We start from the raw sequence: 288,358 nt of genomic DNA on the forward strand, positions 1-288,358 counted from the left end.
CACAAGGAAGAGTAAAGATCAAAGTCTAGATCTGTCCAATAATAGGAGTATATAAGATATTTGGAAGTACCTCATGAAAGACTGTGGTAATCTCTTTGATATAAAGGACAGCACAACTCTAAGATTGAATATATGGTAAAGATATTGGTATTAGGTTGATACATGAACAGACATGGTAGGTTTTTTCCTACTAGTTGAGCAACTGATGTCCAAAGATGTGAGCTGATCTAATCCAGAATTTGTTAAAAGAATGAAGACCTGCTCAAAGCTGTTGGTATGGGTGCCTAACACTGGGCTAGGCAGTAGGATAGACCACACATTGTATATGCAGTGTAGGTTTGTAGATACATATACCTAAAAGGAATTAGAAAACAATATAACTTGGTACATAATTGGTGTTGGACTGCATTAAATATTGGCCTTTATTTGTAAAGAATTTTCAAGAGGGGAAAAAAGGCAATTCTGCATATTAGGCAGCATACAGATGATGTGTGAGCCCTCAGAGATCAGTGATAAGAGCTGGTGATAAGCTGCCAGGCCAGGATCCTACCAAGACTGATGGTCGTAATTGGGGTGGGGGTGTTGGAGGACTGGGATGCTAATGCAAAATTTTTTGGGAGTGGGGGGAATAGGTACTTTGAAGTTCTCTTCTTACTTTGAGGGTCTAAGTTTAAAAGAAAAACTGTTCCAGGCAGGCAACTGTAAGTAGGAGTGCATTATTCTCTTAAATATTATGAAATTACTTCATTATGTATTTTCTTATTTTCCAGCCTTTTCTCTAGAATAGTACAGGGCTTAGCAACACAATACTTCTCTTTTCCACATGCCTAATGAATGGCATTGAGTTGGCCTTCTCATTTCTTCTTTCTTTCAGAACCATTTTAGGTACTTCATACCTCCTTCTTGATTAGCATACTATAGCGTAGTGGTTCTTAAATGTGTAAACTTAGAGGGACTATTAAAAAAGATTCTGGTGATTCTGATTCAGAGGGTCTGGGATGGGGCCAAGAATTTGCACTCTTACAAGTTTGTAGGATAACATTGGTCTAAGACCATTCACATGAGTAATCCATCTTTGCTCTCTCAAGTGGTACAAGTAAGAGTAAGCACAATGGGGGCCCTGGGTGGGTTAGTGGGTTAAAGCCTCTGCCTTCCGCTCAGGTCATGATCCCAGGGTCCTGGGATCAAGCCCCACATGGGGCTCTCTGCTTGGTGGGGAGCCTACTCCCCTTCCTCTCTCTCTCTGCCTGCCTCTCTACTTCTGATCTCTGTCGAATTAAAAAAATCTTAAAAAAAAAAAAAAGAGTAAGCACAATGAAGGAGTCCTCAGGATTAATCAAATTTGTCACTGATTTGGCAAATAGGTTTGTGCGAGCTTCTAAAGAAAAGGAAAATATCTTGTGTGCACCTCGCCACCTCTTTTAGTGTCCTTTTCATTTTTTCCCCCCGGGCCTCTATTAGAGCTCCTACTCATCCCCTATGTGCTTCACTGTTGGTTTGATCATCCTTAGCAGAAAAAACGTTGATCTCAAAGACCAATATTTAAAGGTATTCAATGTGGGATTCCTCCTGGGAGAATTTAAAATAACAGTGTATGAATGCAAAGGGAAAATTACCCATACTATAATTTCAAACAATGAGAATGATTCCTCCACCTCTATGAATAGACACAATAGTTTATACATATTCTAGCATAAAAGACAAAACAAAACCCATCTCTCTGGGTATATTTAGTGTGAGATTTCAGTTTATTGGTCATTTTTGAAACTATGCACAATTTTATGTGGCACTTTGGAACCTTGACATTTGCCTTGTTCAAGGTTCTCTATGCTTCACATATGCATCCCCGAATATGACCCGCCTTCTGCTCACAAATGAGTGTTGCAACCCTCCTCTAGCCACCTTAGTAGTACCTAACAGACTTGCGATGACACTGGTTAAGTGTGTGTGTGGGGGGAGGGGAGGAAGAGACAGGACAGAGAGGAGGTAAGACGATGTGAATGAAGAAAACAATGTCTATACTCTTAGAAAACCGACTTTACAACCACTATTTCTACCAAAATTCTTAGCCCTCCCCTTAATGCTCCCCTATTTCGTTTACTTCTCTTGAGTTTCAGAACGTTGTTTAAAATCTCATTTTTTTTTTTTTTTTACAAGTACGGTATAGTCATATAGTGATCGCTAGTACGCCACGAAAATAAAATAATAGTACTGCCTTTAAATTCGAAGCAATCTTCCTACCCCTGGGCCTTGGCCATCTGGGTTCTGCGCCACTGACTGAAGGTGTTTTTTCTACCAGTCAGGAAGCAGGAACTGGCTTCGCGGCATCTTCCTTTTTCCCTTTTTCTCCGTTTCTCCCCCTCCACCCCTCCGGGTCCCTCCCGTCTCTCCTGTTTCAGTGCCCAGCGGCCGCGTGCTCGGGGACCCACTCCTCCCAAAGCCCGTCAAACAAAACCCACGGAGGCAGACGCGCGCCACCGCCCGCGCCACCGACCGGAGAAGCGGCGACGCCACCAACAGCTCTAGCCCGACCGTAACAGTGAGAGCGGCCGCGCACAGCGCGCTCCCGCGGCTTCCTTCCCTCCCGACTCTTCCTTTTCCTCCCTCCAGGCCCAGCGTCCTCACCCCCGCGCTGGCAATGCGGCTGCGCACAGTTGCCCTCGCCCTCCTCCCCCGCCCTTCCTTTCCTCGGCTCCTCCTCTGGTGCCCCGCCTTCCTTTCTCTCTAGTCGGTTTTCAAGAGCGCTCCAGGTTGGAGCAGTTCAGTCGATTTCCCCACTACCCCGCCCCCCTTCCTCTTTTCTCCCCACCCCTCCCATCTCCAGTCCGGTGGAGAATGAAGCGGCTGCAGTGGCCCCAGCCCCAGCAGCGGCACCGGCGGTGGCTGCGGTGGGGGTGGCCGGAACTAGGGTGGTGAAGAAGCGGTGGCGGCGGCGGCGGTGGCTGAAGGAGCGGCAGCCGCCCCAGCCGCTTCCTCTGTGCTTCCCTTCCTCTTTAGTGCAGCCAGGAAGTTTTTTTACTTCTGTGCATGTGTGTGTGTGTGTGTGCGCGCGTGAGTGTGGGTGTGTAAGGTGAAGGTTTGGGGCGGTGTTTGTGCAAGCGTTGCAGGCGTTTTTTGCCCACTTCGCTTCCCGTAACCCGGGCAGCTCCGGAGCCTGGGCTGTGGCCCGAGGAGGGGGCGCGGCGGCGGGCTCTCTCCTTTTGTTGTTGTTTCCTCCGCCTGGGGAGCTGAAGGGGGGACGCGCCTGGGTGGGGCGGCTCGGAGCCCGGGCCTGGTGGCCCCCGGGGCTCCCGGGCGAGTAGGGTAGAGTAGAGTAGAGCGGGCTTCAACATGATGGCGGCCGAGGCCGGCAGTGAGGAGGGCGGCCCGGTGACCGCCGGGGCAGCTGGAGGCGGCGCAGCCGCGGGCTCGAGTGCCTATCAGGCAGTCTGTAGGGTGAAGATACCCCCGGCCCTGCCAGTGGCAGCCGTCCCCTATTCTGGGCTGACGGAGGCCGGAATGGCCGGGACTCTGGCTGGCGGAGCCGCTTTGGGGTCAGCGTTTCTAGGAGCCGGGTCTGTGTCGGGAGCAATGGGGGGAGCCGGACTGTCAGGGGGAGGTGCTGCTGCTGGCGTGGCTGGTGCTGCAGCTGCCGCCGGACCTGGAGGAGAGATGGTTCTCGCCAAGGGGACCACTTCGTTGCCTGCTGAGACCTTCGGGGCCGGCGGCGGATTCCCTCCTCTGCCGCCGCCGCCTCCTCAGCTGCCCCCTTTGGGCGCGGGCCTGGGAACAGTGGACGAAGGTGACTCTCTGGATGGACCAGAATACGAGGAAGAAGAGGTGGCCATCCCGCTGACTGCTCCTCCAACTAACCAGTAAGTCAGGACAGCTGTTCAGGAATTGGGGCAGCTGGCTCCTAGAAAGAAGTGGGAAAACTTGCCTCGTTCTTTCAGTTGAGATTTGTTCTGAAAAGTTTTGAAGCTTCGGGTTCCGCGCGTGGGGATTTAATTTGATCACTCATCCTCCCTACGGGCATACTCCCTGGCGTCTTAGTATATTTATTGTTACTCTGGGAAGATGTAAAGTTTTTTGAGAGTGGGAAGCAAGTGAAAAATGTGTATCCATTGAGAACCGGATATAGTTCTGCCTCTTCCAAATTAAGGTTGCGTCCTGGGATTCAGCTGAGCTTGCAGCTACCAAGGCAGTCCTAGTCTCTTATAACCTCTGTGTACATTCCCTGTTGAAGCCAGGTTATTAGTAAGAAGCTTTGGAATATATAAGTGTTTGAATGAATATTGTATAGATACCATTTGAAACATGCACTCGTCAGAATGCTTTGTTTTTGTGGCACTGCAAATCCCAGCCCATGGCTTTGCAAGCATAGCGATGCTGAAGTCTTCGGATCACTTATGAAGATGTGGGTCAGCAAGAAAGGAAAGGAATTCTGTGAATTACAGGTGTGATTAAGGGCCCGTCCTCCAGTAGTATCTGTAATTTATGCTATAGAATTCCCGTTTATTAATATCAGTGCAATCTTTTATGGTTGAGACTTTGTAAGTACAACACTCAAGTAAAACAAAATTAACACTATAACACTCTGTTGGTGGCCAGTACAGTGTTCTATTTGACAATTAGTTTTGACAGCATATTACAGAATATATAGGGCAAATGGTTTTTTCATACGTACCTTCCCCGTATTTGTTCCCTTCATAAGTGAACATAGGTAATATATTTATAAAGGTGGACCTTGATGAGAGGAAAATTTTGATGGGATGTGGTAATAGATTGCAAAACCGTTTTTGTAGATCCCTCACATCAGTATTATTTGACCTTTAGAATTTTGACAACCTTGGTGTGGTGTGTCAGAGGAAAAAATATTTGGTTCCTTTGTTGACAGTCACTCGGAACAATTGGAAGTTTTTGTTTGTTTGTTTTGGATAAGCTATGGAAGATTTAGAGAGGACTTACAAAATGAATTAGAAAAAGATTCTGTAATGATCCATTTTTGACTTAAGGCTACATCTTTTGATACTTAAGGTGGAAAAATAAAATTAACCTTATTTATGTCAGCCATGGTATAACAGTATTGCATTCCTTTGATATTGTTAATTAGGAGTTCAGTTTTTTTGTCTAATTTTATTCCAACTTACCATATTATGTTTTAGTGTTACAGACTTCTGAAGATGTTCTGGGAGTGTTAAAAATTTGCATTTTACAGCACTGTTTACATACCTTCAAGCCTTTTTGAAAGAATCAGTCAGTTAAATGTTTAAGTGCTCACTACATGCTCAGCACTGCAGTTATAATAAAGCGCAACTTTTTATACTGAAAGAAGATAGTCTTATGTCAGTGTTTGTGACTGAATTGTATTAGACATATTTGGCATATTGTGGTTCTAAATTTTTTTTAAGAAAAGTTTATTTCGTAGAATAGTTTTACGTTCACAGCAAAACTGGGCAGAATATATAGAGTGTTCCCATTAAATTTTCAATAATAAACATGAATGAGTACTCTGGAGAAATTGTGTTTGTGGGAAGTCCATCGTGTGAGATTTCCATCATTATTAATATGTATTTGGGAATAAAAATAATGTTGTATGACTGTATTTGAGAATTGTTCATGTTCTGAAAAGTACCCTCCGTTTCTAGTATATTCTTAAAATTTGTCACGAGAAGTACAAATTTCCCTCTTTTGTTTATCTTATATATCAACCCAGAGTCATTGGAGGCAATACAGTGTAGTGTTGAAGGGCAAATTCTGAAGTTAGACAAGATTTGGGCTGTAATTCTGACTCTGCCACTTATAGCTGTGTGATCTTGGAAAGGTCAGTTTCCCCATCTGTAAAATGGGGATAATAATGGTACCTCTGTCATAGGGTCGTTTTTGAAGGTTTAATGAGAGCCCGGAAGTACTCAGCACCGTACCTGGCACATAGTAAGTGTTCAGTACATGGTGTCCCAATGTAACAGTAATATAATCTTATTGTCAATAAATTGCCTACTGATTTTTTTGGTACAGGGACTCCCTCACTAGTAGTTATTTTAAAGAAATATTGGAACTCCAGAGGACTATCAGAAGTGATTAATTGTACTAAAAATTATGACTTCATAAAGACTTCCAACCTGTTAAGTAGTGTAGAGATGAAGTTCAGATCTTTTCTGTAAATTCTTATTTTTAAAGGGCTTTAATGACTTGGTTAAATAATGTCAAATCCTTTGGGGTGCCTGGATGGCTCAGTGGGTTAAGCCTCTGCCTTCAGCTCAGGTCATAATCTCAGGGTCCTGAGATGGAGCCCTACATCCGGCTCTCTGCTCAGCGGGGAGCCTGCTCCCCCCCCCCCCCCATTTGCCTGCCTCTCTGTCTACTTGTGATCTCCCTCTCTGTCAAATAAACAGATAAAATCTTTAAAAAAAAACCTCAAATCTTTTTAAAAGTATAGAAGAAATGTTCTTGGACTAACAGTATTTACTAGTGAGTGGTTACCTTAGTTATTGGATAGCATATTAAGGAGGTTCGAGTCATAGGTTTGAGTCCACAGTGGTTTGTTACAGTAGAGTTCCCTTGTCATGGAGTTCAACCTTACATCCAGTGAGTTTGGTGCTGTTGGTCACAAGAGAGTCAAATGACAATATATAGACGAGAGCAAATACATTAATGCCATTAGTGTTTTGTACCTTGTTTTTCTGTGTGCATGGGGAGTCATTGTCTCATGTTTATTACTGAATGTTTTCATTAGTTTGGTTAAGGCCAGAAAAGTTTGTTTAATTTTAACTATTTATTTGAATATTTTCCTTTTCTCAAATTTTGAGGAAATACATTTAAAAAGCAAAAAATTCTCCCCTATGTACTTTTATGCTGTAGAAGATTCCGTATTTAAAACTAACAGATTTGATTTTCAAGAGAGAAAAAAGTTAAAGGAGTTTGTCACTGGTACACCTTCTAATTTTATGGACTTGCTTTTAGTGGTCCTGCTTTCTTTGCTTTAGAGGTGAGGCTAATAGTAAAGGAGCATGTTCACTTAGTCTACCTTCAGTTATATGTAGAGATTCTGAACTATCAGCCTGCAATAGCAGGATGCGCTTAGACTGGATCCACTCCACAGATACGTGTATTGCTTTTTCTTGGTGTATTTGGAACATTTAGTAATCAGTCTCCACCACTTAAAAATAGGAAGACTTCACATTTAAGAAGTCTCACTTTCTAGCATCACTTGCAAAATCACAGGATTTGGCTCTACCTGGTTGCTGTTCCAGTTTGATTGTAGCTTGCTAGAGCTGAGTAGTGGTTGCCCCATTTAGGTGAGTTCTGAGCTTTGGTTTGCTGTAGCCTCCACTAGGCTTGCTTTGCCTTTGATATTATTTGCCTGGCAGGTGGCATAGATCTTACCTTGGACACAATATGCAGGCTTCTCAAGCCTGAAACTTGAAGGAAAAGGAAATAAGGAACATAAAAGATGCCTTTCTTTTCCTCAAAAAACATGTGACTATCTCTACAAAAATAAAATCATTCTAATTAAGCCAAATAATTATTAGAGGTGAATGTTAGGACATGTAGTGTTCATTAACTTTGTCACTAATTGCATTATAACTATGGGTGAGTCATTATTTCTTAGTAAAATTGGGAGGAGGTGAGAATTGCAAGGATTAGTTAAGTACAGAGTGGTTGCTGACCAGGACCCAGATTTTTTTTTTTTTAAACCATATTTTGTGAATAGTAGAACAGTGTAGTGGGTGCTTAATTTAAGGATACAAAAATGAGTAAGATGCCCATTTTCTCAATTCTCTCAAGTCCATAAAATCTTCTGGGACAGTTATAGATCTAATAGGAAGTTAAGTAAACCAACTACTCTCACTCAGGCTAGATTAAGATAAATATCATGAGTGAAGTATGAACAAAAGGTCATGGGCTTTAAAGGAATAAGAAAATTATATAATTAGGATCAGTAAGTCTTTGAGGAAAGGTAGCAAGTATGTTATCCCTGTTGCTTAATTTCTAAATTTCTAAACAAGACCTTATTGGTCCCCACACCCTTTGCCTAATGATTCTGTCATGTGAAAAAGAATTACAAGTTAAAGGAGTATAAACTTTTGACCCTTAGTGAAGAGTCTGTCCTACTGAACTCTTAATTTTATTTACCCCTGGTCTGGAAGGAGGTTGAAGGAAGTTGAAGGAAGTGTCTGTAATTCCTGAGAATAAAGAGCACAGCCAAAGGGTAGAATTGGTTTGGATCGATGATTAGGCACTCCGGGGAAATCATGCAAGCATTATAGGTAGAGATAAAAAGAAAAAGGACAGGGGTACCTGGGTTTCTTAGTGGGTTCAGTGTCCCACTCTTAATCTTGGCTTAGGTCTTGATCTTACCATCTGTGTTGGAGTCCTTGGAGTCCTGCATTGGGCTCCACGCTGTGGGGGGTAGGTCGGGGGTGGGGTTTGTGTGTATGTGTGTGTGTGTAAGGACAGCTGTAAATTAGGTAGAAGAAAGGGAATGCAAAAAGTAGGCCTATCTGGTTGCTTTACTCCTGTCTATTTATTTATTTATTTATTTATAAAAAATGATTTTATTTTTTTATTTGATAGAGAGAAACACATTGAGAAAGGCAACACAAGCAGGGGCAATGGGAGAGTGAGAAGCAGGCCTCCTGCCCTGCAGGGAGCCCGATGTGGGGCTTGATCCCAGGACCCTGGGGTTCTGACCTGAGCTGAATGAAGGCAGACGCTTAACGACTGAGCCTCCCAGGTATCCCTACTCCTGTCTCTTTATTGGCCTATATTGCCAATATCTCTATATTGTCTCTATATTAAGAAAATGAGAGAATGTCTCTGAGAGCAACTTTAATACCCAAAACAATACATTGGTGGGGTGGGACTTATAATAATGATTAACAGTAACCGTTATTACCGCTGACATTTCTTGGTTGCTTACTACCAATCCAGAACTTTTCTAATTGGCTTATACGTGTTTAGTTACAACAAGATTTATTTGCTCTTAATTCTAAAAGTTAGGGCTTGATGGGGACTACTCCATGTGTTATCTGTTGGCTGTAACATCTAAGGTGGTTTCTTAATTCATAAATCTGATGCCGCAGCTGAGATGGCTGGAACAGCTGGTGGATACCTGGGAATATGACTGCCCTCTCCCTTCATCTGCCTCCAGGTAGCCTCCCCCCTTAATTAGCTTGAGTTTCTCCACAGCATGGAAGCTGGGTTTCATGTGGGAGCATTTCAAGAGGAGAAGCCTCACTGTGCCAACATTTATCAAGTGTCTGCATTCTTTGTGTTTGCTGAGGTACCGATGGCCAGTGCTAATAACATGACCCAGTTCAGATTTGATTTGGGTAGGGACTGTATAAGGGCATTGATACTGGCAGGTGAGATATGTTAAAGGCACCTAAGTAAAAACCTACCTCATGTGTTACTCATTTATATGTAATACCAGGTAATACTAGGATAGGAGTGGTGAGGGACGAGGTAGGGGAAAGGGCAAGTACTTACAAGTTCTTCCCTTAGGCTTAACATGGTAAATTGTTTTTCGTTAAATGATTCAAATATCCTCACAGTAGATTTGCTTCTGACCATTATCTTAATTTTAAAGCACATTTATGGAGTATGGATGCTGGTTATGGCTCATTGTTTGAAATCCCATCTTGAAATCACCCACAATACATTTCAGTAGTGGGCTAAGTTAAAAACAGTTGTCAGGTACAATTTATTGGAAACCTCTCCATATGCCTAATCATATCTCAACAGGATTAGGGGTGTGATTTTAGGCATTTCAGTGATTAAGTGATTTTTGTGAGTAAAATAAACGTAGGGGAACAAAAATATAAGAGTATACAATCTACTTGGAAGATGAAGCATTAATGATAAAGAGAAGATGGTGAAATTAGCCTTACAGGTGTGTTGTACAGATACATTTTTCACTTTGGAGGATAGCTGTGGAAGAGTTTAAAGAATGGAAGTATTTGGAAGAATAAATTGAAATTTCATACCATAATCCTCTTTTACTGGAATTTTATAAAAAGTTTGAATAGCGGGGTGCCTGGGTTGCTCAGTTGGTTGGACGTCTGCCTTCAGATCGGGTCATGATCCCAGGGTCCTGGGATTGAGCCCCACATCGGGCTTCCTGCTTAGTGGGGAGTCTGCTTCTCCCTCTCATTCTCCCTCTGTGCTCGCTCTCTCTCTCATATAAATAAATAAGACCTTTAAAAAAAAGTTTGATTAGCTTTTGTAGTATTGGCGTTTGATATTACAGTCATGAATGATACGCATAGATACATAGTATTTTAGTGATAGAGGAAACTCTCATTGCCCGGATGCAGAAGAGTGGTTTGGTTAAGGTCACATAGCTAGGTAGTGGTAGAACTGGGACAGAATCTAGTTCCCATAATTTTTCAGATATGTTTAGATTTGAGTAAAATTTATAATTAATTTTGCGGGGGGAGGGGAAGAAAGGCAGAGGTCCAGGATTGACTAGTCCTTTACCATATGCTGGGCACTTTACATAGATTATTTCTTTTACTTCTCACAGCTATACAGTAAGAATAGATAATCTCATTTTTATTATTGGGAACACTAAGTGATAGAATTGGAATTGTAATGTACATACTATACTTTTTCCTTTGCCTTGCCCCCTTCGAGTAAGTATAGTATACATACATATATATATATATATATATATATATATATATATATGTACTCATATAAAATATACTTCAGGGCCGGTTGGTCACTGGGTATTATGGACTGAATTTTGTCCCCCTAAAAGTCATAGATTGAAGCCCTAAGTCCCTATGTGGCTATATGTGTATAGGGCACATTTAAGATTAAATGAGGTCATGAGGGTGGGTCCATAATCATTTTGGACCTTAGAAGAAGAGAAAGAGACATGGGAGTGCACATGTGCAGAGAAAAGGCCATGTGAGTTCAGAGTGAGAAGGTGGCCATCTAAAGTCAAGGAGAGTGGCCTCACTAAAAAGCACCTCTGCTCACACTTTAATCTTGGACTCAGCTTCTAGAACTGTGAGAAAATAAGTTTCTTTGGTTTAAGCTATCCAGTGTTTTTTTTTTTTTTTTTTTTTTTTTTGTTATGGCAGTCTGAGCTGACCGATACACTGGATACCCTCTCTCTTTAAAAATGGCTTTGGGTGATTTTGATGTAGATCAGATGCACATTTACTACTTGAGAAACTGATTTTATTTCATGTCTTTCGCTGGAGGAAAGAAAAACTTCCCTTATATTCTTCCTTCTTTCCTTATATGTTAGTGATTTATATCTTTTTTTTTTTTTGGCCATATGTATGTTGAAAGATGGAAAAATTATTTAAGTGCCTGTCTGATTCTTATAGAATGAAAAGATCCTACATATGACCATGGATGGTAGCCATGAACAGTCCTGTGGGGAGACATTACTCCAGCAAAATTTCTGTATTCACTCTGTGTTCATTATTGTAATACTCAGTATTACAATACGCACATTTTTGTGTGCGTGTGTATTTTTATTATTTTGTCTGGGTGTCAGTAAGATAAACACCTCATCAGACTTTATCAAGCTAGATTATCAGTTTATTACAAGAGCTATAACAACAACTAAAATGAAAGAGAAGCATTGGGCAAGGTATGTGGAAAAGGGCACACAGCTTCCATGCTTTCTCTGGGGATACCACTCTTCTAGCCACACTCCCACCTCCATGTATTCACCAACTAGAAGCTCTCTCTTTAGAAGTAACCTTTAAAAGATTACTTTTGAAATTCTTTTTCTCTTACATATCTGTCTGAAGCACAAGGGAAAGACCTAAAGATTCTTTTTAATCTGTTAAGGTTTCTTTGTAGGTATAACCCATTAGACTGGGGGTTCACAGCTAAGACACTTATATCACCTATTGTGTAGGCAGAGAGGCATCCATGTCTATCTACCTAGCTAAATATTTATTTATTTCTTATTTTTAAATTGCATTTTATTTTGAGGTAACTGTAGATTAACATTAGTTGTAAGAAATAATACAGAGTATGTGTCCTTCACCCATTTTTTTCCCCTCAGTGGCAACATCTGGTATGACAGCCAGGAAATTGACTTTAATTAAATTAATTTAATTTAATTAAACCTTCAGTTTCATTGGGTCTGCATAAAATTGTGTGTCTGTGTGTTCAGCATGCATTTAGTTCTATGCAGTTTTATCACATGGGTAGATTTGTGTAATCATCACTATAGTAAAGATATAGAACAGTTTCATCACCACCGGTTTTCTTGTGCTGCCCTTTTATAATCAAACTCACCTCCTTTCACGTCTCCCTTATCTCTAACTCCTGGCAACCACTAATCTGTTTTTCATTTTGCCCTTTCAAAAACGTTACACAACCCCCCCCCCCCCCCATTGTACAGATGGAATCACATAGTATGTAACCTTTTGGGGTTAGCCTTTGTTACTCAACATAATTCCTTCAAGATTCATCCGAGTCATTGCATGTATCAGTACCTTTGTCCCTTTTCATTTGCTAAGGAGTATTTCATGATACGGATATAGGACTGTTTAGCCATTCCCCCACTGGAGAACATTCGGATTATTTCCAGTTTTAACTATTAGGGGAAAAAAAGCTGCTCTGAACATTAGTGTTCATATTTTTGTGTGGATATAAATGGTCATTTTTGTCTGATAAATATCCAGGAGTGCAGTTGTAGGACTGTGTGGCAGTTGCATGTTCAGTTTTATAAGAAGCTGCCAATCTGTTTTTTAGAGTGACTGTATCCTTTTACATTCTTACCAGTAATGTATGAGCAGTTCAGATTCTCTCGATTCTCACAAGTGTTTGATATTGTCAGGTTTTTATTTAAGCTGTTCCCATAAGGTGTCTAGTGATCTTATTGAGGTTTTAATTTGTATTTCCCTAAATGGCTGATGATGTTGAAGATCTTTTCATTTGCTAATTTGCTATCTGTCTATCCTCTTTGGTAAAATGTTTGTTCATGTCTTTTGCCCATTTTCCAATAGGATTGTTTTATTGTTGAGTTTTGAGAATTCTAAATATTACTCCATTTTCTGCTACGTGCAGATACTTTCTCCCATTCTGTAGCTTTTCTTTTTTTCTTTTCCTTTTGACAAGGTCTTTCTGTGAGCAAAAGTTTTTAATTTTGTTGAGGCTTAATTTATTAATATTTACTTTTGGAGGCAAGTCTGAGAACTCTTTACCTAGCATAGGTCTCAAACATTTTCTACTGTGATAGCTTTATAAAAGTTCTATACTTTAATGGTTTGTAGTTAAGCCTATGACTTATTTTGATTTTTTTTTTTTAGAAGAATTTTAAATTAAATTTCATACTTTTGCCTATGGATATCTAGTTGCTCCAGCATCATTTGTTGAAAAAGTAAATTTCTTTCCTCTTTTTTTTTTTTTAAGATTTTATTTAATTATTTGACAGAGATCACAAGTAGGCAGAGAGGAGGGTGGGAGGGTGGTGGCGCGTGGGAAGCAGGCTCCCTGTTGAATGGAGAGTCCTATGCGGGCTTGATCCTAGGACCCTGGGATCATGACCTGAGCCGAAGGCAGAGGCTTATCCACCTGAGCCATCTAGGCACCCCTTTCTTTCCTCTTTTGAATTGCTTTTGCACTTTCATAAAAAGTCAATTGGGCATTTATGTATGGGTTGACTGCTGGGTTCTCTCTTGAGTTCTCTTGGTTTATACGTTTCCATCTGCTGTGATACTCCTGATTATCTGTGTAGTCCTAAAATCAGGTAGAGTGGTTCCTCTCACTTTTTAAGATCGTTTGAGTTATTCAAAGCCTTGTGACTTTACATATAAACTTAGAATAAGCTTATCCATATCTACAAGTCCTGTTGTACGCCTTGTTAAATTTATACTTACTTTTTTTGTTCGTTTGTTTTCTGTGGAGGAATTTTGTGAATATTATCTTTTTTATTTCAGTTTCCATATGTTCATTATTAGTACATAGAAATGTGATTGATTTTTGCATTGGTCCTGTATTTTTTGACCTTGCTAAAATTATATTTTAATTTTTAGAGACTTTTTACAATATTCTTTCTAATCTCTATGCCTTTTATTTCTTGTCTTGTTGCATTGGCTAGAACTTCTAGTACTGTATTGACTCAGAGTGGTAAGAGCAGACATCCTTGCTTTGTTCCTTGCTTTAGGTGGAAAGCATTTAGTATTCAGCATTAAAGATCATGTCAAGTGTACTTTTGTGGGGGTGGGTAGTTGGGTAGATACTCTTAGTGTAGGTAGATCACCTGTCCTCCTAGTTTACTGAGAGTTTTTATTATGAATGGTTGATGGATTTTGCCAAAATATTTTACTGAGTCAATTTATATGATAAGATTTTTTTTCTTTAGCTTGTTTATATTGTAGATAACACTTTTTTTTTTTTTTTAAATGTTGAACACTTCTTGCATATGTGGAGTAAATCCCATGTGGTTATGGTATGTAATGTTTTTCAAATATTGCTGAATTTAGGTTGTTGATTTGTTGAGAATTTGTGTCAAATTCATTAGTGATATGGTGTGTATCTTTCTTGTGATATTTTTGTTTCGTTTCAGTATTTGGGTAATACTGGCCTCATAGAATGAGGCAGGTAACATTACCTCCTTTTCTACTCTTTGGAAGAGTTTGTGAAATTTTGGTATTCTTTAAATATTTGCTAGAATTCTCTGGTGAAACATTTCAGCGTGGGATTTTTCTTTTTTTTTTTAAGAATTAAAATTATGAATTCATTTTTTTTAAATGGTTGTGGATTTATATTTATTTATTATTTATTTTGGTTGAATATTGGTAGCACAAACAGTCCCTGACTAAAGATTTTTTTGGCTTTACGATGGTGTGAAAGTGATACACATTCAGTAAAAACCGTACTTGGATTTTGAATTTTGATCTTTTCCTGGCCTAACAATATGTGGTAAGATTCTTACCATGCTGGGCTGCAGCAGCAAATCATAGCTCACAGTCTGCCATGCAATCACAAGTGTAAACAGCCGCAAACTCTAACACTTAAAAGGATTCTGTACCCTTACAACCATTGTGTTTTTCACTTTCAGTATTCAGTAAATTACTTGAGATATTCAACACTTTTTTTTTTTTTTTCAAGTAAATAGGCTTTGCATTAGGTGATTTTGCCCAACTGTAGACTAATGATGTAAGTTTTCTAAGGAGACTTAATGTAGGTGAGGGTAAGCTCTGATGTTTGGTAGCTTAGGTTCATTAAATGCATTTTTTAAAAAGATTTTATTTATTTATTTATTTGACAGAGACGGGGAGAGAGAGAGAGAGCGCGAGCACAAGTAGGCAGAGTGGTAGGGAGAGGGAGAAGCAGGCTCCTCACTGAGCAGGGAGCCTGATGCAGCGCTCGATCTCAGAATCCTGAGATCATGACCTGAGCCAAAGGCAGACTCTTAAGGGAATGAGCCACCCAGGCACCCCATTAAATGCATTTCTGATTTGTGATATTTTCAACTTAAAATGGGTTAGCTGGATGCAATCCTGTTGAAGGTAGAGGAAGATCTGTATGTGGTTGATTGAGGAACTGATTCATTTCTTCTAATTAATCTAGTTTAAGAGCAAAAACTTGTTTGGATTATTTCCTGATGACCCTTTTAATGGCTTGAGGGTGTTCAGTGATACTTTCTTTTATTGCTGATATTCATAATTTGTACCTTCTCTCCTTTTTGTTTTGCCAATTTTGCTAAAGATTTATCAATTTTGCTTTTTCAAAGGATTTCAAAGGTTTTCTTGTTTTCAGTTTTTTTTTTTTATTTTTGCTTTTATTTTTTATTATTTCTGTTCTGATTGCTTTGGGTTCATTTTCTTAAGTAGAAATTTAAGATACTGATTTGGGACATTTTCTGTTTGCTAATGTAGCATTTCATCCTATACTTATTCCTCTTGGCACTTTTTTAGTTGTATCCCACATCTTTTGACGTTTTCTTTTCTGTGTTGTCTTTGCATTTTTACTCCATTCTGTTTCTTTTTTAACTTTACTTAGAGACTTGTTCTCTGATGCTTGGGTTGTTTAGAAGTGTGTTGTTTAATTTCCAAGTGTTTTGAGACTTACCAGTTGTCTTTCTCTTACTGATTTTTAGTTAGATTCTATTATGGTCAGAGAATATACTCTTATGATTTCAATACTTCTAAAATTGTTTTATGGCCTGAATATGGTCTGTTTTGGTGAGTGTTCTATGGATGAAAATAAAAGTGGATTTTTGGCTCTTTTTTTGATGAAGTCAGTTAGATCCTTTTGGCTGATTGTATTCTTTAGAACTTTTAAATCTTTGCTGATTTTCTGCTTAGTATTTCTATGAATCTCTGAGAAGGGAAGTCTTGAAGTTCCCAATCATAACTGAGAATTTGTCTGTTATTCTGTTTAGCTCTATCAGTTCTTCATGTATTTTACTTTGTGTGTACCGCTTAGGATCGTTAGGTATTCCTGTTGGATCCATCCTTTATCATTATATAATGGTCCTCTTGTCTCTCTAGCAATTGTCTTTGCTCTAAAGTCTATCCAAAATTAATATAGCCACCCCTGCTTTTGTTTACATGCATCTTTTCTGGTACTTTTTCACCTCTTATTTTAAGTGAGTTAATTGTAAACAGCCTATAGTTGGGTCATTCTTTCCCTTAAGTCCACATTGCCAATATTTGTCTTTGTTTGGCATATTTTAACCGTTTATATTTATTTTAATTTTTTTGAAGATTTTATTTATTTATTTGACACAGAGAGAGAGATCCAAGTAAGCGGATAGGCAGACAGAGAGAGAGGGGGAAGCAGGCTCCCTGCTGATCAGAGAGCCCAATGCCGGGCTCCATCCCAGGCCTGAGATCATGACCTGAGCTGAAGGCAGAGACTTAACCCACTGAGTCACCCAGGGACCCCTGTTTACATTTATTTTAATTATCGATATGTTAGAGCTTTTTTTAGAATTTTTTGTTTTAATTCCAGTTACCGTACAGTGTTATATTAATTCCAGTTCCAAAATTACAATGGTTCAATAATTTCATATATCACCTGGTGCTTATCACTCCAAATGCACTCCTTAATCCTCCATCACCTATTTAATCCACCCTCCCCCCACCTCCTTCACCTCTGGTAACAATTAGTGTTTGGTATTTGTCTTTCTCTGACTTACTTCACTTAACATAATACTCTCTAGCTCCATCCATGTTGTTGCAAGTGGCAAGATTTCATTCTTTTTACGGCCAAATAATATTCCATTGTATATAAATACCACATTCATTCCTGAGTCATTGAACACTTGGGCTGCTTTCATATCTTGCCTATTGTAAATAATGCTGCCATAAACACATGGGTGCATGTATCCCATTGAATTAGTATTTTTGTATTCTTTGGGTTAACAGCCAGTAGTTCAGTTGCTGGATCATAGGATAGTTCTTTGTTTTAACCCTTTAAGGAACCTCTGTAGTGTTTTCCACAGTGGTTGCACCTGTTTGCATTCCCATCAGCAGTGCGGAGTGTTCCTTTTTCCCACATCCTCACCAAGACTATTGTTTCTTGTGTTGCTGCTTTTAGCCTTCTGACAGGAGTGAGGTGATATCTCCTTGTGGTTTTGATTTGCATTTCCCTGATGGTGATTATGAACATATTTCCATGTGTCTTTTGGCCATGTGGATGTCTTTTTTGGAGAGATCTCTGTTCCTCATGTCTTCTGCCCATTTTTAATTGGATTATTTGTCTTTTGGGTGTTGAGTTTTGTAAGTTCTGTATGTATTTTGAATACTAACCCCTTTATTGCATATGTCATTTGCTCTTAGGGCTTCTGCCATTTTGTTTTCATTTTCTATTTTTTCTCATTTCTGTTTCTCTTCTCCTTTTTTTAAAAAAGATTTTTTTTTTTTTTTTAAATTTTTGGGAAAGAGAGCTTGCATGCGCTGGGGGGAGGAGAAGAGGGAGAGAGAGAGACAGACTCCTCAGTGAGTAGGATCCTGATCTGGGCTCAATCCCAAGACCCCAGGATCATGACCTGAGCTGGAGGCAGATGCTTAACCAACTGAACCACCCAGATGTCCCTTCTTTTTTCTTTCTGTGTGTTGGTTGAGCATTTGTTGGTATTTCATTCTGATTTATTTATAATATTTTTCAAATATACCACTTCATGGTATTTTCTTAATGGCTTCACTGGATATTAAAATATACATATGTAACTTACTGCAGTCTATCGGGAAACAGTTTATTGGTTTGGGTGAAGTGTTGAACCTACCCTTCCATTTTCACCCCTTTATTCTCTTACTTTGTAAATATCATTGTTTTGAATATTTCTTCTTTATATATATCAGATAGTGTTAATATATTTTCCTTTTGTGCTAAAATATACCTGATAAAAAATTTACCATTTTAACCAATTTTTTTTAAAAGATTTTATTTACTTATTTGATAGAGGGAGACAAAGCATGAGAGGGAACAAAAGCAGGGGGAGTGGGAGAGGGAGCCTGATGAAGGGCTGAGCCAAAGGCAGATGTTTAACAACTGAGCCACTCAGGACCCCCCCCCCCGCATTTTAACCATTTTTAAGTGTATAGTTCTGTGACATAAATTACATTCACATTGTTGTGCAGCTGTTATCACCATCCATCCCCAGAACTTTTCCATCTTGCCCAACTGAAACTCTGTATGCATTAAACACAAACTCCCCATATCCCTTTCCCCTAGTTTCTGGCATCAGTTATTTTACTTCTGTTTTTATGAATTGGATTGCTGTAGTTACCTCATGTAAATGGAATCATAAGATACATGACTGATTTATTTCACTTAGCATAATGTCTACAAGGTTTGTGTTGTAGCATTTATTGAAATTTTACTTTTAAGACTGAATACTCTTCTAGTCTGCCCCACATTTTGATTATGCGTTTACCTACTGATGGAACCTTGGTTTGCTTCCACCTTTTAGGCTCTTGGGAGTGATGCTACTCAGACAGGTACACAAATGTTTCTTCAAATCCCTGCTTTCATTTTAAGTATATACCTAGAAATGAAATTACTGGATCATATGGTGGTTCCGTATTTAAGTGTTTGAGGAATTGTCATACCATCCGTGATAGTGCCTCTACCATTTTACAGTCCCACTGGCAATGCACAAGGAATCTAATTGCTCCACATTTTCACCATTACTTGTGATTTTCTGTTCCTTCCTCTTCCTCCTCCTCCTCTTCATAATAGCTTTCCATATGAACTATCTCATTGTGATTTTGACTTGCGTTTCTCTTATGAATGAGCATCTTTTCATGTGATTATTGGCCATTTGTATATCTTACTTGGAGAAATGTCGAAGTCTCTTGTCTGTTTTTTTTTTTTTTTTTTTTTTTTTTTCCTGCTTCTTTTTTTTTTTTTTTTTTTTAAAGATTTTATTAATTTATTTGACAGAGAGAAAGATCACAAGTAGGTGGAGAGTCAGGCAGAGAGAGAGGAGGAAGCAGGCTCCCGCTGAGCAAAGAGCCCGATGCGGGGCTCGATCCCAGGACACTGAGATCATGACCTGAGCCGAAGGCAGCGGCTTAATCCACTGAGCCACCCAGGCGCCCCCTCTTGTCTGTTTTTAAGTTGGTTTGTGTTCCTTTTGAATTATAGGAGTTCTTTATATATTCCTGTATCAGTCCTTTTTCAATTAAGTGGTTTGCAGATATTTTTTTACATTCTGTGCATTGCCTTTGCACTTTCTTGGTAGCGTTTTTTGATGTACAGATGTTTTAAAACTTTGGTGAACTGTAACTTTTTTTGGTTGCCTCTATAATTTTTATTTCATCCATCAATGATGATTTTAAAACTTCATGCAAAGAAGGATAGTCTATTGAGTCTATAGTTTTTACCCATATTCTTGCTTTTTCCATTGTTCTTTCTTCTTTCCTAATGTTACAGCATTCCTTCATTTATCATCTGAAAGAACTTCTTAGCTATTTTTGAAGGATACATTTGCCAGTGATAGATTTTTAGGTTCCTTTGCCTGCTTATGTCTTTATTTCCCTTTTGTTCCTGAAAGATAGTTTTGTCAGATCTAGAATTCATGATTGACAGTACTTTTCTTTGAGCTTTAAAAAGATTTTTGTTACTTTTATCTTTTTACCTTTGTGGTTTCATATGAGAAATGTGTCATTTGAATTCATGTTCCCTTCTAGGTAATGCATCTTTTCTTTATGGTTGGTTTTAAGATTTTTCCTTTTTTTTTTTTTTTTTTTAGATCTGAAATGATGTGGCAAGGTATAATTTTTGTGGGTTTACCTGTGTGAAGTTCTCACTTGATTCTGTGGGTTTTTATCTTTCTCCCAAGTTTGGAAGTTTTCAGCTATTATTTTTATGAATACTCTTTCAATTTCATCCTCTTCTTTATGGGACTCCAGTGATACTGGGTTGAATCTTTTATTATTGCCCCATAGATCTTTGAGTCTTTGTTAGTTTCTTTTGAGTCCTGTTTCTCTTTTGTTCAGATTGGGTAAATTCTGTTGATAAGTCCTCAAATTGACTAATTTGTGCACTTCGTAATTTTTACTATTGAGCCCATCCATTAAGTTTTTCTTCTTACTATAGTTTTCAGTTCTGTAATTTCTAATTGGTTGCTTTTTTTAATAAAAGCTTTTATTTATTTATTTGAGAGAGAGAGAGAAAATGAGAGAGAGAGAAGCATGAGAAGGGGGAGGGTCAGAGGGAGAAGCAGACTCCCTACCAAGCACTGAGCCCGATGCGGTACTCAATCCTGGGACTCCGGGATCATGACCTGAGCTGAAGGCAGTCACTTAACCAACTGAGCCACCCAGGTGCCTTAATTGGTTGCTTTTCATAACTTGTTTCTTGGCTTGGATTTCTTATTTTATTTGTCTTTTTCACAGGAATTTGTAATTGATGAATTGTTATGGTGGCTGCTTTTACATCTTTGTTAGACAATTGCAATATGTAATTAATTTCAGTGTTGGCATTGTTGTCTTTTTACATTCAAGTCATTTTCTTGGTTCTTGGTATGATGGGTGATTTCTTTTATTGTATGTTGGACTTTTTGTCTAGTGCATAATTTTTTAACAATCACTTTTAAGATTGATGAGTATATTTTTATTATTGAAAATTTGGAGACTTGGAAAATATAAAGGAAAAAAGCATTCTTTTATTACCAAAGGTAGCTACAAATTTATTTGTAGATTATATATATATTATTTTTTACTTTTTTTACATATTATTTTTGAAAGGAGCTGTATATATATTTCCACCCTCTCCAACCCCTGTTAGTATAATTAACAGTTTTATGTATGAGGAAATTGAAGTAAGAAGAGTTTTAGGTAACTTTCTCAGTTCACAAAGCTACCAAATAATTCAAACCAAATTTTTGACCCCTAGGTTTCCGCTTTAAACCAGTATGGAGTTCTCTCTCTCTCTCTATTTTTAAACCATGTAAGATAAATTTTTCAGTAGAAGAATGAAATTCTTTACGGAAGAATCATCAGTAGATCAGTAATATTAAAATATTTTGAATAATGTTTTAGTACTTCACCATATATGTTTATAGATATTTGAGTTTTAGATACATATGTATATATTTTGTTAGTAGAGAAAGGAGCTTTGATACCTTTATTTATGCATTCACATGGATATTTATTTATTTATTTATTTAATTTTTTTTTTTAAGATTTTATTTATTTATTTGACAGAGAGAGATCACAAGTAGATGGAGAGGCAGGCAGAGAGAGAGAGAGGGAAGCAGGCTCCCTGCTGAGCAGAGAGCCCGATGCGGGACTCGATCCCAGGACCCTGAGATCATGACCTGAGCCGAAGGCAGCGGCTTAACCCACTGAGCCACCCAGGCGCCCCTCACATGGATATTTAAATAAATGAATGTCTCCTTACATTTGAATAGAAAGTATAAATAGGACTTTTTTTTTTCTTTATAGGTTTTTACCTCCTTTCAGGAGCAATAATTTTTTTTTTTTAATATGTGTTTTTGTTTGTTTGTTTTTAAAGCAAATCCTTATTAATTTCCTTTTTTATTGAGCAACAGCTGTGTAAATATTCTTCCCCATATTATTTCACTTAAGGGACTATAATGTCACTCATTATATACATACAGTGAGTGAGCTTGTTTGTTTATCCATGTCAGTTGAGTTTCTGCATTTTTGCTTCAGCATGGATTTAGAGGCAGTTCCCAATCACTGGGTTACAGAGTGACTATATGAAGGTTTAGGAACATTTTACTGCCTTTTAGCTCTTAGCTGACTAAAGAAACTAATTCAGGTATCTAGAGTGGAATTGCTACCATACTTACTTACTTATGGGACTTTATAATGCTTGGTGGTAAGAGAAATAAGATTTAAGTTAGTTTTCACTACTATGACCCTTGAGCAATGTGGAAGTTAGGGCCACGAATGACCCTCTGCAAGGTCAAATCTGTGTATAACTTTGGACTCCCCTAAAACTTAATTACTGAGAACCTGCTTTTGACTGGAAGGCTGATAATGTTAACAGCACATTAATACGTATTTTGTATGTTATGTATATTTTGTACTGTGTTCTACAAGTAAAGTAAGCTGGAGAAAAGAAAATGTTACTAAGAAAATCGTAAGGAAGAGAAAGTACACTTATGGTACTATAAGTTTATATTTATTGAAAAGAATTTCTGTATAAATTGACCTGTGTAGTTCAAGCCTGTATTATTCAAGGGTCAACTGTATTTTTGGAATTCTATAAGTATTGTTTTAATTTGTCATTGCTGGCAATTAAAAAGAAGTTAACTGTGTGATTTGATGTTTGCTTTTAATTATTACATAAATTCTCATGAGATTCAGAAGAAAGGAGCACAAATCTTAGACTGACAGGAGACTACACCCATTAGTTAATACTAAAATTTCTGAATACCATCCTCAGAATATTTTCATCATGAAACCGTTTTGTATACAATTTTAGGAGTGAATAGAAAATAATACTTTTATTCTGACTTCATTTTAGGGACCTGTTCTATGTGATGTGATAAAATAGCATATCACATTGTAGTGTCTGAAATCATACAAAGTCTTACAGTGCTATGGAATCATTAATACCTCATAAGAAAGTAGTATTAATATTTATGGAAATGGTATTGTCTAGTAATAAGGCCTGCGAGTGCAATGAAGAAAAGTTGAAATAAAATAGCTTACAGACTTGTCATGCTGTGGTTTAAATGCCACAGTGAGGAGTTTGTGCATTGTAGTGTAGAATCCAGATGGAAGTCCTTTACTACTTCTCAAATAGTTTTTATTTTTTTAAAGATTTTAGTTATGGGGGCTTTCTTTTTCTTCTTCTCCCACTCCAGTCTATAAACATTTACTAAAAATGTTTCCTACCTCCCAAACTACTTCCAAATCTAACATGTGTTTTCTTTTTCTTTCTTTTTTAAAACCTCTGAGGCTTCAGACCCTCATTTCTCTCTTTCCTCCTTTTGGAGTAGTTTGTTAATTTTCTCCCTTTCCCTGATCTCTTTTTCTGCCAATCAATCACTCTCCTTATCACTGACTTCCAAAAACTTTATTTCATCCATGTAAAAATTAAGAAGTTCATTGTGTCTTGTGATATAGAATTTATCTGTGTGTGTGTGTGAAACTGCAAAATAATGAAACCAACATGCATGAAATATACCCTTTTTAATTACTACTTACAGTTCTTTTTTCTTTTTAACACTGTTTTATCCTCCTTAAACATTATGGCAGAGAGTAAATTTAATTCAATACTTCCATTAGCTTGAAAAGCTGCTTTGTATTAACTGCCAGCACGATTTTGTAAAGACACATTTTACCATATTCTTTCTTGAAACCTTTCCTTCCATGAGTCTCCATCATGTGGAGAGTAGTGGCTTTCAAATCTCATTTTGACCATGAGCCCCAAAAGGAAATAGGTTTTACATCTGTGACCCAGTACACACATATAAACATACATTTGTAACAGAAACAAAAGTTTTTTTTTTTTTTTTAATTTTATTTATTTATTTGACAAGAGAGTGAGCACAGGCAGATAGAGTGGCAGGCAAAGGCAGAGGGAGAAGCAGGCTCCCTGCTGAGCAAGGAGCCCGATGGTGGGTCTCGATCCCAGAAGGCTGGGATCATGACCTGAGCCGAAGGCAGCTGCTTAACCAACTGAGCCACCCAGGTGTCCCCAGAAACAAAAGTTTAATGAAAAAATTTATCCTTACTGCATGTGATGTACTCTATGTGCTGTTCTGTTCTCATCTTCAGTTAATTAAAAAAAAAAATGCTGATTATGACCTACTAAATTGATTTCTTGACTCAGGGGCTTGAGACCTTCAGGTTGAGACAAAAACAAAAAAAAAAAATCAGAGCTTACTTTAGTATGACATACAGCATCATCTTACCATTTTCTCCATTATTATATATTTCATCAATGATATATATAAGGAATATACAAGTTTATTCTTTAAACTTGACATGGTATTTTGTTTCTCCAGTTTACTATTTCTTCTGTCTGGGGTATTGTATCTATCTCGATTGTGTGCCAAACTGTCATTCATTTTTCTAAATAGAGACATTACCCAAAGTAGTGTGTCATGATATTACCCAAAGTAGTGTATCATGATAAAAATGAAGGTTTTTTCCTTAAAACAGTGATTGCAATCATTTCATCAAACAGACTTGGAAATAAATTTTTTTTCAGAGAATTAAACCACCGTATCTCAGATTAACACAGGATGAATAAAAGATGTTTCTGGTTATGAAGATCTGACTATAATGTGATTGGTGCTGTTGCTATCTTAACAAATGACATAATGATAATGGGTTCATAGAAAATGGAGCCATATTAAGAGTAAGCTTGTCAGTAATCATCTGTGTTCAAAAGTGGACTTTTTTTAAGACCAAGGATGAAACTGTTTATTTCTGGTGAAGGTTTTTTTTTTTTTTTTTATGATGTAAATACTTACATTAAATATATGAATTATCTGTATTCTGAAATTAAGAGGTCCATGCTACCACTAAGCCAGCCAACACATTCCTTTAATTATCTTTTTGTCCAGATTTTATGCTCAATGAGCAATCTCTTCTATAAGTTTTTATGTTGAAAAATTTCATATCTGCAAAAGGTTATAAGAATAGTGTACCGGGCGCCTGGGTTGCTCAGTGGTTTAAAGCCTCTGCCTTCAGCTCAGGTCATGATCTCAGGGTCCTGGGATCGAGGCCCGCATCGGGCTTTCTGCTCAGTGGGGAGCCTGCTTCCCCCTCTCTCTCTATCTGCCTCTCTGCCTACTTGTGATTTCTGTCTGTCAAATAAATAAATAAAATCTTAAAAAAAAAAAAAAAGAATAGTGTACCAAATAACCATACATTATTTACCTTTACATTTTGCCACATTGTATTTATCCCTTTGATTTTATACATCTATATTTCCACTCAATTATTTGTGAGTTACTTGCAGAGATCATAGCCCTTCACTCTCAAATACTTCATCATGTTTTCTAAGAATAACGACAGTAGCCTTCATAGCCAAATATAAGGAATTTAACATTAATACTGTGGATACTTAGGTATCCACAGTTATCTTATTTCCTTTATATCTGCTTATTTTATTTTAATTAATTGTATTATTAAAGGACACTCTGTAGTGTCCTTTAATCTAAAACTGTTCATCCACCTTTTTTTTTTTTTTTTTTTTAAATAACATTGACATTTTTGAAGAGTCCAGGAAAGTTGCTTTACAGAATGTCTTTCAGTTTGTATTTGTTGCCTCATAATTAGATTCAGGTTAACTGTTCTTAGGAGAAATACTCCATAGGTCATGAGTTCTTCATACATCATATCCAGGGGCACAGTATGTCAGTTGTCCTCTGATGTATAGAAGTGTGACCTTGTTTAAGATGGATCCCACCAGATTTTGCCGTTAAAAAAAAAGTTATTGGGGTGCCTGGGTGGCTCAGTTGGTTAAGCATCTGCCTTTGCTCAGGTCATGATCCCGGAGTCCTGGGATCCAGCCCTGTGTCAGACTCCCTCTCCCTCTGCCTGCTGCTTTCCTTGCTTGTGTGCGCTCTCTGTCTGTCAAATAAATAAAATCTTTTTTTTTTAAAGGTAATTAATAAGTAATGAATACTCATTGTTTTTAGTATTTGTTGATGATTTTTACCTGAATCAAATCAATCAGTTTATTCTGTGGCAATGGTATTGTAAAATGGTGAGTTTTTTCTTATTTATTATTACTTTGAAATTTCTTAGTTTGCAGTCTTCATTATACAATCGTGTGATAACAGTTTGGCTTCCCACTTAACAGGCTTTCTGTAGGTGAGTAAGCTGGGGAGACATACATGCAGTTATTTTTGTTATTAATAGAAAAATTGTTGTGGTTCCTGTATTAGTCATCTGTGAATTCTGTTAGAATGGATCGACAACTTGAATCTAGTTAACTCTTGAAACAGAACTAAATTGAATTTTGACTTGGAGACTGTAGAGAAGTCACCTTGCCTTTTGTGATCTCTTGAGAGCCAGGAAGTTAATTCTTCCTAGCACCCTTTTATTTCATGTGTTTTACAATGACCATTTCAAAGTAGCAAGAGCCAGAGGGATGCATATCAGAAAGGGCATTGGATTTTATTAGTTAAAGGTGATGAATATTTAATAGAAGTGTCATTTGAGTAAAATGGTGAATGATTATGGATAAGCTTAAAGGAGTTACTCTTTTTTTTTTTTTTAAAGATTTTATTTATTTATTTGACAGACAGAGGTCACAAGTAGAGAGGCAGGCAGAGAGAGAGAGAGAGAGAGAGGGAAGCAGGCTCCCTGCTGAGCAGAGAGCCCGATGCGGGATGTGATTCCAGGACCCTGAGATCATGACCTTAGCCGAAGGCAGCGGCTTAACCCACTGAGCCACCCAGGTGCCTTTAAAGGAGTTACTCTAACTCATTTTTTTAACTAATCAATTTATGTTTCAGAGAAGTTTAAAGTTTAGGGCAACATTGAATAGAAAGTAAAGATAATTTTCATATCCTTGTGTCCACAAACGTACACTGTCAACATCCTGCATCAGAGTGGTACATTTGTTACAACCAACGAACCTAAATTGACCTGTCATTATCATCCAAAGTTTGTGGTTTACATTAGAGATCACTCTTGGTGCTGTGCACTTGAAGGGTTTTAGCAAATGTAAAATGACATGTATCTACCCCTGTAGTATCACACAGAATAGTTCTACTGCCCTAAAAATCCTCTGTGCTCTGCCTTTTCATCTTTTCCTCCCCACCCCACCCCATGCCCCAAATCCTGGCAGTCTTTTTACTGTCTCCATAGTTTTGCTTTTTCCAGAATGTCATAGAGTTGGAATCATACAGTCTTTCAGTTTGGCTTCTTACACTTTGTAATAGGTAGTTAAGGTTCTGCTGTCTTCTCATTGTTTGATAGCTCATATATTTCTAATGTTGGATATTATTCTATTGTCTGGATATACCTCATTTTATTTATCCATTCACATACTAAAAGGGGTCTTTGTTATGCCCAGATTTTAGAATGAATAAAGCTGCTGTAAGCATCTTTTGCAGAATTTTATGTGGTCATAGTTATCAGTTCATTTGGGGAAATATCAAGGAGTACAGTTGGCTAGATTAAATGGTAAGAGTGTATTTAGTTATTAAGGAACTTCCAAAGTGTCTTCCAAAGTGCTGTACCATTTTGCTTTGCCATCAGCAATGAGTGGAGGTCTGTGCTGTTCTGTGTTCTCTCCAGTGTTTGGTGTCAGCATTTTGGATTTTGGCCATTCTAATAGTTGTCAGTACTTTGGTTCCATTTGTCTTTTGCAAATACTTTCTCAGTTTTTGTCTAGTATTCTCATTTTCTTGACATTGTCTTTCACAGAGCAGAAATTCCAAATTTTAATGGAATCTAGCTTAAGTATTACTTCATTTCTGAATTACGTCTTTGGTGTTGTAGCTAAACAGTCATCACTATACCCAAGGTCAATCTAGGTTTTTTCCTTGCATTATCTTCTAGGAGTTCTATAGTTTGGCTTTTTACATTTGCATCTGAGATCTAATTTGAATAATTTTTGTTAAAGATTTGAGGTCTATTTGTAGGATTTTCTTTTCTTTGTTTTTATTTGGATATCCAGTTGTTCCAAAGACTGTTGTTTGTTGAAAGACTGTCTTTCCTCTGTGTATTGCCTTTACTTCTTTGTCCAAGACCTGTTCACTGTATTTATATGGGTCTGTTACTGGGCTCTCTGCCCTGTTCAGTTGATTTGTTCATCTGTTTTTTCACCAGTAGCACTCTGTCTTTATTACTGTGGCTTTACCATGAATCTTGAAGTCAAGTAATATCAGTCCTCCAACCTTCTTCATCTTTAATACTCAGTTGGCTATTCTGGGTCTTTGGCCTCTCCACATAAACTTTAGAATTAACTTCTTAGTTTTTACAAAGTAATTTGCTGGAGTTGTGATTTCAGTTGCCTAGATTGTAGATCAAGTTGGGAATATAGGGCATCTTGACAATATTGAGTCTTCCTGTCCATGGACATGGAGATAGTCTCTCCATATATTTAGGTCTTTGATTTTGTTGATCAGGGTTTTGTAGGTTTTTCCTCATATATATCTTGTACATATTTTTTTGCTTTATAACTGGGTCTCTCATTTCTTTGGGTGGTGGTGTGTTTTAATACTCAAATTCCAAGTGTTCATAGTCAGTAATAGGAAAGTTACTGGCTTTTGTGTATTAACCTTGTATCTTGCAACGGTGCTGTATAATCTCTTATTACAGGAGTTTGTTTTTTTTCCCCAGTTCTTTTTGATTTTCTCTACAGAAAATCATGTCATCTCTGAATGCTGACAGTTTTATTTCTTCTTTCCTAATTCTGTACCTCTTATTTCCTCTTGTCTAATGTGTTAAGACTTTACAGTGTGATGAAAGGGCATGATGAGAGAAGATATCCTTGCCTTATTCCTAGTCTGAGAGGGAAAAGTTTAAGTTTCTCACCATTTGTGATATCACTTGTAGGTTTTAGAAAATTGTTTAAAGTTTTAAGATATTATCTGTCAAGTTAAGGAAGCTCCCCACTGTTTTTAGATTTTTGAGAGGTTTTATCGTATCATTAAAGTGTTTGATTTTGTCAGATTTTTTTGGACATCTGTATGGATCATGTGATTTTCCTCTTTGACTTGTTGATGTGATAAATTACATTATTTGGTTTTCAGACGTTGAACTACTTGTGCATATCTGGGATAAATATTACTTAGTGATGATGTGTACATATTTTTGTACATTGTTGGACTTGATTTGCTAATATGTTGATGAGGAATTTTGCGTCTGTGTTCATGAGTTCCTGGTCTGCAGTTTTCTTGTAATTCTTTGTCTGGTTTTGGTCTCATAGAATCGGTTAGGAATTATTCCCTCTACTTTTGCTTTTTGGAAGAGATTGTGGAGAATTGGTATAATTTCTTCATTAAAAATTTGGTAGAATTCACCAATGAACCCACCTGGGCCTAGTGCTCTTTGTTATGGAAGATTATTAATTATTGATTTCTTCAGAAAGTGCATTCTCTTCAGAACATCTGTTTCTTCTTGTATGAGTTTGAGCCAGTTGCGTTTTTCAAATAATTGGTTTTTGTTTCATCTAGGTTTTTAATTGGTGGGCATAGATTTGTTCACAGTGTTACTTTGTAGTCCTTTTAATGTCTATAGGATCTGTTTTGATGCCCCCTTTTTATTTTCTGATATTGGTAATTTGTGTCATCTTTCTTTTTTATCTTAGCCCATCTAGAAGCTTATCAAGTTTTTGATGTTTTCAAAGAATTAGCTGTTGGTTTCATTGATTTTTCTCTATTGATTTATTGTTTTCAATTTCAAAATACTTAATTTGGTCTAATTTTTATTGCTTTTCTTGTGATTTCTTTGGGTTTAACTTGCTCTTCTTTTCTAGTTTCTGAAGGTTGACCCTTAGGGTATTGATTTTAGATCTTTTCTAATTTGTGCATTCAGTGCCATAAATTTCTCTTTAAGGATGGTTTTTGCTGCATCCCATACATTTGTAATTTATATTTTCATTTTTATTTAGTTAAAAATATTTGAAAATTTCTCTTGAGATTTCTTCTTTGATACATATATCATTTAGAAATGTATTGTTAATCTCCAAGCATTTTGAAATTTTCAAACTACATTTGTTACTGATTTCTATTTTCATTCCATGGTTGTCTGAGACCAGATATTAGTATCTACTTTAAGTTTGTTACCTTTTTTTTTTTTTTTTATGGCCCATAATGTGGTTTATCTTGATAAATGTACTGTGTGAGCTTGAATAGAATGTTAACTGCTGTTGTTGGATGAAATAGTTCATAGATATCAATTATTTCCAGTTGATTAAAAGTGCTGAATTTAACTATGTCCTTTCTTTTTTCTTTTTAAGATTTTACTTTTATTATTTGTTTGAGAAAGAGAGAGAAAGCATAAGCTGGGGTGGGGTGGTACAGGGAGGGGAGGGAGAAACTCAGGCAGATTCCCATGCTGAGTGTGGAGCCCCGAGGAGGCCATCATGGAGCTTGATCCCCTGAACCTAAAATCATGACCTGAGCTGAAACCAAGAGTCGGTTGCTTAACCAGCTGTGCCATGGACATGACACCCCTAACTATTTCCTTTCTGATTTTCTGCCTCCTGCATCTGTTCATTTCTAATAGAGGATTGTTGTAGTTTCTACTTATAATTGTGAGTTCATGTATTTCACTTTGCAGTTCTATCAGTTTTTGCTTCACATATTTTGATACTCTCTTGTTAGGCACATACACACTAAGGATTGTCCTGTCTTCCTGGAGTACTCACTCATGTATCATCATGTAATGTTCTCTTTAACCCTGATAACTGTGCTCTGAAGCTGTTCTCTTGGAAATTACTATAGTTACTTCAGCTTCTTAAGGCATATTTTATTTTATTTGTTTTTTTAAAAGATTTTACTTATTTGAGAGGAAGAGCAAGCAGGAACACAAGCAGGGCAGGGAAGGGCAGAAGAGAGGGGAGAAGGTGACTCCCTGCTGAGCAGGGAGCCTGATTCAGGGCTTTATCCTAGGACCCAGAGATCATGACCTGAACTGAAAGCAGACACATAACCGACTGAGCCATGCAGGTGCCCCTAGAAATTATTTTTTAAATAGTATTTGCCTGGTGTATCTTTCTACATCTCTTTACTCTTTGTTGTTGTTGTAATATTTCTATATTGTAATATTTCTATATCTTATAATATTTCTATATCTTTCTATTTAAATTTGATTTCTCGTAGACAACATTCAGTTGGGTCTTGCTATTTGATCCACTTTGGCAATCTCTGTCTTTTAATTAGTGCATTAGAACTTTGACCTTTAACGTGACTATTGATATAGTTGGACGAATAGCCACCTTATTTTTTACTGTGTTCCATTTGTTGCCCTTGTTCCTTGTTCCTGTTTTTGTCTAACACACTTGGCCTTTTGTGGTTTTGAGCATTTTATGCTTCCATTTTTTTCTTTGATTAGAGTATCAATTATACTTAACATTTTCCTTTTTTGACTTTTTTCCCTTAGAGTTTGCAAATGTACATTTACAACTAATCCAAGTCCATTTTCAAATACTATACTGCTTCACAGATGATGGAAGTACTTTATAATAAAAATATTCCCAATTCTTCTTTCTTGTCCCTTGTATCATTGCTGCCATTCATTTCACTTATGTCTATATAGATATATAGATATATGACATACAGGTAAGGATATGTAATCAAATATATTGTTGCTGTTACTATTTTGAAAAACCTTATATGTTTAGGTTGGTTGAGATTTAGACATATAAAACTTTATTTTACCTTCAGTTAATCATTCTCAAATGTTCTTTCTGTATGGCTGTTTGATTTTTTTAACTGTATCAATAGTTTTTCCTCCAAAGAACGTCTTTTAACTTTTCATGGAAAGTGCATATACTTTCAACCAATTCCCCTATCGTTTTGAAGGATAGTTTCACAGGGTATAGAATGCTAGGTTGGTGGTTTTTCTCAACACTTCAAATATTTCATTCCACTCTCTTCTTTCTTGCATGGTTTCCTGGGATAGGTTGGATTTAATTCTTATCTTTGCACCTCTATTAGTAAGGTGTTTTTTCTCCTCTGGCTTCTTACAAAATTTTTTCTTTCCAAAAAAATTTCTTTTTTAAATGTTTATTTGTGAGGTTTGAACATGATATGATATGCTTAGGTATATAGTTCTTTTGGCGTTTGTCTTGCTTGATATTTCTGAGTATCCAGGATATCTGACGTTGATTGGGGGAAATTTGTGGTCTTTATTGCTTAAATACTGCTTTTCTTCCTTTCTCTTTTTCTTCTCATTTGGTATTTCCATTACATTATTATATCTTTTTTAGTTGTCCCACAGTTCTTAGATGTTCTTTTCCATTTGTTTTCAACAATTTTTCTTTTTTGCTTTTCAATTATGGAAGTTTCTATTATTATATCAAGTTCATTAATTGTTTTCTATCATTTCCAGTTTATTAAGAGTCCATCAAAGGCAATCTTCATTTCTGTTACAGTGTTTTTTAATTTCTAACATTTCTTTTTGATTATTTCATAGAATTTACATTTTTTTGTTTACATTGTCCTTTTGTTCTTATCTAAAATTTCCATTAAAACTTTTAGCATATTAATAACAGGTTAAAAAGAAAAGATTTCTGGTCTCATAATTCCATCATTCCTACCACATTGTCTTATGCTTACTCTGTCTTTTCAAGTTGTGTTTTTGCCTTTTAGCGTGTCTTGTAATTTTTTGTTGGAAGGTAGACATGATGTACTGGATAAAGGTAACTGTGGTAGATAGGCCTTTAACAGTGTAGTGCTAAAGTGTTGGGGGGAAGGAAGTGTTCTATAGTCCTGTGATTAGGTTTTAGTTCTTTGTTGATCCTGTGCCCCTGGACTGTGAAGTCAGTGTTTATCAGTTTATTTTTTATCCCTTTAGGTGGGAGAGGATGGCTATAGAGGGCTAGAATATTTCCCATTTTCTACGTGGTAGACCAGAGTTGGCTTGAGTTGGGTATTTTCCTTCCTTTAGGTAGTTTGGACTCTTGATAAGACCCCCCGTAGGTTAGGCATTGATAAATTAATTTCTTTTGGGTGCCGGCCTAGTTAAGAATAGATTGCTCTGGAGTATTTCAGAGTAGTTCATTTCCCTCCCTTCCAGAAGCACGAGATGACTTTTCTCAGATTCTTACTGTGAGGACCTGATGGAGGTCTTGAAAGTATAACTCACAAAGGTGTTGCTTCCTCCCCTCCCTTACTGGGTCCCCCATGGAGTTTTTAACTCTCAGAGTTGTTCACACCAAACATTCAGTAATTCGTTAATTGCCGTTTAGGTTTTCCTACTGTGGTGCTGTTTCCACAGGGATGTTTCTGCTCAGGTAAGTTAGGATTCTCATTAATCACCTGTTTTTCTCTCAATTTTGGGGGCAGTGGTTTGCCCTATGACCTCATTTCTGTGATGGATTCGAGAGGAATTGTTGACTTTTCAGTTTGTTCAGCTTTTTACTTGTTGAGAGAGAGTAGTAACTTCTAAATTCCTTATATACCTGACAAAATATTGCAAGTGGCTTAAAGAAGTTTTAAGTTAAGTTTTAAGGAGTTTAAAATAAGTTTGGTTTATGGGAATTTTGAGGCTACATTCTTCAAGAGAATGGGAGCAAAGGAGGAGAAGGCATAGCGAAGTGCAGCTTTTTCAGAATAGTAAAGAGAAGTAATTTAGATGAGAATATTTTTATTCCTAATAGTAAATGTTTAGGTTTGTTTTTAAGCAGTCATTTAGCTTGGTATTCTTGTTTTTTACTTCAGTGTATTCAAAAGTAAGTTATGCTTTATTTTAAAATATTAATAATTATTTAATCAAAACCTTACAAAATTAAGGTAGAGATTTTATTATTAGAAGAAAGCAGTTAGAACAAGAGGGAATTACTAACTAACCAGTGTCCAATTAAGTGTTTCATTGTGTTTCCTAAATTGTGCACTGCATTGTTCAATAGTAAGAATTAGTGTTCTGTGACTTTTTCGATAGTTAAATAATTTGGATCCATGTTCTTAGAAATCCAGAATGCACATGGTACAAGATTCCTGTTTTTATTGTGATTAAAAAAAACCATTTTCATTTAACTCTGCTTTCCCTAAACTTAATTACACGTTTAGTAAACATTGTTTTTGAAACATGTTGAGAAACCATAATTTAAGTAGCTTGTCTTCTATCTGCCTAGTGCTTATAGGGGAAGTAGTACATGGAGGAAGAACCCATAGATTAGAGTTCAGAAAACCTTATCTTCTGTTTTTAATGGTTTTAGTGAATCACCATATTGGAAAACTTATTTAATTTCCTCTTGGTTCAGTTTTCCTTTTGTAAAATGTGGTAGCTTTTCTACTTTTCTAATTCCTGTGATATTGGTATTTCATAGTTATGAAAACAGCTTTTGTAAAGAACTTCTTTTTTTAAAATTTTTTAAATTATTTTAATTTTTTTCCCATACATATGGTGCTACCTATTCAATTTATTAAAAATTTTAATAAACATAATAATCAAAACTAGTGCTCCAAACTTATGCTGTTCACATGGATGACACTACAAGAAGACACAATAGAGACTGCCTGGCAATAAGAGGTACAAATTCCTTCTATAGAGATGGAGAAATAAAAGGACAAATCTAGTTGTCTAAAAGACAATTCACTGCACACATTTTATTTACAGTTTTGTACACTGTCTTAATATGAATGGGACCGCTGTTCTACTTGAGCCATTTTTTAACCAAAGCAAGATAACCTAAGTAATACAAAGTGTTAAAATACAGCATAAAGATACAAAAACAGACATACTAATTCTAATTAAGAGTGTAATTATGATGTTACATTTTTATAATCCACAATTATGTTTAGGAAATCACACAAACATAGATCACTGATTTGAATGAAATGCATAAATTTGTAGCAAAGCTTTGTAGTTATAAAAAAAAACAAAAAAATTACCAAAGAATGCACAAAATTAATGTGAATTCCACCTTTGTGTCATATTCCTGGATCCTTCACCAGTGTTACATGAGGAAAAAACAAAAGCAAAACAAATGAAAAACTGAAATCAGAATCACTAATGTTAATCAAGTAGGGAAAAAATAAATTAAAATCTAGCAGCCATCAGCAAGAGTACAGCAAAGACAATGCTGTAAAAAGAAACAAAGAAAATTGCTAGAAAGCTGTATGCATCATACTCTTTCAAACCAGCAAAATATGCTACTGCATACAATGGAACATAAACAAATTTTTTTTCCTGTAAGATATAGAAATGCAAGTTCTTTTTTGAATATTGTGGATAGGTAAAATGTGTTTGTAATGGTAATTCTACTAAGCTATTACAGAGTGGGCCAGAAACACACTTATGGATTCTGGGGATGATGTGTACTGTAATTCTTTGATTGGGATAGTGGACACTCTAGCCAAAATTAAAAAAAAAATACATATATATGAACACAGAAGTACAAGACAAAGGCAAATGAGACTTCTCTTATATCTTAGCAACATTTAGATGTAAATCAGATTTAATTGCAGTCCACTCTGCTTTTGAAGAGGCTTTGGTTCAGCTCCCAAATCTCGATTGCTTGACGCAGTCTCCTATGAGAATACTCAGAAGGTGTCTTCTTAAACTACAAACCTATTTTTAGTGGTGGAGCCGCTCTTAGTAGCTGTGTCTGCATGGGACTGATAACCAGTTACTATCTTTGGAGGAAGTTCTAACCTTTCCTTGTATACCCTCCTTATATGTGTAACAGCCTCTCTGTTTTCACATTCAGTAGTCCATATAGTCTTATTAACATTAACAACAGCTCCACATACATCATCACTGTAGTCATCAAAAGATTCTCCAAAAAGGTACAGCAGTGTCTCTAGCCAAAAGCAATCCAGGTCATTTCATCTCTGCTGCTTGTTCAATGTAATTAGCCATCATCCTCCTCGTTTGTTTTTCTCATCTTCCCCCATAGACTCAATACCATCCTTAAAAAGTGAGTAGTCACAGCCAGGCATTAAATTACTAGACAACTGGATGTGGTTGTATAGAGCCCAAAAGTCTTCAACAGTATCAAACTTAGAGATCAGCAGAAGGTTTGCTTGCCAAGTTTCGCTTTTATCATTTTTAAAAAACCAGAGTGCCCATCTGTTCTGTAAAGGATGTTTAATATAGTGTTCTGGGTTAGCAACCTCCTGATTAGATTCTGTTTTCTCTTCTGTAGGCGGGGGATTAGGAGTACGGGTGGTTTCCGGTTCCACAGTTGCCATCTTAGATCAATCTCAATTATTTTAATTTTTTATTATCTTTTCATTTATTATTTTTTTATAATGTTAGTCACCATACATAATTTGTTTTTGATGTAGTGTTCAATATTTCATTGTTTGCGTATAACACCTAGTGCTTCATGCAATCCGGGCCCTCCTTAATACCCATCACCAGGCTCACTCATCCCCCCACCTCTCTCCCTTCTAAAACCCTCAGTTTGTTTCCTGGAGTGGGTAGTTTCTCATGGTTCTTAAAGCACTTCTATATAAGGTTTGTATGTGGTTCTTAGAAAAGAAAGTGAATATTTGACACCTACCGTATGGAGGCAGGTGACATTGATGTGAATTGTCACAGAAATAAAAAACCTATATAAATATTGAAATAGTAAATGAATCAAGTATGTAAGTGAATTGCTTGTTAACTTTATGTATAGGCAGCAATGCTAATACTGGAGTTTTCATGGTTTGTTTGTTTTTTCCCCCCCACACAAAATAACATGTGGCCAGGATGAGATAACAATAAAGCAAGAATAAATACATATTTTAGTGTTGCTTATTAAGTTTAGATATAAGAGGAAATTTCCCAGCAGAAAGCTTATCCAGCTTATGAATTACAGAGATATGATAGGAACATGACAGAAAATTTTTGGATAAAATCATATGCCGTTGTTTTTGAGATCATATCTGTATTTAGTTTAATTGCTTTAAGGAACTTAAAACTGTATGAGTTTTAGAATAATGCCTGTGGTAATTGGGGATGAAAAGACTTTTTATATGAAGAGAGACTAAAGTATTCTGATTTTTTTATTATTGAAAAGCTTAAAAATGATGTATACGATTAAAAAGTTTAACATAATAGAAAAAGTAAAAAATGGTGATAAAAACCTGAGATGTATAAAAATACACACACCAAAGAGGCAGAAGCATGAATTTCCAACAAATCTCTTACCTCAGTGGTCATGAGTTGTTAGTCACAGGAAGGCAGAACAAATGAGACAGAACTAGGTCCTGGGTCAGTCATCCATTGATGCAGGTGCTAGCAATGATCATAGAGTCTTAGGCTGTGGAGTGGAACATAACATAGCACAGTCTTGGCCTCTGCAAACATTTGGCAGTAATGGGGGTTAAGGGTTATTGAGTCTATGATGATGTAATGGATGAGGGGGAGGGCAACAGTTGGCAATATACCATTATGAGGTGTCTAATGTGGATATAACTTTGCGTAATATTGTCTGTGCGTGTGTATCAAAATACAATTAAGCATGTTCCCTTTTAATGATAAAATGAAAGTTTTAGTAAGAAGAGTTTTTCTGTGTTTGAATTACTTTTTTTAAGTATGCAATTAAAGATAACATATTGAAGTATAACATATATAAAGTTTAGCATCATAAGTCTTTATCCCAGTGAATTTTAACAAGTAGTACTGATGTATTAATAGTTACTATATTAATTGGTATTGTATATGTTTGGTACTGTGTGTGATAATACTATTAGTGCATTATTACCATTACCATAATCCCTGTGTAATCCATCTTTATTTAATTTTTTTTAAAGATTTATTTTAGAAAATGAGGGTGTGTGAGGGGAGGGGCAAGGGGAGAGAAAGAATCTCAAGCAGATTCCTGAGCTGACTGATTGGTGAGAAGCCAGTTACGGGGTTCGATGACCCTGACATCATGACCTGAACTGAAACCAAGAGTTGGTCACTTAACAGACTGAGCCACCCAGGCACCCCTTTAAATTTGAGAACAGAATATTATTAGCATCCTAGAAGTCCTTTTACTATGCCAGTGTAATAATACCCATGCCACCTCTCCCAAAAATAAACATGATCCTTTTTATACCATAGATTATTTTTCAGTTTTTGATTATGTAAATTAGAGTTTATATAAATTGAGTAATATAGCATATATTCTTTTGTGTTTATAAACTTTTTACATTTGTGAGATTTATCCACGTTGTTGGATATAGCAGTATTTCACTCATCTCATTGCTTATACTGTTAAATTGTGACTGTACCATAGTTTATTTTTTTTCTGTTGATAGAGATGACATTTAGGTTGTTTCCAGTTCTGTTTTAGAAAGAGTACTACTATGAATTTTCTTATAATGTCTTTTGATCAGTATATACAATTATATTAATTCCATACCTACAGTTAGAATTGCAGGATCATAAGGTGTTCGTATGGTAAGCTTGGTAGATACTGTTAAATAGTTTGCAAAGTGCCAGTACCAATTTACATTAGTAGCAGTGTATGGGAATTCCAGTTACTCCACATTCTTGCTAACAGTTGGTATTGTTTATCCTTTTCATTGTGGCTGTTTTTGTGGATGAGTGATGAAATAGCCCTTGCGGTTTTAATTTGTATTTTCCTGATGTGAGGAATAATGATGATGTGTATCTTTTCATATTTATTAACTATTTTGATAGCCTCTTAAATTGTCTATTCAAGTCTTGTCCTATTTTTCTATTGGCTTTTTTCTTTTTCTTAGTGATTTCTAGTTGTTCTTTGTCCTGGCTATGTTGGATGTATAGCTTACAGAAATCAATTTGTATCTTACCTTTTTACTATTGTAATGCTATCTTTAATGAACAGAAGTTCTTAATTTATATTAATTTATATGTGTCAGTATTTTTTTCCTTTTTGATTGGTGCTTTTCTTTTTTATTGGACATGTTTAAGGAATCTTTGCCTGTCCTAGGGGCATAAATACATTTGCTTATCTTTTTCTCCCAAAAGCTTTATTGTTACATCTTTCACGGTTACGTGTAACATACACATGGAATTGATTCTGTGTATGGAGCAAGGAAGAAGTAAACATCCCCCCTACTTTTTTTTTAAAAATATGCATATCCTGTTGACACAACAGCATTTTAACCAAAAAACTACCTTTTTCAGGTTTTATCATTGTCATAAATTAACAGCAGTCTACGAGTGAGCCTTTTACATCTCAGTTCTTTAACTTTGGTTTACTTTAATTATCTTTGCAATAAATTTTTATAAATGATTGCATAAATAACTTTTCTGTAGGACCTATACAATTTCCTCCTTTTTAATTATTGAAATTGGTAGTTTGTGACTTTTTTTCTTCCAGCTTATCCTGTAGAATCTTGTTTACTGAGGATTACTTTCCAAAAATCAACTTTACTAATCTTTCCAAAAATCAACTTCTGATTCTTCTTCTGAAGTTTTATGATAGCACCTTTGTTTGTGATTTCATTAATTCTGTTTTTTTGTTTGTTTGTTTGTTTGTTTGCTTTTTGCCTTTTTTCATGTTTAACTTTTTGGTTTTTTGCTAGTTTTTTTTTTGAGATAGATACTTAATTATTGTCCCTCTTCTTAACATAAGCCTTTAAGGTCACATAACTCCTAAGTATAGCTTCAGCTACATGTCATTTACAAGTTTTATATGTCTTTTCTTCATTATCATCCTTTCGAATACTTTGTTTTCCACTGTAATTTCTACTTTAATTCAAGAGTTAATGTCCTTATAGTTGCCTAATTTTCACATAGTTGTTAATAGGTTTGGTTTAGTGAGTACTTGGTTAATTCCACTGAGGCCAGAGAACATAGTCTGAATGATTTCAATCCTTTGAAATCAGGATTTTTTTTTTTTTTTTAAAATTCAGCATATAGTAGTTTTGGTAAATGTGCCATGTTCAGTTGAAATGAATATATATACATATACACACACACACACACACACACAATACTCTTGTTATTGGATGCAGTTCTCTTTTTTATTTAAGATTTTTATCTATTCATGAGGGGGAGAGATATGGGAGTGTGAGAGAGAGAATGAGAGAGGGCACAAGCGGTGGGGAGGGGTAGAGGGAGAAGCAGGGAACCCTCTCCAGTACTTAATCCTAGGACTTGGAAATCATGACCTATTTTGAAGGCAGATACTTAACCGACTGAACCACCCAGGTGCCCTGGCTGCAGTTTTCTGTATAGGTCATTATCCTAAAATTTATGCATCTTGGTCATATCTTTTTATTTTTGCTAATTTTTTCCTTTGTTTACTTTTTTAATCAGTTATTAAAATAGAGAAGTATGTACAAATTTGCCAACCTGCATGGTTTATATTTTGATGTTATGTTATTGGGTGTATGCATTGTTAGCTTTAATTCCTGGTGAATTGGTCCCTTTATTATTATGAAATGCCCTGAATGTGTCTAATAATATTTCTTGTCTAAAAATGTAGTTTGGCTGACATCATTTCTCTTTTGATTAATGCTAGCATGGTACAATCTTTTTCTATCCTTTTACTTTTGACCTTTCTTGTGTTTTTTTATTTAAGATGTGTTTCTCATAAGTGTGTTTATTTATTCATTCATTCTGACAATCTTGATCTTTTAGTGGTTGCCTTAGAGATTACAACACATACTGACTTACTGCAGTCTACTGAAAATATTTTCTTTTACCACCTCCCTAACAATGCTGAGGACTCAGAACACTTGAACTCTCCTTACACTTCTCCTGCTTTTTAAGTCTTGTCCTGAATTTTCATTGTACATACACTTTAATGCTCAGTAGATATTGTTATTGGTTTATATGGTCAGTGTTTGCTTAGATTTACCCATATATTTACCTGCTTTACTTATACTGCATTTTTATATTTTCCTGTGAGAACCCCCCCTTTTTTTTGGCCTACAGAACTTCTTTTAGTGTTTCTTTTGGTAAACAGCTGTCAACAGCTTTACTGTCTGCTTATCTGAAAATATGCTTGTTTTTGATTCTGAAGAATATTACATTTGAGCATAAAATTCTAGGTTTGATGTTCTTTTCCCAGGTGAAGATAATTTTATCCTCTCAGACTTCCATTTCTGTTGCAAAGTCAGCAAAGGTTTTTTTGTTACTTCTTTGAAGATAATGCATTTTTGTTCTGACAAAAATGTCTTTCTTGTCTGTTTTTTTGTATCTTTATTATGGTGGGCCTGTATGTGTTCTTTTTTTCCTTTCTTTTTTTCTTACTGTGCTGGGGGTATATTGAGCTTCTGGAATCTTTGGATCAGTATCTTTCCTTGGGTTTTTAAAATTCTTGGTTATCTTCTCTTTAGATTTTGCTTTTGTCACATTCTCTCTTTTTCCTCCGAGACTCCAAATATATGGTAATCACTTAAAAAAAAAATGCCCTTTTCATTTCTATGCTCTTTTCTGTATTTCTATTTCTATATTCTTTCTGTGATTCTGTAAGGATATTTTCTGTGAGACCTACTTATTTATTAGCTTCTTAAAAATATGCCTAATCAATACTAACCTCATACTTATTTTGTAGTTTGGTAAATTTGCTTTTTAATCATACCAATTTCATGGTTGAATTCCACCTTTTTTTTTTTTTTTTAAAGATTTTTTCTTTATTTATCTGACAGCACTCACAAGTAGGCAGAGAGGCAGGCAGAGAGAGAGGAGGAAGCAGGCTCCCTGCAGTGCAGAGAGCCCGATGTGGGGCTCGATCCCAGGACCCCGGGATCTTGACCCAAGCCGAAGGCAGAGGCCCAACCCACTGAGCCACCCAGGTGCCCCTGAATTCCACCTTTTTATTTATTTTATCCTTTCCTATATTTTCTTGAATCACTACAGTTTCTGTTGATTTCAGATTTATTCCCCTGTGGGTCTGAAATTGGTAATTTGTGGCCTTTTTTTTTTTTTTTTTCTTTTGAACAGTTTTGCTAGAGTCTGTTGACCTTACTAGTCTAAGAAACAACTTTGTTTTTCTTCCTGCAGTTTTATATTATACCTTTTTGTTGTTGTTGTTTTTTGCTTGTTTGTTTGTTGTTTTCTTGATTGAGTATTGTCTCATTATGTGCTCTTAATTTTTAATTCAATGCCAGACATTGTGTTTAACAGTTTTTAGGGGATCTGAATGATAATTTGCTATAGAGGATAGCTTACCCTTTCCTCTGGTAAGTAGATAGAATGCAGTCAAATCACTTTACTTTTAAAATTTTTAAAAATATTTTATTATTCATTTATTAGAAAGCATATGTGGCGGGGGTTGGAGGGGGGGAAGAGCAGAGGGAGAGGGGCAAGCAGATTCCTCACTGAGTGTGGAGCCTTGGGCTCCATTCATGACCTTGAGTTCATGACTGACCTGAAATCAAGAATCTGATGCTCAGCTCACTGAGCCACCCAGATGCCTTGCAGTCAATCACTTTAGTCATAAAATTTTCAAATGCTGCATTTTGCTATGCAGTCTTTGCTAAGTTTCATATCCCTATAGCTTCAGAATTTAGTAGATCTCTTGAGAGGGGAACTAGTTCAACTTACCATTCACTTCCTCTGTCTCTCCTTTATGACTAGAAGCCTCTTCTCATACATGTTTTACCAGCTTTTTGAGACTATTAAAAGCTCCACTGGATTCTTTTCCTACTAGGAGCCAGGCAGAAGACCTGGGTCATTTGCTTGTTTTCTCATTTTCTTTGTGACCACTTTTGGGAAATACTCTAAAGGGAAACATGGCAGTCTGGCTGCTGATGGCACTCTGCTTCCTATGAAATTTGGGTCCTCAGATTGTGAATGCCTCGGTAACTCTGGGATGACTTCTAATGGACAGATTTCGTTTTTTTTCTTTGTATTTTGTTTGCTTTTTAAAGTTATTCTTGGAGGAAGAATTATTCTACTGTAAACAGTGTTACAAGTATTAGATGAATACTTCTTATAAAATAAGCAAAAACCAAACACTTTCTACTCCTTTATACCTCCTTAATCTCATTATCTTACTGTTAGCCATTGCTATTATTTATAGATAGGTTTGTTCATAAATATATATGTGTAGCACATATATAAGCATATATATATATGTTACGAGTGTTAAGATTAAATTTTCAAAGAGGCAGTTTCTGTTTGCATGTGGGGAAAATGCAGTGTGTATAAGAGAACTATGTATAGAGAAAGACTTTTGATTTTACTGGTAAGTGGGATCTAAATACCAAAACACATGAACAAACAAAAGTTAGAAGCATACCCATAAATACAGAGAACAAAATGATAGTTGTCAGAGGGGCAGTGAATGGGAGTCTATGCAAAATGAGTGAAGGGAAGTTTGAAAATACAGGATTTCAGTTACAGAATCAATAAGTGACAGAGATGAGAGGCACAGCATAGGGAGCATAGTGGTATTGTAATGACTGTATGGTGACAGGTAGTGGGTACATTAGTGGTGAGCAGTGTAATGTATAGTGTTGTCAAATCACTATGCTGTACACCTCAGGTGTATCAACTATACTTCAGTAAAAACAAATGTAAGTAAATCAGGGATGAAGTTACTCTACTACAAGCTTTTGGTTCCCTAATTACGCTTCCTAAGGTCAACTATTTACTGCTTTTTTTTGGTATGTTTATTTAACTGATAAATTTTTTCAGAACCTGACTTATACAAACACCGTTCTAGATGATTTAAGATAAATAAACAGATGAAAATAGCTTCCCCTTTGGGGGTTTTAATTTGCTGGAAGTAGAAAGACAATACATGTAATAAATAAATTGTACAAAATGCTAGAGGTAGTAAGTGCTAAGACAAAAAAAAAGAAAGGAAAAGTTGTTCATGGTAAAGAAGTATTGGCGGTGTCAGAAGGGAAGGTGTGATTTTAAATATGGTGGTTTGGAAGATGGTAGAGAAGTAGCAGGCTGAGACTGCATCAGGTAGCAGGAGATCGGCTAGATAGCTTATCTAAAGATTGCAAACACCTACAAATCCAATGGGAGATCGAAGAGAAGAAGAACAGCAATTCTAGAAACAGAAAATCAAACACTTTCTTAAAGGTAGGACTGGCGGAGAAGTGAATCCAAAGTGATGGGAAGATAGACCCCGGGAGGAGGGGCCGGCTCCCGGCAAGTGGTGGAGCAACGGAGCACAAAATCAGGACTTTTAAAAAAGTCTGTTCCACTGAGGGACATCACTCCAGAGGCTAAACGTGGTGAAGCCCATGTGGGGTCAGCGTGGCCTCAGGTCCCGCAGGGTCACAGAAGGATCGGGGATGTCTGAGTGTCGCAGAGCTTGCAGGTATTAGAACGGGGAAGCCGGCTACAGAGACAGAGCCGAGGAGTGAGCTCTCAGCTTGGGGTTACCTTGAACTGGTCGCAGGCTCGGTGAGCTCGGAGAGTGGCCGGAGGCCAGGGAGACGGGAATAAATGGGCATGGTTCTGTGAGGGCGCACTGAGGAGTGGGGCCCCGAGCTCTTGCCTCCTCCCAGCCGGAGACTTGGAGGCTGCCATTTTCATTCCCGTCCTCCGGAACTCTACCGGAAGCATTCAGGGAACAAAAGCTCCTGAAAGCAAACCTGAGCGAATTACTCAGCCCAGCCCCTGGTAAGGGCAGTGCAATTCCGCCTGGGGCAAAGACACTTGAGAATCACTACACCAGGCCCCTCCCACAGAAGATCAACAAGAAATCCAGCCAAGACCCAAGTTCACCTACCAAGGATTACAGGTCCCATACCAAGGAGAGCAGCGGAATTCCAGAGGAGGAGAAAGCAAAGCACGGAACTCATGGCTTTCTCCCCATGATTCTTTAGTCTTGCAGTTAATTTTTTTTCAGTTGTTTTTCTAATTCTGCTAAATATTTTTTTAACATTTACCCTTTTTTAACGTTTTAAAACTAATTTATCTAATATATATATTTTTTCTTTTTTATATTTTTTCTTTATTCGTTTTCTTTTTTAAATTGTTTCTTTTTTTTTTTTTTTTCTTGAACCTCTTTTTATCCCCTTTCTTCCCCCCACGAATTGGGATCTCTTCTGATTTTCTGATTTGGTTAAAGCGTATTTTCCTGGGGTCTATGCCACCCTTTTAGTATTTTACTTGCTCCTTCATGTACTCTTACCTGGACAAAATGACAAGGCGGAAAAATTCACTACAAAAAAAAAGAACAAGAGGCAGTACCAAAGGCTAGGGACCTAATCAATACAGACATTGGTAATATGTCAGATCTAGAGTTCAGAATGACATTCTCCAGAAAAAGGCTCGAAAAAGGCATGGTAGATATTAGAAAAACCCTCTCGGGAGATATAAAATAGCTCTTTCTGGAGAAATAAAAGAACTAAAATCTAACCAAGTTGAAATAAAAAATGCTATTAATGAGGTGCAATAAAAAATGGAGGCTCCCACTGCTAGGATAAATGAGGCAGAAGAAAGAATTAGCGATATAAAAGACCAAATGACAGTGAAAAAAAAGCTGAGCAAAAGAGGGACAAACAGCTACGGGACCACGAGGGGAGAATTTGAGAGATAAGATGAAACATAAGATGAAATAACATTAGAATAATTGGGATTCCAGGGCACCTGGGTGGCTCAGTGGGTAAAGCCGCTGCCCTCTGCTCGGGTCATGGTCTCGGGGTCCTGGGATCGAGTCCCACGTCGGGCTCTCTGCTCAGCAGGGAGCCTGCTTCCCTCTCTCTCTCTCTGCCTGACTCTCCGTCTACTTGTGATTTCTCTCTGTCAAATAAATAAATAAAATCTTAAAAAAAAAAAAAAGAATAATTGGGATTCCAGAAGAAGAAGAAAGAGGGGAGCAGAAGGTATATTGGAGAGAATTATTGGAGAGAATTTCCCTAATATGGCAAAGGTAACAAGCATCAAAATCCAGAAGGTGCAGAGAACCCCCCTCAAAATCAACAAGAATAGGTCCACACCCCATCACCTAATAATAAAATTTACAAGTCTTAGTGACAAGGAGAAAATCCTGAAAGCAGCCCAGGAAAAGAAGTCTGTAACATACAATGCTAAAAATATTAGATTGGCAGCAGACTTATCCACAGAGACCTGGCAGGCCAGAAAGAGTTGGCATGATATATTCAGAGCACTAAACGAGAAAAACATGCAGCCAAGAATAGTATATCGAGCGAGGCTATCATTGAAAATAGGAGAGATTAAAAGCTTCCAGGACAAACAAAAACTGAAAGAATTTGCAAACACCAAACCAGCTCTACAGGAAATATTGAAAGGGGTCCTGTAAGCAAAGAGAGAGCCCACAAGTGGTAGATCAGAAAGGAACAGAGACAATTTACAGTAACAGTCACCTTACAGGCAATACAATAGCACTAAATTCATATCTCTCGATACTTACCCTGAATGTTAATGGGCTAAATGCCCCTGTCAAAAGACACAGGGTATCAGAGTGGATAAAAAACCAAAACCTATCTATATGTTGCCTACAAGAAATTCATTTTAGATCGGAAGACACCTCCAGATTTAAAGTGAGGGGGTAGAAAACAATTCACCATGCTAATGGACATCAGAAGAAAGCAGGAGTGGCAATCCTTATATCAGATCAATTAGATTTTAAGCCAAAGACTATAATAAGAGATGAGGAAGGACATTATATCATACTCAAAGGATCTGTCCAACAAGAAGATCTAACAATTTTAAATATCTATACCCCTAACTTGAGAGCAGCCAACTGTATAAACCAATTAATAACAAAATCAAAGATACACATCAACAATAATACAATAATAGTAGGGGACTTTAACACTTCCCTCACTGAAATGGACAGATCATCCAAGCAGAAGATCCACAAGGAAATAAAGGCCTTAAATGACACCCTGGACCAGATGGACATCACAGATATATTCAGAACATTTCATCCCAAAACAACAGAATACACATTCTTCTCTAGTGCACATGGAACATTCTCCAGAATAGATTACATCCTGGGTCCTAATTCAGGTCTCAACTGGCATCAAAAGTTTGGTATCATTCCCTGCTTATTTTCAGACCACAATGCTCTGAAGTTAGAACTCAATCACAAGAGGAAATTTGGAAAGAACCCAAATACATGGAGACTAAACAGCATCCTTTTAAAGAATGAATGGGTCAACCAGGAAATTAAAGAAGATTTGAAAAAATTCATGGAAACAAATGATAGTGAAAACACAATGGTTCAAAATCTGTGGGACACAGCAAAGGCAGTTCTGAGAGGAAAATATATAGCGGTACAAGCCTTTCTCAAGAAACAACAAAGGTCTCAAGTACACAACCTAACCCTACACCTAAAGGAGCTGGAGAAAGAACAAGAAAGCAAGCCTAAACCCAGCAGGAGAAGAGAAATCATAAAGATCAGAGCAGAAATCAATGAAAATATATAGCGGTACAAGCCTTTCTCAAGAAACAACAAAGGTCTCAAGGACACAACCTAACCCTACACCTAAAGGAGCTGGAGAAAGAACAAGAAAGCAAGCCTAAACCCAGCAGGAGAAGAGAAATCATAAAGATCAGAGCAGAAATCAATGAAAATATATAGCGGTACAAGCCTTTCTCAAGAAACAACAAAGGTCTCAAGGACACAACCTAACCCTACACCTAAAGGAGCTGGAGAAAGAACAAGAAAGCAAGCCTAAACCCAGCAGGAGAAGAGAAATCATAAAGATCAGAGCAGAAATCAATGAAATAGAAACCAAAAAAACAATAGAGCAAATCAATGAAACTAGGAGCTGGGTCTTAAACCCCTGGCCAGACTTATCAAAAAGAAAAGAGAAAGGACCCAAATAAATAAAATCATGAATGAAAGAGGAGGGATCACAACTAACACCAAAGAAATACAAACTATTATAAGAACATACTATGACCAACTCTATGCCAACAAATTTGACAATCTGGAAGAAATGGATGCATTCTTAGAGACATATAAACTACCACAACTGAACCAGGGAGAAGTAGAAAACCTGAACAGACCCATAAGCAGTAAGGAGATTGAAACAGTCATCAAAAATCGCCAAACAAACAAAAGCCCAGGGGAATTCTACCAAACACTTAAAGAAGAATAAATTCCTATTCTCCTGAAACTGCTCCAAAAAATTGAAATGGAAGGAAAACTTCCAAACTCATTTTATGAGGCCAGCATCACCTTAATCCCAAAACCAGACAAGGATCCCATCAAAAAAGATAACTACAGACCCAGTATCCTTGATGAACACAGATGCGAAAATTCTCAGCAAAATACTAGCCAATAGGATTCAACAGTACATTAAAAAGATTATTCACCATGACCAAGTGGGATTTATTTCAGGGCTGCAAGGTTGGTTCAACATCCACAAATCAATCAATGTGATACAACACATTAATAAAAGACAGAACAAGAGCCATATGATTCTCTCAATAGATGCTGAAAAAGCGTTTGACAAAGTACAGCATCCCTTCCTGATCAAAACTCTTCAAAGTGTAGGGATGGAGGGCATGTATATCAATATCATCAAAGCCATCTATGAAAAACCCACCGCAAATATCATTCTCAATGAAGAAAAATGAAAGCTTTTCCCCTAAGGTCAGGAACATGGCAGGGATGTCCATTATCACCACTGCTATTCAACATGGTACTAGAAGTCCTAGCCTCAGCAAACAGACAACAAAAGGAAATTAAAGGCATCCAAATTGGCAAAGAAGAAGTTAGACTATCACTCTTTGCAGATGATGTGATCGTATATGTGGAAAACCCAAAAGACTCCACTCCAAAACTACTAGAACTTGTACAGGAATTCAGTAACGTGTCAGGATATAAAATCCATGCACAGAAGTCAGTTGCATTTCTCCACACCAACAACAGGACAGAAGAAAGAAATTAAGAAGTCAATCCCATTTACAATTGCATCCAAAACTATAAGATACCTAGGAATAAACCTAACCAAAGAGGCTGAGAATCTGTACTCAGAAAACTCTAAAGTACTCATAAAAGAAATTGAGGAAGGCACAAAGAAATGGAAAAATGTTCCATGCTCCTGGATTGGAAGAACAAATATTGTGAAAATGTCTGTGCTACCTAAAGCAATCTACACATTTAATGCAATTCCTATCAAAATATCATCCATTTTTTTTCAAAGAAATGGAACAAATAATTTTAAAATTTATATGGAACCAGAAAAGACCTTGAAGAGCCAAAGGAATATTGAAAAAGAAAGCCAGAGTTGGTGGCATCACAATTCTGGACTTCAAGCTCTATTGCAAAGCTGTCGTCATCAGACAGCATGGTACTGGCACAAAAACTGACACATAAATCAGTAGAACAGAATAGAAAGCCCAGAAATAGACCCTCAACTCTATGGTCAACTAATCTTCAACAAAGCAGGAAAGAATGTTCAATGGAAAAAATGAAAAAAAGACAACCTCTTCAATAAATGGTGTTGGAAAAATTGGACAGCCACATGCAGAAAAATGAAATTGGACCATTTCCTTACACCACACACGAAAATAGATGTTTATATACAGGTATATATACATATATATAAAATAGGTATATATACAAAATGGATGAAGGACCTCAATGTGAGAAAGGAATCCATCCAAATCCTTGAGGAGAACACAGGCAGCAACCTCTTCAACCTCAGCCGCAGCAACATCTTCCTAGGAACATCGCCAAAGACAAGGGAAGCAAGGGCAAAAATGAACTATTGGGATTTCATCAAGATCAAAAGCTTTTGCACAGCAAAGGAAACAGTTAACAAAACCAAAAGACAACTGACAGAATGGGAGAAGGTATTTGCAAACGACATATCAGATAAAGGGCTAGTGTCCAAAATCTTTGAAGAACTTTGCAAACTCAATACCCAGAGAACAAATAATCCAATGAAGAAATGGGCAGAAGACATCAACAGACATTTCTGCAAAGAAGACATCCAGATGGCCAACGGACACATGAAAAAGTGCTCCACATCACTTGGCATCAGGGAAATACAAATCAAAACCACAATGAGATATCACCTCACACCAGTCAGAATGGCTAAAATCAACAAGTCGAAATGACAGATGCTGGCGAGGATGCAGAAAAAGGGGAACCCTTCTACACTGCTGGTGGGAATGCAAGCTGGTGCAGCCACTCTGGAAAACAGCATGGAGGTTTCTCAAAAGTTGAAAATAGAACTACCCTATGACCCAGCAATTGCACTACTGGGTATTTACCCTAAAGATACAAACGTAGTGATCCGAAAGGGGCACATGCACCCGAAGGTTTATAGCAGCAATGTCCACAATAGCCAAACTATAGAAAGAACCTAGATGTCGATCAACAGGTGAATGGATAAAGAAGAAGTGGTATATATACACAATGGGATACTATGCAGCCATCAAAAGAAATGAAATCTTCCCATTTGCGACGACGTGGATGGAACTAGAGGGTATCATGCTTAGTGAAATAAGTCAATCGGAGAAAGACAACTATCATATGATCTCCCTGTTATGAAGAAGTGGAGGTGCAACATGGGTGATTAAGGGAGTAGGAGAAGGAAAAATGAAACAAGATGGGATTGGGAGGGAGACAAACCATAAGTGACTCTTCATCTCACTAAACAAACTGAGGGTTGCTGGGGGGAGGGGGGTTGGGAGAGGGGGTGGGTTTATGGACATTGGGGAGCATATGTGCTATGGTGAGTGCTGTGAAGTGTGTAAACCTGGCGATTCACAGACCTGTACCCCTGGGAATAAAAATATATTATATGTTTATAAAAAATAAAAATTAAAAAAAATGTAGAGCAAAAAAAAAATGGTGGTTTGAATGGGGCTCAATTGAAGAGACTTTTTGTGCATTCTTTTAATGCACAATATTCTTAAAATTCTTTTAAGTAGCAGCATAGTTTGCTGTTCGATATATCCAGTTTATTTATTCAGTTCTCTAGTTATTAAATCATTTGGTTTTATCTAATCCTGATATTGTACGTATGTACCATGATGATCCTTGTGGTGATGTGAGCATATATGTACATTTAATACTTTGCTTTACTTTTATTTTGACATGTCATTTTTTGTGGTGTAAGATCTCTCAGTCTTGTTTGTGTGGATTTTATTTTCTATTTTGACTTTTAAGCATAGACTGTCATGTATCTAGAATTACATATAAAACTATAGTTTTTATAGTTTCATTTTCAAAATAGTTTATCTGACATTTATTTTATTACTTTTGGGAATCTAAGTTGATTATTTCCAAATGTCTGATTCATTATTGTAGAACTCTTGACTGAATACTTTTTGTGCTGTGCCTCCCATTATTACATTTCATATGTGATAGAGGCCTTCTCTTCATATGTGTGCATAGTAGTTGAAAGATGTGTTGCTAGTTTGGTACCTGCAGGGAAAGCTTTGCGGTGGGAGGGAAGAAGAAGAAGCAGGTATATATAATGTTTTGACTAGCTGTGAGTGTAACAGCTTTTTGGTATTTTAGTGTACATTAATGCAGTGGCCCAGACTATGCTAGTAGTCATTGCATTTGTCACTGCTGTACACTGGCAGAAAAAAAGAAAACCTCTTTCAATTAAGAATGGTAATAATGTGGCAGTGAGAATTCTTTTAAGTCGCAGTCCTTGAGTGTTTGTCTTTTTAATATTCTGTGTGATGAAATGGAAAATATACATAATACTGTATTCCTGAGTACACACATAATAGTGTATTTCTAAGTACATTGTCTTGAGGAAAAGCAGTTGTGTGATTGACTTGAGAACAAAACTATGTGTTGCTTTTATGGCACACTATTTTGGCTATAAAGAATGACAGGCAAAGTGTGATAATTCAGAATTCAGTATTTAACAGACATTGTCTTGGAAAAGAACAAAGTGAGCCTGCCATTTTAAGGAAAAAAACTGACAGTTTTTGGTGCTTTAAAAGAAAATTTGAGCTTGAAGTAAAAATTAGAATTTTCAGAACCTTATATCTTTGAATTTGAGAACTTCCCAAATATTTAATGACTTTTCTGATGAGATTGATGGTTGTTATTTTAGGTCCTAAAAACCCCCCTCAGGTTCAATGATTTTCTAGGACTAACAGAACTCAGCAAAGCTGTTACACTCACAGTAACCATTTATTATACAAAAGGATGTGGGTTAAAATCCGCAAAGGAAGAAAGTGCATACAGCCGACTCAAGATGCAGGCTTCTAGTTTCCTCTCCCACTGGAGTCATACAGACAGTGCTTAATTCTCCACAAACAGCAGTGTGTGATAACACCGGTAAAGTATTGCCAATCAAGAAAGTTCACCTGAGTCTTGGTGTCCAGAGTTTTGGCCCTGTAGGTCTGGAGCCCCCTGTGGATGACCTTAGTTACTCCATCAGTTTGATTCTAGGGTCCCCACCATAAATCACTTTGTTATGATAAATAATCTGGTGTGGCCCAAGGTTCTTAGTAAATGAAGACACTCTTGGGGCAGGGTATTTCAGAGGCTTAGAGGTTATCTCTTAGGAGCCAGGCAAGGGCCAGATGTGCATAATTTGGACAACCCCCTGGTGTGTTTTATGATGTTTTGATATTATAAAATGCTAAAACTTCAAAGATTGTCATAGCCCCATGAACCAGTGTTGCCAAATAACTATTGCATGATACTACAAAATATGCACGAGTAAATGATGGAGCAGTGGATTTTAATGGAGCAGAGTATGGAACATTTAAAGGTATGGTTAGATACTATATTCATCTAAATTTGAAATAACCGCATTAACAGTCTGCTTATACCATGAATGAAAATAGCAGCAACTACTTAAATTCAGAAACAGATGAGTATCCAAATAATGTTCTCAGATTTCTTTCTTTCTTTCTTTCTTTCTTTCTTTTTTTTAAGATTTTATTTATTTATTTGACAGAGATCACAAGTAGGTGGCAGGGGGCAAGGGGGGAAAGCAGGCTCCCTGCTGAGCAGAGAGCCCAATGTGGGGCTCAGTCCCAGGACCCTGAGATCATGACATGAGCTGAAGGCAGAGGCTTTAACCCACTGAGCCACCCAGGCGCTCCCCAGTTTTATTTCTACTACTGCTAATATTGGTATATATAACCCACATAAACAAATTTCTGTTGGATCCTGTAGTTTTTTAAATGTATGAAAGGACCTAGAGACCAAAAATCTGGCCTAGAGATAATAAAAGGATGAGATGAACAATTAAACAGAGGGAAGGTTAGGATTGTTAGTGGGATCTCAGAACTGGAATCAGGCACTTGAATGCAATCATGAGTCTAGTCCCCCCCCTCCCTTTTCTTTTTTCCTTTCTTTTCTTCTCTTTTTAAAGAGAGGGGGAGAAAGGGAAAATCTTATGCTGCCTCCATGCCCAACATAGAGCCTAATGTGGGGTTCCATTTCACAACCCTGAGATTATGACCTGAGCCAAAAATCAAGAGTAGGTCATTTAACTGACTGAGCCATCTAGATACCCCATTACTCTGCATTTCTACCTCTGTATTTGTTTGCCCCTGTCAGCTTCATTCTTTCTTATCATAGACTTGCTCTTCCAAGTGATGGGAAGTTTAGTGAACACACAAAACTCTCCTTTATTTATTTATTTATTTATTTATTTATTTTTTGGGACTGGGTATCCTAAAGTGTGATGCTATCAGAGAATGACTCTGTAATTCCATGGTGAACAGAGTATTTGAAAAGACAGTATGATTCTGCTTGGTTCAGGTACTCACCTTGGAATAATGAATTTTGACTAGGCCAAGTTCTTCAGAGAAAACGAAAGCTTCCTCAGAAACCATGTTGTTGAAATTGAGGATGAAAGACCTCCCAGAGAGGGCGTGTGAGTATTTTCCTTGAGTGGAATGGCTGCTGAGCAGGCAACTCCCAAATCAGCATCTTTGAGTTTCAGCAAGTTGTATGGGTTGCAGACATTATGGGAATTCAGAGTAAGGGTGGTTGGGGTGTCCAGGTGAGGGAACACCATGTTCATAAATAAGTACAGAATGATGTTGCAGCTCTTACTAATGGCCAATAAGCAAAAGCTTCCTTTTAGAAATTTAGTGTTTTAAAAGGATTATGCATTCTTCTGGGGTTTTCAGAGGACATCTCAATCTGGAATAAGTATATCTTGACCCTTGAACAATGCAGGGTTGAGCTCCACTAACATATGCATTCTTTTCAGTAAATACAGTATAGTACTGTAAATGTCTTTTCTGTTTCCTATGATTTTTTTTTTTAAGATTTTATTTATTTGACAGAGATACCATGAGTAGGCAGAGAGGCAGAGAGAGAGAGGGAGAGAGAATGAGGAGGAAGCAGGCTTCCTGCCGAGCAGAGAGCCTGACTCGGGGCTTGGGAATCCTAACTTGGGAATCCCAGGACCCTGAGATCATGACCTGAGCTGTAGGCAGAGGCTTAACCCCCTGAGCCACCCAGGCACCCCTTCCCTATGATTTTGTTTGTTTGTTTGTTTTTTAAGATTTTTTTTTAAAAGATTTTATTTATTTATTTGATAGAGAGAAATCACAAGTAGATGGAGAGGCAGACAGAGAGAGAGAGGGGAAGCAGGCTCCCCGCTGAGCAGAGAGCCCGATGCGGGACTCGACCCCAGGATCCTGAGATCATGACCTGAGCCGAAGGCAGTGGCTTAACCCACTGAGCCACCCAGGTGCCCCTGTTTTTTAAGATTTTATTTATTTATTTGACAGACAGAAATCACAAGTAGGCAGAGAGGCAGGCAGAGAGAGAGAGAAGGAAGCAGGCTTCCCCCCCGAGCAGAGAGCCCGATGTGGGACTGGATCCCAGGACTCTGGGATCATGACCTTGAGCCAAAGGCAGAGGCTTTAACCCACTGAGCCACCCAAGCGCCGCCCCCCCTCCATGATTTTCTTAATAACATTTTTTAATTATAAGAATATAATATAGAATACAGAAACATACACAGTATTTTTTAATTGGCTGTTTATGTTATCAGTAGGGTTTCCCAGTTAAAAATAGACTATTAGTAGTTAAGTATTGAGGGAATCAAAAGTTAATGCAGATTTTACACTGTGTGCAATTGGTTCTCCTCTAACCCCTGCATTGCTTGGGGGCCAGCTGTATAGAGTACTGTTTAATATCTCATGTTAAGATGCTTCGTATAGGAGAGGATTGAACAATTGTTCCTGACGTTTTTGTATTTTATGTACTAGTAAATAAAAAGCAACTTGAGAGGGTGCCTGGGTGGCTCACTTGGTTAAGGGTTTGCTTTCTGCTCAGGTCTTGATGGAACTCTGCATCAGACCCCCTATTCAGCAGGGGGTCTGCTTCTCCCTCTGCCCTTCACCCCACTCCTGCTCTTTCTCTCATTCTCTTTCTTTTTCAAATAAATATAAATTTCAAATAAATAAAATCTTTTTTTTTTAAACAAGGAACCTGAGAATAACATTCTTGTTTTCCATAGTTTTTATATATTAGTAATGAAGCAGATTAAATACTTCCTAGCAGTTACGGTTATTTGTTTTGCTTAAGAAACAATGTTGATATTAAATAGAATACACCCTAGGTTAAAAACCCTCCTAATTTTAATAAATCAGTATATGTAGGTTGATCTTTTCTGTTAATGAACGTTCAGAATTTTAATCAAAAGTTTCTGTGGCTTTTTAGGCAATTTATTTGTAATTCATTAAAATTTAGCAAAAATTGGGATAGTAGGTGTTCAAGTCTATCAAAGTAATAAATTTTATTTATTTTTTTTAAATTTATTTCTTTTGAAGATCTTTACTTGTCAGAGAGTGAGAGACAAGAGTGCACACAAGCAGGCAAGAGTGCAGAGGGAGAGGGAGAAACAGGCTCCCTGCTGAGCAAGGACCTTGGGATCATGACCTGTTCTGGGATCATGACCTGAGCCAAGGGCAGACAGATGCTCAACCAATGGATCCACCCAGGCATCCCCAAAGTAATAAATTTTAAACGAATGTTATTGTGGATAGATTTCAGGGAGCCATTAATGTTTAATTTCTTTGTGATAGAATGCCTCGAGACCAGATCTATTTATTTGAAGAGACAAGCTAGAAGGGTATAAAGTTAAAGCCAATATAAGGAATAATTATTAGCCTGTGCCATGGCTCTTCTGCCTTTAACAAATGCTTCTAAGGTATCATTGTTCTGGCCGTGGTACCTGGAAAACAGTTCTTTCTTTAGACAGTGATTATGGTCATGCTACTGAGGACCTTTTTGTTTCATAATGCATTTGAAGCTATGTAAAATATAGTTGTAGGAAAAAATTTTAAAAGTCAATGGATAGCTTATTCTCATTTGTAGGTAAGCAGTAGATAAATGTTAAGTTTGATAATGACAAACATACTTCAAATCTTAAACCTTTTTCTTTTTGTCTTTTTCTTCTCTAAATTCTGTACCCCAACCCTCCCCCCCCGCAAAGTGAGACTGGAGCCTTTTGTGGTAGCCTTTGAATGGCAGGTCGAAGTTCATACCTCATTTGGTATGAACTTTTAAGTTGTTAGAGGGAAATGCTTGAGCCTGTGGTTTAGGAAGAGCCTGTTGGGAAGATGAATCTTTCCACAGTTGTGGGAAGTGTGAGAAGAAAAGAGGGCTTGAACTAGAGTAATTGAAGAGGGAATGAACAACTGGAGAATAATTTGTATATTGCAACTCCGGTGATGTTGGAGATGCAGCATACAGATTGGCACTAGTACTATGGCTAGAGAGATAGGAAGGAATCAGTTGCGAGTCTGAAGAGTCTAAACAGGTACTTGTTAATTTAGGAGGAAAGTCTGGTTTAGCGAAAAGATTTGGGGAATCATTCTCATAGAAGTTACAGTTTGAACTGATACTAAAGAATTGGTATTTCCATGAGTAAGAATGAATAGGGAATAGAAAATTCTGAGGGGGGGAAAAAACCTCACAGGAACTGCTTTAATTTTAGGATGATATTTGGCTAAATTGCATTATCTTTCCACCTTTTTTTTTTTTTTAAGTCATATTAGAAAAACACTTTGAGAAAGTGCAGAGGGGAGTGCCTAAAACATAGTAGGCATAGTAGGTGCTTAAAAAATACTTGTTGAATGAATAAATGTAATTAGTCTGGATATAAGAGCTTATAGGGGAATAAATGGGCACATCGTGGAGAATTTTGAGCAATGGTATAATGTCCCCCCGCCGGCCACGGGGTTATGGCTGGGACCAGATTAGAGAAAAGAACTTAGAGTATCTTGAACTTTTTAAAATGTTCTGTGAGATATATTTCTGAGGAAGTGAAAGAACTTCATCAAGTAATATAAGTTTCTAGTCTAATTTGAAAGCATATATTCTTATTTTCTGCTAAGAAGTTAATGTGTAAGGAGTATTTTGAATAAGTTGATGTGTAAGGAGTATTTTTATATCTGTTTGTAAACTTTTTTTGCCTGTACTTTTTCCTTTGCCTGATGACCTCTTTCGCACTTTCTCAGTCCCTTTCTTTCTGTGAATCAGTTGCTACTCATCTTGAAGTTTCCATTTAGCCATCACTTTTTTTTTTTAGGAAGTTTATTCTAAAATCCTAAGACTGATTTTTTTTTTTTTTTTTTTAATGCTCCCACATTCTGGTACTTACTGGACTAGATTGCAATTTTCTGTTTTGTCTGTATTCTCCACTAGATCATAAATTCTGTGTCAGGATGGTGTTCTTTGGTGTTAACTTATTTTCTATCCTGTAGCACGATGCTTGGCCATTGTTTTTTGGAGATAGCTAAATAAAAGGCAATTTTAGACTAAAGTGTGCTTTTAACCTACAGATTCAGTGTTTTAAACATCTGTCTTAAAATACAGGTTAAGAAATGTTTTCGGAGCCGTAGGTAGCCACTAACTGACTATTACCTCCAAAGTTTTAGAATGAGCATTGTGAAATTAAACAGTGTTTCTTTTTTACATAAAGGATTGCTTCAAGGTGGTTTACAACTATGTTGCAGCAAGATAGCCACAAGTCATTTCCTCCTGTTGTTTTTCATGAGCTCAGTTACTGTTATGACATTCTAATTGTTGAGGTTCTAAGAAAAACTCAACCATAAGAATTGGGAGTTTCTGAGGAATGAAATTACACAAAAGTGATTGACCATGGAGGTAGAAATTTGTTAGCCTCCTGCTAGTAGGTATTATGCTTTTTTCTTTCTTTTCTTCCTCCTTTCTTTTCCTCATTTTTCCTTCTGCCCCTTTTTAAAAATTTTTTTGAAAGTGTTTGATTAGTGCATAACATTTTTGGAGAGGGTGTGGCTTTTTCTACTCTTCCCTATCTGTTATCTAGGGTAAAGGGAGTTAAGGGTAGTAAGAATGAGGCTATCTTAGTCGAGTGCCTTTTGATATAAACTTTTGCCCATGTAAGCATTGTGCTGGTTCCCATCTTTCCTGTATTAGTCTTTCAGCAGACTGAATTTTTGGTGGGTAGGTCACATAGCAGTGCTTTTCTTAAGAAACACTCTCAGGATTAAAACCTCTTTTGGACTTTGTAAATATGCACTTTGAACAAAAGGAAATAGAATATCTACTCTTGGTTTGAGTTACTTTGATCTGAGATTTATAACTAAACACACACAATATTTTCCTGAACACCTAAATATATTCAAGATACCTAACACATACACATAAGCACTACATATACCTACCATTTACATAAGCAGTTTTTCTTCAGGTTTAAGTGGTTTAGTTGGTCTAGGATAGAGGACATTTGAGGAGTCTTACAGGGGTATATTAAACCTGTTGGGCTTATTAGTCTAGTGGTTGTTCGAATGAATTTACTAGTGACCAAATTTTAATCTCTCTGCTTTCACTTTTCTTAACCATCAGCTCAGACTGGGTGACTGTAAGAACTCTGTTGAAAGGAAATTTGGGTGCTTTAAGGGATGTATGCTGGTTTTAGCAAAACTTTTGTGTCTGTCATACCACCTTGAAATAACCTGTTCAATTTCAGAAAGGACAAACATGTATAAGAAAATCTGATTAGCATCTTTGAGAATTACAAAAACACTTAAAGAGTTTGTGGTATGGTCAGACACAGAATCCCAGGTGATTTAGGTGTCAGAAGAGGTTTCTTGGCAAGTGTATATCCGCATACACATTTCTCCGTAAGAACTCTGGTGCCTGTCAGTGACTGAATTAAGAGGAAGAGCATAGTGGAAAGTAAAAGTGAACTGGGAACTTCAGTTTAGTTTCCTTTTCAAAAGGAAGTATGTTGATGGTGACACTTTTAATTGTTTTCTACTGTAGTAGACAGTTTCCATTTAGGAATGTCAGGATAGTTTTAAGTAATTGTATAGTTTGAATGAAGGTCTGTCTGTATTCACCGCCAGCTGGTTTTCTCATTACATAGATTTCTGTATTATTTTTCCTGTCAGGAGAGACAAACTAAGGAGCACAAAAGCCTCCATAAGACCCCTCAAAAGTCTTTTACCAATATACAATATGAGGTTATAAATATAAACAATTCATGTTATTTCAAGTTTAAAAGTAAAATGATTTCTGCAACTTGTCCAACTTGTCTCTTTTATTGTTGACTTTTTAAATATATAACATCATTTTGGATGGTATGATATCTTAGATAAACTGATTATGTAGTTTCTATTGAAATCAAGGGACTCTGTATCTGCCTGTAAGTTTTCTCAACTTGAAGAAACAAAAACAAAGAACATTGTGGGGGGTGAGGGGAAGCGAGGAAAACTGAGAAACAGAATGTTAGCTATGGAGAACAAACTGATAATTGCCAGAGGTGAGGTGGGCCAGGGAATGAGTGGGATGGGTGAAATAGGTGATGGGGATTAAGGAGTTCCTAGTGATGAGCACCAGGTGATGTATGAAATATTAAATCACAATATTGTATACCTGAAACTAATAGTACACTGTATGTAAGTAACTGGAATTTAAATGAAAACTGAGGGAAAATTAAAAAAAATAAAACTGGGGGAAAAATTACGAGGCTAGCTGAGAAAAATACATTATACTTATACTTATTATACATATTATACTTACCTCCTTAAAAGAAAAAGACAGGGGTACTTTACTTTTAAATAGGAGAACATTAGATACTTAATTATTAAAGTACTATATTTGCAACATTTAAGTCACAGTATCTCAAATGCATACTTTCTTCCTCATTCCTCCAAAGGATATATCCACTGGAGAAAGAATGGGGTTCTCAGAGAGTTTTCTTCTGGAGTTGCGAGGAGAAAGGGAAGAATTTCTAGTGTGTGAATACAATGGCATCACCAGTCCCACTTAATATGTGTGATCTGTAATGTTCAAAAGAATTTTGGGAAAAGAAATTTTCTCTTCAAAACAAGGATTTTGGGGCACCTGGTGGTTCAGCGGGTTGAGCCTCTACCTTTGGCTCAGGTCATGATCTCAGGGTTCCTGGGATCGAGCTCCGCATAGGGCTCTCTGCTCAGCAGGGACCCTGCTTCCCCCACCCTCTCTCTGTCTGCCTACTATGTGATCTCTTTCTGTGTGTCTGTCACAGAAATAAATAAAATCTTAAAAAACAAAAACAAGGATTTCACAGATACAAAGATTGGTTTCTCGAGTTGTCTTTCCAAAGTTTGCTGGAAGGTGAAACAAGACTGGGAAATGGAAGATCATTGGAGCTTAGGTGATCTACAAATTAATCATCCATTAGGCCACAGTCATAAAATTTAGGATTTTCATTGATGAAATTGTATTAATCTGTCATGTAGTCTTTCATATGTATATATGTTTATATGTATTATTTAATCTAATAATAATATCAAGCCAGCTTCTATGAGGTAGATACTGTCATTATATGCCTTTAATAGAGGAGAAAACAGGCTCAGAAATTAAGTCATTGCCTCCATTTGTACAGCGAGGTGGCAGAGCTATAATTCAGACAGAAGCAGGGTGCCTCCAGAGTCTTTACTTAGTCATTATGCAATTATAGCCTATGTAGTAGTTTTTCATTTTTATATTTTTCTTTGAAGGAGTTTAGGACAATATGTAATTTATTCGGAGGTTGAGCTGGAGATTGTTTCCCATATTTCATAAGTGATGATGGTAAGGTGACAAAATGTAGAGGCTTGACCAGAGTCATGGAGGTTTCTTGTTAAGTCTTCATCTTACCAGTTGGTTGAGCCTCTTCTGAAGATGTTTGGGAGTTGTGAGTGTAGCCATCCTTCTTTGAGCTCTGTCAATCTCAGTTATTTTCATATCTTTTTTAGACCTGGCTAGCAGTCCTCAAAGATTAGAACTTGTTTATTACTGACATTGAAGAAGAATTTTTTTTTCTTTTTTTTACATTGGTAGGGAGTTTGAACTAGACTTCTAAAGTTTTTTCCAGCATTATACTTTTTGATTTGACACTTCTTCCTTCATTCAGCAAATGCTTTTAAGATTAATATTACTATGTGCCAAGTACATCCTGAGAAGTTAAAATTGCCATATATGTAATAAGCAGAGTAACAGATTTACTTTAGGTAATGCTGACATTACCTAGATATTAGGTAGATATTCGGTAGTCTCATGTTGCACTCAGAATATCCTCATACCCCAAAATAATACCAGTTATTCTGTGTTCCTTAGAGGTATTCTAGATTCAGTTGCATTTCTTCTTCTTGTTGTTTTTTAACTTAGTTGAAAACTGTCACCAGTGAAACTACTCTTAACGAGAGATAATAGAACTTTGATTGTAAAGATTGTCAAGAAGTAGTGGGAATGATTAGATTTTTTTCATTTCCTTGTTCTTTTGCTACTGTACTATGTGTACAAAGTGTAGCATTTTTGTTAAATGAATCTTAAACTGATAATCCACTAGGGGTACATCTACTCTAGGTGAGTTCACATCTTTGGTATGAGGGTATGTTTTGAGAAGCCATATTACACATTATTTTTTAAAATATAAAATGAATTTTATTACAAATTTCAGAAAGTTAAAGTAGTTTATTTATTTGGTCCCTGGGGTTAAATAGAATCTGCAATGATTTTCAGTGACAAATTGGCAGCTTAAGTATTCTGAATTTCCTTGTAGATGAAATTTTAGGTTTACCAAAAAGTTCATGGGTTAAAAAAGGGTTGAGGGACATTGTTTTAAAGATCCAAGGACTAGTGCTCAGTGGATATAGGGCGTAGGTTCTATAAATCTGTGAAGTACTTTAACCAAATCCTATCACATTGGAATTGTGATCTACTTATAAAATACTCATTCTAGCTGTATATCATGATGCTATGTGCATTTATAATAAAATTATTATTTTGTTTGAAGTGGTTGGGGGATGGGAGGTTGGGGGAACCAGGAGGTGGGTATTAGAGAGGGCACAGATTGCATGGAGCACTGGGTGTGGTACAAAAACAATGAATACTGTTATGCTGAAAATAAATAAATAAAAAATATTTAAAACAAAAGAGTTAACAAACTTGAATATCATTCAGACATGCAAATTTTATTGTACTTTGGCTTATTAGTCAAATAGTTCATTCTATCTGTTACAGATTTTGTCATCAAGGAAAATAAATTTAAAGGGTAATTTAAACATAATTATAAGAATAAAGAAATAAAATAAATATAATAGAAAAAAATATTATTTTGCCAAACATGTTGCTGATATTTTTTATTTCCACATTTTAAATGGGGTAAAGAATTGCATATTGTAACATCTTACTTGAAGTGCTTTTCATGCTTTAATAGTACATTTAAAATAGCTGTACAGATATATTAAAAATATTATTGTTAGTATAATTCACCTTAATTTCAAATTAACAGTAAAGATAATTCAGGAAAGTCTGAGTTTTGATTAAGACAATTTAGTTTTATTGTTTGTTTTATTTTGTTTTTGGAAGAACAGCCAGTGACTTTTAACAGTGGAATTCTAACATTTAGAGGATCTGACTCAACTATATCTGTGCTCATCCAGTCTATTACTGGATAACTTAAAGTCAATTTATAATCCTAATAAATCATTGACTTTTTTTTTTTTTTACTGTAGTTGACATACAGTGTTACATTACTTTTAGGTATACAGCACGGTGATTTGACAGATTTATACAGTATGCTGTATTCACCACAAGTGTATCTACCATCTTTCACCATAGATTTCTAGTACAGTATCATTGATTGTATTAATTATGCTGTGCCTTTTTTCCCATGACTTACTCATTTCATAACTGGAAGCTTGTATCTCCCACTCTCTTTCACCTGTTTTGCCTATCCTTGACCCGCCTCACCCTTTGGCAGTCTTAGTTCTCTGTATTTATAGGTCTGATTCTCTGTTTTGTTTTGTTTTGTTTTTAACTTAATTAAAAAACAAAAATAAAAAATGATGAATTGACATGTTTGCATCGTTGTTTGAAGCTTAATGAGCTTTTGACATAAAGGGAATTACTAGTATTCAAGAAGCAAAGTTTAAAATCTGTCTTAGGGGCGCCTCTGTGGCTGTCCTCAAGCATCTGCTTTCAACTCGGGTCATGATCCCAGAGTCCTGGGATCAAGCCCTGAATCTCATCAGGCTCCCTGCTGAGTGGGAAGCCTGCTTCTCTCTCTCCCGCTCTTGTGTTCCCTCCCTTGTTGTGTCTGTCAAATAAATCAAGTCTTTAAAAAAAAAAAAAAAAAGTCTCTCTGAAACTGAATACCTGTATTAAAGCCAGAATCTTACAGAAAATACAGAACTAAAACCTAAAAAATCACAAATACATCTTTTACATATCAGTAAAAGTTTTTAGTCAAGTATTTTTAATAAATGAGTAATAGTGTAACACCTCATGGCCTTTTATATCATCTCATGGTGGGTTCACAAGATGGTGATTAAATGAAATTTTTGAATCTTGACATTTGGGTAAAACAGCAGAAATTTAGCAGATAGAAAGTACACAAAAATAGCAGTTTTGCTTATAATTGTTTTTAATTTTTGTCTCTTCACGTGTAAATCTGCTCTGCGGCATAGCTTCATTACTTTAGGTAATAAATAATATACCAATTTTGTATTCTAAGGACATGTTCCATGTATTTTCACAACTAAGTAAATTTCTAAATAAATATTTTTAATTTTTTTTAAAATGGTGTCTTTTTAAATCTCTTTTTATTATTTTTTAAAGATTTTACTTACTTATTTGAGACAGTGAACATGAGCTGGGGGGGATTGGCAGAGGGAAAGAGAGAAGCAGATTCTGCACTGAGCAGGGAACAACAATACAGGGCTCCATACCAGGACCCTGAGATCATGACCTGCGCTGAAGGGAAACACTTAACCTACTGAGCTACCTCGGTGCCCCTCTAAGTAAACTTTGTCCTGATCATATATGCTTCAATTTTACCTCATCAAAGAACTTTTAATCATGATAAGTCTAAACTTTTGCTTTCACATTTAAGAAAAGAGAAAACAGTTCTTGAAAGTTAAATTTGTCAGTAGCCTTAAATACAATGTTTGAACTGAAATTAGAATTTTAGAAGAATGCAGTGTTGATTGTTCTTTGCCTTCTTCCTCTAATACTAACAGCTTATAATTATGTTTTTCCTATTAAATTAAGATGAAGCTTTGTGATTTTTTCATTATTTCATTTCAGTCTTACACATAGATTTCAAATAAGTGAAAATTCTTTTGATAACTTATCTTTTTTTAAAAAAATAAACTAATGAGTCAAGAATAGTTAGCTTTCCTTACAGCAAGCTTAAAAAAATAGGAGATTTATAAAAATAGACACAAGACTTTAATAGTTTTGACTATTGACTTATGGCTAGATATTAATATATCAATGCAAGATGAATGTTTTATTGTTTTTCTGTGAGTGTTTCAAGAAAGACTACAAGTATCAAGGATGAGTTGGGATGACTAACATATTGAAGGTGTAAAAATAGTTCATAACAATTACTTTGTAGAACTATTACCATGGCCATGTGAAAGTTCCAGTATATTTCTAATTATGCTTCTGTTAATCCATGAGTCTTTTATAGGCATAAATTGGTAGCATGGGTGATGCTAAAATTATAACCAGTCATTTAAGCAGATTATCTCATAGTGTGGTAGGTAGAACATATTTACAGTGAGAGTAAGAAAGTTAAAGGGACAAAGTTAAAGGGATATTATTTATTTCCACATGTTTGTTAAATAAATTTGAAGAATTAAGATCAGATATGTGGTTATGGAGTAAATAATCTTAAGATCAAATGGACTAATCAGCTTTATGTTGAAATAGGAAATTAGAACACTAGGCTTTTCAGAGTGTCATTCTATTTTCCTGTTCTAGGGCACAGATACTGAAATGGAATAAAGTTTTATTTCTCTTATAGGTATCAATTTCCCTTGAGTGTTATGTCAAGTGATATACTTAGGATCTTTAGCATAGAGAGAGGTAGTAATTGTTTCCATTTGTCCATCATATTTTTTTCTAAATAAAGATTTGATTGTAATAAATCTTATATCTTGACCAGGTAGACAATCCTGGAGGGAGAAGATGGACAGAAATGGAGAGGTTCATATGTGAGATGATTAGCCCTGTGTTTATAGAAAAAATTAAAAACTGAGTAAATGATTTTTTTTTTTTTTGAGAGACTGAGAAGTTAAAAACAATTGAGTTAAAATTGGAATAATCTACCAAGAGTAAAAGCTAAATGTTTAAGTTATACTTAGGTATTTGAAACCTCTAGTAGTAAGTTTTTCAGCTACCACTATTAATTTTATAGTTGCTATTTGTATTTTAATCACAACTCTTTTTTCCCTTAGGTGGTATCATGGAAAACTTGATAGAACTATAGCCGAAGAACGCCTAAGGCAAGCAGGGAAGTCTGGCAGTTACCTTATAAGAGAGAGTGATCGGAGACCAGGGTCCTTTGTACTTTCATTTCTTAGCCAGACAAATGTTGTCAACCATTTTAGGTAAGTCTTTATTTCTAATATGAGGCTAAATAATATAGTGACTTTGCTATAGTGTTCTTAAATATACCTGCTTTAATTAGGATGAATGTTTCATTGATATTTAAATGATGGGGAAAGTGATTTGTTCTCAATTATGTGATTTAATCAGAAGATTATAGAGTAGATATTATTGAATGATTGCTTTTTTGTTTAAAAACAGTATCATTGGGCACTGCTGTGCTAATCTCAAATATAATTACCACTTTTAAAGTATAAAGAATTATGAAGAAACTTTGAGTGGTAAAGCAGAATTAAAGGAAATGTGTATTTTTAGACTACAGAGTAACAAAATATAGGAAACAAAGAGTCAAGATATGTGCCCTCTAACTCATTTTGCTTCACTGTTCTGAAATTCTTTGCAAACATTCATGTCAAAGGTATGTAGATTTTCAAGTACAGATGCCTAAGTCTGCATAAATATACATACCTATATTACTGTCTTCTGTTTCATTTTTAAGGGAGACATTGAAAAAAAAATCATATATTGCCTATCATGGTAACTGATAAATGTTTATATGCCATTGACTTTAAGATTTTAAGAGAAGTTGTGAGAGCACTTTATACCGCACATAGAATGTGAAATTATTATAATACTCTAAATATTTTGAGATCTGTAAACTACTTTTAGCCAGAGAAACTTATTAAAATTGCTGTTTAGTCTTAAATATGAAAAGTGAGCAGAGGTATCTGAAGATAGATTTATAAATATTGCAGTGAATTATGAAATGGGGTTTATAAGTCAGATAAGTATTTCATATCTATCACATGTATGCATATGTATTTTTAGAAGAAGTAACCTTAGGTAAATTTGCATTGGCAGATATTAGTAAGTGGTATTTTAATATTAGGATATAGTTTAAGGAAGAGTATGACAATTAGGGATGTATAATTTCTTTAGAAACTGGTCTTTAAAATTGGCTCTGAAGGTTTTTGTTATATTGTATTTTTTTCCTGTACAAATAGGATTATTGCTATGTGTGGAGATTACTACATTGGTGGAAGACGTTTTTCTTCACTGTCAGACTTAATAGGTTATTACAGTCATGTTTCCTGTTTGCTTAAAGGAGAAAAATTGCTTTATCCAGTTGCACCACCAGAGGCAAGTAAAACTTAAATACTGTATTTTTCAAAAATTTATAATTTCACTTTACTAATGAGGTTAGCTCTCGTTCAGTTTCTTATGGTATTTATTAAAATTTAAGAAATATGTGTTGTTTTAAATTTTAATTCTGGTTGTACTGTCAGCAAAACTGATATCCTTTTCAAAAAAAGAAAATTTTTCAGTAAGTTGGTGTTTAAATTGCTAATACTTTTTTTAAAATTAATACTGTATGGTGATAGCTTAACAAATGTTTTTAAGTGAATGAGCAGTAATGACTGGTAACATAGTGCTAATCCTGCAGTTGCTGCAAGATTCTGAAACACCTTTTAAATAATCAGAGAAAAGTTAATTTGTATGTTCCATGTAGTTCATTTAAAATTAAATGGCTACTCATATTACTTGATAAAATCATTGGTTATGCAGTTAAAAGAATTTCTATTAAAAAAAAACAAAACCTAGAAATAAGACAAGTATTTCTAGGCTTTGAGTATTTAGAACCTTACTAAAAACAATTTGAATGATCCTGTGTTCATAATATGGATTTTTGTTGTTTTAAACTTTATGTGGATATACCTAATTTGACTTTGACATAAAAAGGTTATCTTTTATAAATCTTCTTTTTCTTATTCCTAGCCAGTAGAAGATAGAAGGCGTGTTCGAGCCATTCTGCCTTACACAAAGGTTCCAGACACTGATGAAATAAGGTATTTTAGATTGTATTCTCATTTATAAGGCATTTGAAATAGGCATTTGACAGATTTTGAAAACTTAACTACTCTTTGGCTGGGAAGGTCTTGGACTTTGAGGAAAGAGCATGTAGCAGGCTAGCAAGTGCCTTTAGTATTGAGTTCATCATTCCTGTACTCCTGTGTTTGGCTTGTTCAGAATATGGATTTGGATCAGAGTGGCCACAGTGAAGATGACAGGTGAAATAAATTCAGATTTTATTAGACTGTCTTTGACAACATAAGGATAATTGTTATATTCTGTACTCTAATTTATATTACTCCATGGCATTTATGTCTCAACTGTAATTTGTACATAAATGATGACTACTATTTTACATGATGAGTGAATGGTTTAAGTGTGGCATAGAACTACAGAACATGATTAAAAATTATTTTTATATTATTTGATTTATATATAACTTATTATTATTATTGTAAAGATTTTATTTATTTATTTGAGAGACAGAGATCACAAGTAGGCAGAGAGAGAGGGGAAAGCAGGCTCCCTTGTGAGCAGAGAGCCCGATGCAGGGTTCCATCGCAGGACCCTGGGATCATGATCTGAGCCAAAGGTAGAGGCTTTAACCCACTGAGCCACCCAGTTTTTATTGGCATACCTTTATTTGTGATCTAAGCAGGAAAAGCCAGTGAAAGAAAGGGACGGAATGAGTTATATACAATAAAGAACAACAGTGGTGAACTACCAGTTCAGGAATTTTGAATAACTTGTGAATTCCCAGTGTATCCTCTAGGACAGCAGTGCTCAAAGTGTGATCCATGTAACTTTGGGGATCCTTGAGATCCATTTAGAGAATTCAAGAGAGCAGAGCTGTTCTCTTGATAAGACTAAAATAAAATTTGCCCTTTTCACTGTGACATTTACACTGGTGGTACAAAAGCAACAACCAGTGAAAGTATTAGTGTCTTAGCACAAATAAAGGCAGTGGTAGCAAAGTGTACTGTTCTTCATGCCACACACTTGGAAGTAAACAATACAAAAGTTTCCCCTCAGATTTCTCGATGAGACCGTAAAAGGTATTTTTCTAAATTTCAATTATTTTAGTATTCTGTGTGGTAAATATATTTTTTAATCTTCTGGGAGATGAAGAAAACTGGTGCCTCTTTTTAATATTCTGTGTGATGAAATGGGAAATATGCACAAAACATCTTGGCTGAGCACCACAGGTCCTTGTCTTGAGAGCAGGGAGTTGAGAGCCGAGCTAGCTTCTGCTTCTGTATATACGATTTGTGCTTAAGACTCAAAGGCAAACTATCCAACAATGGTTGTTCAGACTAGAGTATTTGACCTTTTTTTTTTTTAAAGGAGTGAGTCTGTTACTTCAGGGCAAGTGAGTGAGTGGCAGTATTTGTTGCCAGTGACAAAATTTGAGCTTGCAAGTAAAAATGAAAATTTTGGAAACTGCAGTTAGGAGTTTCACAGTTTCCCACATAGTCCCTGATTTTTCTGATGAAATTGGTGGTGATATTAAAGAATGTGACATTTTGATTGTGTAAAATGTACCTACATCTGGGTGATCTGCATAGCTCAGTGAACCAGTATCTTCTAAATGATCAATGCATGCTGTTAAAGAATTATGCCTGGGTAAAGGTCCATTCAAAGTGCAAGATGGACAAATAGATATTACTGAAATGGGGTACAGAAAGCTCATTGAAGCAGTTTTCGATTCCTTAATACAACTAACCTTCAGGTACCAATTGTTGAGTTTTTCATAGCATATCTATAATTATCTGAGAGGCTATTAAAATACTCATTCCTTTCACAGCTGCAAATTTTTGTGAAGTCAGATTTTTCTTCATGTACTTCAAACAAAGAAAGAAACAAAAACCTGAAACAACAGATTAAATGTAGAAACAAAAGAATCTGGCTGTTTACAATTAAGCCAGATGTTGAGATTTGCAAAAATGTAAAACAATATTCTCACAAAACATGTAAAAAATAATAATTTTTAATATTCTTTATGTTACAGTGTGATGGGGTAGATTATTTTTAAAAACACTTATATTTTAAATTCCAATATGGTAAGTATTAATAGATATATAAATAAAGGTTTTTTAGGGTATCAATTTTTAAGTATAAAAAGAAGTCCTGAGAGACCTTCAGAACTGACTACTACCAGTTTAGGAAGATGAAAATTTAAATAAGTATAGGAATATATAAGTTTTACTTTGATCATATAAATATATGTGAATATATGAGTCCTTAAAAATTTGTATGTATCTGTGAAGTTTTTGTTTTGTTTTGTTTTGTTTTAGGTAAAAACATCTGAAGATTAATGAGACTTAAGGCATTTTAACTTTTTTTTTGGAAAAATGCAAAATAAAGAATGTTATGATTATATTGTTAAAACCTTTTTATTTTATTTTTTTAAAATATTTTATTTATTTATTTGACAGAGATCACAAATATGCAGAGAGGCAGGCAGAGAGAGAGGGGAAAGCAGGCTCCCTGCTGAGCAGGAGAGCCTGATGTGGGGCTCGATCCCAGGACCCTGGGATCATGACCTGAGCTGAAGGCAGAGGCTTTAACCCACTGAGCTACCCAGGTGCCCCTAACCTTTTTATTTTAAATTTTTTTCGTTTTGCATCACATATTTAGTGTTCTAGCAACAACATAAGTCAAATTTAAAAAAATTCTCTTTTGACAGTTTTTGATCAAGAAATGAAGCTATATTCTGTATTTTTGTCCATACATATTCTTCTTTTACTCATAATTACTATTTTTTATTTTTTATTTTATTTCTTTTCATAATTATTTTTTTTTTTAATGTAGTTATTTAGGAGAGTGTTTCTAGAAAGGAGTAGTTTATTTGGTTAAGTAGTAATGTCTCCTGCCAGTCAGCTAATGAAATATTGGTCACTGTTAACAAGGGTTGTAGAACCAAGATAGAATGCAGTATTACGTGCTCATCCAAATAGAAATCATCTGAAGTGTATAAGTTTTTAGTCTTGAACCTGTCCAGGAAACAGTGAAGCTTGTGATATTCTGGTGGAAAACAGTTTTCAGAAGTATGAGAAGAGATTACTTAATGGAACTTTGGTTTGTGAAATTTAGACTGAGGAAACTTGTTTAAAAAATATGCGATGTGAATATAGATAGAGGGTTAATAGCAGCAGCCAGACAATCTTGGAACTTTGAATGCTGGGAGGCATTCATTCAGGCCTAAAATGAAGCGTTCAGCGAATTACTGATGTTGAAAAATGGCATCAGTATAAACCTTACTCCTCCTGCAATTTTGTGGAGGTTGAAAATGTATAGGTTCCAAGGAAAAGAAACTAGTTTGTATATGCATCTCTCTACTCAGAAATTGTTAACAAAAAAAAGCATGCATGCATTTTCCTATCCTTTGATACCACTTTCAGAGAAAGAATGCTTGCTATATCATAGATGTGTTAAGTGAATTAAATAAACATTAATGATTTTTATGAGAAAAATGTTAATTCTCATAAATATCTGCTGGAAAGTCTAATTGTGCTTACTTGAAGTTTTTCTAAAATAGCTGTATCTTGTGTAAATGTAATGAGCAAATTATACTATGATTTTATATCTAACCTACATCTGAAAGAGTAATTACATGAAAGCTTAAATTTTTAAATTCAGTCTTCTTGGAGTTATAGCCTAAAGCCTATAATACATATATATAATTACTGTTTACACAAATTTGAATTTGAATTTAAGAGTAATCCAATAATGTAGATAGTGCAGATACCATTATTAAATCCATTTTACAACGTGAGAGAATAAGATTCAGATTGTTAAGTGTCTTCAGAGCTTTATATTTAGGTGATGCCAAAAAACAGGACAAAAATCCAGGGTATTTGACTTTAATTTCTTGCATTCCCAATATCATATTATTTCTGTAGTATGGCACATGATTACTCAAATTTCCATGTTTAAATTTTTAATTCAATTTTAATAACTTCACAATTGCTATTTTCAGTTTCCTAAAAGGAGATATGTTTATTGTTCATAATGAATTAGAAGATGGATGGATGTGGGTTACAAATCTACGAACAGATGAACAGGGTCTTATTGTTGAAGACCTAGTGGAAGAGGTGGTAAGTTTTGTTCTTCTCCTATCACTCTCAATTTTAAATATTCTGTACACTTCTGGAACTTATCCGTAATCAGGAGAAATTAGTAATGAAACTTTTTAAAATTAAAAATGTCAATTCCCAAAAAAAAAAAAAAAGTCAATTCCCTAGAACAAAGAATTTCTCATTAAAATATATTTACTGTAGTAAAGGTTATTTATTTGTAAAGAGAATAACTAATCCAGCATGTTTGAATCTTTAACTGTTAATTTTCTGAAAGTCTTTTTTTTCCAGAAAGTTTTTATGAGTTTCTAAGAATTAAAAAAAATTACCATTTGTGCCTATTTGTATCTCCTTTTGTCGTCTTAGTGGTTTTCCTCATAAATGAGGCTATGAAAAAATGATCATGGACTCTGAATCAAATAGGGTTGCACATGTTTGCTTTCAGAATCTTTATCTCCCAAATATATGTATAATTTTCTAGTAACCTTAGCAAAACTTAGTTTTAACACCTTTCTACATTTCCAGTATTCCCATTTTTATTGTCGCCACATAATTCAACATCAGTAGTCTTGTCACTGTGTTGATAATTGTTGTGTTTTTTGATAGCAGGTCTGCTTTCAAGTAGCATTTGCATTTCAGATGTATCAGTATCACTTGAATCTTTTTTTTTTTTTTTAAGTGTCACTGAATCTTATCAAACATATTACAGTTTTGGAGTTCATCCTTTTTGGATTTGGATTTGTTTAGTGTGATGGAATGGTTTCTTTTTATCTTTCACAACCCTCAGAGCTACTGTTTTAAAATTATGTCATGAACTTGATAATACTCTGAAACCTGTGCTTTGATTATTTTCCGGGAAGATTGCAGTGGAGAACATTTTTCTTTGTTATTAATTCCCTTAATTAATAGATCTTGATATGTAGAAGTAAAACATAACTGAGGAAAAGTGGAGGGCAGTTGAGGAAATGGTACGTACGATACATTGCATACAAATAGTTACTTAGTGGAAGAGCTGGGATTGGAACTCTTAATTCCTAGGTTAGTATTTGGTAATTTACAGTAGGGAGAGATATTTTTTTTCATTGTAGGCCAGAAATGTTCAAACAGAAGAATCTTACTGTGTTGGTTTTACTACAAAATTTCTTAGTTAAAACTTTTTTATGTTGGATTTTTTTTCTCCTGCTGTCATACCCCATCCCTATTTTTATGATTATTTAAAGAATTCAGAGTATAGTTTAACTTTCTCCAGCTCTTGGGATTCTGAATCAGATTTAATAAGATAAATCTTAAGAAGAATAAGTGAAAGTTATCCAATGAGTACAGGGGGAAAAAAGCCCAATTTAACATAAGGATACATAACATAAATAAAAGGAAAAAAATAAAAGAACAAATTAACAAGTAAGTATGAATGAACAATGTTCTGCTAAAAAGGGTTGCCAAAAAGGAATATAGTCATACTTTGAATTAATAGTAGATAATTCCATGTTAGAATTAATGAACAATTTTTACTCTAATACTTAAAATAAGTTTTCATAATGGTCTTCATTGGAGCCTAGTGATTCCTTGTAGCTTTAAAAGCCATTTGCAGATTGTCTAGATTTCAGACATTAGGTTGGTGGTTGGATTTTAAGAATTTTCCCACTCTGAAATTCTAATTACTGTTCTTCAAGTACATGTCTGCTTTTATGCTTTTAATCTGGAATGTAAGCTTTGTGAGGATTTTTGTCTCTGATTCAGTGGTGTATCCCCATAGTATAGAATAGTGTGTCTGGCATTAGTATGCATTCAGCAAATATTTGTTGAATGAATTTCTTTATGCCTGCACTTTTTCTGACACTCCTTCCCTGCTAGACTACTACCACGTAAAATTTGATTCATCTTTTTATCTCAGAGGCTTCCTAGTTTTCACAGAGGATTTATGCCTTTCTTAGGCTAAATTGTTTTCTCTTGTGTGTCTATAGCACCTTGTTAATCTTTATTTTATTACACTGTATAAAATTAATTTAGTGTCAACCTATTCTGTAGAAATTAGCTCCTTTTGGGTAATGATCATGCAGTGTGTGTGTGTGTGTGTGTGTGTGTGTGTGTGTTAAGCATACTGCTTTGTTTTATAATAGACATTCAGTGGGTGTTTTAGTTCGCTTAGGTATTTGATGGGTAAGGAACAAATTGAGAGAGGTGAATGCCTGTATAGATAGACCATTTTTTCTTTATTATTAAGTGAAAACCTGGTGTCAGGTACCCAGTTTTGCTGGGTACTAGGAGTACAGGTCAGTAAGTATTCAGTGAAAATTATATGCCCAATATTGTGCTAGTGGTTACGGGGTGGTTGGGATTAATAAAGAAGAGTTAAGATCTTACGCTGCTTACTGCCATTATTAAGGAATGAATAACACTAGTGTATCTTAAATAATAGGCAGGCCAAATAGAGTAAGGTCAAGTTCAAAAGATGATAAAAGAATGATGTCTTTCTATTCAAAGTAGAAGTTTATGTTTTAGGGACTCCGTATTTTATACTGAAAACTAGTATTTGAAGAAGATACTGTCTGAATAGTTGAGGTGAACAAACAGGTAGGAAGCAGTGAGTGGAAAGGACATTCTAAGTTAAAAAGAGCAAGCCAGTGGTGTTGAGAATACAGATAAGCAAATGGGTAGTTATGTGGGTCCATTGTATAGATACCTAAAGAGAATTGGTACTAGGAGATAGGAAATGTAGGCTTGAGTGATAAGATAAAGGATTTTGGTTTTATCAAAGGAGGAATTTGTAGAGAGCAGAGAGGTATTAAGGGTCTGGCTTTTAAATTTTGTTTCTTTTTGTTTGGTTTGGTGTTTCTTAGTGCAGGGGAAAGTTGCATTTGAAACTGATGAGTCCAAATTGGAGAGGTGAGATAATGGGATTGAACAGGGCACAGAGGTAATTAAACTCTTTGGGCTGTGGTAATAGTTTGAGAAAAGGGAGGAAAAAGGCCTGAATTCCAGTAACCACAAGAGGAGAAGAGTAGTAACAATAAGGGAGAGAGTTTTAGAAAGACTTTTCTTGAACTGATAGGTCTTTTCTTGTATATGCAAAAGTAAATATGAGGGACAGGGTAGAGATGTGTTTGAAGATATGATTTTTATTAATTTTAATAAAAATAGATTAATAGTTAAAATTATATAAAATACTATCTTAATGTCTTATCCTTTAGGGCCGGGAAGAAGATCCACATGAAGGCAAAATGTGAGTTTGTGTTAATTACTAAAAGAAAAAAGAAAATATGTTATAAACCTACAAATTGGAAAACTTAGGCCAAAATATATTTTAAAACTGCTACTTTTGAAGCTGTCTTAAAAATTGTTTTTATTTGGCTCAGAACTGATATGTTAATATTTTCTTTAGGATCTACTGATAGTCTTATTTTTTTAATAATGATGGTGTCTTTTATACCTGAATGTAACTCTTCTGTCGCTAAAGGCTTTTCTATAAACATTAAGAGCAGTATGAATGTCACGATTCCTCATATTTTTTTTTACTTTCTTACTGTTAATGCATTTTTTGTTTTTGTAACCACATCTTTTATGTATTTTACATTTCAGTTTTTCATTTTTTTTGTTTGTTGTGTGCCTGTGTATGAGAAAGAGAGCTGGTCTCCAACAACAGGGCTTTTTTTTTTTTTTTTAGGATTTTATGTATTCATTTGACAGAAATAGAGCATAAGCAGGAGGAGCAGCAGGGAGAGGGAGAAGCAGACTCCCTGCTGAGCAGGGAGCCTGATGTGGGGCTCCATCCCAGAACACTGGGATCATGACATAGGTCGAAGGAAGATGCTTAACCAACTGAACCACCCAGGCGCCCCCAACATTAGGGTTCTTCACTATATTTATAAGATTCTGTAAGGCCTTTCTTTTCATAATCTTTTCAAGCTGATTTTAAGTATCTTCTAAGGGCTAATTCAAAGACCAAGGTATTACTATATGTAGTATTTGCCACAAAATCTTCTCATATTTCATAAGTTACTAGCTATTAACAATAATTTCCTATGGGAAATTTACAATGATTTTGTTTTTGTCCTTACAGATCTTTTCTAGTGTCCTGTTCATCCCTCATTTGCTTATTTATTTATTTTTAAAAATTTATTCATTTGAGAGAGAGAGAGAACAAGAGCAGTGGGGAGGGGCAGAGAGAGAGAGAAAGGGAGACGCAGAACTCTCTGCTGAGCAGGGAGCCTGATGCGGGGCTTGATCCCAGGATCCTGAGATATGACCTGAGCCAAAGGCAGACACTTAACCGTCTGGGCCACCTTGGCACCCCCTCATTTATTTGTATATGAATTTTCTTCTGAAGATATTAACTCTCAATCCCAAGTCTATTTCAGTCATATGATTTTAATAGAAACTGTTCATCTTCTGATCTCTTTTCACAGGAACATTTTTTTTCTTCCCTTCCTGTCAGAATTTTCTAATGGAATTTAAGGCCTTCCTTTCAAGTGGTTGCTTATTCTGTTTTCTAACCATTAGAAGACAAAACATTAAGCTGGATACTCTGCTTGCAGTAAACCTCCTTTAGTTTCCCACCCTTCCTTAGGTGGAACATATGAGATGTTTTTGGAGTCCATTTTCCTTTTTGTTTTATGTAGCTGTTTAACTGTAAAATAGTTTCCATGAAGGAGACTGTACCTTGTTGATTTTAGTAATGTGAGGTCTTCTGCTACCTACATTTAGATTATGAATTCTGATGAATGTGTGGAGGAGGTATACCAATAATGTAAGCAAATGAAGTGGGTCAGGTGTAAATGCTGTTTCTCTCAAATTATAGTAATCTTGATCTTCCTAATTTTACCTCTCTGAGGGAGATTAAGGTACATGGAACTAATTTCCTGTAGTACAAACAACAGTGCAAAGTGTTGGGATAAATGGCAACTAATATTCTCTCTTTGTATTAGAGAGTAGGACGCCAAAAATGAGGTGTTTGCCTGCAGTGAGGGGACTGCTGTAATTGATGTGTGCAAAAATGGGGGTCCAGTGTTGTGAAAGCCTCCAGATTTATAAGATACACTGCAAATCTGTATATTTCCCTACTTAAAGTAATACCACAGATTTATTTTTAAAAGGAAAGAAAAAAAATGTAGGTCAAATGCCAGTAATACTTCAAATGCATAATACTGTTTTTTGCCTTTGCCCAAACTACTTTCTAGGCCAGAATTCATCCTGCATTATGTTTGGTTAATTTCTGTTCTTAATAACCTGACTCATTTATCACTTGCCAAGAAGTATTCCTGTATCTTTTCCCTCATGTGTTCCACAGAACTGGTACCCTTTTCTTTTATTCAAAAAAAGCCCTCCGTGCATATCTATCAGTGCACTTTATTATATTTTTGACATTGATTTTGTGGTTATGTGTGTCCCTTTTTCTTGTTGGAGTAGGGACTTCATAAGAGCAGATACTCCCCTTTGGGTCACTGGTATACGCTATGTGTTTGAAGAAACACTTTGGCTATTCAGGTGTTAGGTAGTTCCATAAAAACTCTAGGATTGTTCTAGCTCTGTGAAAAATGCTAATGGTATTTTGATGTGGGTTGCATTGAATCTGTAGATTACTTTGGGTAGTATGGACATTTTAACATTTGCTCTTCCAGTCCATGAACATGGAATATCTTTCAGTTTGTTTGTCTCATCTTCAGTTTCTTTTATTGTTTTTTAATGCATTTTGGAATACAGGTCTTTTACCTCTTTCATTAAGTTTATTCATAGGTATTTTATTAATTTTGGTACAGTTGTAAATGGGATTGTTTTATTAATTACTCTTTATCCTACTTTTTATTGGTGTATAGACATGCAGTTGATTTCTCTATATTGATATTGTATTCTGTGACATTACTGAATTCATTTGTCAGTTCTGTAGTTTTTTTGGTGGAGTCTTTAGGGTTTTTCATATAGTAGCATGCCATCTGCAAATATAGTGAGTTTTACTTCTTCCTTACCAATTTGGATGCCTTTTATTTATTTTTCTTGTCTGATTGCTACAGTTAGGACATCCGGTACTCAGTTGAATAAAAGTGGTAAGAGTAGACATCCTTGCGTTTTTACTGATCTTAAGGTAAAAGCTTTTAGTTTGTCACTATTGAGTATGATATTTCCATGTATGGCCTTTATTATGTTGAGGTGCATCCCCTCCTGAACCTACTTTGTTGAGTGTTTTTATCATGTATGGATGTTGTAGTTTGTGAAATGCTTTTTATGTATTTATTAAGATGACCATATGGTTTTTATTGTTTCTCTTATTACTCTGATGTATCATGTTGATTGATTTGCAAATATTGAACCATACTGGCATTCCTGGAATAAATCCAACTTAGGGTGAATGATTTTTTGATATATTGTTGAATTTGGTTTGCTAGTGTTATGTTAAGGATTTTTACATCTCTCTCTTTTTTTTTAAGATTTTATTTATTTATCAGAGAGAGAGAGGGAGAGAGAGCGAGCACAGGCAGACAGAATGGCAGGCAGAGGCAGAGGGAGAAGCAGGCTCCCTGCTGAGCAAGGAGCCTGATGTGGGACTCGATCCCAGGACGCTGGGATCATGACCTGAGCCGAAGGCAGCTGCTTAACCAACTGAGCCACCCAGGCGTCCCTTTACATCTCTCTTTATGAGGGATATTGGCCTGTAGTTTTGGGGGGTTTTTCGTAGTGTTTTTGTCTGGTTTTCTTACCAAGGTAATCCTGGACTTACAGAGTGAATTTGGAAGTTTTCCTTCCTCATTAGTTTTTTGGAATAGTTTGAGAAGAATTAACAGTATTAACAGTTAATTAATTTAAATTAAAGGTATTAAAGGTATTTACATTCTCTTTAAATGTTTGGTAGACAGGGGCACTTGGGTGGCTCAGTCAGTTAAGTGTCTGCCTTCAGCTCAGGTCATGATCCTAGGGTCCTGGCATCAGGCCCTACATCCTACTCCCTGCTGAGGGAGTGTCCCGTCTCCCCCCTGCCCCCTGCCATCCCCACCCAGTGCACACGTGTTCTCTGTCTCTCTCTCAAATAAATAAATAAAATCTTTAAAAAAAAATGTTTAGTAGACAGAATTCACCTGTGAAGCCATCTGGTCCTGAACTTCTTGTTTGTTGGGAGTTCATTGCTTACTGATTCAGTGTCATTTCTTTCTTTCTTTTTTTTTTTTTTTTTAATTTTTTTATTTGAGAGAGAGACAGAGTGAGAGAGCATGAGAGGGGAGGTCAGAGGGAGAAGCAGACTCCCCATGGAGCTCGGAGCCCAATGTGGAATTTGATCCCAGGACTTCAGATCATGACCTGAGCTGAAGGCAGTCGCTTAACCAACTGAGCCACCCAGGCACCCTTCAGTGTCATTTCTGATAATCAGTCTATTCAAATTTTCTGCTTTTCCTGATTCAGTTTTGGAAGGTTGCATGTTTCTAGGAGTTCATCCATTTCTTCGGGGTTGTCTAATTTGTTGCCATAGAATTTTTCATAGTATTCTCTTAAAATCTTTTGTACTTCTGTAATGTTGGTTGTTACTTCTCGTCCTTCATTTCCGAGTGTATTTATTTGAGTCCTGTGTTTGTTTTTTCCCTATGAATCTGTCTAAGAACCAGTTCCTGGTTTCATGGATCTTTTCTACTGTTTTTTCTTTTTTTTCTTTTTAAGTTTCTATTTCATTTACTTATGCTGTAATCTTACTATTTCTTTCTACTGGCTTTGGGCTTTGTTTATTCTTCTGTTCTAGCTCCTTTGGGTGTTAAGATTTGGTTGTTATTTGAGATTTTTCTTATTTCTTGAGGTAGGCCTGTATTGCTCTAAAGTTCCCTCTAGAGCATCTTTTGCTTCATCCCAAAGATTTGGACTGTTTTCATTCGTCTCATGTATTTTTTTTATTTCCTCTTTGAATCTTGGTTGACCCATTCACTGTTTAGTAGCATGTTTTTTGGTCTCCATGTATTTGTGTTCTTCCCAGACGTTTTCTCAGGATTGATTTCTAGTTTCATACTGTTGTGGGCAGAAAAGGTGCATGATATGATTTCAGTCTTTTTGAATGTCTTAAGTTGTTTTGTGGGCTAATGTAATTTTTCCTGGGAGATGTTCCAGGGGCACTTGAAAGAATGTGTATTCATGGTTCTGGGATGCAGTGTTCTGAATATATATCTATCTGTCCCATCTAGTGTAATGTGTCATTCAAAATCACTTTTTCCTTGTTGACTTTCTGTCTGGATGATCCATCCATTGATGTAAGTGGGATGTTTAAGTCTCCTACTGTTACTGTATTTCTGTCAATTTCTCCCATTGTGTCTGTTAGTAGGTGCTCTGTGCATTTAGGTGCTCCCATGTTGGATACATAGATATTTGTAATTCTATATCCTCTCCTTGGATTGTTCCTCTTATCATTTTATAATATCCGTCTTTTCTCTTGTCACAGTCTTTGTTTTAAAGCTATTTGTCTGATATAAGTACTGCTACTCTAGCTTTCTTTTCACTTCCGTTTGCCTGGTAAATGTTTTCTTGTGCCTTCACTTTCAGTCTGCATGTGTCTTTAGATCTGAAGTGGCATATAGCTGGGTCTTGCTTTTTTGTTTGTTTAGTTTTGGTCTTGTAGTATTTTTACTTTCTAAGTTGTTTTTTAAGCCGCGATCAAAACCAAGAATAGATTCCAGGAATTTGTGGCGAAGTGATAGAGGGATGATCTGGAATTACCAGCTTGGCATTAAAAGGTGTTAATCAACAGGATAGATAATAGTCCTTCACATAATGAGAGGAGATTTTAAGAAATTTAATTACTAATAATTTATAAAATCAGGTGTGTCATTTTATTCTAAGGTAAAATTTAAATACTTTAGTTATTATATGTAGTGGATCTTGAATATATGCCACTAATAATAATTTCTGAATGCTTATTTTAAGTATATAGAAACTAAAACATATATAGCCATCTAATTCGTTATGGCAGTAGCTCAAATATAATTAGGAATACTAAGTCATTCTTTTATTTCAGTCCTTGATGCTGACATTTACTCTCTGTCATCACTCAATCTCACTTTCTGACTTTAAGGAAAGTATTAATCAGCCATGTCTATTTTCTTTCAAGAGAGAACTTAACCTCCTGTTTTAGGGAAAGTTTACTCGGAGGGTGATGTGAGGAAAATTCATTTACTAATTTTTTTTGGGGGGGGGGATAATTCTGGGTTCTACCAGTACCATCTCTCCCTCCTAATGCAAAGAAAAGAGAACACTAACTATGGTGGTGTAAGCATGTAACAGTTTCTCATTATCAGAATTAAAATTATTACTGGTACTGTTCATTACTATGGAAATTATGGTTCATATTGGACCTTTATTTTACTATATTTTGTTGAAATTATGTATGTTTACAAATATAATAACAAATGTAAAAGGAATAAGATAACTTGATCAGTTGTATTTGTTTTTATTTCATTGTATCAGTGTGAATTAAACTTGTGCTGGTTGTTTAGTTTTGATTGTATAACAGCAAAAAGGACTTCAGATTTACATATTTAATTTGTTCTCTTTTTAAGATGGTTCCATGGGAAAATTTCCAAACAAGAAGCTTATAATTTACTAATGACAGGTACTTGTACATTCACTCTTTGTTTTAAAACTGGCCATTTATCATCCATTTTGTCTTTAGCACTCATTTGATACTTAAACATACACAGAGGAAAGACAAAACATTTTGGTGTTAAGAGTCATTGCCAGTTGAAGATACTTAAAAGCCTTCTTTAAAATTAGTTTGAAAATCTTTAATACATGATAATTTGATCTTATATGACTTTTCAGGTTCTTACCAACTAAATGGAAGGTAGTATACATATATTGATTTTGATAAGATGAACACATATTTCATTTTTTGAATCTACCTTTATAAGCATTGGTCCTATTTTATTACAGTTATTTAATGTTTAATTAGAAGCATTGGTTAACTGCAGAGTACTCCTAAAAAAAATTTACTTTAACTTTTTTAGACTCTTCTTCTTAAGAGGATTTACAAATAGAATGTACCCATTTAGCCAATGTCCTCTACCTGTGGTTAGGTTATTCTTTTGAAGTCATGACAGGTATAACATTATTAACCAGAAATCACTGCTGTAGACTTATTTTTATGTAATACACACATGCAACGTTTGGGTGGTTGTGACTCATAAACTAGAAAATATAAAAATGTATTAAAATTGTCTTTATTATAAAACAAGTTCCTGGTGAAAATTTATATATGTTTATAACTTCCAAATGTACTTTATAATTATGTTACTTAACACAACTTTTTTTATTTGGTAATTAGGAAATAAAACTAATAGCTTAATTTTTACAGTTGGCCAAGTATGCAGTTTTCTTGTGAGGCCCTCAGATAATACTCCTGGTGACTATTCGCTTTACTTTCGGACCAATGAAAATATTCAGCGATTTAAAATTTGTCCAACACCAAATAATCAGTTTATGATGGGAGGCCGATATTATAACAGGTAAGTTGTGAGAAATTTTAGTTATCTTTTACTTTTAGCAAAAATAATTGAAATTTCAATAACAGTGTTATCAGATTCAAAACTGTATAAAAGTGTCTGACTTTTTAGAATTTAAAATAAGGCCTTTAATGTAATTTAGTAGTAGTCATGTCCAAGGATTCTTCAAACAGTGTCAAAAATGAATATAAATTAAAAACTTATAATTTGTTTTCGTTCAAGATAATTTATATGTTTGTTGATTATGTATGGACTGTTTTTATACCAAATTGCTAAGTCCTTAACTGTAGGGTAGCAAAACATTTGTTCTAAGAAAAGGAATATATTACATTCCTTTATTAGTGAGACATTTTACTTTATTTTTTTTAAAGATTTTATTTATTTGACATAGAGAGTACAAGAAGAGGGAGACTGGGGAGCCCAATGTGGGGCTCAATCCCAGAACCGTTAAGCCAGCATGCTTAACGGCCTGAGACACCCAGGTGCCCCAGGATATTTTAATAGGAAGAAAAAGTTCTTAAAGATTAAAGAGAGACTTTACTACAAATGTTACCCATGCAACTGGGTTGTTCTCAAGTTGCTATTTCTTGGTTCTAATTATTGGTTCCTACTTCTCATTTTAAAAATTACAGAAAATTCATTGTTTATCCCAAAACTCAGAATGAATTTTAGTCACTGGAGCAGGAAAATGAGTCAATAGAGAAACCATATGATAGAATTTCAGCCCCCCTCCTCCCCCCCCATATATTAGAAAGGAATCTTGCATTTTTGTTTTTCCTAATGTAAAGAATTTCCCGTATTAGCTAACTCTGGAGTGGCCTTGTCTTCCTCTTTTGGAGGCTTTCATAAACTAAAATGATGGCATTTTCCTAGTTTAATTCCTTAATACCACAGCAGTATTCTCCATCCCATTTAGTATTTCTCTTAATTCCAGCTTGACTTTTGAGGGTATAGAGATCCAGCAGCTGTTTTATCTTAGAAAACCAACAAAAAAAACAAGTTGTAGTTGCTTGCCAGAAGGCCCATGAACAGTTAAGAGACATCAAGTGGCAGATGTGAGTCTCGACATTTGGATCCTTTTGCACACGTATAGAGAAAAGCTGCTTGAGTGGTTTCTACATTAATAGTCCAATCTAGACATCTTCACTGAAAATCTAGCTAGCTGCAATTTAAGCTCTTTGTGAAGGTAAATTACTTTTTCCCATTTTCCAGTTTTCTAGTGGTTTGGAATATATAAAACTGTAAATTGAAAACGTATATTCTTAACTGAATTGATAAATGTCTTCTCTGGAAACTTTTAAAAATATAAAATAATTTACATAGATTTATTTTCAGTGAAGTTTGTTTACTGACTTAAACTTCCTTATGATATGCATTCTGCAAGATGAAAATTCTTTCTACATAATGGCAGCAGTCTGTAAAATATGTAAAGGTTGGCTTTTTTATTGATAAAGACCAGAATGAAGCAAGAAGAAAGAAGTATTTGAAATATATTCCTTTCTAAATTATTAGTCTGTTTACAAAATGATGACTTAAAAAAATTTAGTGTTAATTTAGTGATAATTTAGTTTAATTTAGTGACTGTGATCAATAACCCTAACCTCCCAATCTTTTCTTTAAAAAAAAAAAAAATATTTTTTTATTTTAGGGAGGAAGTGATTGAGAGAGAAGCATGTGTGAGTTGGGGGAGGAGCACAGGGAGAGAATCTTTCAAGTAGACTCCCCACTGAGTGTGAGGACCGATGTGGAGCTTGATCTCACAACCCATGAGATCATAACTTGAGCTGAAACCAAGAGTCTGCTGAGCCACCCACGTGGTTCCCCACCCACAAATTTTCTTTATAGATATGTTCATTTGATAAAGTTCAGGAGTATTGTTATTCCTAGCATATAATACTAATTTTTTTCCCCCAAAGAAAGCTAGAATTGTGCAAATCTGATGCCTGAAAAAAGGCAGGTTTACAGTTTGGGAATATATATTTCAGCATGGAAATATATTCTTTTACAGCATTAGTGTCAGTAATAAAGTAAATCTTAGAAGATAAACTTTTGTGGGGTGTTGGGCTGAGTCAGTTAAGAAGAGCATGCGACTCTTGATCTCAGGGTTGTGAGTTGAAGCCTCATGTTGAGTGTAGAGATTACTAAGAAAAAATAAATGGACTTAAAAAGATACACCTTTGTGCTTATCACTTACTGTTTATATATTTAAATGTTAAGTTGGATTATCCAATAAATGTATGTACAGAGACATACTCTGCTGTGTTTTCTTCTCATTAATTCTACATTAGTCTTTTGGTAAAGAGAGGTAGCACTCAAGTCTGTTCATTTAGAAACTGCTTTTTTGAGACATAACTTTAACATTCCTATATTAAAACTTTTATAAAAAGCAGGAGAAGCATTTATCAGCAAGTATAATTCAGCAAACATTTATTACCTAATTTACTTATTGAAATACATTGTACAGACCCCATGCATATACATTTAAGAGAAAGGTCTATGAGGTACAGGTCTATGAGAACAGATGGTTAGCTGACCTTGATGATTTCAGGACTGTATACGTGGACATGGGAGACTCAGTGGAAAGAGAGCAGTTGAGGTAGTGATGAGAAGGGAGAGGGAGGAAGGATTTTGGTCAGACCTTGAAGATTACTAACATTTATCTAGGAGGTTCAAGGAGAGACATGGTTTTATTTATTAAGTAAATTACTAAAATGAAAGTGTAGTATGAACACGTTTTAGGCTCCATAGCTCAGGGGTTAGAGCACTGGTCTTGTGAACACGTTTTAGTTTTCTGAGACGTAAATTTGTCATTTCATACCTAAAACTTGCATAGAATATCTAGGAAATTCTGGGTTGTTGTGTCTCCCTTGACTGTTTCTTTAGGTGTATTTGGGTAGAATATGAACTAAAGTAATTTAAAAAAAAAAAAAAAAGGTATCTTGAAAGTCCAGCTCATTGGTAAAAATATATTTGATTGGTTGTCACAGACTTTTTAAATTTGTTCTTGGGCAGTCTGAACTGTGTATTCTTTCAGCTCATGGAGAAGAATTATATTGTAATGTTGAGATGCTCCACAAGATCAATTGCATTTTATAGTTACTGAGTCATAAACCTTTGGTATTTACTGTTTTTTATGGATTTGATGCTTTTTGTTTTAAAACAGGAAGTCATCTCTGTGACGGTCTCTGTCTTCAAATGTCTTTTCTGATTTTCTTTTTTCCTTTAACATTTTTGGATTTATATGTGGCATTACCTTATTCCTTTAAACATGTATACCCTCCTTGTCTTTTTTGATGTGAATATCTTTTTACTTGTGTCATTTTGCCCCCTTGTGTAAAATGCTGCCTTTAGTATTCAGTTCATACCCATTCATACTTATTTTTTCATTAATCTTTTCAAGTCTCCTGTTTTGCTATTTTTAACATTATATTTGCTTTAAATTAATTTTGTAGTATGGCAAAGACATTTTATCTTTGGAGACATACATATGTGCATATATATGTGTGTATCTTTGGAGAGGGAGTGTGCATATGTATATATACAGATATGTATATCTAGAGATAAAATATATATTTCAATTCCATTAGTTGAAGAACTGTGGAAAAAATCAAGTGGAAGATAAAACAGGATCTGTTTTGAGAAATGTTTTCTCTCTGTCCTTAAAATAGCCATTCCTCCAGTATATTAAAGGAAGTTTAAAAGTGCAAGATTTAAATATTCAGGACAATAAAATGGCCTACTGATTATACAGAAGCACTTTTACATTGGAAAATTCATTATGCCGTGCTAAAATACATGTTAAATTACATTATATAATGTCATTTTATTTTCTGTTTTACTAGTAACATTTCCCAGATAGTAAGAATATTTTAATAGCATTGCCTTTCAGAATCATCAATAAGCCCTTCCCTGTGGTAGCTATAATCTTACATGTAAAATTAGCTCCGGTCCGTTTGTTTCTCCTTTTACTTGCTGTTAATGTTTTATGATCTAACTTCATCTGATTGTTATGAAAGCAGAATGTGTGTTTTGATGATTAAAAATTCTTAAAATCTACCTGAATGTGCTATATAAATGCCATTTTTCTTTCAGTTCTTTCTCAGTTCCTCAGGAATACTCTTAAAAAAATAAAGGTAGACTTTTATTCTTTTCTTACTTATACTGACTCTTTGGGTATGTGTATACAAAATTGTAGTCTCTGACTCAGGTATTCTGATCTGTAAATGAATTCTTGCTTTTCTAAAATAATGAGACTGTTGTAATCATACATGCTATTGCTATATTTAGGTTATATGCTTTGGAAAACACTTGCAAATACATAATCCTTGCTAACAGGGTCCTTGTATATTTTCAAGATTTACATTTTTTATGAGACAAATTATATCAATGTTAGTAATTTTTATTTTAACAGCATTGGGGACATCATAGATCACTATCGAAAAGAACAAATTGTTGAAGGGTATTATCTTAAGGAACCTGTACCAATGCAGGTCAGTGTTGTTTTTCTTTTTTGCAGTAATAAGCATTTTATTTTAAAATGCATTTTTGATGGTATGTTTTACGCACACATTCATGCATTTAAAATTGGATAAAATTTAAAACTGCCATTACTCAGATTCTTTCAGAAAGTAAATTGTAAGAGAAACACTTAGTTTTTATTTATGTTGCTTCTAGTCTCTGTGGCTTTTTGAGAATAGAAGGAGTGGTGGGGCAGAAGCCATGTTACTTTGGGTCAGGGAGTGAGCTTGTTGGAGGCAAAAATGGAGACAGCAAGGATCAGTCACAGCTGGACTTACATAGGTGGGCTTGGTAGATAAGATAAAAATGAAATCCAGAAGAAGATACAGGGCTGAGGGGGATTTAAACTTTTTATTTCATTGTTTATTTGGCTATAGGTTTATGGTTGAGAGAGTTTTGTGCATGTCTGTATATTCTGCATTAAGCCACTAGTAGCGAGCAGAGTGACAGTGGTGGGTGAGATGGGGTAGTGGCAGTACTTGATGTACGTGGCCCTAGGGAAGGCAAGAGTAGTTAAAATCCCCAATACATGAAAAAGGATGGGTCTTGAGCAAGGGGGCCTCTTGAATCTTAGCTGCTTAATGCACAGTGTGATTGCTTATTCTCTGTATTTCTTATACTTTCTGAAGAGTGGTGGGCAACATTTGTAGCAGAGGTTAGGAACAGGTGTTTCAAAAGAGTGATAAAGAATTTTCTATGTGGGAAATGGAGGTATTGATAGTCCAAGGACATAAAGAAGGTTTTGGGTGCCCAGCTACACTTCCATAGTTATGTCTGTAGCTTCTCAGTTTTTCCTCCTTCTAACAAGTTAATTTCAGATGGTTGTACCTGCTATTCATAGCAGTTTCAGAGGTGGGGGATCATTATTCTGATGGTTAATATCAATTGAAGAATCTTGTCACACTGAATACAGCTTCATTTCCTCATACTTGCTAGTAGAATGTGTGGTCCCAGACAGCAGGGGTGTTGTGTTGTATTCCCAGGGCCTGGAGTGGGTCTGTGTTACGGAATCAATGACTGTCGGCTCTCCAGCGGGAAGCACCTACTTCAACCCCTTTGTATTCTCACTGTGCCTGTTGCTCTCTCCATGTCCACCCTTTCCTCTAGGCAAGCACTGCTAGTTTAAGAAATCCTAATAACCATAGTCAGCCCTGAAGTCTTGCTTTTGTTGGCAGTTCTGGCAGACATTGTTCACTATTCTTAGTGCATATTAGAATGAACTTTTTATTTAAAAATATTTTATTTTTTTATTTGACAGTGGTGGTGGGGAGCATAAGCAGGGGGAGTGGCAGCCAGAGGGAGAGGGAGAAACAGACTCCCCACTGAACAGGAAGCCTGATGCAGGGCTTGATCCCAGGATGCTGGGATCATGTATTTGCCCCGCCCCCCCCCACCCGCCCCGGGCTTTTTTCTTTTAATCACATAGTGTGGTATTCGTCTTCTTCTTCTTCTTCTTTTTTTTTTTTTTTTTTTTTAAAGATTTTTATTTATTTATTTGACAGAGAGAGATCACAAGTAGGCAGAGAGGCAGGCAGACAGAGAGCGAGGGAAGCAGGCTCCCTGCTGAGCAGAGAGCCTGATGCGGGACTGGATCCCAGGACTCTGAGATCATGACCTGAGCCAAAGGCAGCGGCTTAACCCACTGAGCCACCCAGGCGCCCCTGGTATTCGTCTTCTAGAAGCACTGCTCAGGGTCATTTTATTAGGGGTCGGAGGTGCCTTTACCCACTGTGTCCTACTGCTGTATCCTGAATTCTAATTCATATTGGCTTTTGTTGATTTTGTTTCAGAAGTCTACACATTTTATTTGTCTACAAATTAAGTCCTACATTTTCCCATCTTGAAATTGTGCTTAGAATTTTTAATTTAAGGTTTTTAAGAAAAACTTACTTTTTAGAATAAAAACTCTTAGCACAGTAAGTGGTATTTGACATTTAAACTTTCATACTTAAGTTATAAGATTGTTTTAAGAAGTACTTCAAATACATAGTCTGCTGCACTCCCGTGTTGCAGTCTCATAATTCAGCAAACCCCAAATTGTTGTCATTTGCAAAAGTGCCAACTAATGCCTTAAATACTTCAGAAATACTGATGCCAATTAGAAAGCAATTTGATTACTACATAAAAACCATTAAATCTATTTCAAGTCTATTAATTAGGGCCTGGCATAAAAAAGTAGGTTACCATAGGAGTTTGGGAATCCTGATACTTACCTATCCTTCCCAGCAGGATACTAGGACAGAAAAGAAAGTATAATAATAACCTTTTATTAATGGAAAAACTTATTAGCTCACTCCCCCTGGGGTGACTCTGCATACCTTCACTCAGAGTAGGATTCTGGAATGGAAAGAGCAGTCTTAGGTACTTCCTTTGTCCTAGGTGCTTACTTTGTAGAGCTAATCCTTCTCAAGACAGACATTAGAAGAGAAGGAGCTTTTTGAGACAATGCAGCCCACAATAAAATAGGCAACATTTTTTAAGCAGTGTGCTTTAGGCACTGTTCTTACTAGTTTATTTAATTTTCAACAACTTGATGAGGTTTCTACTGTATGATAGGGAAATTGAGAGTGGAGGGGGTAAGGATTTAGGGCATCGAGTCGTCCTTGACTCTTCTTTCTCTCCTATGCTTTGTATCCATACTGTTGGGAATGTCATACTGCCTCTGCTTTCCAAACAAATGTAGCACGTGACCACCGTCAGAATCTGACTTTGGTCTACCTCTTTCCACCTTTGCCCCTTATGCTGCACAACAGCAGTCTGAGAGATCCATTTAAAATGTAAGTCACATCATTTCACTCCTCTCTTTAATACTTGTACCTGTTCTACATTTCATTCAGAGTGAAAGCCAAAGTCCTTACAGTGGCCTCTCAAACCATAGATGTCATCTCATTGGTCCTCTGAACTCCTCTTTCTACCATCCTTCTCTTTGATTTGTCTCCACTCATAACTGCTTTTGGTTTTTTTTTTTTCCTTTTTTTTTTTAATGTGCTAGTTTCTCTCATGCTTTAGGATCTTTGTTTTACCTGTTGACTCTGCCCAAAGTGATTTTTTTCTCCAATATCCACTTGTCTCATTCTCTTACTTCTTTTGCTCAGAAACTAGCTTCACAATGAGATTGATCCATATACCTTATTTAATACTTCTACTTGCCCTACCATTGGTAAAGCACTTACCATTTCTTAATATACAGTGTGATTTATGTATTATGTTTATTATCTTTCCCTCATTAGAATGTAAGTTCTTTGAGGATACGGATCTTTGATTTGCACATTGATGTTATCTCCAGAACTAGTACAGACCCTGGCACTCAACACATTATTGAGTTAAATGGGTAGAGAGTAGGCCCTAAAGCCTTCCCTTTGTCATCCAGTGATTTAGTGGAGTTTGGAAAGTGAAGTTCTGTCCTTGGTCATAGTTTCTTCTAATATATTGGAATCCTTTAGAGGTTGTAGGTAAGTATATCAGCCCTACTCTAATATAATCTAGAAAAGAGCTTTGGAGATCATCCTGAAATCAGATATTTAAATCCACATATTAGTGTAGTTGTATCTTAAAGAGCAAACCACAAATATGCCCCGTTCTGTAGCTAATACTAAATATTATCATCATTATTATTAATTTTGAAGATTTTATTTATTTGAGAGAGAGAGAGAGAGAGAGAGAGAGCATGAGCTGGGGGAAGACGGAGGGAGAGGGAGAGGCGGACTCCCTGCTGAGCAGAGAGCCCAGTATGGGATTATGACCTGAGCTGAAGGGAGAAGCTTAACTGAGCTACCCAGGTGCCCCTAAAAATTATCATCATTGAATAAAAGACTGTTAAGTACAAATCTATGTAACCAGGAAAGCAGTCATTACTGTTTATCATCTGGGTCCAGTGTATCCTTTTAAATTTTTTATTCTTCAGTCTTTTTATGAATAATCCTTAGAAGTAGGAATAAAGGTATAGTCCAAAAAGGCCATTAGAAAATTTAATAAGAATTTAAACATAGGAAACTGAAATGTTTTCCCATATTCCTTGGTTATAAAGGCTTGAAATAAGCAGTTGTTAATCCACTGTCATACATGATACCATTTTGTAAATCCTAATTCCAGATTTCTGATACATCTCTAATTAATTCTTGCTGTATAATTACTCTGGTTATTCTTCCCACATTTTCATTATCAGAATACAGTAGTGATTCCAGATGTAAATATCTCTCCACTGGGTTTTAGTTTATGATTCTTGCTTTTTGTTCATGTACTTGAATTATCGAATGGAATAATTTTGAAAACTTGGATGGCTTATTATTTTTTTAGGAGGGTACTGTCTTCTTTGCTTCATAAGGGTAAAATATTTTTCTGTGTAGATTTTTAAACATCAGTTACAGTGATAAATGTGGTGAATTTTGAAATTTCTATGTTTCTTTCTACAGCCTTTGAATACAAAGTACCTTTTGTCCACTTACAGATCATATTAAGTGAATCTTGGTACACAAACATAAAAATTTAAAGAACCCTTATTTCTTTTTAGCAAAACAGGACAGCCTAGATTCTTATCACAAAATATTACATGATGACATCCTTGCTGTTAAATGACTGACTAGACAGAAACACAATACATATTCCCCTCCTCTCCCTCCCTGCTAGAAATACATCGTTTACTCAGTGTTTCTTGAGTTTGAGGGAAGTCTAAGGATACTGTCATTTGAAGAATTGCAGTCTGAGATTTTTGCTTATCAAAAATGAATTTTACCATCACAGTAGATCACAAAGTGCTGTTGCCTCTTTGTATTCATCTTTTGATTCTTTTAATAATTGTCAAACATCTTCTATGTCAATTTTTTTCTCTTTGATATTAGTGGAAAATCAAAGGTTCTGGGCTGTGCTCAATGAAAACTAATAAAAAGATAACAGGTGGGCTTTTTACACTCTTTTGAAAGATGCTGCAACACTTGGTAACACAGTTAAAAAAAAAACAAACACAAACCAACAAAGTATGATGCAATGGAGATAGTGTATTTCATTCTTGCATCATCCTGTAACGGTTGGCAAACTTTTCTTTTAAGGGCAAGATAATAAATATTTTAGGGTTTGCAGGCCTTCAGTCTCCATCTCAGCTGCTGAGCTCTGCCTTTGTACTGAGAAAGCAACCATAGACAAAATATAAAGCAACGAGTGTGGGTTTTCGATTAAATTTTATGTCCAACAGCAGTCAGTAGGCTGGATTTGGCACCTGCACCATGGCTTGCCTACCCCTGCTCTTTAGCATACTTGAGAAGTAATTGTTGAATAATGATGAAAATTGTTCCTAGGATGATGAACTAACAGAATGTTTTAAGATAGAGGAAAAAATTCAATTTTTGAAAATCTCATATCTTAGATTTATAAGAGGATCAGATGGACCTATGAAGTCTCTAAGAAAACAGTCATAAAATATTAATCCTAGCAAAGAGTAAGAACTGCTCAAAAAAGAAACTAGGAAACTGAAATTGAATCCAGTGGATCCCCGTGGTAATACTGATGACTGATTTATTTTGAAAAGATCATTATTAAGATACTCTTCTCTGTAGATTCTTCCTGACATCAGAATTCTTTTTGTTACTTGGGAGGATTTAGCAGTTAAGAGACACGCTTCCATTCCTAAAGTCAGAGTTACATAAAACCATGGAATAAAGACCACAATGTTACGGGAAGGTAAGGTTAGGGGTACAACACTCAAGAACTGCATCAGTAACATATAAAGATAAGAACCTAATAAAATGTAGGCTAGTTTTTATATGTGTTAAATGGTTAAGAAATCTTTAACTACTACAATAAATATGGGCCTTGACCTTGTAAAAGACCTGAAGTTTACCTGTCAAAGAGGCTGTCAGAAGGGTTGTGATTATTATAAAGTGGTAGAAAGATTATTTGAAATCAGATGGTATTGTAATACCCTGTGTGGATGGATGGGTGGGTGTGGCATATAACACTTAGTGGGTGGAGAGGGTTGTGAGGTACAAGAGATGTGTTTTGTATATTCTTATGCATCTCATATCAGCTGCGTGCAATTTTCTGCATTCACCTAGTGCTTCTCACAGACACAACTGTTCCTAAGCAAATAGGAATTGGTTTTATGTTTGAACTGGTTCCCAGTTTATCAGTTCTCTTGGGACCAATTCATGTTGTCCATGTTATTTGCTATAACACAAGGCAACATAACAAAACTGTATTTTTGAGACTTTCTTTGAGAAGCAAAGGATCTCTTAACATACGTATTTTAGAATTTAGCCTTAAAAACTTTATTTAAATGTTCTAGACAGACACACAACCTGGCTTTTAATTGGTAATTTAGATTTTATTTCCATCAAGAATTCATGAAATAATTTTAATATTTTTAAAAATTCAGGATCAAGAACAAGTACTCAATGATACAGTGGATGGCAAGGAAATTTATAATACAATTCGTCGAAAAACAAAGGATGCATTTTATAAAAATATTGTTAAAAAAGGTTATCTTCTAAAAAAGGGTAAGTATTATCTTGAAAGATTCAATTTCAGTATTTTCCACTAATATTTAGTAACTGACCCTTGTTTAAAGCTTTTGTAGCTAAGCATCCTTCAAAATCTATTCTAGGATAAAGAAAGAAGATGTGTGTACACACACACACACACACACATGCGTACACATATACACACACAACAGTGGAATACTGCTCAGCCATCAGAAAATGAAATCCTGCCATTTGAAACAATATGGATAGAACTAGAGGGTATTATACTAAGCAAAATATATCAAAGATAATTATATATGATCTATTTCATGTGTGGAATTTAAGGAACAAAACAGGATCATAGAAGAAGAAAGGAAAAAACAAAGCAAGATGAAATCAGAGAGGGAGACAAACCGTAAGAGACTCTTACTCATAGGAAACAAACTGAGGGTTGCTGGGAAGGAGAGACGCCAGGGGGATGGGGTAACTGGGTGATGGACATTAAGGAGGGCACGTGATAAAATGAGCACTGGGTATTATATAAGATTGATGAGTCAATAACCTCTGCCTCTGAAACTAATAATACATGTTAATGAATTGAGTTTAAATTTTTAAAAATGTGGAGTCTGGGTATATTAAGCCCACATTTTCAAGCAGAGTTTAATGACACAAGCTTACATATTTCCAGTTTCTCTTTCATTCTTGAGGTCAGGTTATTTCATTCTTTGCCCATCCTCTCCCTGATACTTCATTATTACTATTTTTTTTAAAAGAGAGACTTCTAATGACACTTGTCACATTATTGTTTAGATGTTTCTGTTTTATAGATTTGCCTCAGATTAACATTAAGAAATGATAGGAGGTTGGTTGGTAGGGTGTGGGGTAGAAGAGTATTTTCTTAAAATTAAAAAAAAATTACTCCTAAGCAGGAATTTTAAAGATTTTTATCTTGATGAAACTTGGAAAGATACAGTTATGGTACTGTTGTCAATTTACTCTGTGATTCATTAAAACAAGCAGTGTAAGAAAAGGCACGTTTTTACAGATAAATATTATAGGCATTTTCTCATTTTGTATGGACTGGTATGTTACTGACTATGTGTGTGTATACACACGCAGACATGGCTTTATAATTTATTATTTGGCTAATGGAAAGCACCCTTTTTTATTTTTTAACAGGCAAAGGAAAACGGTGGAAAAACTTATATTTTATCTTAGAGGGCAGTGATGCCCAACTTATTTATTTTGAAAGTGAAAAACGAGCTACCAAACCAAAAGGATTAATAGATCTCAGTGTATGTTCTGTCTATGTTGTTCATGATAGTCTCTTTGGCAGGTAAGAAATTGGTTTCCTATTTCTTTTGGGATTGTTTTAATAATAAAATAGTATGGATGTGTTCAGATAATTTTTAAAGCATCGCCACTGGATTTTTGAGAGTCCTAAAACCATCTGAAAATGTCAGATTTACTTTCTAGGGTAATATCTGTCTTCCTTATTTATTTTACACTAACCAGTGCATGAAATTCCACTTTGGTATTATGTAGAAATCTTTGGAATGACATTTCTTGTAGTGAAACATGACCTATATATCGCATGTTTCCTCTCTCCTTTACCAGCAATCTTTTGAGTGACTGACTTTGAGTCTTGTCCTCTTTCCCATTTTATCACATTCTCTCTTAATTCATTGCATCTCATAGTACTGAGTTCACTCAGTTGTATTACTAACTTGATAGGTCGGTTCCTCAAAACATTTGACCTTAAGAATTCTAATGTAAAAAATAATTGCTTCAGTAGGAAAAGGGGAGTGTTTCAGATTTGGAGTTGAAACATTTTTCTTACATTAATTTCAAAGTTTTTCAAAAAATAAATATAAATATATAAGCTAAAGGGGAATCCTGACTGTCACAAGACACACCCAACTCTTGATTACTTCTCATTTTTTGATCAGAAACAAGGCCTTTCTTTACCTTTCACTATTAGTATTATTAATAATCCATTCTAGAGTCCTTTTAGATAAATTGACCATTTTTATTACATACTGGTATTAATAAAACACAGATTTTTTTTTTTTTTTTTACAACTGTTTCTCTGCTGCAGGATGGCATTTCTGCTAAGGAAATTCAGCTTTATCCTGTTTAAGTTCGGGAAAGTTTAAAACAAATAGCTGTAGGAACATACTACAACCTTGTCATTTCTTTTCTCCAGACTGTGTTTAGGATATCGCATTAGTGTCACTCGTAATTTTAATAGTCAGTTTTTTAAATGGTTATGGTTTGAGAAATGCTGAATTGAGCACATAGTTTATCCTTAAAGCATGACTTTTTGAATTTCTGCCAGTGTTTATATTCTGAATCACTAAGAGGGAATTATTATATGAAGTATTTCATGAATCTTTGACCTTGATAACTCTCCCCATCCCCCCCCCCCTTTTTTTTTCAAACACTTCCTAATATCTCATAAAAACAGCTGTTCCAAAAAACAAGCAAAAATTTTTTGGATAATATAGGATTTCCTAAATTTTGTTTTTCCTTCCTTAACAATATGAGACTCTTGGCCTTCGGGTGTGGTTTGATCAGACCTCTGGCTGCTTTTCATTTCATCTTTCTGCTCTACCTGCCTTTGTGTTTACTGAATTATTCCTCACAAAACAGCTTCTTTCATGGTAGCAAAGTGGCATAAATACCCAGAGAAGGAAAAAGTAAGCATTGCCTCCAGTAATGATTGAAAATCCTGAGAATGCACTATTGAGCCACCTCTCAATCAATGTGTAGTTGTAGTTTCCCTCAAGTAGCAAAGGTGGGGTTCCCTTCATAAATGGAGGCCATTGGGTGCCCAAGCCCTTTTGAAGATGATCCCACTGAAATAGTAAGGCTGCTTTGTACCCTCTGTACGAGAGGGAAGTGGATGCTGGGGAGACAACCACACTGTTCACCACCAAACATGGTTTATTTGTACTTTGAATAGCTGTACGGGGAAGAGATTTTTGGGAACAAGCTTATTGAATTAAGTAGTATGAAATAGGTGGTTCTTAAGTTGAATCTTGGAAGATGGGTCTAAATTCATTTAGATAACTGTATCAGAGCTTTCCCACCGCGTGCCATGAATAGGTTATGGGTGTCTGTTGAGAGATTGGTGGTTATAAAAATGTTAGTATAATAAAAATATTAAATGTTTGAGATTTCAACATTTCATATTATAAAATATGTAAGGGAGATCTTCAAAAAATGTAACTTCAGATTTTTTTAAGATATTTAGATTTTTTTCTTCCATTGTTACTTCGTTGATTGGCTTTAATGTATAGTTATTTCCCCACCATCAAGGACAATTTGGTGATTAAAGCTGGAAAGTCACTAAAATGACAAGATAAAAACAGTAACCTTCATTTAAAAAATTCAACCTATTAGGCCACTTAAGAACTGTATTGGGATAACTAAATCCAGTAAATCTTCTTTTCCTCAGCCTAAATATTTTGCATAGAAGTTGAATAAATCAGTGATGCCAGGCACATTGTGTTGGCACCATATTACTGAAGAACTAAGTTTTAAATAAAAGTCCCTCCACCCCGTATTCCCCTCCCAATCCCCTCCTTTCCATAGATCTGTTCTACAGTGTCAGATTCTACTTGGGAAGTTTGCTAGGAGATCTTGGAATTAATAGCTAAAGCTAAAGCCAGGATGCTTCACACAGAGTTGGAGAATTTGCTTGTTTAATCAGTCTGCATGGAAATTGCCAATTGTATGTTTGAAGCCAAAAAGCAAAAGAAAGAGAAGAGGTACTATTTTCAAAGAGTATTAGATTGTGTTCAGATAGTACTATGAGTAAATGCATTGGTGAAACAAATGATAGGCTATGTACAGAGCCAGAGATTACATTTTCACTGTATATCGATGAGTCTGCAAACATTAGAGAAGTGCTTGGAAGTAAATTGTTGGTCATTCAAAGAAGTACCAAAGGAAATTATTAAAGTATTCAAAGCAGTAAATGAATCCTTTGAAACAAAGAAGATACTGTAGAAATAGTATTTAAGTTGATGATGAATGAAGAAGCTTCATGATAGAAAATTTAAAGGTTTTACGTCAGAAATTCATTCTGGAAAATAAAGCAATACAGAGAGACCTTTACATGTAAAAGTCTGTAGACCAGAATTCCACGTGAAATATTACAAAATAGATTCTACTAAACTGCAAGCTGCTTCAGCTGCACGTTTTCAGTTTTATGGGAGAAAATGGGATCAGAATGCCCCTGTACTGTTCTGTGATACCAGAGTCTGTAAGTCGTCCAGAAGCAGAGTTTTGCCGAAGTTTACAATCTAAATGAAACAATACTGCTTGGCGATTGATTCATGCTTTGCAGATTAAAGAATGGGTGAACTTCTCAGAATTAGAACGCAAAAATAGATTAATGTGCTCTGATAGTTTATGGATTCAAAGCAGAAATTCAGCTTTGAAAAATCAGGTTAAAAATGATTCCCTGATGATATGTAAAATTTGAATAACAAGAATCTTAAAAGCATTATTAGGACTAATAAAAGTACATCTGGGTAAATTTGGGTGGGGGAAAAAGCTATAACATTATTTATGACATACTTTCTATGAATAGGCATGAGTGGACCAAAAATCAGTTTGCAGTATCACAAAGAAAGGTCACTGTTACCCTAGCCAATGAAAGAAAATGACTGCTAGAGTTAAAGGTCAGGTCTTTTAATGCAGTTTAAAGAGATCAAATTATTCCTATTATGGTTAACATCAAGAAAGGAGTTTCAGGCAGCAGAAAAGCAGTAAATGCACATTTACCATTTGCTATGGGAACACAGTTTGCTTCTTGGGCAGTTTCTTGTTGAGGGTGGCTTTTAAGACTCTGGTATTGTATTTAATGATACCAAGTCTAAACCTGGTATGAAAAAGTTGTGTTCATGGGAACTAAGGTACAAGTCTTTCGTTTTAAAGAACTGAGTGTTTTCCAAAGTATACTAGTTTACTGTCATCAGCTGTGTTTTTGAGAGCCTTACTATGAAAGAGTTGGGGAGTACAAAGAAAGAGTGGATCCCAAGAAAAACAGCATCAGCAAAGTATGTTTCAAGGAAATGAACAGACACCTGTACCAGATAGGACTGGTGAAAAATAGGATGGGATTAAATTATGTATCATAGAATGCAAATATCACAGTACTAATAGTGAAATTGTGGATGAATGCAGTTATCTTTTTCTTTGAAATATATGACTGGCGCTGAATATTTATTGCTTTGTATATGCATAGAACCCAATACACTGACTGACCTGCATTTGAATGAAATGTTATGTGAAAGTTAGCAACTCCTTGCAACAGAGGTGAATAGCATGCTTGCTCTGGCCACGGTGAACAAACGTTTGGATAGCTTTGCTCATTTGCCTGTGTTCTTGAAGGCTTTAGTTGCGCAGCTATGCAGTTTCTCCAAATTTTTAGTATTGAGGTCGCTAAGCACTTTATTTCTTTATACTAAACTTATGACTTTTAATATTGCTTTACTTTAAATATATTAATTTCAGAAGCACAGGTTGAAAGATATTTCAGTGATAGGAGTTACTGTAGTGAGTATTTATGTGGGAATGTTTACATCTTTTCATGGGCTGAATCTTTCATTGTGGCAATATTTATTATTTTCATTTAGAACTGTTTTCACTGGGAATTAAATTTTAGGTTGGCAATTATTTTCTTCCAGTGTTTCAAGATTGATATATTTATGAGCAAGAGACTGAGAAATTGAGTAGAGGGAGGGGCAGAGGAAGAAGCAGGCTTTCTGCTGAGCAGGGAGCCCGGTTCAGGGCTCCATCCCAGGACCATGGATCATGACCCGAGTCTAAGGCAGATGCTTAACCGGCTGAGCCACCCAGGCACCCTTCTTCAGCATTTTAAAGAACGTTCTCTGCCTTCCAGTCTTTTGTTTTGGATTATTCTCTTTTACAGATAATACATCTTTTTTTCTCTTTGAGGTGTATTGTATTTCATCTTTCTCTGGTTGCTTTGAGATTTTTCTTTAGATTTTCAGCAGTTAAACAAAAATATGCCTACAGTAAATTTTCTTTAAAAACTTTATCCTAATATTTGCAGAGCTGCTTCAGTTTGATACTCGATGTTGTTTGTGAGTTTCAGAAAAGTCTTGGTTACTATCTCTTTAAACAGTAGTTCTGCCACATTTTCTTTCATCTTCTGTGATTCATGTTACCTGTTATATCTTTTTTAAAGATTCACTTAGAGCGCGGGTAGGGGCAGAAGGAGAGCGAGATAGAGAATCTCAAGCAGATTTCCTGGCTGAGTGCAGAGCACGGCACAGGGCTTGATATCATGACCTGAGCCAGGATCCAGAGTTGGGTGCTTCACCAACTGAGCACCCAGGTACCCCAGCATGTTATCTCTTTTACTAGGCCCCATGTGCCTATTATATAGCTTTCTATGTTTTTTATATATTTTTTTCCCTTTATGTGGGAAAGAGCTTTATGTGCTCTAGGCTAGATACTCTGATTTGTCTTCCATTCCATCCAGTCAAATGCATTTCTTGAAGCCTTAATTGTATTAATTACATTTTTCAATTTGGTTCTTCTATAGATACAGTTAGCTGGCTTCAAAATTCACTAGTTTACCTGTTTTCTTAAGCCTTTTAATTACAGTTATTTGAAAGTTGTTCCTAATGATACAGCTGTATCTGGATTATATGTAAGTCTTTCCTTTTCCTCTGTTTTCCTTGATTGGCTTTTCAGTCGTTTGAGTATGATTCCTGTTGTATCTACTTTAGTTTGAATGGTGGATGTTGTGTATGAAAAACTGTAGAAGCTATGGATAATGTTATTGCCTCCAGAAAGGACTGTTCTTCTGCCAGATAAGTCCCTCAGGGATCAAATGGACATATTGGTGAAGGCTGTTCTATTTATCTGGTTTGCTCTTATTTTGAAGGCATGGGTAGGGGTCTCAGATGAAAGCCTTCTCTTTTAAAGGCCCTAAAGTCATTTGTCTCTCCTCTGGGTATGAAACTGCTGAATGTGATGGTTGGTTTTTGGACCTCTTAGATGCTGTTTCCTTCTGCTAAGATTTCTCAGCTTCCTGCCCTGCGCAGTTTAGGAATTGGCAAGTGCCTTGAAAGAAAAAGCTGTGAAGTTCAGGCTCATTTACTCTGATCTTGACCTCCCAAATCTGAGTTGCTCTCGTTTTCCAGTGATTTTGAACAGTTGTTTTTTTGTTTTATTTATATTTTATGGAGCTGGGAAGGCCAGTCTGATTCAAGCCACTTTCAGAAGCTGAAGTTTCCAATTTGTACTTGTATTCTTTTATAGCATTCTCAAAGCATGAAAGGGTAGTTTTTTTTTTTAATAAACATATAATATATTTTTATCCCCAGGGGTACAGGTCTGTGAATTGCCAGGTTTACACACTTCACAGCACTCACCATAGCACATACCCTCCCCAATGTCCATAACCCCACTCCCCTTCTCCCAACCCCCCTCCCCCCAGCAACCCTCAGTCTGTTTTGTGAGATTAAGAGTCACTTATGGTTTGTCTCCCTCCCAATCCTATCTTGTTTCATTTATTCTTTTCCTATGCCCTTAACCCCCCATGTTGCATGTCCACTTCCTCATATCAGGGAGATCATATGATAGTTGTCTTTCTCTGATTGACTTATTTTGCTAAGCATGATACTCTCTAGTTCCATCCACATCATCGCAAATAGCAAGATTTCATTTCTTTTGATGGCTGCATAGTATTCCATTGTGTATATATACCACCTCTTTATCCATTCATCTGTTGATGGACATCTAGGTTCTTTCCATAGTTTGGCTCTTGCAGACATTGCTGCTATAAACATTCGGGTGCACGTGCCTCTTTGGATCACTACGTTTGTATCTTTAGGGTAAATACCCAGTAGTGCAATTGCTGGGTCATAGGGTAGTTCTATTTTCAACATTTTGAAGAACCTCCATGCTGTTTTCCAGAGTGGTTGCACCAGCTTGCATTCCCACCAACAGTGTAGGAGGGTTCCCTGAAAGGGTAGTTTTTTAAAATAAATATTAAGCTTGTACTCTGGGTATTTTGTTGTGGCCTCCTAACACTGAAGTAAAAGATAATCTGGTTAATGCCAGAAATAGGAATATCATTATTTGAGTTTTGAGTTTCAAAAGCATGAAGGCCCTTATTGATTTATTTATTTATATTATTTTGCAAAGATTTTGTTTGAGAGAGAGCACGAGTAGGGTGAAGGGTGAGCCTGATCTGGGACTTAATTCTGGGACTCCAGGATCATGACCTGAGCTGAAGGCAGACGCTCAACCGGCTGAGCTGCCCAGCCCTTACTTATTTGTTTTTTATTATGTTCAATTAGCCAACACCATTAGTTTTGTTTTTTTTTTTTTAAGATTTTATTTATTTATTTGACAGACAGAGATCACAAGTAGGCAGAGAGGCAGGCAGAGAGAGAGAGAGCGAGAGAGAATAGGAAGCAGGCTTCCTGCAGAGCAGAGAGCCCGATGCGGGGCTCGATGACGCTGGGATCATGACCTGAGCCAAAGGCCACCCAGGCGCCCCCCCCCATTAGTTTTGATTAGTAGTGTTTAATGACTCATTAGTTGCATGTAACACCCAGTGCTCATAACAACACGTACCCTCCTTAACACATGGCTGCCCCATCACCCAGCTACCCATCCCTTCACCTCCCCTTCTTTCTGAAACCCTGTTTGTTTCTGGGCATCCAGAGTCTCTGATGGTTTGTCTTGCTGATTTCTTTCCCTTCAGTTTTCTCTTCCTTCCCCTATGGTCCTCTGTGCTGTTCCTTATGTTCTACATATGACATAAACTATATGATAATTGTCTGTCTCTGTTTGACTTATTTAACTCATCATAATCCCCTCTAGTTCCATCCATGTCGATGCAAATGGTGGGTATTCATCCTTTTTGATGGCTGAGCAATATTCCATTGTATATAGGTGCCACATCTTCTTCATCCATTCATCTGTTGATGAACAGTTAGACTATTGTGGACATTGCTGCTATGAACATTGGGGTAGCATTTATTTAACATTTTAAAATCATTTTCAAGTCTAATTGGAAAGATAACAAACCTGTTTTCAAAAAAAGATAAACTATCTAATGTACTTCCACATCAGATGAATTCTAATATGGTGCATACTATGGGAGGACAAGAACTAATTTGTACTGTATGCCACTGTTCAGTTGTTTAATCATCAGAACAGGAATATATGTGAGCAGATGTTTCCATTTTAACAGATGAAAAATGATCAGTTGTAAAAAAAAAAGAAGAAAATACATAAAAATGCATTTTAAAGAGTCACCCACAATCCACCTGTGAGAGATAACCACTAAGAACATTTTTGGTCTAAGAACAGATCTAAAAAAAAGGAACATATCTAGTCTTTTTCCAGCACTTATAAATGTATAATATATGTTACTATGAAGTAAAGAGTTAAGTAACATTTTGCTTTAGAAAGTTTAGATTAGGTATATGCAATTCTAGGATAAGACAATTTTAAAGTTTGAAGGGTTGATTAAATTTCAGTGGTGCTGACAAGAAGTTTTTAAGAATATATGCAGCTGATGTTTTCTTTTCAGTAATGATCTGGGCAGTGGAGTATTGGTTCTCTAAATTAAGAATTATGTCAGTTGATATACTTCATATAATTATATGTTGTGATTTTTTTAAGTTGGTGTGTTTTAATGCTTTCTGTTAAGCTTCCTAATAACTTTTCTGTTTATATTTTAAAGGCCAAACTGTTTTCAGATAGTGGTTCAGCACTTTAGTGAAGAACATTACATTTTTTACTTTGCAGGAGAAACTCCAGAACAAGCAGAGGTAAGTTAATTGTTTTCTCAGCACACTTTTATTTAGCTCATGTTTTCTTTTTAATTAAGAAACTACTGCATGTGTGATAAAGTAATAAAAAGGAAGACTGAAATCTAATTTTTTTTATTTCAAGGAATAAGAACTCTGTAATTACAAATTTTTTTTTTTAAGAAATGCAGAAAAAATCTCAGTGAAGGGCTATTAGGAATGAAAACTCCATTTTAAATTGACCTTTAAATGCTCTATGATGTTGAGTCCAACTGAGAATCCTCATTTAAAATCCTCTCTGCAGAAAGGTTATAGATATTCTCAGTACAGTTGAAAGGTAAGCCAGTTAGTTTTGCTGACAAGCATTATTATTCTTGACTGGTTGAACTTCATATGTAAAAACAGAAGTTCAGTCATCAAAAATAAAATTATTTTAGGAATTTTTTTCTTTTTCTCTAAGTCTACATATGAAGTCTGCTTTCAGCACTATGCATTGATCCATGTGCAATGCCCTTATTAAAGCTTTTATTAAATTTCAAGCGTTGCTGTGATGAGAGAATGTTTTCCAAAAATTGTTTTTAATAATACTTTGATTTCTTTGAACCATAAGATTTCAGGGGTGTTGGGACGCCTGGGTGGCTCGGTTGGTTAAGCAGCTGCCTTTGGCTCAGGTCATGATCCCAGCGTCCTGGGATCGAGTCCCACATCGGGCTCCTTGCTCCGCAGGGAGCCTGCTTCTCCCTCTGACTCTGCCTTCCACTCTGTCTGCCTGTACTTGCTCTCTCTCTCTCTCTTACAAATAAATAAATAAAATCTTAAAAAAAAAAAAAAAAAAAAAAGATTTCAGGGGTGTTTATTGGTATTTTGTACAATATTTCTTCTGCTTATACTCTGTGAGAAGAATCTGAAGGTGGTTAAGAGGTCAAAGAAAACAACTTTGTTGTAAGTAGAAGATAATTTGCCAACTCTGGATATGAGGCAGAGAAGCTCTTAAAACTGGATCCTGGCATGCATCCCTGATTCATAAATTATTGAAAATATCTTGGACTCTTAGAATTGATGAATGAGCTACATTAAGTTTTATGGTTCACAATTGAATGTCATGTTTCAAATCTTTACAAAATATTTCAAATATTATATTAACATGTAACACACAAAAACCCTTTGTTTTGTGGGTTTTATCCCTAATATTTAGATGCAGGAAGTAGAGTTCAAAACATTTATATAACAGATAGACATATATATATAATTTTTTATGCTAGAAATTGAGTTAGGAAAGAAATTTAAACTTGTTTCCTATCCTCCAAATTATTTCACTATGTTCCCTTTCTAAATAAAGATATTTGGTGATGTTTCAGTATAAATAGAATATTTTCTTGTTGTATTTATATATAAACTTTACATATTCTTTATTTCCATAACCACTTAAAGTCCAAAAATACCACTGATATTTCCAATTTTCGTTACTTTGGTAGCCTTTTGGATCTGTCGTTACTCTCTTCTATTTCTAAAAGTTATGGTAATTGATTAGGTCTTAATGTGTTCTGTAAAGATGTCCTGTGAACATTCAGAGTTTAAACTGAAATAGTCAACAAGTTAAAGATATAACTGAGTCAAACAGTAGTGCAGAACTTTGTGGAAATAAGTAAGCCAAAGTGAAATGTTTGGATTTATTTTTGATAAACCTAAGATTGTTCTCTCCTTTCTCCAGACCACTAGGTAAACATTTGAATATTAGCCTGAAAATTACTTTGAATCTAATGTTGTGTTTTAAAGGCTTATAAATAACCCAGATCCCCTTACACATTTCTACCTGTGTTGTGGTCTAAGGTAAGATTAGATGCTTGTCATCAAGGTAGTCATCACATGATCAGTTGGTTTTGCTGTCAGCCCTCTTTTCACAAAACATAACAACTGTTTAATAACTTCAGTGGATTTTATTTTTTGGCTAATTAATGGTCACTTATGGCATACTTAACATTAATTTAGGGATTCAACAGAAATACAGTTTCAAAGATGATTATAATTGTTTTGGTCATTGTTTTATTTTTTTGGGACCCCCAATTTAAAGAGCAGCATACTCTGAGTATAGAAATGGCAGTCTGGAGAAGGAAAGAACTGCTGAATTTGGGGGGGAAATAACCTTATGAGTGGAAACTGAATAAACTATTGTATATTTCTTTGACGTGCTGTTATTTTTTGTAGGACTGGATGAAAGGTCTGCAGGCATTTTGCAATTTACGGAAAAGTAGTCCAGGGACATCTAATAAACGCTTGCGTCAGGTGAAAACTTAATTTTCTTTGATGTTGGCACGTTTCTCTTTATAACTTTGCTCTTTATTTCTGTCAGAACTGGTTTGGGCTACATTTCAAACCCTTCTGAGCACCGCCTCCCCCCAAATCCATACATCCATCCATCTGTTTATTTATATTATGTTCAGTTGGCCAACATAGAGTACATCATTAGTTTTTGTACATATATTCAGTGGACTATTTATTACTCAGCCATCTGAAAGTATGAATACCACCATTTGTATCGATGTGAATGGAACTGGAGGGGATTATGCTAAGTGACATAAGTCAAGCAGAGAAAGACAATTTTCATATGGTTTCATTTATATGTGGAACATAAGGAATGACACTTCTGAGTTAAGTTTATCTTTTCAGGCATTTTAAAGCTGTGCTTCCACTTGGTTCAACAGCAGGAGAAATATTTATGAAAAAGAAATGTTCCTTACCTACTTGCCAGGTAGTTAGTCCATAATGCCATCTTTGGATTCCATACCAAGGATTCTTTTCTTCTACTTAAAATAGCAATACCAAACCAACAACCATTTTGTTAGGCACTTTGATTCATTTTTTTCTTGAAAGAATCATTTTGGCTTATATCAAAAAAGTGCAACTAAAGATAATTATTGAAAAGATCATCTGAATTTAAGTATTAATCCAAATTGCTCTGAAGTCAAGTCTATTATGTATCTGTTAGGTAGCATCTTATTTGAACCATAACATGTCATACATGCTGATTTTATAGAGAGTTAAGTTGGACTTTTTCTTTCTTTCTAGGTATGTAAAGTCAACTCCATACCCTGCGTATCTTTGCTTTTTTTTTTTTTTTTCCTGTATTGTTATCCCTAGATAGCTGGAAAAGTTAAGTAATTTTTGTATTCTTGGAGTATTGAGGAAAATTTAGTACAGTATTTATTGACCAAAGTGATTCTTTATTAATGGAAGTTTCCAACAAGCTTTGTGAACTTAATACAGTGTTCTATTGCAAGTCAATAAATGGTTAATATTTAAATGAGTATAAATTATATTTCCTGTAACCAAAAATCTAAGCCTTTCCCCAAGGACATTTAATTATACACATAGTTGTATTCTCAAATCATATTTTAACATTTTGTAAGCTATGACAAGTCAGACTGAGGGGCGCCTGGGTGGCTCAGTGGGTTAAGCCGCTGCTTTCAGCTCAGGTCATGATCTCAGGGTCCTGGGATCGAGTCCCGCATCGGGCTCTCTGCTCAGCAGGGAGCCTGCTTCTTCCTCTCTCTCTGTCTGCCTCTCTGCCTACTTGTGATCTCTCTCTGTCAAATAAATAAATAAAATCTTTAAAAAAAAAATCAGACTGAGTTTTTGCAGATTGTGTCTTGTGTGAAACTTTTGCTATGAAGTTATTTTTAGCTGTAAGACAATAGAATAAAAAATGATATAATAAAGTCATAGCTAACATCTCTTAAGCCCTTTTGCAGGTACTCTCCTATGTGCTTTTACTGTATTATTTTGAGTCTTTATAATAACGTGCAGTATAGAATTTATCCTAATTTTATATCTGAGAAGTTGAGGCTCAGAGAGGCCGAATTGTCCTACGCCATTCAAGTAGTATGTAGCAAGAGGGAAAGAGAACCTGATATAGACAGTGAATGCTCTAAGTTTTGGCATCAGAACTGACAAAAATAACTTAGCTTCTTTGGATTTGTATCTTTTTATGTAAAAGGAGAAGGCAGAATCAGTGCTGTAAAAATACTTTCTAGCTGTGGAAGTTTATAGATAAATCTTCCAGATGAGCTTTATATATTTAACCTACCGGGTTTTGATTTGGGTGGTGACAGTTTTTTACTTATGCTAAAATAAAAAAATCCCCTATTTCCATTTTCTCTGAACTGTTTTTTAGTAGAAAGGTATGTTTCATTAAATTGCTATGAGAATATAATTGGAGATTTAAGAATTATTTTAAATGCTTGAATGTTGTATTTTATACATCATATAAAAAGGAAAATATAATTATAGGTCGTAATGTCTAAAGAAAGGGGAAAAATAAATCAGTTTTGGGGTTTTATTTCTTAAATAGTAATTGCTTTTGAAACCTAATGCATAATTCTTAAATCTGGTTAACAATTTCTGTGTTTTCTTTAGGTCAGCAGTCTTGTTTTACACATTGAAGAAGCCCATAAACTCCCTGTAAAACATTTTACTAATCCATATTGTAACATCTACCTGAATAGTGTCCAGGTAGCAAAAACTCATGCAAGGGAAGGGCAAAACCCTGTATGGTCAGAAGAGTTTGTCTTTGAGTAAGTCTTATTTCATCACTACATTAAATCTTTTTCTTTTACCCTATTGCATTTTCTCTGTTTTTGTTTGTTTGTTTTGTTTTTTGGTTTCTGTCTCTGAACTACCAGAACAAGGTGCCAGATCCAGGCATTTTAGTAGTACTTACATTTTTTTCCCCTGCTTTTATTAGTGAAGTGCTATGTCCTTGGTTTTTCACTTAGTCATTAATAGGAATAAGTGTTACTGACACGTTCAAAAGCATTTACCAAGACACACATACAAAATGTTCACAGTAGTTCCCAGGATTTACTTGAGGAGGTTAAAGATGGTGGGAAAAGTATGATTTGCTTGTCTGCATTCCTGTATTCCAACTAATAACACATTTGAATCCAGCATGCATATTAATAGGAGAAATAAGGGACTTATTTGATAACTAGAAGTAAAAGAATTAGAATTTGATGCCAGGATATTTTGTTAATACTTTTTCTTTTTGCTCCTCTAGTGATCTTCCTCCTGACATCAATAGATTTGAGATAACTCTTAGTAATAAAACAAAGAAGAGCAAAGATCCTGATATCTGTAAGTTGATACAGAAATTTCTCTCTGTAGTAAAACATGTTTTATATACTTTTTAAAATTCATAATGAAATCTAGTCTAAAAGTGCCAGTAGTATTATTTGACATAGTTTTTTTTGTACTTCTAAAAGTTTTGATTGTTGAGGAAGAGTTTCTCTAATAAGAAAAAAAGATCAAAATGGCTAAATTGTGCATACTGTAAACTTAAGCCCTTGATATTAAATTATCTTTCATCTCTTCTTCCTTCCCCAGTGGACAGGAACAAGAGAACAGTAAGAGTGGCCATCTTTCTGTGGTGCTTCCACTATCCCTTCTTTGTACTTTCTAGGTTTTTCCTGTTTTCATACAGTTTTATGTAAGTGGGGAAAAGTACTTTTTTTTTTTTTTTTTTTTTAATTAGTCCACTGTTTATTCATTTCTGGTGAACCTTTTCCATTCTTTTTCCACAGTGGCATACCTTCTCCCAGCCTGTTGCTGACAGGTGGCAGTGGGATTTAACAGTTCATATCAGAGTTAATTAGGTTAATACCGTCTTAAAAGTCAGGCTTAGGGAAAGAAGTGATCAGCATTAACAGGAATTCAGAGCCTGAATTTTCCTCTACAAAATATTTATTCTGTCGTTTCTGTACTATTTAAATGCGCAATTTTTATTTTAGTGGTTCCCCATTACTTTGAAGATAAAATCCAAACCTGTAGTAAACACAGAAGAAAGGCCCTGTTCTGATCCCTTCCTCCTGCACCCTGCGGCTCTCCTAGTGTGTCTTTGGTATATCCTCTCTAGATAGAGCAGCTTGCTTAGAGCTTTTAAGCAGTCCATGGATTTTAAAACTGCCCACCATACCTTCTACTGGGATGGTGCTCTTTTTCTTTTTCTCTGCCTTTCTACCTAGCTACACCTCCATATCCTGTTAAATGTCAGCTTAAGGTTTACTTGTTTGGATTGGATTTTTCCACCAGCTGAATTACATATTATGTCTCTATACTTGAGTAGTAGGAACCACTGGTAATGACACTTACCACACTGTACCATGATTGATTTCTTGCCTTACTGTGACCTCCATGCAAGTCAGAGATCATGTCTTAATCTTGTCTGTATCCCGTGTCCCTGCCTACCATAGTCTGGTGCAAAATAGGCATTGAGTAAATGAATGAAGTAAGTATTGAGGATGTGTTCCTACTGAAAACACCTTAAAAGCATTTAACACTACAGAGAAGACAAAATGTCAGGAAAATTTACTGGTATGATGAATTACAGTGTCCTCTTTTCAGACAGTAATCATTTGATGTTTTTCTATCAAAGTATTTATGCGCTGCCAGTTGAGCCGGTTACAGAAAGGGCATGCCACAGATGAATGGTTTTTGCTCAGCTCCCATATACCATTAAAAGGTATTGAACCAGGATCCCTGCGTGTCCGAGCACGATATTCTATGGAAAAAATCATGCCAGAAGAAGAGTACAGTGAATTTAAAGAGGTATTAAGTTATTTCTCAATCTAATTATTTTAGATGGAATTAACATTAAACATTTAAACAAAAAGATACATTAAGTTAAACATAGTAATGTCATAGCTTAGTGCACCAGTGATGGGCATAAAGGTTGAAAAGCCTTGCGGTAGTATGATGTTGGTCTTAAGAGTCTGTAAATATGTAGGCTATAAACTCGTCCTGTTTTTAATAAATGTATTCTATAGAACATATTTCTAAATAGAAGAAAATAAGAGAATTCCTGTTAATCTCATTGAGCATGTTTAATGCTGTGTACTTTCAATAATCTTTCTTGATATCATTTTTAGCTTATACTGCTAAAGGAGCTTCATGTAGTCTATGCTTTATCACATGTGTGTGGACAGGACCGAACACTACTGGCTAGCATCCTACTAAGGATTTTTCTTCATGAAAAGCTTGAATCGTTGTTGTTATGTACACTAAATGACAGAGAAATAAGCATGGAAGGTAAAGTATGGATGTCTTGGTGTGATACTTAAAAAAAAAAATCATTTCGCAAAATAAGTTACCCTATTTTTCCTTCATTAAAAATTAAAGTTGGAATGTCAGTTCTGATCCTTGTGCTGACTAACATTTGGCAGTTTCCGTCATGGTAAATTATTCCATTAGAAGCCATAAGAAAACGACCTCTTTATCCTTATTAATGGCTCATGGTGCTTGATCATTAAGAATAGTTTGGTGTACCGACCATATTCTCTCTCACTTATATTTTACTTACTAATTCACTGCACAAAAGTTGGGTGACAGCCGCATTTTATTTCTAGCTTCTATAGATAGGTAGTCCCCAGGCAATGGAGTTGGACACACAGTGCTTTGTAACAGCTTAAAAGTTTGTCACACTTAACCCCTTTCTGGCTAGCACTTTGGCTTAATAATAGTGCTTGCTTTTAGGTTTCCCAGTAAACTATAAAAGCTAAAACTATTTCCTCCTAATCATAGAAAATGTAAAAGACATCTATTTGTCAGGAAAGATAAAGTGATAGTCAAGATGTTACATTGGGATTGTCTTTTTTGGGCAATATTTGTGTTTTTTAGGTCATTAATAGCCATTTTTTAAGGTAATAATTTATACTGGGATTTTGTGGGTTTTTTCTTTCCATTTTCTGCATTTAAAAAAATTGGAAGTATAATTGGCATACAATATCCTATTAGTTTCAGGTATATATCATAGTGATTTGGTATTTTTATACATTATAGAGTGATCTCCATCATAATTCTAATTATTTATACCACTACATTATATTCTTATTTGGAGAGAACTCAGAATTTCCAAAGTGTGGGCTCATTGGATAACAAAGCTGAATTCTGATCTTATTTTAATCACTCCTTGGCTCTGTGGTCTTAACAAGTCATATAACCATTTGTTTTTTCTTATGAATATGCCAGTGTCAGCACCTCCTGCTGATTTAATGAATAAAGTCCTTTGAAGGGTTAAGTTTATAGAAATATAGGATGTCATTGTAATCAGTACTTCAGTGCTGCATGCAAATAAGCATACTTAAATGGCTGTGATGGTTGAGGGGAAAAATGAATTCACTTTATTTCTAACCTGGTTTCACATTAGTGCAATCTTTTGTATGAATAATCTTTTAATATAAATATTTATGTAGATGAAGCCACTACTCTATTTCGAGCCACAACACTTGCAAGCACCTTGATGGAGCAGTATATGAAAGCCACTGCTACACAGTTTGTTCATCATGCTTTGAAAGACTCTATTTTAAAGATAATGGAAAGCAAGCAGTCTTGCGAGGTACGAACTTCATGTTTTAAGTATTTCAGCAAAGAACATATTTTAATAGGTGATGCTTTATAGCTAATGACATTATAAGGAAAATACATTAGCTTTCTAAAATTACTCATCAGGGCATTTACATGTTCTGTAATACGTTTAAAAAAATGTTGGCGTAGACTTTAAAAAAAAAAATTAAAAATGTACTTTGAAATTAAAAAACTCAGATTGCACCAGAAATTACTTTCTCATTTACCTGCTATACTAATAATACAGTGTATGCTGCTTTCAGAAAGCATATGTAACATAAATTGAAGTTTTTGCTAGAGACTTAAGTCGTATAATCCAGGTAAGGTCTATGAAGCACTTCCTAATAACAGCCAGGGGGTATCCTTGCAGGTTTTGGTAAAGAAGTACAACAAATGCATTCAAAAGCAAATAGAAAAACCCTTTAGATTATTAAGGTTTCAGTGTAAATTCATAGTAAACCATTAAGAGAAAGAGTGGAATCTCACATGGCTCTTTTCTCATTTTGAAGGTAGAACAACTACAGAAGGAAGATATTAAACACATTTTTTCAATCTGATACAAAATAAAACAAAGAATTGCTTTTGATAATGTACACTGGGAGCTGTCAAATGTTAATTTTGCACTACAGATGTCCGTTTTTACTAATTAACCTAAAGGAAAGAAATTGAGGATTTAGTGTTGAAAACCGGGGTAATGCAGGTAATATCAGAAATTGAGCAAGTGTGCAGTGAGCTGTAATCACTAGATCAGGTTAGGGTATTAGGACTTAGATGAATCTACTCCACTGATTCTAGATCAGATTTCTTAAAATTCCAAGAGTTACTGGCAAAATTTTGAGAAAGGTTCATTATTCTGTCTATGGCATTCAGAAAAGCCTTTCTATTTTAATCAGTATTTTTTTTTCTCAAATAAATACAACTAGAGATTGATTTTACAATAGATGGTGATCATTATTCTCATTTAAATACTCCTAGTATATTTGTGTATATGTGATCACCAAAGCTGGGTTTTAGTCTTCTCGTTTAGAGAATACTATTTTAAAAATAAAGTCTAATCCATTTTTGTGACTGTAAAAATCTATGGTAAAGCGTAGTAAATGAATAAAAGAGAACTTTAACACCCCTATTAATCTCAGAGCAAATAAAATGTGCTGAATAATCACTGCTTATTGTACAGTTGAATAATTGGAAATTAATGGTAAATGAGTTCTGTATAGCAAACTACTTAAAAATTCCCATTTCTATCTACCCCCCAAGACTAAAACAGATTGAAACATGGAAAAACAGAACCTTGAAAACAGTGGTTTGATTACCTTGATTCATTTGCATTTATCATTGTCAAGATGCATTTATATTAATTTATTCCTTCTCTTAGTTAAGTCCATCAAAGTTAGAAAAAAATGAAGATGTGAACACTAATTTAGCACACCTATTGAACATACTTTCAGAGCTTGTGGAGAAAATATTCATGGCTTCAGAAATACTTCCACCGTAAGTGATGAAATTTTAATTTGACAAGAAACTGTGTATCTGCATTTTGAAAAATTTGTATTTCTAAAATGGGTAAGCTTTTCCACTCTCCTAACGAATGTTTTTATACTCTGCAAAAGAGTTTTTCAATCTTCCAAGGTGAATTTTGTTTAAGGCAAGAGTAAATTGAGGAAACTGCAGTAGTATAATATTTACATTATAATAAAAATAAAAGTATGTTTTTACACAGACTAACATGTCTGGTTTATACGGTAACTTGGGTAATGAATAGAGACTTTTGAGATCATAAATATCTTGGTCTTTTTTTTATGTGTTTTTGTTTTAATTTGAGTATAGTTAACATAGACTGTTACATTAGTTTCCGGTGTACGATGTAGTGATGTAGTGATTCAGCATCATCCCCATCGCCTATTTCCCCAATCCTTCCGCTCACTTTCCTTTTGGTAACCATCAGTTTGTTCTCTGTAGTTAAGAGGCTGAAAAATATTCCATTGTGTGTATATATTTACCACATTTTCTGTATTCCTTCATCTACTGTTGGACAGTTGGGCTGCTTCTATCCTTTGGTTATTGTAAATATGCTGCTATAAACATAGGGGTGTGTATATCCCTTTGAATTTGTGTTTTTGTATTTCGAGGGGTAAATAATTACTGGATTATTTACCCCTCAAATTGGATCATAGGACAGTTCGATTTTTAACTTCTTGAGGAAACTCCATATGCTTTTCCACAGTGGCTGCACCTTAAAGTACAACAGCCAGTCAGTACCTGCTTAACAGTTTTTAGTATAAGTGAACTCACTCAGGTAGAAGTTATCATAAGTTAAAATCCATCTCCAGGAATCTGAACTTAGTATTTCCTTTGTATTGTCATTCCAGTACATTTTCTTTCTTTTCATTAATACAGAAGCATTGTAAAAATGGTAAGATTTCTTCCAAAGTAAATGTAAAGAATTGACTAAATGAATTGATGATGAATACTATTTGTTTTCCTTATCCCTTTACCACATATGTCCTGCACTACTTGTAGCAGAGTACTGTTTTGAGGGTAAGGGCCAGTCACATTAAGAAATGTATTTGGCAAATTAAGCTTTTGGATGCAATGAGAGAAGCACTTTTTCCCTTGCTTTATATATTGAGATGACTGTGTTGTTTTGGCAGGACACTGAGATATATTTATGGCTGTTTACAGAAGTCTGTCCAGCACAAATGGCCTACAAATACCACCATGAGAACAAGAGTTGTTAGGTAAGGTTCATCAATCCATCTGTTAAGTCATTGTGGATGGCGTGCACTGATAGTTAAGCGGGTAACTGAAAATTTGAAGAATAACAGTATATAATTCAAGACTTTTTTCTTTTATGTCAGAACCCTGTTGAATATTTTCTGAGTTCAGATGGCTACTGAACTTTAACTGTACTGGATTTTTTTTTAAAGTTATTGAGAGGTATTTAGCTACCTTGTGCATTTTCTAAAAACCTGATCACTCATGTATAATCAGTTAACTATGGGAGTTTTTATGTCATTGAAAAAATGGGGTTAAAAAAGTTATATAAGCAGTAACATCTGTAAGTAACTTTATATAGTACATCATATACACAGTGCATTACCTACATGCATACTTGCATATACATACAGATAAAGAAGAGGGAAGGTGGGGACGGCAGGGAGGATTGTGGCGCTAAGGAGGAAGAGGAATAATGGACTGATGGGTTAGTAGCAGTCTGGGACTCCGGGCTAATCTTCAGCCAGAGCCTCCAGTTCTGAAGCTGTGTTTCGGTATGCTTGTTGTGCAGTAGTTAGGAGAAATTGCTTTGGCAAGTCACAGAATGCTGTAACCTGTATACAGGAGGACTTCGTTATCACTACTCTAACTTATTTTTCCAATGAGGGAGCAGAGCTGTAGAGGTTGAAATTGTTCACTTAAGGTTATATAGAAAGGTTGTGTTAAGGTAGAACTAAAGGCCAGCCTTCTAAGATCCAGTCAGATCGCTAACACTACTGTAGGCTTCATTAAGTACACCCCCCACTGAAGACAACTGGAAGTTAAATGCAAAAGCATCAGAGAATATAGCATTCTGCTAATAATATTTTATGTAGAATGCACACTACCAGTCATGTTATATCCCATTAAAACAACCATTGAAGACACTAATATCATACAGTAAGTTGTGAAAAATGTGTGTCAGTTGTGCCCACAACCTGAGTTTGGTAAAGAGGCTTCTACTCTTTTTGTAGATAAAATTTCTCTTGGTTAGTAATGATGAGACATAAGTATTAAAGAATTGTAGATTCTGTATTTCTTCGCCTTAGTTGTGATTGAGAGGAATTAGAATTAGCAGTGTAAGTTTCAGCATAGTTTTGTGTGTGATGTCAATTAAAGCCTCATACACTCTGTTTCAAATGAGTTTAACTGTTAAGCAAATACAGCAGGAATTTCTGCTGTGTTAATTGTCTGACACTACATGGTTTTTAGGGGGCATTTATGCCCAAAGTGATGATTTCTGTCCCTACTAGTGAGCTTTTAAACATATGTGTAGGCACCTAGTATCCTTTTTACATTTAAAATCACTTCTACAAATTAACAGAAAGAAGATTTGCACACTGAAATTCTTTCATGATTAAATGCCGGTAGGTTATAGTTCAGATTCAAACACGTAGCAAAATGTTTTCAAGCAAAACTTATGCAAGATTCTTCAGAAATTCATTTAAGAGATATTTAAAGAGCTGATAATTGTGCATTATAATTGCAGTAAATGCTATCTGTGAAGTTACAATCATTTTCTAAGAGTCCAAAAAGTAGTAAACTGTCATTAGGTTAGAAAGTAAATGCTGAGGGTCTTTTTCTTTATTGCCATAATAGCTTTATAGCATTCAGTTGTGTACATTTTCATTTATCAAGAAGCCACTTTTCTCCAGCAAGATGGATTCTTATTTTTAGGATTCATCAGCAAAATCAGTTTAATCAACTAGATTTATAACAGATATTATTGTGTTACTCAATTTAAATAAGGAAAGAAAGAAATGAGAGAATGCAACTTTAGGACCACACAATCCTGTGTGTCTCTAAAAAGGTTGTTTAATACTCCTGAAGTATTTCAGAAATTCTTAGTGTTATAATGCCACTGCTTCCTCAAAGTAAGTATATTGGAATAAATAAAGAGTTGCCAAGACCATAAATGTTACAGATACAACTTAAATCTTCCCAAGATAAACTGAAAATTGCAGAATTTGGGCTTCTTAACATCAGTTCAAAGTTCATGGTTCTACAAGCATTAATATTTTTGTTTATTATTTTTATGTAACCTATATAGTAGTTTTCTAAAAAAAAAAAATTTCCCTCCCATTCAGTGGTTTTGTTTTTCTTCGACTTATCTGTCCTGCCATCCTGAATCCACGGATGTTTAATATCATCTCAGGTAATCAGCTTTTGATAAAATTTTGGAATTAAAAAATTAGAGTAAAATTTGATATTTGGTAAGGTTATTCATTTTTTCTTTTACATGTGTTTTTTTATTACCCAGTTCTAAGACTTGTTACAAAACAGAGCACCCTTTTCTTCTTTCCTTTTCCCTACTTTTTTACCTTCTCTATTTTGCTTCTTTTCTTTCCATCTAGTATCTGAAGCCTGACATGGCATGATTACAGACAAGTATCACTCTTCCCCAATCCCTACCTGTGTCTCAGACTCTCACTGTGATGACTTCTTCCAATGTACAACCTGTTTGTTTCACTTGGCAAGAGTTTCTGTGTGCTTTTAGCCCATGCTAGACCCTATCACTACGACTGCAAGTTGTATTTTAAGACCAAATTAAAATGGTAACTACAGTTGCAGTAGTGCTCTGTGAATACCTTGACTGTGGCCCTTTAGTGATGGAGAGGTTTGTTACCAGTTGGATAATGTTAATTGGCCAGTTTAAACTCCCAACAAACCAGATTTAGTTTTACTTGATGCCCATATATCTATCCATCATGCAAGGACTTTTAGGTGTCATAGGCATCTTTTAAAGAAAGGAGAACAGTGATATTTGTGACTACAAATGCAATAATGAGCCATTATTTATTTATTTATTTTTAAAGATTTTATTTATTTATTGGACAGACAGAGATCACAAGTGGGCAGAAAGGCAGGCAGAGAGAGAGAGAGGAGGAAGCAGGCTCCCTGCTGAGCAGAGAGCCCGACGCGGGGCTCGATCCCAGGACCCTGAGATCATGACCTGAGCCGAAGGCAGAGGCTTAACCCACTGAGCCACCCAGGAGCCCCAATAATGAGCCATTATTAACAGAAGGAACTGGAACCATTTTTCCTTTAATAATTAGAAGCTTAAAGTTGTATTTAAAAATACTTTGGACTAAATCTTAAGTTTTACTTTATTGTATTTATATTTACCACATCTCTGTCATTTTCTTCTAAAGCTACCAAAATGGTTAGATCTTTGGTTCTATTAAGAATTAAGGGTTCAGAATTCTGGAGAGATTGGTTTATCTCAATGTTGGCCTCTGAACCACTAGGCCGTACTCATTTACAGTTCAGCAGCTTAAGATACACAGAGTACAGTCTAAAATGAGGCAGTCAGATAGAAATACTTACACAGTTTTACTGTTAAATAATTCTTTTTTAATTCTTTTTTAAGGCTTATATGTTAAATAATTATAATAAATATATGTTAAATAATTCTTTTTTAAGGCTTATATGTAATAGCATAATTGCATATGGTTTTCATTTACACCCTACTATGCATATTCTATAGGGAAATGTTTCCTGACCAGTCTTTTATTATAGTTTATTCTATAATATTCTAAGTTTATTAAATTGATTTTCCCTCAATATAAGGGCAGAAATCCCAGACTTTATCTTTGTTATTGAGCTTCAAAGTGATTTTTGTAGTCATTGGAGGTTGGGAGTAGGAAATTGCTCAGATTGCAAATTGCTAACCTGAGGGGATGAAATTAGCTTTGTGAACTGTCACGAAGCAGGTGTGTGGAGTGACAGTCATTTTAGTGATAAAGCTTAAAGCATTGTGAAATATCAACCAGTTGAGAATTGCTGAGTCTTGCAGCAGCACCCTTTTCACAAACTAGAAGTGTTGATAAGTGTATTTAACTTTCCCCCCTTTAATTCAAGTTTTCTTGAATTACACAGGTCATACCATTTCCAAGAATGTCAGTATTTTTGCAGTAAAGAAATATTAAAGTGCTAACTTTATACGGCTTTATCTGAAAATGCCTTTGGAGTCGGTATCATTACCTGTGCCCAATTCTCTCTTACAGATTCCCCATCTCCTATTGCGGCAAGAACACTGATATTAGTGGCTAAATCTGTGCAGAATTTAGCAAATCTTGTGGAATTTGGAGCTAAGGTAAAAACATTTTGATACTTTAAAATGTCATTTACAAAGGAAACCTTGAGATGATAAAACCATAGAATATAAAGTTATCAGTAGTGGCTGTTTCATAGTTATATTTTTGTTGGTATGTCTGTCTTTTAAAAATATTTTTAGATTTTACATTTTAATAATGAAATTTTTAAAACCACTGTTTAGCCAGTACAGAAAACTATACTTTCTTTTTCCAATATACTCAAACTCTCCTACTCTTAAATATAAAAATTAATATTTTTTTATTATTTATTTCACCGTAAATATTTACTGCAAATAACTTGGACAAGTTCTTAAAACACCCATATGTGATCCCACTACCTAATGATAAGGATTGTTAATATTCTAGTAGTGATCATACTGTGTTGCCTGATTTTTTCAATATTGAACAAACTTCTTGCCTGGAAAAGTAACTATTTTACTGTTCTTAACAAGTGTTGTTATGTCATCATGTAGCTGTTAAGTACTCTTCTCCTCAACATTTAGATGGCTGCCAACCTACCACTATTACAAATACTGCTATAACAAGTATCCATATATCCTTTCAAAAATGTCCACTTATTTCCTTAAACTAGTTTTGGAAGTAAACTCCTAAGTCAGACTTTTTGATTCCCAGAGCCTTGCCAAAACTCAATGAATATTACTCTGTTTAATTTTTGCCAAACTGCTAGGCATGTTACTTTGATTTTTCGTGTCTGTTACTTTGGGATAGACTGATGAGGTCTTTATCATCTTTTATTTATTGACTTTAAAAGAGCTTGTGTTAACACTAAACATTTTCTGTTTTACAACATACCACATTTTTATTTTTATTTTCATTTTAAAAATTTTTATTTCTTTTTTTAAAAGTATTTTATTTATTTATTTGACAGATATCACAAGTAGGCAGAGAGAGGAAGGAAGCAGGCTCCCCGCTGATCAGAGAGCTAGGCGCAGGGCTCAGTCCCACGGCCCTGGGATCATGACCTGAGCTGAAGGCAGAGGCTTTAACCCACTGAGCCACCCAGGCGCCCCACAACATACCACATTTTTAAATAGGCCTAATATTTTAGTATGAAGAGCAGTTTACAGTAAGGCTTAGCTTTAGAATTTATCTGAATAGTGAGGCAGGTTGATGTATTCCTATTGCAGTCTTTAGCACACTGTATTTTAATTACTTACATTCTCTGCTAGAGTCTAACCTCTGGTCTGGACCCATGTTTATCTTGGTAGGTGGCAAATAAGTTTCTCAGTAATTATTTTTGAATGAGTAACAGCTGACCCTTGATGCACAGGTTCAAACTGCACGGGTCCACTTACTCATGGTTTTTACAGTACTGTAAATATATTTTCTCTTATGGTTTTAATATTTCCTTTTCTCTAACTTACTCTATTGTAATAATACATGAATATATGTAATATATATATATTATATATGCATATATATGTATATAAATATATGTGTATTATGTACTCTATTGTAATAATACATGAATATATGTAACATACAAAATATGTATCAGTCAACTGTGTATGTTATAAGCCACATTTTTTGGGGAGGGGGCCAAGTTATTCATGGATTTTCAACCACTTGGGGTTGGTGCTCTTTTTTTTTATCTCCATGCAGAATTTCTTACTCTTTCATGAGAATATTCCAGTTCTTCAGTATAGCTGTTTGTTTTCATTAGAAGGAAAATTTATATGACTAATTCTTGTGAACATTTATTGCTGTTGATGGACATAATTAGATTTATAGGAATCCTTGCTACATATGTGGTAGTTATAGATTAGTGTTTGTTTTTATTATTTTTAGGAGCCCTATATGGAAGGTGTCAATCCATTTATCAAAAGTAACAAACATCGCATGATCATGTTTCTGGATGAACTTGGGGTATGTATATAATTTTTCAAATACTTTCTCGAGACCTAAATTTAATACTTAGGTCTCTTAATATTGAGAATTGTTAACTTATTTAATCAACAGCTTAGATTTTTATCCAGAACTTAAAAATAAAAAACAAAAACAGGCATCTGGCTGACAGTTGCTTAAGCCTCCTACTCTTGATCTCAGGCTATTGAGTTCAGGCCCTGCACTGGGCTCCACTTAACACAAAAAGAGGCTTTTTTCTTTTTTTAAATCATTATAAACATTTATTCTTAAACTAAATGGTTTACTACCAAGAACTCACTGTTATGGTTTTGTACTTCTTGTGCTATTTTTTAGTTTCTGTTTTGTGTTTCACTATCCTTTTAGCTGTTCCATCTCCTTATTGTGATACCCTGTTGCTGCTTATACTGAGCTGCTAGTGTATGGAACTTGAAACAAGATAACCCAGATCTGACCAGGTTAAATAATGGACTGGAGAGTGTTCTTGGGGGCTTTACTAAGAATAAAATACATGGATTTAGAATGCTACTTCATTCAGTGGGACTACTGATATCTTATTTGGACCTTTATAAATTGTGATTATAAGATTAATAGAAATGGCAAATAAATAAATAAATAAATAAATTTCCTAAGACCCTGTAAAGTTGAATTTTCTTGTTACAGATTTACAGATAATGGATTAAAAAATAAAATATGTTCGTAATTCAGTTCATATATAAAAACAAAAGGTTATCAGTTTAGTATGTTTGGCATTAGGCAATGCTAGAGTTGGAGACTGAAGTGCCCATGTTTTGCCATAATGTATTCAGATCCAGTTTTAAAAACACCCCGCCAGTGTTCAATGAAACTAACCAGCAGTTCCTGAGGGCCCCTGCTTTGCTACCTGAGGGTAAAACCAGGGTGGAAGAAGTTATTTGTAACATAGGTTCATAATTAGCATAAAATTGAGAAGTAACAGGGCAAATGCTAAATGTCTATGTTTTTTATATATGAACTCAGGGAAGTTTAGGAGATAAAAATACTCATTACCAAAACACACAGTTGGGTCAGCGATTGAAAAGTTCTTACTGTAGTATTGTTTAAAGACTGAAAACTGTCCAGTATCTAAAGCTACCGAGCTTTTTTTTTTTTTTTTTTTTTTCCTTTCTTCAATCTCTTTTATTATTTTTTCATATTTTCCTGTTCCTTTTTTTTATTTTTTTTTTTATTTTTTTTTATTTTTTATAAACATATATTTTTATCCCCAGGGGTACAGGTCTGTGAATCACCAGGTTTACACACTTCACAGCACTCACCAAATCACATACCCTCCCCAATGTCCATAATCCCACCCCCTTCTCCCAAACCCCCTCCCCCCCGGCAACCCTCAGTTTGTTTCGTGAGATTAAGAGTCACTTATGGTTTGTCTCCCTCCCAATCCCATCTTGTTTCATTTATTCTTCTTCTACCCACTTAAGCCTCCATGTTGTATCACCACTTCCTCAAATCAGTCAATGTGATACAACACATCAATAAAAGAAAGAACAAGAACCATATGATACTCTCAATAGATGCTGAAAAAGCATTTGACAAAGTACAACATCCCTTCCTGATCAAAACTCTTCAAAGTGTAGGGATAGAGGGCACATACCTCAATATCATCAAAGCCATCTATGAAAAACCCACCGCAAATATCATTCTCAATGGAGAAAAACTGAAAGCTTTTCCGCTAAGGTCAGGAACACGGCAGGGATGTCCATTATCACCACTGCTATTCAACATCGTACTAGAGGTCCTAGCCTCAGCAATCAGACAACAAAAGGAAATTAAAGGCATCCAAATCGGCAAAGAAGAAGTCAAATTATCACTCTTCGCAGATGATATGATACTATATGTGGAAAACCCAAAAGACTCCACTCCAAAACTGCTAGAACTTATACAGGAATTCAGTAAAGTGTCAGGATATAAAATCAATGCACAGAAATCAGTTGCATTTCTCTACACCAACAGCAAGACAGAAGAAAGAGATATTAAGGAGTCAATCCCATTCACAATTGCATCCAAAACCATAAGATACCTAGGAATAAACCTAACCAAAGAGACACAGAATCTATACTCAGAAAACTATAAAGTTCTCATGAAAGAAATTGAGGAAGACACAAACAAATGGAAAAATGTTCCATGCTCCTGGATTGGAAGAATAAATATTGTGAAAATGTCTATGCTACCTAAAGCAATCTACACATTTAATGCAATTCCTATCAAAGTACCATCCATCTTTTTCAAAGAAATGGAACAAATAAAGCTACCGAGCTTTAACTTACGCTGTATCTCTAGGTTTTTAGATTCTTCAGATTCATGGTTAGGATTCTCATTTATTTTCCATAATCACAGCTGTCTATAGTCCAGCTCTTTTACCACTTTCCTAGTTATGCCTCACAATGTAGTCTTAAACTGCATAGAATTCCCAGTATTCTTCTACGCTTCTTGCCTTCTCCATGTTCTTGTATTCCTTTACTACCTGTATAAATCAGATTCTTCTTTCAAGACTCACTTTCAGAAGGGCTTTTTGAGGAGCACTAAATCTGAGTCAAATACCTTTTCCTCTGCTTCCTAAGTATCTGCCTATCTTTCATATCTGTGTTGGTTTATCTCGGTCTTCTAGAGAGGCTGCAAGCTCTCTGAAGGCAAATACTATATAGTCTTTTAACTCTGTAATCCTTCATTCACTTTATGAATGGATAACTGAATGTTAATTAACAAGAATGAACTATATTTCAGTTCATGCTACAGAACACAATGTAGTTTTTAGGAAGGTACAGCAATTGAGTTATCACCGTTAGGAAGAGCAGTAGATTTTTTCAGAACAGCCATCTGAGCCCATGTTGAATTTTATTCTATGGCTCAAAATAATACTGGTCTTTAGTGCTAATAAAGTACGAAGTTTTTAGGCATAGTCCACAGATAATTATCAGCCTGACAGGTTCTCCTCACACTTCTATAGTGTAACTCTAAACTTATGTATACTGATAAATTTGGGCAAACTATAACAGTTAAATAATGAAACTGTTGTCAATGGAGGAATTGAAAGTCTAGCTTGCATTTAATCCAGATTAGCAGTTGCAGTGTTTATGGTTGTTTTTTGGTGTATGTGCCAGATCAAAAAAACCCCAAAACTCTTAAGAATGTAGGAAGCCCACTTATTTAGATTAACAGTAATACTGTATAATATTCTGCCATGTTTTGTAAAGCAAATTGGACCCTGCGTTTGATGTGAATATTGAGGTCATAGGACCTTTATCAGAAGTACCACTGATGTGGGGCGCCTGGGTGGCTCAGTGGGTTAAGCTGCTGCCTTCGGCTTGGGTCATGATCTCGGGGTCCTGGGATCGAGTCCCACATCGGGCTCTGTGCTCAGCAGGGAGCCTGCTTCCTCCTCTCTCTCTCTGCCTGCCTCTCTGCCTACTTGTGGTCTCTCTCTGTCAAATAAATAAATAAAATCTTAAAAAAAAAAAAAAAAAAAAAGAAGTACCACTGATGTTACATAGCATCTTAGACTTTTAAATTTAAGAGAACATGATGTTAAGAATTCAGTTTACTATAAGCAGTTAGGATCTTTTCAGAAGTGACTATAAAAATTTGTATTGCTAAATGCAGTTTTATCATTCTCTTAAAGAATGTACCTGAACTTCCGGACACTACAGAGCACTCTAGAACTGACCTGTCTCGTGATTTAGCGGCACTGCATGAGATCTGTGTGGCTCATTCAGATGAACTGCGAACGCTCAGCAATGAACGTGGTGCCCAGCAGGTAGGTTTTTGCCAGCCTTCATTATCAGTGATATTGGTTTAGCACTTAAGCAGAATGTCAGCATAAGACTCTGAAAGGTAACAAGCTGAATTATGGTCAGCTTTTTAACATAAAATATATTATTTGCCCCAGGGGTACAGGTCTGTGAATCATCAGGCTTGCACATTTCACACACTCACCATAGGATATACCCTCCACAATGTCTACGCTCTCTCCCGGCCCACCCCTGCACCAACCCTCACTTTGTTTTGTAAGCTTAAGAGTCTCTTATGGTTTGTCTTATCAGTTATATTTTTAAGAATTGGAATCTTCCTCCGCAAAGATCTTGGCAGAGCAGTAATGGACCCAGACTAAAATTCTGTATGTTTGACATGGCACAGTGTGAACTAGACTGAAAAACAGTGGTGTTACACACTTCAGTGATGTGAAAATGTCAAGTGAATTATAAAGTCAGTAGTGATATGGCTTATCTCCCATACACAGTGCACGACCAAGTTCCAGGTTCAGAGATTCTGGAGTGTGGCCTTGAAAACTGTAATTTCTAATAAGCTCTTCCTGAGGACTGTCACTGCACTGGCCAACCATTTGGTAGGAGCCTTGTAGAAGAGATTAAAATTAAAGCATTGTGTTTGTGGATTTGAGGATTCTAAAATCCTCAAGTTTAGATAACCTCCTCTGGCTCACAAAGATTTCAGTCACTTTAGCAGCTTAGGCAGAGAATGTGCCACTGGCCTACTTAGTGTCTGTGATATATATAATGCCTTCCAGCTACACTGGGGCTGAGTTTGTTATGATATGCCTTAAATAAAAGTAAAATTCTTGGAGAAGTTAGCCTAATTAATTTTAGGCCCAGTGTAGTCCTGTTTCTTACATGATACTTGATAGTGTTCACTGGGCTGCAAGCTGATTGCTCCTCCATGATCTTATGGATATTACGATGATTTGTAATGATCAGTCTGTCTTGCTGGCAAGATGTTCTGTCCTGAGTAGATATGAAAATGGCAAATAAATGAAATTCTATTTAGTGTACAAAGATCTTATCTTGACCAAATATACTGAGTCAAGGACTGAATAATTAATAGAAACGTTCACAATTGTATGCTTTGAGTAGAATGGTTAGTATTATTTTATGAGTTCCTTTGAATTGATGTGGCTTTTTCCAAAATCCAGGTTCCCTGAAATTTCTGACTGAACTTTCATTTATTTACTAATTACTTTCATACTATTTTTCCTTGTTTAGCATGTACTGAAAAAGCTTCTGGCTATAACAGAACTGCTTCAACAAAAACAAAACCAGTATACAAAAACTAATGATGTCAGGTAGCAGATTTCGCCCAAGTGTTCTGCTTGGATTCAGCATGCCCAACACGGTAATTCACATCAGTATAATGTCTCCTTTGCTCTTGCCAAAAAAATAGCACACCTTTCCACATTCCAGTGATGCGTGAGCTATGCAAACAAAATCCAAGATTCTGCTGGTGAGTAAATGTGCCAGCAGCTTTGTAAGCTATCTGTGCAGGAAATTTGCACTTTTTCCACATATGGAATCAATCTTTACCAACTTCTGAGCCTTGGTGTACAGATCACCTTTCACATAACAAAATGCTGACTGAACTTGAAAAATATATTTTCAATACATCCGATTGCCAAAGTTTTGCTGTCTTGGAAAAAGAACTATGAAATCAACTGACAAGAAAAAGGATTTTCTTGACAACTGAGCATAACTGGACTGCTCACTGTTCTTACTGTAATTTCTTCCTTATTAGGAATACGACCGTTTGACTGTTCAATGACTATTTGTATTTACAGTTTCCAGAGTCTGCCACTATAATAGGAACAATCTTTGCTGTATACTTTTTTAAAAATACTGTGCTATTTCTCTTGCTGGAACTGTTAAGAGAAAAATATATAGAATGGACCTATTGCTCATCAGCTTTATTTTTTAAACATACCACTTATTTTGTTGGAATTGTCAAAGACTATTTAGAGCTCATGATGCTTTCATTAAATGTTTACAACAGTAAATAGTTTGAATCCAGTAAATATTATTGGTTGTTGTACTGATCAATGCATGTTACTCATTCATCCGTTCTATAGATTACCAATTTATTTTATGTGTCAAAATATCTGGAATGCTTTTGTTGAAAGTACTCATTTCTAAATTGATTTTTTTACAGAGCTATCCATCTTTGAACTTCTGACTACTTGTTCTATCTGCTGCATATATAGTTTGTATAGATTTATTTGCTTCTGTATATGTATTTTTGTGAAGTATTCACAAGGGTTTAAGTTAAAATAAAACCAAGGGATATCTTGAGTAACTGATTACTTCTGTCTAAATACAGGTAAGCATGCAGTTTAATTATTTCCCTCCTCCTTTAGGGGCAGTTCAAATTTAGTACCAGAGCAAGGGCCAGGGAAGAAACAAGCAAGAATTCCTTCCCTCCCATAACTGTGTGGGAAAGAGAAGGCATACAAAGAAGTACGTGGCAGAAAAGCATTTTCAAGAAAAAAAATTTTTTTCTTAAAGGCCTGGATTCTAAGAGCAACACTTTAATACAGGAAAAAATAATCAAGGATTTAAAAGATTGATGCATAGCACAATTTTAAGCTATGAGAAGTTATTACTTCTGTAGAGGCAGGTGAACAGTGATGTTCAAAAGCCAGACAACCCAGTCTGCTCTCCTGTGCAACTTTTCCTTCGTGTCAGCTCAATTACTTTTCCCTCACTTCTGCTTTTTTTTTTTTTTTAAGATTTATTTATTTATTTATTAGAGAGAGATCACAAGTAGGCAGAGAGGCAGGCAGAGAGAGAGAGGAAGCAGGCTCCCTGCTGAGCAGAGAGCCCGATGCGGGACTCGATCCCAGGACCCTGAGATCATGACCTGAGCCGAAGGCAGCGGCTTAACCCACTGAGCCACTCAGGCGCCCCCCTCACTTCTGCTTTACAGCTGGACTACCATGGCAGTAGTATGGGTTACAGGATAAAGCCGAAGGGATATAGACCAGTGACATCTCCAAGAACATTTCACCAAATGTGGAGGAGGTCCAAAATCTAGTGCTGGGCAACTTAGTCCTCCCCACTAATCACCCCTCAGTCTCTAGCCATACTGACCTATCCTCTGCCATTCCCCCAGGCTGAAAAGTCCTCTTCTGCCATTTATATTTTAATGCCATCTTTATCTCTTGAGGTGGAATAGAAGACGTGTCATTTACCTTTCTACTCCTTATAGTAACTATTTGGGTCAAAGATGAAATAAAACCTCAGACTTTTTTAATGGGGTTGGCTAGGAGACTTTCCGGAAATAAATGTGGACCTTGCTCTGATACTAAAGCTTAGGGACTTAAAAGGGAAACAAGATCAAGTATGAACACTTCACAATGCTGTCTAGAGGCTAGCAGCACTGCTACTTAACTTGGATAGCTCTGGAAGATTGTTAACTTTGGCTTCTTCCAGTCCATGTTTGTAAAATCACACTTCATGAATTTCATTCCTCATCCCACAATGAGAAGAAACTAAAACCAAAAATTTCAAACATAAAGAATTATTAGAAGGTGCATACAGTAAATATTGCCCTCACATAGTGAGATGGAATTAAAATGGTACCTACACTCTAACGGCAAGTGCAGCCTGGGATGAACAGACACTGAGGACAGCTGTGTATCCATCAAACTCAGATTTACAGGGCTACAGAATTTCACAGAATTCCTGTAACCCAGTTTTCTAGAAAAAATTGAACAATCACAATTTGGTTGCAACTTAGAAACCAAGTAAGATCACAGTTAAATACCTGGACAAATGCTACAATGTGCAACACTTAGTATATGCAAGCACTATTCCCATTAGACCAGGGAAAAGTAGGCATTATTTGCCCCATTTGTACCTCGGGAAATGGACACAGAGAGCTTTAGAACTTGACCAGAATCATGAAATGAAATAGATAACCAAGATTAAGTACCAGTCTGCAGTTATTTTTTTTTTTTATCAACTCACTTCCATCTGAATTCAGTGTCTTGAACATATTTCACTTGATAGGTTAATAACCATAACACCTATTTATATCGATTCACCTGAGGGTATGTGTTAGTTTTGACACCGAATGTACAATTCTCGACTATCTGCAGACCTACAGCAACTTAATTTTTTATCTAGACCACTACTCAAGACTGTGTGTTTATTTGATTTCTTCTTTAGAACTTACTTGGTAGTGTTTTCAGGTAACTGAGGACAACAAATACTGATTATTACTACCCTGAGTAACTAGCTTTTAGTTTCAGTTGAAGCATTTGACAGGTGAGGTACAGGAGTATATATAAGAAAGCTAAGTATACTACGATGACATCTGAGAAGGCATTTATAAAGGTTTCTAGACATTTCCTAGCAGGTTTAAAGGTGATTACTTGGTTTAATTTTTTTGTGACCTTTTTTGGTGCTTTTCCTTAAAAAAAAAAAAAAAAAAAGTTTGCTGCTTTTATTTTGTTTAAAACACTAAAGGCAAATAAATTACAGCTTTGGCTACTGCAAGAAGACTGATTTGGTATTAGTCATGATGGGGCAAGACTATCTAAACCAGGTGCTATTCTGGCTCTTTTCAGGGGTTTTATTTCACATAAAGCTAGCCTGAGAGAAAGGAGAAAAAATTAAATAACAAATAGAAAAGTTTAATATATTTGATGCTTTCACATTATTTCTTTTTTCAACAAAGTTAAATGCCAGATGCTTCATCCTTCTGTTGATTAGTTAGCACTGGAAAGTCTATTTCAAATGGTTAGAGAGAATCTACCAGGTCATCGTCAGTCCATTCTTCCTAAGAAGGAAAGAAAACGTAGTAAGAATAACATTATACTAAAGAGTAACAGCACTATTTAGCTCCTTACCTTTCAGGAAAATCTTCTTTTACTGTGATTATAGGAAGGTAATAAGCCAGGAAAATTTGTAGTAGTTCAATCTTACAGTACTATGGTTTGGTCTCATGAGACTACACTGACAGGAGTAAAGGTTACAACTGTGACCTTCTGCCTCTTATTATTAATATATATCTGACAAAGTACAAGTTTTCTGAAAAGGGTATGAGAAGAATCCTTGGAAGTCAAAAACAGAGCAGAAATTTAGCATGTTATATCTATTTCTGTTGCCTTCCATAATTCTTCATCAATTTACCATTACACTGCTTCAGAACAGGGTAAGAAAGAAGTGAGAAAAATCCCATGATAAGAAGAATATACATAAAAAAAGGATGCAAAAAAAAAAAAAAATGAAAGCTTCAAAGCCCACGCCTCTGTAATACTTGCATTCTGGAAAAAAAAAATCTTAACAGTATGGTCAGACTAGATTATACAATAAAATTAATTTTAAAAATTTACCTTTGGAGAACATACCTCTTCATGTTTGGGTTTCTTAGAGACATAATCATCATCTTCATAGCCTTTCCTCTTCTTCCTGTATTTAAGCAGCCATCAATAAGTAATCTAAAACTGGCAATAGAAACTATAAACTAACAAGGAGATATATATATATATATATATATATATATATCTGTATAATTATATATATGTACATATATAATACATATATCTGAAATAATATATATTAATATATATATATTCTAGCAAGGCTATATGAAATACTGTGTGTGTGTGTGTGTGTATATATATCTACTGAAGAACAAAGGTGTGGAAGAGGTAAAGAGATGCATTATGGAAAGGAAGACATTATCTTTCTAATTAATTTCTATGTTCAATGCAGTTCTAACTAAAATCCTAATAAAATTTCTTATTGAAACTGTCAAGTATAACTGATGTGCAAGACTATGCAAAAAAAGCAAAAGAATCTGAAAGAAGAAAGTGTGGGGCCCTTGTCCCAGTTATCATCAAAACACTATGTATGAAAGATAAAGTAATTTATGGTGTGGTATTAGCAAGAATTAACTGGATCAATGATCGAGCAGATAGGCAAAAAACAACGAAGCATATATGTGAATTTATAAGGAATATGTAATTGGGGAAAACTATGGCTTTTTAAAAAAACAGCTAGGTAACAGACTTTTTTAAAAAAAATTAGTGTTATGACATGTGTACCTCACATCATTCATAAATAATTCTAAATCGTTTTAACAGATGAACACAAAGCAAAATAAAGATTAGCTTTAGGGTTAGAAATGGTATTCAAATGTAAAAGCATAAAGCAGAACGTACATCTCCTAGATACCATCAAGTTGAAAGACACAATAAAACAGCTGTAGGATACAGGAAAAGACAAATATATAAAGAACTACGGATCAGGAAGTAACATCAAAAAATGCACAAGGGTTGTAAGCAGGCAATATCAAAGAACTACAAATGGCTGTTAAACTAAAAACAGCAATGCCTCATAGTAATAGGGAAAATACAAATTAAAATACCAATGTGATTCTGTTTTCTCACCCAGCCTGACAAAAGTTAAAGACTGACACTCCAACAGTTGTACAATATGTATGAAAGCATTCATAGAGAAAAAACCACTTATTTCATACACTCATGCAGAGAAAAGACTGGCAAAGGTATAAACCAACTAGATACTACCTCTGAGGTCACAACTGGATTTGGGTTTTGGTCAAAGAGAACTTTGGTTTACCTGTACTGACTTCAGTAATGACAACAGAGTTAACTGTTTGTGTCATGAAAAAGAAAAAGAATTTTAAAGACCGGGAAAACATTATTTTGTCCTGAAGTAATGCTTGTCACTATGGTCCACAGACCAGTCATGAACCATTTTCAGTTTGCAGTAAGGTGAAGTAAAGAAACAGACTGTTTAGAAAATTTTACAATAATTCCATCGATTAATTTTATGACTACTAAAATCTAATAAAATTTCAACTTGTGTTTTGTGTATTTCATTCTAGTAATTTATTTATTGCATTTTATCTTGATTATTTTAAAGTCCTCTTTTGATAGTCCGAAAAGCAGCCCCCGCCAAGTACTCACAAAAATGCAGAATTTGCTTGATATAGTAAAAAAAGCACATAGCAACTTGGAGTAAGAGGTACTCTGGCAGTTAGCAATTTTGGATTATAGACCATTCATAGTTAACCCAGCTAGAAGGATAAATCAGTAGTCGGTGGTATGATCCAGAGGGTGATAAATTTCTTTATATGGTCAATATAAATATTTCACACCTTGTAGGCTGTACAGTTCACTTGTGTCACAACTACTTGACTCCTGCTGCAGCATGAAAAGACCCACAGACAGTACACAAACTAATGGGCATGTCTCTGTTCCAGTACAAGTCTTTGTAAAAACAGGTAGTAGTTCACATTTGGCCTCTGGGCCAGTTTGCCAACCTTTGGTCTAAGCCGACTTCAAAATCAATGTGAAAAGAATACAGTCGGTTCTGCAATACTTTGATTTATTCAAGTTGACATTTCTTTACTTCTCTGTAACCACTCTTCATTCCTGAGTTACCACTGAAGCCCACAAGTGAGATCTACCAATTTTAAGTTCTATGCTGAGCCATGCCTTGCAGTGACAGCTACGATACAATAAAGTAGTCCCACATTTTGCATGTTTCATAAATCCTTGGATAGTCTCCTGTGACTCTGTAAAGAATCTGAGCCACATGTACCTGGATCTGAAGGCCACAGAATACTGTCCTGGTTTCTCAGACATTATGAAGTACAGTATATTCACCAATAACAGATCAAAAACTTCTCAGATGCATCTTCACTGTAAGATGGCAGTGTTAACTCCCACTAAATATTAATAAGGTAGAACTTTGGAATCAGGATGTATTCCATAGGAAAAAAAAAATGGTTTTCTCATTCCTATTCCGCACCCCTACCTTAAATTCCTAAAAGATGAGATTTGAGTAGATCCTTCAATTTGCAAAGCACAAAGTACCCCAATTCTGTGATTTCCACATTCAGCCTACAAATCAGTGAGAGACCTTATTGGTGTTCCTTATGGCTGCCAAGAAAATACCCAAGAGCAGCACATTTTCCTACTTAATCTGTCTTCAATTTAAAGTTCATCCCTGAAAGAAAACAGGCCAACTTTCCCTGCTGTAGCTAACAGAAGTAAATCTGAAACAGTATGCTTTTTCTCTCAGACAAGGTACCAGACCTCCAAAGAACCCAAATATTAAAAGACAGTAGGAGGTTTGGAGATTCCCTAGGAAGACTCTAGAGGTCCCTTGAGAAGTAACAGACAGGGCCTGTAAGCCAAAGAATACATTAGTCATATAAGGAGAAAACCAAACTTCTGTCTGGTGTTTAATCCTGTTAGAAATATCCACTCGATTAAAGACAACCCAACTTAATGGGTAGTCATTTTTCTCCACAAAAGCAAACATTCACCAATTAATGACTTTTTAGGATGAGCTAGCCTCAAGAACAATTCTACCCAAACTTAACACCCCTACCTACTTACGTAATTACATTAAGGGCAAGCTCAGCAGAGTGACATCTTTCCAGCTTCTGTTTCAGAACAGCAACTTCTTCAGGTCTGGGTGGCTCATATTTTTTTACCAAGTTTCTCATACCTATGTGGAGATAAAAAAGATTTATACTAGATAATAAAAAGTCCTGTTCCTATAAGGGAGCTAAGTATTTTCCCAACTTACTCTGGGAACAATAACAAAACTCTTGAAATGTGATTATTACCAGCATTTGCAATGTTCTGCATTAAAATCCAGTAAATACCATACTTGAATTATAGTGGTCTCCTGCTTAGCCCATATCATATACAGACAGCATAAAAAGAAGCATGTTCGTCAACCTAGTCAGTACTTTTTCCAAATCCCACCATGGTCACTTTTTCAGATTTAAGGGTTTCAAAATCCATGATTCAGTGAACATCCTTTGTTCTCTGCCAGCTGTATTTATAACATTCTGTGCTACAGATGGTGGCCCAAAGACTGTATTTACAATGGAAACCATTAGGTGACATGTAATAAAGGGAGGACACTTAGTAAAAATGTGTCAATGATCCTTTGTTTCAAAAAAATACAGCACCTAGACAATAAAGCATCACCAAGAAAACAAAAATGTCCTCCTTAGGCTAAAAGTGAACTACTGTGTCAGTGACTTTCAACTGCCAAAATGTCCTCTCCCCTGGTCTGTTTGTATTATTCAACTGCAATAAACCAAAGAATGTTAAGTCTCAGGAATTTTTAGGGGAATGGTGAGAGATCCAGGGCTTATTAGCCAGCCACATGTGCCAAACAGGCAGAGCTTGCTGGACTGTAAACAAAGCAGTGTTTTCAACTGAATTAATACTTGTGGCCTGATTATCTTTGTTCCGAAAACTTAGGAATAAGATACCTTAATATAGTTACAGCGCTGAGTGTTCTGTCAAAAGCTATAAAACAAGTGGAGTAAAACGAAGGAACTGAGAAGAAATCAGTCAAAAGCTGTTAGCTGTATGATGAGCACAGTGGGTTATCTTTTTAAGGCTCCTTTTACCTACTAAATCCTTGATCCTAAGATCTCTGGCTGAATCACAGCGTTGGAAGTGCACCCTCTAGTGGTTAAACTGAAGACCTACAGTTTTATGATTCGTAAATCACAAATCCATCACTCCCAATTGAAGGAAGCCCTCAAGATCATTTCAAGCAGAGAATCAAGAAATGTTATTTACATGCCCTGAAACAGCTTACCTTCTGAAATATAAAACATATAAAACACATTTACTACCCTCATCCAAGATCATGATTTTTAATCTCATACTTATTGGCTTACCCAGTATTTCAGCTACATATTTAGTTAACAAGGACAAGTAGCACAAACACAAGGGAGACAAACACAGATGACTTTTAACTCTAATGCTTAGTAGCTATGAGCCTTCAGTGATACGCAGGCAAGAATGAAGGAAGGAGAGGGGTGGGTAGTCTCTACTCACCCATTAAGACAGGGTTTCTCAACACGGGCACTGCCAACAGTTTGGGCTGGAAAAATTCTTCATTGTGAGAGGCTATATTTGTTTTCTGAGTCAGCTATTAAAAATTACTCTAAGCTCAGTAAGTCCTGAAACAACAGAAATGGATTCTCCTTTCACAGTTCTGAAGCCCCGGAGTCTGAAATCAGTTTCACTGGGCCAATATCAAAATGTTAGCAGAGCCCCATTCCCTCTGGAGGCTCTAGGGGGAAATCCATTTCTTCCTGTTCCAGCTTCTGGCTCCCAGCATCCCCTTGCTTGTGGCCATATCACTCCAATTTTTAAGGTTTGCATCTTCAAATCCTTCTCTGTGTTTTGTCTTCTCTGTCAAACCTTCCACTGCCTTTCTTTAATAAAGACTCCTGTGACCTGGATATCCAGGATATCCATCTCAAGATCTTCAAACTGTAACAGCTTTCTAAGGTAACATTCATGGTTTCTAGGGATTAGGACATGGGTATCTTCGGGGAGTCATTCTTCAGCTTATCAAGGGACTACACTGAATTATAAGATGTTTAGGAATATTCTTCTACCAGCTAGATTTGAGTACTAGCCACTCCCCCACCCCCTAAGTTCTGACAGCCAAAAGTGTCCCAGACATTGCAAAAATCACACCTAGAGAACCACGACTTTTGTAATACCAACATGACTAGCAAATAATGGGAACTAATTAAAGCTGATTACAAAACAACCCCAAATTTAAGTATTATCTTTAATTTGGTTCCCCTTAGATCTTCTCCTGTGCCTGTCATATATCTGTGTATATTTCAAAAGGACTGTTTTAAACCTTAACCCTTTCTGAATCTTCTATTTTCACTTTCCTAATTTCTCTATGTGTACAAACTACTTCCTTTCATGATCGCTCTACCTGTTCTCCATCGATGAATGTATCCTTAATGCCTCCATGATCCAGTAAATCAATGAAAGTAAATCTAAACAACAATCTATATGATTGATACCTGAAGTTAAATATCAAGATGATATTTAGAAAGTAGCTTCGTAATAGAACATTTTATAAAGTGTCCTGTTTTACTTACTTTTCATTATATCTAGTAACTGTGACAAGCCAGTTCTGTTCTCTTTCAGCATCAGACTTTCTGACAAATAACTGGTAGAAAAAGGAAAAACATTTTAATCTACTGAATACATACCACATCTTGAGAAACATGACATCATAAATTAGTTTCCCCCACGTTCGTTTCACAAGGACAATTTTAAAATTAATTTACATTAAAAGTATTAAATAGCAATACTTCGAACTCCACAAAACTATATACTCTAACTATTATAGTCTTAAGGATTTAATACAACTTAGTTTAAAAGACGTTTAATATCCAAATTATTTTGCCTAAATTTTGTAATATGTAAACTTTCAGAGGGAAAATGGTTATGAATACAACATATCGAGGATTGACTGTTACTACTGTTAAATGTTTTAATATATAAACTCTACGAATCTAACTTCATTTTACAATCTGAATAATTTGAGTAATTGAGCAATTTGAGCAATGTGAGTCACAGGCACAGACAAGTCATGATCTTGTCCCCTGCCCAAAGTCATAAAGGTAGGAAGTAGCAGAGCTGGAACATGGTACTAGTAAGGATTCTCTCTTCCCTTAATAGCAAGTTAACTATAAGTGCTCTTCTTGGGACTAACAGGTATTCAAACCAGTTAAGAATATCCTCATGCTTTGGGGTGCCTGTTTGGCTCAGTCATTAAGCATCTCCCTTTGGCTCGGGTCATGATCCCAGAGTCCTGGGACAGACTCCTGCATCAGTCTCCCTGCTCAGTGGGGAGCCTGCTTCTCCCTCTGCTTGTGTTCCCTCTCTGGTTGTCTCTGTCAAATAAATAAATCTTTTGAAAAAAAAAAAAAATCCTCATATTTTGCAAATCTATTACATCTATAAATCAAAGTGTAATACTTTTCCATAAATGGATATAAAGCCTCATTATCATTTTTCTGGCAACCAATGATAGCAGCATGAAAATAATTTCTATATTTAAATATTTAGCTACTCTGAACTTGATATATAATTGATAAAAGCCCAAGTGAACAGACTGTGAAGGCATAAGTAATCTTTCAAACACAAGTAGAAAGAAATTATTAATTTCTCTGGAAAACGGCAAAATGAGTAAAATGGTGAAATACAGTTAAAACAGACAATTTTTTAGGAAATTTTGTTGCCTTCTTTTAAACTATCCAGATCATTTAAATGATCCTGCATAAGTTTTGATAGCTAAGTTTGATTTAACAACTTCATCATCTATGATGGGAATTAATTTTAGATATAAGAATCAACAACTCCCTTAATAATATACATTTGTGGTTATCAGTAATTCAAAATGACTATTAGTCTTTTCCTTTCTTTTTTCTCCCAAGCCCTCACACTTGAGGCATTTTCTTTTGTTTCTTTTTACTCTTTCTTTTTCATTTCTTAAACATAAGAGCAAAACATTTAGTTCTAAGAGTTAGCCGACTAGACTCTGCCTCAACGAACTTATAAGTCAGCAACTCAATCTCAATACTGAATTAGAATTTTAATATTTTGATTAAAAAAATCCATAAGCAAGCAGGAATATTTAAGAAGTCAAGCTAGGAGATGAAACATAAATCGAAATCCAGTAAAAGAGAAGACAACTCAGAACTAACAAAAGAACATCCTATGAGTATTAATCTAAAGCGTTACCCAGAATATAATAGCACAAGGGCTTTCCCTTTCTGAAACCAGCAATAAATGTAAAGGCAATTTCAATGTGTCCCCGGAGTTTGCAAAGTAAATCAGAAGTTAAGAATGATTTACAAATACTTCCTCAAAAGGAAAAGAAATGCCCAACTCTTCACAGTCCCTGGGAAATTCAAAAGTGTATTTAATTATTTAATTTGTCACGAGCCCAAGTTACCACAGTTTTAGTTTCAGCTATCTGAGATTGTAACGACACCTCCAAGGTGACATAAGCTTCATCCCTCTCCGTAAGAATCTCACCACTGGAGAATCTGCATACACACAGCATCGGATATGATGCTTCTATTCAGACATCTGGCTATCTAACTTGCGGAAAAGAGGCTTTCTTCTCTTAGAGAATGGAAGCCTCACATCTAAACTCCACAGATATCAATAATCTGCTGTCTTTCCTAACTAGAACAAGGATTGATAGCTTTGTTCATTCTAACCGTACAGTGCATGGTACAGAGAAGGCACTTGATAAAAGTTTTGTTTAGTCAAATAAATGGAGGTATAGATCACTTAGGGATTAAAAGTATATATTTATGTACATTTGGTGAGCTGTGTTTGTGGAGAAGAGGCATACCATGAATTAAAAACAAGCCCACAATCCCTTATCTTGCATTTGTTTTTAAATTCATCAACTGTTCAAGTTTTGGAAAGGGAACCTAGGGAAAGTACCAAGAAATGTGCAACAATGCAGTGATGTCAGGGGATGTAGCCTGTTACCGGTACATTCGTATTTCTGTAAGGAAACACAGAAATACTCCTGTTAAGCTGAATAAAGACTAATCACATCTGTTCATGTTTGCTACCACCATTATCCATGGACTTTGAAATTTTGGATGAGGGGATTACAAACACGGAGAACAGCGTAAGTTTAGAAAATCTTACCTTTCTCAAGATTTTTCTAGGACTAAGATCAGGCAGAACTTCAAAGGTCACAAAGAAATTATAAAAATTTACAAAATCTAATTTGCTACTGGCCTGTGCTTCAGTTACAAACCAGTATGAAAACAGTGTTTAATTAATCTGTGCACAAGATACTGCAGAGAGTCAAGGTTAATTCAGATAAAGGGCTCGTCACAAAGCCCGGTTCTCACTGTGCATTATGCATCAGCTGTAGGTGTCTACAGCTCAGGTGCAATTCATATGGACATCCCCTGAAGCATTACTCATTCTACAGATCTTTACTGAATGCCACATGCCACAGAGGTTCCACAGCAGGAGAAGAACAATAAATCAGGCAGACATATTTGCCGAGCATGTGTTGGTTAAAGTTCACAAAACTACTCTGTTCACTCTTTACAGATGGCTCTATTAGTCTTTGCAGGATCACTTGATTTACTTCTACATTGGTCTTAAAATGGATCCTCTCAGCTCAAAGACACTCAATTTTTAAAGACTTCTTTAAAAAGATGACAGGGCACCTGGGTGGCTCAGTCCCTTAAGCATCTGCCTTTGGCTCAGCTCATGATTGCAGGGTCCTGGAATCAAGCCCCACATTGGCTCTCCCTTTCCCCTGCCCCTTTCCCCCTACTTGTGCACTCTTGCTCTCTTTCTCAAATCAATAAATCTTAAAAAACAAACAAAAATTAAAAAGAAAATAATCTTAAAAAATATATAAAAGGTCATTTCATTTTTTCTGTTGCCCTCGCCAACCCTCTGAAACACAGTGCATATAAAGGACTAAGTCACAAACTGAATAGCACTTAAAAATTCACTCTCTAGAAAGGGAAAAACTGAGTCTGATCAAAGCTAAAACACAGATTAATACCTTTCCATAGTAATTCCTGCTCGAGAGGCACTAGATAAAATGGCAGTCAGGGCAATCTGGGAAGGTGTGTATAAAAGGTAAGCATCCGTCAATGCAATTCTATTAAGAAAGTCATCAGCTGTTTTCCTCAACATCTCTGGATTCTCCATCATGGGATAGCGAGTCTAGAAAGAAAGTTTGCAAATGAAATCACTTCTGAGAGTTAATGCAATAATAATAGTTCAAAAATATTTATATTAACAAGAAAATGCTTAATACAGGATTCTTTTGTTTACAAAAGTAACACCCCAGGGGTGCCTGGCTGTCTGCACTGGTTAAACACCTACTATTGATTTCGGCTCAGGTCACGTTCTCAGGGTCCTGAGACTGAGTCCCCTGTGGAGCCCAGTGCTCACTCAGCAAGGAGTCTGCCTGAGATTATTTCCCTTTGACTCTGCTCATGTATGTTCTAATACATAAATTTTTTTCTTTTTTTTTTTAAGATTTTTTTTTATCTATTGACAGATACAGATCATAAGTAAGCAGAAAGGCAGGCAGAGAGAGAGAGAGGAGAGCAGGCTCCCCACTGAGCAGAGAGCCCAATGCAGGGCTTGATCCCAGGATCCTGGATCATCCCTGAGCTGAAGGTAGATGCTCAATGACTGTGCCACCCAGACGCCCCAACTAATAAATAAATCTTAAAAAAAAAAAAGTAATATCTCAGCTTAATCTTTCCATCTAAGATTGTTTTGTATTCAGCATCAGAATGTATCAAAAGTGTAATCATTAAATTCTGCATGTTTGAAGGATTTGTTTTTCCTTAGTGACTTTCAAACTTTTCTTTTTTTAAGATTTTATGTATTTATTTGGCAGACAGAGAGATCACAAGCAGACAGAGAGGCAGGCATGGGAGGGGGGGGTGGGAAGCAGGCTCCCTGCTGAGCAGAGAGCCCAATGCAGGGCTTGATTCCGGGATCCTGAGATCATGACCTGAGCCGAAGGCAGAGTCTTAACCCACTGAGCCACACAGGCTCCCTTAAACTTTCCTAATCACAACTCATAATAAGAAATATATGCTTTAAGATAATTTATCTGAAGCTCCCAGTATAGGACTTGGCACTGTTCTAATTTACATTAATCCCTCTCTTTGTCCTTTTCAACCTGAGGAGGAAGGGGAAGAGAGGTTTGAAGCAGACCTAAGAAAGGCACATCCCAAGGTAAAGGCTTCCCAGGCAATCCACCTTGGATTCAGCTGGAATTCAGCCATTTAGGAATCAAGGCACCACCTCATCTACATTTGAAATTTCTGCTACTTAAAGTTTACTTTTGGGAAGTAAATGGAGATGGGGCTGGTTTGTTTTGATTACAGAATTATTTTTAAAATATGCCCAAGAAATACAGATGAGCCCATATTCTCTGAAAACTCTTCCTACACTGAACTCTAAATCCTAAACCCTTAGATGTATTTCAGATATCCACATTCAAGTCCCAAGGCACTAAAAAAATCTCTTCTACACTCAACAGAATACTGAGTCAACTGTACAGTTACACCCGTGTCGTATTATCCAGAAATGCCTGACCTCTGTTATGAGAAATTCAGACATTCCACTATGACCACAGTACTCCTTTCCCCCAATATATTTGCTCAGTTACTTCACAGCTATTCCCCAAGTTCCTCCTCAGATCCTTTGGTCCTTTATCCCTTTATCTGTCTACTTGCTCCCTCTCACTTGATCCTCACTTCCCTCCAGAATTCCCTGACCCATTATGCTGCCAACATATTTCAGACAAAACTTTAACAACGGCTGAATTCAAGTAGTTTTCTGCTTTGTAACTATATCCACATTTCTGGGTGCTGCAACAGAAAACAATACCACCAAGGAGTCTAGTATTATTACTGTAAATTCAAGTTCACGGACTTCAGGAGGGCTCTCAACCTGCCTAACTATGATAATATTCCATAGAAAATTTGTTCTCCCATGTGTCACTGTGTTCAACATTTTCCACCTCTCTCAATGTCTCGTAATTTTCAGAAACTCCATCACTCTTCTGCCTTTAATGAAGAAAGACACTCCCATTTCCTGTCAGCACCAATCCCCAGGCATAATACGGTCCTCAACCCATGCTTACCTCTATCCCTCTGTTCAAAGAGCTATTATTCTCTCAAGGCCAATTATACTTTGCTTTCAATCCCATGCCAGTCCCTTCCACCTTACTCCAGAGACAAACTTGAGCTACTTCTTTTTCTTCACTTCTTCCTTTAAGCTTTCTCTCATTACTAGCTCTTCACATCAGTTTCTTCCACAAAATAAAACACGAAAACCATCTCTCATCTATTTCTAGGAGTTCCCCTATCTTCTTAATCAATCATCTTTTCCTACTTCAAAAATCAAGCTGTTTAATCCAGGTTATAAATACTTGTTTTCTCACCTGCTATCTATTCCCCAACTGGCTCCAATCAGCTTCCTTCCACCACATTCAATGGAGACTAATTTCACAAAAATCACAGATGACCCTTCTGGCACTAAATCTAGCAAACATTATCCTTTTGCTTCTATTTTGCCTGAATTCTGGACAGGATTAGAGAGTGACGCATACTCGTAAAAGTATTCTACTTCACTTTTCCAGAAAAGTCCTACCTCTCTGGATATTCTTCAGTCTCCTTAATAGCTTCTTATATTTCTCTTAACTACCGTTTACTTATTGAAAATAATTTACCATCCATCTTTTTCAAAGAAATGGAACAAATAATGCTAAAATTTATATGGAATCAGAAAAGACCTCGAATAGCCAAAGGGATATTGAAAAAGAAAGCCAAAGTTGGTGGCATCACAATTCCGGACTTCAAGCTCTATTACAAAGCTGTCATCATCAAGACAGCATGGTACTGGCACAAAAACAGACACATAGATCAATGGAACAGAATAGAGAGCCCAGAAATAGACCCTCAACTCTATGGTCAACTAATCTTCGACAAAGCAGGAAAGAATGTCCAATGGAAAAAAGACAGCCTTTTCAATAAATGGTGCTGGGAAAATTGGACAGCCACATGCAGAAAAATGAAATTGGACCATTTCCTTACACCACACACAAAAATAGACTCAAAATGGATGAAGGACCTCAATGTACGAAAGGAATCCATCAAAATCCTTGAGGAGAACACGGGCAGCAACCTCTTCGACCTCTGCCGCAGCAACATCTTCCTAGGAACAACGCAAAAGGCAAGGGAAGCAAGGGAAAAAATGAACTACTGGGATTTCATCAAGATCAAAAGCTTTTGCACAGCAAAGGAAACAGTTAACAAAATCAAAAGACAACTGACAGAATGGGAGAAGATATTTGCAAACGACATATCAGATAAAGGACTAGTGTCCAGAATCTATAAAGAACTTAGCAAACTCAACACCCAAAGAACAAATAATCCAATCAAGAAATGGGCAGAAGACATGAACAGACATTTCTGCAAAGAAGACATCCAAATGGCGAACAGACACATGAAAAAGTGCTCCATATCACTCGGCATCAGGGAAATACAAATCAAAACCACAATGAGATATCACCTCACACCAGTCAGAATGGCTAAAATCAACAAGTCAGGAAATGACAGATGCTGGCGAGGATGCGGAGAAAGGGGAACCCTCCTACACTGTTGGTGGGAATGCAAGCTGGTGCAGCCACTCTGGAAAACAGCATGGAGGTTCCTCAAAATGTTGAAAATAGAACTGCCCTATGACCCAGCAATTGCACTATTGGGTATTTACCCTAAAGATACAAATGTAGTGATCCAAAGGGACACATGCACCCGAATGTTTATTTTTTGGCGTGAGTGTGAGAACATGGGTGAGGCAGAGGTGGAGGGAGAGAATCTTGAGCAGACTCCATGCTCGCTGAGGACAGTGCAGCTTGATCTCATGACGGTGAAATCATCACCTGATCCAAAACCAAGAGGTGGACGCTTACCTGACTGAGCCCCCAGGTCCCCTTCTCTACCCTTTAAATGGTCCGTTGGGCAGTCCACTTTAAATTTTCTGGGAGCAACAACACCCAAATCTATACCTATAGCTTTGCCATCTTCTCCCACCTCGTGACACCCTTGATGCTTGAAGGAATTGGAAATTATGTCTCAAACCAGATTCATCAACCCTGAACCCTCCACTATCAACAAATCTGTGCTATGCCAGTGTTTTCTGTATCAGGGAGTGAACGAACCACCACTACCTATATGCTTAGGCCAGAAACCTGGGAGTTCTTCCTCTGTTTTCAATCTCTTTATGAAATCAATCATCAGACTCTAGTGATTCTGACTAGTATCTCTTAAGTCCAGGTAGCTCTCTCTATACTCACAGCCACTATAAGTCAAACCAACCACCATCTTTTGCCTAGACTACTATTTTTTTATTTTATTTTTTCAGTGTTCCAAGACTTATTGTTTACGCACCACACCCAGTGCTCCCTGCGATACGTGCCCTCCTTAAATACCCACTGCCAGGCTCACCACCCTCCACCCCTCCCCTCCAAAACCTTTAGTTTGTTTCTCAGAGTCTATAGTCTCTCATGGTTCGTCTCCCACTCTGATTTCCCCCAACTACTTCTCTCCTTCACCCAATGTCCTGAGTTATTCCTTATGCTCCACAAGTAAGTGAAACCATATGATACTTGACTCTCTCTGCTTGACTTATTTCACTCAGCATAATCTCTTCCAGTCCCGTCCATGCTGATACAAAAGTTGGGTATTCATCCTTTCTGATGGAGGCATAATACTCCATTGTATATATGGACCATATCTTCTTTATCCATTTGTGCCTGGACTACTCTTAACAGCATCTTACTGTATCCGTTCATTGATTCTAATCCATTCTCCATATTATGCCTGACACATACATACGTGCAATAAATAGCTGCTGCAGATTTTAAACTGCAAACTACAGCGCTGCACAGACTTAAGCCTTATGCAGGTCCTGTTGCTCTATTCAAAATCCTCCACAGTCCAGGACTCTACCTTCCACTCAGGCAGCACTCCGTGGCAGTCTTCCTCCTCTATCTCTAAGCTCCATTTAGGTTCTTTAGTGCATCACAGTTTCTTCAATCTGGACCTTTGACCAAAGAAGTCTCTCTAATTGGGATGTTCTTCTACTACCGAATTCCTCCTCTTACTCTGATTTTCACTCTAAATGACCCTTTCTCACAACTATCTTTTTCCTCTCAATCTGCCATCCTGTTCTAAAGTATCCCTTCCTCCTATGGCACTTAGCACACTGGATATATGATTATCATTCCCATTAGACTGTAAGACCTATGAAAGTTGGAGATGTTCTAAATCCTTAAGCACAATGTTTTGGCATATGGTACATACCCAAATCTGGCCACTCAACTGACATGAATGAACCAGTTTGTGACTTCCACTTTGACTTCAGTCACACTATCCAAGTCCCCTTTCAGGGGCCAAAGAAAACAACCTGAGTTGCTTTTGTCAATGCTTATTTCCTTTTATTTTTGATACCTCCCTATTGATTCAAGTTTGCAATGCACTAAAAATGTTAATCACTTTGCAATATTCTAGTTAAAATTTATGTGGTTCTTTAAATGAGTTCTTTAGAGTTAGAAGAATAAACTTAAGTCTTCAAAAGCATTACTCCAAACTGACAGTGATCCTCATTAGAGTTCTTAGACAAGTATCTGCAGATCTACTAAATGAGCAGCTCTGGAACTGCAGCCCAACAATCTGAGTTAACAAACCTTCCAGGTAGCACTGAAATTTGAGAGCTATAGCACCAGAGGTCCAAGCTGAACTCACATTTCAGATGAGCTTATGTTTTAACAACTAGGATGATTACAAGTGATAATAAAATTTTGATTTTTCTGGCTAAAGAACTAGCAAAGGTGTATATTCTAATAGTTAATTTTTTCTATCAACAAGATTACCTTTAAATCAATGAGAAAGCCCTCAAACGGTCTATATGGATTGTGGACAATAAGGTGGAAATTAAGTTGCTGTATAAGTAGTAGTTCATATTCCAAAATCTGTTCAAGTGCTTTTTCTTGTCCAAGAGGACTCTCCCGCAGATTTCCAACGAACTGTGGACTAGATACATTGAATTCATCTACTTTGCAGGCCAAAAATGCACAAGTGAGCCTAGAGGAAAAAAAATAAAGGGATGGGAATGGGATCGCTACATACTTTAAGAATATCTGAATATTTTATTAATAAAAATAAGTTCTAAAAATGCCTAATATTAACAAGTGACTATGCCAGACATTGCAGGAAATTTATTAAAAAAAAAAAAGAAGAGTTTTCTGTTCAAGCTTTTATCCATTAGAAGACTGTAATAGGATGAACTGTATAACCTTGTCACAGCATTCAACCATTATTGACTTAATGGCAGTTTCATATAGTTCAACATAAACATCTGGAAAAATAACTGCAGAATAAGAGTACTTTGAATCATGAAATGTAGGTGGAAGAACACAATGGTATACACAGATGGAAGAAAGCAGGGGAAGCCAAGGAAGACAGGTAGGTTAAAGGAAGACTGTGGAAGGCCATCAGTAAAATCTCTGAAGGCATTTCATTAGAGATTATTACCTCGGCAACCTATGAAACTCTCACGGCTACTACCATAAATTTCAGAGAGAGCATCTAGTAATAAAATTACCACAAAAATTAAGATTGGAAGTAACAAGGACCTGACCTAGACTGGTAGAAAAGAAAATGAAAAAGGGAGAAAATAAACAGGGACAATGTGATTGAGAGCAAGCTCTTTGATGAGTCTCATACTAGCTTCATATTTATTTCCAATGGACCTTTGTTCAATTGAAATGAATCTGGAGCTACAAAAATTGTAAACCAATTGATACAGAAAGAGAGGAGGTACCACAAATGATTCTTGGAGCAACAAAGAGAAGAACAGTACCACTAACAGAAAGAGGTATTAGGGAATTTAGTTTTAGAAAAACACAATTTGAATATGGACAAGTTGAAGTTCAGATGCCATCAGTATTACAGGGAGGGTAGTACTATAGATGTATAAGGAGTATAAGGATAGTATAAGTTCAAAACAGAATGCAACTCTATTTACCCTTTATTAAGAAGTCATTTAATCCACACAAATAAAGGTTTTCTTAAATGAAAATCAATAAGTTAGAATTATACTCACATTATTATCCGGGGGTGATATTCCATTACTGAGTTATTAAGATAGAAACGCTTGAAATACATACAAGCTGTACCCTAAGATTAAAAATAATACATTATCAGAATCTAGTCTCACATACATGTTAAATTTTATTCAAAACATTTTTTAAACTAACTCATGCAGAGATTTCTTTGAAAAAGTTACCCATACAAAATACCAAAACTTAATTCTTTTTTAATAAAATAAATTGTGATGAATTACCATGGAAATGTTATAGCCAAAAGACCCTTTGTTGTCCTTCCTCACTCACCCTGGTTACCCTTCCTATGGTCACTGAATGACTTAAAAAGTTTGTGTGTGTGTTTGTTTCAGACTTCAGAGTAACAAACACCAGCTAGATTAGAAAAAAAATCGAGAAACAGACAAATATTCACAGCTTAACCCATCAATCTGGTGGAAAAAACTGACAGAATTAACACAGTTGGGCAGTAAGCCTTCTCTCTAAATCCACTTTGGATCTGTGCAACAGAACTATGATCATGTTGCCAAACTAAACAATAGAAACAGCACCTACCATTTTACTGACTGAATCCCATGGGCAAGACTCTGCGTCAAGCATCAAGCTATCATCTTGCTTTAATCCTTACAACAGCTTGGTGAGGTATGGCTATCTCCACTTCACAGAAAAGGAAACTGACCATCAGTAAGGTTAACTGTCTTGTTTGGGGTCACACATATAATAAGGAACAGGGATGGATTCAACTAAGACCTGCCTGTACTTTTAACCATCATGTCATTTGGCTAGAACCAATGAACAGATGTTTATCTATTTTAAGTTAGAAAAAGTTTCCTTTTAAATATTTTAAAAGTTTAGCTTTGTCATTCTTTGTGAAACAAAACAAAAGAAAACTTCATCAGTTTTAAATAAGCATGTTATATGAAGACAAATTCCACAAAGAAGTTCATGCAAGAATTCAGTTTCTTCGTCTGAAAAAACTCAGTAATAAATTATTATTATGTTATAGTTCTTCTATCAGAAAAACATGGAACCAAATCTAGAGACAAATAGTTAAGTCCATCTAAAATTCTTTATAAATCTTTCATCTCTCAGATGAAGGTCAGGTAAACTAAAAAAATCAAAAAATAAAAACAAAACAAAACAAAAAACAAACAAAAAAATACTGTATTTTTGAACTTGGTAATTTTTTTTTTTAAAGATTTTATTTATTTATTTGACAGAGAGAGATCACAAGTAGGCAGAGAGGCAGGTAGAGAGAGAGGGGGAAGCAGGCTCCCTGCTGAGCAAAGAGCCCTATGTGGGGCTCCATCCCAGGACCCTGGGATCATGACCTGAGCTGAAGGCAGAGGCTTTAAACCATTGAGCCACCCAGGCGCCCCTGAACTTGGTATTTTCAATATACCTCAATTTTTTTCAACTTTAAAAATGGAGATTATTTCCTGAGGTGTTATTCTCTATTGAGTCACAAGTTATTCACTCCATACAACTTTAAAAGTTAAGATAGACTTTCACTTAAGACAGACCTTCATATTTGATATTCACAGCAAACCTGTAAGATAATTATGAAAAAATGTTTTATAATCCTCCTCTTTTATCTTTCAGCTTTTCAACCTCAGTCTATGTTCAATAAATAAGAATACACACTAAAGGAACAATTTCAAGGACAGTGCTTTAAGTCCCTATAGCCACAAAACTCTAACTACCTGTTTCTCCTCACCACTGCCACAACACAGTAACCACATCCACACAAATGAAGTCCTCAGAACCATACATCTGAAACAAACACAAGACAATTTTTTACCCAAAGATAAATCTCCAGGTTTATCTCCTAATCAAGGTTTAAAAAATTCTATGGCATGAGTTTTAGCTGGGGCATCTGACTGCAAAAGATGATTGAATGACTTATTTCAAACGTGTTTGTCAGATTTGAAAAGACACTAGTTTATGCTCTACTCCCCGTTCATTAGTCATTAGTTGGGAACCTAGAGAGAAAGTAGTATTTTCTTTCTCTGTAAAATGAGGATGTTATGACCTGTCTAGCAGACCTCAAAATTCTTTTGACAGTGAAATGAGAATGAAAATACTTTGTAAGAAATGATACAGGAATTCTTAAGTTAAGGAATTTATCAAAAAAAAATACACAAAGTGACAAAAACGTGAATACATAAATTTGCCTAAAGTGGGCAGAGAACTGAGTTACATGTTTAGAAGAGTTCGGATTTCAGAGGTCAGCTAAAGGACATTATACTTGATTACTATCGTAACTTACCACAACAGATCTTGGCATTGCTGGCTTAAACACCGAACAGAATTCTAATAATCTCTTCTCGTAGTATTTGCAAAGCACCATTTCTTCATGAGGCTCAAGAAAGACTGGATCATTTGGAAGAACCTTTAGACCAAAAGTTACAACAAAAGTTCAATGAAATGCTCTTAAAATACTTTTCTCTGTCCAGATTAAGTTTAGTTTGTATCTCCAACCAAAGGGAAATATGCCATATATCATTTTCTCTTTATAGAGCTGCTAATTATTATACAAAATAGTTTTAGTGAAATATTTGCTAAACTAAAACTATAACATCATTTCATAATTTCTTAGACTGTCAGCTGGACATCTGCTACATTAGGGTAAAAAGAATCATGACAGAGAGTGTGCACACTCACTAATTTGATGTCAGTTATAAATAAAAAATAAGATACATACTGTCATTGACTGGAAAGCTTTCAACATCCCTTTCTCAGTCATTAAGTGACACAGGTTGAGGTAAAAATCGACAAGTGTCTCAAGGATGATTAGGACACTTAAAATACTCCCATTTGTCTTTTAAACTCTCCACAGAATACATTAGATGATTAATATTACAACAATTTTACAATAAATATCTACTAGGCAGGTTTTTTTTAAAGATTTTGTTTATTTATTTGAGAGAGAGAGTGAGCATGAGAGGGAGAAGGTCAGAGGGAGAAGCAGACTGCCCGCTGAGCAGGGAGCCTGACACAGGACCTAATCCCGGGACTCCAGGATCATGACCCGGGCCGAAGGCAGTTGCTTAATCAACTGAGCCACCCAGGCGCCCCTTAGGTAGTGTTATTATTGAATTAATTATGACTACCAAAAACAAAGTATACTGAAGTCCTGACCCCCAGTACCTCAGAATATGACCTTATCTGGAAATGAGAGTTTCTACAAATGTGATTAGTTAAGATGAGGTCACACTGGAGTACAATGGGCTCCTAATCCAATATGACTGGTATCCTTATAAGAAGAACATGGGAAGATAAAAACACAGAGAGAACACTATGTAAAGAGGAAGAAGCAAAGGAATACCTAGGGTTACCAGAAGCTGAAAGAGGAAAAGATTCTCCCCTAAAAACTGCAGAATATTCTGACAACAACTTTATGCTACACTTCCAGTCTCCAGAACTGTGAAACAATAAATTTCTGATGTTTTAAACCACCCAATTTATGCTATTATTTTTAATGTTAGGCCAAGGAAAGTAATACTAATACAAACCTATTTTATAGAGACAGCACGGGATTACGATTCAGAACAGAAATGGGTTCAAAATCCTGGGTCTGCCGCTTACCAGCAATGTAGTCCTGAAAAGTTATTCAACCACTCTATATCTCAGTCTCCTCAGCTGTAAAGCAAGGACATTAACAGCATCTACCTCATGGGATAGTTGTGAGGATTAAATGAGCTAGCACTTACTAAATGCTTAGAATACTGCCTGGTACACAGTACAGTCCTTACTACTTCCTGCAGCACAAGAATCAGGGGGTATGAAACAGACATGAGTTAAATGTAAAAAGTAGCTCAATACCAACAGGTCTGAAACATGGAATCCTTGTTAGAGGGAAGCTTGTACTACAATGGATGGTGGAACTTGTGAAAGAAGAATAAAACGGTGGGGGGATGGTGGGGTGGAGCTCCTGGGTGGCTCAGGGTTAAAAGTCCGCCTTTGCCTCAGGTCGTGATCCCAGGGTCCTGTGATCAAGTCTCACATCAGGCTCCATGCTCAGCGGAAAGCCTGCCTCTCCCTCTCTCCCACTCCCTCTGCTGTGTCCCCCCCCCCCCTCTGTCAAGTAAATAATTTTTTTTAATCACTTTTTTTTGTTTGTTTTTGTTTGCGTCCGAACTATAACAGAAAGGACTTGGCTGGCTGAACCAAAGTCTAAACCATGTTCAGTCAATAGGTAATGACGGTCTCCTACCCTCTCCAATCCATTCACCACCAGGCTTCCTGAGATCTCTTTCTAAAACAGCATCTGAAAGGCTAATTCCCACTTAAAATCTTTCAAAGATTCCCCATTTCCTCATCATAAGTTCAAATTCCTTACTTCCGCTTACAAACTCCTGGTCTATAGCTTCTCCAGCCTTTCAAGCTCCTCTATTTGAGCTTCTGCCACACAATCCGGAGCATTCGACCGAGCCGCCCTCAACCCTGCAAGTTCCAACCTCCCACTTTGCACCTGTGGCTCTGTCAGCCGGGACCGTCCTCTCTCCCCCTCTCCATCAACTCCCGGGAAAAGCCTTCCCCTACGTATCCTCTTAACTAATAAAAAGCTCTAGTCCCGCACTACGATATCAAGTCTTTTCTTCGCCATGTTACTGATTACTCCTCTGCCACTTGACTACGTCAATGGCGCTGTCGGTCTCAGTATCCACAACACCTGGCAAAGTACTCGCCTGTTTATTAAATAACACGCCCCGCACTCCGCAGAGGCACGGGCAGCGGAGATGAAGGAGTGTGGAAGCCCCAGGGAAGGCAGGATAGAGAATGGGGTGCGCAGCAGCTGCTCAAGAGTTTAGAGGCCGCCAGACTCCTCACCTTCCCGTTGGCCACCGCTTTGCATTTGAATTTGCGGTTGGCGTCCGCCCGCAGTCGCGCCAGCTGCTCCTCACTGGCGAAAGTCCAGTGCCGCTTCTGGCTACTGTTGTGGTACATCGCGAAAGCCCAGAGCAGGCCCCGGGAGTCTGGAAAAAAAGACCCCACACGCCACAACACCGTGAGGGGGAAAAGGCACCTAAGGCATAAACGCGAGCCCTCGGAAACCAAGGGCGTGCTTTCGGCCGGCGCGGACGCGTTGACGTTGAGATCATGTGATATTTCCGTCCGCAGTCGCGTTTCCGGAGCGGACTACGAGGAGAACAACCCGTGGGTCCGCCCAGCCGGCATGTGGGCGGAGCCTACGGGTATACGCCCCCTTTCCGTGAGGCTAGGCCCTAGCTCCGCCCCTTCCCGACAAAATTTAAAGGAGAAGCGCCAGGCAGGGATGTCCAAAAGAGGGGGAAGGTGTGGTTACACGGACGTCGACGTGAACAATTTACGTGGAGTAACCAGAAGTGGGCAAAGGACCTGGGAAATTGTCAGCTTTCAAGTAGGGTGTTTAGAGTACGCCTCACTGAAAAGGTGACTTTTGAGAGAAGGCTTTAAAGGTATGAGGGAGTAGGCCTATCAGGTAAAGGGGGGGGGGAAGGGAGGAGATTTGGGGGCAGACAGACCCTTAAGGTCCCTAAGGCAGAAGCATTCCTGGAAATTTTACGGAAGAATGTGCTTGGAACATTACAAAAAACTCATTTCAAAAGACCCTATCCTTTTCCCCCTGACCTTTTTCTTCCCCTCTGTTGATTACTAGCTAATCTTACTCCATTTCCATATTTGAAGCACTATGTATGGTAGTTTTAGGATTTTCTTGAATTCCCATTTTCGTTATTGCCCCAAGGGAGACTTGCAATAACCCATTGTTAATACTGAAGAGATTCACAATTTTTACTACTAGTATTTTCAAAGCTGCATTTGTGATACAAAATTTATATTGATTCCAAAAAGCTTTACTGGCTTTGTTATTTGTCCCATTTGGGCAGACCTTATTCTGTGCATCATACATGGGGTTATAAAGATGGACTGACCTACAGCAAATTGTTTTTCTCAAAACAAAAAGCAGATAAAAACGAAATGAAGAGAGTTTAGGTATTTACATACGTAAAACTTTTGTAGGTAAAAAGAGGTGGCAGGGTATCTCTGTGTTCTATGAAAATGTTTTTAGAGGTTTAAGGAAGAGTTTTTGTTTGTTTCATATTGGTAGGTATAGTTGAGGGTAGAGTTTGCCAGAGTTATTTGAATTCCTCAAACTTGTATATTTGTAGTTTATAACTTTGGAACTCCAGACACTCCTACAACATATGTTGGTAATTCTGGACTAGTAAATTGGCTAAAAAAAAAGAGAGAAAGGAGAAAATGTGATGATGTCGAGGAAGGACATGGCAAGTTATGAGTCCAGTGGATTGTAAGCACCCTAAAATATTGTGTAATGGAGAAGAATAATTTTGAAGGAAAAACAAAGTTTTCAGAAGATAGGCAGGAAATGAGGTGATTTAGATAAATTAGTATGTACATTAGATGTTGACCCATAGCAGTTATGTACACTGAGTCCATTCTTTTTATTTTGTTTTTCTGAAAGGCATTGGACAACTCCTTTAGTTTCGTGTAAAGGGGAATCAAAAGGTAGGCATTTGGGAGAGATGGCTGAATAGGATTTCCACAGGGGTAACAGTAGAATTGCTCAGTGTCAGAGTTCATTTAGAAAGAAAAATATGAAAAAGGTGGTGTTGATGATGTAACTGTTTTTAAAACCTGTAACAAAGCTTAGCCTATAAAAATTAACATTGGCAAAAAAATGAACATTGACCGTATTTGGGGGATAGATAAAGAATTGTATTTAAATTAACCAGCTACAGAATAAAGTTGTTACTGATGCCCTAAAATTAAGGCTCACATATGATTTCTTCGAAATGAAGGTGAGCAGGCTGGATGCTACATTAGTCACTATGTCTGAGTGATATTTCCCTGTTGGGCTTATTGAGCACAAGTTTATTCCTTGTGCTATTTCTAAAGTAGAAGGCAGACTGTGGATTTAGAACAGGGTGCCTTTACTTAGTTCCATTTCCAATTCCAGCTGAAAAGTAGCAAGTGCTTCTCTCCATGCTTTTTATTTTATTTATGTAAAAGTTCAAAGAGTAGGGAGAAATGAATTGCAAAATTATCAATGCATGGACAATTCCCCTCTACTTCCCACTCCAGTTAAAATAACAATTTCCCTGATACTAGATGGAGATGTTTCAAATAAACTAAACAAACTGACAGAGTCTATACTTTCTAGAAAATAGAAAGATTCAAAACTTGAAAATAAAGATTATTTCATTAGACACTAACCAGAAAGTGAATGTTAACAGGAAGGATTACAGTGAGTTTTCAGGTAAACACAATCCTTTACTGTGCTGCTGTTGTTAAATTGTGTTACAGTGTATAATTATAGACAAACTCTAAATATTTTGACTGCATGCATTACCTCAAAACCAAGGACTATGAATCTGAGATCAGGCAACGCATAACAGGTCATCTGAAGTCATGGTGCAGTCTCTATACTTACCCATGCGTGATACCCAGGTTTCTCTTGACAATACTTGGAATTTCACCCCTCTCACTTGCTATAAGGTACTTTTCCCTCTTGTTTAGGCTCTGCCCTAGGGATCATAATGTTTTGAGGAAAATAAAGACTATCAGACTGCTGAATAAAAGGAGAAAAAGGAAACTATAGACAGGTGAGGGAGTGACCAATAAATATATATGTGGAACTTGGAATAATTTTGTAGTCCAGTACATTTTACGGAGTGGCCTGTGTAGTTTATAGTTATTCCCTAAACATAACAGTATACTCACATCCACAAAGTTTCTGATTTGGGGGCCATAAAGGCAAAAAATAAATAAATAAATAAAAAACCAGAAAGTGGGAGGGAAAATAAAGTACATCTCACAAAATGCCCACAAAACCACACAATATCTTTGTTGCTTTAAAATCTGATATGCAGTTGTACCACTTCAGCTACTGACATGAGTATGTGACATTCCAAATATAGCTGGCAATGATATTCAAAAATAAGCTCTTTGCGAATCTTTTTGATATATGCAATTAGCATTGGTTCCAAAACCCTATCTTACTCCCCCCACCCCGCAGTTTTCATGTTATGACTAAAAGAAAGGCAGCTGCATATAGCAAATACCTAGTTTCTCAAAACTGAGTAATACTAAAGGAAAAGAAAAAGAAGAAAGAGCACCTAAAAATTATGCTTGATCTAAGTGTAACCCCCCCAAACTGAAACACTTTTTCTTTCCTTTTAGGACTATTTAAAATTTAAGTGTAAAGAACACTTGACAACACACTGAGGAACAAATTCTATAAATTCATAGCCAATTCTGCATCTTATTAAATCACCACTGTACTCAAATCTAGTGCTAATTGTTAGGTAGTGGTATTGATGGTGATGGAGACATAAAAATGGACTATTTTATAGTCCCTATATCAGGGACTGTCATAGAATGACTATGACATGCACAAATACAGTCCCCTTCAATGACAGTAACCTTGGGGAGGGCCCAAAAGGGAGTGGAGTAATAAGATTTCTTTTCTTTTTCTTCTTTTTTTTAAATTGTGTTACATTAGTCCCCATACAGTAGTACATCATAAGTTTTTGATGTAGTGTTCCAAAATTCATTGTTTGTGTCTAACACCCAGTGCTCCATGCAATCCGTGCCTCCTTAATACCCACGACAAGGCTCACCCGTCACCCCACCACCCTTCCCTCTAAAACCCTCAGTTTGTTTCCTGGAGTCCTAGTCTCTCATGGTTCTTTTCCCCCTCTGATTCTCTCCACCCCATCACTTTTCTTAAGTGCTGATACCTGGTATTAATGTTAGACAAGACCTTTTTGTGATTTGAAAACAGTGGAAAACCCAGAGCCTAGTTCATTCAATTCCTACTAGCTATGGTTCAATCCAAAGTCTTCCTGTCTGTCTCTTCAGATAGAGTTAGGTGGTCAACATGAAGGTAATTTCTATGTGGTGGTGGTAATGTTGTTTTAATCACTGTTAACTGCCACCCCCGCAAAAAGAAAAAGCTTTGAATTTAGTTCTCTTGCAACCGTGATTGGAAGTGATCTGTTTATCACTTTATCCTCCTAATCCAACTAATCAATTGTGAATGTATCTCTTGTATAGAATACCACATAATCATTTCCAACACAATTTTATAGCAGTTTAACAGGGTGGAAAGATTTCATTTGTGACTCAGTAAATCTAGTATTTCAGAGCTTAGGATATGAAATCAGAATCACAGCTTTACTATTTGCTACTGAGTATTCTTGGGAAAATCACTTCAGTCTATGTACCCTGGGTTTCCTTTTTTGAACAGTGAAGGAAATAGTTCTAGCTACCTAATAAAGTATTCACAAAAATTAACTTAGTTAATGCATGTGAGGACCTAGCAGAGGGACTGGCTTCTACAAACTATTCAATAAATGTTAGTGATTATTTAATAGACACCTAGAACAGGATAACTGGAGGATATAACACTAATGTGAATTTGGTTTTGTTATTGATATTGAGGGAGACAGCACTCCAGGAGCATGGGATCTGCTTGGGCAAAGTAGAGGGGCACAAAGGAAATGTGTATCTACAGACAGAAAAGAACATAGGTTGGTTGGAGAATAAGGTGAGTTAAGGGAGATATGAATTAGTTAGAAGATTAGCAGAAGGTGTTGAATGTGAAGCCAAGTAATCTGTATGTAATAATGTCAAAAATTTTGAGTGGAAGAAAAAATGTTCAGAATTGCAGTACTTTAATCTGGAAATTATTTTTGATTGTTTTAAAAATGATGACTTTTTAAGAGGTCCACATTAACATAGAACAAGGAGGTCAATTCTAATGAGGTCCAAATGTTTACTTTTGGAGTAGCTATGTCAGGTTGAGAAATAGAAAGATGAACTCACTATGCTCCCAGACAGATATATGTTTCATACATATCATATAACACAAGATATATGCCATATGAAATGTAACACATTTATATACTATGTTTTTGGGTGTAATTCTGGAGCAGAGCCTGAGAGTCTGGTTTTTTGTGTGTGTGTTTTTTGTGTTTGTTTTTTTTGTTTTTGTTTTTAAATCTTAGGTTTTTCTAAAGATTAGTATTAGGTTTGGAAGCTTTTTTGCGAATATAAAATATATAGAACTTGGCAAAGCCCTACAGGTTGGATGGGGTGGCGGGATGAAAGAAAAGCAGCCAACTTTGAAATATGAAAGAATCTGACTGTCATCGGGTAGCTTGCTCAATGCAAACCAGAGGTTTCCATTCAGTACACCTAGAGTGGAGCCCCAAGAATCTGGACTCTAAAGTTGAGTTCTCTCAAATTCATTGGTTTTCAAATTTCAATGTTCAACAGCTGGAGAGCTTGTTAAAAATATAAATTTGGGGGCCCCACTCCCCAGTCCTAGGTAGGCCCAAGAATGAGCATTTCTTACTAGCTCCCAGGTGATGCTGGGAACTTGAATTACACTCTGAGAACTACTATTCCAGTTGCATCAATGCTGTTGGTTTTTAAAGCCCAGATAATGAGGAGGATGACAATGTACCTTGTAATAGAGAGTCTCCACCTTTTCTGTTGGGTTGAGTGAAGAAAACCATAGTTTTGTTCCAGGTTACCTTTGTGAGAGAAAAATAATGGGAGAAGCTTATTCATTTGTTGGCCTTATGTGTATACACATGCAACATGACCATGGTGAAATTTAATACCCATTTGAAAAAAAATTATTAATAACCACATTCCCACTGGCTAAAAAAGGTGTGGAAAAATTCATTCTCTCACAATTGGAATGGATTTATCCTTTGGTTAAAGAGTAATAAAACTTATCAACCTCTTTAGATATTATTCTTCTATTGCTGTAGAATTTAGAATTTAGATGATAAAAATAACTGAAGGGCTAATATGTTTTCAGGATCTGTGTTGGCTGCTCAGTGTTCTAAGACAGGAGTTGGCAAACTTACAGCTCACAGAAAAAATCTAGCCAATGTTTATTTTTGTATGACCTGAAAACTAAGAATAGTTTTTAAATTTTTAAGTGGTTAAAAGAAATAAAAAGAAGAGTAGTACTTCATGACACATGAAAATTTTATGAAATTCAAATTCTAATGTCCATAACTGTATAACTGTATTAGGGCTCTCTAGAGAAACAGAACCAATAGGAAGAGGACCGATGTATACATACCCTATAAATACATATGTTTATTTATAATTACATTTATATTTATGTATATATTTTTATCTTATAATTTACTATAAGGGATTAGCTTATGCAATTATGGGGGCTGAGAAGGTCCATGATTCAGTTTATATAAAACTGGAGACCCAGTAGAACCAATGGTGTAAGTTCCAGTCCAAGTGCAGGAGAACATCAAATGCCACAGTTAGAAAAAATTCAGTCAGAGAGAGCAAATTCACCTTTAACCCTCCTTTCATTCCACTCAGGCCTCCAACAGATTGGGTAAGGCCCACCTACACTACAGAGGGCAATTTGCTTCACTCAGTCTGCCAATCTAAAAGTTATCTTATCCAGAAACATTGTCAATCTTACCCAGAAGAATTTCAGCCAACAATGTTCTAGGCCCCCCTGTCCTAGTCAAATTGACATATAAAACTCGCTGTCACAGTATTAAAGTTTTACTGGAACACAATCATGCTTGTTCATTTACACATTGTCACCTCTGGTTGCTTTCATACTAAGTAGCAGAGCTGAGTTGCTGCCTTATAAAGCCAAAAATATTTGTTACCTGACCCTTTACAGAAAAAAGTCTGCTGACTTTTTCTACAGGTGCTTTAAAATTCTTAATGTAAGTGAAATCATCTAGGGTTCTTGGTAAAATGCAGAATCTGATTAATAGGCCAAGACCAAGGGTCTCCATTTCGACCAGGCTCCTGTTAAGACCAGTGTTGCTAGGCTACACACTGTGATCTATTCCTTAGCTAATGCTCTTGTCACTGTCCCCTCCTACACTGCCCCAAGCTCCTTCAAAATCTACTGAAGCCGTTTACATTTTTAGGACTTTTTTTTTTTTTTTTTGCTTCAGTAGATTTTGAAACATTTCAGTTGGTAAGCATTATGTTTCTTCCAGAACAAAGATAGTTTTGAGGTAAAATATAAACCTTCAGATTGATATATTCAATGAGATTATGGAATTGAAATTTAAACTTGGCTTAAACCTGGAGAAGAAAAGTACAACTTAATTATGAACTGAAAAAGTGCTTATTGAGCACCCTGTCTGGAGACTGGAGAATTAGAAATGCAATGTTAATTTCACTAGTTTAATATAATCTCATTTTCAGAATTTACTTGAAGAGGTATTGATAAATTACCATAGCCAATCATGTATGAAAGTTTACAGACTATGAAGATGTTTTATTTTGCCATTAAGAATCACACATTCCAAGCTTTTAAAGAGAATTATGTGAGTAGTTAAATAAGATGAGAAACTTCTATAGTCATAAAAATTAATCAACTTATTTTGCTTTTCTTCTAATCAATTTAAAATTTCTACCTGAATTATTTCAGTATAGCCCAAGAATAAGAGTGCTGTGATTATGAAGCTACTTCCAAGGAATCCTAGAGAGATAAAAAGCAATTATGAATGTTTGGCATTTCAAGTCCTCAAAGCAACACTCTTAGTATCTTTTGCCCCAAACAGATGTGTTAATTTCACTACTTAATAGACTTTAGACTTAATAAATGTAAATAAAATACCTTTTTCATAAAAGTTGTACCCAAGGAAAAATTTTAAAGAAATTTCCTATGTAAACCATTTTATCAGTTTTGAATAAAATATTTGAGTTCTAAATCTTTTCAAGTATCAATACATATTCTTCTTCTAATCAACACACAATTTTTGGCTTTCTATTTCTACTAATACTCTCATGTTAACAATCAGGATCAGAAGGAAAAAAGCTATCAGCTGACTTGATACATCACAGTTTATCCACATGGTGGAGCCATGCGGCTAGATCCCGGAGACACCAGTTTTATTGTACTCATTTTGAAATCACTCGTGGTAAATCCAACCAAACAAATTTCTTGTTCCTGTATGCTGTTAGTTCCCGTGTGTTCCTCTGGTGCTCTTAGTTTGGTTCTTTATGATCTCTCTCAATATAGAGCAGTCTTGTTCCATCCCAGTCTTCCAGAGCAGTGGGTCTCCAACCTTCACTGCACATTACAATTACTTGGGAAGTTTTTAAAAACCCTTATGGTTGGAGCCTTATATGAGGCTAAGTGAATGGGTATCTTTGGTGGGTGGGGTCTGAGCATTGGCAAGGTTCAAGGCTCTACAGGTGATTCTATCCTGAAACCCATGCTCCTTACTACAACTATAAACATGTTTCTAAATTATAATCATGCCATTCCTCAGTTAAAATCATTCATTGGCTCCTCACAATTTTAGGATAAAATAAATCCTTCAACATAGCAAACTATCCCTACCACATTGCCTTGTACCCTGCCCCTTCCACAACACACCAGGTGTTTTCAGCGCCAGGCTTGGGCTCAGATTCCTGGCATCTAATACATCAGGCAGTAATTAATATTTATTGAGTGATTAAATGAATAATGTGAAATGGCTTCATCTTATTTAGGACAGAGATGTTTATTTCTGTCAAACGACTCCCAAGTGTCTGCTTACCTTTCTGGGGCTTAGAGTGCAGAATGTGGCATGATATTAACCAACAAATGTTAAATGTATTATTCTAAAGCTGACACTGTGTTCTGCCGGCTTACTTCATTCAAAGGGAACATTTGAAAGCTTCCTTAAGAGCAGTTGCTTCAGCACTGTATTTCTTTTTGATCTAAAATTTTCAACTCTAACATTTGTGTTTGAGTCAACAGAGAATGAACTGTTTTCCTGTGGGTGATGATGCTCGTTAGTTACTCTTTTTAAATGAGTGGATACTTGGACTCACTGGCTACCCATCTAACATCTTTGATCTTAAAATTGTTCTCACCTAGAAGTGTCAAGAACCTACCTGAACTAGATTTCCTAGATTGGATATTCCTGAGGTGTGGTTTCAGTTGGGACCACCTTATCTACTGGGCACAGTAGGCACAGTGCCTGGTGACCACAGTGCTTCCAGAGGTCCATGAACATGTTTTAATATCCTTTACATCAGAATTAAAAGTAGAGTTTTAGATCAAAGAAAGTGTTATAAAAGGGAAATATATTTCTCTTTATGCCAATACGATGATAAATACAATTTGTAATTATGTTTTTGGAGGAAGGGGTCTATGAAGACAAAAGTGTCTTAGGCATAGCAATGCCACGTGGCTGTGATTTCAGGAAAACTAGCCAAGAAGCCTACAGCCCTAAAAAAGAATTCTACCCCTCCATGCCTGCTGCAGGATATAAATGCTGATAGAGTCTATCATGTTATTCTGGTCTTTATTTTCAGGCCATCAATATCTATCACAGTACATTTTCCTCCCCCTCAGGAGAGGAAGTAATTTCTGGCACTCCTATGTCACTAACAAAAACCTGTCCCTCTAATCATCCCCTTAACCTGCTTTTTTCACTATGGCATGCACCTAGTAAGTCTTTTGGTATGTAAAATCCACCTTTTTTTAAACAGACACATCTTGATGTTGTTCTACTAAAAAGGTGCCAATACTAGAAATGAGTGCGAACATTCATAAAAATAATTCAGTTCTATCATGTACACTCAGTTTTCAGAAGCAGTTCTCTAAAATGCCCTCTAGTGAAGGAGGTTGCAGGAGTTTGCAAGTTTATGAAAATAAATGTTTCAGCAAGTGTTAATCATTGCAAAGAGCTCACATTTAGCTGAGCACCTTTGACGTCAAAATCCATGATTAGAATATGGATGGTATTTTTGTGCAATACTAAACAAGTGGTTTTGCTTTTCTAATGTAAATTCAAACATGCTGCTGAATCAATTAACTAGTGTTTCTGTGACACTGGATAGTCTCAATCTAGTTCTTTATTAAAGATAAATAATCAACTCCACTGCCTCTATTGGCTGTACTAGGCAATCCCTTTTTGGTGACAAGAGTATTTCAAGGTTGATGATCTTTTATAACTATAATGTGTTTAGAATATATTTCTTGGCTATATAGAGCATTATTTTAACCTGAGTGCCAGGCTTATATATAGTAGGAAGCTCTTGGCTTTGTGGATTCTGACTCCTTAGGCATTTAAGTTGCATACTTGAATAATAATTGATCTTTTTTTGCAAAAAATAAACCAATGACATTGATAAGGCTAGTTCATAATCTTAAAGTAAAGGTAGATCCATAATTGTCTAATGTATGTTTATAGATAGTTCTTTGCTTAGTTTGCGTGGCATCTTTCCCTTCTGGGATTTAAACTTGATACTTAGTAAAGGTTGCTAATCATAGTGCATTGTGCCCACAGTGATTAATCCAAGGAGTGAACACAAGCTGTGTATTGTACCCATCAAACTCCTTCCTAGAAACTTAAACTTAAGTTAGAGGGATGAGCCCTTTACTCTCAAGTGGTAAAGATTTAAGGATATGCATCCAGGAGTTGCCGGGGGTGGATGGTGATTCCGCCTTGCACTCTGAATTCTTAACAGACAGAAAAATTAAAAAATAAAAAATTTTAAAAAAGAAGGAAAGAAATAGAGTCCTGAGGAGGACATTCACATCCTTAGTTACAATTCCCAAGGTCCTTGAAAATCTTAGTTTTCATAGTTCTTAATGTCTGTTGTTCTTACCGAATCTATAAGCTAATCTGGTGTGTCTTCTGAATATATTTGGTGAAACACCCACCCTGGCCTTAACACTCTGCTTAGCCTAAACTTTTCTCTATCCATTCCTTTAAGTAGAGTATTTTAAAATATTAACTAGGGATGAAATTTCAGACATGTTAGTTGGTTGAAAAAAATTGAGGATTGTAGGATTTTAGGATTATGTGAGATAGTTTATATCAAATATCTGATCAGGGTTTGGCATACGATAATTCAATAAAAATGTTCTTTTTAAATATTATCTTTCTTGGTTACTCACAGAACATATACTTTGAGGACTATAATAATTAGCACATACAATTATGGATTTTCCCATGCCATCCAAAAGTACATGAAGCTTTTCTAAGCTGAAATGGCATAGAGCTAAGGAGCTATTGCCATTAAATTTATATGGAAAGTTTCTTGAGCACCCCCAGAACCCCAAAATAACCTCTTAGGCTTTTCAGATACCTTAGGACATATGTTGCTAACAGTTTCATAAAATAAATTGAGAAAAAGCACAGTTGCTCATGGACATAGCTGAACGCTATGGTAGTCAGATGCTGAGTGTAGTTCCCAGGGTAGGAGCTTGGCCGCGCTGCCCATATAATGACTCACCTCAAAACAAACTCTGAATGCTATTTTTACTGTAAGCCTTTTATCGTAGAAGTGAAACTTTTATGGAAACCTGGATGGTGTCTGACTCTTGATTTAGTCTCAGGTCATGATCTCAGGATGGTGAGATTGAGCCCAGTGGTGGTCACTGTGCTGAGAGTGGAACCTACTTAAGATTCTCTCCTTCTTCAATAAGTGGAGCTGAGAAAATTGGACAGCTGTGTATGAAAGAATGAAACTCAGCCATTCTCTTGTACCATACACAAAGATAAACTCGAAGTGGATAAAACACCTCAACGTGAGGCATGAATCTATCAAAATCCTAGAGGAGAACATAGGCAGTGACCTCTTTGACATCAGCCACAGCAACTTCTTTCAAGACATGTCTCCAAAGGCAAAGGAAACAAAAGTGAAAATGAACTCTTGGGACTTCAGCAAGATCAGAAGTTTCTGCACAGTAAAAGAAACAGTCAACAAAACAAAGAGGCAACCCATGGAATGGGAGAAGATATTCGCATATGACACTATAGACAAAGGGCTGGTAAGATTTTTAAAGAACCCCTCAAACTGATAAGATTTATAAAGATAAGATTTATAAAGAACCCCTCAAACTCAACACACACAGAACAGATAACCACGTCAAAAAATGGGCAGAAGACATGAACAGACGCTTTTCTAATGAAGATATACAAATGGCTAACAGACACATGAAAAAATGTTCATCATCACTAGCCATCAGGGAGATTCAAATCAAAACCACATTGAGATACCACCCTACACCAGTCAGAATGACCAAAATCAACAAGACAGTAAACAACAAATGTTGGAGAGGATGTGGAGAAAGGGGAACCCTCTTGGCTGTTGGTGGGAATGCAAGTTGGTGCAGCCACTTTGGAAAACAGTGTGGAGATTCCTTAAGAAATTAAAAATAGAGCTACCCTATGACCCTGCAATTGCACTACTGGGTATTTACCCCAAAGATACAGACGTAGTAAAAAGAAGAGCCATCTATACTCCAATGTTCATAGCAGCAATGGCCACAGTCGCCAAAATGTGGAAAGAGCCAAGATGCCCTTCAACTAATGAATGGATAAAGATGTGGTCCATACACACTATGGAGCATTATGCCTCCATCAGAAAGGATGAATACCCAACTTTTGTATCAACATGGACAGGACTGGAGGAGATTATGCTGAGTGAAATAAGTCAAGCAAAGAGAGTTAATTACCATATAGTTTCACTTACTAGTGGAGCATAAGGAATAACATGGAGGACATCGGGAGATGGAGAGGAGGAGTTGGTGGAAATCGGAGGGGGAGACAAAACATGAGAGAGTGTGAACTCTGAGAAACAAACTGAGGGTTTTGGAGGGGAGGGTGGTGGGGGATTGGGTGAGCCTGGTGTTGGGTATTAAAGAGGGCACGTATTACATGGAGCACTGGGTGTGGTGCATAAACTTGAATTTTGGAACACTGAAAAAAAAATTTAAAAGAAAGATTCTCTCCCTCGCCCTCTGCCTCTCCCACCATTTCTTTTTCTCTCCATCTCTTAAAAAAGAAAATGAAACTTCTCTTTAGATATCTTTTGGTTTGCAAAGACAGGTACCACTGTAGGTCTTTTGTAAATGTGAAGTGTCATAATGTGAACTTTCAAAAAGCAGAGGGTATCTGTGTACTATTTTAGAACTTTCAGTTTCAGAGACAAAAAGCCAACTTGGGTACACTTGCTGCTTAACAGCCTAGGCAGCCATTCAGATCATGGAAACCTACCTAGTGCCATCCCTACCTAGAGCACATTACTGTACAGAGTCCAGGACAATTATTTTTTTGTCTGGTTCCTGTGCATGTGACTGATTTTATTTTAAAATGTATTACCAAATTCACAGGCCCATGTGAGTTATAGTGCTATACTGATGAAAATTAAGAATGGTCAGAAATTCTTATGTATTTGTTTACTGTCCAATCAATGCACCTGAAAATTCTGTGTAGTATCTGCCCAGAAGGGTGAAGGCTGTGAGCGTTTATTACTTGCAGTCTAACAAGTAAGTTTGTTTCCATGCTAGCTCAAGACAGTAGAGTTCACAGGATAGAAAACAGCAGGATCATCAGCGTATTTGCTGATGGTGATGCCGTGGGCCCAGATGAAACTTGCTCATGCAGTTAGGTTATCTTACAGGAAATGGCCCATAGGCCAGGAGGCCAGAACTTTGAGCAAGTTTTACAACTTGTTCAATGCCTGTTTTATAACTTGTTCAAATCTATGAATATCCTACAGCCCATGATTTTAATGCATCTAATATATCAATTCTAACTTTCTAAGTTTCTAAACTTTTAGACTTGAACATTGTAGCAAACTGTAAACCAGCCTCATCTACCCCTCTCCCCTCCTGCTGTAGTCACCTTGACCTACTAAGTATTTTTGTGGCCAGTTCTAGAAACTGATCAGTATCAGGAGATAGAGTAACCTTGTAATCTGGCACACAAAGCAACAACCCAGGATGGCTCATGGTCCATGGAAGACAGCCTTTCCCACAGTGGTATCCATGCACAATCTCTTCCAGTTCAGGAACCATCTCTTCATGTCCTGTTTTGTCAAATACATCATTCCTGGCTAACTGCATATGTCTTGTTTTGAAAAAAGGGCATTCACATTGTTGTTACAAGGTTAAAGTTCTTTGGAGCCTGTGAACATTGAAAAATATGGATCCTGCTTCTGCAATTCCCTAATACCATTTACTTAATCCTGTTCACATGATTCTGTTCACAATCCTGTTCACACTCATAAATACATCATCCATAGTTATTCCCATGATCACTGTCTTCCAAGGATTTTCTCAGATATTCTCGCTGAGCTTCTTTGATGATGACCACATATATAAGCCTTACTCAGGCTATGCAGGAAAATGTGACCAATTCATTTGCCATTCATATGAAATTTTATACCATCTAAAATTTTATACCATAAACATGCAACATGTCTTCCAACCATGTCCTCCCTTGAACCATTTAGGCCACTGGATTTCTAGCATGTGATCTCATTTACCTGTCTTTCTTCCAAACACTGCCATCAGCAGAGACTAGGATAGGTGAGAGATTCGAAGGGAGCAGAACCCCCCCAAATAGTACAATGTGTGCAAGGAAATCATTTCAGAAGAACGTTAACATTACCACAATGATCAAAGGCAAGAGCCAGTATCAATCAAAGCCCTTGGATAAATACATATAGCCACACCCAGAGAGCTGGTAGACATGTGGCATAGAGTTAGCAGAGGTCACAGGTGACTGTGCTAAGAGCTAGTAGCCATGAGTGCATAGAGTAAAGCACACCCTTTGATGCTAGACCAGAGGTGGCACTGTGGTCAGAACAGAACTAAGAGCTCTCTCACAAGCCCACACACATAGCTCAAGCCCAGGATCGGCAATGAATTCTCAGTAGCCCAGTCCTGAACTTTACATATAATAATAGAGTCAACTGACATCTGCTGCTTGTAGGTGCCTTCATGGCAACCCCGAAACTCATAAGATCCTGCAAAAAGAAATGTTGTCCTGACCATTGGGAGTTTTCCACCCAACAGCCTGCCCTCCCAGAACAGGGACCAACTCCGGAGTGCAGGACAACTCCATTGGCATGAATCCCATAGCTTCTCAGAGCATTCGGTTGATTTTATTCCCTGAGAAGAGGATTGGACTACTCCCCAAAGTGGGAAAGAGGAGACTCAAGCCCTGTGGTTCAAGACTCAGAGTATACTGGATGGCACAGCCAACCTTGGTCAGCACCAGGGACCAAAAGAACCTTTAGGGAAGGCAGTCCAAAATGTGGGGCCCTTCTGGAAGTGGAAATATGTAAATCTATGTATATCCTCCAGCCCACTATTTTAGTGCATCTAATATGTCAATTCTAACTTTCTAAGTTTCTAGGCTTTTAGACTTGAAAATCAATTTATATTTGTTTCTTCTTTGCAACAGTTCTTTAAAAACATTGCGCTACTAAGAATTTAATGTTCATTGAAATATTTCTTTTAAATAGTAATTTTCAAGGAGTTTGATATGATTTGTCTGTGAAAAGAACAGATATTCTGTATCAAGGGGATGAAAAATGATTTAGGGCCTGAAGCTACTCTTAATACTGTTTCAATGTTTCTCTCACTTCTATCCAAATATTCATATTAATATTTAGATTATCTAACTTTATATGGATGGCTTGGCTGATCTGTAGGTGCTAATTAAAATAATTCTATGGTTAATGAATTTTGCCTATACTAGATACGTTATATCGCTAAACCATTAAACTAACTTGTGTATTTATAAAATTTTGCAGTGATCATGCCCATTATCTTATTTATTTCTCACACTATCTGCATATGATTACCTGCCTTGGACAGATAAAGAAACTAAGGAGAGTGACTTACGGTTATTGTCCAAGTTTATATATTTGGTATCACAGCCATGAGTAGAAGTAGGCTTTCTGGACTCTTCATCTGATGCTGTAGTGCTTGTAGTAACTATCATGTGCTTTCCCCAGGCACGCCTGTCATGATTAAGTTAGTATTTATTCTGAGTCTTCTTCCAATGTTCACTATGTCAAAAGAGATAACATGTCATTTTTCTTTCTTGATGCCTCTCTTGCTTCAAGGGAATATAGTTTTAATATTCAATGGTGAATATTAAATACATCTATTAAACATGATATATGACAAGAAATCTATATCCCGCATTCAGAATTTCACTGTTCCCTAACATTCTGATATGTGTGTCAATGTAGCGAACACAATGGATCCTCCTGCCAGTCACCTTTTAACTACCTAAATATCACAGCTTCTCAGGGCTGCAGGCAGGAGGATCTTGGTGCATGTCAGATTTGAAGCCCCCATGTCCCTTTCTTGATTTGGAATAAAGAACAGAAGATATTAGTATCCTTATATGGTTAGTAACCGATGTAGAGCAGAACTCTGCTCTACATTTTCAAAGAAGTGAGGCTGTCACAACCTGCCCTCAGGGATCCAGCAGAATTTTTGTCACTCCACAAGATCCCGGGAACTTATAGGTTCATTATGATCTCTCAGGTGTGCAGGCCAACTTTATACAGTCGGGGGGCAGGTACAGCCAAGTGAGGTACAGTGAGAATTCTGGAGTTGACAAAACGGAGTCGGTTCATTTATTGATTGTGGGTTTTGGTCAATTTATGTGCTTAACGTCCATTTATACTCACATTGACGTGTATTTTTTCCTAAATGAACTTCACAAGTGAAAACCATTTCCTATTCCTCTCGAAATGACTTAAAACCTTGCCTTCTTTGACATGATACTTTTACTATCAAAATGTCAAAGGTCTGAACAGTGATTTTATTCTATATTCATCTGTAGAGGTTGTGGGGTAAGTTTAGTGAAATTCTGGGAACAGAAGCTCAACATTCTACACTATTGCTTTCCAATTCTTTTTTCCCTTTCATTTTTGACAAAAAAGGTTCAATTTTAAAAGCTATTTTCCCCCCCAATATCAAATGTATATAGAAAGAAGAGATATAGCAAGATGGCCGACAATGGCATACATTAGGAAAAACAGATGCAAGACTTTACTTTTTTTTTTTTTTTCCTATTCATGCACATCAGGTCCCTTCAGGAAAATAGTGCTACTTGCCAAAATCCTCCACAGAAGATATGCTTAATAAAAATGGTGCAGCCCCAATACACCTTATTGGCTCTGTTCCTTACTTCTACCTCACAACCACTACAAACAGGTTATACGTGAATTTATTAAAGGACTGGAGAAAACCAGAAGTCATGTGGAAAGAATTGTAAATGAGTGTGTTAGATTTGGCTTTTTCATTGTCCAACAGAAAAGCACTCAAAGATTTTCACATTTCAGTTCCAAACTTCATTTAATCCCCAAATTTCTAAGAGTTTCTCCTTGGCAATCTCATCAACTAGTGTTAGAAACTCTATACCTTAACCACAAAAGTTAATTTCACTCCAGAATCTATTCCTTATCCCCACAGAAGTATATTCTTCCAAGTGTGACATAGAATAATCCCACATAAGTTCAAGAAGGACAGTTCATATCTATCACACACATTCCAAATCTCATAGAAAGGTCTAGAGTGAGTGTAGCCTTTCCAAGCTTAGCCTCTAAAAGTCTCCCAAATAGTGTGAGTTGTAGGTGGGAGTCTACTCTTAATGTTCATTGAGTAGCTGTGAAACACACACACACACACACACACACACACACACACACGGCAAAAATTAATGTTCAGGGCCAGGAAAGACTAGACCAATAAGGAAGAAATTTCCTTCCCTATGATTTTCAAGTCCATCATTATCTAAAACTTTGCCTAGTATTCATTCTGTTCATTTCCTCCATTTTCAAATTTTGTCTCCTAACGCTGATAGGTATAAGTAAATAACTAATTCATATATCAAATTCACATGGCAGCTTCCTTAGCTATATATGACCAAAAAAGACATGGACATTATTGTTCTTAAATAATGCATCATTCTTCTCTCTGGCTGTGGGGAGCAGATGGCAGTGAAGAAGCAAGGAGCAGGATAAGAATTTCATTTTTTAAGTTAAGAATGATAGAGCTGAATTGCTTTGGCTAGTGTACATTTGGGGATAATATCTGAAGTAATAGTTAAATAAAATTTGTTTTTTAGGAATATTAAAAGATAAAAAAAATTCATTCCATGCTCATCAGTACAATTGACCCTTGAACAACATGAGTGTTAGGGATGGTGACCTTATGTGTGGTTGAAAATCCCTGTAGAGGGGCGCCTGGGTGGCTCAATGAGTTAAAGCCTCTGCCTTTGGCTCAGGTCATGATCCCAGGGTCCTGGGATTGAGCTCCACATAGGGCGCTCTGCTCACAGGAAGCCTGCTTCTCCCTCTCTCTCTCTGCCGGCCTCTCTGCTTACTTGTGATCTCTGTCTGTCAAATTAAAAAAAAAAAAAAAAAGAAAAGAAAAGAAAAGAAAGAAAATCCCTGTAGAACTTTTCACTCCCCAGAAACTTAACTACTGGTAGTCTACTGTGGACTGAAAGCCTTACTAATTACTTAAACAGTCAATTATCACATATTTTGTATGTTATATGTATTCTATACATATCCTTATCATAAAAAAGCTAGAAGTAAACACAGTTATTAGGAAAAATCATCAGGAAGAAAAAAATGCATGTACAATACTGTACGCACAGAAAAAAATTTCAAGTATAATTGGACCTGTGTCACTCAAACCCATGTCATTCAAGGGTCAACTGTGTAAGGTAAGCTCTAAACTTATTGCTGAATTTAAGCTGTGTGACTAGAACTCTTAACACATGTAGTAAAGGGGTAGAACCAATTATTTACATTTTATTAAAGGATAATATTGTATTTAATGATAAATGTAATTATGTAGGAACAATAAAGAAGTAATATATTCTTTGAGACAATGATTCAGAGTTTGCAAATCTGTTATATTGAAGAGTATTTTATATTTTTTGTAGAAATAATACTGTTTATTTAATTTTTGCCATATAAAAACATGGGAAGGCCAAGAATTGACTAGGCAAATACACATTGCCTAGTTAGCACCCCCCCAAAAAGATATAATTATAGCTCCAGATGATGTCTGATTTTTCCCTTGCAAGTAACATGAAATCAGGGCCAAACAAAACCTTAATTGTAAATTTGGCCAGAGATATATAAAGTTCCTTTGATATCAGCTCACCAATTAAACCTTTTATTAAAATGTAACATAAAATAATAACTGACTTGAAATCTTCACTTTAACTCTCTTATTCTGGGTGAAAGTCAGATAAAAAGTTTGATTTTTTTACTAAGTTATTGATTTTCAAAATTTATATTTCTGTCACTATCTCAGTGTTTGGGTTAACTGTGTACATATTTTATCATTTATTTTCTTGCATTAATACATTTTTGTATGGAAAAAAATCGTGCCCTTTCACTGATATATATCATAACCACATATTATTTTGAGTGTTTTCCACATAAACTCTCAAATTTTAACTCTCTGGCCTGGTAGTTTACATATTCCAAGCAGATGCACTTTTAAATGGTTTAGTTTTATTTATGGGATGAAATGGTTTGAGTTTCTGGTGAAAAGTAAATCACTCACAGTTATATCTTGTAAAAATAAATTACAGACTAAAATAAAATATTTATCCAGGCCTATTCCCTGTGCTACATATCAATGTAGCCAATTAATACATCTTAAGTACTTACAAAGGTGCAGTGCATATACTCAAAGCTTAAAAACTGCTAGGCTCAAGGACTTGTGATATTTACCAGCCCCTGCCTCTGTAATTGTGAAATAATAATTCTGAACAACTACAGTGGTTTTCCACTTAAGTATTATCTGGGAGCTTCAAAAAGTCCATGGTTATGCTTCTGACCAATTAAATCAGAAATTTTGGGGGTGGGATCAGGCATCAATTCTTCTCTAGCATTTTATTTGGAAAAACTGTCAAGCCTACAGAATATCCACTAGAATAGTAAATCAACATCCATATATCTGGGCAACATTTGTTTTAGCTATTTATACAAGTTTAACATTTTTTTATTCTTAAAACATTTGAGTAACTTACTCTGAAATTATGAAATTTTACTTCCAAACATTTCTGCATGTAACTTGAAGAATAAGGACATTTTTCTGTATGAGCACAACATAAAGAGCACACTCAGGATATTTAATAATTATATATTATTATCTAACATATGGTCCATATTCAAAATTCTCCACTTACCCCAATTAGGTCCTTTAAATCGCCTTTTTTTTTTTCTTTTTAAATCAAAATTCAGTCAAAGATTTCATATTATATCAATTTGCCTTGCTTCTTTTTTTTTTTTCTTAAAGATTTTATTTATTTATTTGACAGAGATCACAAGTAGGCAGAAAGAGAGGGGGAGAAGCAGGTTCCCTGCTGAGCAGAGAGCCCTATGCGGGGCTCAATCCCAGGACCCTGAGATCATGACCTGAACAGAAGGCAGAGGCTTAACCCACTAAGCCACCCAGGCACCGCTGCCTTGCTTCTTCTTTCTCCCTTAATCTAGAACGGCTTTCCAGTTTGTCATTGACCTTCCCAAAACTTGGTTTGTCCTTCAACTTTGACTTGTATGATACTTCTTCATGATTAGAGTAGGCTAAACATTTTTGGCTGGAAGCCTATCTGATGGCTTACAATGTTATTTGCCTAATTACTGGTGATACTAGCTCTGATCACTTGGTTGACAATTTTTATAATAAAAATGTACCCTTGTTACTTTGTGACTGCTAATGCTATGATACTTCGGGAAATGTCAAAGTGAAAAAATAGTAAATGACTGGGTAGGGCTGGAGCTTCTTTTCTTAAGAAACAGGCAAGACCCTCAGGACTGGAGGTGGAAGTCATGAAGGAGGATGATTTTTTTCCCCCTAATGATTTGAGTTTTTTCTCTTCTCACATCAGTTTTTGTCTCTTCTTCAAATCTCAATTTTGGGTGTTTGGAAAAAATTTGTTCTTGGAGAATCTATACTAGAAAGAGTACTTTTCAAATTTCTTGCATTAAAATTAAAAGAATAAAAAATTCCCCTGACATTATTATTATTTTTAAAAACAGAAACCTGATTATGTGCCTATATGATATATTGGTCCTCTATCACCTTGAAGGTATAGGAATAACCCTTTGACACAGGGTAATAGGCCTACTTGTCTCTTTTGCTTTAGTGTCCAGCCCCTACTATCTTGCACCCCATGCTCCAGCCATTTGGGATTACTTCCTGTTGTAGATGTCACTCTGACTTGAAATGATGGGTTGCCTTCACCCGAAATAATGACACCTCACTTGTTTGCCTGGTGAACTTCAACCTGGATTCCCAAATGAAGCACCTGTATTAACCCCTTTTTCTCGTGTGATACCCTCTTCACCCAGCTGAACTGATCATTCTTACCTTTTTCCTCCTCTACAACGGACCCTTTAATAAATGTCCTCTGTTAAGGCATTCACACTGGGTGTATTATTTTTTTTCCCAATGGTGACATCCCCTTGAGGGAAGACATATTCTTAATAATTCTACTCCTCTAGTTTTGAGCTCAGTGTTTTAACAACATATATATATGTATATGCAATGTTCCATAAATATCTGATGAATGAAAGCTATTAAACTGAATTACTGATTCAATAGTGGTAAGAACCTAGGTTTCATTAATGAGTTAGACTAACATTTCAGTTATCTAAAATAATGTTTCTCAAGGTTCAGTCATGGATTTGGGTGTATCTCATAGCACATATTATTTTAATATTTTTATTTAAAATTACTTTGACCTCATCTGTAGCAACTTCTTACTAGACACATCTCTTGAGGTAAGGGAAACACAGGCAAAATGAACTATTGGGACTTCATCAAGTTAAAAAGCTTCTGCATAATGAAAGAAACAATGGACAAAACTAAAAGTCAACCTAAGGAGTAGGAGAATATATTTGCAAAAGATATATCTTAAAAAAGGTTAATATTCAAAATCTATAAGATTTTATCAAAATCAACACTCAAATAACAAATAATCCAATCAAGAATGGACAGAAGATATGGACAGACATTTCTCCAAAGAAGACATAAATGGCCGACAGACACATGAAAAAAATGGTCAAAAATCACTTGACATCAGGGAAATATAAATCAAGACCACAAAGAGATACTATGTCACACTGGTCATAATAGCTAAAATTTACAACTCAGGAAACAACAGATTCTTGTGAGGATGTAGAGAAAGAGGAACACTTTTCCCTGGTGGTGGGAATGCAAACTGGTGAAGCCATTCTGGAAAACAGTATGGAGGTTCCTCAAAAAGTTAAAAATAGAGCTACCCTGTGATCTAGCAATTGCATTACTAGGTATTTATCCAAAGGATACAAAATAGTGATTCAAAGGGGCACATGCACCCCAATGTTTATAGCAGCAATGTCCACAACAGCCAAACTATGGAAAAACTCCAGATGTCCATTGGCAGATAAATAGATAAAGAAGAGGTGGAACATTTATAAAATGGAATATTATTCAGCTATCAAAAAGAATGAAACCTTGCCATTTGCAATGATGTGGATGGAACTAGACAGCATTATGGTAAGTGAAATAAGTAAGCCAGAGAAAGACAAATACCATATGATTTCACTCATATGTTGGATTTAAGAAACAAAACAGATGAACAGGGAAGGAAAAATAAAGTAAGATAAATGCAGAGAGGGAGGCAAACCATAAGACTCTTAACTAGGGAGAACAAACTGAGGGTTGCTGGAGGGGAGGTGAGTGGAGGAATGGATTAAATGGGTGATGGGTATTAGGAAGGCACTTGTGATGAGCATTGTGTGTCATATGTAAGTGATGAATCACTAAATTCTACTCCTGAAACCAATAAAAAATATAAAGTTTTCTCATCAATCTTAATAAAAAATAAAAAATAAAATTACTTTTAACATTTAAATGCTTGTTTCTTAATCCCATCCAAAGCAGTATTAGTTATGATATTCATGGTTTCGATGTGGGAGTTTATTTTTTCTAATGTACATCAATATATATTCAAATAAATTAAAGATTTTTAAACACCCTGCCTCTATAGCATCTAAGATCAACTCTTCGGTCTTTGACAGTACCCACAATTCTTTTGGAAAATCTCTCTATTATCAAGCTTGGGCAATTCTCACAAACAACCACTGCACATTTTGTAGCTATGAAGTAGATTTTATGACATTCGAGTTTAGAAAACCAACAAAAATTTATAGGCCAAATGACTCTCCTATTCTTGATACTTAAAGTTAGGTTCAAGAGATATATTGCCTAACCAACATTTTTACTGGGCCATCACATTTTTATTAGCCTCATCCACTCTTTCTAATATCACCACAGTTGCTCTAGTGGCAGGCAAAATCACCCAGATTTGCTATCTCAGTCAAACAAATCATTCAATCAAGTAAAGCACATACATTTATACACATATGTGTATGTTAGGTGACACGCAGAACACTTAAATGCATAAATTCAACACAAGTCTTTGATGAATGAGGAGTTTAATTGGATATATTACTTATATTAAAGATATTTAATCAAATGATTAGGTATAGTACATAAGAATATAGGATTTTATAAGAGAGTACCTAACTATTTTCAACTAGTAAGTCAAGTAAACCTTCTTAATGGAGTTGATATTTAGGCTGAAAGTTAAATGATGGATAAGATTGAGATAGGCATCCCTGAGACTAAATACCACCAAAACCAAAAACACACACACACAAAATGTGTCCAGTGGATTGAGAATAGACTCAATCAACTGGTTCCTTTATTTACCCAATCATTTAATTATGTATTAAACAACTATACATTGAACACCTGGTGTCTGCCAGGTGTTCAAGCAGACTCTGAGATAAGATGGTAAATAAAATGGGCACAGTCCCTGCCATCAAGGAGTTGGAATATGGCAGGGTAAGGGGAAAAAGAAGTGAGGCTGAACCTTGAACACAGGAACTTGCTGTCCTGAAGACTTTTGTTTTATCATAAGAGCAATAGGAAACAGCAGGAGGATTTTAAACTGGATGGTGACATGATCAGATTTGTGTCTGGAAAAATAATCCTGACTGTAGTATGGAGAATGGTAGATTGGCTGGTGATGATAGTGGATGCATGTCTTTGGAGGCTAGTATAAAATAAATCAAGAGATGATGGTATCCTAGACCAGGACTGTTGGTGTTGGAGCTAGAGAGAAATAGAAAAAGGAGCATATTTAGGACATAAGACCAGCATGACTGCTGATGACTCAGATATGCACTATCGGCAAGAATGAATGCCAAGGATCGCTCCCAGTTTCCTGAATTGCACAGCCAAAGGGATGCTAAGACTATCCAGTAAAGCAGAATGGAAAAAAAGTTTAGGAGAAGATTATGAGTTCAGTTTGGTCTAGTTCCACGTAAGCTACTTTGAGACATCCAGGAGATGTCTTTAAATATATACACACACACACAAACACACACACACACATATACATACATACATACATATATATAATTATAGGTGTGAAACTTCAAGGAGATAGAAATGTGTGAGTTACCTAATATGTCACTTTGGGTTCTCTGAGAGATGCTGATTTGAGTTAGAAGTACAAGAGGTTTACTGATCAGAAATGTAGAAGGGGTGGGGGGTTGGGGGAACCAGGTGGTGGGTATTGGAGAGGGCATGGACTGCATGGAGCACTGGGTGTGGTACAAAGACAATGAATACTGTTACGCTGCAAATAAATTTAAAAAATTAAAAAAAAAAAGAAAAAAGAAATGTAGAGGGTTGATAATGCCTATGAAAGGTAAAGAAACAACACCAGCAACCATAACAACAAAAAGATCGGTCATGGGAATGGTTTGACTCTAATACCTGGTAGGAAAGAGGCAGAACTGGGCAGTGAGATTCTTAGACTGGGATGCAGGTACGACAAAGCCCTGGCCAACTCAAGGGTGAGCCCCTGATCAAAGATAGCCTGTTGTGAGAGTCCCTCACATTACAGAATTGGGCAGACCCTAGGACACCCTCTGTGCTCCGTGACTGGCTGGGTCCTTCCCAGGAAAAGCATAGCCTTGGCTCAAATACTGTGGTGAGTTTGGAAAGAACTATCATTGGCCTCTCCACTGCTGAGCAACAGATTCTTTTGCAAAGGGAGAGATCTGAGCGGCACACCTCTCCGGTGGTCACATCTGGCATAGGTGCTAGCCAAAGACATACAGGTGGATGAGATACCCTAGCAAGAAAATTAACAGAGAAGACTGAAAAGGATTTATTAAAGAATGATAGAGGTAAAAAGCAGAAAACTTAGGTAAAAATCACATTCTGATGTGTCACAATTACCAAGAGGTTTGATTGGTGCAGGTATATATTTATGTATTTTCTAAATTGTTCAGGAGTAATTAAGTCTGTTTATACAAATGTGTTTTGTATAACAAAATTCAAAGTGTAATGAATAAAATGGGACCAAGAATGGTACAGCAGGGTTATGTTGTTTAAAATATCGTGTCATAAAGCCACATACACTGAGTAGAAGCACGTGCAGACATGGCTCTGATCTATCTAGGTGCCACTGAAAGAGGAAAAGATAATCATTTATATTGATTCACCATGTCCATAGGCCAAAAATAAATCCATCTTTACAATAAGTACAGGGAGGAGTTACGCAACTCTGATACTTAAATTTCCATCTAGGTTGATTAATATGATTTTATGTGGGGAGCTCATGGTTAATTTGGTGAGAGAGTGAAGAGAATTTAGAAGAAAAAAAATAGACTGAACGTCCTATCTACAACCCCAAATGGATTAGGATTGAAATCATCTTACAAAATCTGAGGACCCCGATCAGAAGTATAAGATACCCTAAGTCCCATAGAATTGGACTGAGGAGCTATCAGTGAACCAAACCAAGAATCTATTCAAGAAATAGATTTTGTTTCTGAGAGTACACACACAAGAGCTTCTTGCCCTAAATATTCTATACCTTTGACCATGACTGCAGAAATTTCAACACTAAAAATGATTTAAAACAGACAGTAAACTGAATATTTATGTTTTAAAATATTTAAAAAGAAAATCCTGAATATCATAATCTTTGTAGGACATTTAACCTATAGTATTTTTAGCTTTACCTCATGAAATCCTCAAATAAAATCTATATTGAAGATTTTCTGTGGAGTGTTTTTTGTTTTGTTTTGTTTTGTTGCATGGTGTTTTTAAATTATGTCAACAAATTCTTTGATTCTCCCCTCATCAGGGGGAGCTTAATTCTCTCCTTATGTAGTTCATCCTTCTAATGAATAGAATAAAGCCCACATGATGGTTTGTTTTAGGGAATTTTCTGCTTAAATATATTTTGTAAATATGAATATATTCTTTAAATTTTAGTCCATGGATATAACTTTTGGCAGTATTTAAAAAAACATTCAAACTTGTGAAAGCAAGTTTGATCTCCTTGTATTTTAAGTGTTTCAACTTTTTATTAAAATTCTAGTTAACTTGTGGGGTGCCTGGGTGGCTCAGTGGGTTAAAGCCTCTGCCTTCAGCTCTGGTCATGATCCCCGGATCCTGGGATCAAGCCCTGAATCGGGCTCCCTGCTCGGTGGGGAGCCTGCTTCCTCCTCTCTCTCTCTCCGCCTGCCTCTCTGCCTACTTGTGACCTCTATCTGTCAAATAAATAAATAAAATATTTTTAAAAATTCTAGTTAACATATAATGTAATATTAGTTTCAGGAGTACAGTTTAGTGAGTCATCACTTATACATAACAACCAAGGCTCAACACAATTGCCCTCCTTAATGCCCATCACCCATTCAGCCCATCCCACTGCCCACCTCCTCTCCAGCAACCTTTAGTATGTTCTCTATAGTTAAGAGTCTCTTTTGTGGTTTACCTCCTTTTTAAAAAAAATTTCCCCTATGTTCATCAGCTTTGTTTCTCAAATTCCCCATATGAGTGAAATCTTATATCACAGAGTATACAATATACACAATACACAAAATGTGTATTTTGACGCTTTAAGATAAAATATTCTGCATATACTTGTCAAAACCATCTGGTCCAGTGTGTCATTCAAAGCCATTGTTGCCTTGTTGATTTTTGCTTAGACGATCTGCCCATTAATGTTAACAGGGTGCTAATGTCTCCTGCTATTATTATATTATCAATAAGTTCCTTTAGGTTTGCTATTAATTGTTTTATATATTTGGTACTTCCAAGGTGGAGGCATAAATATTTATAATTTTTATGACTTTTTGTTGGATAATCTCTTTATTATGACATTGCCTTGCTTCATCTTTTGTTACCTCCTTTGGTTTAAAACCCACTTTGTCTAATAGAATTATGGTTCCTCTAGCTTTCTTTTGACATCTATTGCATGGCAAATATTTCTTTATTCACTCATTTTCAAGCTGCACATGTCTTTAGGTCTAAAATAAGTCGCTTGTAAGCAGCATATAGATGGATCTTTTTTTAAAAATCGATTCTGATACCCTACATCTTTTGATTAGAGTATAATGCACCTACATTCAGAGTGATTACTGATAGATATGAATTTAGTGCCACTGTGTTACCTCTAAAGCTGGTGTTTCTGGTGATGTTCTCTGGTCCTTTTTATTTTGAATGACAGCCTTGCTGGACAGAGTATTCTTGGCTACAGATTTTCCCATTCAGCATGTTGAATGTATCATGCCACTCTCTTCTGGCCTGTCTAGTTTCTGTGGATAAATATGCTTTTAATTTGTCTTTTTAAGACCTTCTTTGTCTTTGTAAGTTAGGAAAGTGGTAAGTGGTTGGTGTGTGTGGTAAGTGACTTGCTGGTATATTCTATGCTTTTCTCAAGCCCAGCTGGTATCCTTATGAATGTTGCTTTAAATTCTGGATCAGGCATATTACTTATATCTGTTTTGATTAGATCTCTGGGCATGACCTTTTCCTCTTTTCTCTTTAGGATGAATTCCTCCATCTTGGCATTTTGTCTTGGTCTCTGTCTTCTTCTGTGTGTCGGGAAAGCCTGTTATGTTTCTTGTTCCCAAGAGTAATGGCTTTAGTAAGAAGAGTCCATATACTGCCCAGTTCCTAGTGCTTCAGGAAGTGTTCCTGGTATGTGCTGTGTACATTCTGCTGTTTTGTTTTGGCTCCTCTATCCCTCAGGTCTGTCCTCTGCAGATTTCTCCTCACCCGTAGTGGGGAGTGTTTGTACCTTGTCAAGAGTGTGGGAAGTTTTAGGTAGGAGGGCTCTGGTCTGCTTGTTAGGACAGATCTGATTCTATTTTCACTAACCTGAAATTTTGCAATACTCTATGGTCAGTAAACTCAGTGCATGCAGGAAGTTTGTGCTGGTCCTTTTGGGGAGGGGCACACTGCTCTGGTTCTCAGGCACATTTCCCTAGTAAGGAAGTGCAGGGGGGAGGGGCTTGGTGAAAGTGGCTCAGGCCTCCACTGCTGGCCCTGTGCTGCTCATTGAAGTCCTTCTGTGCTTATGATAGGGGGAGAAAAAAGGTGCCAGCCCTCTCTCTAGTCTCTGAAGAGGGGAGTTCATGCCGGCCACTGTCCAGGAAGCCCTCAAAGAAGAGTGAACAATTTCCCTTTGTATGTCCTAGTCATCCCTCAGATATCTGCCTTCACCTGATCCAGGCCATCTGCCTTCCGCTCAGGTCATGATCCCAAGGACCTGGGATCAAGCCCCACATCGGGCTCTCTGCTCTGCAGGGAGCCTGCTTCCTCCTCTCTCTCTCTGCCTGCCTCTTTGCCTACTTGTGATCTCTCTCTCTCTGTCAAATAAATAAATAAAATCTTAAAAAAAAAAACCTCATTTTCACTAGGTATATTCTAAAAGATATTTCTTAAAATAAATTGTTGGTAAATTTGATCAATTGAACAGTTTTGTCATTCAGAAACTGGTTATTAAGCAAACTGATTTTAGTAGATTTTCTGTTAATTTCTATGTTCTCTATTAATGATGATTTGTATTTATTGCAATGATGTATATTTATTGCAATTGTGCCTTAAATTTTTATTTCTTCAAAAATCATGCTCTAGATGCCATACATGATTAAATATGCAATTACTATTCTGATAAGCAGTGATTAGCATAAGAGGGAATTGAAAATTTCAAAAAATGCTATTCAGTGCACATGATTAGAAATCTGATTCACTGACCAGCCAAAAATATTGGATATTTTATATCTCCAACTGAGAAATGAAATATTAAGAGCAGGTTACTATACTGTTTTCAAACTTTTTGACAAAGTTACAGAAATCAGGTGTGAGGAAGGTATGAGTTATAACAAAGTACAATAATTCAATGGAGGATAAACACAAACCCAGAGTCTGCTACATGACAATTAATCCAGAGTTGTGAAAGATATCTTTGGCTTTTTAGTACTGTATAATATTTTCCAATTTTGTTTAATGGAAATTGTTTTTTATCAGATCATTATTTAGGGTAGGGGACTGAGAGTACAGACCTCTGCCTTGTTTGGTTTTGTTGTTAGCCCAGCAAAGACTGGACATTGATTAATAGTTAATAGCTGAACAATTCAAGCAGCCTGTTTTGGATTCAAAAATATTCTTAAAGATGGGAGGGCCATATTAACTGCAGTAAGCTGTAATATCCAGCTGGTTCTGCTGATCCCAAATCACAGGATTTTTGCTTTGCAAGGGACTCTGTAAATCATCCAGCCTGAACCTTCAATTGAGGCTATTTAAGGGAAGTTTTTAGAGACTTCAAAGGGTTCATAAGACCGTATATTTGCTAGGACTACTTATTACAGCTAAATCCTCCAAGGCTTTTGAATGTACCCAGGTACTGAAGAAATTATTCAGCTTGTTGAAGGTCACTTATTAAAATGTGGCTCTGGGCTAGCTGGTGAGAAAGAAAAGTGTAAAAGGCAAGGAGAGGCTGGAGAAAGCTGCGCTGTTAGGGAGACTTGGCTGCTGTCCTGGCTCTGGCTTGGTTGTGCAAGGACAATTTTATATACATTAAGTAAGGGGCCAACTATCAGGAGATAAGGCACATTTGATCGTCGCACGTGAACATGATGCTACTGTATTCTTCCGGGCTACGGATTTGTTCATATGGACTTTGTTTTGTGATTTTCTGCAGCCTTTTTTTCCCCCAGAGGAAACATTAGGTTTGAGAATTTCATCGTACAACAAATGTATGACCTGAATATTATAGGTATTTACTATTATGTGCAATGTTACAAAACTGAGACCCAAAGGGTCTAGTCTTGCACAGGTGTAGCATTTCAAGAATACCCCAACAGGGGTTCCAGTTCTCTCACATATTCTCTTTTTCCTCTAGCCTCTAGTTCTCCCTAAGTCCATGCTCCATCCTGCCATGCTTTCGCATGTGGAGCCCCGCAGACACTTCACCACCTCCCCCTACATGCAGCCTCCTGTGTGAAAGGGAGTTTGTCTCTGACTTTTCCTGTCTTCCTCAAGACTTGCCTGAGTGGTTTTGACCCCTCTCCAACTCAGAAGCTAAATGGGACATACCCAAATGCACTTTCACTGGTGGGGTTGGGGTGCAGCATGAGACGGTGAAGGAGAGGGTACAAATTTCACAAAAATTCTTGTTCCATTTGGAGATTATGAAAACATCAGAAATTACTTCACTATATATGCAGTCTCCTCAAAGAGCTCTTTTGTTTCTATATATCAGTGACTAAGATGTGAACTAATCAAACAGACTGTAATCCAAGTTAGCCATTTTCAGCTTGTAAATGGCCCAGTTGGTCAAACACAGACTGGATGGTTCACGACGACTAATGAAAACTATTACTACATTGTATTTGTGGTTCATGCCTAACAATGAAGTGTTAATATTATATTTAAATCAGAAACATTATAGGTAGAAGGGAGACAACATCACAAAGGGCTATATCCTTGCATCAGATTATGGAGTAAAATAAAAGCAGACAACTTCGGGAGAATGTAACTCATATTTGACTTTGTCCTTTGTGCTGTGGTGTTAAAACTACATTCTGGAGAGAAGTAACGGGTCACACTTGGGCAGTTTTGAATGTTACCTACCTCTTTCCTCTCTCCACTAGCATGAATAAGTAGCTCCTATACTACATGGAGATTAAGAATTCATAACATCTGCAACTAATTTTCCAAACTGTCAAGAAAGGAATCCTATAGTGGGTCTTTGTGGGATGATAGTCTTTATCTAGGGAAAAAAACGGGAGTCACAATTAATGTGATCAATAGCAAATTATCGTTTTTGTCTTCGTAGCTCTTTAAAAATGGATTTGAATTTCCCTCTTACAGATCTCGATATGGGTAAGATTTTCAAAGCTGGTGATATCAACATGTAAAAAGGGAGTTTCAGAAGACAATTTGGATATGTCTACAGGAGGAAAATTTGAAGGCATCTGTCTGTAAGACTGGCTATAGAAGCCGTCAAGAAGCTGATGGATGAACTCTGATTGGACAGAGATTTTGAGACAATTTGCTTCTGTTTTCAAATATTCAATAGGTTGCTATTACATTTTTAGTGGTGTTTTGGTAACTGTATTGTGGAATTGCACAGAATGTCACTCTTGGGAGCCTAGAAAAACAAGCTTTAAATTAGCATGGTTATCTGAGGATGTCTTCAAAGATGCTCTGTAAGTAGCAATGTTAGGGAACCAGCTATCATTTGAAAGGACACAAGAATGTGTATGTGTGTGTGTGTGTGTGTGTGTGTGTGTGTGTGTATAAGCTGTGCCCACGAGTATATCTGGTTCATTATTAGTAACTATAAATATAGCTTATAGTTAATATATAAATAAATATAGTTATTTCAGATTAAATTTTTTGGCAGTTTTTCCTATCTGAATTAGCTACATAATTATCTACTATGGCTGCAGCTTTTTATATCACCAACTGACTTCAGATTTTGATGGACACTGCCCACCCTTTGTCATACATGTGCACTCAGTTTAAACAATGTCTATAGAACACATGCAGTGAATATTAGAAAAACCAAAGTTAAACAAAGAAAACAGTAGAAGAACTGATTATTTGATGTCTTATAGAGGCACAGATGAGAGAACTGTGCTTTTGACTGTATTCATTAAAATCAGTTGCTGTGTATTATTGCTTTTTGGAGGGTTTATTTGTTTGTTTGAGAGTCAGTTTGGGTCTTTGAGTGGGTTGCTAAGATGTCCAGGAGAAAGCCAATATTGGGTTGGTAACAACAGTTACCTTTGTGACCTATGGTTCTTTTACCAGCACATGTCAGCTTTCTTTTTATTTACTTGTGATTTTATTTAGCTCACTCTCTGTTTCGTACCTCAGCCTCGCTCCAGGACCTACGGGGTCTCGGTCTCTGCACTGGTTGTGAGGATCTATTCTTACTAAGTCACTTCACTGATCACACTGGCTGCCAGTGACTCTGCCTCTCTGGAAGCATCAGAGGCTTCCGTACTGACCCAGCAAGCCCTGAGACTCTGAGGTGCCAAGCTCTGTCCTGTCCGGGCCTGACATATTACATTCTCTTGTGCAATCACAAGTGTGACTTGAAAATTGGTGTTTTTGCATACTTGTATGTGTGAATGTGGTACCTTGTAGCCACTAGCACATGAGCATATAGCAGTTTTAGGGGGCTGGTTCTGCTATTCGTTTCCCAGAAGCCACTACCATGCAGATTTTCTGAGAAATGTTTGTGTGTAGCAGGATAATGTTCTGGTTTTTGTCCTTTTTGTTTCCTGTTCTTATTCCATGCTGTGATGTTGCCCTTCTTAAGAGGCAATGATGCCAGAGAGTAGGATGGACAGGCTGAACACAAGGATTAGAAGGAAGTGGTTTCCCTAGCAACAAAAACCATGCAAGGAAAGCCACACTACTTATCCACTATTCACGTCTCTTTTCCTCTGGTTTAAATAATACTGAGGATCTGAATGCTAAGTACATATCTGATTCTGAATCATTTCTAGTAGATGGAATTATAGCTAACTGACACTGTTCTAAAAAAAAAACTGGAAATTTAATGAGTGTGCAATATACTTTTATATGTGAATAGACACCTCTGAAATTGTCTCTTTCCTACTAGTATACCATGGATTTTGCACCTTTCATGACATGGAGCCACAAATTAGTTTGCTCTCTCAAAAATGAAGCAGGGAAAAATTTTGCAAAAGCCACATTTTAAAAATTGTAAGAAAACTCCCATTATACTTTTACTTTGCAAATTATTGTTTTTATCCCAGTGGCCAAAAAAAACCAAAACCAAAACCAAAACCAAACCAAAACAAACAAAAAAACTTGTAGATTAAGTGATATGATAAGAAATTCATTCTAATTTAATAACTTCTTTTTAGTTCTTGGTAGTGCATTATAATTTTTTAAAGATTTTTATTTATTTATTTGACAGAGAAATATAACAAGTAGGCAGAGAGACAGGCAGAGAGAGAGAGGGAAGCAGGCTCCCTGCTGAGCAAAGAGCCCAATGCAGGACTCAATCCCAGGACCCTGAGATCATGACCTGAGCCAAAGGCAGAGGCTTAACCCACTGAGCCACCCAGGCGCCCTTGGTAGTGCATTATTTTAAGATCTTTAAACTATTCTTAATTCTGCACTTATTTTATTAGTATCGTGACATTAGAGTATTAACATTTGGATGTGGTTATTAGTCATTAAATGGGAACTGGCATGCTGAACGTAGCTCTCTCTTATTTGCTGACCAGCATTTTAATATGTATCTCACACCACACAAACACACATTTAGTATCCAAGTATTGTGTCAGCCTTACTCAAAAAACTGGCATTATATCTGAAAACAACTATTGATGGAAGATCACTTGCCCAACTATTACTTCTCAAACACTGATTCATCTTTGAAACACAAGTTATTACTCATCATTTTCTTAAATTTTCAGACTTATTAGTAATTGGTATAATCTACAGTAATGAAGATAGTCATGTATTCCTGAAAAAATATTTCTACTTTGAGCAATACGGGTGAAGAGTATAGAACAATGCTGTCCAATACAGACATGTGAATTAAATGTGAATGTGAATTAATGTGAATTAAAAAACAAGCCATGTATGTAGATTAAAATTTTCTTAAAAACAGTTTTTATAAAAGGAAAACAAAGTAAATTACTATTTTATGTAAACAAATACATAAAATATTATTTTTACATATGACCACTCTAAGATTATTAATGAGATTTTTACATTTTTCATACTGAGTCTTCAACACCTGACTTCTACTTTCCATATACTCTCTCAGTTTGTACTAGCTGTATTTCTAGTGCTCAACAGCCACGTGTGGTTCATGGTTACCATATTGGACAGCACAAGTCTAGAACATAAAATAGCACCATAGGCACTTGAGTTTTAGCTCCTTAAAAGGGTGTCGATGCTGTAGAAATACTATTTTTCTTAGTAAGATTAAAAAAATCCATCTGTTGGGGGTGCCTGGGGGCTCAGTGGATTAAGCTGCTGCCTTCAGCTCAGGTCATGATCTCAGGGTCCTGGGATCGATCCCTGCATTGGGCTCTTTGCTCAGCAGGAAGCCTGCTTCTCTCTCTCTCTGCCTGCCTCTCTGCCTACTTGTGATCTTTCCCTGTCAAATAAATAAATAAAATCTTTAAAAAATATATTTAAAAAATCCATCTGTTGAGGTGTTTGGAAAAGTTAACAAATTGGCAATGTTTTCTGAATTTAATATTAGGTGCTCCTAAAAAGTGTTTCAATGCTCCTAAGAACTTTCCCAACATTCTTCCCGGAGACTGTAATTAAGTTGATGGTAATGCACTTAGAGAGATTAAGAAGCCAGTGGCAAATTTAGTTAATTCTGTTGGTCCATGAAATATTCTTGGAAAAAAGTTCCTTGTAGATTTAGTATCTTGGGTTGTTATATTAGCATAATAGAATTGGGGCTATCTTACAGAAACCAGCTCTGCTGAATTTCTTTATAACCACTATTTTTAGAATGTGAATGTATACTGTGTGGATCCAGAATGACTGAACAGAGGAAATCATAAGTCTTCTAAAGGAGGTTGCATTCCTGCCTCCTCGATTACAGAGAGATACTTGCTTTCTCAGAATGATATTCCTTCCAGAGAAGAAAAAGAGAAAGGAAGGATAGGAGTAGGTTTATCTCTGCCAGCTGGCCTAGTCAAAAAAATTTCTTTTTCTCCCAATTTCCTGTGATAGAAACCATTTTCAGAAAAACTAGCTAGCAAGGACACACCTATGTTTTGAATAATTTCCATGGGTAAAGATATCATAAAGCTATTTAGAATAAAGAAGGAATGATTATGTGAGCTCACAAACTAATTTAGAAGCTTTCTGTTTTCAAAGAAATTACAGGCAAGTGTCTCATTTGGAGATCCTGCCCCTTATCATTTATTAATATTGTCAAAGGCCCAACTATATTTCTGAGAGTATACTGTCACGACATGAACAAGCCCAAACTGTCAATAATTTACAACCACTGATTTGCGAAGTAAAGTTAGCAATTATCTATTACAAAATGGATCAGACTAATGGGAGGACTAGACTTCTACATGTAAGGGTCAAAATGGTTTTTAGGATATAGAAGCAAGCAGTAACAACTAATTTATGGTACATTACCAATGTACAATCTTTCAAATTACTCAGCCAGTAAATATCTCTAGAACTACTGTATGCAAATTTCTTATCTTAGATGCAATAGGAACTCAAAGATGAATCAGATGTGAATTCTACATTTAAGGATTTATAATTGTGGATAAGAAAACATCATAAAGGGCGCCTGGGTGGCTCAGTGGGTTGAGCCGCTGCCTTCGGCTCAGGTCATGATCTCAGGGTCCTGGGATCGAGTCCCGCATTGGGCTCTCTGCTCAGCAGGGAGCCTGCTTCCCTCTCTCTCTCTCTGCCTGCCTCTCCATCTACTTGTGATTTCTCTCTGTCAAATAAATAAATAAATAAATAATCTTTAAAAAAAGAAAAGAAAAGAAAAGAAAACATCATAAAAAGCTCTAACGGAGGCTTAGGATTCCTGAGATTCAAAGAAGACAGACAGGATTCAAGGGTAAGGGGTGGTATTGTTAGGAAAGGAGTTAGAGCAGCTTCCTACAGGAAGCAGACTTGAGCTGGCTCCTAATGGATGGGAAGGATTTAGTCTCACAAAGCCAGGGCACTGAGGGGAAGAGAATACCAGCAAAGGGAAGGTTCTTGGGGGAACACAAGAAAAACTGGATTCAGAAGTGATAATATATGTATGCATTTCTCAAGGATTACGTTCCGCATGGAAAGAAATGTTACCATATTAATGATAGTGATTCCATGCACTTTTTCAGCATCAGTTCAGACTTTTTAACTAAGAAGTCACTTTTGATCATAGCTCCCAGCAAAAGAAATTCTATGTGTAAATCACAAGCATGTGCCTGTTTCTCAAGTTTGGCACTATGTCAGGGACTCAGATTCACTAATTAATTCACTGCCTTTGTCCATGTTGATTGATGTTAGTGGCATTAAGATTTACCCAGCATAAAGAAAAATTATTTGTATCAAATGGGAAAGATTAGTAAAATAATATGAATTATAATTGGATGCTATCAGTAAAAAATATAGGCAATTTCTTAGTAAATTTTGGTTTTATATATTTTTTTCTGATATTTTATTACATGGTGTGAATAGCAGATCTATAGACACTTTTCTTAGTGATTTCTTATACTACATAAAAATTTAGCCTAACCTCTTAACTGTTTGCTCAAATTTGATAAGTATTCAGTTGCTTTTATTCTAATTATTCTATGGCTTGATTTTATCTATTGATAACACAAACTTTTTGTACCTTTACTGCATCAGTAAAGGTATTGATTTCTTTTTAATTTATCTTCCTTGCTGATATCATGGCTCTAATATTCAGGCTCCTTTTTTATTCCCTCAGTAATGTAATTTTCCCTGTAATAAGCCAACGTCTTCAATAAGACTTTGGCCTTATTCTTGCCACTGTGGACAGCATGGACACTGATTTTAGAATGGTGAAATATATATGGGTAGCAGGTGCCTTTTGTGCCCCAAGTCACATCTCCTCTGCCTCCCTCTGACTTGAACAACAAGTAAAGTGAATGGTTTCTATATAGGACAACAACCCCACCACAAGTGCCTACCAGGCGTCTCTGCTTTTATACTCTAGGATTTTTGCAAATTAGTATCATTCAGCCAGGGGCAGCGCAGTGTAAAATGGCAGGACTAACTTCTCTGGGAGCAAAACTCAACTAGTAGAGGACTGGGTTTCATGGAGATGCCCCAGCCTCCTACATATTGAGGGATAGTTCTAAGATTATGATTTGTTAGAGTCCCCAGCTGGACAGAGCCCTACTGGTTACAACACTAACCAGTTCCCTAACACACCTTTTGTTTGCTTCTTCTTTTCCCTGGCTCTCTACTCTCTCACTCCCAAATAAACCACCTGTACTCAAGTCAAGTCTCAAGCAGTACTCAAGTCTGCTTTGTGAAGGAACCAAATATCACCATTCTTAAAAAGAATTAGACACTTAAAGAAAAAATGTCAAGATTGAGTAACCCAGTGACTAAAGAATTTACATCAGGGCCCCTCGATATAAAGCTGAGAAAATCTGTGCCTTGTGTATGTAAATGGATTATAATAAAAATATTAACTTATATGTCATTGGTTTTAAAACTGGAATATATTTCCTAACAAAAACTCATCACAATATTGGCTAAGTTCCCAATTAACAGAAAGGAATTAAGCTCCCAAATAACTAAAAAATAAAATTAAGCAATAAATGCAATTTATCCTCTTTTATGAAGTCACATAACATTAATTTGCAGGTGCTGTCATAATGAAAACTAGAGTGGATGCCTTCAACAAGAGAAATGGATTTTCTTACAGTTTTGGGTGCCAGAACTCGGAAACCAAGGGGTGGGCATGGTTGGTGTCTTCTGAGGCTTCTGTCCTTGGCTTTTAAATGATTATCTTCTCCCTGTGTCTTCATAGGTTCTTCCCTCTGTACACATCTGAGTCCTAATCCCTTCCTGTAAGAACACAAGTCAGGTTGGGTTAGGTTCCACCCTAATGATTTTAACTTAATTTCCTCTTTTAAGACTATATCTCCAAATATACACACATATTCTGAAGGAGTTAGGACTTCAACATATGAATTTGGAGAGAGGGACAAAATTCAGCCCTTTCAATTTTTAATTATGAATTCTTTGATACAGATAAATAATCAATAAAATAAATACCAATAAAATCACAATTCAACTTAAGAATTAGAATGCTGGGGGCACCTGGGTGGCTCAGTGGGTTAAGCCTCTGCCTTTGGCTCAGTTCATGATCTCAGGGTCCTGGGATCGAGCCCCACATCGGGCTCTCTACTCAGCGGAGAGCCTGCTTCCCCCTCCTCACTCTCTCTACCTGCCTCTCTGCCTCCTGTGATCTCTGTGTGTCAAATAAATAAATAAAATCTTAAAAAAAAAAAGAATTAGAATGCTGTAAATACCTTTGAAACCACTTGTGGTCTCCCCCACTGTCTTATCCCTAATCCCTTCCACCCAAGAAGTAAATACTGTGCTGAATTTTATCAATTACTTGCTTTTTTATAATCACATATGAACATATCTTAAGCAATGCATTGTGTTTTTGAACTTTATAAAAATAGCACCACTTTTATATAGTTTTATGTAACTTGCTTTTCCCTCTCAGTGTCTAAGATTCTTCCACACTGAAGTAGTGGTTCATTCATCTCACTATTGTATAAGATTCCATTAGGTGATTACACACATATGTATGTATTCATTCTCCTGTTTGTAGAATCTAACTTTCCAGGCTTTCAGCTATTAATTATACTGCTGTTGTTGTACATATCTTTCACATATGTAAGAGAGATGCTCTATACCCAGGAGTGCAATTGCCAAATTGTAGGTAATGTGATTATTCACTTTTCCAGGATAGTACTTAATTGTTTTTCAAAGTGATAATGCCAATTTACATTCCCAACTAGCATCTCAGATTCTTCAATGATGTGTATTGTGGCCAGTACAGGGTATTTTCAGGTTTGTAAATTTATGCCAATGTAGATGTCAAATGATAGCAAACTATGTTTCTAATTTACATTTTTCTGACAACTATTAATTATTATGAATCTATTATGTTTATGAGCTATTCATATTTTCTATGAAATGCTTGTTTTCTTTTTCTTTTTTGCACCATTTTTCTACTGAACCTTTTTGTTATTAATTGCTCTTTTGCCCTTCTGTAACTGCTTGGCTTATAGAAATAATAGAAGAGGCCATGATGGCACTCCTACCTTCCCCCTTCTTGTTCCCCCTCCCTGCCTCTCTCCTCCCGCGCGTGGGCCCTCAGAACCAATCAGCTTGTTCCCCCTTCCCGCCTCTCTCTTCGCGCGCGCGGGTCCCCAAAGCCAATCAGCAAACTCCACTAAGGCCTTTTTCAAAAGTTCTAACTGTCAACCAATCAGTTGCGCCCCACCCAAAACTTGTTTGTACCTGTCTATAAAAACCCGGCACCACCCCAGCCGGGGGTGCTCAGCTAGCAGGAGCTGCTGACCACCCGCAGGCGCGCGCTGACCACCCGCAGGCGCCTGCGTAACAATAAAGAACCTCTTGCTGATTGCATCCAGTGGCAGTGTTGGATTCTTGGGTAAGGGGATCCGCGGGTCTTTCAATGTCAAAACCAGGCAGATATTACAAGAAAGGAGAACTAAAGGTGAAAATCCCTGAGAAGGATAGAAGTAAAAATCCTCAACAAAATAGTAGCAAACCAAATTCAACAATATATTAAAAATACCATTCAGCATGACCAAGTGGGATGTATTCCAGGAATGCTAGGGTGCTTTGATATTCTTAACTCAATCAATGTTGTATATCATGTCAGTAGGAGAAAGGATAAAAACTGTATGATCATCTCAATAGATGCAGAAAAAGCATTTGACAAAATACAACACCCATTTTTGAAAAAAATTCTCAACATAGTGGTTTTAGAAGGAACATACCTCAATATAATAAACCCACAGTTAACATGATACTCAATAGTGAAAAACTGAAAGCTCTTCCTCTACGATCAGGAGCAAGAAAAGGATATCCACTCTCATCACTTTTCTTCAATAAAATACTGCAAGTCCTAGCTGCAGCAACCAGACAAGAAAAAAAAGGCATCCAAATTGGTAAGGAAGAAGTAAAACTATCAGATGACATGATACTATACTAAGAAAACCCTAAAGACATCATCAAAAAACTTTTAGAACTGATGAATGAATTTAGTAGTTGTGCAGGATACAAATTAATATACAGAAATCTGTTGTGGTGGTTTTCGTTGTTGTTGTTGTTTTCTTTTTCTTTTTTTTTTTTTTTTTTAAGTAGACTGCATGTCCAGTGTGGAGCCCAATGTAGGGTTAGAACTCATGATCCTGAGATCAAGACCTGACCTGAGAGCAAGAGTTGGATGCTTAACCAACTGAGATACCTGGGCACCCCTATGTCTATACACAAACAACAAAGTAGCAGAAAGAGAAATCAAGAAAACAATCCTGTTTACAATTGTACCAAAAACAAAATGCCTCATAATAAATTTAGCCTAGGGAGTGAAAAACTTACACTCTGAAAACTAGAAAACACTGATGATAGAAACTGAAGACAGCACAAATAAATTCAAAGATGTTCCATGTTCATGGGTTGGTTTAATACTGTTAAAATGTACATACTACCTTAAGCAATCTACAGATTCAATATAATCCCTATCAAAATACCAACAGCATTTTTCACAGAACTAGAACAAATAATCCCAAATGTTGTCTGGATCCACAAAAGACCCCAATAACAAAAGCAATATTGAGGAAGAAAAACAAAGCTGGAGGTATCACAGTCCTAGATTTTAAGAAATACTAGAAAGTTGTAGTAATCAAAAGAGTATAGGACGGGACAAAAAATAGACACAAAGATTAGTGGAGCAGGATAGACTCCAGAAGTAAACCCATATCTATATGGTCAACTCATCTATGACAAAGAAGAATATATAATGGAGAAAAGACAGTCTCTGCGATAAATGGTGTTGGGGAAAATGGACAGCTCGGTAAAAGAAGGAAAATGGACCACTTTCTAACTACATACACAAAAATTAATTTAGAATGGACTAAAGATCTGAATGTGAGGCCTGAAACTATAAAACTCCTAAAAAGAAAACAAAGGCAGTAATCACTTGAACATCAACCTTAACAACATATTTGTGAATATGTCTCCTCAGACAATGAAAAGAACAGCCAAAATAAACTAATGGGACTACACTAAAATAAAAAGCTTCTGAAAGCAAAGGAAACCATGAACAAAATGAAAAGGAAACCTACCACATGAGGATGATATTTGAATTGATGTACCCAATAAGGATACACATACACACACACACACATAAAATATATATATGTATACATAAAGAACGTATTCAGGTCAACAACAGAAAACCAATTAATCCAATTAAAAAAATGGACAGAGGACTTGAAAAGACATGCTTCCAAAAAACACCTACAAACACATGGGCAACAAATGCATGAAAGTGTGCTCAGCATTACTTATCACGGAAATGCAAATCAAAACCTCAAAACCACTGGGAGATGTCACTTCACACCAGTCAAAATAGCTAGTATTAAAAAGACCCAGAATAACAAACATTGGTGAGAATGTGGTTAAAGGAAATTTTTGCACACTGTTGACAGGAATGTGAATTAGTGTAGCCACTATGAAAACAGGATTCCTCAAAAAATTAAAAATAGAAATACTATATAATCCATTAATTCTTAGTATTGACTCAAACAAAACAAAAATGCTAATTCAAAATAGATGCATCCCTATGCTTATTGCAGTGTTATTTACAAGATCCAACAACTGGAAACAAGTTTTGTCCATTAGTAGATAAAGATGATGAGGTACATATAGACAATGGAATATTACTCAGCCATAAAAAATAAGATCTTGACAACTGTGACAACCTGGATGGATCCAGAGAGTATAATGTTAACTGAAAAAAGTCAGATGGATAAAGACAAATACCACATGATTTCACTTATATGTGAAGTCTAAAAAGTAAAAGAAATTTAAAAAAAAAAAACCAGATTCTTAAATAAAAAGAATTGGTAGCTTCCAGAGGGGAAATGGGTTGGGGGATGGGCTAAATAAAGGGGATTAAGAGGTACAAACTTGCAGATTTAAAATAAATAAGTCATGTTATTATTTGTATGCTTACTTAAATCTACCTCTTGTCTATTTGCTCCATTTGCTCTTGGTTTATTTCCCCCCTTTTCTGTCTTTTTCAATGAAATACTTGTTAATATTTTATTTTGTCTCTATTATTGCCTTATTACCTATATGACTTCCAGCATTCACACTGGAGTTTATTATATCCAACTTACATTTATCACCATCCTTCTTCAAATCATATCATGTCACTTACTTATAACATATAAACCTTAAAACAGTATACTTCTTTTTTCCCCTTCTGCCCTTGGGGTTATTTTTGTAACATGTTTTACTACTAAGCATGTGAAAAACCTCATGATATACTTTGAACAGTTACTCATCCTTTAAGGAAACAAAATAAGAAAAAAGTCTTTTTCATTTACCCACATGTTTACTATTTATGATGCCATTTTTATGTTTAGGTCCACGTTTTCCATCTGGTGTCATATTCCCTCTGCCTGAAGAACTTTAACGTTTCATGCCATCCGAGTCTTTTAGAGACAGATTTCTTAGTTCTTATCTGTTTGTTTTCACTCAAGAGATAATTATAGATTTGACCTTCTTTTGTCCCTCTGTACTTTAAAGACATAATTGTTTTGTCTTCTAGCTTTTATAGTTTCTTGTGACCAGTTTCTGTTATAAACTCAGTCCAAAAAGAACTTAAATGCTCTGACAAGGTGAATTTCCAGACACAATAATGCTTTATCGTGTGTTTCTTCCCCATACACCAATAGCTTTTCTACCCTATAGAATTTCACAAGATGTGTGTGTTTACACGATCATATATGACTGTAATTACAATGAGGGAGGCTCTAAACTTTATTTAATTTTATAGAAAGTAAATCCCCAGTAAATGTTTTAAATTAGTAAGTTTCGTTATGCTCAACTGTGCTGTATAAAATACATTATACAATATCATTATGCTGTATAAAATATTTGGTTAGAATATCTTAGTTCTATCTGCTGTACATGCCTAAAATAAGGTAGTTGAGTATAAAGTTATTGATTCCAAGGTATAGCAACAACAATAATAGATATCATTTCTTAGTAGTTTGTAATGTGCCAGACACTGAATGAATCCTATGAGGTATGCATTATTATTTCTATTTTACATATGAGAAAACTAAGACCCTACATTTTCTATAAATTGCCTGAAGTCACTCATACGGCTGGTATGTGGAAGAGCCAGGATTTAGATTATGTGAGTAAAGCTCATAATCTGAATATCTTCATATATGCCACTTCCTCTTTGAGACAGATAGATTATTAGGAATGGTTAGTATAACATTATGTATCCTGTATACATTGTGTATCCTAGGTACTTAGATGAAAGTCTGTGTTTCCTCTGAAAATTTTTAAGGCTTATAAATGTCTGCTAGGTTTCCTGAAGGTTTTTATTAAGACGTCCATGTATTCCAGGGTTCAGAACTCTTACTTAGTTATTTAGAACCCTTACAATTTCAAGTGACGAAACTCAACTAAAGCAAGTATAAAAATTTTATATGTCTCATGTAACCAATCTACAGCAAATACAAGTATGGAACTGGACTTTAAGATGATAGAATTTGGGGACTCAGCCCAATCACGTTTATTTTTCTTACTATCTCTTGTCTATGATTCTTTCTGCTCATCAGACCTTATTTTTCTTATTTCAGATGAATTTTCTTCATTATTGAAAGCATGGTTCTAGACAACTTCAGACTACAAAACTTCCTTTGGTATAACTCAAAAATAAAGCAATCCTGACAATCTCCAATTAGATATTACTAACAAGTCCTTTAGTTCAGCTTGAATCACCCATTTGGTGTGTCAACAATTTCTATAGCCTCAAAGATGGAGCAGTTCATTGAGCTCAGTATGAATCATGAATTCATCCCACTTTTAGCTAGGGATGGTCTACTAATGGCAGTCCCCACTAGAAACACATGGATAGAGTGGGACTGGAAAAATTCCACCAAAGAACAGGATATTGCTATTAGGATAATGTAATGTGAGGCAAGATGCTAGTTTAAGAAAACAGCTGCTGTGTACTATTATAGGCAAGCACTTTTAGACACTAGGATTTTGTTATATAACTTTGAAGGTTTACAGGCAAGGGGTAGTATATTGAATGGAATCCACTTTCCCTTTGGACTTAGAGACCTGGCTTCATCAGCTATGCAAGATGTGGAAATAGAAGCATTTTGAATTCTATAGCTAAACTCTACCATTCCCACAGAGATAGAAGATATGGCCAGTTCATCAAGAAATACTCAAGACAAAGTCATAGCAACATATTTCAGATAAACTATACAAACCATTATATAATCATAAGCTACTCCTTTCTAGAAATGTTTCTCAATTTAATGTCAATAATTTGCACTTTAAAAAAGTGCCACCAGACCTTATAATGTTACAACAGGGTTTACTTTTTCACAGAAACTCATATTGCCCAAAGAATGCCAAGCTACAGGTCAAATAATATGTGACTTTGAAGACTGAAACTCTCAATTTTAAATTCCTCTTTAATTCATGTTAGGTTACACCATAATACAAGGAGAGAGAAAGGCTGCCCATGTTGTCAAACTTAATGGCAAAAGTTACATAGATTGGTTAATTAAATAATAAGTGGATTCTAACTTATATCGAGGTGAATGTCAGAATTCATCAGTGTGAGTGTTATTTGACAGGGGTGATAAATCTTGTTCTCTAGGGTTGATATTTTTCAATACCCTTGTGTATCCTAGGGCATTTCAAATATGCTGGGAGGGCTCGATTAGCCGCAGCCTGATTTACTGATACCTTTGGGGGGCACTCTAATTAGCACATATCTGCGATCTTTTAAATAGCTTAATCTGGATTCATGCAAAGTAAAAAGAGATAAGGAAGATAATAGTATGTGATTATATTCATAAAGAAAATACATATACAAGGAGGGGTTGATGGGGGCTTGAGTGGGTAAGAAATCAAAACTGTTATATTAAGAGCACTTCCAAGAGTGAAATGGGGACAAACTAATTTCAGGGTTTGCAATCCACTGTCAAAACTATAATGAAGTCAACTTCAACAAGTCAATGTCAACATTTTAGAGTAAATGATTGATTTGGATCTTATATGGTGCAAAGAAGTGGATGTATGGAGGTATTTTATATTCATGGGGTTTTTCTGATCACTCTTCTAGTTCTTTTCCTCTATATTTGCCTCTTATCATCCCCTCTACTTTCTCCCAGGTCCCACTCTCTGACTATGTTGTAGAGGTAACAAACCTCACACTAGTCTGAAGGAAACATTATAAGCTCATTTATTCTCAGTACAAAAACACAGCAATTTAAGAGAAGAATACGTTTGTGTTACTATTATTGGGACACCTCTACCCACGAGGCTGCGGTTTCTATGAAGTCACAGGGATAGTCTAATAAATACTAAGTAGTATAACTTACAGAACTGAAAAAAACTTAGAATCTCACAATTTACAAAAGGATCATGGTAAAGATGATGCAATATATAAAGTTAAGCTCTCAGTTCTATAAAACTGTATGTTTGCTAGCTCTTTCCCCACTGAAACACTTTTTACCTTGCCACCCAATTTAGCTTTTTTCTCAACAGCAAGGATGGAGGAGGAAGCCTGCAAATGAGAACTTCACTTCCAGTTGGGAGATGATTGTCCTTAATAGCATCATCCTCTGAAGGCTTGCATGTTGTGACCTCTGATAGTTCCAGCCAACCCACACTTAAAGATACCGTTTGGGTCATATATATTTTTCCTAACATCTGGCACCAATACATAAGCTGAACACCAAGGATAGACTGATAGTAGATATGTTGACTCATCAACAATATAGGCTGCTAATGAGAATGCAGCGTGTTTAAGGATCAGTAGTAACTGTCATATAAGACATTATCTGTAGATTGGAGAGCAAAGGCCTGAGGGCATTATTTTAGATTCTAAGAATGGAAAGAAATTCAGGCCAGCGTGAGAAGAGAGATGTGGGTTACATCCATTGCAACATCTTTGCCTGTGGCCTGGGCAGGCCACAATTCAATCTGTATAGACCCAGCTTTAAAGTCTTTTCAGTAACCACCAAGAGCTAAGGCTTAAGTATTTTTGGCTTGTTATTCAGTATTTGTTGAACTCTTTTTTAGAGATGACTAAAATATACACGAACTTTCCCAAGTTATTGAAGAGCAATAAAGTGAAGCAGAAAGGAGATTATTTATCAATTTTATCAATAAAAGCAGAAATAGCAGAGGCACCAACAAATTTTTTGTGTTAGGAACTGAAGATGAAGAAAAGTTTCCAGGCCAACCTCTTAATGGACTTACGACTAATTTCTAAATACCTCTTATAAAAAGAAATATTTGAATAAATTAGATAAAAAATAAAATATTACTATCTACTTATGAATGGTACATTTTCACCTTTATGTTACTGAGGTCTTAAATACTTTGAATCATTTAGAAATACCTCTGTGTTCCTTTGAAAAATAAAACAAAACAATGTTCTATATATAGCTCAACCCAGCTGGTTCATGGTCTCTTAATTTTCTTAAAATTGGAGCCTATTAATTAAAAAAAACAACTAAAAAGTCTCTCACTTTGAAGGCTATATCTATTATGAGTTTAAATCATTAGCATACTAATTTCTTACCAGTACTTAAAAGAAATATATACTTAAAAATACCTTAACAAAATTCAAGGAGCAATGTTGATATCTGTAAGAAATGAATTTATTATTCTGGGCATGAAATGAATTTATTATTCTGGACATGGAATGCTAGTATAATTACTACTATATCTATGTGGAAGTTCAATTTGAAGTTATACGAAGCACCAGTATCTTAAAAAATTCTGTAAGTTATATGTGGTATAGAAAATAGCCTGCAAAAAAGACATGTAATATGATCTCAATTGTGGTGGGCTTTCTGTGTATATTTATGAAGAGATATAGACAAATACAAAGTTAGTGGTAAGCTTATGAATGTTATAAACTATTTATAATTTTTTGTTTTCTGAAATTCTCAGTGAAAATAAGTACTAAGTTTATGTTATTAAAAATAAAGTTGTTGTATTACAAGTCCCTGTGAACTGATTAGCTGATATATGCCTTAGGGAAACTATGGATAAAATCTGAACTCTGTGTGGTAGGCTACCCTATGTTCACCATGAAATGTGGTACCCGCAGTAAACTGAAATTTTCAGCCAGAGTTGCATTTCAAGTGCAACTGGAATATATTACCTAACTGTGTCATTAAAGAAGAAAAATAACAAGTAGATTCATAGAGTAATATCATTATAAGTATCAGCAAGCAATTCACTAGGAATTAAAACCAATTTTTCAAAGACTGTTGAGTACATGTAGGTGATGACACCATTGGTTATAACTTAGAGAATCTTTTAAAAATTTAGAATCAGAATTTAAACATTATAAAACTCTACAAGCAAAAATTTCCACTTATTTCTTATCATGGGTTACTAGTGTAATTACAGAATAGTTTTATTTTAACAAGATCTTTTATCCATTTTGAGTTTATCTTTGTGTATGGTGTAAGAGAATGGTCGAGTTTCATTCTTCTACTTACAGCTGTCCAGTTTTCCCAGCACCATTTATTGAAGAGACTGTCTTTTTTCCACTGTATATTTTTTCCTGTTTTGTCGAAGATTAATTGACGATAGAGTTGAGGGTCCATATCTGGGCTCTCTACTCTGTTCCACTGGTCTATGTGTCTGTTTTTATGCCAGTACCATGCTGTCTTGGTGATCACAGCTTTGTAATAAAGCTTGAAATCAGGTAACGTGATGCCCCCAGCTTTATTTTTGTTTTTCAACATTTCCTTAGTGATTCGGGGTCTCTTCTGATTCCAAGATCTTTGTCAAAAGGTGAACATCCTAGGGGCACCTGGGTGTTTCAGTCAGTTAAGCATCTGCTTTAGCTCAGGCCATACTCCCAGGGTCTCTGAGTCCTGGAAGGGAGCCCCATAATGGGTTCCCTGCTTGGTGGGGAGTCTGTTTCTCCCTCAGCCCCCACCCCTGCCCAGGCTCTCTCTCACTCTCTCATTTGCACTCTCTCTCTCTCATAAATAAATAAAATCTTTAAAAAAAGATGAACACCTAGAAAAATAAAAACAAGTATTTGAAAACTCTAAGAGAGTTCCACAAAGTACAAATTAAAAAAATATATACTACTATCTATAGCAACTTCCTAAATTGTTAGTTACCATCTATCTTTGGCTGGTGAAATATTTTATTAGGTGAAGATAACAAATGTGTGACTTTTAAAAAAAAGATTTTATTTATTATTTGAGAGAGAGAGAGAGCACAAGTAGAGGTGTAGAGGGAGAGAGAGAAATAGTTTCCCCTCTGAGCAGGGAGCCCAATGCTGGGCTTGATCCCAGGACCCTGACATCATGACCTGAGTGGAAGGCAGACACTTAACTGACTGAGCCCCCACGTGCCCCAAATGTGTGCCTTCTGAGTTCTTGTAAGCGAAAGGGTAAAACTATTATGGGTTTAATGCATCTTTGCAAGCATGATTTGAGATAATTCCAAAAGTATTGGTTTCATGAAGTATAATGAGTTATGAGGAACGTCTTTTATATTTTGATGTGGTTGATCAATAAAATGTAGGTTACAGCAGGGAGAATTGGGACATTAACTTGTTTACAATTAAAGATTAGAAAGCTAAAGAGAAATATTTTTAGTGAAAAATGTCCTTTGCAATAGATATTTTTTTGAAGTGTGTTCAGTATCTTTTGTAACTGCTTTAAAAATAGCTTGGGGAATGGGGCTTTAAAAACCATTTATTGTTACTTACTGAAAAATAAATGCTATTTGAGAATCATTTGACTTATTACAAAGGTCATTAGGATCACAAGGCAACATATATTTAAGTTACAGTAACTAGTTCTGATAACTTTGGGTAAATTTTTCTGACTAATGTTTATTCTGATGTTTCACTTGAATTATTTTTTGTGGCAGCCAAAGTGGAAAGAAATAATTAACAGTATCTCTACTTCCAGTTGATATGATCCTATATATAGAAAAAATATATAGAAATAAAGAGGTGAAGCCTAGCATTCTGCATGGAGAAAATATGCTGGGGATATTCTGTACTTCCTAGTTCTGTTTTTGGAACTGGTCTTCCACAATGTAGTTTTCTTGTTAATGGGTTGAAAGAAATAATTTGGCTACAGCAAAAAAACTCAAATCATTGTTTTTTCTGGAGCAAAAGATACTAATACCCATTTATTTGATGAAGTGTGATGATTACATTATTTATAAAAGGTGAGATGAATACTTGAAAAGTTATCTATATATGAAATTTCTGTATGTTGATCATATTTCCCATCTAAAATTCTAAGATGCATTCCAATAAAAAAGAATGGCTGCATGACATAACAAAACCTTCCTTTAGAGATAAGAAAAATATTACCAAAATATATACATTTTTTAAGATAATGGGAAAATGGTAGCTAAAACACATGACGACTGCCCTATATTCTTAACTCTGGTTCAGATAACCTCCTTTTCTGACTCAGCAGCCACTAGGTTGGAAGAGGTGTGGAGAGATGGGGCCCTAGAAGTTTCAAGTTCTTTTAGGTCCAGATGAAGAGTGTTCCTTCCGTCCATTGGAATGGACGGCAGCTTGTAGATCATTTGAAAAGAACCCTGAAGCAATGATCAGATAAAATATTTAGACTAATTTTCACATATGGAGATCCATGTGACTATCTCCAGACTGTATACTGAATTACTTAGTCAAGGGGGAATGGCAGGCAGAGGGAGAAGCAGACGGCCCACTGAGCAGGGAGCCTCATGCGGGGCTTGATTCCTGAGCCAAAGGCAGATGTTTAACCAACTGAGCCACCCAGGTGCCCCAAGAAGCTACACAGAAATCTGTATCAGGTAGGTTGGCTGAGTTCTCTCTGGTTTGTAAACAGAATGGCTGGAAGATTCATCTTTGCATTTGAGGAGTCTAGGAGCAGAGAGACTTTCTTCCACTGTCAGATAGGGCCCTGGTGACTTGTTGGCAGCTCTGCAGCTAGCCCACAACAGCACTCTTGGTACTGCCACTTCCTAAGGTAGCTCAGTGGCTGTCTGAACTCCAGTGAGTAGTTAAAGAAAAGTATTAACTTATTTGGAGGTTTCAAAAAGCACTGAAAGAACTTAAGAAAGAAGAAAGAAAACTGTTGGGAGAAACCAATGAAAGCTTAAATTTAAGATATAAACATAGATCAATAACCGCACTTTACACCTTAAGGAAGTAGAAAAAGAAGAGTAAACTAAATCAAAACCAAAAAATTAGGACTTCCTCAACACAATAAAAAGCATTTATGGAAAACCCACAGCTCACACCATACTTAGTAGTGAAAGAAGGAAAGCTATTTCTCCAAGAACAGGAACAAGACATGGATGCCTACATTTACCATTGCTATTAAACATTGTCCTAGAACTTCTAACCAGATCCATTAGGCAAAAATAAGAAACAAAGGCAGCCAAAGTGGAAAGAAATAATTAACAGTATCTCTACTTCCAGTTGATCTGATTCTATATATAGAAAAATACTAAAAATCCACATGCACAAAAGGCTTCTAGAGATAATAAACTTAGCAATATTCCTGCTAAGTAAACACTTACAGTAGTTTCCAGTCCAATGGAATAAAATAACTTGGAAATTGGTGGTAAAAGATTTATACACTGAAAAATACAAAACATTGCTGAAAGAAATTTAGGCAGAACTAAATACATGGAAAGATATCTGTATTCATGAATTGGAAGACAATACTGTTATACTATCATTACTATACAAAGCAATCTACATTTTCAATGGGCTTCCTATCAAAATTCCAATGATCCTTCTTGAAGAAATGGAAAAGGGAATTCTTAAATTCATATGGAATTGCAAGGTGTCCCTAAAAAGTCAAAACAAGTTTGAAAAGGAGAACAAAGTTGGAAGACTCACACTTCCTGATTTCAAAACTTGCAATAAAGCTACAGTAAAAACATTGTTTTGTGTTGCAGTGAAATAATAAATATATGTCTATGGGATAGAATTGAGAGTCCAGAAATAAACTCATACACCTGTGACCAAATAATTTTCAACAATTTGTGCCAATACCATTTAATGGGTAAAGAAAGTCTCAATACATTTTGATGGGACTGGCTGGATAGGGAGCCTGGAAGCTGATGGGCATCCCTGTGGACCAGATCACAGCCCAGTTCTTGGTTGCCTGGGAGGGTCTGCATTTGGCTATAAGTATTGCCATGCCCCAGAGAGCAGGTCCTTAAATAGTAAATTAAAAGCTCTATGACAGGTTGAGAAAGAGCCTGTGGGGAAAAAGGAAAATATTTTATATTTTTATAACTTTCATGGCACATTTTTCCCTTTTTGAATGCAGGACCATCCATTTTCATTTTACACTTGGCCACACAAATTATGTAGCTCATCTTGGTTAGACTAAAGGATATATAATTTTTACTGTGCACACAGCATAGACAAATTTCATCTTATTTAAGTCAGGTAATGATTTATTTTCAAATTTATGGACTTGTGAATATTTTCTATCTTCCTTTTTAGGAATGAGAAAGAGAAACACTGCTTATAGGAACCTTTTGAATAAACACAAGTATTTTTAGGTTCATTTGATTCTTTCTTCCTTATAGAAGACTCCTGGTCTGTATCAAGTTGTGATTTGTAGTTTCCTATTAACTAAGACTGCACAGAAGTATCAAAGGAGATTTTTGAATCAGATAGGAATCATATTAAATCAGATAAAGATTATTTGTGCAACAGAGAGCCCCGGGACACCATGGATAACAACCACTTTAGCTTTGGCTATCCTGCCAAAAGGCCCTCTATATGTATAATCTCAGGACACTCTGGCTTGCACTTGCTCTGTGAAGAGGCCAGGGACAACACTAATCTGTGCCCACTTTAGCTTTAGTTGTTCTTGAAGGGCCCCCACTACGAGAACAGCTGTCAGACCCCCAAGGCCATGTCAAGGGGATGACCACACACACAAAACCGTTTTTTTTTTTTTTTTCAAATTTTTGTGAAGTAGCTGTTTCATTGAACCCATAGAAGCAAACAGAAAGTCAAGCAAACAGAAAGTCAAGCAAACTGTGGAGACAAAGGAATATGCTCAAAAAGAAAATACAGGACAAAACTTTAGAAAAGGAATTAAATGAAACAAAGATAAGCAATTTACCTGATATGGAATTTAAAGTAGTGACTGTAAAGTTGCTCACAGGGCTAGAGAGAAAGAGTTGAAGAAAGCATTGAGAACTTCAATAAAGAGAGAGAAGATATAAAAAAGAGAGTTTAATATGTAAGTGGAATTTTAAAAAAACACTAGAAGGAATCAACAGTAGATGAACAGATACAGAAGAATGTATAAGCGATCTGGCAGACAGGAAAATGGAAAGCACTAAAAGTGAACAACAAAAAGAGAAAAGAAATTTTTAAAATTAGTAAACATTAAGGGATCATGGGAACAAACAATCACATGAAAGGAATCCCAGAAGAAAAAAGAGAAGGGAAGGGGCAGAAAATTTACCTGAAGAAATAATAGCTGAACCTCGGGAAGGAAATAGACATCCAGGTTCAAGAAGCACAGTGAGTACCAAACAAGATGAATTCAAAGAAGTTTGCAGCACGATACATAATAATTAAAATTTCAAAGGCTAAAAATTAAGAGAAAATTTAAAATCAGCAAGAAAGTAACAAAATTTACCTACAAGGGAAACCCTATAAAGCTATCAGTTAATATTGCAGCAGAAACTTTGCAGACCAGGAGAGAGTGCCACAATATATTCAAAGAGCTGAAAGAAAAAGCCTATGACCAAGAGTACTCTACCCAGTAAGGTTATCATTTAAATTTGAAGCAAGATAAAGAGTTTCTGAGGCAAACAAAAATTAAAGGAGTTGGCCTCATAAAATGAGTTTGGAAGTTTTCCTTCCATTTCTATTTTTTGGAACAGTTTCAGGAGAATAGGAATTAGTTCTTCTTTAAATGTTTGGTAGAATTCCCCTGGGAAGCCGTCTGGCCCTGGGCTTTTGTTTGTTTGGAGATTTTTAATGACTGTTTCAATCTCCTTACTGGTTATGGGTCTGTTCAGGCTTTCTATTTCTTCCTGGTTCAGTTGTGGTAGTTTATATGTTTCTAGGAATGCAACCATTTCTTCCAGATTGTCAAATTTATTGCCGTAGAGTTGCTCATAGTATGTTCTTATAATAGTTTGTATTTCTTTGGTGTTAGTTGTGATCTCTCCTCTTTCATTCATGATTTTATTTATTTGGGTCCTTTCTCTTTTCTTTTTGATAAGTCGGGCCAGGGGTTTATCAATTTTATTAATTCTTTCAAAGAACCAGCTCCTACTTTCGTTGATTTGTTCTATTGTTTTTTTGGTTTCTATTTCATTGATTTCTGCTCTGATCTTTATGATTTCTCTTCTCCTGCTGGGCTTAGGGTTTCTTTCTTGTTCTTTCTCCAGCTCCTTTAGGTGTAGGGTTAGGTTGTGTACCTGAGACCTTTCTTGTTTCTTGAGAAAGGCTTGTACCGCTATATATTTTCCTCTCAGGACTGCCTTTGTTGTGTCCCACAGATTTTGAACCGTTGTATTTTCATTATCATTTGTTTCCATGATTTTTTTCAATTCTTCTTTAATTTCCCGGTTGACCCATTCATTCTTTAGAAGGATACTGTTTAATCTCCATGTATTTGGGTTCTTTCCAAACTTCCTTTTGTGGTTGAGTTCTAGCTTTAGAGCATTGTGGTCTGAAAATATGCAGGGAATGATCCCAATCTTTTGATACTGGTTGAGTCCTGATTTAGGACCGAGGATGTGATCTATTCTGGAGAATGTTCCATGTGCACTAGAGAAGAATGTGTATTCTGTTGCTTTGGGATGAAATATTCTGAATATATCTGTGATGTCCATCTGGTCCAGTTTGTCATTTAAGGCCTTTATTTCCTTGCTGATCTTTTGCTTGGATGACCTGTCCATTTCAGTGAGGGGAGTGTTAAAGTCCCCCACTATTATTGTATTATTGTTGATGTGTTTCTTGGATTTTGTTATTAATTGGTTTATATAGTTGGCTGCTCCCACATTGGGGGCATAGATATTTAAAATTGTTAGATCTTCTTGTTGGACAGACCCTTTGAGTATGATATAGTGTCCTTCCTCATCTCTTATTATAGTCTTTGGCTTAAAATCGAATTGATCTGATATAAGGATTGCCACTCCTGCTTTCTTCTGATGTCCATTAGCATGGTAAATTCTTTTCCACCCCCTCACTTTAAATCTGGAGGTGTCTTCGGGCTTAAAATGTGTTTCTTGGAGGCAACATATAGATGGGTTTTGTTTTTTTATCCATTCTGATACCCTGTGTCTTTTGACAGGGGCATTTAGCCCATTCACATTCAGGGTAACTATTGAGAGATATGAATTTAGTGCCATTGTATTGCCTGTAAGGTGACTGTTACTGTATATGGTCTCTGTTCCTTTCTGATCTACCACTTGTAGGCTCTCTCTTTGCTTAGAGGACCCCTTTCAATATTTCCTGTAGAGCTGGTTTGGTATTTGCAAATTCTTTCAGTTGTTGATCCCAAAACCAGACAAGGATCCCACCAAAAAAGAGAGCTATAGACCGATATCCTTGATGAACACAGATGCGAAAATACTCAACAAAATACTAGCCAATAGGATTCAACAGTACATTAAAAAGATTATTCACCAAGACCAAGTGGGATTTATTCCAGGGCTGCAAGGTTGGTTCAACATCTGCAAATCAGTCAATGTGATACAACACATCAATAAAAGAAAGAACAAGAACCATATGATACTCTCAATAGATGCTGAAAAAGCATTTGACAAAGTACAACATCCCTTCCTGATCAAAACTCTTCAAAGTGTAGGGATAGAAGGCACATACCTCAATATCATCAAAGCCATCTATGAAAAACCCACCGCAAATATCATTCTCAATGGAGAAAAACTGAAAGCTTTTCCGCTAAGGTCAGGAACACGGCAGGGATGTCCATTATCACCACTGCTATTCAACATTGTACTAGAGGTCCTAGCCTCAGCAATCAGACAACAAAAGGAAATTAAAGGCATCCAAATCGGCAAAGAAGAAGTCAAATTATCACTCTTCGCAGATGATATGATACTATATGTGGAAAACCCAAAAGACTCCACTCCAAAACTGCTAGAACTTATACAGGAATTCAGTAAAGTGTCAGGATATAAAATCAATGCACAGAAATCAGTTGCATTTCTCTACACCAACAGCAAGACAGAAGAAAGAGATATTAAAGAGTCAATCCCATTTACAATTGCATCCAAAACCATAAGATACCTAGGAATAAACCTAACCAAAGAGACACAGAATCTATACTCAGAAAACTATAAAGTACTCATGAAAGAAATTGAGGAAGACACAAAGAAATGGAAAAATGTTCCATGCTCCTGGATTGGAAGAATAAATATTGTGAAAATGTCTATGCTACCTAAAGCAATCTACACATTTAATGCAATTCCTATCAAAGTACCATCCATCTTTTTCAAAGAAATGGAACAAATAATGCTAAAATTTATATGGAACCAGAAAAGACCTCGAATAGCCAAAGGGATATTGAAAAAGAAAGCCAACGTTGGTGGCATCACAATTCCGGACTTCAAGCTCTATTACAAAGCTGTCATCATCAAGACAGCATGGTACTGGCACAAAAACAGACATATAGATCAATGGAACAGAATAGAGAGCCCAGAAATAGACCCTCAAATCTATGGTCATCTAATCTTCAACAAAGCAGGAAAGAATGTCCAATGGAAAAAAGACAGCCTTTTCAATAAATGGTGCTGGGAAAATTGGACAGCCACATGCAGAAAAATGAAATTGGACCATTTCCTTACACCACACACAAAAATAGACTCAAAATGGATGAAGGACCTCAATGTGCGAAAGGAATCCATCAAAATCCTTGAGGAGAACACGGGCAGCAACCTCTTCGACCTCTGCCGCAGCAACATCTTCCTAGGAACAACGCAAAAGGCAAGGAAAGCAAGGGAAAAAATGAACTACTGGGATTTCATCAAGATCAAAAGCTTTTGCACAGCAAAGGAAACAGTTAACAAAATCAAAAGACAACTGACAGAATGGGAGAAGATATTTGCAAACGACATATCAGATAAAGGACTAGTGTCCAGAATCTATAAAGAACTTAGCAAACTCAACACCCAAAGAACAAATAATCCAATCAAGAAATGGGCAGAAGACATGAACAGACATTTCTGCAAAGAAGACATCCAGATGGCCAACAGACACATGAAAAAGTGCTCCATATCACTCGGCATCAGGGAAATACAAATCAAAACCACAATGAGATATCACCTCACACCAGTCAGAATGGCTAAAATCAACAAGTCAGGAAATGACAGATGCTGGCGAGGATGCGGAGAAAGGGGAACCCTCCTACACTGTTGGTGGGAATGCAAGCTGGTGCAGCCACTCTGGAAAACAGCATGGAGGTTCCTCAAAATGTTGAAAATAGAACTGCCCTATGACCCAGCAATTGCACTATTGGGTATTTACCCTAAAGATACAAATGTAGTGATCCAAAGGGACACATGCACCCGAATGTTTATAGCAGCAATGTCCACAATAGCCAAACTATGGAAAGAACCTAGATGTCCATCAACAGATGAATGGATCAAGAAGATGTGGTATATATACACAATGGAATACTATGCAGCCATCAAAAGAAATGAAATCTTGCCATTTGCAACAACATGGATGGAACTAGAGCGTATCATGCTTAGCGAAATAAGTCAAGCAGAGAAAGACAACTATCATATGATCTCCCTGATATGAGGAAGTGGTGATGCAACATGGAGGCTTAAGTGGGTAGAAGAATAAATGAAACAAGATGGGATTGGGAGGGAGACAAACCATAAGTGACTCTTAATCTCACAAAACAAACTGAGGGTTGCCGGGGGGAGGGGGTTTGGGAGAAGGGGGTGGGATTATGGACATTGGGGAGGGTATGTGATTTGGTGTGTGCTGTGAAGTGTGTAAACCTGGTGATTCACAGACCTGTACCCCTGGGGATAAAAATATATGTTTATAAAAAATAAAAATTAAAAAAAAAATTAAAGGAGTTTACCACCACTAAGCCAGTCTTATAAGAAAAGTTAAAAGGAATTTTTAAATTAGAAAAGAAATGGCTATAATTAGACATAAGCAAATTATTAATAAAAATATGTAAAATATGATAGCATATATAAAGTATGGGAGGAGCAAGCAAAAAAAAAGTTTTTTGAAGAATGTGTATCTTTACAGTATCTTGGAAGGATACATTAAACCAGAGGAACATAACAGATAAATATAGAATATTCTGCCCCCTAAAACACAATACACACAATAATTCTTTTCAAAACCACTCAGAACATTTTCCAGAATAGATCATATCATGCCACAAAACCATGCATATTTTCCAATTACAGTGGTATGAAACTAGAAATTAAACAAGAAAAAAACTGGAAAAATCACAAACATGTGGAGGCTAAATATAATACTCCACCAATTGGTCAATGGAGGAATCAAAGAATTTAGGAAACTACATGGAGACAAATGAAAATGAAACACAATAGTACAAAATCTTTGGGATGGAGTGAAATCAGTCCTAAAAGGGAAACACAAAGAGATCAGGACTACCTCAGGAAACAAGAAAAAACTCAAATAATCCAACCTTACACTTAATGGACATAGAATAAGAAGAACAAACCTCAAGATAGGTGGAATGAAGGAAATAAAAAAAAAGATCATATGAAAAATGAATGACATAGAGACAAAAAAAAAAGAAAAGAAAAACAAAAAGGTTAAAAAAAATTAGTGATACCAATAGCTAATCATTGAAAACAAACAAAATGGATAAAACCTTAGAGCCAGACTCATCAAGAAAAAAGGAGAAAGGGCCCAGTAAATAAAATCAGAAAGAAAAGAGAAGTAATAACCAACATCACAGAAATAATCAGGATTATAAGAAACAATTATAAGAAGTTAAATGCCAACAAATCAAACAACCTAGAAGAAATGGATAAATTCCTAGAAACATACAATCTGCCCAAAATGGATCAGAAAGAAATAGAAAATCTGAACAGACTACTTACTAGTAATGAAATGGAACTGGTAATCAAAAGCTACCAAAAAATAAAAATCCAGGGTGCTATGAATTCACAGGTGAATTCTCCAACCATTTAAGAGAGGACTTAATACCTATTCTCCTCAAACTATTCCAAAGAATAGAAGAAGAAGAAAGGCTTTGAAGTACATTCTATGAGGCTAGCTTTACTCTGATACCCAAACCAGATAAAGACACTGCAAAAAATAAATAAATAAATAAAAATAAATAAAAAAATAAAAAACAACTACAGGTCAATATCTCTAAAGTACAGAGATGCAAAAATCCTCTAGAAAATATCAGCAAAGTGAATTCAACATTACATTAAATTTACCACATCAAATGGGATATATTCTGGGTATGCAAGGATGGTTCAATATTCACAAATAAATCAGTGTGACACAAAGCAAGAGCACAAAAGATAAAAATTATGTGATCACCTGATTAGATGCAGAAAAATTCAACATCAATTCATGGTAAAAACTCAACAAAGTGAGCTTAGAGAGAACATAAGTCAATATAATAAAGATGATACATGACAAAATCACAGCTTACATCATACTGAATGGGGAAAGACAGAGCTTTTCTTCTAAGATCAGGAACAAAACAAGGATGTCTGTTCTTGTCACAAATAAGAAATCTAGCCACAGAAATCAGACAAGAAAGAGAAATAAGAGGCATCCAAATAGGTAAAGAAAAGCTAAACTGCCATTATTTACAGATGGTATGACACTATACATAGAAAATCCTAAAGATTCCACCAAAAAAACCAAACCAAACCAAAACAAAACAAAACAACCAACCAACCAAAACAAACAAAAAAACACTAGAAGTAATAAATAAATTCTCTGGAGTTTCAGAATATCAAAATTAGTACTCAGAACTTGATAGGATTTCCATATACCAATAGTGAAGAAATACAAAGAGGAATTAAGAAAACAATTCCATTTACAGTTTCATCAAAAAGAATAAAATACCTAGGAATACACTTAACCAAGGAGGTGAAAAACCTGTACTCTGAAAACTATAAACCCTGATGGAAGAAATTGAGGATGCTACAAACAAATGGAAAGACATTCCATGTTCATGAGTTGAAGAATTGGTATTGTTAAAATATGTATATTACCCTAAGCAATTTATAGATTCAATGTAATCCCTATCAGTATCAATAGCATTTTTTCACAGAACTAGAACTAATAATGCTAAAATGTGTATAGAACCACAAAAGACCAAAACAATCTTGAGAAAGGACAAAGCTGGAGGTATCACAATCCCAAATTTCAAGATATCTTGAAAACAAGTCTAGGGTAATCAAAACAATACGGCACTGGCACACAGACAGACAGAAATAAATCCATGATTATATGATCAATTAATTTATGGCAAAGAAGGCAGGAATACACAACAGGAAAAGATAGCCTCTTCCAATAAATAGTACAGAAAGACTGGACAGCCACATATAAATAATGAAACTGGACTACTTGCTAACATCAACACAAAAATAAACTACAAATAGATTTAAGGACCTACATGTGAGAAATGAAATCATAATAATTCTAGAGGGGGACAGAGGCAGTCATTTCTCTGATTTCAGCTGTAATATTGTTTTTTTAGTTGTGCTCCCAACAAACTATTAACTATTGGGAGGACAACAAACTAAAAAGCTCTTGCACAGTGAAGGATACCATCACAAAACAAAAAAGCAAACTACTGAAGAGAAAACGATATTTGTAAATGATATATATGATAAGGGGCTAGTATTTAAAATCTATAAAGAATATATATAGCTCAACACCAAAAACCACAAGCAATCTAATTAAAAAATGGGCAGAGGACATGAATAGATATTTTTCCAAGAAGACGCACAGATGTTTAATATACATATGAAAAGATGCTCAACATCACAAATAAATAAGGAAATGCAAATCAAAACCACAATGAGTTACCTCCTCATACTTGTCAGAATAGTTAAAATAAAAAACACAAGAAGCAAGTATTGGCCAGGATGCGGAGAAAAAAGAATTTTTGTGCACTACAAGTGGGAATGCAAATTTGTGCAACCACTGTGGGAAAGAGTAAAAATGTTAAAAAAATTAAAAACGGAAATACTATATGATCCAATAATCCCACTACTGGGTATTGACACAAAGAAAACAAGAACACTATTTCAAAAAGATATATGCACCTCTGTGTTCAAGGTAGCATTACTTAAAACAGCCAATATTTAAAAACAACCTAAGCATCTAATAAATTCATGGATACAAAAAAATGGGGTGCACCCCACAGGAATATTATACAGCCACAAAAAAGGTTGTGATCATGCCCTTTGTGACAACACAGATGAACCTAGAAAGTATTATGTTAAGATGTTAAGTGAAATAAGTCAGACTGAGAAAGGCAAATACCGTATGATTTTAGTCATGTGTGGAATTGAGAAATCACGTGAATAAACAAACAAAAAGCAGAAACAAACAAAAAGGATCCCTATAATTACAGAGAAGAAACTAATGGTTGTCAGAGGTGAGAGAAATGGGGGAATTTGAGGCAAAATGGGTGAAGAGAAATGGGAGATACTGGCTTCCAGTTGTGGAATGAATAAGTTACAGCATAAAGGTACAGCATAGAAAATGCAGGTCTATGTTACTGTAATAATGTTGTATGATGACACACGGTAGCTACACTTGTGGGTGAATGTAGAATAATATATGGAGAAATTGAATCATTATGTTGTACATTTGAAACTAACATTGTATGTTAACTATACTTGAAAATTTTTTTTAATTTTATTTATTTATTTGATAGAGAGATCACAAGCAGGCAGAGAAGCAGGCAAAGAGAGATGGGAAAGCAGACTCCCTCTTGTGCAGAGAGCCTGATGCAGGGGTTCAGTCCCAGGACCCTGAGATCATGACCTGAGCTGAAAGCAGAGGTTTAACCCTCTGAGCTACCCAGGCACTCCTATACTAAAATTTTTTAATAAATACAACAAATTCAGTTAGTAAAAATATTACTTGTGCAAAATCAATAGCAAATATTCTAAATGGTGAAAAGCTAAAAATAAGTCAGTAAAAATGTACCCAGTTATTATAATTCAATTTTTTTAGAGGTCCTGGTAAATGTAATACATCAGAAAAAGGGAGTCAGAGTAGAGATCCCAGTACATATGGGATCAGCATCTATGGGATCAGTCCATATGTACTTTAATATATGAAAGATGGTTTATCAATTATTTGGGAGAAGGGCACATTTTTTTAAATTAATTTTTTATTTTTTTATAAACATATATTTTTATCCCCAGGGGTACAGGTCTGTGAATCACCAGGTTTACACACTTCACAGCACTCACCAAAGCACATACCCTCCCCAATGTCCATAATCCCACCCCCTTCTCCCAAATCCCCTCCCCCCAGCAACCCTCAGTTTGTTTTGTGAGATTAAGAGTCACTTATGGTTTGTCTCCCTCCCAATCCCATCTTGTTTCATTTATTCTTCTCCTACCCACTTAAGCCTCCATGTTGCATCACCACTTCCTCATATCAGGGAGATCATATGATAGTTGTCTTTCTCTGCTTGACTTATTTCGCTAAGCATGATACGCTCTAGTTCCATCCATGTTGTCGCAAATGGCAAGATTTCATTTCTTTTAATGGCTGCATAGTATTCCATTGTGTATATATACCACATCTTCTTGATCCATTCATCTGTTGATGGACATCTAGGTTCTTTCCATAGTTTGGCTATTGTGGACATTGCTGCTATAAACATTCGGGTGCACGTGCCCCTTTGGATCACTACGTTTGTATCTTTAGGATAAATACCCAATAGTGCAATTGCTGGGTCATAGGGCAGTTCTATTTTCAACATTTTGAGGAACCTCCATGCTGTTTTCCAGAGTGGCTGCACCAGCTTGCATTCCCACCAACAGTGTAGGAGGGTTCCCCTTTCTCCGCATCCTCGCCAGCATCTGTCATTTCCTGACTTGTTTATTTTAGCCATTCTGACTGGTGTGAGGTGATATCTCATTGTGATTTTGATTTGTATTTCCCTGATGCCGAGTGATATGGAGCACTTTTTCATGTGTCTGTTGGCCATCTGGATGTCTAGAAGGGCACATTTTTAATAAGTGGCAGAAGAGGCTATCCATTTGGAAGAAAAGAGAACTTATCCCTTACCTTTTTAAACTACAGAACTTGATTGTAACTGGAGTAGAAACTTGAATGTAAAAAAATAATTCTTGAAAAATAATTTGTATTATTTATTGTAGAGAGAGAGACAGAATGAGTGACAGAGCAGTGGGGAGGGGCAAAGGGAGAGGGGAGAGAGACTTAATCAGACTCCCTGCTGATTGTGGAGCCCGATGTGGGCCTTGATCTTACCACCCTGAGCTCAGGACCCTGAGGTCCAACCTGAGCTGAAACCAAGAGTTGTGCTTAACCAACTATGCCACCCAGGTAGGAGAGAAACCAGGCAAAGTCTTTGTTATTTAGAATCTTAATCTAAGCTTTTTATCTTTGTCTTTGGATTCAGGTCAGCAAGCCACTAAAACATATAAATAAAAGCAAAGCCTCTTATTTTCACATTTTTGCCTTATTTTTTCTACAAAATGGGCAAGAACATATTTTGTTATAAACTTTGAGAAATACAACATTCTATTTGAAACAGAGCCCTTGTCTGCCATTTTTTCTGAGGAAACAAACCTATTGCTTATACAGCTGTCTTGCAGTTAGTGGTTTCTTACTACCTTCATATTTTAACTGATGCTGTCTTGCTTGATATTTGATAGAGACCAAGCAAGAAGAAAGAGTTGTCTGTGGCAGAACAATGAATAAGCAAAGAGAGAATATGAGACTTGTCCTGTAGGGCAGCATAGAGAAGGATCAGAGGCCCATTACATAGTCCATAAATGTAAATGTAGCTGCATTAATTCCTACTGAATACATTCTTTAGTAGAGAAATTGAACATATTGGCTTGCACTGTATAAAGGTTACCTGAATTCCCTCCTCATTTGACAGTCTATCAGGAGGAAGAAAAAAGAAAGTATTTTATTAAATATGGTCCTGATGCTATCTTGTCTCTTGAAAAATGCCATTCTCTATAGGGATAAGGAGACGTTTGTTTACTTAAGAGCATCCTAACCATAATTTTAACACTGAAGCAGGGATTATTTTCTTAATTCTTTCATGTGCCAAAAACTTTTCTTTAAAAAATAAAACATAAAACAAACAAACAAAAAAACAACCCATAAAACTAATAGTCCCATCACTGCAGTTATAGCTAAATAATCACTATAGTGAAGGGCTTTTGACTGCTCACAAATCAATTTGTTCCAGTCTTAATTATCACTTGTCCCCTCTTCTTTTCACCTGGTCCTTTCATTTATTTCTGTAATGTTAACAAAGACCTCAAAAATAAAGCTGGGTTGAGGACTAAGCTTGTTTAATTTAAAATGCATTTCTAACGTAACACTAACCAATTCTTTTTTTTTTTTTTTTTTTTTTTTAATATTTTATTTATTTATTTGACAGAGAGAGATCACAAGTAGGCAGAGAGGCAGGCAGAGAGAGAGAGAGGGGAGGAAGCAGGCTCCCTGCTGAGCAGAGAGCCCGATGCGGGACTTGATCCCAGGACCCTGAGATCATGACCTGAGCCGAAGGCAGCGGCTTAACCCACTGAGCCACCCAGGCGCCCACACTAACCAATTCTTAAAGGCCTGTGTTACTCTGGCCTTAACCTATTCCTTTTAGAAAACCTGGGTCATGGATGTCTTCTTTCTTTATTCAGGCCCTAATTAATTGTATTAGTTATTTTCACAATCAGTGGCTCTAAAATTCAGAATTTTAAGAAGCAAAACAAGTTAAATATTTTTTCTTTTATTTTTTAAAATGATTTTTTTTTCTTTTAAATTTGAGAGAGAGAGTGAGTAAGAGCATGGCGGCATGGGGCTTAGGCGCAGAGGGAGAGAGAGAAGCAGCCTTTCCTCTGAGCAGGAAGCTGACAGAAGGCTTGATCCCAAGACGCTGGGATCATGGCCTGAGCAGTAGGTAGACACCTAACCAACTGAGCCAACCAGGTGCCTCCAATTTTTTTTTTTTTTAAACTAAGCCTTATTTATTTTTAACTTGAGTTATTTTCTTATGGTACATAACAAAACTTACCATTTAATCTATCTAAGCATATAATTTGGTGGCATTAAGTTAACTTTAGTTAATTTTAGGTAATAATTAGGTGTGTATATATTGGGTTTGGACTCTTATTGGTTTTTTTTTTTTTTTTTTGGCTTTCTCAAAGTTCTAATAAAATAATATTCATCAATAGAGCTATGAGGGGCTACCAAAAAGAACCTTTTCTTCATAGCCCACACAGAGGAAATGATCTTTGGACTATTTTCAAAGAAGATGAATTATTTCCTCTTTTAGGAATGATTGAAAGCTATACTATTGAAATAAAACCATTCTTATTTAGGACACTGAGAAGTGGTTTTCTCTAATATCTTTTTTCTTCCTTTCCTTTCCTTTCTTTTCCTTTCTTTCCTTTCCTTTTCTTTCTTTTTCTTTTTTTTTTTTCTTTTCAGTAGTCTCCACACTAGGCAAGCCCTCCAGCTCAGGGTTTGAACTCATGGCTCTGAGACCAAACCTGAGCAGAGATCAAGAGTCAGATGCTTAACCAACTGAGCCACCCAGATGCCCCAAGTGTTTTCTAATATCTAAGAGAAATACAGTAAAGTAGAAGGTAGACATTATTTTCCCCCAAACAAAACATGACTTGCAGAATAGTCCATGTATCTGTTTCCTTCCAATGTTACATTATCAATGTGCAAACTGTCTTGAGAGAGGAAAGGCCAAAGCCTCCTGGTCCCTATTCCACACCTGGTGAAAGTTGTTTCAATCAAGTATAGAGAAGATTTTTTCATGAGAAGCTGTCTCCAAGCCAGATTTTCTAAGTGTTTGGCACAGTATTTAACTCTTCTTATTAATTTCAATATACTACTTCTACTCTGTACTCAAGACAATTTCTCTGACTCATATGTACTTATACACTTAAAAACTTCACTTTTTCCTCCTAGAATTTAGTAGAGAGGCAAAACAAGAGAGCTGTAACATATAATAATTAAAGGGGATTGGTAGATAGAGTGAATGCCAGGGGCTGGAACCAACGCTGGGAGAGCAAACCTACTCAGTAAACATCTCCAAGGACTGGTCAGTCTTTTGGGCTTATGTCGAACCACTTCTCTGCTTTGCATTTATACATTCTACTCTCCACTTTATGAACTGGAGCTCTTTACTTCAAAAAGCCAGGGATCTCTCACAGCCTTGCATTGATGGCTTAGCCTAATTCATGGCATGTTTTCAGGGCCTATATGGTGCCAAGTAGTTCGGTTTTTAATTTTACCTTCCCAAGTATGAGTTGCTACTTCGATTTACTTTTCGAAGGATCTGAAAAAATTATAGTGCAAAACCACAAGCTTACATATATCTCTAAGCATATTTATATGCTCTGAGCGACTCGGAAATCATTTCTTCTTGGGATGAGACCACAATGGAGATAAATTTATACTTCAGTTTTTGTACTTGAAATTCTTCATGAGTCTTGTTTGGCATTAGTACTAACTTTAGAGCTCTTTCCATTGATTGAGGTGCTTTCTGCAATCCTAACAGATGGCAGAAAACCGGTACAATACTAGAGGCTCTCCTCCCCATCAACGTGTTCCAGAATGTCTGTGGATCTCAGCATTGAACGGTATTAAGAGTTACTAAGCAGTTGGGGCGCCTGGGTGGCTCAATGGGTTGGGGCCTCTGCCTTTGGCTCAGGTTGTGGTCCCAGGGTCCTGGAATGGAGCTCCGCGCCAGGCTCTCTGCTCAGCTCTGCTCAGCAGGGGACCTGCTTCCCTTCCTCTCTCTCTGCCTGCCTCTGCCTACTTGTGATCTGTGTCTGTCAAATAAATAAAAATCTTAAAAAAAAAAAAGAGAGATACTAAGCAGTGAATGCTATTTGAAAAGGGTTAAAAATTGTGTTCAACAATCATCAGAGCAAGATATTTTTTCTTTATATGTAAAAGGAATCAAAAGAAATTGGCTTTACTAAATAAGTGGAGGAAGACTTTAAATGGTGTGGTCTGACAGTAATTTGTATTAGAGTCTAGAGGAGCACATTTGTAATGTCTTGTGGTAGTACATTTATCTCTTGGTGACAGAAGGAATAATTGCTTTAGAGAGCATATCAGTGGCTGTTTAAAAATTTAACTCTTTATTTCCTCACACCTAAAGTTACAAAATTGAGAGGAGAAAAATATTATGAAAAATACAACCTGGGCAGAACAGCTACAAAGTATTAGTTACCAGAAAAACATTGCCTATTTTCAAGGAATGCTGGAAAGGCTGGAAAGGTAATAAAAATATTTTTCATTATATATGGTTATTCATTATTTACTTATGTGTATTGCTAGCATATACTATTACCATTTTTGCCCGTTTTGTCTCTCAAGCTTGTTTTTCAAATTGAATGCACCTATCTAAAGTGGGTTTTGCTCAAAGATGAACTGTGTCTGATAAGTTGTCAATTAGGCTTTGCTGTCCAATGTTCTTAAATTTGACAGCTTTAATGGGTTCTTAAGTACTAGCTCCCTTTTATGTATACCTTTGTGTGAAGTCTGTTCATCCTTGAGGTCCTTGCTTTCCCCTGAAAGCATCTGTTGATATTTATGTCTCCCTTGGTGTCCAGCCAACTTCTTAAGGGATTGCATTTTATTTCACCCCATCAAAAGATGCAGTGCGTGGGTACAAGTGAAGAGACACTTCAAACTAGGAGGAATCACATAATTTATCATTTAAACTGATCACTTCTAGAGTAAAAGGCAATAATTATGTTGGCACAGCATGTGTAAACTGTCCCAATCAAACCAGGATGCATGATTATTTTTCTCCAAGGCAGCCAGGGTGGAAACAAGGGTAGGACGCTACTGGAATCACATTTTTAAAAGTGAACTGAGTATTCCTGATTTGAGCAGACAAAGACTGAACCAGTAAAATACCTTTGTAATATAACCTTATGATAATCCAAAATTAAACTAAGTATGATTTACTTTGACTCCTTAAAGTGACTCACTTTTGAAAAGATTACCCAAAGTAATCTACATTAAATGCCATCCCTATCAAAATACCAATAGTTTTTTTCACAGAACTAGAACAAATAATCCTAAAATTTGTATGGAACCACAAAAGACCTTGAACAGCAAAAGCAATCTTGGGAAAGAAGAACAAAGCTGGAGGTATCACAATCCCATATTTCAAGATATAATACCGAACTATAACAATCAAAACAGTGTGATACTGGCATAAAAAAAATACAAAGATCAATGAAACAGGATAGAGAGTTTGGAAATAAAACCATGCTTATATGGTCAGTTAATGTATAACAAGATATTCAAGAATATACAATGTGGAAAAGATAGTCTCCTCCCAAATGGGGCTGGAAAAACTGGACAGCCACATGTAAAGGAATGAAACTGGACCACTTCCTAACACCATACATAAAAATAAACTCAAAATAGATTTGAAACCTAAAACCCATAAAAGTTATAGAAGAAAACACAGGGATTAATCTTTTGGGCATCAGCCTTAGCAACATATTTATGGATCGTCTGTTTAGCCAAGGGAAACAAAAGCAAAAATAAATTACTGGGACAACATACACCAAAAAAGTTTTTGCACAGCAAAGAAAATCACTGACAAAATGAAAAGGCTCAAGAGTGCACTTTTCATGAGTAGCACTGAATAATGTATAGAATTGTTGAATCACCATATTACATACCTGAAATAATATTATACTGTACATTGATTATATTGGAATTCAAAAAGTTTAGAAAATAAAAAATAATAAAAAGGCAACCTACTGAATAGAAAAAGATACTTGCAAATGATATATCCATTGATGGGTTGATATGTAAAAAATATAAAGAACTTACACAACTCAACACCAAAAAACTAAAATAATTCAATTTAAAAATGTGCTGAGGACCTGAGTGGGCATTTTTCCAAAGAAGACTTACGCATGGCTAGAAGAAACATGAAAAGATGCTCATTATCACTAATCATCAGGGAAACAAGTCAAAGCCACAATGACGTACTATCTCACACCAGTCAGAATGGCTGGTATTAAAAAGAACAGAAACAGGGGTGCCTGGGTGGCTCAGCGGGTTAAGCCTCTGCCTTTGGCTCAGGTCATGATCCCAGGGTCCTGGGATCGAGCCCCACATTAGGCTCTCTGCTCAGCAGGGAGCCTGCTTCTGCTTCTCTCTCTGTCTGCCTCTCTGCCTACTTGAGATCTCTGTCAAATAAATAAATAAAATCTTTTTAAAAAAAAGAACAGAAACAGCAAACATTGGTGAAGATGTGGAGAAAAGGGGAAGCTCATACAGTGTTGGCAGGGATGTAAATTGGTGCAACCACTGGAGAATAGTATGGAAGGAAGTTCCTCAAAAATTGAAAAATAGGAATACCACGTGAACTAGTAATTCCACTACTGGGCATTGACCAAAGAAAATGAAAACACTAATGTGATCTGTACATTCATTGTAGCGTTATTTATAATGGCCAAAATATGGAAACAACTTATGTGTCCATGGATAGATAAAGGGTAAGGAAGATCTGGTATTTATATATACAGTGGAAGATACAAATATAAATGTACATTTATATACACAATGGAGCTATAGAGAAAACTGAGATCTTGCCATTTGCAATAACATGGTTGATCTAAAGAGAATTCTGCTAAATGAAACAGAGAAAGACAAATACTGTATTTGGGAATCTAAAACAAACAAACAGGGGCGCCTGGGTGGCTCAGTGGGTTAAGACACTGCCTTAGGCTCAGGTCATGATCTCAGGGTCCTGGGATCGAGTCCCGCATCGGGCTCTGCTCAGCAGGGAGCCTGCTTCCTCCTCTCTCTCTCTCTCTCTGCCTGCCTCTCTGCCTACTTGTGATCTCTCTCTGTCAAATAAATAAATAAAATCTTTTAAAAAAAATTTAAAACAAACAAACAAACAAACAAAACCAAAAAGCTAGAAACAGATCTATAAATACAGAGAACAAATGGGTGGAGAGGGGATAGGGCAAAATGGATGAAGGGAAGAGGGAGGTATAAGCTTTCAGTTCTGGAATGAATAAGCCAGGAGGATGAAAGGTACAGCATAGGGAATATAAGTCAATGGCATTGTAATGGCCACTGCATGGTGACAGATGGCAACACTTGTGAGTATAGCATAACAGATACAGTTGTTGAACTACGATGTTGCACACCTGAAGCTGAACATTGTGTGTCAACTATACTTTAATCAATTAATTGTGCGTCAACTATACTTTAATCAATTAATCAGTATGCTTGTAGACAAAGGCATGCCCTGGTTTTGTAGTATATAAATGAAGGAGAAAAATAATCAAAATAGTTGTTGTGTCTCTTGACCATAGCCCAGATACAAAAACTTTGGAGATAAAGAAAAAAAAAAAGAAGTCACTGAAGCAGTCTTCTAGTTAACAAAGAAATGGACACAAAAAAATCAATGTATTATAAACTAAAAACAAAAAGCCTATATATATGTGTAGATATATGTACACACACATATGTACATATACATATACATTATATATACACAGATGCATATACATATACACACAACTGTACTCAGTTTTTAAAAAAGCACACGCACACATATCTCAGTATGATGCTGGTATTTCTTGAGGTGCTTCTATTTTTCTTTCTAAATCTACTGGTTTTGTACAATGTAAGGACATGCAATTTTGAAAGGGATTGATTTCCTAAAGGAGCCAGTCATGCATTAAAGGAGAGGGCGATTTCAAAACTAAGAATACATTTGTGTTAAATGATATTCAGCTTGTGGCTGGCACATAGTAGGCATTTAATAAATATTTGATGAATGAATAAATAAATGAGTGATGAATTCTAGCTTAGACTTTTCCCCCCCTGTAGGACCCGAGGCTAGCTAGTATTTCATCTGGTTCACGCTGTTTCTTCAATTTATCAAGGTCACTTTGAATTCTGATCTTCTCTTCTGAAGTGTTAGCAACCCCTTCTAACTTAGTGTCATCTGAAAAATACTACCTGTATAAAATGTGTGACTGAGTTAAGCTAGGAATGTCATGTTGGACATTTTCTTAAACTAGAACACAGCTGGAAAATTATTACACAACCAAAAGCATACTTCATTTCAGTCTTATCAGGCCAGTCTTGTCCACATTTGACTGATTTTTTCTGTTATCTTCCATAACCGATCACTCAACTTCTTCACTAAATAGAAAATAAGATGCACGACAGAGTCTCATGAAAATTAGAGGACAAGAAAGGTAATAGGAAATAGGTGAAGACATTACAGAAATATCTTGTAAGCATACTTTATAAATTATACTCCAGTGCATACCTATTGTATATGCCCCAGTAGGCAAGTCTCGACATAAGATGTATAGAAATGATCTACTATAGATAGTCCCATAAGGCAGATGTGAATTCTGTAATATACTCACACGCCCTCTTTCGAAAATTTGGTAGAAAAGTATCTTACTGCCGAGAGCTTAATTCTCCTCAAGTTTCATAACCAATTCACTGCTTTGTTGTCAAGAAAGCCTTTATGTATGTCAAGTAATAAAAATAATCTCTCATTTTCTTAAACTGAAAGTAGTCTTCTAAAATGCACAGAGGAAAATTTTTATTCTTTTAAAATAAAGATGAATAGTAGAAGATAAGCCACTCCATATATGCGACATGAAAGCAATAACTGAGATAATTATCCAGGTAACTTAAAATTCTCTTTTGCTTATTTATTTGATAAATTAGGTAAATTTACCTCTCCTGAGTTTTTATTTGTGGACTCATGTCACCATAGAAACTACTAAGCCATTGTTCAAAAATTGATGGATTGTATCTTCATTTTTATCTTTCCCTTACTGTTAAAGTTAAATTTTCTTCCTGTAATAGAAAAATATAAAGTGCTGTTTACTAATATATCAAATTACTAAAAAAAAATTTTGTACTCTATAATTTTTCACTTGGGGAAAATAGGACATAGGGGAAAGATAAATATTTCCATGGGATAAGTTTTTAAGATAATTCCTTTTGTTTACATAACAAAGGGGGAAAAATCCTTCTAATGATAAATATCCCACTTCTAAAACATGTTTAAAATTCTGGTAGCGTGATGTGTTTTAATAGCTCAGGACGGCAGTCGCAACACTCTCTTTGAACCGTAAGTGGCAGTATGTATTTGTATGAGGAGGTACAGTTGGCAGTGTGAATTCCCAATGTTGATGATGATCTTATGTCACAGGCTTCATTTCCAACAATGCTATATGCAAATTAGTTATAGCTTCATGCCAGGGTAGAACACCATTCACAGAGTAATTGCTAGCATTTTTCCTGGTCATTCTATACATGGGATGAAAATAATAACCATTTAGGGACCTATTTCTATAAATTAGTAGAATAAAAGCATTATGTTGCACATATTCCTCACAATTATTTTTATCACAATTAGAGATGTTTGTTTTTGTTACATATTTAACATATAAAAATGGAATTTTAATATGCCTTCAATATTTAATCTACTCTCTGCAATTTTTAAACACCTAGTGATTTTTACATAGTTTAGGGTTTAGAACTATTTAAAATAAAATACATTCTGTTGTAAATTATTTGAAAGTCTTTAAATGCTATGAAGAAAATGCATGGTGATTAGACGTGGGAGAAATTACTCTTAGTTACTGTGGTAGAACATGGAGTGCAAACATTTAAATTAATTTTTGCTTCAGCTAGAAGTGTTTGCTGTTTTCTGAGCATTTCTTTTGATTTCTACGAGTACAGTACACGTGGATGTAAGCATGAATAATGGAAGGGATAATTGTTTCTAATGACAAGAGCTAAAAATTCTTAGCAAGTGGAATTCAGCACCGGATTTTGCAAGTCTATATGAAAAAGGTACTAATAGGTAAATTAGAAACACAAGAATTTTCTATTATAGCATCTGTGGGTTTTCCTCATTCCCTTTAAATTTACTATCATTTTAGAAATGTAGTGATATGAACTCCTTTCCTGTGTCACATGCAAAACTGAAGCAACGGCTTTCCTCCATACACAAAATGATTTGTAAATGCATTCTGTGAATAAAACACATTAAACGCCATTTGCATATAGTATGTTAACACATGTGAAAAATGGTTCACACAGTACATTAGGAAGGGAATAAACAGAAATGACTCTAAAATGCCTGCTATATTTATAACAATTTAAAAGATAACAGAGCAATGAGTTTCAGGTGCGTTGGACTTAATTCGGTGACAATGTTTTGTTTGGAAACCCTTACTTATTAATTTTTTTTTTTTTTTTTGAGGCCCTCCTTTGCCAATTGCAGTGCTAAGCTGCCAAGATTTTAAGAGCTGACCAGGAGGTGGAGAGCTCATGCAAATGAGCTCTTCTCCTCTGCTGGCAGCCCAAATGACTGATTCAAAGGAACACTTTAAGCCAGAAGATGAGTCTGAGCTGAATATCACCAACCAGAAACCACTCCAGTATTCCACGTTAGATGGGAGCTTGTCTTCCAAATACTATTTTACCTTCCAAAATTCACTGTCTGTTTTCAGTGATGGAAGAGTTCATTTCTTTTTTCGTCTTTTTTTAACCAAAAATTCCCATACATTAAAAACCCTCTTATCTTTAAATTAAATTTCTAGGCACTTTCTATTTCTCTCAACTTACGTAACACCCATTAACAGGAATATATATGTACATCTTTATTCCCAGGCTGTTTGAATTATATATGGCTAAGTGTCAGTGTTTAATATTATATTGAATCTGAAAGGAATGTTGAAAAATATACAATGTGTGCAAGCCAAAGTTTTATTAGATTTCTTAGTGTGAACTGGCACATGATATAATTTTCAGGAATAGTATAACAGGGGTATGTTGAATTGGCGAGATGCAAGTCCAGCAGTATATTATAACATCGTCATTTTACCTCAGATTCTGTTTCGTATATACTTCCGCCTTTGGTAATTTACATAAACATGCATAGTCTATGAATTATGCATAAACCTTATTTTAAATGCAGAGCTTTCAACTCTCACAGTGCACTAGTATACACACCCATTTGATTGGCTCTGCCCTGTTTTCATTACTCGCAATTTCTTGGAACACAAAAGAGGTTGAAAAGGCTGACAGAAATGGACAGTATTTTTTCTTGTGTGTGTGGGAAATATTTGTTTCCTTTTCAAGGCAATTGGTGTTGCAAAGTTTTGCCTGTGATTATTGTTCCTAGTTGTTATTTTTTCCAAGGAAGAATACATTAAAATGTCTGAACCTACAACACAACAATCACAATCAGATACTTTTATTTATTTTTAAAGGATGCTGCAAAATTGCTCTCTATTTGAATAAATGTGAGCACATGGCTGTAATAAAGAAGAAATATAGATTTTAGGGGATATCCCAATTATACTTGAAATAAGTAGGTAATCCTAAAGCATTGATGGAATAGTTAGGCATCCCAGAAATTTAAAAATTTTAGCACTATAATTGTGTTTATTCAAGTAGAATTGAGTATTCTGATTAATGTATATACATAATGGGTCCTCTGCATATGAGACTTTGTGTGATTACTCTTTTCATCTGAACTTATTTATATGAAATGATCCATTCAATGATTAAAAAGAGAAAAGAGGTATTGACATTTTTACTTCAATGGCAGTACACTAAATAAAAACCAGTACAGTGGCATGTAGAAAGAATTTTAATCAGAAAATATTTTATCTTTGTTTACTAATCACCCTGTGATTTAGTATTTTAATATTATGAAAATAATAATGCTGTGCTTCAAAAGAAAATTTCTATTCTCTCTTTATTAAATTTGCTCCTCATTGTCTTCTTTCATTCCTTCATTTTCTCCTTATACCCCTCTAGGACTTTGTTCCTTTTTCTCTCTCTTTTTTTTTTCTCCATAACTTTTCTTTTAATTCCTAGTTTAACTTATTGGTGGACATTATTCATCAAATTATGCCTGATATTATCTTCCCTTTTATTAACTCTTTCTTTTAGCTTATTTTTCCCAACATTTAATTAAGCTTTTATGAGAATTCTTTCTTTTGATAAATTCTCTATTAATGGTACAGGAAAATGGATATTTGGTTTAAGTGAAAAAGGAGAAGTACATGATGCTAGAATTACTTTCAGGAGTACTACTTTGAGAACCATAAAATGTTGATTTCATTCTGTTGCAGGGAGTTACCAAATTCTTCTTTTGTGGGTTATCCACCAGAGAGGGACATTTGGAGATTAATGACGGAAAGAAGACTTTGAGGTCATTTTGTCACGATTTTACGCATAGCTTTAACACAGTGAGCATCCATTCCACAGCCAGACAGATTCAAATTAGGAAAAGAGGGGTCACGCTGAAAATTTAGGTTCATACTTAGTGACTGGAACTTAAAGGGATCAGTAGCAAACTCAAAGTAGTGCACATCACGTAAGAGAAGGTGAAGCAATTTGCTTCAGCTTTGACTCTGAGAAAGAAAATTACACCTGGCCGAACTTGCTCTGCTGACTTAGAAAATAAAGACAGAAAAGTTGGAGATGCATAAGCAGAACTAGATAACTATGGTACCTTGCTTGCTTAAAGAAAGATATTTAACTAAAGTTTAAAATTAAAACTAAAGTCATCTAGCTGGTTAGCTATCATCTGTTTTCCATCTCTTATCTAGGTAATCTTTATGATTATATTTGGTAGTAAGCAATACATTTCTATCTAAATAATAGATCTTTACTTCTTCGTATCTTATTTTCTTTGGCTTTACTAAATGAATGTGAATGCTTTTAACTCAGACTACTTGACAGGATAAAAACACTCAGATAGCATTTTATAGTCTGATCACAGCAAAAACTTCTTTCATGATGTTTGGACTCCTTAGAACTATGTAAGTTTGAGTAAAATGTTCATCTCTTTTCTGAAATAAGCCTAATGAAAGGAGGATTCTGTAAGGTTGAGGCAGCTTTCCTATATTGGGGTCTTCAAACTTGCTCATAGTGGCCAGTTGGCATAAACTAGTGCAGAGATCTCTAACAAAAAACACCTGGAAGAGTGGTTGTTTTTTTTTTTTTTTTTAAATTTGGGATTTTATAACAACATAAAAAAAAAAGTTAAATGAGAATGATGAACTCTATGTCACAAAATGCAACTGTCTATAGCCTAAGGCACTTTAAACAAAGATATCAACTTTTAAATAAGTTCATTATAATTACCTTTTGTTGCATTATGTTCCACATTAAAAAATCTTAAGCACCCATATCCCACTCTCTAACAACACTTGGGCATCTACAAACTCAAACTCAGTCCCTAAATTTGTTCTTCAAGCTCTTAGATGCATCACATTTCTTTATACTTATGTTTCCTCATTATTTATCTTTCTTTTGGGTTTATTTACTTTTCCCTACCTGGAACCATGTGGTTGTGTATCTCATCCACTTTCTCTCATCCATATCTCAGTTATTTGATATTTCTATTGTTTATTGCACCTGCTCAGCAGAACCACAACTCTGAGTCAATTCTTCAACCAGTCTTCTCTGCTATCCTGGCAGAGTAGTGCTGTTAAATGTATTAAACAACCATATGTCATTCCAAATTTAGGTCTGTCCAAATTAATGTTGTCTAAACTTATCTGGGTCCTTAATGAAGCTCAACAGTCTTTACTCTTTACCCCCCCCTTTTTTTCCCATACTTTTCTGACAAGTTTTTTCTTGGATTCCTTAAGTTCATACATCTCTTTTCTTCCCTATATAATAGCACCCAGCAGGCTTCTATCATTGCCCCTAATTTACTGTTCTTCTCACACCTTCTTTGGACGTTTCCATGAGCCTTCATGGTTTTAACTTCTCCGTCTTTACTAAAAATGTGCATTTCTACATCTTTTACCCTATGTTGACCTGAACAGAGTTGTAGATTCTTTTACTCTCAACCCAAAGCATGAATGCAAATCAGATCATGACACAACTGTCTATATCCCCAAGACTTCCCATCTTTATCAAAATTAAGCCCAGAATCATTATCTGCCTCTGGGAATTTGCCGTTCTCTTTTCCCTTCTGCTTTGAATACTTGTGCCAACAACTCATTACTTTACTTTAAAGTGTTCAAATTACAGTTTTCAGTGATAATTTTCCTGAACATTCTATTTAAAACCACACTCTTTCCCTCCAAACTTCACAGACTCTGCTCATTCCTGCTTTTTCTCAATAGCATGTAGTATCTTCTCCATATTTTATTTTTATTTTATTATTTAGCTTCTCTCCCATTTCTTCCCTCACCCAATAGAATATAAGTTCTATAAGATATCTCTAAACCTACTTAACCTGCTGAAAGCCTTTATTAGATAAGGGATTTTTGCCTATTTTGTTGGAATATCTCCAGAGTATATTATTGCACCTGGGAGAAATATATTGTTTACTAAATAATAGAAAGAATGGAACGATCATGGACTTGGAATTATAGAGAGTTCACAAATGACATTCAGTAGGTAGGACAAACAAAAAGGGACAAGTGACTTACTTCAACTTTGGAGAGGAGGAGGTCAAAGACAACAGTGTAGGAAAACCCAGAACACCCCTCCTACCATGGAGACACAAAATCTACACAGATATGTGTGGATCATTTCTTTCTGCTTGATATCTGAAAACTGCTCTCTGCAACAAAGGATTAAAGGACAATGTGAAGATGGTTAGGAAAGGCAGAGACAGGATCTCATAAAAATCCCCACCCCCAACCCCCCGTACTAAAACACACAATAGCAAGGAGTATCTCACGTTCTGGCACTTCTGGAGAAGCAAAGTGTTGGTGTACCACATTGGGACAAAGTCTGGTTTGGAAAACCAAAAGGTTGATGTCTGGGGACCCTAAAGTGCTACAGAAAACTGAAATTCCCCTCTTAGAAGGCTTCATATGGTCTCACACACCCCAAGACCAGAAGAAAAAGAAAAACAGTGTGAACATGCCTAGAATACATGTGAGGGACATTTATTTGCTGATCTGAAGCCATCAGCAGGAAAGACAGGGACAGTTCAGACATTCCCAGGAAATGATGGAGCTCCTGGCTGATACCATCATTGCGCTCTCCATATATCCTACTAACACAGGTGGGCAGGCTCTGATGAGACATCCTCCTGTCATACTGCTGGAATTGGTGGTGGCACTTGCTGAGGCTGGCAGTAGCAGCACTCTCCTGCTCCCTGGCTAAAACCAATAAGCATAAATGGTTGCAAAGTTCTCCCACTCCTTAGCTAAAGTTGTGGCAGTTTAACACTTTTTTATCTCCTGTCTGGGGCTGCTGAGTGCAAGCTGTCTCATCATTCTCCCACTCCCATTCTCCCACTCCTAAATCTGGCATAACTGTGCAGACAAAGCACCCTCCCACTGCACTGCTGAAGAGTGTGGGCTTATGCAGTCAAGGTATTTCCCTCATAGACGTTCTGAAGCTTGTGAGCTTGCCCTATCCCCAAAACTATCCAGTTATCTTGAAAAGCCAATGGACACAGGCAAACCATGCACAGGACATCCCTTGATTGCCTGGTCCTGATGGCCAAGAGGGCTGGCATTCCTTAACGCCACGAGACTGCAACAATCAGAAAGAGTTTTTGGTGGGCACTACATAGAAAACAGACTGAAACACAGCCCAGTCTCCTTTTGAAAAAGGCCTATTTCCTAGACTGGAGTTTAGCCTGACAGACAGGCTTTAAGTTTCCCATACATCTAGAAGCTAAGAAGTTGTTCCCAGGCAACATAAGCAAGGAGACACTATCCTTACATCCCCTTGGCCTCAGTACAGCCTGATACGACCTTTCACAGAAGGCATGGAGCCCTGATTTTTGCAACTGCTGCCTGGAGGACAGCTCCAGATATCCTAGTCTGGAGACCATCAGGGACTACAATTGTGGCTCCATAGGGTTATAAATATTTGTATCCTTTAAAGGCTGCTGCCTGAGGATGTGGCTTCCAATAAGCCCACAACTAAATGCTAAGTGAGATTCTTCCACTGACTGATCTTGGCATATCTTCAACAATTGGGGACCTATCAATAGTAAGTTAGGCAGTTTAAACAATCACAAAGGCCAGAATGTCAACCAAGAGCTAGGGCAAGATAAATGAGTAGGTTTATCACCTACAGAAGGACACTCCTCCACGATTGAGAGGGGTGGCTATTTCATCTAATACATAGAATCAAACAAAGAGTCAAGCAAAATGAGGAGATAAAGAAATATATTCCAAACAAAAGAAGAAGATAACACCTCAGAGATAGACCTTAGTGATATGGAGAATAGTAATCTACCAAATAAAGAATTAAAATAATGGTCACAAAGATGCTAATTAGCTTGGGAGAAAAATGGAGGAACACAGCAAGAACTCCAACAAGAACACAGTAATTGGACTGAAAATTACACTAGAAGGATTTAATAGCAGACTGGATTAAGCAGTAGAACAGACCATCAAGATGTAGGATAAAGTAATAGAACTCACACAGACAGAGCTGCAAAAAGAAAAAAAAAATTTTTAAAGATAAACTCAGAGACCTCTGGGAAAACATCATGAGGTATAACTTCTGCATTACAGGCATCCAAGACAGAGAAGAGAGACAGAAAAAGGAGCAGAAGACTTACTTGAAGAAATAATGGCTGAAAACTTTCCTAACCTAGAGAAGTAAACAGACATCCAGGTCAAAGAGACACGTGGAGTTCCAAATTTGTTCCAAATGGACACAAAGAGATCCACACCAGGAAACATTATAGTTAAAATGTCAAAAGTTAAAGAAACAAAAAGAAAATCTTAAGCAGCAAGAGAAAAACAAATTGTTATTTGCAAGGTAAACCCCACAAAGCTATGAGCAAATTTCCAAGCAGAAAATGTATAAGCCAGAAAGGAGTGGCATGACTACCCAAAGTGCTTAAAGGGAAAAATGCCCTACAATGAATATTCTCACTGGCAAAGTTATCATTCAGATTTGAAGAAGAGATAAAGAGTTTTTCAAACAAAAACTAAAAGAGTTGATTACTACTAAATTGGCTTACAAGAAATATTAAAGGGACTTTTTTTTTTTAAAGGGACTTTCTTAAGATAAAAGAAATGGCACTAGTTAATAAGAGGAAACATACATAAGTAAAGATCTCACTGGAAAAGGTAAATACATAAAAAAGGTAGTAGATTAAAAACTTATAAAGTTAATTTGAAGTTTAAAGGAATAAAAGTAGTAAAGTTACGGTTAAGAAAAGGCAAGGATGTCCACTCTTACCACTTTTATTCAATATAGTATAGCCACAGTATATATACTGTACACAGTATCCAATATAGTATAGCCACAGTATAGCCATAGTATAACCACAGAAATTGGTCCAGAAGAAAAGGAAAGAAAGAATGAAGGAAGGAAAGAAAAAAGGAAGGAAGGAGGAAAGAAAGAAGAAAGGAGGCATACAAATAGAAAAGTAGTAAAATTGTCCCTATTTGCAGACAACATGATACTATACACCAAAAAAAACCTTAAATCGCCACCCAAAGAAGGCATTAGAATGAATTTACTAAATTGACAAGATACAAAATACACAAAATTCTGTTGCATCTCTATACACTTACAAACCTTCAGAAAGAGAAATTGAGAAAATAATCCCATTTACCATCATATCAGAAAATTAAATACTTAGGCATAAATTTAACCAAGGAAGTGAAGACCTCTACGCTGAAAACTCTAAGACATTGACCAAAAAATTGATGATGACATAAATAAATAGAAATTCCCGATGCCCATAGATTGGTAGAAATAATATTGTGGAAATGTCCACATTACCCAAAGCAATCTATAGATTCAATGCAATTTACTGAAACTTTTCATGGAACTACAACAAATAATTCTAAAATTAGTATGGAACCACAAAAGACTCTGAATAGCCAAAACAATTCTGAGAAAGAACTAAGCTAAAGATGTGATGCACCGTGATTTCAAACTATAACACAAAGCTATAGTAAACAATAGGTATTGCCATTAATACAGATGCACAGACCAGTGGAAGAGGATAAGAGCCCACACATAAACCCACACATAGGTGATCAGTTAATATATGACAAAGGAGCCAAGAATATACAGTAGGGAAAGATCAGCCTATTCAATAAATTGTGTTGGGAAAATTTGAAAGCTACATGTAAAAGAATGAAATTGGACTGCTATCTTACACCATATACAAGAATTAACTCAAAATGGATTAAAGGCTTGAATGTGTGACCTGTCACCATAAAAGTCCTAGAACAAAAACAAAACATAGATATCAGTCTTAATGTTTTGTTTATTTGTTTGTTTGAGCTGACTTTGAAGGTACAGGAGCAAAAAAAAAAATAAAAAATATTTACAAATATAGGCCTACCACTTTATATTACGCTTTGCTTTATTTTGTTTAACAGATAACTGCTTTTTTAAAAAACACAAATTCATGGTTTGTGGCAACATTGCATCAAGCAATTCTATGGTGCCATTTTTCCTTTTTCTTCATTTTCCCCCCCACCCAAGATTTATTTATTTGAGAGAGAGGGTATGGAGGGGGGTTGGTGGGGGAGAGGACAGATGGAGAGGGAGAGACAGAATCCTCAAGCAAACTCTCCGTTGAGTGCAGACCCTGATCGGAGTCTTGTCACAGGACCCCGAGATCATGAGCTGAGGCAAAATCAAGAGCCAGACACTTAATTGACTGAGCCACCCCAGGCACCCCATAGTGCCCTTTTTCAATAGCCTTTTCTCACTTTGTGTTTGTGTCACATTTTGTTAATTCCTGCAAAATTTCACACTTTTCATTATTACATTTTAACTGCTACAATTTCATGATGAGTTGTTTACAGATGAGCAAAGAATGTATCTTTTTGAGATAGACTCTACTCCTACTGAAGATGTTAAGATTTTTTAAATGACAATGAAAAATTTAAAATTTTGCACAAGTAGATGATAAAACAGTAGCAGGGTTTTAGAGGATTGACTCCAGTTTTGAAAAAAAAATTCTACTGTGACTAAATGCTATTAATCAGTGGCATCACATGCTGCAGAAAAATTTTCTGAGTGGAAGACATTCAACAGTAAACTTCCTTGTTGTCTTATTTTAAGAAATTGCTACAACTACACAAACTTTCAGCAACTGTTATCAACATTGAGTCAAGACTCTTCACCAGCAAAGAGGAGACAATTCACTGAAAGTTCAGATGACAGTTTCCATTTTTTGCAATAAAGTATTTTTAAATTAAGTTATGTACATTGTTTTTTTAGATGATGCACTGGGAAACAAAAAAATTCATTTGACTCATTTTATTATGATGCTTACTTCATCATAGTTGTGTAGAACTGAACCAGTATCTCTGAGGTATGCCTGTATCCAATACGTGGTTAATATCTAAAATACATAAAGAACTCATACACTGAAAAACAAACAAAAACAAGAGTATGATGAAAATGGTCAAGGACCTGAACAGACATTTTTCCAAAGGCATATATATGGCCAACAGGCACATGAATAAATGTTCAACATTGCTAATCATCAGAGAAATGTAAATCAAAACCACAATGAGCTGGGGGTCAGTTCAAGATGGTGAGGTCCCGAAGACTCTGTACTCACATCCTTTATGAACACAATGATTCTACATCTATACCTACACTTAGAGCAGTTCCTCCTGAAGAAGAACAGCGCACTGATTGAACAGCTTCTGCACACAGGGGGAACCACACAATAAATGGCACAAGACACAGTAATCAAGGGAATCCTACCCTGATACTGTGAACTAAAGTAGGGAAGGATAGTACTGAGAGACCAGGAGCAGTTTCATCTACTCTGGAGCACAGACAAAACTTTGTAGTTGTGAAGAATAACTAGACTTCAAAGGAACCAGATCTTGAATGTCTGTCAAATGGCATGATACTTGCAGAGTGCTCTTCAGTGTCAAGGGGGCAGGTGAACATTATTATTTATGTTTCTTCTCCACCTTGATAGTTCAGACAGAGGCAGGATCAGGACACTCTAGCTGGCTGGAAACCACCAACCCCAGTCACCCTGGAGGCACAGAAATAAAGCAATAATTTAAATGAACAACTAAAATATAAAGGACACAGCCCTGAGTTGCTACATAAATTCTCTCTGAGGTCAGAGAGGCTGGTGAGCACCCCTCTTCATGCTCCCCCTTCACCCTGGTAGAAAACAAAGGACCAAGGTATGGCATCTGGCCAGTTGGTTCCCTTAGTGAGCCCTGAGCCAGTAGCTCACACCAGCCCAAGCCATTACTCCAGGGTGACACCCTCTCACCTGCCTGAGCTACAGCCATCCTATAACAATGGCCCCAGTGTGGCACATACCAGGATACTTCCAGATGGTGCCCATGATAATTTTACACATTTCATCAAGATGACAACTGTGCAAAGTATCAATGAGACATGCCAGACCCAAGCCCACTTCAGATCCAGAAAACTTGCCAAGGGGCTCCCTTTACAAAGCACCCCATGGAAACCTGTAGCCTAGACAACTTTAGTTCCAGCTGCTCACCAGGGTGATTCTGCAAAGAATGCTCCTAGATCACACAGCCACCTCCTGCTTCAGCTTTAGCTGTCCCACCAGGATGCCCTCTGTGTGGAATGCCCAGTACTCCCCAGCCTACACCCATGTCAGCTCTAACTATCCTACCAGGGTAGCTCTGGTGCAGACTGCTCTGGGATTTTCAGCCCATTCCTGCTACGACTCCAGCCAGATCTTCCAGATACTTGCAGTCCACACTGGGGATGTTCCTATGTGAGATCAGTCATTTAAGACTAGGAAAAGTAGCTGTTAGCATAGCTACTTGTTTCATAGACACAAACATGGGAAGTCAAACAAAATGAAGAGACAGAGGAATATGCTGCAAATGAAAGGACAAGAAAAACTTCAAAAACAACAACAACAAAAAGAATAAATGAATAAAGATAAACAATGTACCTGATGAAGACTTCAAAAGATACCATAAAGGGAGTGCCTGGGGGGGGCAGTCAGGTAAATGCCCAACTTTTGGTTGTGGCTCAGGTAGTGATCTCAGGGTGAGATTGAGACCTGCATTACACTTCGTGCTCAGTGTGGAGTCCACTGGAGATTTTATTCTCCCCAGACTCCCATCTTCAAGCCATCTGGGATACAAGTTAGTGGAAAGCACTCAAGGTGAACAGCAAAAAGAAAAAAAGAAAAATTGAGAATAGATAAAAAGGGATCTCCACTCGACCATTCTATTACACCATACACAAAGATAAACTCAAAATGGATAAGAGACCTCAATATGAGACAGAAATCCATCAGAATCCTAGAGGAGAACATAGGCAGTAATCTCTTCGATATCAGCCACAGCAACTTCTTTCAAGATATGTCTCCAAAGGCAAAGGAAACAAAAGCCAAAATAAACTTCTGCGACTTCATCAAAATCAAAAGCTTCTGCACAGCAAAGGAAACAGTCAAGAAAACAAAGAGGCAACCCACGGAATAGGAGAAGATATTTGCAAATGACAGTATAGACAAAGGTTGATATCCAGGATCTATAAAGAACTCCTCAAACTCAACACACACAAAACAGATAATCATATCAAAAAATGGGCAGAAGATATGGACAGACACTTCTCCATTGAAGACATACAAATGGCTACCAGACACATGAAAAAATGTTCATCATCACTAGCCCTCAGGGAGATTCAAATTAAAACCACATTGAGATATCACCTTACACCAGTTAGAATGGCCAAAATTAGCAAGACAGGAAACAACATGTGTTGGAGGGGATGTGGAGAAAGGGGAACCCCCTTTCACCGTTGGTGGGAATGCAAGTTGGTGCAGCCTCTTTGGAGAACAGTGTGGAGATTCCTCAAGAAATTAAAAATAGAACTTCCCTATGACCCTGCAATTGCACTCCTGGGTATTTACCCCAAAGATACAGATGTAGTGAAAAGAAGGGCCATCTGTACCCCAATGTTTATAGCAGCAATGACCACGTTCGCCAAACTGTGGAAAGAACCCTTCAACGGATGAATGGATAAGGAAGATGTGGTCCATATACACTATTATGCCTCCATCAGAAAGGATGAATACCCAACTTTTGTAGCAACATGGATGGGACTGGAGGAGATTATGCTGAGTGAAATAAGTCAAGCAGAGAGAGTCAATTATCATATGGTTTCACTTATTTGTGGAGCATAACAAATAGCATGGTGGACATGGGGAGTTAGGAGAAGGGAGTTGGGGGAAATTGGAAGGGGAGGTGAGCCATGAGAGACTATGGACTCTGAAAAACAATCTGAGGGGTTTTAAGTGGTGGTGGGGTGGGAGGTTGGGGGAACCAGGTGGTGGGTATTAGAGAGGGCATGAATTGCATGGAGCACTGGGTGTAGTACAAAAACAATGGATACTGTTATGCTGAAAATAAATCAAAAAAAGAAAAAAAGGGATCTGTAGGACAAATCATACTCACTTTCATATTATAAGAGTTCCAGAATGAGAAAAGAAAGATAATGGGGCAGAAAACATAGTTGAAGGAATAACATCTAAAATCTTCCCTAACTTGGGGAAAGATACACACTTCAGATGCAGGAAGCACAGAGAACCCCAAACAAGATGAGATCCACACCAATATACCTAATAATTAAAAAATCAAAGATTAAAGCTTAAGAGAAAAAATTTAAAAGTATCAAGAGAAAAGCAATTAGTTACCTCCAAAGAAAACCCCACAAGGCTATGAACTTATTTTCAGCAGAAACTTTGCAGGCTATAGGAGAGTGACATAATACATTCAAAGTACTGGAAGGAAAAAAGTAACAACCAAGAACACTCTACCCAGCAAGGACATCAATCAGAATTGAAGGAGAGATAAAGCCTTCCAAACAAAAATTAAAATAGTTTGTCAACACCAAACCAACTTTATGAGAAATATTAATAGGAGTTTTTTAAGTAAAACAAGAAAACCCTAATTAGAAAAAAAGAAAAAATATGAAAGGAAAAAATTCATGAATAAAAGAATACATACAATAAAGGTAGATCAATCATTTAAAAAGCTTCTTTGGAGGTTAAATGACAACAGTAGTAAAAAAAAATCAATGATAACTACAAAAATTCGTTCAGGTATATACAAAATAAGATGTAAATATGACATATACATAAAACATGAAGGAGCAAAGTGAAAAAGTAGAACTTGTATAATATTTCAACTTAAGGAAACATCAACTTGATATAGACTGTTATACACTTAGGATGTTATATATGAACCTTATGGTAATCACACACTGAAAGTTTATAATAGGTGCACAAAAAATAAAGAGAAAGGAATCCAAATGTAACAGTAGGAAACTTATCGATCATAAGGGATGAGAGGGAGGGAAAAAGAAAGGAACAGAGAAGTACTACAGAAACAATCAGAAAAGAATTAAAGGTGGCAGTAACTACATACCTACCAATAATTACTTTAAATGTAAATGGTCTAACTCCTCCAATCAAGACACAAAGGTCACCTAAGTGGAAGGAAAAAAAAATCGAAACAAACAAACAAAAAAAACAAAAAGCAAAAAACAAGACCATTCATATACTGTATAGGAGATTTACTTCAAACCTAAAACCACATACAGATTGAATGCAAAGGTATAAAAAAGACATCCCATGGGAATGGAAGTGAATAAAAAGCTAGGGTCACCACACTTTTATCAGACAAAACAGACTTAAAAACAAAAACTGTGGGGAATTAAGATGATAGAGTAGTGGGAGGATCTAGGCTTAACTCATCCCTCAAACACAGCTAGATAAATATCAAATCATTCTGAATACCCAAGAAATCAATTTGAGGACTGATAGAACTGCACGACTAGAGGGAGAGAGGAGTCCACATCATGGAAGGTACAAAGTGCAGAGACATGGTTGGGGAAGAAATGGAAGGGAACCCTGGTTGTGAAGAGAAATGAGTGAGAGAGGAGTCTACAATGGATCTCAAAAAGAAAACACTTCCCCAAGGCTACTGACTGAGACTCTACCCAGCAAGACTGTCATTCAAGACAGAAGGAGGAATAGAGATTCCCAGAAAAAAACTAAAGTAGTTCATGACCACTAAACTAGCCCTACAGGAAATATTAGCACTTGTTATTATATGACTTCTTTATAAAGCCATTACTTAGGGAGCCTGGGTGGCTCAGTGGGTTAAAGCCTCTGCCTTTGGCTCAGGTCATGATCCTGGGGTCCTGGGATCTAGCCCCGCATCGGGCTTTCTGCTCAGTGGGGAGCCTGCTTCCTCCTCTCTCTCTGCCTGCTTCTCTGCCTACTTGTGATCTCTGTCAAGTAAATTTTAAAAAATCTTTATAAAGCCATTACTCTCAGGGACAAGAAACACAATAGGCTTTCCTAACACACAAATACAGACAGCTAGACACTAGACAAAATGCCAGGATGAAGGAATTCCTCCCAAAAGAAAGAACAAGAAGAGATCACAGCCAGGGATGTAACCAAAACAAATAAAAGTAATATGCCTGATCCAGAATTTAAAGCAACAACTATGGGGTACCTGGTGGCTCAGTCCATAAGTGTCTGCCTTCAGCTCAAGTCATGATCTCTGAGTCCTGGGATCAAGCCCCAAGTTAGGCTTCCTGCTCAATGGGGAGTCTGTTTCTCTCTCTCTGCCCCTCCCCTATGATCACTCTCTCTTGCTCTCTCTCAAACAAGTACATAAAATCTTTGAACAAAATAAAGTAACAATCATAAGGACACTAGCTGGGCTTGAGAAAAGCATAAAAGACACAGGAAGCCACTTACCACAGAGATAAAAGCTAAAAACTAATCAGGCTGAAATGAAAAATGTGATAACTGAGATTTGAAACAGGCTAGATGTAATGACTTCAAGGATGGAAAAAACAGAGGAATTAACAAGTGATATAGGAGATAAAATTATGGAAAATAATGATGCCAAAAAGAAGAGGGAAAGAAAACTCTTGGATCATGAAAATAGACTTATGGAACTCAGTGACTCCATAAAGCATAATAAAGTTTGTATCATAGGAGTCCCAGAAGAAGAAGAGAGAGAAAAGAGGGCAGAAAATTTACTCAAGGAAATTATAGCTGAAAACTTTCCTAATCTGGGGAAAAAAACAGGCATCCAAATCCAGGAGGCATAGAGACCACCTGTCAAAATCAACAAAAGCCAGCCAACACCAAGATACATTGTAGTTAGATTTGCAAAATATAGAAATAAGGGGGGGAGTCCTAAAAGCAGAAAATGAAAAGAAATTCTAACTTGGGACATCTGGGTGGCTCGGTGGGTTAAGCCTCTGCCTTTGGCTCAGGTCATGATCTTAGGGCTCTGGGATCGAGCCCTGCATTGGGTTGTCTGCTCAGTGGAGAGCCTGATTCCTCCTCTTTCTCTCTGCCTGCCTTTCTGTCTACTTGTGATTTCTCTCTCTCAAATAAATAAATAAATAAATCTTAAAAAATTTCTAAGTTACAAGGGGAACGCAAATAAGGTTAGTAGCAGATATCTCCACAGAGACTAGACAGGCCAGGAGAGAGTGGCATGATATATTCGACATGCTCATGGGAAAAATCTGCAGCCAAGAGTACTCTATCCAGCAAGATTGTCATTCAAGATAGGAGAAATATTTTCCCAGACCAGCAAAAACTAAAGAAGTTCATGATCACCAAACTAGCCCTTCAAGAAATATTAAAGAATACTTATTGGGTAGGAAAGAAAAACCAAAAGCAACAAAGACTGGAAAGGATCAGAGACAATCACCAAAACACCAGCTTAACAGGTAATACAATGGCACTAAATTCATATCTATCAATAATCACTCTGAATATAAATGGACTAAATGCTCCAATCAACAGACATAGGGTATCAAAATGGATGAAAAAGAAAAAAGAAAAAACGACCCATCTATATGCTGCCTACAACTGACTCATTTTAGACCTGAAAACAAGTGCAGATTGAAAGTGAGGGGATGGAAAATATTTCCCATGCAGTTGATGTCAAAAGAAAGCTGGAGGAGCCATACTTCTATCAGACAAACTAGGCTTTAAACTAAAGCCTGTAACAAAAGATGAAGAGCACTATGTCATAATAAAGGAGTCTGATGAACAATAAGATCTAACAAATGTAAACACTTATGCCCCCACTTGGGAGTACCCAAGTATATAAGACAATTAAAAACAAATATAAAGAAGCTCATTGATAATAATACAATAATAGCAGAAAACATTAACACCCCACTTACATTAGTGGACAGATCATTTAAGCAGAAAATTAACAAGGAAAAAAAGGCTTTGAATGGCACACTTGACCAGATGGACTTAACAGATATATGCAGAACATGTCACTCTGAAGCAGCAGAATATACATTCTACTGAGGTACACATAGGACATTCTTCAGAGTAGATCACATACTAGGTCACATCAGGTCTTATCATATGCAAAAAGACCTAGACCATACTATGCTATTTTCAGACCACAACACTATGAAACATGAAGACAGCCACAAGAAAAAATTTGGGAAGAGCATACATGGAGACTAAAGAAAATACTACTAAAGAATGAATGAGTCAATGAGGAAATTAAAGAAGAATTTTTTAAAAAATACATAGAAACAAATGAAAATGAAAACACAATGTCCCCAAACCTTTAAGATGCAAGGAAAGTATAAAAGGAAAGTATATACCAATACAAGCCTTCCACAAGAAGCCAGAAAAATCTCAAATATACAACCTAAACTTAAAATTAAATGTTTTCTAAAGGAGCTAGAAAAAGAATAACAAATGAGGCCTAAAGCCAGCAGAAGAAGGAAAATAATAAAGGTTAAGAGCAGACATAAATGATACAGAAACAACAGCAATAACAAAACAGTAGAACAGATAAATGAAACCAGGAGCTGGTTCTTCAAAAGAATTAATAAAATTGATAAACCTCTAAACACACTTATCTAAAAGAAAAGAGAACAGACCCAAGTAAATAAAATCATAATGAAGAGAGGAGAAATAACAACCAATGCCACAGAAACAAACAATTATGAGAGAATATTATGAAAAATTATATGCCAACAAACTGGGCAATCTGGAAGAAATGGATGAATTCCCATGAACAGTGAAACTAACAAAAACTGAAACAGGAAGAAATAGAAAACTTGAACAGACTGATAATCAGCAAAGAAACTGAATCAGTAATTAAAAAAATAATCTTCCAACAAACAAAAGCCAGGGCCAGTAAGCTTCCCAGGGGAATTCTACTAAACATTTAAAGAAGAGCTGATACCTATTCTCAAACTTATCCCAAAAAATGGAAGTAGGAAGAAAACTTCTAAACTCATTCTATGAAGCCATTGTTACCCTGATTCCAAAACCAAAGGCTCCGCTAAAAAAGAGAATTACAGGCCAATATCCATGATGAATATGGATCCAAAATTCTCAACAAAATACTATCAAGTCAGATCCAATAGTACATTTAAAGAATCTTTACCATGATCAAGTGGGATTTATTCCTGAGTTGCAAGAGTGATTCAATATTCACAAATCAATGTGATATGCCACATTAATAAAAGATTATGATCTTTTATTATGATTATGATTAGTAAAAGGATATGATCCTCTCAATAGATGTGAAGAAGCATTTGACATAGTACAGCATCCATTCTTTATTTTTTAATTTTTTATTTTTTATAAACATATATTTTTATCCCCAGGGGTACAGGTCTGTGAATCAACAGGTTTACACACTTCACAGCACTCACCAAAGCACATACCCTCCCCAATGTCCATAACCCCACCCCCTTCTCCCAAACCCCCTCCCCCCAGCAACCCTCAGTTTGTTTTGTGAGATTAAGAGTCACTTATGGTTTGTCTCCCTCCCAATCCCATCTTGTTTCATTGATTCTTTTCCTACCCACTTAAGCCCCCATGTTGCATCACCACTTCCTCATATCAGGGAGATCATATGATAGTTGTCTTTCTCTTACAGCATCCATTCTTGATAAAAACCCTCAACAGAATAGGTATAGAGGGAACATACATCAACATCATAAAGGCCTTATACAAAAACCCCAAAGTTAGAGGCACCTGGGTATCTCAGTTGGTTAAACACCTGTCCTTGGCTCAGGTAATGATCTCAGGGTCCTGGGATGGAGCCCCGCATGTGGCTCCCTGCTAAACGGGGAATCTGCTTCTCCCTCTTCTCTGCCCATCCCCCGCCCCCCAGCTCGTGTGTTCTCTCTTTCTCTGAACTTAAATAAATAATATCTTTTTTAAAAACCTGGTGTGGTGAAAAAATAATGAATACTGTTATGATGAAAATAAAAAAAAATAATAAATTAAAAAGAAAAAAGCCTGAAACACAAAAAAACCCAAAGGCAGTAACATCCTCAATGTGGAAAAACTGAGAGTTTTTCCTCTACAGTCAGAAACAAGACAGGGATGTTGTCTCTCACTGTTTTTTTTTTTTTTTTAAAGATTTTATTTATTTATTTGACAGAGAGAAAGATCACAGGTAGGCAGAGAGGCAGGCAGAGAGAGACGGGGAAGCAGGCTCCCTGCTGAGCAGAGAGCCCAATGTGGGGCTCGATCCCAGGACCCTAAGACCATGACCTGAGCCGAAAGCAGAGGCTTAACCCACTGAGCCACCCAGGTGCCCCTCTCACTGGTTATTTAATATGATACTGGAACTACTAACCTCAGCAATCAGACAACAAAAAGAAATAAAGATATCCAACTCAGCAAGGAAAAGACAAACTTTCACTATTCATAGACAACATGATATTCTGTAGAAAACCTGAAAGACGCCACTGAGAAATTGTTACAACTGATACACAAATTCAGCTAAGTCTCAGAATACAAACTCAATGTACCAAAATATGTTGCATTTCTATACACCACTAATGAAGCAGAAGAAAGAGAAATCAAGGCATCAGTTCCATTTACAATTGCACCAAAAACACAAGATACCTAGGAATAAACCTATCTGAAGAGGTAAAAGAGCTATACACTGGAATCTGTAGAACACTTATGAAAGAAATTGAAGAAGACACAAAGAAATGGAAAAACATTCTATGCTTATGGATTGGAAGAAAAAGCATTGTTAAAATGTCTCACTACCTAAAGCAATTTACACATTTAATGTATCCCTATTAAAATACCATGAGCAGTTTTCACAGAACAAGAACAATCCTAAAATTTGTATGGAACTGCAAAAGATCCCCCCCCCCAAAAAATAATCCCAAATAGCCAAAGCAATCTTAAAAAAGCAAAGCGAAGCTGAAGGCATCACAATTTTGGACTTCAAGTTGTATTGCAAAGCTGTAGTGATCAAAACAGTATGGTGCTGGCACAAAAACAGATACATAGATCTATGGAACAGAATAGAAAACCCAGAAATGGATCCTCAACTCTATGGTCAACTAATCTTTGTTACAGCAGGAAAGAAATGTCCCATGGAAAAAAGACAGGGCCCCTTTAACAAATGATGTTGGGAAAACTGGACAGCAACATGCAGAATGATAAAATTACACCATTCATAAAAATAAATTCAAAATGGATGAAAGACCTAAATGTGAGACAGGAAACCACCAAAATCCTGGAGGAGAACACAGCAGTCTCTTTGACATTAGCTATTGCAAATTCTTACTAGATATTTCCGGAGGCAAGGGAAACAAAAGCAAAAATGAACTAAGGGGATTTCATCAAGATAAAAAGCTTCTGCAGAGTGAAGGAAACAATCAACAAAACTAAAAGACAACCCTCAGGACGGGAAAAGTTATTTACAAATGACATATCTGATAAAGGGTTAGTGTCTAAAACCTATAAAGAACTCATCAAACTTAAAACCCCAAAACAAGGATCCAGTTAAGAAATGGGCAGAAGACATGAATAATTATCAGAGAAGACAACCAGATGGCTAGTAGACACATGAAAGGATGCTCAACATGACTCAATATCAGGGAAATACAAATCAAAACTACAATGAGATATCACTTCATACCTGTCATAATGACTAAAATCAACAATTCAGGAAACAACAGGTGTTGACGAGGGTGCAGATAAAGAGGAACCCTATTACACTATTGGCAGGAATGCAAACAGGTACAGCCACTCTGGAAAACTATGGTAATTCCTCAAAAAAGTGAAAAGTAGAACTACCCTGTGATCCAGCAACTGCAGTACTAGGTATTTACCCAAAGGATACAAAAATACTGATTTGAAGGGATACATGTACCCAATGTTTACAGCAGCATTATCAACAATAGCCAAATTATGGAAAGAGCCCAAATGCCCATCAACTGATGAATGGATAAGGATAAGTTGGTGTGAGTGTGTGTGTGTCTGTGTGCGTGTGTGTGTGTGTTTATGATTATACACAAAGCAATATTACTCAGCCATCAAAAAGAATGAAATCTTGCCATTTACAATGATGTGATAGAGATAGAGAGTATTAGGTTAAGTAAAATATGTCAGCCAGAGAAAGACTAATACTGTGTGATTTCACTCGTAAATGGAATGTAGGAAACAAAACAAATGAACATTGGAGGGAGAAATTCAAACCACAAAACAGACTCTTAATTATAGAGGATAAACGAGGTTTGCTGGAAGGGTGATGGGCAGCGGAATGGGTTAAATGGGTGATGGGTATCAAGGAAGGCATTAATCATGATGAGCACTGAATGATGTATGTAACTGATGAATCACTAAATTCTACTCCTGAAACTAAGATTACCCTATATGTTAAGTGGAATTTAAATAAAGGCTTAAGCCCGATTAAATAAATAAATAATACATAAATACATAAATAGATGTAACAAGAGACAAATAAGGGGTTACATAATGATAAAGAAGTCAAACCAATAAGAGGACATAACACTTTAAAATATCTATGCACTTAATGTAGGACTACCTAAATACATGAAGCAAATATTAACTGAGATAAAGGGAAAAATTGCCAGTAATACTAATAGTAGGGGACTTCACCACCACATTATATCAATGGATAGATCATCTAGACAGAATACCAATCAGAAAACAGTAGCTATCTAAAGATTTATCAGTTTTGTTTATTTTTTTTCAAATCCCAAGTTCTTAGTTTCATTGATCTTTTTTATTCTTGTCTCTGTTTCATGTATTTCTGCCAATTTTTGTTATTTCCTAATTTTAAGCTTTGTTTGTTCTTCTTTTTAGTTCTGTTAGGTATAAAGTTAGATTATTTACCTGAGATTTTTTCTGTTTCTTGATGGAGGCCTATAGAGCTATAAACTGCCTGTTTAGAACTGTCTTTGCGGTGTCCTAAATATTTTGGACTGTTACATTTTCATTTTCATTTGTTTCCATGTATTTATTATTTCTTATTTGATTTCTTTGTTGACTTACTGACTTTTTAATAGCACATGACTTAGCCTCCATGTTTTTTTTTAATTTTTTATTTTTTATAAACATTTTTTTATCCCCAGGGGTACAGGTCTGTGAATCACCAGGTTTACACACTTCACAGCACTCACCAAAGCACATACCCTCCTCAATGTTCATAATCCCACCCCCTTCTCCCAAACCCCCTCCCCCCCGGCAACCCTCAGTTTGTTTCGTGAGATTAAGAGTCACTTATGGTTTGTCTCCCTCCCAATCCCATCTTGTTTCATTGATTCTTCTCCTACCCACTTAAGCCCTCATGTTGCATCACCACTTCCTCATATCAGGGAGATCATATGATAGTTGTCTTTCTCTGCTTGACTTATTTCGCTAAGCATGATACGCTCTAGTTCCATCCATGTTGTCGCAAATGGCAAGATTTCATTTCTTTTAATGGCTGCATAGTATTCCATTGTGTATATATACCACATCTTCTTGATCCATTCATCTGTTGATGGACATCTAGGTTCTTTCCATAGTTTGGCTATTGTGGACATTGCTGCTATAAACATTCGGGTGCACGTGCCCCTTTGGATCACTACGTTTGTATCTTTAGGGTAAATACCCAATAGTGCAATTGCTGGGTCATAGGGCAGTTCTATTTTCAACATTTTGAGGAACCTCCATGCTGTTTTCCAGAGTGGCTGCACCAGCTTGCATTCCCACCAACAGTGTAGGAGGGTTCCCCTTTCTCCGCATCCTCGCCAGCATCTGTCATTTCCTGACTTGTTGATTTTAGCCATTCTGACTGGTGTGAGGTGATATCTCATTGTGGTTTTGATTTGTATTTCCCTGATGCCGAGTGATATGGAGCACTTTTTCATGTGTCTGTTGGCCATCTGGATGTCTTCTTTGCAGAAATGTCTGTTCATGTCCTCTGCCCATTTCTTGATTGGATTATTTGTTCTTTGGGTGTTGAGTTTGCTAAGTTCTTTATAGATTCTGGACACTAGTCCTTTATCTGATATGTCGTTTGCAAATATCTTCTGCCATTCTGTCAGTTGTCTTTTGATTTTGTTAACTGTTTCCTTTGCTGTGCAAAAGCTTTTGATCTTGATGAAATCCCAATAGTTCATTTTTGCCCTTGCTTCGCTTGCCTTTGGCGTTGTTCCTAGGAAGATGTTGCTGCAGCTGAGGTCAAAGAGGTTGCTGTCTGTGTTCTCCTCGAGGATTTTGATGGATTCTTTTCGCACTTTGAGGTCCTTCATCCATTTTGAGTCTAAATGTGTGTGGTGTAAGGAAATGGTCCAATTTCATTTTTCTGCATGTGGCTGTCCAATTTTCCCAGCACCATTTATTGAAGAGGCTGTCTTTTTTCCATTGGACATTCTTTCCTGCTTTGTCGAAGATTAGTTGACTGTAGAGTTGAGGGTCTATTTCTGGGCTCTCTATTCTGTTCCATTGATCTATGTGTCTGTTTTTGTGCCAGTACCATGCTGTCTTGATGATGACAGCTTTGTAATAGAGCTTGAAGTCCGGAATTGTGATGCCACCAACGTTGGCTTTCTTTTTCAATATCCCTTTGGTTATTCGAGGTCTTTTCTGGTTACATATAAATTTTAGAATTATTCGTTCCATTTCTTTGAAAAGGATGGTACTTTGATAGGAATTGCATTAAATGTGTAGATTGCTTTAGGTAGCATAGACATTTTCACAATATTTATTCTTCCAATCCAGGAGCATGGAACATTTTTCCATTTCTTTGTGTCTTTCTCAATTTCTTTCATGAGTACTTTATAGTTTTCTGAGTATAGATTCTGTGCCTCTTTGGTTAGGTTTATTCCTATGGTTTATTCTTATGGTTTTGGGTGCAATTGTAAATGGGATTGACTCCTTAATTTCTCTTTCTTCTGTCTTGCTGTTGGTGTAGAGAAATGCAACTGATTTCTGTGTATTGATTTTATATCCTGACACTTTACTGAATTCCTGTATAAGTTCTAGCAGTTTTGGAGTGGAGTCTTTTGGGTTTTCCATATATAGTATCATATCATCTGCGAAGAGTTATAATTTGACTTCTTCTTTGCCGATTTGGATGCCTTTAATTTCCTTTTGTTGTCTGATTGCTGAGGCTAGGACCTCTAGTACTATGTTGAATAGCAGTGGTGATAATGGACATCCCTGCCGTGTTCCTGACCTTAGCAGAAAAGCTTTCAGTTTTTCTCCATTGAGAATGATATTTGCGGTGGGTTTTTCATAGATGGCTTTGATGATATTGAGGTATGTGCCCTCTATCCCTACACTTTGAAGAGTTTTGATCAGGAAGGGATGCTGTACTTTGTCAAATGCTTTTTCAGCATCTATTGAGAGTATCATATGGTTCTTGTTCTTTCTTTTATTGATGTGTTGTATCACATTGACTGATTTGCAGATGTTGAACCAACCTTGCAGCCCTGGAATAAATCCCACTTGGTCGTGGTGAATAATCCTTTTAATGTACTGTTGAATCCTATTGGCTAGTATTTTGTTGAGTATTTTCGCATCTGTGTTCATCAAGGATATTGGTCTATAGCTCTCTTTTTTGATGGAATCCTTGTCTAGTTTTGGTATCAAGGTGATGCTAGCCTCATAAAATGAGTTTGGAAGTTTTCCTTCCATTTCTATTTTTTGGAACAGTTTCAGGAGAATAGGAATTAGTTCTTCTTTAAATGTTTGGTAGAATTCCCCCAGGAAGCCGTCTGGCCCTGGGCTTTTGTTTGTTTGCAGATTTTTAATGACTGTTTCAATCTCCTTACTGGTTATGGGTCTGTTCAGGCTTTCTACTTCTTCCTGGTTCAGTTGTGGTAGTTTATATGTTTCTAGGAATGCATCCATTTCTTCCAGATTGTCAAATTTGTTGGCGTAGTGTTGCTCATAGTATGTTCTTATAATAGTGTGTATTTCTTTGGTGTTAGTTGTGATCTCTCCTCTTTCATTCATGATTTTATTTATTTGGGTCCTTTCTCTTTTCTTTTTGATAAGTCTGGCCAGGGGTTTATCAATTTTATTAATTCTTTCAAAGAACCAGCTCCTAGTTTCGTTGATTTGCTCTATTGTCTTTTTGGTTTCTATTTCATTGATTTCTGCTCTGATCTTTATGATTTCTCTTCTCCTGCTGGGCTTAGGGTTTCTTTCTTGTTCTTTCTCCAGCTCCTTTAGGTGTAGGGTTAGGTTGTGTACCTGAGACCTTTCTTGTTGCTTGAGAAAGGCTTGTACCACTATATATTTTCCTCTCAGGACTGCCTTTGTTGTGTCCCACAGATTTTGATGTTTGTGTGTTTTTAAAAATTTTATTCTTGTCATTGTTTCATAGTACCAGAAATCCTAGCCATAACATTCACAGAAGAAAAAGAAACAAAAGGCATCCAAATTAGTAAGGATGAAGTAAAGCTTTCAGTATTCATAGATGATGAGATACTATATGTAAAACCTTAAAGACTCCACCAACAAACTGTTAGAATAATGAATTCAGTAAAGTTGCAGGATACAAAATATACAGAAATATGTTGTGTTTTATACACTAATAATGAGGTTGCAGAGAGAAATTTAAAAAACAAACCAATTTTCAACCACCCCAATAGAAATAAAATACTCAGGAATAAATTGAACCAAGGAGGCAAAAGATCTACACTCCCCAGACTGTAAGACACTGATGAAAAAAAAGTGAAGGTAACATAAACAAATGGAAAAATATTCCATGCTCAGAGATTGGAAAAACCAGTATTGTTAAAATGTCCATAATACCTACAGCATACTGCAGATCCAATGCAATCCCTATTAGAATGCTATAATTTTTCAGAGAATTTTTTTTCAGAGAACAAGAACAAATTTTTCAGAGAACAAGAACAAATAATTCTAAAATTTGTATAGAATCATAAAAGACTTTGAATAGCCAAAGCAATCGTGAGAAAGAAGAACAAAACTGGAAGCACCACAATACCAGATACCAAGAGACACTACAAAGCCATAGTAACCAAAACAGTATGATGCTGACACAAAAACAGACACATGAATGGAACAGGATAGAGTCAAGAAGTGAACTCGTACTTATATGATCTATTAATCTATGACAAAGGAGACAAGAACATACAATGGGGAGATATGGTATTTTGGTAAGCGGTGTTGGGAAAATTAGACGGCTACATGCAAAAGAAATAAAACTGGACCATTTTGCTATAGCATACACAAAATAAACTCCAAATGAATGAAAGATCTAAAAGAGAGGCCTGAAATCATAAAAACTCCTAAAAGAAAATAGGCAGTAATCTCTTGGACATCAGCTTTGGAAATCTATTTATGAACTTCTTTCCTCAGTCAAGGCAAACAAAAGCAAAATTACTGCAATCACACCAAAATAGAAAGCCTTTGCCCAGCAAAGGAAACAAAATGAAAAGGCAATCTACTGAATAAAGAAGATATTTGCAAATGATAAATTCAACAAGGGGTTAATACTAAGTATCTATAAAATGTACAGAACTCAATAAAAACAAAGGAATCCAATTAAAAAATGGGAAGAAGACCTGAAGACATTTTCCCAAAGAAAACACACAGATGACCAAGAGATGCTCATGTAAAGATGGTCAAAATCATTAATCATCAGGGAAACACAAGTCAAAACGATGGTTAGATGTCATCTTATACAAGTCAGAATATTTAGTATTAAAAATAAACAAGTGTTGGTGAGGATGTGGAGGAAACATAACACTTATGCACTGTTGGCAGGAAGGTAAATTGGTGCAACCACTGTGGAAAAACAGTATGGAGTTTCCTGAAAATATTAAAAATAGAAATATCATGTGATCCAGTAATTTCACTTCTAGGTATTTATCCATGGAAAATAAAAACATTAATTCAAAAATATATATGTTCTTTGCAGCTTTACTTACAGTAGCTAGATATGAAAGCAACTTAAGTGTCCATCTATAGATGAATGGATAAAAAGACAAGTGTATATCTACACAATGAAATATAATTCAGCCATTAAAAGAACACGACATTTTACTACTGGTGACAAGACGGATGGATGTAGAGGGTATCATGTTAAGTGAAAAAAGCAGAAAGAGAAAGACAAATATCATGTGATTTCACTTATAAGTGGAGTATTAAAAACAAACCAAATGGATAAACAAACAAATGAAAATAGTCATATAGACATACGGAAACTGGTGGTTGTTAGGGGTGGGGGTGGAGGATGAGAGAAAAAGGTGAAGAAGATTGAGATACAAACTTACAGTTATAAAATAATTCATGGAGATGAAAAGTACAGCACAAGGAATATCGGTAATACTGTAAAACAGTGGAGATGATGGTGACTGCTCTTGTTATGGTGACATTGCGTACTGTGTAGAATTGTTGAATTGTTACGGTATACACTTGAAACTAACACTGCATGTCAACTCTAACACAAATAAATAAAAACACAATGAGCTATCACCTTACCTCTGCCAGAATGGCTAATAATAAGTAAGTATTGGTGAGGATGTGGAGAAAAGGGAACTCTCATGCAGCCACTATGGAAAACAGAACTGAGGTTCCTCAAAAAATTAAAAATAGAACTACCGTATAACCCAGCAATTCTGCTACTGGGTATTTATGTAAAGAAAATGAAGACACTAATTCAAAAAGGTTCATGCATATAGACACAAATAGGATACTATTCAACCATAAATCAGAACGGAAGTTTGCCATTTGCAGCAATAGGGATGGACCTTGAGAGTATTATGATAAGTGAAAGAAGTTAGAAGAAAGACAAATACTACATGACTTCACTTATGTGTGGACCTAAAAAACAAAACAAAACAAAACAAATCAAGCCAGAACTCATAGATATGGAGAACAGATTGGCTGCTGCCAGAGAGGAAAGGAATGGAGGGCAGGAAAATGGGTGAAGGAGATCAAGCAGCACAACCTTCCCGTTATAAAATAAGTCATGTCTGTAATATAGAGTGTAGGAAAGATAGTCAATTATACTGTACTAAGTATAATTGACTTGGTAATTGTACTAAGGTAGCAGATAACTCGATTTATTGTGGTAATCACTTTGCAATGTTTACAAATGTTGAATCATTATGTTGTACAACTAAAATGAATACAACATTATATGTCAATTATAACTTAATAAAATAAGAAAAACCCTCAGACTTGTGAAAAGGTATGTGGATTAAGGGGAGCTTACTTGAGTCTGGTAACTGCTGGCATGGGAAGAGGAGTAAAAGATGAAACATTGGCATGCACATTACATGGAAGATTATGAGTTAGGAAACATTTCTAACAATGAGAAAAAAAATGAAAAACAATGAAAAAAAATTTCTAACAATGAGAAAAAAAATGATTCCAGCAAAGCCTGGAATCTTATCTCTGTTTTGTCTCTGAACCACCCTGTTGCTCTTGCCATGCTATTACCTCTAGGCCTTTTTTTTTTTTTTCTCTTTCTATCCTCCAGTTCTCACTCACTCTTTCTTTTCTCTTTGCCATTTTTCTCTTCTTTTCCTTCTCTTTCACTAATGCTCTTATACAAATTTATTTGTGTTACCATAAAAATTAGAGTTTCTGCATTTCATCCAGCCTGTCAGAAATTGATTTGATGATTATACCAATGAGCTACTGGTCTACTCAATTCAAAGACATCCAAGAATACATTCTGGCCATATCTATAATCCCCATGCCATATGAAATGAACCCATCAAGTCAAATAAAAAATTAAAGAAATCAAGATTCCACGTATAAAGATCTATTTACTTTAGTACATTCCCTAATAATCAAGGAATTTTTACCATTCTCAAAAGTTGACTGGAGTCCCTCTCAACTCAAAAACAAAGCATGTAAATTGATAGTTCATGTAGCCTCATAGCCACAAATATTGTTTTCCCATGCTATGAATGTGTAATTCTTTCTTGAAATTTGCAGAGGTATTTGCCTCACTAAAATCCTGTGGAAATGAGTGCTGTAGATTTATGAGGCACTCCATAGAAATGTATTTCCTTTGTGTTTTAAATTAGTTGCATTTTCATGTCATTGAGCATGCCCTTGTTCTTGCTTCCATTTGTGGTCTTGCATCCAGTGGGAATTTATAGGGCTCAGATTTATTTAAATTATGCTGATGTATTTGATCTTCCAACATACAGTGCATGGTAAAATGGGTGTCTGTCCATATTCATAAATGAAATATGAGGGAAAAGGCAGGCTGATAAATTCTCTACTAAATCAGGTTTAATTAGATATCAAAAAGGGATAAAGCCTGGCAAAGTTTCCACTCTAAGTGTTACAGAGATCTAAGATCAGAAAACGAAAATAGATATTCAAATGTGTATTATAAAACATTTTCTCAAATTTTATAGGTGACAGAGCAAGAACATACGTCTAATTCAGCCAGTCCACTTGTTGAGCAGAAACCTCCTCTTCATTAATTCTTCCAATTTCACCTTGTAAGTAGCTTAGGAAAACCTCTCTACCTGCCCCAAAGATTATTAGGCTTCTAAAATATCATCATGCTTGCCTACATTAGACCCTAAGAATTGTAGAAATGTTATTAGTGCTGCTGGCATGGGAAGAGGAGCAATGCTAATGGTATTTTGACTTCTCTCTTCTCACTCGTGTGTTTTGGAAGAAGACAGATGAAAAGAGTGGGCAGACACATGGATAAAGTGAAAGTGCCATAACTATGTTTCTGCTTTTGGACACAATTTGATACATTTGATACATTTGACACATTTCTAAAGCATTATGTGTAAATCAAGTTTTATGTTTAGTATGACGGGGTAGCTTGGTAATTAAAAAAAAAAAATCTCAAGAGAATACATTCATGAAATGGAATGGTCTTTTGAAAATAAATTAATAGGAATGCCGGGGTGGCTCAGTCAGTTAAGCATCAGCTTTTGGCTCAAGTCATAATCCCAGGGTCAGCGGGTAGCCTGCTTCTCTCCCTGCCTGCCACTTCCCCTGCTATGCGCCCTCTCTCTTTCTCCCTCTGACAGATAAAAAAAAAAAAAAAAAAAAAAAAAAAACTTAAAAAAAAATAAATTACCTCTTAATTGTATTTTGCACAAATTATGATTTTTATACACTGAGTTTTGATGGTATGATTTTTATATACTGAGTTTACTTCAAGTGAGATACAGTCTTACAAGTTTCAAGGATCCACGCACAAATGCACAAAAAGTTCATTTCCTTGTCACGAGGACATACATTGGCCCTTTCACTTTATCCATGTGTCTGCCCACTCTTTTCATCTGTCTTCTTCCAAAACACACGAGTGAGAAGAGAGAAGTCAAAATACCATTAGCATACTTGTAGGTGTGGGACAGACATGTCGAAAGGTGTGGTGGAAAAAATGGCAGGTGTACTTCCTATTCCATTTGTTCCCTTGCTCACCTTTCACCCTAGTCTTAGAGTCTCCCTTATGCATCATCTCTTGCCATGGGATTGAGGACATAGTAGACATGAGTGGAGTTAGTTGTAACTAAAGTTGCTGAAATTATGCTTGTAGATCTCCATGTCTCTTCACTCATTATAAACACAGACTGAAATTTAGGGGTCAACAAATATGTCAAATGTCCTATATTCATTTAAAAACGTAGCAAATTCAGTGTGTTATGATTGGATGTACTTTAATACAAATTAAACACACAGTATTTAAAGTGCTACCAAAATGATAAAACAATTGATCACACCAAAAATATAACATCTACAGCCTTTAGAGATGTATGTCGATAGTTCATTCACCAATTCCATTCTTTTCTGTACTGGAGAAATGCTTAAAAAAATCTCACTAAAACTTATAAGTTTCTCATAACTGATTTAGTATACTCTTTCTTAAGCTTCTGCACCTATATTTAATTTTCCTTCACATCTCCACAATTCTTTTAGACTTTCATCAATAGTTCTAAAGCTCTGCAATTTCCTCCTGTCCTTCTAATGCCCTAATTTGTCATTCAAATGATTATAGCCATCCTCATCTCTTAAGCCACCATGGCAACTGCTCCTTTCATCTACATCAACTATGTAAGCACTCTCTGTACAGAGCAGATTTCAAACCCAGAGTTATAATTCTGTGTTAGTTTTACTTTTTAGAATGCGGAATCCATGCTTCATGTTGGATTTGGAAATAACAATTCCCTAACACCTTGTTTGGTGCTACTGATTCCATCCCCTCCTGTCCCCTCTGGGATCATTTTCCATCTATCATTCTCACCTCCCAACACCGCTTCACAGTTATTTGTCCACAGTTTCCTTTCTTCTATTGCTACAGTCATACTGAACACTTTGATTGTAAAAACATGTCCTTCAAGCCTCTCCCCACAAATTAATCCACATTACTGCAAATTAATCCACCTTACCATTACTGCTTTCTTTTCCTCTATAGTGTTTGAAGTTATCAGTGTTTTTGTTGCTTCCATTTTTCATTTCTTACTAAATTAGGATCAACGATTATTTTGTTTCTGTCCTCTCTAATGCAAAAATAACATCTCATTTGTTTTCCTTTGTTTTTTTTATTATTTTTTATTTTTTATGAACATATATTTTTTATATGTTTTCCTTTGTTTTTTATCCATAACCCATTTGAGAAGAGCAAGCATTTCTTCTTGGAAAATGCTCCTCCCCTGACTTTAGTACAAATAGCTAACATTATTTTTATATGTACTTTGCATGTTTTGTAAATGCTAGACATTGCACTAAAGGATTTTACACATTTTTGCTTGCATAATATCCCATTAACTGTCCATATTTCACAGATGAAGAAACTGAAACAAAGAAGTTGATTACCTTCCCAAGGCCACACAGTGGCAGAAGGGCAGGCTGGTCCCAGAGACCACTCTGTAATTACCCTGTCTTTCATATTAGCTTCTGGGCTATCTTCCACTGACCATTCTTAGGCTAATCTTTATTCATGTATTTTAATGGTTATATATTGCACAATTATAAAATATTCATCATTGCATTCTTTCAAGAATTACAGATAATAAAGAAATACATGGAACAAAATAATAGAAGTACTTTACTACTCCCTAGCCCAATTCCAATGCCACCCCAAGAAGAAAACTTTTGTTGTGTGTTCTTCCAGACTGCTTTCTATACATTTACCATTCCATGCATTAACTTAAAAAAAATTTATTTCCAAAAATGGGATTATAAGATATATTACGGTATATATGTATAATTACACCATATGCCATATATCAATATATACCATATTATGGTATATTTTTACATGGGTTAGTCTCTCTTCACTTAATAATGTGCTTGGGAATTAGGGAATTGAGTTCCTTCAGTTCAGTACATACAGATCTGAATCATTTTATTTAATGACAGCATAACAGTCCATAAGATGGAAATACTGTGCTGATTGGCTTTTAGGCTGATTTCTAGTTTTTGTTATTATAAAAATGATGCTATGCATATTCTTGTACAAATATCCTTGTGAACTAGTAAGCAAGTCTTTCTGCAAAACGTGTTCCTAGAGACTGAATTGTCAGGTCAAAAGGGCATGGTCACTTGTCAGATAAGTACTGATAAATTCCTTCCAAAAAGGCTGCATCAATTCAAATTCTATCAACAGTATATCAGAGACCTCTTTGTTTTACAGCTTTTGACTACTTGACGTAACCAGTAAACAATCAGCCCATCTGACAGGAAAATTGTTGTATTTTAGTTTGCAATTCCTTGAGTGTAAATTAGTTTTAGCATATATTATGTTTCTTATCTTTTCATAGTATTAGTCCATTTAAATAATTTTTTCTTTTGTTATTTCCTTTAAACATTAGTTAAAATTATCATTAATTCTTAGTGTGCTTATTATATTTGTTATAACTATTTCATACTGTTTTATTCAAATGTTTTCTTTTTTAAAATTTTATTTTATTTTTTCAGTGTTCCAAGATTCATTGTTCATGTACCACACCCAGTGCTCCATGCAATACATGCCCTCCTTAATACCCATTAGATCCTTGAATTAAAAGCTTATTTTGTTATTAACATGCTTTGTTTTCTATTAAAGATATTAAAGCTTCTGAATTTCCCTTTTACTTCTATCTTGAGCACACTTCACCTATTTGATATGTAGTCCCTTCTCATTGCTACTCACTTCTGCATGTTACATATTTTCAGTCTTAATTTCCACTTTCACTTGCTTAGCAGAATGTTTGAATTCTTTCCAAGAAGATACATAAAATACTTTGTATCTAAACATATACACATGTCTGTGTTTTTATAAATGAACCCATGTTTACTTATTTATAGCCTATTAATGATTTGGTTTTCTTTCCAGGATGCATTCTAAAATTATTCTTGTGTTACTTACATGTTACTTAGATGCTTTGTTTCAGTGACAATAATTAGATTCAGAATATGTTCTCAAAATATCTGCTAGTCAAAGTCTGGGTTATATCACCCACATGGATTGAAGGACGCTTAGCAAAGAAGGGTAATAATGGGCAGTGGTGTGCTTAGTTATCTGACTACAAAGCAGATCAGTTTAGGGGCAGCTGGGTGGCTCAGTGGGTTAAAGCCTCTGCCTTCAGCTTGGGTTGTGATCCCAGGGTCCTGGGATGGAGCCCCACATCAGGCTCTCTGATCGGTAGGGAGCCTGCTTTCTCCTCTCTCTGCCTGTCTCTATGCCTACTTGTGGTCTCTGTCAAATAAATAAAAATCTTTAGAATTTAAAAAAAAAGCAGATCAGTTTAAAATACCCTTCTTTTAAGAAAATTATTTTCAGTAATAATCATAAAAAGAATGTATTTTACATGCATTCACATTCATATATGTTTTTCACATCTATAATATTTGTATTTCTTCAACCAAAATTTTATAACACTTTGCACTGTTTTATTTTTAAACATTTTAACCACAAATAAAAATTCCATGTCATGACATATAATGACAGAATTGAGGTAACAAGCATTCCTTACATTGAAAGAAGATGCCATTTAGGTCTTTCATAGCTAGAGAGGAGAAGTCAACACCTGACTTCAAAGCTTAAAGTGACGGGCTGACTCTCTTGTTAGGGGCTAATGCAGCTAATGCAGACTTCAAGTTAAAGCCAATACTCATTTACCATTCTGAAAATCCTAGAGACCCAAAGAGTTATGCTAAATCTACTCAGCCCATGCTCTATAAATGGAACAACAAAGCCTGGACGACAGCACATCTGTTTACAACATGATTTACTGACTATTTTAAGCCCACTGTTGAGACCTACTGCTGAGAAAAAAAAAAAAAAGATTTCATTCAAAATATTACTGCTCACTGACAATGTACTTCATCACCCAAGAGCTCTGATTAAGATATACAATGAGATTAATGTTGTTTTCATGCCTGCTAACACAACATCCATTCTGCAGCCCATGGATCATAGAGTCATTTCGACTTTCAAGTCTCATTATTTAAGAAATACATCTCATAAGGTTATAGCTGCTCTAAAGAGTGATTTCTCTGATGGGTCTGAGCAAAGTAAAACCTCCTGGAAAAGACTCACCATTTTAGATGCCATTCAGAACATTTATGATTCATGGGAAGGGAAAAAAAAAATATTCACATTAACAAGAGTTTAAAAGAATGGATGACTCATTCTGTGGGCTGTCTTTTCACTTTCTGAGTAGTGCTTTTTGAAGTACATTTTTTTTTCTTTTTAGTTCTGATGAAGTCCAATTTATCCAGTTTGTCTCTGGTAATTTATGGTTTACAGGTCATAGATAAGAAACCATTGCCTAATCCAAGATTACTAACCTAGACATTTATGTTTTCTTCTAAGAGTTCTATTGTTTTAGCTCTTACAAACAGATCTTTGACCCATTTAAAATAAAATTTTGTATATGGTGTAAAGTAGGGGTCAAATTCATTTTTTTGCATGTATATACCCAATTTTCAAACAAATGTATTGAAAAGATTCTTCTTTTTCCCCAATGAATTGTCTTAGTATCCTTGTCTAAAATCAATTAACCATAGATACTTGATTTTATTTCTGGAATCTTAGTTCTAATCCATTGATCTGCATGTTGAGTATTATGCTAGTATGACACTGTACCATTTTAGTTTTATGGTGAGTTTTGAAATTAGAACATTTGAGTCCTCCAACAGTGTTCTTCTTTTTAAAGATTTCTTTCACTATTCGGGGTCCCTTGCATTTTCATATATATTTTACAATCAGGCTGTCAGTTTCTACCAAAAAGGCTACTGGAATTTTGATAGAAATTGCACTGAATCTGCAGATATTTTAGAAATGACTGCCATCTTAATATAGTTTTCTAATACATGAACATGGGAAGTTTTTCCATTTATGTCTTTAGTTCTTTCTACATTATTTTGTAGTTTTCAGTGTACAAGATTTGAACTTTTCAAATTTCTAATTATTTTATTCTTTTTGATGCTATTACAAATGAACTGTTTTCTTAATTTCATTTTCAGATTGTTCCTTGCAAATGTATAGAATAAGTAACACAGTGGCAAACACCTCTGTGGAAACATTAGTTTATAAATTTGACTTCAAGATAAATAACTAGAATTAGCAATTACTGAGCCAATGGGTATGCATCACCTCCAGGAGTTCTTGGAATCGATGTATGCTAGCCAACACATACTATTATATTTGGTAATGTGATAATTGGCTAAAAAATGTTATCTCAGTTTCTTTTAAACTATTTTGTAAGCAAAATTAAACTTCTCATGTATTTTAGCTTTTAAAAATTATCTGTCTCTTGCTTACTTTTCTAAAGTAATCCTATTGCTTTCTAATTTTATATGTTGGTTTTAATTTTCAATAGCTTTTTAAATGATCTTCTTTTTATCCTTGCAACCTACTAGGCTATTCTCAACTCAGTAACTGAAAGAGACCCTATTAAAATGTAGCTAAGTTCATGTCACTCCTTTACTTAAAACCCTCCACTGGTTTGTCATTTCACTCAGAGCAAAACCCTGAAAGTAGCCATTTGGATCCCATTTGCTTTCTGATCTCATTCCTACTACTTTCCTGTTCTGAATTTATTCCTCATTCTTTCCCTTCTAACTGCCATGGTTTTTGGTTTTGTTAAGACTTTATTTATCTATTTGACACAGAGAGAGAGAGCACAAGTAGGCAGAGAGGCAGGCAGAGAGAGAGAGAGAGGGAAGCAGGCTCCCTGCTGAGCAAAGCCCAATTCGGGACTCCAATCCCAGGACCCTGAGACCATGACCTGAGCTGAAGGCAGAGGCTTAACCCACTGAGCCACGCAGGCGTCCCCCATTGTTTTTACAATCCTCTCAGGGTGTACCTTCAATTTTTATTAAAACTGCATTACACCTATAAAATAATTATCTAAAAATGGAATTTTAAAAATAATATTTAGTTTTTCTATCGTCATATCTTTAATATTATTTGAAAAGTTTCCTTCACAAAGATCTTATTTACTTTATTTTTAGATATTTATTTCTTGCTGTAGGAGTTGTTGCTATTGGAGCACGTGGGTGGCTCAGGCCTTAAGCATCTGCTTTCAGCTCAGGTCATGATCCCAGGGTTCTGGGATGGAGCCTCCTATCGGGCTCCTTGCTTAGCAGGAAGCCTGCTTCTTCCTCTCACTTCGCCTGCTTGTGTTACCTCTCTTGCTGTCTCTCTCTCTGTCGAATAAATAAATAAAATATTTTAAAAAAAGAGTTTGTTGCTATTGATAAGCTTTTACTCTATTTCATTCTCTTTCATCTTATGTATATTATGTGGAAAAAATGTATGCATTTATCTTTTCTTTAGACTAGCTTTGAATTCAATTAATCCAATTATAAATGATTTTAAATTTTCTAATATATGTCCAAATAATATGCAAATATTTTGCTTCATCCTTTCCACTACTGTATTTCTTTTTTTTTTTTCCTTAGTGTATTGTAAAACCTTTGAAAATAAAGCTGGAAATAACTGGAGTGGGGCTGGACATTCTATCTCTTATTAGAAAGTAGGCAATTTTTCCTTCTGCTATAACAAGACATGAGCAGATAAACCAAATATACGTATCTTCTTTAAAATCATTATAAATACAGAGAACACTGAAAGAACAAAACACGAGTGAGAAGAACTCTTCTTAGGTGATGAAGTGATCGATGATGCTTTATTCTTGAAACCAGATGAGGAGGTTGGAGTAAGATAGGTGAAGTGACTGCTGTGAGAAATCAGTCTTTGCTGAGATGAGGGGAAATTAGTCAAACTTTTGACAAAACTATAGGCTGACATACTGCATTTAAATCTAATGGAACCCCATGGGCAAACATAATTTTGCAGTTATCTTTTGTTGAGAAAGCGGGGCCAAGGAACAGGATGAGAAAGCGAAGAGTTCTGGTGGTCTTGTAGTTGCTGCCTTACAACCCTGAAAGCTCCAAGATTTAATCTTCTCTCTCACTGCTCCAGGTTTCCAATACCAGGCAGTAAAACTGCAACAATAGAGTCAATTCTCTCCCTCCAATCGGTCTCTCACTCTGAAGACCAAGAGAAAAGACTCCCATAATTTTGCAATTTCTCTTCCAATAGTAGTAGCTGATCATGTTAATCAGGCTTGCGAACCAGTGATTGACTATCCCTGAGGCCTGTTTTGAAGTTAATTGACTTGCTTTTCTGAGGGAATTCATGAGGCTTATGTTGGATTTCAAAGAATAAAGTAAATAAAGCAGGAGTGCTCAGCAATAAAAGTAACCCATAACCAGGGCTCAGGGCTCGGAATTTAGGTTTTATTTTAACTTTCATTTTAATTTCTTAATAGACAATAAATTCACCAGTGTTTGAGACCTGGTTCACTGGAAGCAGATCCTCAGACAGGCATTCCTGTTTGTATAATTTATTAGGAAGTGCTATCAGGGAAAGGACAGTGACAGAAGTGGGACAGAGTGGTCTGGAGTCTGGCTTCAGTCTGATCCCACAGAAACCAGAGCACAAAACATACAGAGTTCATCCCATCATGAGGCAAGGAGGTAGCTTCCTGGATCTCTGTCAGCTTTCCACTATAGATGGCCTTATCCATTCTGAGATTATCAAGAACAGTACAGGTTCTAGTACTTTAATAATTTCATTTTCTCTTACAATTAAACTTGTGATCCAACTGGTATTTATTTCCACGTGGGGTGTGGAATCTCCCTACCATTTTCCCTAAATTGTTTATTTAATTATCAGTCTTTTCCACACTGATTTGTAATTCAGCCTTCATCATATATTAAATTTGTATATATATTTGAGTCTATTTCTGGACTTTTAAAATGTTATCTTTTATTCATAAACCAGTAATATAGCGTTTCTACTTACATAGTTTTATAATTTCATACTTAGTAGGCCTAGTGTCCCCTCATTAGTATTTTCTCTTCAAAATTTCCCATCCTAGTCATCCTTATTTTTCCATATGAAAAAACTTAGGATTAGTCTAACATAGAAAAAATGTTTTTATTTTCATTAGGATTTTGATGTGCTTATAATTTTACCTAGAAGAGGTTGAAACATCGTGATATTGAAAATTACTACGTACAATCATGTAATGTACTATTTGTCCACATGTTATTTTGACTTTGGCAGCTTTCTACAGTTTTTTATGTAGTTCTTGCTGATTTCATACTGTAGCCTCAATCTATATAGTATGGTTTGTTGCATAGATAAAGCCAAGAACTTCTATCTATTAATTATGTATCTATCTATCTCCCTGAAATCTCTTGTAATAGTACAAGCAGTTCTAGTACATTTCCCAAGATGCAAGTCTATTATCTACAAACAATGATACTAGCATTTCTGATTTTTACACTGATAATTTCTTTTCCTTTTTTATAAGTATGTTGACTAGTTTCTGCAGAAAAATGTTGAGTACTTGTTATCCTAGTGGCCATCTTTACCTTGATCCTGACTTTTACAGGCATGTTTTTCATCAAGCATGATGTACTCAGACATTTAATTAGCTCCCCATTTAAATTCTTTATATAGAGTCAGGGGACTTTCTCGCTGGGTTTGTCCAAGGCTGTTCATCAGAAGATCAGCCTTAACTATCTTCCTTTAACTTATTTACTTAATCATACACAGGGCTCACTGGCTCCCATGGATTCCCCCCTCCTAAAAGAAAAAGGATGCCTTTAATTTTTTTCTAAAGATGCAGCATTATTACTGCTGAAGCTGAACAGCCATACACCCTGGGAATCCTGCTTCCTCATTCTTGGCTTCTATGATGCAGCCTCAGAGAGGGGGGTCTGGATTCTCCTGCCACTGTCACACTTGGTGAAAGGGGCCAAGATTGAGACCTGAACAATAAGGTCTATGTGTTAAACTCTGATCATTGGGAATCAGGAGAAGGGTGAAGCTGGCAGGTACATTTTCCTCCATCTTTTCTCCCACAGAGGGCTTCAAGGTATGGTTTGTCCTGGAAGCCTCTCTAGAGAAACCCTGAATATTCAGCTAATGCATCTGCCATATGACTTGGTAGTTTCCTTGTCACTTCTGTGAAGCGTTATTCAACACTGTCATGCTTGCCTTTACAATGTTTCTCATCTTTCCTTGCTGTGCTTCTCTTTTTTCTCATCCTTGCAGCTCTGCAAGGACTTCCCAAATAATATATTAGCACTTTTCTCCTTGACTCAGGCTTGCTTTCTTTCTCAGGAACCCAGGATAAAATACTTCTCTTAACGCATATTTACTCCTAAGCCATACTTAAAGATATAAAGGTTTGCCTATTATGGTCTCTTTTACCTAGGGAGATGATTTAGCAATTCTAGAAATCAAAATATTTTTTTTTCTTTCCAGGTCATAAGTGGCAAAATTATCTCTTCTGTCAGCCAAGGTTCTATCAGAGAAGCAGAACCACTGGGAATACTGTAAAGGATTTATTATAGGGATTTGAATTTAAGAAATTGCAGGAACTGGTAAAAAAAAAAAAAAAAAAAAAAAAAAAAAAAAAAAAACAGCCTGAATTTGGCTGTTTCTCCTGTATGTGGTACTAAACCTGAGCACACGTGGCAGGCTAGTGGGAAGAAAATGAAAAGTGAGGGGGCAGCATGAACAATTGTAAACCATGAGGAATAAGCTGAAACCTGCATCCATCATTCATAGAACTCCCTGACCTCCCTCCATCTCAAAGACTTTGATTTTGTTTCCATGGGTACCTGCTGGGGAAGCTGTTGTTTTGCCAAATCTGGCCCAGACGTGGAGAAACAGAGAAATGATTTAGCAGCAGGTGGAGAAGCTGTGGGCTTTGTGAAGACTTCTGTGGGCTCCCAACAGAGCCTGAAATGCATTGACCTTCAGACAGTAAACCATTCCTATTTCTTCACTTCTGCCTTCTTGATACCAAGCAAGTTTCTGTTATGGCAGCTTTAACTGGAAGTGTTCGGGGAATTGATTCCTGGAAAAGGTAGTTTAGCTTAGCCAAGTTTACACATCATGATGCCAACTAACATGATGAAGCACCTATCTGGTATAAAATGAAACATGTTAACCTTCTCTAGAGAAAGGATGCAATGTCCTATTATTCAACTTTAGGTGATATTCATTCTTTACCCAGGTGAATCATACACCCCCTTTGATAAACTTTTACTTAAATATGGACATATAGAGTTAACTAATATAAACTTATGTTATATAATTAGATGATAAGAAAAGGGAAGAATACATGGGTAATCTATAAATAAATATATTAAAAATCACAACAGGAAAGGAATATCCATAACTATTATAGTCCTCATTATTGCAACTGGTTACCTCATTGTAGTTATTTATAACATCCTTCACTTACTACCTATTTCATATTCCCTTTACCCTTAGGAAGCATATCAGCTGATCATGGTTTCTTACCTGGTTGGGTGACCAAAATGTTCATTCCTGAAGGTCTGGATCATTATTGCTCCTTTCTATTGGGTTTAGTTTCCCATTGATTAATTACAGGTCAGAAGAGTATTTGTTTTAAGATTTATTTGTTTGGGAAAGAGAGAGAGTTGGGAAGAAGGAGCAGTAAGAGAGAATATCCAAGCAGATTTCCACTAAGCATGGAGCTCAACATGGGGCTCGATCCCATAAGTCATGAAATCAGGACCTGTGTTGAATCCAAGAATCAGATGCTTATTGAACTGAACCACCCACTTACCCCAGTTCAGGAGAGTATTAAGAAGTACCCTGGGGGATCTCAAATATTCCAGGCATACTCTTTCTTCCCTCCATTGAATAACAGCGACCCTTTACTCCGAGGATACAAATGTATTGATCCAAAGGGGCACATGCAACTCAATGTTCATAGCATCAATGTCCACAATAGCCAAACTGTGGAAAGAGCCAAGATATCCATTGACAGATGAATGGATAAAAACGTGATACACACACACACACATACACACGCACACTGGAATATTACTCAGCCATTAGAAGAACGAAATTGTACCATTTAAATCAATGTGGATGGAATTGGGAGGGTATTATGCTGAGCAAAATAAGTCAATCAGAGAAAGACAATTATCATATGTAGTATTTAAGAAACAAAACAGAGGTTCATATGGGAAGGGAGGGAAAACTGAATGGAAGGTTATCAGAGAGAGAAAAACCATGAGAGACTCTTAACTATAGGAAACAAACTGAGGGTTACTGGCAGGAAGGGAAGTGGAGGATGGGGTAACTGGGTGATGAGCATTAAAGAGGGCATATGATGTGATGAGCACTGTGTGTTATACACAATGAACTCTACACCTTAAACTAATGTTGTACTATATGTTGGCTAATTGAATTTGAATAATGAGAAAAAATAACAGCAATCCAATTTCCCCTTGGTTATTAAGATAGAATAAATTTAACCAAGTTGATGAAAGACCTATACTCTGAAAACTGTGTGACAATGATTAAAGAAACTGATGATGATACAATTAAATGGAAAGATATACTATACTCATGGATTGGAAGAACTAGTACTATTACAATGTCTTTACTACCCAAAGCAATCTACAGATGCAATGCAATTCCTATCAAAATACCAACAGCATTTTTTCACAAAACTAGAACAATCCTAAAATTCATTTGGAACCAAAAGACCTCAAAGAGCCAAAGCAATATTGAGAAAAAAGAAGTTGAAGATATCATAATACCAAATTTTAAGGTATACTACAACCTATAGTAATCAAAACAGTATTGTATTGGCCAAAAATAGACACTAGATCAAAAGAACAGAAAAGAGGACTCAGAAATAAGCCCATGCTTATACTATCAACCAATATGTGACAAATAAGGCAAGCATATATAATGGGGGAAAGATAGTCTCTTCAATAAATGGTACTGGGAAAACTGGACAATTACATTTAAAAGAATGAAACTGGACCATGTTCGAAGATCATACACAAAAATAAACTCAAAATGGATTAAAGCCCTAAATGTGAAACCTGAAACTATGATACTCCTGGAAGGAAACATAGGCAGTAATCTCTTGGATATAGGTCTTAGCAATTGTGGTTTTTGTTTTGTTTTGTTTTGTTTTCTTGTTTTTATTTGTTTCCTCAGGAGCACAGAATAAGCAAAAGTAAACAATTGGGACAACATCAAACTAAAAACCTTTTGCATAGGAAAGAAAACAATCAACACAACAGAAAGGCAACCTACTGAATGGGAGAAGATATTAGCAAATGATATATCTTATAAGGTGTTAACATCTAATATCTATAAAGAACTCATACAACTCAACACCAAAATATTAAGAATCTGATTTAAAAATGGGCAGAGGACCTGAGCATCTTTCCAAAGAAGACCTACAGATGGCTAACATCATATGGAAATATACTCAACATTACTAATCATCAGGGAAATGCAAAGCCAAACCACAGTGATATAGCATCCTACACCTGTGAGACTAGCTAGTCTGAAAAAGACAAGAAAAAATGTTGGCTTGTGGAGAAAAGTGAACACTTACACACTGTTGGTGAGAATGTAAATTGGTGTAGCCATTATGGAAAACAGTATAGAGTCTCCTCAAAAAATTAAAAATGGAAGTACCATACAGTCTAGCAATTCTACTTCTGGCTTACTTAACTGAAGAAAACAAAAACACCAATCCAAAGATATATGTACCTCTATGTTTACTGCAGTGTTTACAATAGCCAAGATATGGAAGCAACTTGGGTGGCCTTTGAGAGATAAATGGATAAAAAGATGTTGTGCATGTATGTACAATGATATATTACTGATCTGTTAAAAAGAATGAAATCTTGTCAGTTGTGACAACATGGATGGATCCGGAGGGTATTATGCCAAGTAAAATATGTAAGGAAGAGAGAGACAGATACTTTATGATTTCACATGATTTTACTTGTATGTAAAATCTAGAAAACCAAACAAATGAACAAAACAAAACACAAAAGAAGCAGACTCAGACATAGAGAAATGGTAGTTCCTGTAGGATAAGGGAATAGGACACAGGAGAGATGGGCGAAGGGGATTAAGAGTCACAAACTTCAGTTATAAAATAAACAAATTGTGGGGATGTAGTATACAGCATGGGAACTGTAGTCAGTAAGATCATAGAAACTTTGTATGGTGACAGATGGTGCTTATACTTACAATGAGCATTTCATAATGTATATAAATGTCTAATCACTATTTTGTACACATAAAACTAAAATAATATTTCATCTCAACTATACTTCAATAAAAAAGAAAGATACATCACCAGAGCCAATGCTGAAGTTCTCTACTTTGCCTGTTAATTTATTAGCACAAACACCTAAAGTAGCCACGAGGCAGTCTCAGCTCACAGTTAAACATTGCTCTGTACCCCACTGGAAGCATTCCCCCTTTGAGAGCCAAGATGGCTAGACTAGCAGTGCCTTAATTTGTGGAAAAAGAGATACAGAAATGTTGCTAATTTATTCCTAGAAGTGAAGTGATATAAATTAAGCCCATTTTCTTCTTCTGGTTTCTGGAAACATGGATCCAGTCTCTCGGAGAGACAGCATCATATACCTATCATGGATGTATGGTATATGCTGTATCTTGAGGACACCGCCCCAGTACTGCAAGTTGTTGCCCCACAACTAGTCCTTCACTGTTTTCAATAGGTCATTTCACTCTTCCATCACATCAGCTGCTTTAGAGGCGTGGTAAAACCAGCGAACACCATGAGCAGGGACACCTTCCCGCACTTCATTTGATACACAATGAATTTCTAGGTTAGAAATGATGCTGTAAAAAATTCTATGATGGATGAGACATTTGTAAATTCAGAGATGGTTTTGACAGGAGCATTGCAAGTCAGAGAAGGCAAATACATTGTCAATGTCTATTGCTCTTTTCATAATGCAAGCAATCCAATTTAATCAACCTGCTACTGAGTAGCTGACAGTTTCTTTTGCAGAATCATGCCATATTAGGGGCTCAGTGTTGGTTTGTAATTTTGAAGGATCAGGTACTCTGTACTTTTTTATTGTCAGAAGGGCTGTAGTGAGTGAAAGTCATGCTGCTTCTCTCATGTAATCTCCCTACCTGCTGCCAAGGCCACTTTCTTCATAGGGTCACTGAGTGATTAAGTAAGTGGCTGGAGAAGGATGTTGAATGAAGTCTTCATAGGAAAATCTTCCACCAGATAATAAAATATTCCTCCGAGAGGGTCATTATCTGGTGAACACTCATATGGGATAGAAGGATCTTCATACTTTGAGCCCATTCAGAGATATTTCCCTATAGTTTTCTTACGAAGTCTCTAACCACCTTCTTAATCTGTTAGTCACAGCTCATGTATTGGTTTAGATCTGGGTATCTGGCTCTCCTCTCTTCAGAGAAAACAAACTCCTAGGTGCACTGTTTGTAGTCAGTCTTCTGACAATGTGAACATTGTTGTACATATTTATTGGCAATTCAGGTTTTCTCCTTTTAAGTTGGCTGTTCATATCCAGTGTCCATTTTTATTTGGGATCCACCTGTTCATCTTGATTCTTTCTTTTTCTGCTTATGATTTTTAAGATGTTGACCCTCTTGCTGTCAGAGTTCTTAATGAATAAAAGATTAATATAAGTTTCTTTGCATTTAAGTAAGTTTTTTCTTCAACAGCCATTACATTTTAGGGGTGGGTAGAAGGAAGGCTAATTATGTTTTATGTGGACAGGGAAGATTTCCTGTGAACATATGCAGAGCAAACAGATTCGCAGTCTTCCAAACTGCAGAAGTAAATGGGACTTTTTGCTGGGTGTGAAAAGCTTTAGAGTATCTGACATCTGAGTGGATCTGACTTTTTTCTTTTTTCTTCAGTGTCATTGAAGGTGTAACGTTTTTGTTGTTGCTGTCCCCAGTACCATTTGTACATCCTTCCCCATAAAGACTGTCTACTGTTTTTGAGAGAACAGTTGTTAGGTTTTATCCTATACTTAAGCTCTACCCTTGCAGCCAATTGTGATCACACTCTGTACACATGGTAAGTAGAAATGGGAAAAAGGACTCTACCGATTTAGCTGTGCTAAAACCAGATCTCCAATTAATTATGCTATGATTGCTCTTGCTGTTCACATTTGCTGACTTTGAATGGGGAGCTTTTCTGTGACTCCCTTTGGAAGGGCCCATCTTAACCCTGGACAAACATCCTATATCTGAAGCTTGATATAATAGTTTGTAAGGACCTAAAAAGTTTTATTTGAATAAAGGTAGGACTAAAGCAAAAGCAAACCTAGGGGAAAATTTCTCTGGATCAATTACATTTCTATATAGTTAAATAAGATATAAATATTTTATGTAAGCATAATAACAGCTTAGCCACTTACTTTTTTGTATAACGTTGGGCAAGTTAGGTAACCTTTAAGTTCCTCAGGTTTGCCTTTTATAATGCTTATAGTGTTGTGAAATTAGTTGATTAAAATCATCCCTAGCAGAGGCATGCTCTAAATTATTTTCTAATATTCTTCATTTCATACAAATATCTTCTGTTTTCACTATTTATATGGATGCAGTACCAACATTTAAAAAATAATGTTTTGAGATTGAAGCTGGGAAGAAGGCTGACTGGGAGGATTCTGAGTTCACCTCATCCCATGGACACACTGAGGCAACAACTTTATCTGCGCAACTAACTCCAAATATAACATGAAGACTGACAAGACAGATCTTTCACAGCTAACTGTAGACAGGGAGCCACATCAAAAAGGGGAGGAGGGGAAGGGACATGGTCAGGAACAAATCCTCCAGTGCAACTAACCATAAATGGGAGGGACATCATAACCAGAGAGGAGTGAGGGATCAGATCCCAAACTAGGCACTCCTAGCCCCAAGGACCTACACTGGAAAGACAGTTCCCATGAAGTCTGGCTTTGAAAATCAATGGGGCTTAACTCCAGGAGTTCTAAAAATAAGCAGGACTTAAGTCTGGTAACCTTAAAAACCAGCAGGCTTAACTCAAGAGAAGCAGAAGAGAGATAGGTAACTGAGTCAGTAGCCTTAGAGAACTAGCATATCAAGTAACTTGGCTTGAGACAGCACAGAAACAGCAGTTTAAAAAGTGTGCAGTGCATATGTGGATATACTTTAAATGTGTACTGGAGAGGGAGAGATATGCAGATTTCTCTGGGAACAAAAGGAATGGTGGGTGCCACTTCTCTTCCCCTCCGCTAGCCCTAATAGCTGGAAGCTTGCAGGAGCCAGCAATAATACTCTGAATCTACTTTGCTAGCACTGCATGCCCTATTCTGGTATTCCTGTATGGACCCACCCCATCCAACTTGCCCGTCTCAGCAGGCATCCCCTCAAGCAGTACCTGCCTTGCCACATTCAGCAGGCAGCCCTGGCTGAAACTACTAGTACTACTCCAAAGTGACTCCCACCCTGGGGATGAGGTGGGGGAGATAACCCCACCCCACACATTAGGGCATCTACAGTTCCCTTAGCCAGGTGTCTTAGCTGTTGTGTAGGGAGAATGCCCTTCCCTAAAATGCACCAGCAGCTGTGGCAAGGGACTAACTGCAGGCACCCAGGCTGACTGCCAATCCACCCACCAATAAGCCCAGGGCTACGGTAGACCAGAATCTCAACAGTGTGGATAAGAAAGCATACCCACTGTACCCACAGCAGGTAAAACAGGTCTTTGAAGCCAGCTGGGCTGAAAACAATCTTGTCTGAGACACAAGAGAAGGGCACATGCAGCCCTCAGAGGGGATACTCCTAAAGTTCCTGGTTCTGGGCACTGGGGGGAAATTGCTCTATAGGGCACCACAGGTCCCCTTCTACAAAAAGCCAATACTTTCAAGACCAGATATAGCTGAACTCCCTAAATGTATAGAAACAAACAGGGAGAGTTAGACAAAATGAGGAGACAGAGGAATTTGTCAGAAATTAAAGTACAATACAAAAATCACAGTAAAAGAGCTAAACGAAATTCAGATAAGTAAAATACCTGATAAAGAATTCAAAGTGATGGTCATAAGGATACTCCCTGGACTTGAGAAAAGTGGATGCATTTAGTGAGAACTTCAAAAAGAGAAAATATAAAAAAGAACTAGTTAGAGATGAAGACTTCAATAACTAAAATAAAACTTACAGTAGAGGTGACCAATAGATTAAGGATACAGAAGAATGGATCGGTAATCTTGAAGATAGGGTAATGCAAAACAACCAAGTTGAACAGCAAAAAGAAAAAAATAATGAAAAATGAGAATAGGTGAAGGGAACTCTGTGATACCATCAAATGTAACAACATTTGCATGTATAAGGATCGCAGAAAGAGAAGAAAAAGAGAAGAGGAGAGAAAATTATTTGAAAAAATAATAGAAAGTTTCCATAATCTGATGAAGGAGACAGACATCCAGTTTCAAGAAGCTCAGAGAGCTCCTAACAAGATAAACAGAAGGAGATACATACCAAAACACATAATTGGTAAAAAGGATAAAGAGGTAATTTTAAAATTAGCAATAGAAAATAGTTATGTACAAAAAAGAAAATTGTAAGGCTTTCAGCTTATTTTTCAGCAAAAAAATTTGCAGGCCAGAAGGGATTGTCATGATATATTAAAGTGTCCAGTGAAGGGGGGGAAATTGGAGGGGGAGACAAAATATGGGAGACTGTGGACTCTAAGAAACAAAGTGAGGATTTTAGAGGGGGAGGGTGGGGGGATGGGTGAGACTGGTGGTGGGTGTTAAGGAGGGCACATATTGCATGCAGCACTGGGTGTTATATGTAAACAATGAGTCTTGAAACACTACATCAAAAACTAATGATGTATTGTATGGTGACTAACATAACACAATTTAAAAAATGGAAAAAAAAAAAAAAACCAAAGTGTCATGATATATTTAAAGTTGAAAGAAAAAACCTACAATCGAGAACATTCTATGCATCAAGAGTCATTCAGAATGAAAGAGACAGAGTTTCTTAGACAAAAGTTAAAAGTGCTCATCACAGTCAACAGGCTTAGAAGAATCATTAGAGAGAATTCTACAGAGGAAACAAAAAGCTATAATTAGAAGAAAATTATGAAAGAAAAATACTTTATGGGTATATAAAGCAAATGCGTAATAAAGTTAGTTGATTAATCACTTAGAAAGCCAGCATGGAGGCTAAAACAGTAAAGTAGTAAAATCAATTATAGCTACAAAAATTAGCCAAGGGATACACAAAATGAAAAGATGTAAAATACGACACCATATACATAAAACATGGAGAGGGGAGTAAAAGTTTAGTGCTTTGGGGGCACCTGGGTGGCTCAGTGGATTAAGCCTCTGCTTTCAGCTCAGGTCATGATCTTAGGGTCCTGGGATCTACCCTGCATTGGCTCTCTGCTCAGCAGGGACCCTGCTTCCCTCCCCCACCCCGCCTGCCTTTCTGCCTACTTGTGATCTCTGTCTGTCAAATAAATAAATAAAATCTTTAAAGAAAAAAAAAATTAGTGTTTTTTTAAAATGTATATGAATTTAAGCAACCATTAACTTAATATAGACTGCTACACATTTAAGATGCTATATATGAACTCAGTGGTAACCACAAATCAAAAACATGCACTAGAAGCACATTAAATAAAAAGAGAGGAATCCATACATAACACTGAAGAAACCCATCATACCACAAAGAAAGAGAGCAAGAGAAGAAGGAACAGAGAAGAACTAAAAACAACCAGAAAACAATGAACATGTCTATATATATCTATCCATAAGTACTTTAACTATAAATGGACTAAATATTCTATTCATAAGACAAACGGTGATTAAACAGATTTTTTTAAAAAAAGAAAAACAAGACCATCTATATGTTGCCTATAAGAGACTCACTTCAGATCTAAAGACAACAACAGACTAAATGTGAAGAGATAGAAAAATTTATCCCATGTCAATGGAAGTGGGAAAAATTAAGCCAGGGTGGCAATACTTATATCAGACAAAATAGACTTGAAAACAAAGACTGCCATGAGAGGCAAAGAAGGGCACTACATAATGATAAAGGGATTAATCCAACAAGATAATATAACAACTCTAAGTACCTAGGAGCACCTAAATATATAAAGCAAATATTAACATGCCCAAAGAGAGAAATTGACAATATTACAATAGCAGTAATGGACTTCAACATCAGTAGATAGTGATCCAGACAGAAAATCTAGTAAGGAAACAATAGCTTTGAATGACACACTAGACCAGGAGGACCTAACAGATATATAGAGAACATTCCATCCCCAAACAGCAAGATACACATTCTTTTCCAATGCACATGGAAAATTCTCCAGAAGAGGTCACATGTTAGGCATACCACAGGTCTTAATAAATTTAAGAAGACTGAAGTCACACCAGGCATCTGACCATGACCACAACAATATGATACTGGAAATTATAAGAAAAAAAAAAAAAAAACAGGAAAGAATACAAACACATGGATGCTAAATAATATTGCTACTAAACAACCAATAAGCCAAAGAAGAAATTTAAAAATACATAGAAACAAGTGATACAAACAATACAAAATCTTTGGGACACAGAAAAAACAGTTCTACAAGAGAGTATTATAGTGATAAAGACCTACTTCAAAAAACAAGAAAAATCTCAAATAAAAAATCTAACTGTACACATAACTGTACATATAAAGGAATTAGAAAAATAGCAAACTCTGAAGTTATTAGAAGGAAATAATAAAGATCAGAGCAGAGGTAAATGAAAAAGAGATTAGTAAAATGATAGAAAAGATCAATGAAACTAAGAACTGGGTCTTTGAAAAAATAAACAAAATTGATAAACTTTTAGCCAGACTCATCAAGAAAAAAAAAAAAAAAGACAGGATTCAAATAAATAAAATCAGAAATGAGGGGGCAGAAATTAACAACTGACATCACAGAAATATAAAGGATTATAATAATACAAAAATTATGTGCCAACAAATTAACCTAGAAGTGGATAAATTCCTATAAATATACTGCATTCCAAAACTGAATCAGGAAGAAAAAGGAAATTTGAACAGTAACAAATTTACCAGTAAATTTATTAGCTACTAGTAACAATTTGACTTGGCAACCAAAAATCTCCAACTAAAAAAATCCAGAACCAGATAGCTTCAGAGATGAATTCTATCAAATAGTCAAAGAAGAGTTACTTATTTTTAAAAACTATTCCAAAAAAATAGAAAAGGAAGGAAAACCTCCAAATTCATTTTATAACACCAGCTTTACCCTGATACCAAAACCAAAGACACTACAAAAAGAAGAAGGGGGGTGTGGAAGGGGAGGAGGAGGAGGAGGAAAAGGAGGAGGAGAAGGAAGAAGAGGAAGAAGAAGAAGAAGGAGAGGAGGAGGAAGAGGAAGAAGAGGAAGAAGAAGGCAGTGACGACGACAACTAGAGGCCAATTTCCCTGATTAATAAAGAAGCAAAAATCCTCAGTAAAATATTAGTAAACTGAATGCAGCATTCATAAAAAGAGTCATTCACCACAATCAAGTGGGATTTATTTCAAGGTCGCCAGGGTGTTTCAATATTGCCCAATCAATGTGATACATCACATTAACAAGAGGAAGAATAAAAACTGTATGACTATCTCAACAGATGCAGAAAAAGCATTCCACAAAATACAACATCCATTCCTGATAAAAACTCTCAACAAAATTAGTTTTGAGAGAACATACCTTAACATCATATGGGCCTTACGTGAAAAACGCACAGCTAATATCATAATCAAAAGTGGAAAAACTGAATGCCTTTCCCTTTCAGATAAAAAAATGAGACAAGGTACCCAGTCTCACCACTTTTAGTACTGGAAGTCCTAGCCACAGAAATCAGACAATAAAAGGAAATAAAAACAATCCAAATTAGTAAAAAAAAGAAGTAAAGCTGTCACAATGCAAATGACATGATTTCTACATATCTACATATAGATGTAGAACCCTAAAAATTCCACCAAATTTTATTAAAATATTAATATAAAATAAATTATTAAAATTATTCACTATTAATTATTCATTATTAAGTGAATAAATATATTATATAATATATAAATTATATAAATATATGTCTAAAATTATTATGAATATATTTGTGTTTTTAATAAATTCAGTAAACTTATAAGATACAAAATTAATATACAGAAATCTGTTGCATTTCTACACAATAATAGAAACAGAATAATTAAGAAAATAATCCCATTTATAATTATACCAATAGGGCTAAAATACCTAGCAATAAATTTAAGCAAGGAGTTGATCTTAATGAAAACCATTGAAGACAATACAAATGAAAATATAGTCCATGCTCATGTACCAGAATAATTAATAGTGTTAAAATATCTGTACTACTCAAAGCAACCTATAGATTCAATGCAATCCCAATTGTAATACCAATAGCATTTTTTTCACAGCCCTAGAACCCAAAATCCTAAAATATGTATAGAACTCTCAGACCTCGGGGTGCCTGTGTGGCTCAGTGGGTTAAAGCCTCTGCTTTCGGCTCAGGTCATGATCCCAGGGTCCTGGGATCGAGCCCCACATCAGGCTCTGCTCAGCAGGAAGCCTGCTTCCTCCTCTCTCTCTGCTGCCTCTCTGCCTACTTGTGATCTCTGTCTGTCAAGTAAATAAATAAAAAATAAAATCTTAAAAAAAAAAAAAAGAAGAACTCTAAGACCTCAACAGTGAAAGCTATCTTGAGAAGGAAAAACCGAGCTAGAGGTATCACAGTCCTAAATTTCAAGATACACTACAAAAGTACAGTAATCAAAACAGAATGCTCCTGGCAGAAAAAGAGAAACATAGATAAGTAGAACAAGACAGCCCAGAAATAAACCCACACTTATATGATCAATTAATCTATGACAAAGAAATCAAGAGTATACACAATGGGAAAATACAGTCTCCAATAAGAGATGTTGAAAAAACTGGATAACTACATAAAAAGGAATGAAATTGGATGCCTTTCTTACAGTATACACAAAATTTAAAATGGATTAAAGACCTAATGTGAAACCTGAAATCATAAAACTCCTAGAAGAAAACATAAGCAGTAATCTCTTGGACATCAGCCTTGCCAACATATTTATGTATTATGTTTCCTCAGGCAAAGGAAACAAAAGCAAAAATAAACTATCGGGAATACACTGTAAAAAAAAAAAAAAAAAGGTTTTACAAAGCAAAGGAAACCAATAGGATGAAATAATCATCTACTGAATGGAAGGAGATATTTGCAAGTGATTTATCTGATCAGGGATTAATATCCAATATACACAAAGAAGTATACAACTCAATAATGAAAGACCAAAGAATCCAATTCAAATATGGCCGAGGACTGGAATAGATGTTTTTCCAAAGAAGACATAAAGATGGCCAACAGGTACATGAAAAGAGGCTCAACATCACTAACCATCAGGGAAATGTAAATCAAAACCACTGTGAGATATCACCTCACCAATCAGAATGGCTAGTAACAAAAAGGCCAGAAACAACAGGAATTGGCAAGGGTATGGAGAAAAGGGACCACTTGTGCACTGATGGTGGGAAACAAATTGCATCAACCCCAGTGGAAAACAGTAGAGTAGAGGGTCGTCAAAAAAATTAAAAATAGAAATATAATATCATCCAGGAATTCCATTAACGAGTATTTACTCAAAGAAAATGAAAACACTAATTCAAGTAGATATATGTACCCTTATGTTTACTATAGCATTATTTACAACAGCTCAAAACTGGAAGCAATCCAAATGTCCATCAAAAGACAAATGGATGGGGGATCGGCATTAAGGAGGACACTTGTTATATATAACACCCAGTACTCATCATAAATGATGAATCACCAGATTCTACTCCTGAAACTAAGACTACACAATATGTTAACTAACTTGAATCTAAATAAAATCTTGGAGAAAAAAACTAAAGGCTGAGAAAATCTTCAGTTTTTAGTTTTACTTGAAGCATCAGTATTTTTTACAAAGGGTGGTTTAACTTCAGGCTATCTAAGGCTCTACATTGTTTGAGGACAGCCTACTTAGTTATTCATTACTTAAAGAAAAAAAAGGAACAAACAAAAAAAACTCCCATGATCAATGAATAAAGATGTGGAATATACATAAAATAGACTATTACTCAGCCATAAGAAATAATGATATATTGCAAATTGCAACAACATGGACTCTCCTAGAGGATATTACACAAAGTGAAATAAGTCACACAGGGAATAAAATACCATAAAATTTCACTTATATGTGGAATCTAAAATGACAAATGAACAAGCAAACAGAACAGCCTCTTAAACACAGAGAACAAACTGGTAGATGCTAGAGAAGAGGTGTGAGGATGGGATGGATGAAATAGGTGAAGGGGATTAAGAGTTACAAACTTCCAGTTATAAAATAGATCATAGAGATGAAACGTACAGCACAAAGAATATAGTCAATAATATTGTAATAACATGGTATGGAGTCAGATAGTGACTGTTTAGCATGGAAAACACTGAATAATGTAGAGAGAATTATCAAATCACTATGTTTTACACCTGAAACTAAAATAACATTGCATGTCAACTACACCTCAATAAAAGTAAAACACGTTTTTTACTTTGAAATAACCTTGACCTTACAGAAAAACTACAAATACAGTAAAGACCATTTTTCCTCTGAAGCATTTTAGAATTATTTGCCACTGTGTGTCCCCAGTAGTTTAGCATGCCTTCACTGCTATTACAAGTACATTCTCCGGTGTAACCACAGTACTACAACCAATATTAAAGCATTAACCCTGACACTTTCCTTATAATCTTCAGTCTCTAATCATCTTTCACCAATTATTATCTCAGTAATTTTCTTTAAAGTATAAGGGTGTGATTCAAGATTATGTGTTGCCTTTAGCTATATTGCCTCCTTCAGACTGGACCATTTCCTCAGTCATTCCTTGGCTTTGATGACCTTAACACTTTTAGAGATTACAGAAACATTATCTTGTAAAATGTCACTCAGTTTGATTTTGCCTAATGTTTCTTCATGATTAGATTCAGGTTATACATCATTGGCAAAAAAGCACAAAAGCAACACTCTGTGCTCACTACATCTTATAATACAATGCACAAATTTTTGTTTGTCCCTTTACTGCTAATGTTCCTTTTGATCCCTTGATTAAAATAGCTGCCAGGATCTCCATTTTCAAGTTACTTTTTTAAACTTTGTATTAAGCATTTGCCTTATAAAGCTAGATAATTATGGTTCCTCAAATGTTTTAATTTATTCATTCATCATAAGAGACTATGGTTTCCTATTTTACTCAATAGGCTATGAGCCACACTGTCATTTTTATTTAGTGTTCATATTGTCCAAGATCTGCCTACTGGGAGCTCCCTGAAGCTGGCTCTTGTGTGTTTTTTGGCATGATCTCACTACTCTTTGAACACTTCATTGCTTTCCAGCACAACAAAATGTTTCAGACATGTCTATACGTTTCCTGACTTAGCCCTAGAATCAGACATTTCTCTTAGGAACCCTGGTTCCATTAACTGGATAATGATATTTAAAACAAATATCTGTTACTACTTATGCTCAATGCCTTGGGGGATTTTCACTGGCACCAGGCCTAAGTGAAGAGAGCAAAGGAATATGTATATATAACATACACACCTACACACATATATAGATCTGTATTTCTTTATGTATTTTTGTATATTAAAACCCAATATTTCAAGGTGGAAGCAAAATGGTGGAGGAGTGGCACACTGAAACGACGTAAGGTCCCAGGATTTCAGCTACATAGTTATCAAACCATTCTGAACACCTACAAACTCAACAGGAGATAGAAAAGAACAACAATTCTAGGAACAGAAAATCGACCACTTTCTGGAAGGTAGGATGTGTGGAGAAGTGAATCCAAAGCAACAGGAAGACAGACCGCAGGGGGAGGGGCTGGCTCCTGGTAAGTGGTGGAGCAGCAGAGCACAAAATCAGAACTTTCTGTTCCACAGAGGGACATCACTCCAGAGGCTAAGTGGGAGTGGAGCCCTCATGGTGACAGTGTGGTCTCAGGACTCTCAGGGGTCACAGAAAGACCAGGGTTATCTGAGTTGGCAGCACTGCCAGGTATTGGAGCAGGGAAGCCGGCTGCAGAGATGGAGCCGAAGAGTGTGCTCTTAGCTCAAGATTACCTTAAACAGTGATCAAAGGCACAATTGGACCACTGCTTTTTGAGCAGGGGCCACACAAATGGCAGATCCAACTCTCCTTCCTCCTCCAAGAGAAGTGGCTCTGGAGCGTGCGGCAGGAATCTGCTGGGTTTGGAGACTCCAAACTGGACCGTGCACCAGAGATAGAAATGCTTGGTCACAGGCTGGGTGAGCACGGAGTGCAGCCAGAGACAAGGGAGACAGTAAGGATTGACTGCTTTTTTCTGAGGGCACACTGAGGAGTGGGGACTGAGCTCTTGACTTCTACCGGGCCGGAGATTGGGAGGCCAAGATTTTCATTCCCGTCCTACAAAGCTCTATGGAAAGCGTTCAGGAAACAAAACCTACCAAGACTGAACAGAGCAGATTACTTAGCCTGGCCCCTGGCAAGGGTGGTACAATCCACCTCAGGCAAAGACATTTGAGAATCACTACAACAGTCCCCTCCCCCAGAATGTTGGCAAGAACATCCAGCCAAGACCAAGTTCACCAATCAATGAGAACTACAGAACTCCAGAGCCAGGGGAAAGCAACATATAAAATTCATGGCTTTTTCCCATAATCCTTTAGTCTTGCAAAGTTAAATTTTTAAAATTTTATTATTTTTCTTATTCTATTTTTTTTAACTTTTCCTCTTTCCTCTTTTAATATTTTTAAACTATTTTATATTAACAATACATTTTTTTAAAAAAATATTTTTAGGGTACCTGGGTGGCTCAGTGGGTTAAACCTATGCCTTTGGCTCAGGTCATGATCTCTGGGATCAAGCCCTGCATCAGACTCTCTGGGATCAAGCCCTGCATCAGACTCTCTGGGATCGAGCCCTGCATCAGACTCTCTGCTCTGCAGGGAGCCTGCTGCCCCCCACCCTGTCTGCTTCTCTGCCTACTTGTGATCTCTCTGTGTCAAATAAATAAAATCTTTAAAAAATATATTTTAAAATTTTCCTTGTTATAGTCATATTTTATCACTTCATTGTATTTAACCTTATTTTTTGTACACATAGGTTAATTTTTCTTTAAAATATTGGGATACAATTTCCTCTAATCAAAATATACCCTAAATCGAGCACATGGCTTTGTTCTAGTCTCCATCCTTATCACATTCTCTGTCTTTTTGTTTGTTTTCCAACCAATTTATCTTATCAATTCCTTTTTTAGAAGCTTCTTAAAATTTTCATCTTTATATTCCATATATTCCATCCCTTCATCATGTTTACCCTTATTTGTGTGTATATATAGGTTTTTCTTTTTTTCTTTTTTTTTTAAATTTTGGAAGGTGGTTTTTTCTAAGAAACCAGAATACACCCAAAGTTAAGTGGGTGGCTCTGTTCTATTCACCAGTATAATATACACATTTTTAAAATTATTTTTTTATTTTTATTTATCACCCTCTTCCCTCTCCCCCCGGTTTTGGGTCTCTTCTGATTTGGCTAACGTATATTTTTCTGGGCTCTATGCTACCCTTTTAGGATTTTATCCTCTCTCTTTCTCTCTTAAGATTTTATTTATTTATTTGACAGACAGAGATTGCAAGTATGCAGAGAGGCAGGCAAGCAGGCTCCCCACTGAGCAGAGAGCCTGATGCAGGGCTCGATCCAGAACCCTGAGACCATGACCCAAGCTGAAGGCAGAGGCTTCAACCCACTGAGCCACCCAGGCACTCCAGTATTTTATTCTCTCATTCATATATTCTTATTTGGATAAAATGACAAGGCAGAAAAACTCATGACAAAGTAAAGAACAAGAGGCAGTACCAATGGCTAAGGACCTAATCAATATGAACATTGGTAATATGTCAGAACTAGAGTTCAGAATGATGATTATCAAGGTGCTAGATGGACTAAAAAAAAAAAAAAAAAAAGCATGGAAGATACTAGAGAATCCCTTTCTGGAGAAATAAAATCCCTTTCTGGAGAAATAAAAGAACTAAAATATAACCAAATTGAAATTAGAAAAGCTATTAATGAGGTGCAATAAAAAATGGAGGCCCTTACTGCTAGGATAAATGAGGCAGAAGAGAGAATTAGTGATATAGAATACCTAATGATAGAGAATAAAGAAGCTGAGCAGAAGAGAAACAAACAACTACTGGGCCATGAGGGGAGAATTCGAGAGATAAGTAATACCATAAGACGAAACATTATTAGAATAATTGGGATTCCAGAAGAAGAAGGCAGGGGGGCAGAAGGTATATAGGAGTAAATTATAGTAGAGAATTTTCCTAATATGGCAAAGGGAAAAGGCATCAAAATCCAGGAGGCACAGAGAACCCCCCTCAAAATCAATAAAAATCAGTCCACACCCCATCATATAATAGTAAAACTTACAAGTCTCAGTGACAAAGAGAAAATCCTGAAAGTATCTCAGGACAGAAGGTCTGTAATATACAACAGTAGAAATATTAGATTGGCAGTGGACTTACCCACAGAGACCTGGCAGGCCAGAAAAGACTGGCATGATATTTTCAGAGCACTGAACAAGAAAAATGTGCAGCCAATAACATGATATCCAGCTAGGCTGTCATTGAAAATAGAAGGAAAGATTAAAAGCTTCCAGGACAAACAAAAATTAAAAGAATTTGCAAACACCAAACCAGCCCTACAGGAAATATTGAAAGGGGTCCTCTAAGCAAACAGAGAGCCTCAAAGTAGTAGACCAGAAAGGAACAGAGACAATATACAGCAACAGTTACCTGTCAGGCAATACAATGACACTAAATTCTTATCTTTCAGTAGTTACTCTGAATGTAAATGGGCTAAATGACCCAATCAAAAACACAGGGTATCAGAATGGATTAAAAAAAAAAAAAACCATCAATATGTTGTCTAAAAGAAACTCATTTTAGACCCAAAGATGCCTCCAGATTTAAAATGAGGGCATGGAAAACAATTTACCCTGCTAATGGACATCAAAAGAAAGCTGGGGTGGCAATCCTTGTATCAGATAAATTAGATTTTAAGCCAAAGATTATAGTAAGAGATGAGATGATATAGATGACACTATATCATACTCAAAGGGTCTGTCTAGCAAGAAGATCTAATAATTTTAAATATCTATGCCCCTAACATGGAAGCAGCCAACTATATAAACCAATTAATAACAAAATCAAAGAAACACATTGACAGTAATACAATAATAGTAGGGGACTTTAACACCCCCCCCGCCCAATGAAATGGATAGATCATCCAAGCAAGAGATCAACAAAGAGATAAAGGCCTTAAATGACACACTGGACCAGATGGACATCACAGATATATTCAGAATATTCCATCCCAAAGCAACAGAATACACATTCTTCTCTAGTGCACATGGAACATTCTCCAGAATAGATCACATCCTGGGTCATAAATCAGGTCTCAACCAGTATTAAAAGATTGGGATCATTCCCTACATATTTTCAGACCACAATGCTCTGAAGCTAGAACTCAATCACAAGAGGAAAGTGGGAAAGAACTCAAATACATGGAGGCTAAAGAGCATCTGAGTAAAGAATGAATGGGTCAACCAGGAAATTAGAGAAGAATTGAAAAAATTCATAGAAACAAATTATAATAAAAACACAATTGTTCCAAATCTGTGGGATACAGCAAAGACAGTCTTGAGAGTAAAGTATAGAGCGATACAAGCCTTCTCAAGAAACAAGAAAGGTCTCAAGTACACAACCTAACCACACACCTAAAGGACACACCTAAAGGAGCTGGAGAAAGAACAGCAAAGAAGCCTAAACTCAGCAGGAGAAGAGAAATAATAAAGATCAGAGCAGAAATCAATGAAATAGAAACCAAAAGAACAGTAGAACAGATCAACGAAACTAGGAGCTTGTTCTTTGAAATAATTAATAAGATTGATAACCCCCTGGCCAGACTTATCAAAAAGAAAAGAGAAAGGACCCAAATAAATAAAATCATGAATGATAGAGGACAGATCAAAACTAACACCAAAGAAATCAAATGATTATAAGAACATATTATGAGCAACTATATGCCAGCAAATTTGACAATCTGGAAAAAATGGATGCATTCCTAGAGACATATAAACTACCAAAACTGAACCAGGAAGAAAAAGAAAACCTGAATGGACCCATAACCAGTAAGGAGATTGAGGAAGTGATCAAAATCCCAATAAACAAGAACCCAGGACCAGATGGCTTCCCTGAGGAAGTCTACCAAACATTTAAAGAAGAATTAATATCTATTCTCCCGAAACCGTTCCAAAAATATAAATGGAAGGAAAACTTCCAAACTCATTTTATGAGGCCAGAATCACCTTGATCCCAAAACCAGACAAAGACCCCACCAAAAAGGAGAATTACAGACCAACATCCTTAATGAACATAGATGTGAAAATGATAACCAAAATACTAGCCAATAGGATCTAACAGTACATTAAAAGGATTATTCACCATGACCAAGTGGGATTTACTCCAGGGCTGCAAGGGTGGCTCAACATCCACAAATCAATCAGTGTGATACAATATATTAATTTAAAAACCCCCAAGAACCATATAATACTCTCAATAGATGCTGAAAACATGACAAACTACAGATCCTTTCTTGATCATAACTCTTCAAGGCATAGGGATAGAGGGTACATACGTCAATATTGTCAAAGCCATCTATGAAAAACACACAGCAAATATCATTCTCAATGGGGAAAAGCAGACAGCTTTTCCCCTAAGGTCAGGAACAGAGCAGGGCTGTCCACTATCACCACTGCTATTCAACATAGTACTAGATATCCTAGCCTCAGCAATCAGACAACAAAAAGAAATAAAAGGCATCCAAATCAGCAAAGAAGTCAAACTCTCTCTTTGCAGATGATAGGATACTTTCTATGGAAAACTCAAAGACTCCACTCCAAAACTGCTAGAACTTATACAGGAGTTCAGTAAAATGTCAGGATATAAAATCAATGCACAGAAATCAGTTGCTTTTCTACACACCAACAAGACAGAACAAAGAGAAATCAAGGAGTCGATCCCATTTACAATTGCATCCAAAACTATAAAATACCTAGGGAAAAAAAAAAAAAAAACTAACCAAAGAGGCAAAGAATCTGTACTCAGAAAACTATTGAGTACTCATGAAAGAAATTGAGGAAGACACAAAGAAATGGACAAGTGTCCCAGCTCATGGATTGGAAGAACTGATGTTAAAAATGTCTATGCTATCTAGAGCAACATACACATATAAGGCAATCCCTGTCAAAATACCATCAACTTTTTTCAAAGAAATGGAACAAATAATCCTAAAATTTATATAGAACCTGAAAAGACCCTGACTACCCAGAGAAATGCTGAAAAAGAAACCTGAAGTTGGTGGCATCACAATTCCAGACTTCAAGCTCTATTACAAAGCTGTAATGATCAAGACAGTATGATACTGGCACAAAAACAGACACATGGATCAATGGAACAGAATAGAGAGCCCAGAAATGGACCCTCAACTCTATGGTCAACTAATCATTGACAAAGCAGAAAAGAATGTCCAATGGAAAAAAGTCTCTTCAACAAATCGTGTTGTGAAAATTGGACAGCCTCGTGCCAAAGAATGAAATGGGACCATTTCCTTACACCACACACAAAGGTAAACTCAAAATGGATAAAAAACCTCAATGTGAAACAAGAATCCATCCAAATCCTTGAGGAGAATGCAGGCCTTCTTTGTCCTCAGCCACAGCAGCTTCTTCCTAGGAACATCACCAAAGGCAAGGGAAGCAAGGGGGAAAATGAACTATTGGGAATTCATCAAGATCAAAAGCTTTTGCACAGCAAAGGAAACAGTTAACAAAACCAAAAGACAGCTGACAGAATGGAAGAAGATATTTGCAAATGACATATCAGATAAAGGGCTAGTATCCAAAATCTAGAAAGAACTTATCACACTTAACACCCAAAGAACAAATAATCCAACCAAGAAATGGGCAGAAGACATGAACAGACACCTCTGCAAAGAAGACATCCAGATGGCCAACAGACAAATGAAAAAGTGCTCCATATCACTTGGCATCATGGAAATACAAATCAAAACTCACACCAGTCAGCATGGCTAAAATTAACAAGTCAGGAAATGATAGATGCTGGCGAGAATTCAGAGAAAGGGGAACCCTCCTACACTGTTGGTGGGAATGCAAGCTGGTGCAGCCACTCTGGAAAACAGCATGGAGCTTCCTCAAAAAGTTGAAAAGAGAGTTACCTTACAACCTAGCACTGGCATTCCTGGGTATTTGCCTTAAAGATATAGATGTAGTGATCTGAAGGAGCACATGTACCCAAATGTTTATAGCAGTAATGTCCACAATAACCAAACTACGAAGGAACCTGTATGTCCATCAGTAGATGAATGGATAAAGAAGATGTAGTATATATGCACAATGGAATACTATGCAGTCATCCAAAAAATGAAATCTTGCCATTTGCAATGAAGTGGATGGAACTAGAGGGTATTATGCTAAGCGAAATAAATCAGAGAAAGACAATTATCATATGATCTCTCTGATATGCAGAATTTTAGAGGCAGGGCAGGGGATCACCATAGTAAGGGAGGGAATAATAAAACAGGATGGGATAAGGGAGAGAGACAAACCATAAGAGAGTCTCAAACTCAGGAAGCAAACTAAGGGATGTTGGGGGATGGTGGGATCAGGTGGCTGGGTTATAGACATTGAGGACTGTATGTGCTATGGTGAATGCTGTGAATTGTGTAAGACTGATGATTCATAAATGAATCAAATAATACATTATATCCATGAAACAAATAATACATTATATGTTAACTTAAAAAAAAGAAAAAAGAAAAGTTTTCTATGAAGTCATCTTTTCTGTAAAAATGGAAATATTGGCACTGGTAAGCTTCAATACTGCTAGAAAGAATATTATTTCTCTCACTTTTATGGAAATCAACTATTTTATAACATCATATATCCTAATGACTGGGTTCTTAATTCTCATTTTTATTTTGCCTTTAATAAATTTAATAAATTTAATTATTTGATTTGTGTAATTTATATGAAATGTGTTTTGCTATTATTGTGAAATAAATAATATACCTCTCTAAAACTTCTTTACTGAGCAAGAAATACTTTTTTTTTTTTTAAACATTCACATGGAGAGACTGTATGTATTAGCCCAAGAGAACCAGTTGGTTGAAGTTAGGAAAAGAAAATTCCCTGATATGACCAAGGCAAGACTAGAGGGATTGAACTTCTATTTCTGTCTGGCTGAAATGATTCTTTTTTTTTTTTTTTTTTAAAGAATTTATTTATTTATTTGACAGAGAGACAGAGATCACAAATAGGCAGAGAGGCAGGCAGAGAGAAGGGGGAAGCAGGCTCCCGCTGAGCAGAGAGCCCGATATGGGGCTCGATCCCAGGATCCTGAGATCATGACCCGAGCTGAAGGCAGAGGCTTAACCCACTGAGCCACCCAGATGCCCCTGGCTGAAATGGTTCTTACACTAATCCCCACTGAATAGCATTCATGTCATTCACTAGTTTACTTTATGATTACTACATATCTTACTTCTTTGAAACTATTAATACAACAGTTTCTAAGACAGTCATTTTGTTTCCCTATAGTGTCTTTTATTAAAAAATTTTTTATGTTTTATAAACATATATTTTTATCCCCAGGGGTACAGGTCTGTGAATCGCCAGGTTTACACACTTCACAGCACTCACCAAAGCACATACCCTCCCCAATGTCCATAACCCCACCCCCCTTCTCCCAATCCCCCTCCCTCCAGCAACCCTCAGTTTGTTTTGTGAGATTAAGAGTCACTTATGGTTTGTCTCCCTCCCAATCCCATCTTGTTTCATTGATTCTTCTATGATTATTCTCACTTAAAAAATCAGTTTTTCTGGAATCAATTACATAAAACAACATTCTAATTAATTTCTGCCACTGCTGAAATACTTTTAACAGAGAGGCTGTGTGTTGTATGTGTTATGTGTTTCCTTTTTTTTTTTTTTTTTTTTAAGTTATATTTTAACAACTTGTTTCCTGAGGTATTGAGCCATTTTTTCTTCAGGTGCTTTTGAAAATCATGTTGGGCATTTTAATGTCAGCCTGCAAAGAAAGAAAGAAAGAAAACATAACTGTGTATAGCCTTTATTAAGCTCACTAAGAAAAATGTAAAAAATGAGAAAGAGCTTTAAAAAAACCTTAAGTGGTACACAGATTTATCACATGGAGAACCTGCTTCTCTGGAATACAGCGATATATGTCCATTGGTCAGTCTCACTCACATGAGTCAAACTCCATTACTTGCTGTGAACAAGAAAAAGGTTACCTGACCCAAGTGGAGAGTATTAGCTTTTTTGTTCAGCTATGAAAAAATTGCTTTGGCACTTAGGTCAGCATCATGATGTAAATCTTTGAAAGTTTCTGAGATGTGAGAGTAAATCAAGCTGTTTGGCCACCTTGATGCTCTCTTAATCTGCCTTTTTCTTGCTTTACTTCCTTCAGTCAGGTTTAAAGAGCACTGATCTCAATGCAGACCCATTTGCAAAGTAATTGTCACTCCACCCAGCCATCTTGGCCCTTTTGGAATCCAAGGAGGAGGATACTGGAGATTCATGCATGAGTTCTCTTTCTTTGTGGAATAAAAGCAAAAAAAAAATTTAAACTTTCCTTCCATTTCACTTGAGGGTTTTTTTTTTTTTTTTTTTTTTTTTTTTTTTACAAACTTTTATTTGGGATCCTATGTCTCTAGTTGACAATGAGTAACTGAATGAGATTTTTATTACAAAATAAAAAATATCTGGATTATGTTAATAGATTAGTAAGGGGCACAAAACTAACAGGTTGACCCATTCAACCTTGACCAATCTTTATAGGCATATTGATTCAAATAGACTTTAATTTTTATTAGAAAAATTGAATTATTCAGTAACATAATACAACATTCAGATCATCCAGGTGAAATTCAAGCAAGCTTGGGAAAAGAATCAATGTAATTGTTTGGAATCATTTATTCATTCATACAACCAATCATATGTTCAATAGGTACTTACTAAATGCCCATTAAGTTAGTATAAATATGCTAAGTCCTCGTTTTGGTATGGGACACTGTGATGAAGAACACATACAAGGTCCTTACTCTCATGGAAATTTTGTGGCAGTGGGGAGTGAGAGAAATAGATCATCGTAGATAGTGGCAAATATGAAAAACATAAAACAGGTTATATGAAGGGATGGCTTATAAGAAGAAATTCAAAAATGTAATTGGATGGTCTGGGAAAACCTTGCTTAGGATGTGACATTTGTGTTTAAGGCATAGATGACAAGAAAAATAACATATCTCAGAACAGAGAATTTGAGGCAGGGAGTACAGCAAGTATAAACATTTTATATCAAGTATGAACTTGGTGGAAGGCCAAAGGGACTGTAGCCCAACAGACAAAAGGGAAAGTTCTAGGAGATAAAGTTGGATAGGTGGGTGTTATTTAGGGCCATCTAGGCTCTATGAATAAGGGTGTGATTTTTTTTTCCCCAAGAACAATGAGAAGCTAATGCATGAATTTAAGCAGGGATGTGATATGGTCTAATTCATATTTTAAAGATAATTTTGGGTGGATTCTAAGAGTAAAAGAACATGAAACCAGAAATCAAGAGGTAAAAGGGGTAACCTAAGCGATAGATAATAATGGCTATCTAACAGTGAAGATAAAGAATGTGGACTATTTGGAATATACCATGAATTGAGCCAACAGGACATGATGAAAGATTGGATATGAGAGATGAAAAAAAGGATAAAAAGAACTTGAAGACTTGAGTAACTGGATGGATTTGGCATCATGAGTTGATTTGGGAGAGTCTGAGAAAGATGATTTTTCTGAAGAAATTCTAGAATTTTGTTAAATGTGAGAAGTCAATTGTGTTTCAGATGAAGGAATTAAGCAGGTAAATGGATATACAAATTCAGAGATTGGGGGAAAGTTAGAACCAGAGATACTGGCATCATCTACATACTTATCATGTCTTGGTTCTTACTTGTAAACAGTTTATTGGCAATATCAGGAAAGCTGGAGAGGAAAGGGGAGTGAGAACAAATACAGGGAGATGCCTTACAGAGCCAACAAGCTGTTTGTTTGATCACATGAGATGTCTACTGTGAGGATGCCTGAAACTACCATTATCTGTTAAAAGTCTTTCCAGAAAAGAGGAAAGGAGACAATTTCTCTACTGGTTCATTTTCAATCCATGTTTCTCTTGGTCAAGAGAATGCCTCACTCCATGAGGCATTAACTTCCTTCCATAAGGTGTTAACTCACATGCCAAGCAGCCACTAAGGAAGCCAAAATCCCAATAGTCTCATTAAACCAGTGATTGAAAGTAGGAGGGCTCACCTAGCCTGTAGTAAAAGCAGCAGCACTGGAAGTGACCTGACTTTATAATCAAGGTATCAGTGCAAACTATTCCTGAGGTTGTTGTAGTCAGAAAGCAAGGTAAGTGGCCAGAGTGGGAGTGTATAGTGCTGCATAGACCAATTCAGGTGCAGATGGTACTGGACTGGCAATGGACTAGGTAGGATTTTAAGTAGGGAGAAGGTTGTATACACAGAGGAAAGAAGGCATTTAAGTCCTAGAGTAATCAACATTAAGAGCCACGAAGAGAATCTGGAGACAAAACAAATTTGTGGAGGATCAGTTAATGGGGTAGAAGAAAATGCAGAGAATGTGATGGTGTGAAAGCCAGAGTTATATATATGTAGGAAAGAGGAGCTGACTATGTAGAAAGTAGCTAAAGAACTCCAAAGCAGTTTATGATGTAACTGTGGTACAATCAACAAAACAATGGTAACAGATGCCCAAATGGAGTGGGTTAATAAAAGAACAATATATTATGAAGAGTAGCAATAACTATTGACAATTGTTTTAGAACTCTTGTGAAGGCAAGCAGAAAATAATAAGGTATCAAAAGAGGGATGGGAGGGAAAAGAATATTTTTG

General features: G+C 36.2%; 2 protein-coding genes and 1 pseudogene across 3 annotated transcripts; 1 reads left to right on the forward strand and 2 right to left on the reverse strand.

Moving 5' to 3' along the window:
• The first annotated feature begins 2,669 nt into the window (after window positions 1-2,669).
• Window positions 2,670-126,105, forward strand: RASA1 (RAS p21 protein activator 1). The gene is made up of 25 exons (XM_059175421.1): window positions 2,670-3,854; window positions 65,550-65,702; window positions 66,705-66,844; window positions 67,481-67,547; window positions 71,531-71,648; window positions 74,816-74,847; window positions 81,146-81,198; window positions 81,940-82,090; window positions 86,499-86,577; window positions 92,973-93,093; window positions 94,237-94,393; window positions 102,803-102,890; window positions 105,075-105,152; window positions 107,283-107,440; window positions 107,923-107,999; window positions 109,297-109,469; window positions 109,790-109,949; window positions 111,113-111,255; window positions 112,639-112,754; window positions 113,915-114,001; window positions 116,105-116,172; window positions 118,025-118,113; window positions 119,924-120,001; window positions 123,654-123,788; window positions 125,029-126,105. Exons 1-25 carry the CDS (start codon window positions 3,331-3,333, stop codon window positions 125,110-125,112), a joined length of 3,129 nt encoding a protein of 1,042 aa, XP_059031404.1. The 5' UTR covers window positions 2,670-3,330; the 3' UTR covers window positions 125,113-126,105.
• LOC131832436 (eukaryotic translation initiation factor 4E-like) lies at window positions 35,047-36,226 on the reverse strand (annotated as a pseudogene).
• A 2,324-nt stretch (window positions 126,106-128,429) lies between the features above and the next one.
• CCNH (cyclin H) lies at window positions 128,430-150,458 on the reverse strand. 2 transcript variants are annotated; one of them, XM_059175423.1, is made up of 9 exons: window positions 150,163-150,458; window positions 147,599-147,721; window positions 145,332-145,405; window positions 144,100-144,310; window positions 138,199-138,362; window positions 134,735-134,805; window positions 132,192-132,303; window positions 129,168-129,228; window positions 128,430-128,596 (listed from the first exon to the last, which is right to left on the reverse strand). In XM_059175423.1, the coding sequence occupies exons 1-9, from the start codon at window positions 150,277-150,279 to the stop codon at window positions 128,558-128,560; spliced, it is 972 nt and encodes a 323-aa protein (XP_059031406.1). In that variant the 5' UTR covers window positions 150,280-150,458; the 3' UTR covers window positions 128,430-128,557. The 2 variants fall into 2 exon arrangements, with proteins under 2 accessions (XP_059031406.1, XP_059031405.1); XM_059175422.1 differs by having other exon boundaries at window positions 129,153-129,228.
• Window positions 150,459-288,358: the final 137,900 nt, after the last annotated feature.

The sequence above is a fragment of the Mustela lutreola genome, chromosome 5 (assembly GCF_030435805.1).
Source record: "Mustela lutreola isolate mMusLut2 chromosome 5, mMusLut2.pri, whole genome shotgun sequence".
Classification (NCBI taxonomy): Eukaryota; Metazoa; Chordata; class Mammalia; order Carnivora; family Mustelidae; genus Mustela; species Mustela lutreola.

Coding starts and splice junctions, on each gene's coding strand:
- RASA1 (XM_059175421.1), top strand. CDS start 3,331: ATGATGGCGGCCGAGGCCGGCAGTGAGGAGGGCGGCCCGGTGACCGCC. Junction 94,394..102,802: donor CATGATAGTCTCTTTGGCAG/GTAAGAAATTGG, acceptor TATATTTTAAAG/GCCAAACTGTTTTCAGATAG. Junction 111,256..112,638: donor AAAGCAAGCAGTCTTGCGAG/GTACGAACTTCA, acceptor TCCTTCTCTTAG/TTAAGTCCATCAAAGTTAGA.
- CCNH (XM_059175422.1), bottom strand. CDS start 150,279: ATGTACCACAACAGTAGCCAGAAGCGGCACTGGACTTTCGCCAGTGAG. Junction 134,806..138,198: donor GCAGGAATTACTATGGAAAG/GTATTAATCTGT, acceptor TTTTTCTACCAG/TTATTTGTCAGAAAGTCTGA. Junction 132,304..134,734: donor GTTACTAGATATAATGAAAA/GTAAGTAAAACA, acceptor ATCTCCACATAG/GTATGAGAAACTTGGTAAAA.